Source organism: Pleurodeles waltl, chromosome 6 (assembly GCF_031143425.1).
Source record: "Pleurodeles waltl isolate 20211129_DDA chromosome 6, aPleWal1.hap1.20221129, whole genome shotgun sequence".
Taxonomy (NCBI): Eukaryota; Metazoa; Chordata; class Amphibia; order Caudata; family Salamandridae; genus Pleurodeles; species Pleurodeles waltl.
The window spans coordinates 1,558,272,605-1,558,560,962 of record NC_090445.1 but is presented as its reverse complement, the minus strand read 5'-3'; the positions used below and the strand labels follow the sequence as shown (position 1 = coordinate 1,558,560,962).

The 288,358-nt window shown below is 44.9% G+C and overlaps 1 protein-coding gene across 1 annotated transcript; it reads right to left on the bottom strand.

The window, feature by feature from the left end:
• Positions 1-79,110: 79,110 nt before the first annotated feature.
• Positions 79,111-224,832, bottom strand: DISP3 (dispatched RND transporter family member 3). The gene is made up of 21 exons (XM_069241240.1): positions 224,747-224,832; positions 173,170-174,103; positions 162,916-163,135; positions 160,071-160,207; positions 157,393-157,527; positions 155,607-155,767; positions 152,082-152,221; positions 141,710-141,837; positions 138,430-138,597; positions 137,316-137,477; positions 133,168-133,290; positions 131,678-131,814; positions 129,219-129,400; positions 117,926-118,056; positions 117,007-117,182; positions 113,134-113,260; positions 111,698-111,843; positions 106,301-106,460; positions 104,921-105,034; positions 101,206-101,372; positions 79,111-80,317 (listed from the first exon to the last, which is right to left on the bottom strand). Exons 2-21 carry the CDS (start codon positions 174,092-174,094, stop codon positions 79,955-79,957), a joined length of 4,002 nt encoding a protein of 1,333 aa, XP_069097341.1. The 5' UTR covers positions 174,095-174,103; positions 224,747-224,832; the 3' UTR covers positions 79,111-79,954.
• Between the last annotated feature and the right edge of the window lie 63,526 nt (positions 224,833-288,358).

The following is a 288,358-nucleotide window of genomic DNA, read 5'->3' as shown; positions in this document are numbered from 1 at the left end:
AAAAAAGGCAAATAGAATATCAACAAAAGAAAAACCAGGTGGACAGAACATGTCTGTTAGTCTTCGGGTAGCTATAGAGGATACTCTTCAAGAATCAAAACTGCAAGAGGTACAAAGTTTGTGTGCAGGATGGGCAGGCCACCAAAAGAAGCCCCATAGATTGGTAGTTCACTAGTGGGCTCCAGGAGTATTCAAAGTTTTTGAAGTCATCTCTAAAAATGTCCGCTAATCTTTCCATTGTGTGTGCCACAGTTATGTGTGCCATTGTATCAGGGCCGGTGCAGTTTTTTTCCTCCATGATGCCGTCCCCAAGCATAGCCACATAATTGCTTTACACTTTTAGTCTGGTATTTTAGAGAGTCATCCCTGATGCCTAACAGAGCAAACTCCGGAGTCTCCAGGCTTGGGTATCCTAGTATTTCTTTGATCTGAGCCAGGATTTCAGCCCAGAATGGGCGCAGCACAGGTCAGTCCCCCCAAATGCGATGGAAGTCACCCATCATCCTGCAGCCTCTCCAGCAAAGATCAGAGGTCTCTGTGAAAATTTTCTTTAACTTAGTGGGATAAAGATACCAATCATACATAATATTGTAAAGGCTTCTCTCATGCCTAATGAGTGGTTATGTTTTGGTATATTCCTCCATAGTGCTTCCCAACTCCCTCTCGGTACAGCCCGTCCTAGACCCTATTCTCAAATTGCATAATAACGGTGTTGAGGATTAGGGTGTGATTGTAGTAGTAATGAGTAGAAGAAGGATATCATGCCCCTGGATGGACCAGCGGTTTTTGCAAATTGTTCAATTGGTATGAGATCCCTGGTTGCTGCAGCACGGACCTCCGTCTGTGACGCCCAGTGTGAAAATAGTAGGTAGTGAAAGTGCTCTGAGTTTGGGAGGTGGAAATCCCGTTGAAATTGTGCAAATGTTAGCATGTCCCAGTTGTGAAACAAATCGGATAAAGTGAGGTACTCTCCTTCCATCCTTGTGTCAAATGGCCCTGGTTGATTTGTGGGGATGCAGCATTGAAGTGAATAGGTATGAAAGGGGAAGTAAAAGTCATCCAGTGGGCTGATCTGTTTACTTTGTCCCATACTCTCAGGGTAGTTCTAGTTGGAGTGCTTAAATATGCATTTGATGGTCGTTCTGTTTTTGATTGTTTTAGACAAATCACTCTCCCCACCACTGCTCTATCCATGTGGAGCCAGTGTTTTTCTGGCTCCCATTTTAGCCACTCAAAATTAACTCCTAGTTGGGTGGCTTTATAGAATATGTGGAGATTCGGGAGAGCTGCTCCCCCTTCATTCTTTGGCAGCCAGAGTATCTTGTATGGTAGCCTAGCTCTGTTGTTTTGCCAAATAAAGCACGTGAGCATGGTGCATACCATTGGGAGAAAGTCTTGTTTGAGGGCAATATGGAGACTTTGGAAAAGATAGAAGAATTTTGGCAGGACCATCATCTTGATAGCATGTATTCTACCCAGCCAGGACATATAAAGAGGAGCCCAACTCTTAAGGTCATTTTGAAGTTGTTGTAGTAGTGGGGGTAGTTATCCTTCGACAGCGATGTGATTTTGGGGGTAATATTAATGCCCAGATGTGTGATTTATTTTTGCCACTGGAAGGGAGTGGAATCTACCAAGGCCTGCATTGTGGAGTCTGGCATTTTTAAGTTAAGTATAGAGGATTTGGATAAATTAATGCATAAACCCGCCACCTTTTCAAATAGCAGTAATTCCTCCTGTAATGTAACCAGGGAGCAGGTGGAGAAGTGAGAGTCAATAAGATATCATTTGCAATTAAAGAGATGTTATGCTCCACTGAGCTGAACACGATGCCGCCAATAGGTGGTGTTGCTCTTATCTTTGCCACCAGTAGTTCTATGCTTAATGCAAAAAGTAGTGGGGAAAGCGGACATCCCTGCTTGTCCCCCTTTTAAAATGGAATAGTTCTGAGGTCACTCCATTAATTGTCATAGACATAGGGGTGGTATAGTTCGCTTTATTCATGGTAATGAAAGTCTCACTGAAGCCAAACCATGTCAAGGTGTGAAATAGAAATGGCCGATCTACACGGCCAAATGCTTTTTCAGCATCTAGGCTTAGTAGAATGGCTGAGATGTGTTTCTTGGAGGCTTTTTCAATTAAGTGTAGTACCCATCGCACATTGACGTGCGTTCATCTGCCTTTGATAAATTATGATGGCCTCGCTCATGGTTGGCGTGATTTTACCTCTTTTGCGATATGTAGTTGAAAAGGGAGGTTAGGTAGGGGAGTCAAGTCGAAGCTAAATGTCTTCTAAAAGTCGGCAGTAAGTCCGTTCTGTCCTGGGGATTTATGATGTTTCAAAATATTGATGGTCTTGCGCACTTCATCTTCAATAATTGGTTCTTGTAATAGTTCATTCTGGACAGGAGATACCTGTCAGAGATCAAGTGCCCGAAGATAGTCCATCTGTGATTGCGTGGTAAGGGAATCATCCTTATATAGTTTCTCATAGAAGCTACTGAATGCCTGAGCTTTTCCCATTTCGGAAGTTATAAGTTCCCCTGTGTCCACAAGTATCCCTCCAGTGTATTCTTTTTCCCTTTTCTCCCGTAGTTGCCTCACCAGATGTTTCCCTACTTTTTTGCCATGCACATAGGAAGTTTGTTTGAGGCGTAATACTGAGAGTTCTGCTCTACTGGCATAGATAGCATTGAACTTCCCCTTAGTGCTGTGTCCTTACGCTGGGTAGCCAAAGACAGTTTCACCTTATGTGCCCTTTCCAAGAGTTGTAGTTCCTCCTCCAATATTATACATTCCCTCTTCCTCTGTTAAGTGCAGAGGATAGCGCTACACAGCTACCCCTCAATACAGCCTTGAAAGTGTCCCAGTTATTGAAGGGTGTGGTTTCTGGGGAAGATTTTCTTGAAAGAACTCCCTAATGGCTTTCCTTGGCTCTTCACTTAATAATTTGTTTCTTGTAAGGGCGAAAGGGAAGTACCAGCGTTTATATTTCGGTGAGTAGTCAGTCCACTCAAAAGACGCAGTGACTAGGGCATGGTCTGCTAGCGCTATGGGATGGATAGTGGCGCTCTTCAAACTTTTGGTTATCGTCTGGCTAGTGAAGATGTAGTCTATGCGGGAGTATGTCCGATGTAGATGGGAGAAGAATGTGTAATCTATTGTGGTAGGGTGTAGTGACCTCCATGTATCAATTAAACCTAGTTCCTGTATTGCTTGTTTGAGAGCCTTTGTGAAGCTACCCGTTGGGGATCTTTGTGGATATGTGCTATCAGCGTTTGAGTGTCATATTTGATTAAAGTCCTCCATAAGGAACATATGGCCATTCGCGAATCCCCCACCAAGTTTAACAGGGACTTCACAAACAGGCCTTGATTTGTGTTGGGTGCATAGGCTGATATAATGGTCACAGTATGCCGTGAATGTTCCCTTTAACCATAGCTATTCTCCCCTCCTTGTCTGTCTTGTACCCTTCTAGCTGGAAGTTCAGCAAGGAGTGGAATAAAATCGCTACCCCATTATGTTTTGTGGATGTCCAAGAATTATAGATCAGGCGATAGGCCTGTGTTTTAGTCTATGATCTTCAGCTCTTTTCAAGTGCATTTCCTGTAGAGTCACTATATCATAGTGTTAGTCAAGTAGGTATTTTCATATTTTTTATCTTTAAGTTGGCAAGTTTAATCTCCTAACATTCCATGATAGTGTGGTAATCACCATAGTCTCAGGTTCCCTCTCCCTCCCCTCTCATGAAAAATCGCTGGCCCCTGCATCACTAACCTTCACCGAATCCCCATCCACTCTTCGCTCCCCCCTAAGATGTATCTTGCGAGCATCCAAGGACAGCTGACTGCCACCTGGAAAGAACAACAAATCAAACTTATACCATAAACTACTGGGACAATCTGTTCCGCATGAAGTACATATTTAACAGTAAAGCATATCATGATGGGCAAATCGGTCAAAGACTGCTACCATTTCCTGAGTAATGTCATTAAAGTGAAGGCATCTGATATGGACATGGAACCTCTGAATTTATTGCCCCCACTGGGCAGGGTGAGCATTGGGAAATCTCTTTTCAGAATACGACTGATTGTCTAGTTGATGATCATGTCCTCTGCACAGGAGGGTCACCATATGAGATGGATTTATCAGGTGACAGCAGCTAAGAAAACTTCAGTACGCCGCTTCGCAGTCCAGCGAGGAGAGGTCTTTTTTTGTCAAGACCATGGTGTCATCTATGTCTGTAGTTGAGTTGTCGGTACGAGTGTCTGCCAGTGAGAAGTATCTCAAAACTCTGTTAATCTGTGTCTTTTTCGGCATCATATAAAGGTTTGTGAGCAGTGGCCTTTCCACTCAACCTTCTGTCTTACACTTACATATGCTTTTCGGCAATTAATCGAGTTGAAAAGAATCAAAGGGGCCACCTGCGAGATGGCTTCACTGTAGTTCTGCATAGATTGCATTAAACTGGGTGGGGGGTAGTGATTGTGATTGTGGTGATATTGAGTGTCATGAGGCTGCTTGCCCTCTCTGTAAAGCCTTGAAAGCTTGCCCTGCAAGCTGGACCCCTTCCCTCATCGAAAGGACAACTTCCAACTTGGCACTTGCAGCTGTGGAACTACGGAGAGAAGGCACCACATCTCTAAGACTGTGATTCCGTTTGCAGTAATGAGGAAGTCGGCCCCACGGCAAGCATTGAACCCACCTGGGCCCTATACTTCAAATTCCTGGTTAAGCTACTGTTTCCCTAGTACAGGAGGGAAGCGTCGTATCGTGACCGCCATCTTGTGGTCAGGCACTCAACATCCTCAGTCTGCGTTGGTGGTCTTGAAGGACTGTAATGTTCATAAAGCATCAAGGAGAGGGATTTTGTTTGCGTTTAGCACTGCGGAGCTGAGTGCTTAGTTGCCCTTCAGTTAGTCTCTTATCACCATCTCAATATGTGCAGCGTTGCCACCATCATGAGGTCAGTCAAGACTCCGAATCCAGTGCCTGCCTCCCCAGCTCTGCTGTTCCCAGGTCGGCTGCTTTCAATCTCCAACCCTTCCATTCCCCCATCCCTTCCAGTGGAGAAAGGAGCTGACGATGGGACGTGTAACTCTCCTGGCCACCCCGCTCCCCCAGGCCTCCATTAAGTGGGCCCCAAGCCTCTCTCACCGGGCTTCCGGGCCAATCGCCGGCATCAGCCGTCTTCTTCAGGATGTCGCAGGTGGGTCTTCTCTATCATGGGAACTCCGACTCCAGTGTCGGAGAAACAATCCCCTGAGGTTCCAGGTCTCTCACTGGCTTGCGTTGTTTGTCGGCAAGGTCTATGCCGCCATCATGGATTCACTGCATTTCCAAACATCGTCCCTCATCTAGCTTTGGTCGGGCCATAAATCGTTAGCCGCAGACTTCACATGCCTCCCCACATGTCCAGCATGTTGTTTCCTCCCTTTTGCCAGGATGTGAGCTGTATACCAAAACTTTTCCTCCTGTTGGTAGCGGAGCCTCCATGGATTACTTCCACTCAGGCATCTTGGCTGGCCACGCACCCAGTTTCTTTATTTTTTAATTAATGTGAAACTGTTGATGGAGGGGGGCGCCTAGATAGGTGTACCGCAAATAGCGAGATGAAAACGGAGGAGATCATTTCACACATGGTGGGCCGGAGGATGGAGCCCCAGGAAAAGAGCGCGCTGACGAAGGTGGCCTTAGCCTGCTGGAAGAGGTGCTCACGGCGAGTGGGGGTGGGGAAGGCCTACTCCCCTGCCTTACCACTGTCCATACTTAGGATAAAGACGATGGAGGGGAACCGGGTGGACACTGGACTGGGGGCATGGTTGAAGGCTGGTGGGGAGACGATTGGAGATCTATTTAGTGAAGGGTTGCTGAGATCCTTTGCTGAACTAGTGGAAAATAGTGGGGTCCCACGGGGACAGTTTCTTGTATACCAAATGCTAATCCACATCTTAAGGGACCATTGGGACACGATTAATGTGGAGCCTGCCACGCATCGGGTTCTGCACCTCCTGTTGACGTCGGGAGAAGATACCCACCTAATCACCAAACTGTACAGAACTCAAATTGAAGACACATTAGATCAGCTACGACCCCTGAGAGGAAGATGGGAAGGGACACTGGCTAGGGAGCTGTTGGACACAGAGTGGCGGAAGATGTTAGCATACCCGTGGGTAGTCTCGAGGAACACGCGCCTGAGATATATTCAGTTTAATTACACAAATAGAACATGCTTACCCCACACCGCTTAACCGGTATATATGGAGGTGTTCCTAAGGTATGTCCCAAATGCGACGACGTAGATGCAGACCTTGATCACATGGTCTGGCACTGCCCAGAGATCCAGTGGGGATGGGAGACAGTGACGAATGACCTGAAGAGACTGTTGGGAGTGGCAATACCTCAGATCCCGGCTATGTGCCTATTAGGCCTGAAAACAGGATTAACAATTGGGAAGGTAAAAGAGCGCTTCCTGGATCTTGCCCTAGTGCTATTTAGGAGACTAATCGCTTTGGGCTGGAAGTCACCCAGACGCCCTACCTTGACCGAATGGAGACGGGACGTATTGAGATGGGCTGGGGCCGAACTACAGGTCCTGAAGGGTGAAGAAGCAAGGGGCCTACGCCAGACACCCATTGCTCTGGCATGGGAGGAGGTGCTGACGGAGTGGGGGCGTGTAGTGATGGGAGACGGAAATGACGTGGAGTAAACGAACTGACATATTAATTAGGAAGAAGAGTCATTGGGAGTGCGGAACTTAATGCCATATTACATAGCACTGATAACATTACACGAGACTAGGAGATTACCAAGAAGCAGACAGGAGATGTAGAACACAGAAGGGGATAAATAGAGTGGAGCTAGAGAGTAGCATTGTGTCAACAAGGTGACCCCACACACACAAAAGGATTGTCAATGTCCAGGTGAAGGGCCGGACCCCTCTCCTGAACTGTTGTACCACGACATACCCCAGCAAATAGACTTGTACGGACCCGAGACACCATCATGTTAATGTTTTTTGATATTAGATTAGGACTGTTATGTAGGGAAATGAATGTAAAGGTGTGTGACAGAAGCCATTATGTTAAATTACACTTACACACGCAACTTTTGGGGAACATAAGGTGCACTAACACTGTTAAGATATAGTAAGTTAAATACCAGATTTAAGAATACGTACAGGGAAATGAATACTAACACCCATGAGCGCGATAAACGTTTGTCATCGCCTAAAATGACTTAATTTGTACAACAGCAAAATGTTAATAAAAATAATTAAAAAAAATAAATAATAATAATGTGAAACTGTTGATGTATACTAACTTGCTAATCCACCGTTTTTGTAACTGATATCTCAAGTTTCATACAAATTAGAAAAAAATACCCTTAATAGAACAAGGAAAAAATTAAAAAATGTTCAAAATGAAATACAAATGTCAAGGTCATTTTTAAGAGAGGACACTTGTTAATCTTTTGGGAAACTATCAATCATGTGTACATCACACAGTGTCATAATTTCTATATACATATAGGTGCATATATGGTACAGTTCTAGCCAGCTAATAAAACTTTAAGACAAGTCATTAAAAAAGTGAATACTTCACCACAATATAACTGCACACATTAGACCATGTAATTAATATTACACATAGGGGCATTTACGTAGAGGGGCTTTCTCCAGCCAATACAACCCTTCCAGGTTTCATGTGCATATGTCTATGTATAAATTAATTTGTCTTTTCTTTATATTAAAACCAAATCCTCCATTTAACCTTTGGTCATCTCCTCTCTCTCCCTGACTCATCCCAAACCTTTCTGACAACTATGAAAACTCAAACACCCTTCTCAAATCTTCCCCTCCATTTTAACCATGTCACCAAATTACCAGTCACACACGACCACTACTTACATAAACAACTTACTAATTCCCTTTACAAATCCATTCCCATATTCTATCCCTACTCTAAACTCTACTAAACACATGGAAATTAAAGGGCACAAACCTGAAACAACTAATGCACAAAGAAAAGGAAAAAAATACTAATCTACTAACCACTAAGCTCTACTCTTGTGTACTGGAGTAGCATGCTACTTGCTGAAAAGCACTTCAATGACTTGTCAGGGTAGTAAGCATTATATAAATACAATTTAAATGTTAATCATAACCTTTCATTAATGTAATTTTCAGAGTTTGACTTACATATAGTCCCGCCATGTTAGATTGTTCATGGTGGATCCTAAATGAGCAGAGTATAATGTGCCTCTAAAGTTTACAACAGTTTGGCCAATATCTCAGTTAGAGTGCAGAGGAAAAAAATATCTTCTGCCAACTAAAACCCTCCTATACATTTTACATTCTCAACTTCCAATCTTTCATAACTCTGAGAACCTCTTTAATTGGAAAAGCCCACCACAACCAGTGACATCTGAAGGATTTTAGGCGTCCTGGGGTAAACATACTTTGGGGGCCTCTATCCGGAAATGCTAGAATTTATGACCCAATTTCAGCTCTTTCATGCTCTCTTTGGCCAGGTCACTGACAGTGTATGGGCACACATCCAAATTCTAAATGTGGTTACATCTAATATTCGGGGATAGTGATGTTTGTTTTTAATACTGTGACACAGCAGAAGCTCACTGATATTACTGTAAATAATCTCTGTGACACGCGTCCACTTCTCATGTGTGAGGTCCTGTTTTGATATAAAATAAACATTTTTATGGTAGTTGCATGAAATATAAAAGCAAAATTTCTCTGTGAAATGTCTGTAATAGACTCACATCTCTCACATTAAAAATAAATTAAAGGAAAACGGTATTTAAAACAATCTGTTTAAGAACTGTACAAGATCATCAATGCAAGACTCTCTGTAAAACAGAGCTGGCTCTGTCAGAGGCCCCTCTGATAGGCTTGGGCCCTGAGCCAGAGCCCACTTTGCCTATGCCTTAATACTTCTCTGACCGGAACCCTTTAGGTGGCACTTGCGCTCACGTGAGCAGGTCTATTGCCACACGGCCTTGCATTTTACATTAAGAGATACCCTGAATTCCATGAGCAAGTTACATGTTTCAATCCTATTGTATTACTTCTCCTGCACTGTACATCTACCTGAGTGTTGCATAAATACACAGAAGTACAAACCCAGCAATGCTACTGCTGGGACATCTTTCAGTGTGGATGGAACATTGGTGGAGGAAAGATGGCCAGGTGAACAGTACAGGCCGGCAGTATAGCGATGGTGATCACAAAGCCTACTCACCCTCAGAGACATTGGAAGAGGGTCAAGACGGAAGAAGAACCCAGGTCTGAGCTGCTATCACAGAGGGTGGAGCTCTTCAAGAGCACTAGTCAGAGGAGGGACCATCCAGAAAGTGGCCTGGCAAGAAGAACCAGCTAGAAAAGCAAGACAAACCTTTTTATGTTCGTAACCAAGGACAAAGAATCTTCAACCCGGAGCCCTGAATATGGAAGAGCTTGGAGCTTGTGACCAGCTGCATCCCACGCCCGTGATAACAAAAAAAAGATGAAGGATTGCTTGTTAAAAGCAAAGCACGAGTGTAGGACTGAATACCAGATGGATGAGTGGAATTTCACCAGCTGTGTGTGATGCATGCCTAGAAGAGTTTGTTATAGATGAGGAGAAGATATGGGTACTACCAAGCAAGACGGATATTAGAACATGCAACATCTGCTCCCAGCATGGAAGGCATGCAAGCACATGGGCCTTGAAGTTGTGTTCAGTAAAGTGGAGTAGGATCGCTTTTGTTGGTCAGGAGCCGCATAAAACAACAGTTGTTGACAGATGTTAACATCGCGCTTCAGGACCATCCTGATTAGCTCAGGATTTATGTTACCGTGAAGAATATAATCAGGCACCAGAGCTGGAATATTTGCAAACTCTAATTTAGTATGGAAGGAGTGAATGAAGTGTTTATTGAGCACGGACAAGGACTCCAGAGTCCAGGAGGCTCAGCACTGAACAAGGGACATTCTGACCACTGAATGACTACCTGCATTCCTGAGAACTGTGACTGGGAGGCCTGCCCTTTCTGCAGGTTCTGAGTGCATAGATCCAGGAGCCGCTTCATCATTATCTTTGTTTCTGTTTTGTTTGTGGGGAAAACTGTTTAATTGATTTTGCCTTTTAGATCCTGGAATCAGCATGGACGTTCGATTTGTTCTTTCCTTCAGTTTCTATAACCCTGTTTGGTCTATTAAATGAAGAATACTGATTTAGGAAACTGCTTGGTAAAGTATCGTGATCGTTAAGTGTACCAAAGTGCAATGGTTTATTTCTTTGTCCTATGCTATTGCTGGCTTAATATGTTCTGATCTACATTCCACACTCATGCAGGGTTCTCTTCATGAATTCTTGTCCACTGCTGCAGCAGTTGACTCCGGCCATCCATCAGGAAGAACTCTGGCTGGTCCTGGGCTTCTCATTTCTAGAATAAATCATCTGAGAATTTTACCTGCTGACCTCCACCTCATCTCTTCGCTCAAAGCTTTGTTATAAATACTCTTGGGCGTCTGCTGCTTTGGTGTGCTTGACCCGTTCCGGTTGGGGTTGGAGCAATATGATTTTATACTTACCAGTGACCTGTTTGTGAACAGGATGTTGATTCCTGGAAAGCTGATTGAAATGCCTTACAGAGTGTAAGACAATTGAGCTGCCGGGTCGGTCCTTCTCAACCTCCTCCTACGATGAGGTGGGCATGTAAGCCTCCACTCTGCCAGGCTAGGTCCTGCCATGCATACTGCCATCCTCGCCACCCCTCCTCCCTGCACCCCAGGCGCTCCGATTTACAATCTTCTTCTAGCGGGTGGTAAAGGGAAGCTTTAATCCATAGTGTTTTGCGAATTCCATGATAACTTTTATCTGGAAAAAAATTGGCCTGCACTGTAGTTCCCCATTCTGTGGGAATTAACTCATGATAGCTACATTTGGGTATGGGGAAGGTACCGGCCAGAAACTGTATTTCGGGCAACCCAGTATCCCCACACCTAAATGGACTACACTTGTAACTGAGACATATTCCTTCTGAGCATCTGGAAATAGCCTCTTTTGGCCCTCCTCCATTCCAGTTCTGTCACTTGTTCTCAATGCCCATTTCATTCTCCCCTTCTCTCGCTCCATTTCGTGGTCTCGTCCTTCGCCCCTTGGCGTACATCTGGTTCCCGCCTGAGCGTCTTTGACACCAGTTCGATTCTCCTCCCCAGGTGTTGAACGTGAGAGAGAGCACAATCCAATTTACCAGTCTTTAAAAAAAACTCGCAATCTTCATCTATATTTACTGAATTGACAGAAACAGCTGTCGCAGCCAGACAGATTAGAGCAAATAAAGCCCTGCCTGCAGGACGACTCTGAGCCAGGGAGGGAGACGCATCCTACACATACACGGAGCTGCGCATGATGAATGGGGACAGCCGGGGCATTTTTTTCTTTTTGCGTGAGGAACACATCGGAAAATAAGCATTAAAAAAAAACTGCAATGCCGAGGGCGGTTGAAGGCAATTTATCCCTTCCTGCCATAGCTGCAGCTGGAGTCTGTATTATAAATGGCTGCTTGTGAGTAAACCCGTCGCGTGCTGGCACCCATCAGAAGTGCGGCGTTCTTTGTTCAAACTTGCCCAAATTAAAAATAAGCAAAACACGCCGAAACTTGGCCACCTCAGTGCCCAGGTGCCTTGAAATTGTTTAGAAACATGAGACCAGATTTACAAGGCCCAAGCGCCTCTTAGCGCCACACTAGCGTAATGTTTTTACCCTAATATGGTGTTAAGGGGGCCATTCTCCTTTGCCATATTTACAAAGTGGCGCAATGCCATCACTGCGCCACTTTGTAACCCCTTGCGCCACATTATACCTGCGCCAGGCATAATGTATGCTAGGGAGGTGTTCCCACGCAGAGAGGCCGCAAAAGATGGCGCTGTGAGATCTACAAGATTTCAATGCAGCATTTTTTCCATCATTTTTAACTCCTGCTCCAGGCAGGCATTAAAAGGACGGGCCCATACTAGCCTATGGGCCTCCCTAGTGTTTTGCTGCACTAGTGCCATAATTTATGGTGCTAATCTAGCAAAGCTCCACAATAACATCACAAATTATGCCACTACTGTGGAAACAAGCGGGATGGTGCTCCGTATTGTAAATACGGCGCATCCATGGTGTCATTAGGGTGGGTGCACGAAAAGTGGCACATCAAAGCTGATGCACCACTTTCTTGTAAACCTGGCCCATGGTTTTTAAATTAATGTTAGGCCCTTGGACGCCGAGACAACCAAATTTCATGACAAGCCTTTACCCGGATGGTACCCTGGGTGGGAAGAATGATGGCACTCTTGCTAATGCTGTTGAATTAAAGAAAAGAAGATAGGAGCCCCAAGTGCGTTCAAATGTTTGGCTATGGCTGATTACATATGTAGGAATGTTCCTTTTTTGGATGGTCACACTCCCCACTTTTTGCTCTAGATGCTGCTGGTTATGACTCTGAAAATACACTTGAGCCAGCTAATGAGGCCCCAGTGCCAGTGCTCTCCCCCTAAGGTGGTAAATAGGAATTGGTATCCCCAATTGGCAAGTACTTTAACCCCCTTGTCCAATCCTCAGGCTGCTTGCAGCTGCTGCCACCAAAACAGGATTCTAACCACCAGCCAGTAGTGTGAACACTCTCAGGAGTCAGGACAATGGTCTGGATGGAAAGGAGGTCAAACCTCCTTTTTTCCAGGAAGGCTAGTTAAGTGGCACATCAAGGTAGTGACTCCTCCAAAGGGCCCACTGACTCTGATATGCAAGCAGGCTGTTCTCCAGGGGAGGACAAAGTCATCCCCTGCCCCCAGGCACATTTGCACCAGAGCAGGTGGGAAAATTAGCTAGTCAGGAGGCAAACACTCACAGAAGGCTAGCCACATATCTAGGGTGGGCAGCCTGGTCTGTACAGGCAAGAAAGACTTCTGCCATACTGAAATGTAGCAAAGCAGAGGGTTATGGGTGGAAAAAGTACCACGACCCACCGGATGTGGTAATCTCAGGGGCCCATTGGCTACTTGCACCCACATTCCTAACATCCCTAAATCCAGATTTAAGGAGCCCACTCGGAATCAGAACCTCAGATCTGCAACAACTTGCGAGAAAAGGACAAGAGAAGGCCTGCATCAACAACGGGAACCTGCACTAACAAAATGTGTGATACCTTGAACCTGTGGCAACATTCCTGGAACTGCTCGGCTGCGGATCATTCTGGACCAAAGACTGCTTCCCCCCAGCAAGAGGGAACACTTTGTGAGCCAAAGGCAAGACCACACTGTCTTGGGCTAGTGGCGCTAGTGCCCTGCTCTCCACAGGTAAAAAGCACCTACCGGATCTTAAGAAAAGCTGGCCAATAGGTCCTTAAAGGGATCACCCAAAGAGATGTGGTCCAGTGCATTGTGGGAAGTGTAGTCCAGCTCCCTGCCAAGTTACAGCTGGCTACCATTTTCCACTGGACCGCCAGAAGGGGAGATAGCTTCTCCTCCACTTTACCGCTGCCAAGGTTTGTTGGTGGCCAGTCTGATCATCACTACCGTTACTCGGCTCTGCAACATGAAGGCACTTCTCAGCCGACGTCACCTGTGGCTCTGTTGTTGATCTTTGCATCAGTTTCCTCATCTGCAGTGTCTCAGTGGTAAGACTAGCAACCACAGCTCCTGTTCTGCACCAAGGACAGCCAAGCACACTTCTGCACCCAAGATGCCTCACCTAGATCGATTTGTTCTGCCTCGTGAATTCTGTTTCAGTGGCTCACACAACCTTAATCCCCACTGGGCTCCCACAAACTCGACCCCCAAGTGACCGAGTGTCACACATACTGTCACGATCTGCACAATGCTTCTCACCTTTGACTGAAGGATTTGAAAGAGCACCCGGTCTTCTGCTGGTTCTGGACTGACCAAGATAAGGGCGACCCTTTCAAGTCGCCACGGTGCTGCTTGACAGGAAACGCCTAAGCAGACCGTACCCTCCAGAAGGAGTCCCAGAGGGAAAAAACCCAATTAATGTAGGAAAAAATCTAAAACCAGGAACTCCGGAAAGAGGAAAAAACAAGAGTTAAAAAAGGAAAACAATAGGAAAAAATCTCAATCAGAGCAACAGGAGCTGGAGAAAACATGACGAACAGGAGTGAGGATCACCACCAGAAGGCAGTGTTTGCAATTGAAAGCAGATCAGGACTGAGTGACTTATATACTGGAAGACAGGAAGTGACAACACAGGAAAGAGAAAACAACACCATCTTGGATTGGGAAAGGCTCATAGAAAAGAATAGGAAAAAGGTAGCAGTATAAAAGAAAAAAGGCATGCGGGGAAAAAGGAACCGAAAGAAGACAACATGGAAACCAGCAAGAAGACAGCATGGAAACCAATAGAAAGAAAAGACAAAGTGCACCGGAACCAGAAGAAAAGAAGGAAAAAGACAAGAAGAGGAGTCCACCACCGAAAAGCAAGAAGAAATGTCATGGAAATAGGTAAGTACAACGCGACCGGGAGCATGAAATGTGCTTCCTGAAACACACTGTTAATGTGGTGCAAATACGCGGAGGACGGTGCTCTGATAATTGGAGTCGTGGTCCGACCCGGACGAAAAAAGAGATGCCGCGGTTAAGTGCGGCGTCACAGTAGGTCCCCTCCCGAGGCCCCAGCCTTGTCAGGACAACAGGAATAAAAAAGGCGAACCAGATGGGGACCATGAACGCTTGACAGGAAACGCCTAAGCAGACCGTACCCTCCAGAAGGAGTCCCAGAGGAAAAAAACCCAATGAATGTAGGAAAAAATCTCAAAACAGGAACTCCTGAAAGAGGAAAAAACAAGAGTTAAAAAAGGAAAACAATAGGAAAAAATCTCAATCAGAGCAACAGGAACTGGAGAAAACATGACGGACAGGAGTGAGGATCACCACCAGAAGGCAGTGTTTGCAAATCTCAATCAGTGTCTACACCAGGGCAGTACGCGCTCTATGGGCGACTAGAATGCAAAAACCCAGCACTCTCAAGACAACATAATTTATGCATTGTGCTGATATGTTGTTGTTTAACCTTTTGCATTGCAGAGTTCAATCCTGAAGACTTATTTTTAAGGTGCTTATAAATACTGTTCATTTGCAATGTATTGCTGCAGGTTTTAGAGTGTGTCAGGGTGTGGTCCCTTTCCAGGGCCTTCTGGAAGCTTTCCCTGCAGCATGCCTGGGTGTGGTTTGGGCTGGGCGAAGACTCTATAAAAGGGAGCCAGCCCAGCTCCACGTGCTCACTATTCAGAGGTCCCGGTGCAGAGCAGCAGCAGCTTCCTGAGCTCCTGTTCCGGTGGTCTACTTTGATCTTCCAGGCCTCTGCCCTTCATACTACATTGGTGATTCTTAAGCAGTGCGGTGAGATGGAGGTTGGGCTGGGCCCCGACCCCGTTATCGAGTACGCTCAAATTCTTGGGCCTTATTCTTACATGACAAACAATTACTCTTGCGCGTGTGAATGTGCGCTTGGACGTTTTCGTGGCATTTACATGCTGTTACTAGAATCGGCAAGACGCGCGATTCTTTTTCCGTGTTTAATTCATGTTATTCATTGTGCGCTACCATTCCTTGGCAGTTACATGGTGGCATTCGAATCGGTAAGCCGCGCGATTCGCTTTCTAGTGATTTAACCCTTGATATTCATTGTACGGTACCATTCCTTGGCAGTTACATGGTGGCATTTGAATCAGCAAGACGCGCAATTCGCTTTCTAGTGATTTAACCCTTGATATTCGTTGTACGCTACCATTCCTTGGCAGTTACATGGTGGCATTCGAATCGGCAAGACGCGCAATTCACTTTCTAGTGATTTAACCCTTGATATTCATTGTACGCTACCATTCCTCTGCAGTTACATGGTGGCATTCGAATCGGCAAGACGCGCGATTCGCTTTCTAGTGATTTAATCCTTGATATTCCTTGTGCGCTACCATTCCTTGACAGTTACATGGTGGCATTCGAATCGGCAAGATGCGCAATTCTTTCCTCGTGTTTAATTCATGTTATTCATTGTGCGTTACCATTCCTTGGCAGTTACCTGGTGGCATTCGAATCAGCAAGACGCGCAATTCTTTCCTCGTGTTTAATTCATGTTATTCATTGTGCACTACCATTCCTTGGCAGTTACCTGGTGGCATTCGAATCGGCAAGACGCGCAGTTTGCTTTCTAGTGATTTAACCATTGATATTCATTGTGCGCTACCATTCCTTGGCAGTTACATGGTGGCATTGGAATCGGCAAGACGCGCAATTCGCTTTCTAGTGATTTAATCCTTGATATTCCTTGTGCGCTACCATTCCTTGGCAGTTACATGGTGGCATTCGAATCGGCAAGACGCACGATTCTTTCCTCGTGTTTAATTCATGTTATTCATTGTGCGCTACCATTCCTTGACAGTTACATGGTGGCATTCGAATCGGCAAGGCGCGCGATTCTCTCCTCGTGCTTAATTCATGTTATTCATTGTGCGCTACCATTCCTTGGCAGTTACATGGTGGCATTCGAATCGGCAAGACGCACAATTCTTTCCTCGTGCTTAATTCATGCTATTCATTGTACGCTACCATCTGAAGGCATTTGTTTGGTAGTACTCGAGTTGACAATTTGCGTGATATATTCCTTGAATCTACGTTGTGTTATTCATGGTGCACAATCCTTCTATGGTGTTTCCCATCTATGTGAAAATCTGCAATTTGCGCAATTCATGTTCCAACATTTTGTGAGAAAAACAAAAAGGTCAGAGTTCTAGATGGAATGTTGTGTGTTCCTGATATGTATTCTTAAAAAAGATTCATATGATGGTTCAGAACTTATTCAGATTGTTTCCTGATACTCATGCAAAAGAAAGTACTTGAATTTGAAAGTTTCATTTAACCTTTCTTGATTCCCTCACAGGTATTCAGTCATCTTGAAGCCTAGCCATTTTAAGTCTATTCTTAGGTTGTTCATGTTTTCAGAATGATGATGGTTAGTGTCATAGCCTAGTACTGATTTCATGAGAGGTAATTTTGATGTTGTGTGTTTTAACCTTTTTGCTTCCTACAGGTCTCCTTCCCAGCTGTTCCCTTCCTAATCCCGAGGATCTGGAGACTCTGACAATCAGAGCAACAGGAACTGGAGAAAACACAACGAACAGGAGTGAGGATCACCACCAGAAGGAAGTGTTTGCAACGCAGAGCAGATCAGGACTGAGTGACTTATATACTGGAAGACAGGAAGTGACAACACAGGAAACAGAAAACAACACCATCATGGATTGGGAAAGGCTCATAGAAAAGAATAGGAAAAAGGTAGCAGTATAAAAGAAAAAAGGCATGCTGGGAAAAAGGAACAGAAAGAAGACAACATGGAAACCAGCAAGAAGACAGCATGAAACCAAGAGAAAGAAAAGACGAAGTGCACAGAAACCAGAAGAAAAGAAGGAAAAAGACAAGAAGAGTAGTCCACCACCGACAAGCATGAAGAAATGTCATGGAAATAGGTAAGTACGACTCAACCGGGAGCACGAAATGTGCTTCCTGAAACGCGCCGTTAATGTGGTGCAAAAACGCAGAGGACGACGCTCCAATAATCGGAGTCGCGGTCCCACTGCGGCCGAAAAAGAGACGCCACGGTTAAGTGCGGTGACACACATACCATTCTTCAGCAACCATGGCTCCCTTTTTAAACATCAAAGACTGCCAGGACACCTCTGCACCTGGCCCCCGAGCCAGGTAACATTTGTTTTATTGTCACAGCTTGGTCCAATGGGTTCCTATGAACTCACTCTGAAAGTGACCGAGTGTCAAGAATGATTTTCCTGTTGACCGCAATTGTGAATTAACTGATGTTGTTTCTGCTCTAAAATCCATAGCTAAGGACATACACATCTAATTTACTTGGTTTTGGTGACTAAAATTTTATAAAAATCTGCTTTATTTTTATAAGTTGGTGTTGGATTTCTTTTGAGTCATGTCAATTACTTATTGTCTATGTTGATACTCTGAAATGCTCAACACATGTTCCTCTAGTAACACCTGACTGCTTTTTGCCGCACTACCAGGACTGAGCTAAGGGTTTGTTATTTTAAATCCAAAGGACCATCTTGGAGTGTTGTGAGAGTATTACATAGTGAAGCCTAACCAGCATCACTACATAATGCTCCACTTTCCTACATTAGGGGCCTGATTACAACTTTGGCAGAGGGGGTTAATCCGTCCCAAATGTGACAGATATCTCACCCACCGTATTACGAGTTCCATAGGAAATAGTTGTAATCAGGCCCTTGGTGTTACAGTGGTGGAATTCTTAACTTGTGCTTTGCAATATCACTTGGTCATAATTATTTTTAGTGCATGAGAAATCTTCAACTGTTGTCAGATTCAAAGTAAATTTTCAGGGTTTTTAAAATAAGTTTTTATTGGAATTGTTAAGGCCCTCTTTAGACCTCTATTCCAGTAGTGTTTTAAGAAGTTCAACAGTTTTAGCAAGTTAGGCAAAGGTTTTTAAAATGTCTAGCAACATTTTAATATGATCCAGACTTTCAAAGTAGACGTTAGTACATAGTGGAAGCCAGCAAGAACCTCGATTTGTCTGTCTTCCCAGCTCTTGAGATGACTGATCTAAGGGATTTGTATAAAATAAGGGGTATTGGCTTCAAAACAACAGCCAAAAGGAAGGATCTTGAAAGATCCTCAGCAACCTGTGAGCAAAAGAAACTAGATAGGGAGTGCCATGGCTCAGAAGATGACCTTGAAGAAAGTGAGGATGGTGAGCAATGGTGACCAAGCCCAAATTTCTAATGATGGGGAAGAAGGTGAAGACCAATACTCATTATTCTTTCTCAGACCCCCTCCACCAGTGGAAAGTGACAGGAGTCATTCTAGGAGACACCCCAATAGTAAGGCGGTAGCACACCTCGATGATGAGCTGGGCTTAATCTTATTGGAGGAGAGAAAGCTTGAACTTGACAAGAGGAGACTAATCCTTGAGGAAAGAAGGTTCAAGTTGGACATGATGCCTAAAGATGGTGGCAGAAATACCCATAGGGAAAAAGAGGAACCTTTTGAGCCCAAGATCCCTTAGTGGTGGTGATGACATTGACAAGTTGTTTGCAGTCTTGGAGAAGGCCTGCAAAATTAGAATGATGGGTCACCACCACTGGGGCTCTCTCCTTTGGGAGTTACTCACACTGAAGGGCAGATATAGAATTCTGACCCTTAATGATGACGTGCCTGTGTCCTATCAGCACATGAAAGAAACCCTCATAGAAGGATTTAGACTCACCACAGAGGAGTAGAGTCAAGTTTAGGGACACCCAAGGAGGACAGAACCAAACTTGGGTGGACGTTGTTGACTCCTCAGTCAAAGCACTGAAAGGTTGGATTAAAAACAATGAGGTGGACACATATGAAGGGCTTCATAATTTAATTAAGAAAGGACACATTCTAACCACAGAGAAATTGCAATGGCATCTAGTAGATTCTAAGTTGTCTTCTCCCAGAGAGCTGGGAATAATAGCTGGCAAACGGGTCTGAACCAGGGTGTTGAGGAAGACCCAAGGTGGGGGTGACCAAGGAAGGGTGGTAAGAGGTGAGCACTATCAAGGATGAAAAGAAGGAGTTCTCTAAAGGTCCCCAAAAGACTTCACAGGAGGGTGGACCCCAAGACTCTTCCCAATCCAAAGGAAAGGGGTATCAAGGTAAGAACTGAGACACTAAGAAGGCTGGGTTATGCTATGACTGTCAACAGTCAGGGCATAAGAAAAGGGATGCAGCATGCCCAAATAAGCCCCCAGTGGTGGACAGTCCAAGGGATTGGCTAGCAAAGGAGTGAGGGTGGACGTGTACTCTGGAGAGGCCAGAGAATCGTATAAAGCTACTTTAGTTTCTCTGGGTGAGGTATATATTGAAGCCCTGGTAGCCCTAACTCCACATTTGGAGAAGTACAGACAAAGGCCTAAAATCAATGGTACTGAGGTAGAGGCTCTGAGGGATACAGGTGCCAGTGTCACTATGGTGGTTGCAAGACTGGTTTCCCCAGGTCAAATGATATCTGTTGTCAGTCACCAGGTGACCAGTGCTCACAACGAGAATAAGCCCCATCCAATGGCCTTGGTAAGCTTAAAGTTGGGAGGGATTACCGGTCCAAAGAAGGTGATTGTGTTCCCTGCCAGACCAGAACAGTGTATGTTGGGAAATGATCTCGAAATGTCTGCATGGGGGAGAGGTTTCCTGAGAGAGATGCCCTGACACCTGAGGAGGGAACCGCAGCTGATGGAGCCTGGCCTGACCTGGCAGAGCTCTTAAGTGCAGGGGGACCCCCCAGAGAGGATCTATTCCAACGGCAAAGGACATGCCCTACTCATGAAGGCCTTATGCAGCAGGCTGCTAGGCAAGAATAGGGTGATGACAGTGGAACTCATAGTGTCTTTTGGGAACATGGGTTCCTGTACACTGAGGCCAAGGACCCCAAATCAGGGGCAGCCAGGAAATTAGTGGTCCCCCAAGTATAAAAATAGTTTATTCTAACCTTAGTCCATGACATCCCCCTTGCTGGACATGTGGGACAAACCAAATCCTGGGAGAGGTCGGTTGCCTATTTTTATTGGCCCCTGATGTCTGAGAAGGTGAAGTAGTTTTGTCACCTCTGCTCCACCTGTTAAGCCAGTGGCAAGACAGGAGGGCAACCAAAAGCTCCCTTAATTCTACTTCCACCTGATCCACCTGAAAGAACATTTACAGGCCCTACAGTAGGAAGGCCTAACTATCAATGCCATTAAGTGTCAGATAGGGCAGAGTTCTGTTGTCTACTTGGGCCACCTTGTAGGTGGAGGCCAAGTGAGACCTCTCTACCTAAAATCCAGACTATTCTGGATTAGGATGGTCCCAAAACCCAGACCCAAGTCCGGACATTCATTGGCTTGACTGGGTAGTGCAGAAGGTTTGTGAAGGGGTATAGTACCATAGTGGCCCCTCTCACTGAGCTCACATCCAAAAAGTAGCCTAAGAAGGTCTTCTGGACCACTGAATGTCAAAAGGCATTTTACACCCTAAAAGCAGCCATATGCTCAGCACCAGTCCTGAAAGCACCAGACCGTGGGAAATAGTTAATTGTCCAAGCAGATGCTTTTAAACATGGGATTGGGGCAGTTTTGTCACAAACAAATGATGAGGGCCAGGATCAACCAGTTGCCTATATCAGCAGGTGATGCCTCCCTAGAGAGCTGTGATGGAGTGCCATTGAGAGAGAAGCCTTCGCTGTGGTTTGGTCCATGAAGACGTTAGGACCCTACCTCTTTGGGACTCACTTCAAAATTCAAACTGACCACAGGCCTCTCAGGTGACTGATGCAGATGAGAGGAGATAACTCCAAACTGTTGAGGTGATCCATCTCCCTACAGGGTATGGCCTTTACAGTGGAACACAGACCCGAGACTGACAATGTATATGGCCTTTCCAGGTTCTTCCCTCTAGATGATGAGAATGCTGAGGAGGAAGCTTAGTTGCTCAACACGTGTTATGTAGGAAAGTGCCCTTTTTAGATGGTTACCCCTCCTCCACACTTTTTTGTCTAGATGCTGTTGGTTATGACTCTGAAAGTGCACTGGAGCCTCTTAACCAGGTCCCAGTGCCAGTGCTCTCTGCTTAAATTGGTAAATGTAAATTGATATCCCTAATTGGCAAGCACTTTAACCCCCTCATAAGGCCCTAGTGTATGGTACCAGGGGTTCCCAGGGCTTGGGTGTTTATGGGGTCACTAGGGGCTGAAGCTCTGTTTGTGCCACCCTGAGTGACCCAAGTAAACAGCACGTCTGCCATTGCTGACTGCTGGAGCAGTGCAAACTGCTTGAGCTTGACTGTGGCCACACTATGTGTGGACCAGCCCCAGCACTGTCTTTAATACTTGTCAGTCACCCCTTAGGTAGGCCTCCTGACCCCAGAAGGCAGGATGCATTATATTAAAGGTGTACAACTATAAGTCCAAGCTTATATGTCCCTATAATGGCCTTTTCAATAAAGGCTACTATAAGTTAACAATGGTCAGTAGGATAACATGGGCTGGCACCCGAGCAAACCCGAGGTCACCAGTTCCTTAATGGTACCTCCAAAATGGGTAATGTTTGTATCAAACAATGTGCCTGTTCACCTCTGACATGACCCTTGTGTCGAGCGTGATGTGGCATGGACCCAGAAAACAACCTTAAAGGTTGCCCACAGAGTAACCCAAGTTTTCCTGTGCTCTGACTGAAAGACTACAGCTGAACACTTCCAGGAGTTAGGACAGTGGCCTGGATCAGAAGGAGTCTCACCTCCTTCCCTGCTATGAAAGCTAGTGAAGTGGCATATCGCGGCAGTGAGCTTCAAATAGCACACCTCCTCTGATATGCAAGCAGGCTGTTCCCCACTGGAGGACAAAGCCGCCCCCTGCCCCCAGGTGTATTTGCACCCAGGCAAGCAAGAAAATTAGTTACTCAGTAGGCATATATCCCCAGAAGGCTAACCACACCTCTAGGGTGGACAGTATGGGCTGTACAGCTGAGGAAGACTTCTGCCGTCTTGAAAAATGGCAAAATAGATTGTTCTGGTTAGAAAAGGTAAAACAACCCACCGGATGTGGTCACCATAGGGGCAGCTTAGCTGATGGGGCTAGTAGCCTATTTGTTACTTGCACCACACCCCTAACACCTCTAAATCCAGGATTTAAGGTGCCCCCAACACCAGAATCTCAGATCTGCAACAACTTGCAAAGAAAGGACCAGAGAAGACACACATCAATGACAAAAGGAACCTGTACTAACAAAAGGTGTGATTCCTTGATCCTGTGGCAACCCTCCTGGAACTGCTCGACTGCGGCTTGTCCTGGACCAAAGACTGCTGCCTCCAGTAAGAGGGAACTCTTTGTGAGCCAAAGGCAAGACTAAACTCCCTTGGACTAGTGGCACTAGTCTCCTGCCCTCAGCAGGTAAAAAGCACCTACTGAATCCGAAGAAGCTCTGGCCATCCGCTTCCTCATCCGCATCGTCTCAGTGGTAAAACCAGCAACCACAGCTCCAGTTCAGCACCAAGGATAGCCAAGCACACCTTTACACCCGAGATGCCTGAGCTAGGTGGAGTTGTTCTGGATGGTGAATCCTGGTCTAGGGGCCCACACAAGATTCACCCCCCGTATGCTCACACAAAATCGACCTGCAAGTGTACAAGTGTCACAAGTTCCATTTTTAAGCAAGCATGGCTCCCATGTTCAGTACCAAGGACAGCCAGGACACCTCCTCACCCAGGCCCCCTGAGCTACTCAAAAATGGTCTGACTGTCTCACCTTGGTCCTGGGACCCACACAACCTCAGCTACCAGTGGGTTCCTCTGAATTGATCTTGGAAGCGGCTCAGTGGCAACAATGAATTTTCCCATTGACTGCAACGGTAAAGTTTGACAGCTTGTGAATGTACTGTTTTTATTTGTACTATAAAATCCATAACCCCGGATATGTGTATCTGACTTAATCTGATTTACTTGGTTTTGGTGTCTAAAATTATATAAAAAGCTGCTTTATTTTTATTACATTGGTGTTGGTTTCCTTTTGAGTTGTGTCAATTACTTCTCATCCATGTTGTTACTATGAAATGCATAACACATTTTCCTCTAGTAAAGCCTGACTGCTATTTGCCACACTACCAGGACTGAGCTAAAGGTTTATAATAGTGAATCCAAAAAACAACTTTGGGGCATTGTGAGAGTATTACATATTGAAGGCTAACCAGCATCACTACATAATAATCCACTTTTCTACAACCTGAGAGCAGTAACAGGCCTGTGAATACAAACGTCTCCACTTCTCCCCATCTCACCTGAATCACCCACAACTCAGCTCCAACCTGCTGATGCCAAGCTTTTGGTGGGGGCGTAAGGAGCTTGTTAGTGGTCTATGTGCCCCTGTGAAAGTTGTGCACCTGGGTGTGAGCCCAGCTCGCCTATGTCAAAAGTTGGCCCTGGTGGCAGAAGTGACTCCATACTACCTTTACTCCTAATGGTATCACAAAGTTGACTCCATGTTCAACCCTTAGTCCCTCATCAACCCTTAGTCCCTCATAAGCTAAGGATCAAGGGAAAGACCAAGGAGGAGGACCTGCAGAAAAGAAAAAGGGCCCTGAAAACCCTCCCTTCAGTCTGCTCCTGCCACAGGCTTCATGGCACTGTGCACAAGGTGACGAAATGGGGTACACAAGAGTAGCACCATGAGCAGCAAAAGGCCAGAGGTGTCAGCATAGATGTCATTTAGGGATCACCAGGGGTCGCAGCTGCAAACCCTGGCTTGCCCCTTGCAACCCCTTCAATTGTGTTTGCGACTCCTGGATCAGTGCCAGAAACACAGGGGCACCTCGTCCTTATGGACATCGGTTGGTGCACCAATCTCCTTAATTTGTGACACTTTTTTATTATTCTAATAGTAAATAACACTATATTATTGACTATTAGTGTAATAAAAATGGAGTACAATTAGCTAGAATATAACTCTCCCTGGCACCTGAAGTAAGAAATAAAAATGCTTTTAAATGTATGTTGTGTGCATGCATGCAGGTGAGAGTGTGTTTATGTGGGAAAGAGTGGGTGTATGTGTGATTTTGTGTTTATGTGTAAGCATCTGTGGTTGAGTGAATGCATAGGTCAAATGGGGTGTGATGTCACTTCTGCTACACTTGGCCTGTCAGTGAATTGACCTTCATGGGTGACAGATGCTACCCCTGGACACCCATAATTGAAGGTCATGCTAATGGAGTTCTTTGCTTCATGCAAATTCTGGTGCAAATTCAGGGACCCAATGAGAACTCTCTGATGAATCTATGTTTCCAACTGAGGCTAAACATCAAAAATCAATACAATCAGTACATTTCAATAACTTGAAACATAGTAGGCTCCCAAAGGAAGACAAAGAGAGGTTAAGATTCAAACCATAAAGGTTTATTAAAGGATTAGCAAGATTACAATTTCAAATCATTAAAATTAGCTATATGTCAGTACATGAACCCAAAAATCAATGTATAGTTCAAAGCAATTCAAAAGTCATAAAAGCAAAGACAACCTATTACAAATTTGTCTTGAAAGGAAAGTTAAGTAAAATCAGTTTTCCCAAAAGGGGAGCACCCTACTCTGCTATGCCAGGGAAGGTTTATGCTAGTTAAACAAGATATATGGACTATGACAGACATCAGAACTCTTGCCTTCTCTTAGCTTAAATCACACAATTCCAACACTTGTTACATCTAAACATAGTTCCCATATAACAAACGGATCAGATTTAAGGCTCAAATAGATAACTAAGCTCATTATTTTTTCAAGATACTACACAATCAGGCTTTTCTAAATGACCTTCAAACGTACTGTTATCTGCAATATAATGAGATGCATTGGACCAAGTTGTACTATGATGTAAAAGAAAACAATTCAAATGAGAAAGGAAAACCAGAGGCACATTGAAATGGTACATGAGAAGTCAGCTTCGCCTGGAATAAGAAATGTTATGTTAAGAAAGATAGAAACCACACAGTCTCTTTAAAACACAATCCTACATTAGCTCTAGTCAATCTAAACATGAATAATAAACAAGCAGCGCATTTGCATGTTAATGTCGTCATGAAAGCAAAACTCTTAATATGAAAAAAAAATATCTCAACCAATATTGCAGGCTACTCCCCTAAAATTCATCCTTCATGCAGCCACTTCTCCTCAGCCGCTCAAGGATTTCATCACACTAATTCATTTCCTCTCCTTTATTTGATTTCCTTCCGATTTCCAAATTCTAAGGAAAACAAATTACTCTGGGACCCCATATATATTGGGGGAGGGGGCTAAAATTCTAGCAGGTAATAGAGGGTGGTGTCAGAATGGGCGTAGTCATGAAAATTAGAGCCTGATAGTCATCTTGTACTTTACATTCTGCTACAAGAAAATTGGCAACAAGGACTAATGTGGCAGTAAATGTGTTCTGGCCTCTTTATTGGGTGACAACAAATTGTATCTTAAACCATCTTATGGAGTTATGTCAGCTGAGCTCTTTGTCTGTCCAGTAATTTTCAGGGAATAATGATAATGGTAAGATAACTTTGGTGGTAAAGCACTTATTGGAGTGACCTGTGTTTTGTGTAACCACAGGTCTGATTTATAAAGTAGCATAGAGAGTTAGTGTGCCTGCTACAAAACACATCTTGTTACCTGCAGATTACAGATTTATATAATATCTCAATGGGTTACAGATTTTTTCACATATCTTTTGTTACTTGCAGTTGATAACTGCAATCCATTAAATATAGTAAGCTGTGAAAACCAGTATTAAAGTCCTGCGTACAAACTGCAAGGCAGCCTTACGGTTTTTCATAATTTTGTATTATTCTAAGGTTGCTAAGAAGGATTCCTCTGGACAGTAATAAAGTCCTACTAGTACAGACAACCCCAAACACTGTTACTTTTCACTCCTGACTTCGTGTTATGAACGGCCATCAAGGAGCTGCATGCAAAACAATGCACAATAGTTTACCTATATATTACAGGGTGGTAAATGACAAGAAAAATGCTTGTTAAAAACCAACGGACTTGTGTGTATTCACTGCATTTTACATACCAATCTTCCCCTCTCCCAACTCTGCCCTTTAGAGGTGACTCCTGTCTTGATGCTAAATTTAAATTTACGGCTGTGGAAGATCCACCTTACTTGTCATTAAGTGCACTTGTGGTCAGGCAATTTAATCAATCCTGATAATCTGGCGTGTATCTAGAATTGCAACTGGCGTTTATTTTGATTGTGTATGAAAACTTAACTGGGCAAAACCCTGGCTATGCGCTATAGATTCCCTTTATCTCTGCCAGGGCAGGATTAAGGAGTTTGCATGCTGTGCCAGAGAAGGATCCACGCTCTTCAGTCTCACTTTAGTCCTGATCCAGAGTCTGAAACATGTCCATTTGTAAAAGAGCAGTGACTGAGCTACAATTCTGAGTAAGGCTCTGTTTTCACGGAGGACCCTTGAACTACTTGGTGTCATCTGAACATATGTATGGAGAGAAGAGGAGGACTCAGTGTCACCTGGACGTATGTATGGAGAGAGTAGGAGGACTCGCTGCTTACTCAGGATCATCCTTTGTAGTATGGTTTAGTGATCTCAGAGTAGAAGATGGTCTTATCATCATTCCCTGAGGTGGTCTGTTGACTGCATGGTGTTCATTTGGAAAGTACGGGGTGTTGTGTGGGGTGCTCCGACTCCACTTTTTTAAACAACTTTAACTAAACTCTAAGATGTACAAGATCCTATAATTATACATAAATTCATAGAAGGGACAGAAAGAGCATGACGAGATACAATACTGAGGATTGCAACGGTCACATTTCAATTAATTTAACAGACAACTTTTAATTGAAGCTCATTTACTTGGAGTAAGAGCCTCAGAGAGAGTTCACTTTACAAACATTTGCAATTGTTCGCAGTCTTGAAGGCAGATAGCACAACCAACAAGTCAGTTTCACATAAGGGATGATGGCCCCCTAAATCTTTTCAATTTGCTGGTTTTATCCAGACCTGAGATAGTTAGCTTTTAGACCACCACAGTGGTAATGTTGAGGCATCAGCCCCTTCACTTTTATGCTATGATTAGATGAGTCTCTAAAAAAAATTCACAATCAGCCTTCCTGTCAGTAATGCATAGTTTTTGTCATCTATTTCACCAAGAAGGACTGTCAGTGAGTCATCCTGAAGTTGTATATCTGCAATTATAGCAAGATCTCCGACCCAGAAAGCTTGAACTAGTTTGCAGGTCCACCACATATGACTCATAGTGACGATCGTTTTTCAACTCCTCCAACACTTATCTGACCCACAAGTATGGCTTCAGACTCATTAAAGCCGGATACCATATAGGTCACTTTGTAAGTATTTTCCTTAGATTGGGCCCGATTTGATAAAGTTGCTTTTCTAAGCCTGTTAGCTCATGATTCTTCTTCTGTGACCTCCCTTCACCATTTGAAGACCCACCCATCCATGTGCCTGATTACGAGCTTGGCGGTCCGACCGCCATCAGATTGGTGGTCAGACCACCATTTTACGATGCATACGATTCCGTAAAGGAAAGACCGTATCGGTCCCAGTGGCAGGGTCAGGCAACGCAGACCGCCGCGGTGGCGAGACAGGGCAATGAGACCATCGGAGCCAGTGTTTCCGCTGGACACATTATGATATTACCTTCCGCCAACATGATTGTGGCGGTCCAACCACCAGGTCCCTGCTGGCGGAAATGGAGACATTAAAGGAAGGCTCTCAGCTGCAGGCAGGGTCACACATCCTGTGCTGCCATGGAACTGATCATACACGTCCTGCCGCTACTGCTGCTCATGGATGGAGCACAAAATCCGCGCCACCATGGATGCAACCAATGGTAAGACAAAACACCTATGCATATACTGAAACTCACAAACAGATTGAGATGCCAACATCCACCTGGCATGTAGGTTAGTCTACATGGACCAAGCACACTTGTCCTTGTGTCCCAGGTCAGAGTCATATATAATGAATGACCCATTCACAGCCACATGACGCCCACTTGGGCATGTCACTGCCACTGCACTGCCATACTCCACAAAAACACATGTATGCTCCTCCCAGTTTCAGGGACAGTGAAGTGTACAGAACATTGTGTCAAACAACAGTCACACCACATCAACATCCACATAATTCAACTGACACCCTCATATTGCTTACATGCCATGGACTGTGGGGATTGAAGACGCATAATAATGGATGTGTCATTTAACAGAAACACCCCTCCCATGAAACATCCCTGTAATGAACCTGCACATATCACCTACATTGCAACATAATGAAAGGTCAATGGGATGCACAAACGTTTGTGAGACAATTATCCAAAGCTCACAGTAGAAATAATATCTGCACAATAAGGATAGGGGCATCGGGAGCTCTCCTGGAAGGATGCTGCCCGGGGGCACATTTCACTTAGCACATGCCCCAAAAACCATTTGCACAGGAACTGGCCCTATATGTATCTCAGGAACAAACAATAGTAGATCCAAATGACATGCCTATCTGCCAAATGGGTATGTGCAAGTCAAGAAAGCAAATACAACAGCAAATACAACAGCAATATGGGACGTACATGTAGATGAAGTAGCTGGAAGATACACACATCAAAATGGACACAGGGTCTGTCAAATGTAAAGGGACATAGTACAATTGAACACCCTCCATGTGTGAACAAACAAAACTCTAGCTTCCACACATGAGACAAATGTCCAATCCACATCAGGGGGACAAATCTAACACAATACATGTTGACATTGGCCTAAGATGAAATACTTACCATAGCAAACAAAACACAATGCTATGACAACCCAATTGAATTACCACCCACATATTCATACAGTGAATATCTACCCTTGTCCTGGGTTACACCAGCACTGCCCACAAAGTCAGATCTTACCAGCAACAGCAAATGGTCAGCAATCAGGGTGTAGGCATACAACACAAATTATCCAGGAACAACAAAAATGTAGAAAAGTAATTGCAGGACAAATGTGTACCCTAAATACAAGAACTTGGGTTTATTAAAAGTAAATGAAGAGCAAAAGTTATTGGCCAGTCCAAATGGTAGTCCATGCATATGCCTGTGCTCAAACTTGACTCCAATCACTGCCACAGAACCTCCACAGGAAGGGGCACCAAGTGGGCATGCAGGCACCTCAGGGATCATGCTTTGGTGGGGTGGGTCAGATTTGGAATGGATGGGTTTGGGTTTGGGAGGGGTGGGGGTTTTCTTCAGAGGGGTGGTCTTCTTCTTTGGGGGAGGGGTATGGGTGCTTGCAATAGGGCAGATGTGGCAGGGGAGGACTTGGATGTGGAAGGGATGGGTTGAGATGTGGATAGGGTTGTCTTGGGTTTGTGAGAGGGTGGAGGTCACAGGGGAAAGGGCAAGGATACAAAGGAAACTTTCCTTGGGAAAACAGGTAAGGCCTTTAGAAGGGATTGGGGTTTTGGAAGTTGATGGAGTGGTGATCTTTCCTCTGGGCATTGTTGCTTTTGGTCTGTGCATGTGCGAGGTTTGCTTGGATTTGGGTGGTGTCTGTTGCTTGTGTGAGTGTTGGTGTTTACGTTTCTTGGGGACTCTGAGAGGGAGGTGCTGGGCATTGTGGGAGTGGTGGATGTGTGTGTGGGTGTTGGGTGGTATCTGGGGGTATAGTAGCTGTGGTGGATGTGTCTGTGGGTGTTGGGGTGGTGTCTGGGGGTATGGTGTCTGAGGTGTGTGGGTTGTGAGGTGTTGTCTGGGTGCATGGTGGGTGTGGTAGATGTGTCAGTGGGTATTGTGGTGGTGTCTGTGGGTATGGTGGTTGTGGTGTGCGGGTCAGTGGGGGTGGGGTCCTCTGTGGGAAAGTTGGTAGTTGTGGTGTCTGTGGGTGACCGTTGTGGGATTGCTTGCCAGTGTATCTTGTGGTGCTCTTGTGTATGTGTGCTGCTTATGTGTACATGCAGATTTGTCTGTGTGCTTGGGACAGGTAGGGGTATAGGGAATTTGGATTGGAAGAGGGAGGTGGTGGTGGGGGAGGATTGTGGAGGGTGGATGGCTGCTGTCAGTCATGAAGCCAGAGCCTGAAAAGATCTCTGTAGGCCAGACATGGCATTATGAATGCCTTCCAGGTGCGCAACCATCTGCTGGAGTTGGATGTCCTGCACCTGGATTGCATTCATAATGGAAGTCTGACCCACAGAGATACTCCTCAGGTTGTCAATAGCCTCCTCACTGAGGGCAGTAGGGGGAACAGGGGCCGAGAGTGAGGTGCCTGGGGCAAAGGAGACACCCACCCTCTTTGGTGAGTGGACATGGCTAACTCGGTGAGGAGCAACAGGGAGGATAGCAATGGAACTGGGGGTGGTGGACAAGGATGGTACAGGAGCAGGTCCTGATGGGTCAGCCACCACTAAGGAGCACACGTATGCAATGTATGCTGTCATCACAGCAGACGGGCACAGCCATTGGCCCGTGACTGCCACAGGCATCGTTAGCCTATGGCTGTGTCCGCCACGGTTGGTACTGCCAACCACATGGACGACTTCTGCTGGCAGCTGCGGGGGGTTCTTAATGCCCAGTGGAGTAGGTCTAGTGAAGTAGGTCAGGCATCCGCCATTTTGGCGGTTGTAAATTCATTATATGGCCCTGTTAAATGCATTACAACAACAATATATGTGTCAGATCATCACAAACATCCTAAAGCAGTGTTATTGTGTAGGTCCTACTACACAATCACCAGTGTAGTGTGTTGCTGGGCACAGATGGCATATGACGGCAGTGCACTGTCAACCGCCACTGACAGTATTTTTGGCGGTCGGAAAAGACTGTTAAATTTTGAGGGGCGACTGAGTTGCAGATAGTTGGTTGTTACCCAAATCCATGTTGTGGACACATATTTTGTCAACATTGGGTGGCACATTTGACCCTTGTGTAGTTGACAGCTATGTGTTCTGGGCGTAATATATTTCCAGTCAGAAATGATTTGTCACATGATTTTGTTGGTATATATCATGCATGTTGGTGTGGACACAGTGACTAATGCTCCCTCACATGTATTTTCACACATAGGTACCCTGGGAAAGGAAGGATGTGACAAGCTCCAGTGTATCATTGATTGCCAGACCTTCAAAACATGGAGATACACCACATAATACAAATGTACTGTCTGGAGTGGGCTTTTGGACTCCTGAAGGCCAGATATCGCTGTCTGGACAAGACTGGGGGAGCCCTCCTCTAAACACCTGTGAAAGTGTGTCAGATCACTGTGGCATGCTGCTTTCTCCACAAAATCACTCTGCGGAGGAATATCCCTTACATCCCAGAGGATGGGGAGGCTGCAGGGTCACTGGATGAGAATCCCGAAATGGCAAATGAAGATGACAGTGGTAAAGAGGAAGAAACTGACTTGTGACAAGATCACATCAACAGCTTCTTCTCATAAGTGTGACGTAATGAGAAGGACTGTACAATGTACTGTAGTTGTGAGAATGTGTAGAGTTAATTCTTTGACAGTTAGCGAGCTGATGCTCAGCCAAAATCAGCCAAAGGCTGTTTTATGAGATAGCTTTTGACACATCCACACCTTGATAATGTTGCTTTGTTTGTGTCAGATTTATTGCAATGTACTTTGTTTTACAGATGCTTGCTATGCAACTTGTGTCATATGTATGGTTTCATGCCTATACTCCTTGCTTTGTTCTTTGTTCAGGTACCTTCACCATGACATCTTCATGTGGGCATTTACGAGTTGTGACATTAGCAGGTATATGCTGCTGTTCTGACATATGAAGTGGACATGGATTGTTCCAGGGAATGGAGGTCACAGACTTTGGGTGTAGGAGACCTATGCCAAGACAGCTTGCACAGGGATAGAGTGGAAGTTCAGAAGACTGCATTGGACTTATTTTTTGTCCTGTGTTGGCCCTGATGCATCATGTGTGTCATCATGTGGTCAGAAAATATGTAGTCGTAGGCCACAATGATGTCAGTTACCTTTCACATTGGCTAAACACTCTTTTTGTATCACTGGTATGTAGCTGTTGATGTGATTCATCATGTCTGTGCCAAATCACTGACATATGTTTGTGTCATACTACCAGATGCATAAGCACTGGATTGTAGAGACCCTGTTGTTCTGCCATCTGTCTGAGTCTTGTATGATATGATTTTGGATTACTTTGGTGTGGTAGGTGATTTGGCTCCAGCTGGTGCCATCAACCGCTTTAAAGTTTGCCTATTTTACAGGAAAATGTCTGCCAAAACCCTTTATTCCATGGTCTGGAGATCTGCACCTGTAAATATGTTAATTTACCCATTATAATTCAATCATGTATGATTTGCTATGTTTCAGGCATATTAACAACCTATGTGCTGAACAATGTAATAAAAGTTCTTCTTTGACAAGGAACTTGTATGTATGTGTTTGTGTGGAATGGTTGTAATCCTGAGCTGGACACTGTGTACAAGCAACTTATCCCATCTTGAACAAGTACCTTGGATTGTCATCATATGGTTCACATTGTCTGACATTTCTACATGGCAAAATGTGAAATTAAGGACAGCAGACAATGAGTTAATGACGGGTGAATTTATTGTGAAGCTACAACTAACAGAAAATATGTGTGCATAACTTAAAAATTAAAGTGTGAAGGGGTCATGGTGAATGAAATCATTGGAGTAGATGCCACACCACTGGAAGTCCAAAGTCCAGAAGGCTCCTCCCACTGGAAATGAAAAGTGGTTCAGGATCAGTCAACAGAGTGAATGTGTGACACACAAAGGAGGACATTAAGGAAGAGGATTATTGCTGGCAGTGGTGGGTGTCTTGCCACCGGCACCTCCTGAATTCTCACATGGACGTCCCCACTTGCGAGGAGGGGAGGGTTAGCTGCTGCAGAGGCAGGGGTGTCTGCAGCTGTTTGTGCCTCTAGCAGGGCCTCCCTTCCTGTGTCTGCCACATATGTGTTTTGGCATGATGTACTTGCCACACAGGCAGGGATAGATGTTGGGAGTAAAGTCATGATCAGCGTGGTGTTCATTTCCCTCAGTACCCCTGTTAGGGGCCTCATTTCATCAAAATGGACATCCATTATATCCATCATGACCTTCTGCAGCTGCTTTATGTCCCGGAGTTCAATTAACACTTGGCCCATCCTATTTTATGACCCCTGATAGACCCCCGAGATATGGCTGATGGAGTCCTAGCCAACAGCAGCCCCTGTAGCCTCACTCTGCTGGCCCACAGCATCCCTCCCATGCACCCTACCCCCACAAGCCTGTGCCTTGGCACAGGGTGCCCTCTCCAATTGGGTCCTGGACCCTCAGTGTCCGGAGTGTCGAGTTCCACCTCAGGATCCAGGACTGGGGGACAAAAGATGGTGGAAACTGGGCTAGGTACACAGGTTAGGGGGCTCGTGGTTTCCTGGGATGTTGAAGCAACAGGGCTGGGAGGTGACGTTGTGGCCACAGTAAGACTCAATGTTGCAGTCTGACCAGCTTGTCCAGGTGGGCCAGGAACTTCCTCCATATCCACAAGTCCAGAAGTGTCTTCATCAGGGAGGGCTTCATCTAAGGGGTTTGTGGTAAACTGTTCTGTTGCCTCCGTTCGCCCAGTGGCAGCTCGACCTGTTAATGAAGGATGTGCATTTTTACTGGTCGAAGTGTGACATCTACCTCCAAAGGTTTTGTGTTACAGTAAGCAGAGACATTAACCATTATTAAGTTGTAGCTTAGCCTATTGTGCCACGTTACCATGGTACTGGGTTATTTTACATGACATGGGTGAAGCATGCCTAAACTATTTGACTTAAGCAGCTCATGAGATGTGCAGATCATCTTTGGTCATTTGGAGGCCTAGTTGAGTGGGATGCAGGCAAACACAGGACTTCGTTGTATATGTGATTGGAGTAATCATTTGCACAGTGCTTTGTCAATGTGTTTGCTGTTTATATCAATCTGGTGATGCAGCTTGAGGCCGTAATACTTGTTATACACATTTGGTAATGTGTTATTTCTGTCCTCAATAGTTTCATCTTGGGTTAGCAGGTCAAGATGGAGCTAGGTAGACAGACACATCTCTGAGCTGAGCATGATCTGTATATTGCTCGCTACCAGGTCGGTACACTTCAATTGAGAGTTAACAAATAGGGGTATGTGGGCAGGTGAACACTGGGCTGGTGGTTGGAGTTACAAAATCAGGGCCTCCTGTGAGTTGCAGTCACCCCACTCCCTATACTTCCCAACACTTGACAGATGGTATACTCCCAGGTGAGTTAAGGGAATTAGAGAGATTACAAACAGGTGTATTTAGGCAAGTGAACACTGGGCTGGTAGTTGGAGTCACAAAAACAGGGCCTCCTGGGAGTTTCAGTCAGATCACTCCCTCTACTTCTCAACACTTGTTGGGTAATACATATCTGTAGGTAGACTACATTTAGGTTTACACATACATTAACATGGCAAGACATGCCATGATTCCTGGAATTATTTTTTGATATGGAAGGACTTACAGCCACCATTTCGACTTATGGCATGTGATGGGACTTGGTAGCTGTGCTGTTGGGTCCAACAATACACATTAACAGTGTTATATCTCAGGAACTCTGGATATTGAATGTTAGTGAAGTACATGAACACTACAGTGGCAAAAGCTGAGCTGTGGGCATGCAGGACATTGCATTTGTGTGACAGTTTTTCTGTGGTAACTTAGCAGACTCCACTCCCCCAGGTATTCCTGTCAAGCCTTTAAGATGCAGGATGGCCAAGACCTTCTCCTCCCAGGGAAAACATCTTAATGGGGCTCTGGGAGTGCCACTGCCAGCCTTGTTGGGCTCCATCGTTTGCCTGGAGGCCAGCAAATGGATCTTGCCCCTCTGGTCATTCCACCTCTTCCTAATGTCCTCCTTTGTGCGCAGGGTGATGCCTACAGCATTTACTCTGTTGACAACCCGTTGCCACAGTTCCATTTTCCTGCTGAAAGTAATGTGCTGGACTTGGGCTCAAAAATATTGTGGCTGTACTCTTATGATTTCATCCACCATGGCTCTCAACTCATCTTCTGAAAAGCGGGGATTTTCTGGACGTGGCATGGTGGCCATCTAAAGTGGGTGACAGGGCCTTACTTAATAGGGGAAGTGCAATAGGGAGTGAACGGACAAAAGGGTGTGCAAGGTGTTATATGGGATGGTGAAGAAAGGGGTGCCTACTCTTTGTAAATTACCAGAATTGGTGCTTGGGATTCCTTGGCTTCCTGAGGAGATGCAAAGGATTGTGGTCTGTAAAGGGGTGTGTTTTACAGTGTGATTTGCAGATGTGTTCAATAGAAAAATGCGTGTCAGCTGTGTTGTTTCTGAATTCATCCAATGTGCACTTGTCTGTTTCTTTGCTGGACTCATACCGCGGTGGTTGACCACCATTGGCTAACCGCCACAAGGAGACTGCCATGACCACTGTGCGTTTGTAATAGGCTTGGTTGTTGGCCACAGCGCTGATGGCGCTGGAGGTCAGATCACCTATATAGAAGGCCACCGCATCCCTGGTGATCTGCCTTTTAGCTTGGCAGGTGGCAGTCCTGCCTCTTGGCATCCTAATACGGTAGGCTAGGGACCGCTGGTGCAGGGGTCTTTGAGACTGCCAACATGGCAGTCTGGCAGTCTGGCCACCAAACTTATAGTTGGGGTGACATCCCTTTCTCTGGTGCCTTCTACAAACAGGATACCACATTTCCCTCCTGTCTATTATGAAATAGGAGTGAATAAGACATAAGGAGTCCCATTCTTGCAGCTGAACGTCTTTAGGATACCCCTCCAAAAACATTTCCCAAGCATGGAGGACTCTCATTTCCCCAATGAGAGTAATCTGGGTTGCCCACAATGGGGCTGAGAGGGAAAAGGAAAGACATAATTTTGTAAGCATGAATGGCCCTTACCAAATAGGTACGTAGTCATTCTGGATGTCTTCATTAGACTCTTTATGGCTCAGTGGTGTTCTGAGGGAATCCAGAGAAGGCCACTTAATGCCAAATTATGAGTGTGGCGGTCAAAGGACTCACGATGACAGTTGGACTGCCGCAACTGTGGCAGTCCGACTGCCACATTACGACCCTGATGGTCAGACTTCAAGGGGACCGCTGTTCCTGCTGGGAACATTGTTGCTGACAGGATGACAGCAGTCAGAGATATACTCAGCCAGGGTGGCGCTGAACTCAGTGCACCTGGGTGATTACAACTCACCTTACTGCCAGCTTTTCAATGGCGATCACCTCACCATGGAAAGGCTGCGGTTAGGGTGTGCTGGGTGCTACTGGGAGGGCTGCTCCTGTCCAGCACCATCGGAAGGCACACTATGGGGGTCATTCTGACCCCGGCGGTCTAAGACCGCCGGGGCCAGGGTCGGCGGGAGCACCGCCGACAGGCCGGCGGTGCTCCCAAGGGCATTCTGACCGCGGCGGTAAAGCCGCGGTCGGACCGGCAACACTGGCGGTCTCCCGCCAGTGTACCGCCGCCCTTTGGAATGGGCACTGCAGGGGCCCCCGTAAGAGGGCCCCTACAAGTATTTCACTGTCTGCTTGGCAGACAGTGAAATACGCGACGGGTGCAACAGCACCCGTCGCACCTTCCCACTCCGCCGGCTCGATTACGAGCCGGCATCCTCGTGGGAAGGGAGTTTTTCCCTGGGCTGGCGGGCGGTCTTTTGGCGACCGCCCGCCAGCCCAGGGAAAAACTTAGAATACCCTCCGCGGTCTACTGACCGCGGTGCGGTATTTCGGAGGGGGGAACTCTGGCGGGCGGCCTCCGCTGCCCGCCAGAGTTAGAATGACCCCCAATGTGCTTTGCAGATAGTGCGCATACTGAGGTTGATGGTCAGCCCCCGCTATGCTACGAGATTACACTCGACTTCTTTAAAGGAGCCGAGTACTTTCTTGTAGCACTGTCCCTGCCGGACTGACCAGCTGGAACGCTCTATTGCAATGTTCCTGATGGCCAGACTGGCACGAGCATTGTAATAGGGCAGGGGGATACCACCTCCATGGTGGTGGCATCCTCCCTGTGGTTTAGGCAGCCCCATGGTAGGATCGCGAAAGTCTAAATAAGGCCCTTAATTTTTTATATGCAAATATAGGGGCAATTACGAATCTGGCAGTCACAAGACTGCCAGACTCTCAGTGTCGGTGGGACCGCCGCAGTTGTTGTGGTCTGACCTCCGCATTACCAGGTTGGCCGGCAGACCCCCCAACCTACCGCCATCCCCACCAGGATCCAAAATCCTGATGGGCTGACAGCAGTCCTGGCAATTACAGCCTTGTTCTCTGCCAGCCTTTTCACAGTGGTTTTACCACCGTGAAAAGGCTGGCCGAGAACAAGTGCAGGTGGGTGCAGGGGGGCCTCTACACTGTCCATGCGCGTGGCATGGGCAGTGCAGAGGTCCGCCTGCCTAGCACCCATGAAATGTGCACTGTCTGCTGTGCAGCATTGCTGACGGCTCGATTATGAGCCGGGAACAATACTGCAGTACCTTTCCCACTGAGCTGACCTGCGGAATCCTTGGTTTCTGCTGATCAGCCCAGTGGGAAATTTGTGATAGGGCTGGTGGGGAGAATTCCAGCACTGTGGCAGTCTCCTCGTCAGGAGTCTGGCAGATGGATGTTTCCATCTGCCAAACTCCTAATGACCCCTATAGTTTGTAAATACATTTATACATGTTTCTTTAAAAAATAACAATATCTAAATAATCTTTTAAATCTATTTATTTATAAATATTAACAGTAAAGTTAAAATTAGGAGACATATGTAGAACCAACAAAAAATCTAACCTAATATAAATATTAAAACAAACATATAAAACTAGTTTTATTTAATACTTTTATATATCTATGTTTTTTTTAAATAATTTAAAAAATAACAGTAACAAAAAATAAATTAAAGGATATGTAGGAAATTTATTTATTAATTGAAATTAAAGAATAATTTAGACTATATATATATTTATATCTAAACAATAATTTCAAATAAAAATACATTTTTCTAAAAATAGCATAAGCATTTAAAAAATAAAATATTGAAAAATAAAAACAACATTAACAACAATATAAAAAATAATGTACATCCAGTGTAACCAACATTAGAACATTGTTCTACTTCTGAGGGGTTAGATTTATTATGCCCATTCCAGTTTAAACAATAGTATGGATGGTGTAAGACTTCAGAGGGGTTAGATTTACTATTTACACTACAGTCTAACCAGCAGAAGGGGAAATATTGGATTTTGGAGGCTTTAGATTTACTGTTCTCACTCCTGTCCAAGCAACAGTAGGGAAACTATTGGACCTTGGAAGGATTACATACACAATTTCAACTCATCATCCTTTTGTAGAATACATTTAAATACATAAAACTATAAATAATTCATACTATATAACCTAAAAAATAAAAAACAAAATCATTAAAAAACACAAAAATAAAAATTAGGTAAAATTATATTCACTCCTTTCCCTACAACCTAAAAAACACAAACACTGAAATAAAACAAAATAAAACAATATTCAAATGAAAATACTACTTAAATTAAAAAATACAATTAAAAAAATAATAAAGAATACATGTTACTGATATGATTAAAAAGTTAACAATAAATTAATAAATAATTTAAAAAACACAGAATTTACAAAAAAAATTAAATTTAAAGCAACACATAATTAATCATTAAACAATTGATTAAGATTAACCCTTAATTTTTATAAACATATATTATTGTAAAATAATTTAATTGTAATAACTTCCCACCCTGTTCACCTACAAAATCAACAACACACTAATAAAATTACTAACAAAAGACAGTGCCAAGATACCCTCACATGCACCAGAATACTCTCATGAGTGATAGTGATATAACATTATAATTTACAAAAAAACTTAAATAAAGTAAAAAATTAAACAATGCAAAAACATTAATCGATTAAATAGTTAACTTTTAGTAAAAAATAATTGACAAATAAATTGAATCAATTATAATGTAATTACCTTCCTGCACTGTTCCCATACAGGCCAAGCAACCTGCTACTAAAATATAAATTATTTGCATAAATGTAATTATTAAAATATAGATTATAATTAACGCAATCAACTTGAATAAATCACATAACAATTAAACAACTTACATAATCACTAATTAATTAAATGTTATATCAACAATAAAAATATTTGGGATATTTAATAAATTATAATTTAATTATTTTTCCACCATATTGCCCTACAAACCCAACACCACAGTGCATTATAAATGACTATTTAAAATGTAAAACAATTAAATTACACATTTAAAGTTACAAACTATATTTTAAAAAATGTATAACAATTATACTAACAATATTAATGCCTAAAAGTAATGTAATAATGTAAACTAGATTAGGAATATAGATATGTTTACAACTATAACAAAGTAAACAATATTAAATACAATAATATTCTTAAAACTGTATTATATACCAAAAACACCCAATATTCGTGCTATAGATATTTTGTACCACAACATTTTAGTAGTGACAATATTCATGTCACATGATATTTGTACTTTGATATTTGTGTCATTAAACAACAGAGGAATGCTGATGTTCTGTAACAAACCATGGATTCATTATGGCCTCACTAGCCATTTCTGATTCCGGTTCCACTTAGGCTGCTAACATCCATCTCTTTAACTTAGGGAATCTAAGGTTTCCCTCATAAATTGACTTGTAGAGTACAGAAATAGCTGCTCATGGGGATTTATTGGACAAAATGAAGGCTGTCACCTTATGCCATTCATGCAGTGAGCGTAACAAGCAATGTTGAGTGAATTACATTAAAAGGATTTCCTCATATTTCTGTTTTTGAATGTTCTGGAATGTGTTAAAAACAGCAAACCACCCACTTCCAAATGTTTCTACTTCTGCCCTTGAAAACAGTACCATACATGTATGGGAGGGTCTATCACAACTCAGAGGAATAGGCCAGATATAATTGTAAGGATGAATTCAGGCCAGGGCCGCAGGCAGCGAAAGCTGCTGTTTCAGTCCTTGTTTATGGACCAGTGTCCCCAAACGACAAAATAATGAGACAAGGACTTGCCTGGGTCTTCCCGGGGGTCCTCCTCTCCTCCTCGTCTGACAGCGACGAGTCTTCTTCAGCGGCTGTCTCCCTCTGGCCTCTGCTCTGGTGCATGCTGCAGGCCAGTTATGGGCTGCACAGCGCAAGTGCAAACTGTCTGCGCTTGCGCTTTGCAGCCCATACTGGATGAGCTCCGCTCTGTTGGCAGGGCTAGAGGAGTTCTCTGTAAAACTCCAAGCGGAGGGTGGAGTTCCAAAAACTCTGTCAGCTCTGCCAGCAGAGCGGAGCTCCCCACACACCCCTACTCAATTCATGTACATCTGAGTCGTGACACTTCACATTGGTAGTGTCCGGTTACAGGTATGCAGGAAGTAAGCATTCATTTTGTTTATATGTTGTTTATCTACATCCAAATCTGCGTTATTTAAGTTAAAAGACTACTCCATTAACGCCTGACAGACACTCCATACCCATGTATACACCCCTCAAAGATGCATACCTACAATCACTAGCCGTGCTGCCCCTGTGGCCCCCCATAATCCTACCAGGATAACATTGCGACCACCCCGGCTAATATATCTTGCACTACTCATGATACCACTCTGAGCTACTGTACTCCCCAGTTAGTTAGCTCCCCCTGCACCTCTCCCCAGTTCATAGCTACTCCTTTCCACTCACCCCATAATGAAAAGGTTCTTGCTTTTATCCTGCTCCTTCACCTGGCCCGAAACCCATAGCAGGCTCCCCACCCTGCCTACAACTAGAAGGGAGGCTAGTTTATGCACTTGGTACAGAATATCTCTGTGTCAGGCTCGTATTAAGTATGACACAACATTTATGATTTTATACAATTTTTGTAATAATGACATGGACTTTCTTATTGAAATGTTCCTGTTTTTTTCTCATTACTCATTGGTTCCATCCAACTGCTGACTAATACACAAGCCACTATACAACTACTGTATACCATTGATTTTCTTCTGTTGGCTGAGGCTGATTTCCATGTAAGAAATGTTTTGAAAAACAAACAAAACACCTGAATAAAAAAGATTGGGAACAAAATCAGCGGATCAATTGGCTGAATGGAAATATATTTTGAAATGGAAATGGGTCGGAAGGTCAAGGACCACGTTCGGCATAACGCAATGGGAGAAGTTAGTTGATAAAGCAAACCGCTCCCAACCTTCATTGAAGGCACACCTGTGCAATGTCATCTGCCGGCTTGTCCGAGTGTCGGCAGTCCTTGCTGTGGCTCAAATTCACAATGGTTTTGTGGGCGTGTCCAGCCTTATATTTCCATTTATTATTATTTATAAGGTGACACGTATAGGGTAATCATCTATTATCCTTACAGATCAACGTGAACGTTTGGACTACGACAGGAGTGTGATAACGTCCTAACAGTCAACATTAAACAGATTCAAATCAATAAACATCAATATTCAATTTTTGAGTTATTAATTTATACGCACCATGACCAATGTGGCCATGAATCACCACACCAGTTTAATAAAGTTCAAACATTTATTGCCCTTTAGATTGAAAATGCTAAAATCACGTAAAATAAGTGCAAGACGAAATTATATAAATAAAGAAACAATACAGGTTGACCAAAGCATCTGAAAAATCTTAATCTAGCTAAAATATTTATCATTAAACATTCAAGAACCACAATACAAAATAACAACAATAACAAATGAAAATTGTTGCAAGCAAATTATTTACAATCAAATTATATATGTCAGTCAAATTTAGAATTTGATATCCCTAACTATTACTCTGATTCGATAAGCATGTTTGGCTTTCCAGCAAAAAGAAAAATAAGACAAAATTCAGTTAGGAAAACATCTGACTATGGCGCTAACTAAATACAGAGGTTGGATTTTCGAAAGAGAAAAAACATAGAAATCTGAAAGAAAACAGATACACATTTGGTTATACCTCTCCTTATTGGATTGGATCAGCAAGCAGCAAAATATTCATCAATAGAGCAGCTTCGGTTTTCACTCGAACAGGTCATGAACAGGGACACAGTGCAGCAATGTTTGGCCTTATTGTATCTGAACCGTCAATAGCAGAAAGCTAAAAAGACAATACATCATTTTGCTAATGGAGTGAAAGAAAATCTGCCCTTACATCACTCAAACAATGCTATATTAAACCCCTAGAAAGCAACTATCTAAAATTCTATTAGACAGACTATGGGGAGTTTTAGTGTGCAGCCAATAAACTTTGATTTGAGCTCCATGTAGTATATTTCTTTAATTTCTGCAACCACAACTGGCTCATCTTCTCTTGCTCCTGATCACCAGTTTCCACAGTAGAATACAATTGTTGCAGATTATACAGTTATACAGTGAGCACTAAAGACAATTTTTTTCTGGTACACATTATCTCATCTCAGAAAGGACAAATGCAACAAGCAAAAAAACATAACTTTTCCACAGTATGCAAGTTACACAGCATGTTGAATAACCAAATGTTTAAACAAATTAGGACATTTGAGGCGCTTCTGAAAGGTCAGCAAACAATATTGTGACGAATATATGTGTTGTCACAATATATACTTATTAATACTTGTATTAATTTGTCAGTTCAAAATTTCGTCTAAAATATCTATTGTTTCTTGGTTTTATCCAGTTTTCAGTTTTTCTCAAATCATGAAACAATCTGCTTCTCATCCTTTCCAAATTCATTTCTTCCTTCCTCTGTTCATTTTTCATCCTCTGTCTTCCACAGATGTAATTTAACCCAGGAATCATAGGCTCTTGTTCTTTTAACATAAAATCCCATGCATTCTTAAAAAGAAATACATGTCTGCATTCACTCATTCTCACAAACGTGGGGCTCCATTTTGAGTTTGGCAGACGGAAAACTCCATCCGCCAAACTCTCGACAGAGTGATCGCCACCTGTGCGGCAACCCCCCTGCCGGAGCTATTATGGGTTTCCTGCTAGGTCAGCGGGCGGAAACCTAAGTTTCCGCCTGCTGGCCTAGCGGGAAACAGGCTACAGCATTGTCTGCAGCTCATAATCAAGCCGGCGGCAATGCTGTTGCCTGCAGAGTGTACCAGCACCCTTGCAATGTCACTGCCCATATCAAGTGCATTTGCAGTGCAGGAGACCCAAAGTGGGCCCCTGCACTGTTCTACACCAGCCTTTTCATGGCACTGCTACCGCCATGAAACTGCTGGTGGAGAACGAGGTTGTAATCCCCAAGGCAGCGCTGCCCCGGAGGATTAGGATCTCCGCCACTGGAGTGGGTAGTTCTCTGGCAGTCCAACCACCAGGGTTGTATTATGGCGATCGGACTGCCGCAATAGCGGTGGTCCAGACCACCACCGTGAGTGTGGCGGTCGATAGTCCGCCACACTCGTAATAAGGCCCTTAGTATCAGTTCTGGATTGTGACCTGTAAATACCAAGCTTTTCTACATGTTGGAAATCTAAAGCAAGCTTCCCTTGTGCTTTAGTCTCACTATATGAATGATTATTTTTAAGTATCCTCTTCACTAACCCTTTTTCTATTTCTCCTTCAATACTTTCTCCTGTCATCGGTTTGATCCAGAAAATATTTCTCTACTGGTGAAAGCATACATGTGAGGTTATTCCCATGTGCATAGGCAGTGCCAAATGTTAGTGTAGACTCAAAGAAACCTCCCACAATATCAATATTTATTTCTTTATGTTATACTACTCAGGTAGGTGTTGGTTAATCAGGACAAAAGAAACTACTAGACCATAGTTAGAGAAGAAATATTGTATGTACTCTTGGTCATAGAGCCTTGTTAGTAAAAGGTTGCAACTAATTCCATATGTTAATGGCAAGCTATGGTAAGTAATCCCTTCTTGCACTGATAACGGAATCTGTGTGCAAATATGACATTCTCTCACATTCATCATCTCAACATATTCATACAACAAGTGATAGAAAACATTGAAAGAAAGATCTCCTTGTGCGTTGTCTAAATGCAAGTATTTCTCATCTCTGTTACACCTTTCTAACTTGGAAAGTGTAGTAGTCTCTGGAGAAGGTGTATAATTTGTTTCAGCTATACTAGAGACACTCATACTCACAATTAACAATAAACTTACTAACGGACGTACAATTCCCAAGCCAATGCACATACATTTACAACATTCACACTTTCTTTTGCAATTGCGATTTTAATCCATAGCCTGTAAAGAATCAGAAAGTAGGAGGAAAAGAAAAATATATTTAACTATGCAGCCAAAAATTAAAAAACAAAAATTATCTTCTGTCTTCTTTGCAGTTACTTACAGTAACTTTCAGGCTTCTCCAGCACTTTATCAAAAATCAGTTTAGCAGCTTGTCAACAATCAGGTTTCCAAAAGACTCTTTCAGTACATCATAATCTATTAATCACTAATTATCACTTCTAGTGTGTAACGTCTCTCTTGTTCAACTGGCAGTTGTAGTTTCAAAACTCAATTCAAAAGCAATTTCAAGTTCCAAAATATTACTTTGGAATTTCACAGTCAAAACAAAAGGACAAAAACTCCTGATGCCACTCATCTGTTGTAAAATATGCCCATTCAGGACCTGAATATCTTAGATTTGTGATTCTTTTTGATATCCGATTTACTTTTATTTCTCTTTCACTCAGTTCTTCATTTGTATCTGCTCTTGTTGTTGTATCTAGTTCTTCATTTATAGTTAACAGTACTTCTGGAACTGGAACCTTTTCACTTCTTTGCAATTTGGGCCACTTGTCTCCTTTCATGGCTTTTCTTGACAGTGTTGTTTGCAAAACGGGACTTACAACTCTTCTTGATTCTGCAGGATTTTGACTTTGACTTGATGTACCAGCAGCATTAGCCAATTCAGGGGGAGTCAAATCTGCATGACTTTGATTCAACTCCACCCTCAGCTGATTCAGGAAACGTAATTTGTTTCAACTGATCTTCCCAATTGTCTGTTTCTGGGAGAGTCCTTCAATTCGGGCTTGACTCCCCTGTTACATCCGCTCTCGATTCTGCTGATGTCGAATGAGAAACTTCAGGAACGTCTAATTCATCTCTCAGAGGTGTACCTGGAGAAACCTCATCTCTTAGAGGTGTACCTGGACCTTCACCTGTTTGCACTGTCTCTGTTTATGTCTCCACAGTCTCTCTTTTTGCTCCTTGAGACTGTACAACTTCTATCGGCGCTCTCAACAACATTTCTTCGTATTCAAAGGCTATGCCACTTTCTGAGAGTGGCTGGCATGAATCCAGTTTGGGATACCAGCACACTTCGAAGCAGTCGTCGTTACCAGAATGATCTGGTATGGCCCCTTCCACCGAGGCTCCAGAAAAGTCTTCTGCCTGTGCTTCTTGATCACCACTCAGTCACCTGCATGGAGACTATGACACTGGTCTTGGGATAGTGGCACAGCTGTAGCTTCCACCTGGTGAGAGAAAGAGTGAATCACATCAGCTAGATTCTTACAGTAATCCTGCAACATGTCATCTTTTGTCTTTATAAGTGCACTTGCAGGAAAAGCTGGCAATCTGATTGCTCTGCCTATAAGAATATCATGAGGAGAAAGTCCAGTCTTTCTGTCATGTAGTTTCGCATGCTCATTAGAACCAAATGCAAAGCATCTGGCCACTTCAGATTTGTAGATGCACAAATTTTTGCAAGACGAGCGTTCAGAGTTCCATTCATTTGCTTTACTAGTCCAGAAGCTTCAGGATGATAGCTACAAGGCAACTTCTGCTCAATGGTTAATTCTAACATAGAAATGTATCACCTCATTGAAGGGACTTCCTCTGTCTGATTCTAAAGAGGCTGGAAACCCAAAACGTGGGATCAATTCTCTAAGTAAAAACTTTGCTACTGTGATGCTTCAATCCAATGACTAAAATACAGACAATCACCAATACGTATCTCAAACCACCATACACACAATCCATTTGCATTCTGTTTGAATGGACTATCTGCTCTTCTGATGTGACTCAAATTGACAATTGTTTTTTTCCCACGTTCATTTGTTGGCATGTAACCCATCTGTGACAAATTGCTTCAGCAACCTGTCCAAATTTTGGATTGAACCAGGATTGCTTAAATGTGCAAATCATTGCATCTCGGCCAATGTGTGATTGACCATGATAATATCTTGCCATTTGCATCAGTAGACAGTTTGTCAAAACCACCTGTCCTTCATTTGAAACCTAAATTTCATCAGCATCCCTTTGTGAGCATTCCAATTTTATCCAGCCTTTCTTTTCATCATCAGGAACATCTTCTTGGAGTCTTTTAATTTTCTTCGAAGTACCAATCACTGTTAACATGTAACTTTGACTTGTTTCACCAACATTTGCTTCTCCAATGACATCTTTCCATTCCTCAATAAACGTGACATTATTCAGTGCACAAAATCGTGCAACCTGATCAGCATAAGAATTTCCTGTAGAAACAAAATAATTTGATCTCTGGATTGCATTGCATTTGCCCACAGCAATCGTCTCAGGTAATTGTAGGGCTTGTAACAAATCATATCACCATTTCTATTTGGTGAGCCAGAAGAGATCATGAAACCTCTCCGGGACCACAACTGCCCAAAATCATGCAGTACACATCTCCATATAGACTGTCTGTAAAAATTGTAGCTTTAAGTTGTGCAGAAATACAGCATGCTGTAGTAAGAGCCACCATTTCAGTCACTTGTGCAGAAAATATTCCTTGAAGCGATGAAGCTTCGACTATGCCAGGAATAGTGCACACAGCATATCCAGGTTTTAATGTTCCCACATTATCTCTTAGACAGGAACCATCAACAAAAAATATTCAATCATTTTTATCTAATGGAGTATCTTGAATATCAGGTCCGGGTTTAGTGCACAATTCAGTAACTTCCAGACACCAGGAGAACCTAAAATCAAAAGTTCGTACTTCATCAACCTGGAATTTATTAAGTATTGGGTCTTGGTTCTGGTAAGTAAAACTTCAACAGAATGTGGGACAAGAACAGTTAAACGATGTCCCATAACAATGCTCTCACATTGAGTGAGGCTGGTGTCAACCGCAGCCACAGTCTTTAAAAAACTGGGCATAGCTACTGCAACTGGATCAATAGTTGCAGAAAACCACCATGTACCTGTGTCAAAACAGAAAGTGCACAACAATCACGTGCATGACAAAACAACAAAAGTGGTTTAGTGGAGTCAGGCATTTCCAAAGCTGGTGCTCTGCCCAGACTTTCTCTTAGCTCAGTAAAATCTTTCAGACAAGCTTCATCAAATGGGACTGGGTCAGAATTATCTTTATGGGTCAGTCTCTGCAATGGCTTTGAAATAACAGAAAAATTGGGAATCCATTGGTGACAGTAGGTCATGTTCCCAAAAGATTCCTGACATCTCTTTGTGTAACTGGAGGATTCATTTGCAAATTCACTGTACTCTTTCTCTATAAACTTTCCTTGCATCTTTTTCTGTTTGATGTCCCAAGTATTTCACTTTTTTCTGACACTACTGTAATTTTGCTGGGGACACTTTATGCCCACTTTCACTCAAATTATTCAATAAGGCAATAGTATCTTGCCTGCATGCTTTCTTCGTCTTCGAAGCAACCAAAAGATTATTAATGTACTGAACTAATGCTGATTGGAAAGGCATTTCCAATTACTCTAAGTTCTCTTTCAACACCTGATCAAAAATTGGCGAAGACTCTGAAAAGCCTTGTGTGATCCAACACTAGGAATACACACAATTACAGAATTTGAAACAAATAGGAAATTGGCTATCCTCATGTAGAATCACTGAGAAAAATGCTTGTGATAAGTCCACCACAGTGAACCATTCTGCATCACATGGGATCTGAAACAAAATCACTGCTGGATTTGGCGCCACTGGACAACATTTGACCACTATGTCATTAATTTTCCTCAAATCTTGAACAATTCTAAATATACCACTTGGTTTACGCAAACCCATAACAGGAGAATTACATGGGCTGCTCAGCATCTCTTTCGAGACTCCTTGCTTCACAAAGTCTGCAGTTACAGGAGTAACTCCTTCAATTACATCTGGTGCCATATGATACTGCGGAGATTGTGGAAAAACTGCCTTAGATTTGACTATGACTTTAATTGGTTCAACTCCTTTGATTAGACCAGTGTATTTTCAGGAAAGACCCCCAAACTTTTAAAATAACTGTACCTTGTAGTTCAGTTGCCAGGTATTGTACTGTAAATGCAGGATAGAAGCTAATCATTGGAAATTATTTGTTACCTGAATCACATTCAATTGATTTACATGAATCATCATCATCACTATTCGTCTGAATAGCAATTCCATCATTTGTACAGGTAATCAAACATTTTGTTTTGCACAACAGGTCCCTTCCTAGTAAGGAAACTAGACTTGAGTCACAGACTACAAATTTGTGCAAACCTTCAAAATTGCCAATTTTAACAGGAATGGGCTAATTAATCTGGTTTGTTAAGAATTGATCTGCATCTCCTAGAATCTGTACTGTTTTTCCAGAAAGTGGTACATTAGGAACTTCTGCAGTTCTGACTGTAGAGCATGTAGCTACTGTATCAACTAGAAATGAAACCTGATGACCCATTACTTTTCCATTAACATAAGGATAATTTTCATCCACTTTCAATGAAGCTGCTAACACACATTCTTCTTCATCCGAAATCTCTCTCACTCATCAATTCATCATTCGATTCATCCTCACTGTGTTATGGGAATTGTTGAACCATTTGATTACTTTGACTTAATCTGTAACCTATCTACAGCTGAGGAAACAGCGCCTGCTGCTGTGACATTGGAGCTTGAGAGATTTGCATTTGTTGCTTTGGTATCATTTGTATTTGGGACAGCATTTGCTGTTTCTGTGGCACTTGAAAATGTGGCAACTGTGTCTGTTGCATCTGGTGGGGACTTTGCATTTGCTAAGGAATTTGTATTTGATTATTCATATTCTGGACATTTCAATTAGGACCCCTTATTCTCGGTCCTCTCAAATTTGGAAAGAGATTGTTTTCATTCATCTGCATAACAACACCTTCCTGCACCATCATTGGACACTCCAGTTTCCAATACTGAAGGCTCCCGCAAGCATGACAAGGTAACATCCTTTCCATTGTCTGCATTTCACCTGGATTAACATTAGTATTCAAATTGATGCCACCATTCCCATTTCCGTTTCCATCACATCCTCTACCTTTCGCCTGACCCTGATTTTGTAACACCTTTATGTTTCCCTGTTGTGGAAAAATTCCTTGCATTGCCAATTGTGCCACTTTAATCTGCATCACCATTGATTTTTCCTTCAATCTCTTCTGCTTCATTTCAATCTCGTCACTACAGTATTTAGCAAACTGTAGTCCTTCATCGACCGGTTTTGCTTGCCAGAAAATCAAATGCCTCTTAAGCATGTTACTGATTACAAGCCTCTACCCATCAACAAATTTGAACACAAAATGAAATATGTCTTTGGGCTCAATCGTTTCTATACCACTATATTTCAGTGCTTGCAACAATCTCTCATAGTATGCATGTATTAACTCTCTTGCTTCCTGTGCCATCCTATCAATCCTCTGCCAATCAATAGTTTTAGGGGAAATTCTCATTTTCAAAAATCCAATCACTTAGTACTGGCTTTTCATTACATCAGGAGATGGTGCACCTGTAACTGGATTTCGTGGAGGTTCTCGTCGGCCAACCAACACTCCTTTTGCACTTGATCCATAAATCAGCTGGGACTACTATTTCTAACAAGGTATTTAAATCCTCCCACAGGCATTTTGTGAGTTTCACAAACCTATCTGTTTGCTGGTACCAATCCACTGGTTTCTCTCTCAATGTTGGGTAGTCATTTGAAAATGGCAAAATATCACTCCTACTCCAAGGGACATGTACATAATTCCCTCCAGGAATTTCTCTCATTGGTAATATCTTTACTGGATTATCAATCTGCTGCTCATCAGCATTTGAATTCGCTGACTCCCTTTTCTTCTGATCTCTTTTCTTTACCCATCTACCTTACCATTTAGCCAATGCTTCCCATTTCTGAATATTTAGAATCAATTTCTTAATATGAATTTTCATTCCCGGTATTCTCATGTTCTCAATATCTTTTTAATCAAATTCAGAGCTATAACTTCTTTCCAGTGGTTTAGATTTCTCTGCAAGTTCTGATAATTTCTGATGTGCCAATCCTGCTCTGTTTGTAACATCCTTACACATAAAACATAACTCATCAATTATACAAATAAATTCTATTTAACTGAAGTGTTCCCTCAATCATTTAATGTAATCATAATGTTTATCTTGTCAGGTTCAATGATTTTCCTCCTTCAGCATTTGGTTTTGCCTGATTAATTTTTTCCAACCAGTCTGTTAACTGCTGAGCTGTCAAGCCTTGTAATGAGGCATTATAATTTATACTGGGCACACTCTGTGGAGTAATATATGGAGACTCAGCAGTCATCAGAAATGAATTTGATTTTAAATTTGACTTACCTAAATTCTATAAAGTCCTTGGATAGGTCAAGTCTATCAGTGGACCTGTCTTGTCAAAAGTCTGATTTGTTGGAGACATAATTACAGCAGATGATTTGAGTCTCTCCATTTCTGCATTTGTATTACAAATATTCTGTACATTGTTCTCATTATTTCCCTGGGCAAACAATGGTACAACAGGACCAATAGTTACAGGAACTGATAATGCTTCTGGACCTGAAATAGCATTCTGACTTCTCGAATAAATGACTCCAGAACTCTGAACTGAAAACATTGAAGAACTTGACTGTGATATTGTTACACGTGTATACTTCGGCATTGTCGGAACTTGACTAACGTCTTGCACAGGAGCCATTAAATTAGTTGTAGACTCCACCTGAACCATCATTGGTATCTTTGATGGTAGCACCATTGGTACTGTCATACTCAGTGCAGAACTTGCAACAGGAATTGTAGGTTAGACTACAGGTTGTGCTTTAGTCTGAATCATAGGAGTCTGAGCTACAGCAATAGTAGGAACATTAGTTGCAACTTGTACTTGACTTTGTGTTATCACAACTGGTGCTTGTGTTGGAGCACTCCGATTGGTACTAGTACCTGGACTTGTCTTTTGTGCTGCATATGGAGGAGGACGACTTCTCAGTAAATGCACTATAAATTCATCATCATCTGAGTCATCATCATAAGTCAATGATTTCCTAGCCTCATCTGACTTCAACTCATCTTCTACAGAAGAGTCCTTTTTCTTTTCTTTGTCTTTTGTCTGACACTGCTCTCTTTCTCTTGTGTAATTGCAGGAAACATTTTAATACCCTGTAACGTTTCTGTTCTCCAAACATTTGGCTCATCATCCCACCTTGCCTCCAACAATGCCTTCTCAACTTTTTTCATTTGCCTCTGAAATTTCTCTTGTTGTCTGCCCACTAATTTCCAAATAGCTAAACTTCAAATTGTGCTGGTCTCTGATGAGGTTTTAACCCCTCTGGTGCCTTGGATGAGGTGACCTCGTCCTACACCCGGGAACCGGGGGAGCGCTAGCGCTCCCCCCATGTGCACCCCACCCACCCCCCCAAGGCAGGGATGGAAGGGGAAGCCCTTCCCCTTCCACCCCCGAACCCCCCACCCCCGTGACATCAGCACGCATCGCGCGCTGACAAACACAGAGGGCCTCCTCCCATTGCGCTGGAAGCTCAGCTTCCAGCGCGATCACGTGGGGGAGGCCGGAGAGGCTTCAAAGGGAAGGAAAGGAATTTCCTTCCCTTTGAAGTCTCTCTGAGAGTTTCAAAAGCCGGATTGCTTGCAATCCGGCTTTTGAAACCCACTAGACACCAGGGATTTTTTTTCTTTTTCCTGAAATTGGCATAAGGGATCGACCCCTTGGGCAAGGGTCGCTCCCAGGGGGGCATTTTTTTGGAAGGCCTTTTCTGCCCCCCCTGGGGGCAGATTGGCCTATTATTAGGCCGATCTGCCCCCAGGGGGGGCAGAAACCTCTAGGCACCAGGGAACATTTATTTTATTTTTTTGTTTTGTTTTGTTTTTTTGCAGGTGGGGAGCGACCCCTTAGGCAAGGGTCGCTCCCCTGGGGGGAAAATTTATTTTAGGCCATTTCTGCCCCCCTGGGGGGCAGATCAGCCTATTTTGATTAGGCCGATCTGCCCCCAAGGGGGGCAGAAACCACTAGGCACCGGGGATTTTTTTTGTTGTTTTTGTTTTACAGATGGGGAGCCACCCCTTGGGCAAGGGTCGCTCCCCTGGAGGGGAAAATTGTATTTAGGCCATTTCTGCCCCCTTCAGGGGCAGATCGGCCGATTTTTGCAAAACCACTAGGCACAAGGGATTTTTTTTTTTTGCGCCAATGTCACGCAGGGGGATTGACCCCGTAGGCAAGGGTCGCTCCCGGCAGGGTTTGGGGGGCAAATTTATTTTAGGCCATTTCTGCCCCCCCTGGGGGCAGATCGGCCTATTGTTATTAGGCCGATCTGCCCCCAGAGGGGGCAGAAACCTCTAGGCGCCAGGGCAATTTTTTTTTTTTTGTGTTTTTTTTTTTGTTTGTTTGTTTTTTTAGAGATGGGAAGCGACCCCTTAGGCAAGGGTCGCTCCCCTGGAGGGGCAAATTGTATGTAGATCATTTCTGCCAACCTTGGGGGAAAATCGGCCGATATTAGGTGAATCTGCAGAAACCACTAGGCACTGGGGATGTTTTTGTTTTGCGTCGTCACGCAATGGGAGCGACCTTGTAGGCACGGGTCGCTCCCGGGGGGGTGGGGGCAAATTTATTTTAGGCCATTTCTGCTCCCCCTGGGGCCGGCTGAGCTAGAGGCCAAAATCCACAGGTAGGCACTTTGCAAAAAACAACTCTGTTTTCTGTGAAAAAATGTGATGTGTCCACGTTGTGTTTTGGGCCATTTCCTTCCGTGGGCGCTAGGCCCACCCACACAAGTGAGGTACCATTTTTATCGGGAGACTTGGGGGAATGATGGGTGGAAGGAAATTTGTGGCTCCTCTCAGATTCCAGAACTTTCTGTCACCGAAATGTGAGGAAAATGTGTTTTTTTAGCCAAATTTTGAGGTTGGCAAAGGATTCTGGGTAACAGAACCTGGTCAGAGCCCCACAAGTCACCCCATCTTGGATTCCCCTAGGTCTCTAGTTTTAAAAAATGCACAGGTTTGGTAGGTTTCCCTAGGTGCCGGCTGAGCTAGAGGCCAAAATCTACAGGTAGGCACTTTGCAAAAAACACCTCTGTTTTCTTTAAAAAAATGTGATGTATCCACGTTGTGTTTTGGGGCATTTCCTGTTGCGGGCGCTAGGCCTACCCACACAAGTGAGGTATCATTTTTATCGGGAGACATGGGGGAACATAGAATAGCAAAACAAGTGTTATTGCCCCTTGTCTTTCCCTACATTTTTTCCTTCCAAATATAAGAGAGTGTGTAAAAAAGACGTCTATTTGAGAAATGCCCTGTAATTCACATGCTAGTATGGTCACCCCGGAATTCAGAGATGTGCAAATAACCACTGCTCCTCAACACCTTGTCTTGTGCCCATTTTGGAAATGCAAAGGTTTTCTTGATAGCTATTTTTCACTCTTTATATTTCAGCAAATGAATTGCTGTATACCCGGTATAGAATGAAAACGCATTGCAGGGTGCAGCTCATTTATTGGCTCTGGGGACCTAGGGTTCTTGATGAACCTACAAGCCCTGTATATCCTCGCAACCAGAAGAGTCCAGCAGACGTAACGGTATATTGGTTTAAAAGATCTGACATTGCAGGAAAAAGTTACAGAGTAAAACGTAGAGAAAAATTGCTGTTTTTTTCACCTCAATTTCAATATTTTTCTTTTTCAGTTGTTATTTTCTGTAGGAAACCCTTGTAGGATCTAATCGAATGGCCCCTTGCTGAATTCAGAATTTTGTCTACTTTTCAGAAATGTTTAGGTTTCTGGGATCCAGTATTGGTTTCATGCCAATTTCTGTCACTGACTGGAAGGATGCTGAAAGCACAAAAAATCGTAAAAATGGGGTATGTCCCAGTAAAATGCCAAATTTGTGTTGAATAATTGGGTTTTCTGATTCAAGTGTGCCTGTTCAGAAAGCCGGGAAGCTGGTGATTTTAGCACCGCAAACCCTTTGTTGATGCCATTTTCAGGGAAAAAACCACAAGCCTTCTTCTGCAGCCACTTTTTCCCATTTTTAAAAAAAAAACGAAATTTTCACTGTATTTTGGCTAATTTCTTGGCCTCCTTCAGGGGAACCCACAAAGTCTGGGAACCTCTAGAATCCCTAGGATGTTGGAAAAAAAGGACGCAAATTTGGCTTGGCTAGCCTATGTGGACAAAATGTTATGAGGGCCTAAGCGCGAACTGCCCCAAATAGCAAAAAAAAGGCCTGGCACAGGAGGGGGAAAAGGCCTGGCAGCGAAGGGGTTAATTCATACAACACACTTCTCAAATTTTCTAAAATTCTCATGTTGAAAGTTCCGTAAACAGGAAACGCTAAGGTCCCTTCTTTCTCTGTAATTTTGCACCACTGTGGTACCTTTCTCTTCAAATATGATATATGCAGGTGTACCTTCTGGTAGGGCAATTTCTCCTACTCTAACTGGAATGAAAGCATCTCCCCTAAACACTCTCTTCAATGCCTTGAAAAATTTCTTTTTTACTTTAATCAGATTTAAAACTACAATTTAAATTCAAAACAGGAAGTAATTCAATCCCAAAATTATTTTTGCTTGCCTCTCTCAACCAATAACGTTTCGTGGTTGTCTACCAATCCCTTCACATCTCCTTTTCACCAATCGACCAATACCAGCACAGACCTAGTGAAGTAACTTTCACGCGCACACAGAGGCTGACAAAGTTTTGCGGACTCGTCTTCAGGACTGATTCATACAAAACTAAGAAAGATCAACACACCAACTTGTCTACTTACTACAGGTAGGGAACACAACCACTTCAGAAGCTTCATAAATATTTCGATTGTGTCACCAAATTTAAAAAGTTCAATAAGCACTGGTAAAACCAAATCTCCCAATTCTTTCAAAATTACATATAACTATTAAAATAGTTACAGGACCACCAGCACCACCAGACTCATAATCAGGGCCTGTATCTTTATGTTGGGCTTCAACACATCACACCAAAGAGAGTACTGGAGCCATCCCCCTGGCTGACCTGCATGACAATTTAATTCAGTGATAGCCAAAAAACATACTTTGTGCAGCTCATCAGGTAACACCAGAATACACATTTACTTAGGGCAGACTGATGTTGCGTGTTTACTGCTAAATGACACATCACATTCTAGTCAGTCACCAGACGCCTCTTGAGCTTGAAAACATAGCCAATATTTATTCAAATCTCTGGTCACAGTAGAGGCCTGTTCAAACTGATGCCTGATTTAGTTTGGTGGCCATGCTACTCCATCACAAAAGTGGTGGCTATCCCACCCGTCTAATTACAAGTGTGTTATATCCTATTGCACTTGTAACTAGGCAGATGGGATATCAGTCATCTTTGTGATGGAGTAACCTGTTTGCAAACCCTAAAACAAGCCTATATCCTAATGCACATGTAATCAGGCGGACGGAATTTCCATCACATTTGAGACGGAGTATACTGTCCACAACCTTTAAATCAGGCCCTTAGTGTTGTATGGATGGACAAGTCAGGGGCCTATCTGAGCAAGGCTTCCTACCATTAGAAACAGTCCCTGCATTCCAAAACACGAGAATTAGTACAATGTTTAACTTTAGTCTTTGACAGGGATATAGAGCAATCAATGTGTATGGACATCACATGCCTCAAAAACAAAAAGATTGAGTTGCATGTCCATGGTCAGCACATGAGGAAGATGGCCTGCACAGATATTCTTGGCATTGGGAAGAGGAGTACATGGCAGGAGACTTGCTAACTCATTAAAGGAATAGCATTCAATACATGAGTGAAGTAACCTGATTTTTTTCAGATATTTTACAGCGGAAACAGTAGTTTAAAGAAAGCACTAACAGGAAAGAAATAAATCAGGGCCAAACAATTCTGAAGTAATCAAAAAAGCACCAGGACCAGTAATAATCTGACATTAATGGTAAAAAACACAGAAAAGAAAACCCAGCTATTTCTCATGGTCATCCTCGGACATATGGCCTAATCATGAGTATGGCGGTCACTAGACTGCCAGACTCGCAGTGGCGGTCTGGACCGCAGCTGCTGTGGAGGTCTGACTTCCACATTACAGCCCTGGTAGTCAGACCGCTAGGTTACTGCCGCCTCCACTGAGATCAGTGATCCCAACAGGCTAACAGTGGGTGAAGGTTGCAATCAGCCAGGGCAGTGCTGCATGCAGCACCGCCCTGCTGATTATAACCTAGTTCACCGCCAGCCTCTTCATGGCAGTTTCAATGCCATGAAAAGGCTGGTGGAAAACAGGAGCAGGGGGCCACAGGGGGGGCCTGTGGCATGGGTAGTGTAGTGGTCCCCCTGCCCAGCACCCTCGAGCCAACAACAATGCTGCTGCCACTTTCCCGCTGGCCTGACGGGCAGAAACCTTGGGCTCCGCCTGTTAGCCTAGCAGGAAAGTCATAATGGGTCAGGCGGGAGGTCGCTACTAGAGTGGTGGCTACCCTGTTGGGAGTCTGTTGGGAGGGGGTTCCCTTCGGTCAAACTCATAACTAGGCCCATAATGTAGGAGCTACTAATCTGCCCTGACCAGTGGATGTCTTATAAATTCACTTTCCTTACTGAGGACTATACATTGGCCTGATAGTGATAGCTCCAGAAGGAAGAAAAGGAGGAAAAGTTTACAAAAGATCCAGGAAAAAAAACATCTTTTAGAGAGCAAGATGGCATTCTCACAAATAGAAAATCTGTTCTTTTGCAGCTTAAATGCTTACATTATTCAAAGATGACAACTTGGTTTTGTTGCCAGTTTTGGGCTGCTAATGTGCAGAGGAGAGCAGGGTGTGCAGTTTCAGACTGAGGAAGATCCTACTTCCTTGATTTGTGACTGGTGCATGTTTTCAGAACTGAATTAGGTCAGCTGCCCAAATCCCAGACACCCCATTACCATACTCTAGAATACTGAGAAAAAGTTTAGTGCCTTTATGCGCTGCCTACCTATGTTGCCATTATTTCCAGTTATCAATCATACTGCTTTGATGGCATTGAGTTGTAAGCACTGTTGAATCTGCAAGGGAAATTGTTAGCACCATTTGTTCGGTATTATGAGCTTCAACCAGGATTGGGGAAGAGTGGAGTGCAGTGGATTGGGGTAGATTGGAGTCAAGTGGGTTAGATTGGATTGGGGTAGATTGGAGTCGATTGGAGTGGAGTGAGATAGATAAGAGTGGAGTAAGGTAGAATGAAGTGGGGTAAACTGAAGTAGGATAGAATGGGTAGATTATGGTAGGGTAGGGTAGGGTAGATTGGAGTCAAGTGGGGTAGATTATCACGGAGTGGGTAGATTGGAGTGAGCTAGATAGGAGTGGAGTAGTTTGGAGTGGGGTAGGTTAGAGTGGAGTGGGGTAGACTGGAGTGGATTAGGTAGGAGTGGAGTTGGTTAGAGTGGTGGGGAGTTGATTGGGATGGGTGAAGTAGACTGAAGTGAGATAGATGGGTTAGGATGGAGTAGACTGGGGTGGAGTAGATTGGGCGGGAGTAGATTGGGGTAGATTGGAGTGGGGTAGATTGGAGTGGGGCAGATTGGAGAATGGTAGTTTGAGTTGGAGTAGGCTAAATTGGAGTGGGGTGGATTGGGGTGGAGATGGTAGGATTGAATTGGGATGGGTAGATTTGAGTGGTATGTGGTAGTATGGAGTGAACAGAGTGGGGTAGATTAGGTATAAGGATGGATTGTGGGAGAATGGGGTAGAGTGGAGTGGGGGAGATAGAAGTGCAGTGGGGCGCAGTGGAGTTGGACACATTGAAGTGGAGTCTAGACTGAAGTGCAGTGAAATTGAATGGAAAAGAGTGGAGTGGGGTAGATTGAAGTGTAATGTAGTCGGGTAGGTTAAGGTGGAGTGGGTTAGATTGGGTGGATTAGAGAAGCATAGATTGGAATGGAGTCAGTTAAGTTGTAGTGGGGTAGATTCAAGAGGGATGATTGGAGTGAGGTAGTGTGGAGTAGGGTAGATTGGATAAGAGCGTAGAGTGGAGTATAGTGGGGTAGATTGGAGTGGGTAGAGTGGAATGGGGTAGAGTAGGGTGGGATAGATAAAAGTGGGTGGGTGGAATGGGGTGAAGGGGGTAGAGTGGGGTAGCTTGGAGTGGATTGAAGTAGATAGGTGTAACTTGGAGTGGGGTAGATTGGGGTGGAGTTGATTGGAGAAGAGTAGATTGGCATAGGGTAGATTGGCCTGGAGTGGGGTGGGGAAGATTAGAGATGATTGGAGTGGGGTGGAGTGGGGTGGATTGGGGTGGAGTGGATTTGATTGGAGTGGAGTGGTGTAGATTGGAGTGAACGAGAATGGGGTCGATTTGGGTAGAGTGGAGTGCTGTAGAGAAGAGTCAGGTTGATTGGTGGAGTGGGGTAGACTGGAGTGGTGTAGGGTAGGTTGTGACGGGGTGGCGTAGATTGGAGTGGGGTAGAGTGGGGTAGATTGGGGTAGAATGGGGTTAGAGTGGAGTGAAGTAGATTGAAGTGGAGTAGATTGGGGTACAGTGGAGTGAGGTATGGGGTAGCAATAATTTGCATAGATTGGGATGGAGTGAAGTAGACTAGGTTGAACGAGGTTAAATTGGAGTAGAATATGTTTGATTGTTTGGTTTAGAGTGGGGTAGATTGGAGTGGAGTGGTGTAGATTGGAGTGAATGAGAATGGGGTTGATTTGGGTAGAGTGGAGTGTTGTAGAGAAGAGTCAGGTTGATTGGTGGAGTGGGGTAGACTGGAGTGGTGTAGGGTAGGTTGGGACGGGGTGGCGTAGATTGGAGTGGGGTAGAGTGGGGTTGATTGGGGTAGAATGGGGTTAGAGTGGAGTGAAGTAGATTGAAGTGGAGTAGATTGGGGTACAGTGGAGTGAGGTATGGGGTAGCAATAATTTGCATAGATTGGGATGGAGTGAAGTAGACTAGGTTGAACGAGGTTAAATTGGTGTAGAATATGTTTGATTGTTTGGTTTAGAGTGGGGTAGATTGGAGTGGAGTGAAGTAGACTGGAGTAGAGTGGGATAGATCGGGGAAGAGTAGAATGCAGTGGATTGGGGTAGATTGTATTGAAGTAGTGTGGAGTGGGTAGATTGGAGAGGAGAGGAGTAGATTGGAGTGGAGCGGGGTGGATTACGGTGGAGTGGGGTAGATTAGGGTAGAGTGGAGTAGATTGGTGTGGAGTGGGAAAGATTGGGGGAATTATGGTAGGGTACAATGGAGTGAAGTGGGGTAAACTCGAGTGGAGTGGGGAAGATTGTTGTGAGATAGATAGGAGTGGGGTAGTTTGGAATGGGGTAGATGGGAGTGGTGTGGATTGAAGTGGGGTAGACAGTGCTTAATTTGAAAATAACAAGGTGCCAGTGCTCAAAGCTCTCCTCTTAAACATGAGGCTACTGCAATTAAATGTGGGAACACAGAATATTGAGGTAGCGTAATCCTGAAGCCATCTCGGGCCACTTCAATCCATTTAAAGCCACTCCCTGCCCCTTCAGATCACTTTTTCAGCTTTCTGCTTTCTCCCATTGTGACGCTTATTCGTTTTTCTCTTCCTCGGTCTTTCCCATACGTGTCTTTAGCTCGCAGCAAAGGCTTAGCGGCGAAGAATAAGCGCCGGCCCTCAAAAATAAGTGCTGGTGCTCAGCACCGGAAACAACAAGCACAAATGAAGTACTGGGGGTAGATTGGAGTGAAGTTGGATAGAGCGGCGTGGGGTAGATTGGGATGTGATAAGGTAGATTGGAGTAGGGTAGATTGGGTTAGTGTGAGGTAGATTGGAGTGGAGTAGATTTGAGTAGACTGGAGTGGGGTAGATTCAAGAAGGATAATTTGGAGTGGACAGGGGTAGGGTAGATTGGAGTGGGGTTGAGTTGGGTGGATTGGAGTGGAGTGGATTGGATTTGAGTGGCATGTGGTATATTGGAGTGAAGTGGAGTGGGGTAGATTGGGTAGAGTGAAATGGAACGTAGTAATTGGGATGAAGTAGAGTGAGAAAGATTGAGTGGATTGGAGTGGGTAGTTTGAAGTGGGGTAGAGTGGAGAAAGGTAGAATGGAGTGGAGTGGAGTGGTGTGGAGTGGAGTTGTATGGAGTGGAGTTGTATAGACTGGAGTGGAGTCAAGAATGGAATGAGTGTGACAGATAGGGGAAGGGTGGACTGGGGTAGATTGGCTTGAATAGAGCAGGCTGGATTGAAATGAAGTGGGTAGATTGGAGTGGGGTAGATTGAAGAGGGGTGATTGGAGTAGGGTAATTTGGATTAGGGTAAATTTGAGTTAGATGGGCGAAGTGAGCTAGATTGAGGTAGAGAAGGGTAGATTTGAGTGTCCTGGAGTAGACTGGAGGGAAGTAGATAAGGCTAGATTGGAGTGGGGTAGATTGGGGAGGGGTGGATTGGAATGGGGTAGATTGGGGAGGGGTATATTGGAGAGGGGTAGATTGAGGTGAAGTGGGTTAGGTTGGAGCAGAGTGGGGTAGATTTTATTGGGGTGAGGTAGATTGGAGTGGGGTAGATTAGAGTGAATAGCAGTGGGGTGGATTTGGGTAGAGTGGAGTATGGTACATTGGAGTGGAGTCGAGTTCTATAGACTGGAGTGGAGTCAAGATTGGAGTGAGTGTGACAGATTGGGGAAGGGTGAAGTGGGGTAGATTGGAGAAGGATAATTTGGGGTGGATTGAGGTAGGGTAGATTGGAGTGGAGTTGAGTGGGGTGGATTGGAGTGGAGTGGATTATATTGGACTAGAGTGGGGTGGGTTTGAGTGGCATGTGGTAGATTGGAGTGAAGTGGAGTGTGGTAGATTTTGTAGAGTGAAATGGAACATAGTAGATTGGGATGAACTAGAGTGAGATAGATTGAGTGGATTGGAGTGGGTAGATTGGAGTGGGGTAGAGTGGAGTAAGGTAGAATGGAATGGAGTGGAGTGGAGTGGAGTGGTGTGGAGTGGAGTTGTATACACTCAAGTGGAGTCAAGATTAGAATTAGTGTGACAGATTGGGGAAGGGTGGAGTGGGTTAGATTGACTCGAATAAAGCAGTCTGGATTGGAATTAAGTAGGTAGATTGGAGTGGGGTGGATTGAAGACGGATGATTGGAGTAGGGTAATTTGGATTATGGTAAATTTGAGTGAGGTGGGAGAAGTGGGCTAGATTGAGGTAGAGAAGGGTAGATTGGAGTGGCCTGGTGTAGATTGGAGTGAAGTAGACAGGGGTAGATTTGAGTAGGGTAGATTTTGAAGGGGTGGATTGGAGTGGGGTAGATTGAGGTGGAGTGGGTTAGATTGGAGCAGAGTGGGGTAGATGTGAATGGGGTGAGGTAGATTAGAGTGGGGTAGATTGCAGTGAAGAGGAGTGGGGTGGATTTGAGTAGAGTGGAGTATGGTAGATTGGAGTGGGGTAGATTGGGGAGGGGTGGATTGGTATAGGGTAGATTGGGGAGGGGTATATTGGAGTGGGGTAGATTGAGGTGGAGTGGGTTAGATTGGAGCAGAGTGGGGTAGATTTGAATGGGGTGAGGTAGATTGGAGTGGGGTAGATTGGAATGAAGTGGAGTGGGGTGGATTTGGGTAGAGTGGAGTATGGTACATTGGAGTGGAGTGGGGTTCTATAGACTGGAGTGGAGTCAAGATTGGAGTGAGTGTGACAGATTGGGGAAGGGTGGAGTGGGGTAGATTGGAGAAGGATAATTTGGGGTGGAGTGGGGTAGGGTAGATTGGAGTGGGGTTGAGTGGGGCGGATTTGAGTGGAGTGGATTATATTGGACTAGAGTGGGGTGGATTTGAGTGGCATGTGGTAGATTGGAGTGAAGTGGAGTGGGGTAGACTGGGTAGAGTGAAATGGAACATAGTAGATTGGGATGAACTACAGTGAGATAGATTGAGTGGATTGGAGTGGGTAGATTGAAGTGGGATAAGGTAGAATGGAGTGGAGTGGAGTGGTGTGGAGGGGAGTTGTATAGACTGGAGTGGAGTCAAGATTGGAATGAGTGTGACAGATTGGGGAAGGGTGGAGTGGGGTAGATTGACTCGAATAGAGCAGGCTGGATTGGAATGAAGGAGGTAGATTTGAGTGGGGTAGATTGAAGAGGGATGATTGGAGTAGGGTAATTTGGATTATGGTAGATTTGAGTGAGGTGGGCGAAGTGGGCTAGATTGAGGTAGAGAAGGGTAGATTGGAGTGGCCTGGTGTAGATTGGAGTGAAGTAGACAGGGGTAGATTGGAGTAGGGTAGATTTTGAAGGGGTGGATTGGAGTGGGGTAGATTGAGGTGGAGTGGGTTAGATTGGAGCAGAGTGGGGTAGATTTGAATGGGGTGAGGTAGATTAGAGTGGGGTAGATTGCAATGAAGAGGAGTGGGGTGGATTTGAGTAGAGTGGAGTATAGTGGAGGGGAGTTCTATAGATTGGAGTGGAATCAAGATTGCAGTGAGTGTGACAGATTGGGGAAGGGTGGAGTGGGGTAGATTGGAGAAGGATAATTTGGGGTGGAGTGGGTAGGGTAGATTGGAGTGGGGTTGAGTGGGGTGGATTGGAGTGGGGTGGATTATTTTGGACTGGAGTAGGGTGGATTTGAGTGGCATGTGGTAGATTGGAGTGAAGTGGAGTGGGGTAGACTGGGTAGAGTGAAATGGAACATAGTAGATTGGGATGAACTACAGTGAGACAGATTGAGTGGATTGGAGTGGGTAGATTGAAGTGGGGTAGAGTGGAATAAGGTAAAATGGAGTGGAGTGGAGTGGTGTGGAGGGGAGTTGTATAGACTGGAGTGGAGTCAAGATTGGAATGAGTGTTACAGATTGGGGAAGGGTGGAGAGGGGTAGATTGACTCGAATAGAGCAGGCTGGATTGGAATGAAGTAGGTAGATTGGAGTGGGGTAGTTTGAAGAGGGATGATTGGAGTAGGGTAATTTGGATTATGGTAGATTTTAGTTAGGTTAGCGAAGTGGGCTAGATTGAGATAGAGAAGGGTAAATTGGAGTGGCCTGGTGTAGATTGGAGTGAAGTAGACAGGGGTAGATTTGAGTAGGGTAGATTTTGAAGGGGTGGATTGGAGTGGGGTAGATTGAGGTGGAGTGGGTTAGATTGGAGCAGGGTGGGGTAGATTTGAATGGGGTGAGGTAGATTAGAGTGGGGTAGATTGCAGTGAAGAGGAGTGGGGTGGATTTAAGTAGAGTGGAGTATGGTAGATTGGAGTGGAGTGGAGTTCTATAGATTGGAGTGGAGTCAAGATTGGAGTGAGTGTGACAGATTGGGGAAGGGTGGAGTGGGGTAGATTGGAGAAGGATAATTTGGGGTGGAGTGGGTAGGGTAGATTGGAGTGGGGTTGAGTGGGGTGGATTAGAGTGGGGTGGATTATTTTGGACTGGAGTGGGGTGGATTTGAGTGGCATGTGGTAGATTGGAGTGAAGTGGTGTGGGGTAGATTGGGTAGAGTGGAATGGAACATAGTAAATTGGGATGAACTAGAGTGAGATAAATTGAGTGGACTGGAGTGGGTAGATAGAAGTGGGGTAGAGTGGAGTATGGTAGAATGGAGTGGAGTGGTGTGGAGTGGAGTTGTATAGGCTGGAGTGGAGTCAAGATTGGAATGAGTATGACAGATTGGGGAAGGGTGGAGTGGGGTAGATTGGCTCGACTAGAGCAGACTGGATTGGAATGAAGTAGGTAGATTGGAGTGGGGTAGATTGAAGAGGGATGATTGGAGTAGGGTAATTTGGATTAGGGTAAATTTGAGTTAGGTGGGCGAAGTGAGCTAGATTGAGGTAGAGAAGGGTAGATTTGAGTGGCCTGGAGTAGATTGGAGTGAACTAGATAGGGGTAGATTGGAGTGGGGTAGATTGGGGAGGGGTGGATTTGAATGGGGTAGATTGGGGAGGGGTATATTGTAGTGGGGTAGATTGAGGTGGAGTGGGTTAGATTGGAGCAGAGTCGGGTAGATTTGAATGGGGTGAGGTAGATTGGAGTGGGGTAGATTGGAGTGAAGAGCAGTGGGGTGGATTTGGGTAGGCTGGAGTATGGTAGATTGGAGTGAAGTAGAGTGGAGTTGATTTTAGTTGAGTGGAGTGTGGTAGAGTGGAGTGGTGTAGACTGGAGTAGAGTCTAGTAGATTGGGTGGATTGGAGTGGGGTGGATTGGAGTGGAATGGGGTAGACTGTGGTAGACTGGAGTGGGATAGATTGTGGTGGAGTGGGGTAGATGAGAGTGGAGAGGAGTTGGATAGATAGCAGTAGATTTGGGTAGAGTGAAGTGGAATGTGGTAGTGTGGAGTGGGGTAGATTGGAGTAGAGTGGGTTAGATTGGAGTGTGGTAGACTGGAGTCAGGTAGATTGGGGTAGATTGGAGGTGGTAGATTGTGGTTGAGAGGGGTACATTAAAGTGGAGAGGTGTTGGATAGATTGCAATGGAATTAGGAGTGGAACGGGGTAAATTGGAGTGAGTTGGGTAAATTGTACTGGGGTAGATTGGAGTGGTGTGGTATAGATTTGAATCAGTTAGAGTGGAGTTGGGTTGGATTGGGGTAGACTGGAGTGGGTGGATTGGGGTAGATTGGAGTAGGGTTGATTGGAGTGGAATAGGGTGGACTGGCACAAATTGGAACAGAGTGGGGTAGATTTGAGTGGAGTACGGTAGGCGGGTGGTTTCACTTGAACAAGTTTGTAAGGTCATTAAGCCCCACCATCTCATGACTTGTCTTTGAGGATTCCAATGATAGCAGATATGCAAAAGGGACTTCCCTGGTGGATGCAGTCATCAAACATCTGGAGAGGAATGCAGTTGTCATTTCAGCCCCTGTTCATACTGATGACCGATGCCAGTGTAGCAGGATGGGGAGAGGCTGGATACAGTCTCAGCAGACCCAGGACCACTGGTCAAAGGTCCAACAAGGACCAACAATTGATAGCCTCTGATTGGAGGAATTTATTTGCTGGGCTCTTGTGGCATTTGCACATCTCTTGATGGGGGGAAAATGCTCAGAATGGACAACACTACCAAATCCTCCCTCAAAAAGAATGGGGGCACAAGGTCTCCAGTGTTGAGGAAATTCCATTAGATTTTCTTGTGAGCACAGTACCAGATCTTAGATCTGAAGGCAAGGTACATTCAGGGGAAAATGAATGTTAGGGCAAATATATTGAATATGGAGATTACTTCCTCATGAGAGTTCCAGCTGAGCGGGCAGGCATTTCCCATGATCTGTCAGAGGTGGGGTCTTCCAGAGGTGTTTGTGTTTGTATCAGCACAGCATACCCTACTTTTCCTATTCTGCTTGAGTGTGAGGGAGAAGGAGTCTTGGGGGTTGGATACCCTTTCTTGGTCACTTACACAAAGAATTGCATGTGCCACACAGGCCACATACACAAGCACATACAACAGATATGTGGGATGTTAGTGATAGGTACCTTTTTTATCTTTGGTTCCTCTGCTGAAGAAACAAATTAGAATGGGATTAGGTAGCATAGAGCAGAAATCTGATTATATGTTAGGGAGATGGTCTCAGCCAATGACAAATAACTCATTTTCAGTGAGATAAACAACCTTTTAGTGCAGTGATGTTAGACTAATCTGATGGTCAGTACACAGACCCTGTACCAGGATGGGTACTCCAGGTTGCGCTTAAAATGTCTGCCCTAGACTTGGGGGTCTTAGGCCCATATTTATACTTTTTGATGCAAATCAGAGCTTGGGTAGATTTGCGTCAAAAAGCTTACCGCCGGCTAACGCCATTACAACGCGCCCGTTGGGCGCCTTATTTATGGAATGACGTAAGCCGGCGCTGCAGCCTTGTTTGCATCAAAATAAATGACGGTAACCGGGCAGCAGAGGCGAAGGGAAGACTGGGTGTTCTGAGACAAAGAATGGTGCAAGTCAGGTTAGAGTAAAAAATGTTGGCTCTAACCTGACTTGCGCCATTTTTTGATCCACAACCCCCATGGAAATGACTCCTGTCTTAGCAAAGACAGGAGTCATGTCCCCCTGCCCAATGGCCATGCCCAGGGGACTTCTGTCCCCTGGGCATGGCCATTGGGCACAGTAGCATGTAAGGGGGCCCAAGTTTGGCCCCCCTATACCACCCAAAAAAAAATTATACTTACCTGCACTTACCTGCACTCACCATGGATGGGTCCCCCCCATCCATGAGTATCCTCCAGGGGTGGGCGAGGGTGTCAGGGGGTGTCCCTGGGTGCAGGGAAGGGCACCTGTGGACCGCTTCCATGGTCTCTGACCATGGAAATGAGCCCACAGGTCCCTTAACGCCTGCCCTGACCCAGGCTTTAAAAAACGGCGCAAATCCAGCTGGGCGCCATGTTTTAAGGCCCGCCTCCTCCTGTGCGTCATTTTGACGCCGGAGGATAAATAAGGCGCACATGCCTTAGAGTAATTTTTTTGCACGGGAACGCCTACCTTGCATGTCAATAGTGCAAGGTAGGTTTTTATGTACAAAAAATGACTCAAACTCCATAACTTTGGCGCTAGACGTGTCTAGCGTCAAAGTATAAATATGGAATTATGTTTGCGTCAAATTTGCGTCAAAATAAATGACGCGGATCCGGCGCAAACCTTATCATAAATATGGGCCATAATGTTTAAATGATCAGCACACTGACTCACTTGCATGCTATCTCAGAAAGCCTTCTTCTGCTATATTCCTAAAACCCTGTCTTTCAATTAACATTGGCTTACAACTCTCGATTGATTCCTTCTTTTCCTGTCTCCTTATCTATATAGGAAGAAATGCAGGAATGTTTTAATAGGAGCATATAACTAATCCCAGTAACCAACAATAAACAAAAACACCTGTATTAACCACTATTCTTAGGTTCCAGAGGAGCATGCTGCTGACCGAATTAGGGCTTCAAAGTCTCGTCACAGAGGTAGGTGCTGCATAAATGCAATTACAATTACAGTAGAGCTTTACATACTGAGACAATAGTGCAAACAAACGACATGCAATTACCTAAACATAAACACTTGACTTACCAGTCATGTGCATTATGGTTCACTACCACCAGTGCTTTGTAAATAAGAACGTGCCGGTGCCAAAGCTCACCTCCGAAACAAACCACTTTTGCATTTAAATGTCTGAGCACAGAATACTGTGGAAGTGTACCCCTTAAATCATCTCTGGCCTCTTAAATCCATTTACAGCCACTCCCTGTCCCATCAGCTCACTCTTGCAGCTTTCTAGTTTCTCCGCTTTTCCGTTTTTCTCTTCCTCCATCTTTCCCATATGTGTCTTCTGCTTGCAGTAAGTGCCGGCACTCAGAAATACGTTCTGGTGCCCCCGACCGTCAACCACAGGCTCAAATTAAGCACTGACTACCACACAGATTTAGAATTCAATTTTGCGTAGAATTGTAAAAAGTGAAATTCAGAACATTTTAGCCACCATTTTTCATTTTCACTGAATTGTACTAACAGCTTTTTTCCACAATACATCCTACCATTTTTAGGTCAGGCAGGCGCGACAGTGCAGCTCGCTGGTAGCAAAATACATATTGTGGACGTACCAAGAACATAGAGGTGCTTACAGCCCACCCATTGCTTTCATTTGCCTGTTTCTTACTTGACAGTTTGCCTTGTTGATCATGTGTCTGTCCCTTCCCAGGAGCATTGACAATTAACTTGTGTCCATCCACCACACACTTTTAGGGAACTTCTTTTGTGTCTTAAGCACTCCGAGAGAGTGCATATTTTCCAGCTCTCTATCTTGTGTGCTTCTCTTCCCCCGCCATTTTGCTCTCTTGCCCCCTACGTGATGCGCCCGACTTCCTATGCTCCTTCCCCTGTATTGCGTTGTCGCCTGTAAGCTTCCCCTCCATAGCTTCACATTGGTCTTTGTCTCGTCCATGCGCTTCTCCACTCCCTGTGTTGCGTTCTTACCCCTGTGCTTCCACCCCACATCTCAACATTGCTCTTTCTCAGCTATTTTCTGCCCCCTCCTACGCCTGCACCCTCCACGTTGCTTCCCCCTATCCATGTTCTCAGTGTTCGTTCTCCTCACCTTGGCCGTCTTGCCGACTCACACACTCATGTTTCTTCTGTACCTACCTTCATTAAATGCTCCCGGATTCCCTTCAATAAAAAAAAAAACATTTGTGTGCCATTGTTTTATTGCTATTTTCATAACGTACTGATCGAACTCAGATCGGTTAATACAAGGACAGAAAGTGCCTACGTCATGTTTGTAGGCACGTGCATGTGTGGTGCCTGCACCTACAAAATAGGGTTGACTCCTTTCCCAGAGAAAAAAGTAATCTATTCAGGGTTTAAGACACTGCAAAGGCCCAGACGTGATTCATAAGTAGGACTTTAAGTAAACTCATCTGTATTATTTTTTAACATGCCCTTTTTTTTATGTTTGTTTATTTTAATTATCAGTCAGGGGTGTTAGGTCAGCTGTAGAACAAAGTGTTTTCTTCTAACATTTGTTGTTTAAAGTATGCACGGAAAAGGTGTAAAAATCAATGGGCCTGATTTTAAGCTTGGCGGGCGCCGGGAGCCGCCCGCCAAGCGGGAACCGCCAGAAGACCGTTCCGCAGTCAAAAGACCGCGGCGGTCATTCTGGGTTTCCCACTGGGCTGGCGGGCGACCGCCAAAAGTCCGCCCGCCAGCCCAGTGGGAAACACCCTTCCCACGAGGAAGCCGGCTCCGAATGGAGCCGGCGGAGTGGGAAGGTGCGACGGGTGCAGTTGCACCCGTCGCGAATTTCAGTGTCTGCAAAGCAGACACTGAAATTCTTTGTGGGGCCCTCTTACGGGGGCCCCTGCAGTGCCCATGCCATTGGCATGGGCACTGCAGGGGCCTCCAGGGGCCCCACGACACCCCATACCGCCATCCTGTTCCTGGCGGGCGACCCGCCAGGAACAGGATGGCGGTATGGGGTGTCAGAATCCCCATGGCGGCGCAGCTTGGCGGATTCCCATGGGCAGCGGAAAGTCGGCGGTACACCGCCGGCTTTCCGCTTCTGGCCGCGGCAATGCCCGGCGGAGCACCGCCAGCCTGTTGGCGGTGCTACCGCCAACCACCGCCCTGGCGGTATTTACCGCCAGGGTCAGAATGACCCCCAATGTCTTTAGGTGAGTTGTCTAATTTTCCTACTGGCAGGGACATTAAAATACCGATCATGCAGGTATAAAACTGGCACGATGGCAACCCTGCTGCAAAATGATGTTGGTGTCGGCATCATAGATTTTTTTTTAAATAAATTTGCCACGCTGCACAATAATGGGGATGCTGTACAGCATCGCTAAAAATAAATGCCAAAGTCAATAGGTAGCAAAGGTGAGACATATTGGATTGCCAGTATTTGTTTACAAGACGCCCCAAACGCCCCCACCCCACACTTACACACGCACATGCACACACACCTGCCCCCCACTCCAACCAGTAAGCATACTGAGCCATCGGTAAAGAGTGTCAAAGACCTTTTATTTGAAACCATCTGCAAAACCGGAAACATCGCAAAAGAGCTTTGAAAGAAGAGACAAACTGGTTACAAAAGTAAGACAGTAGAATACAAATACAAGAGATTTGCTCAATAATTTATTGTGCTACGTCAAGGCCCACGTTCCAAGTCAAAAAAGCCAGCGGCATGATGTTGTCTTGACTGCAGAGTGACCAATTCGCATAGCACCCTGCAGCGCTGCCTTGGCAGGCCTCCTCTTAACACACACAACACGCACACGAACGGGGCCGCGTGAATTTATGAATGAATATGGTCTCTTCTGTAGCACTGCTTTACACATCCAAGCTTCTGAATTAAGAGGTTTTCAGTTTAGCTCTAGCTGTGCCTGTCTGAGGCTGTGTATGTCATACAGGATTACCAAGCAACGGAAGTCAAGTGAAAGTCAAGGAAGCCTAATAGGAATTACAGTATATAGGGGAGTACAATGCAAGGTTGCAGATAAGGCCAGATAACAACCTCCAGCCACCAACTATGCAATGTTCCACTCATACGTTTTTCTTTTACACATCACTGTTTTCTGCTCTGTTAGTTCAAGCGGATCAACCGGAGTGAGCCAAGACTACAACTCCCACAATTCATTGCTACTAAGCCAGAGCGTTGAGCTGTGCGTCCTTGGTGACATTAAGTCATCTAGTTACCTTAACACTGAAGGAAAATAATGCATGGATAAGGGACAGTAACATAAAAGTCTGCAGCGCCAAAACGAAGGCACCAAAACCCCCGATTTCCACAAGTTTCAGTGGGTTGGATTAATGAATGAAATTCTCCTGGCTGACATCTGAGTGATACTCGCAGGTTATGAGACCAAAACCTAGCAAGACCATCTCAGCCCTTCACCCTTCTTAAGTCACTAAATTAGATACTATTAAATTGAGTTAATTTAATATATTATTCACAGTGATTACTAAAAAGATGCTATTCACTATGTAAAAATGAGTATTCACGTATATGTAGTAGAGTAGAAACAATACACGTGATTCAGGACAAATCCCTTAATCTTCCAGTGTCTGAAATTGTGAATACGTGTAATGTAAAAAATGCCATACAAATTGGCAAAAGGATTTTATCCCTCTACTCTTCATTAAAGTACAGCAGTCTGTTGCTGCACAGTTAGGTTTGTGCTATATAAATATCAATACATACACATATGTACACTATATATCCTGACAAACTTCAACACCATAAAAAAGTGTAAAAACACTCTAATAGCCACATTGAAAATCTAACAGCCTTAGAACAAGTGGTGGCTCAGACAAAACCTCCAGTTCACCAGCCACAATTTTTTTCCACTTGACCTGTGTCTGGTATACGGGTTTTTGGACCACCACTGAACTGGTATGGAGTAAATTCCACATCTATCTTGGATGCTTTTCTTTGCATATAGTGTTTGTTGGTTTTTGTATTTAGAATATTCCCTGCCCTGGCAAACATCTCCATTTCCAGGAACTGCCGACATGGTGGCTCCTGGAAACGTATTGGTATTTTGACCGACGACTCTGTCAACATGACGGAGCCCTACATCAAACGTACAACTCTTATTTTATTTGCAAACTGGATTTTTATTTTGAAAATAAAAAAATAACAATGACCTCGCAATGGGAGCATTCTCCTGTGGTGTACGGGTCATTTAAAAGTGTTCACTGATGCTTTTCATGGCAGTGATAGGCAGGGACAACTGGTCACGTGTCCACCCAACCTAAACACAGCAAGCAGACAGTGGCTAAACCTCAGCCGGTCCTTCTTCTACTGAAGTTTTGTGTAGGCAATTGAGATCGAGTAGTGTCCGCCATTTATACAGTGAAAGCCCACCATACTCTAAATAAGGCAGATGTACCTTCAGGTTGGTGGAAAGGGTACTCTGTCACCATTGCTACAGAGTACCCTTTCTGCATAACATATAAATCAGGTCCCTGGTCTCTCAAAAGACCAAGTTTATGAGTACTTGTGCCATTTGTGACAATGTTTTTTTGAGAAACAGAATTGTAAGAACCAATCAAGATACAAACATTGTGATGGTTTACACATTGGCCGTAAAAGAGACAGACCTAACTTTTGTTTCTCTGCAGCTGCTGTGAGGATCTTTCAGAATGACTTTTGATTGGCTATGTGACTATGCTCCCGCCTTTCCAACCATACAGATGAGCAGAGAGAGGGAACCAATGGGAGTGTAACCATCAGTGAAGAAAGGCTGGGGGGAGTGGAGAGGTGCAAGGGGAGTGAGGAAGAATGGAAGGTAAAAGGGTAAAAGGTAGAGTGATACTGAGAAAAAGGAAGTGAGGCAGGGGTTGGAGTCGTACAGAAGGTGCATATCTATTATTAGCCGGTGCAGTGGTACTGGTGCCCAGTGATGTTAAAGGCCCATTGCACCTCGTTTAATGTTTTTTTTTCTTCTTTTTTTTTGTTCTAACTAACCACAGAGATAGGGAACAATTTACTTTATTTGTATTAGGGACCATGGCAACCATGCTATGCCACGCTGCAGACAAAGTGTTGTTGATTAAGTGAGAAGTAGGACGTGAGTGGTTAAGTGAGGGTGAGGTGTCATACAAAGTGACCGAGGATGAGTGGGAGAGAATCACTATGCATATGATAAACAGCAGATGAGAGGAAGAAGCACGGTAGAGCTGGTGAGACATAATTTTGAGTAGGTAATGGGCAAAAGCACTGCGCAGATGGTTAACAGGCTGGCATTGCTCCCTACCCCAAGACTTTCTATTTTCTAAGGCCCCATCATCTCTACACGTGAAGATGCCGCTTGTGAACCAATCTAGAGTACACTGCTGCCTAACATTGCTTGATAGCAATTCTCTTTATAACATAACCTCCTGATACAAATGCTTAAACCAGCCCCTGTAGACAGTGGCGTGTAAAAATCTATGGCCCATATTTATACTTTTTTTGCGCCGCATTTGCGTCATTTTTTGACGCACAAACGGCGCAAACTTGCAAAATACAATTGTATTTTCTAAATTTGCGCCGTTTTTGCATCAAAAAACGGCGCAAATGCGGCGCAAAAAAGTATACATTTTAGCCTAATTATCTTATTTAAGAGGATGTTGCCTCAAAGCTGCAGCCAGCCAGGGCAATGACTCTCCACTCACCCACTCTACCCTCACAAATTTTGGCTCCCGGTATCCCCATACCTCAGTCTAGGACACTCAATATGAATGGTATTGTGAAGAAATGGAAAATCGTAGTTCCACCGTTGAAAACCAAATTACTAGTCAACAAGGCAGAGCCTCACGGAGCACATATGAAGCCTCTCACTAGTTGCAGGGTCCTTGCACTGTTATCTGATGCGCTGTTTCTTGGTCGTAGCTTATCAGAGATGATTTTAAGGGATGGATTCGTGGTGCAAGTGGGGGCAACAACAGCCTTTCTCCAAAGATTACAGTGACTATCAGGGAGCAACTCTTTTTGCCAGATGCCATTACTAATTCCACGTGGCCATGGCAATCAACCCATTCTAACCATGGGGCCAAAGCTTGTGATGCCCTATTAGCCTCTTGCTTCTTCTGTTTTTTAACTGCTTTCCAAGCAGTTTAAGTTGTAAAAACAAAAAATAATAAAATAAAGTGAGTACAGAGGCTTAAATATTTTCTTAGGAGGCCTCTGCCAGCGCTGCTACATCCCATGGTTCCTCAACACCAAAACTGCCTAGTTTTGATTCCACCTCCTGGCTCTTTCTCCAAACATCCTACACTTTTTTTCTCTTTATCTCACTCTATCCGACTCTTTTTCATCCCGCTTTCTCCATTTTTTTTTGTTTCACTGTCTTTTTGGTCCTCTTGCCTTTTCACCTTTTTCCTCTTTTGCTGAGGCTCCGACGATGAAATATAAGTCCTGGTGCCTAACACCTGCAACTACCAGTAAGCACCAAGTATGTTTCTGGGGGGATCCACCCTCAAGGCAGGCAGAGTGGCTTCAAGAAGGTTAACACCAATTGCTGTTGACGCTGAGTAACATATTCCTTGATGCAGGTGGTAGCTTTTTTTCACTCTTGCCTTCGCTTCCTCGCCCCTTATTCCCGTAGCTTTACAGTCTTGTTTATTTTAATGGACTCTTGAACGCATTGAATGAAAGCAGAGTGCGGGTCCGTTGGGATGATTTTTCTCTGTGTTTCAGGCTGGCAATTTTACTGTTCTTTAGGAATATAATTACAGCAGTGTGGCAGAGTGCACACCCCACTCCCTTTGGTCGAGAACCGTGTTTTCCCTCAGAAATAAGGGCAACCTACTTGGTAGTCCCTGTCTGCCTTCAATATTGAACATCCATCGCATTTCGGGCAGCTTCCATACACAATTTGAACATTATATGCATTTCAGAGAGTGTGAATATTGGGAAGACATTTTCATTATCACCTGCTTTCCTTTATCCGGTGACGACGATATTTACGACCACCATAAGACGACCTAACATCCACCAGCGATGAGTGGGATACAGTCAACCATGCATAAAACTCAAATCCCAGCAAGGCTAAACACCTCACTACTGTGTGACCTACTCCAACAACTGACTACGCAGTCCTGCAATCTTTACAAATTACACTGATGTGCAAGTTTATGATCATACAACTTACTTGCGCCCTCTGAGACCATGGCAAGGTAGCCAAAGCAGTGACATCGCTAGTCACTACTGTGTGCCCCACAAAACATAACCAGGTGGATTGCTCCAAATTCAGCCACAAGCCAGCACTATATGGTGTTTGACAGATTCTGTGGCATTCGCCTGACACTTCAAGATCACAAACTTGTTATGACATTCTTGCGTTCCCTCTGGCCAGTTCCTCCTCTTGGTCGGTTTTATGTACCTTTAGAATTGACAGTGACATGGGGACCTGTAGGGGTATCGGCCACAGCCAAGGTATGTAACCAAACCCATGGACAGAAGAAATGGGCCTGGAGGTCCTGATGTTCTTAATAACCCATTTGCCTGACTTCACATCTTTCAATCACAGTGTGACAAACCATGCCCCTAGAAGAACAGCAAATGGTAATGCAACTAACTACAAGCAAAATAACACGTAGCACAATCAGTAACCTGAAAACAATACTATGGGGGTTATTCCAACTTTGGAGGAAGTGGTAATCCGTCCCAAAAGTGACGGTAAAGTGACGGATATACCACCAGCCGTATTACGAGTCCATTATATCCTATGGAACTCGTAATACGGCTGGTGGTAAATCCGTCACATTTGGGACGGATTACCACCTCCTCCAAAGTTGTAATAACCCCCTATATGTGTAACTAAGACATCGAGCACAACCCAGGTGGAGAGCTGGTACCAGAGTCTACATTCCTTCATGGCACAATTGTTGCAGTCCTTCCTAGTGAGGTGCTGGCACAAAGCACAATGTATCCCAGAACCAGTTTTGTCCTCATAAGCCACATCCTGAGTTCAGAGCTGGCAGCAGAGACCGCATAACTCAGAGGCCAAGTGCAGTGTATGTATTGGCTGGCACCAAAGGCGATGTTGGACCAGGACCCGTGCTGGCAGCAGAGGTCTAGTCCTTGCAAAGCCAGAGCTCGCATCACAGTCCTACCCATACCAAGTGTTCTGAGTTACCAAGTGGCTGCATCCCTCTCTGGTAGAGTTGGCACAGAGAAACTGTGTCTTTGCAAGTTGCACACTCTTTACAGGTGCAGACCTGGAAGCCAAGGATGTATCACTTCCAGATGCTGGCCTGCCACAAACGACTGTGTCTCTGCCAGTTGTGGCAGTCACAGCTAATGTGTGACCCACCAGTTTGCACAGTTAATATGAAAGACCGCATTGTTCATAAGTGCACAGCTGGTGCTGGAGGGTGAATTCCTTGCAGGAGGTAAACTTAATTGCAGACCAATTCTGTACTTGGAGCAGAAATATCATCAGGAACTGTGTCTCTCTCATGCAGTACTGGCACCAAAGTCAAAGCCCTTCACAGGTGCAGAGGTGGCACCAGACCCTAAGCCCCCATCTCAGAGCACAGCTGGTACCCGCATGAGCTGTGGGAGACAGGACAGTTACTGGAAATTAATCTGTCTGTCCAAGAAATAATGGTTTAAATGGTTACTGGAGAAGGTTGGTGATGGGCAGAGCATGGCAGTGAGATGGAGCTGGTCAAGGGTAGAAAGTCAAGGAGCACATAACTAGGCAGCTAAGGCAAGCAGAATGTTTCCAGGTAGGTATAATGAGTAGGACAGGACGATGTGACTAACCTAGCAGGAGAGGAAGTGCCTGTAAAGAAAGGTAAAGGTTTCTCCCTATTGCCAACCATTCTATGAACAGCCACTGGTATCCACCGACTTTGTTGTTCCAACATATTCAATAAACTTGTGCGGCAAAATGAACCAAAACCGCTCCAGTGGCGTGTCCTAGTTTTGTGTATGACTCTCCTGCATGTTCTGTCCTTCCTAACTGCACTGCCTTCCCTACACAGGCTGCTGCTGCAGACACATGCCGGCCTGCCGCTCCCTTCTGCAGAACAGATGGGCTGCTTACCAGTGCCTGGGGTTCAACGCCTCAGTTAGATGAATGTGACGGAGTCAGTGATGCTGAAAATGTATTTGTTAATTGCATCAATTTGAAATGATATTTGGCTTTACAAAACCCATCTGTTAGGAGCAGAGGTAATTTGAGGCAGCCTCTCCGTGTGCTAGATACTGTCCTCTGAGTCACTACTGTTTGCTCGTCCTCTAAAAGCGGCCTCCACGTGTGATGCAAAGGCACACTCCTTCATGCATCTTCCTACACTAAAAACGCCCTAACCTGGTACTGGTGCTGGGTACTCTCACTGAAGCACATTACCAAACTCTTAAGGGATTCCTCAAGTACAGGTCAATCTTAGGATGTGAACACTGCACCCTGTTCGTGCCCAGTAAACAATGAGTTAGCCCTCATGTTTCTGTCTTCCCAGAAACCTGAGCCCGTGTAGTAATGAGAACCCCTACCCTTAGTCACCTCTTCATTTGTGGACCTGCGGGTAAATGTGTCAATTACGGAGAATGTCTACCTGAGAGGTCTGATTCCGGCCACTCTGAAGCAAGGAGGTAGTCTCCTGTCTCTCATGGGACTCTCTATGGCCTGCCTTAGATACCAGCATTCCCTATTTAAGTAGAATGGTCTCGATATTTTTAGGCAAAGTGCCTTTATGTTTTAGCTTTCTCCTGCTTAGAAAGGGTTCCATTTAATTGCAAATCAACGGGGGAATTAAATTCCTCCTATTGTTTTCTAAATTTCCCTCCATTACCATATTTTAGTTGTGTATAACAAGTGCACCTCTCCAATAGGTCACTGTGATTGCCTACTCTCTGTCATGCTCTATTCCTGCCTAATGACCTCCTTCCCTCCACCGAATTCCACCTCTGTCATACTCAAGTCAGTCCCCCATTACCTCCCTGCCCTCTCCTTCTTGTCCAGATGGTCAGGCAGCTAAGTTGTTTACCTTCATCTCACTTTGTGTCTACCGGGTGATATACTAGCATTTTGAGAAAGGCGTTCCATCCACCCTCACTGGTTCCTCATCCCTTCTTTCTTGACGCTTTCTACTTAATATCCATAACCTCATATTACCTCTCAAACGGCTGCCCAGCAAATATGTGCAGCACACCAACAGGATTGTTGGACAGGCTCAAATACCCTGACCAGGACCCTTCGTCCCTGGGACTTTGAGGTAAGACTTAACCTAGACAAGCAGTTCACAAATCGTGTGCTTCTGTATTGTCTATAAAGGGTGTATGGCCTGCTTGGCAGAGGGTGGTGTATGGTCAAAAACTGTGTGATTACAAACCTAGGAGCACTGCTGCATGCAAAAACTCACAGATTATCTTACAAAGGAAATAACAGAGGAAGTATTCACAAGCAAGGGGCAGAAGGGAACAGGCAAAAAAAGAATGTGGACAGAGATGCCTGAAGGAAGGGGGAACCCTCCAAGTGAAAAGTCACACAGAGAGACACGAAGGAAAGAGAGATGAGAGGTCTCAAACAAATTTAAAAAACTGAATTGACTCAAGGCAAAACAAGAAGCCGGAGAGGGATGGAGAGGGTCAGGAGACAGGCGGGGACTCTAAACAGAAGAACCTAAGCACAGGAGTGATATAGAGAACACAAGGGAGGAGCCAGAGTGGAAGTCTCATAGGAAGGGACATCAGGGGAACTTGACGTACAGGAATCAAATGGGGAATACAGGGAATAGCCAGAGACGGGTTCACAGGGGAAGAACCTTCAAGGGATCTTGAAGTGAGGAGCCCGAGAGGGAGTGACCAGGGAAGGAAGGAGCCTAGGAGGTATCTAGAAGGACAGGGGACTGACAGGAATTTGAGGGAGGAGGCAGAGAGGGCCTTTCAAGTGAAAGGAGGAGCAATCTACAAGGACAAGAGTCGGCAGGGAAAACGAGGAAGGAGCCCGAGATAAGGATTTGAATCAAAAGTAGGAGAACAGAAAGAATACCAAAGACAGACACCACACAAGGTCCCTGGAATGAGACTGCAATAAGAAAAAGAAAGCCCACTAAGCAATGCCAATATATGGAAAAAGTCCAATCAGAGACTTACAAAGGAGATGGTCAAAGGTATTGTCTCACCATAGAAGGAAAAAAACAACCAGAGACTCTCAAAGGAAGGAGTCACAGAGACATTCTCAAAGGAAGGGAAGAAAATAAAAAGAGGCTCAAGATAGAATTACAGATAAAGTAGTTAGAATTAGATTATCAAAGAAAAGATCAAACAAATTAGAAACCCTGGGGAGGAATTAAGAGCTAATTGGGGAATAGCAAAATAAAGACGAACCAACCAGAGAATTTGAAGGTAAGGAAACAGTCAACCATGTGCTCCCAAAGCAGCAACACAGGGACTTCTAAGCAAACAAGTTGGGCAAGCACCAGTCCAGGGAAAGGACTCAGAGAAGGTTTACTTTGATTAAAACAAATTTCATTCAAACTTTATGGCTAATTAAGCCACAGACATGGAGCCAATTATGCTGTGTTGATACAACCTTTATTCGCAAGTGTTCTAGAAGGGTTCACCTAGGTCTGCACTTGTATTTTTGGGAATTTGGGTGTTGCTTGTGGGTATCGTTTATACAATTTCAACCAGGCAAATCACATAGACAGTGCATGGGGATAAGACACAAAGCCCCTCGTTTACTGGGAGACAATCCCATTGCAAGGATTTGCTTGAGCCATTCTTTTGGCCTGGCATGTATGGTGGCACTTTCTTTCGAAGCCTATGAGATATATGTTAAGAAAAAGGAACATATGCTGGTCAAGTGACAGTCACGAGGAGGAAAATACCACCATATTGCATGAGGACCCTAGAGCCATATTCCACCGTATACCTCCTAATTCCCCCTCACTCCCTCAGTCCAGAAGACCTCAGTGCCCTGTTGTTTAAAATAATAAGGAAAGAGCATCATCTTTCTCAGATCTCTTATCGCTGTCAATGTGATCTGGGAGCACAGCAAAGTTTGATCTAGCCAAGGGATCAGGCCATCATTTCTAGGGTTCACCTTTTCCCTTCAAGCTGTAAAGTGTAGAAAAATGACCACAGCTGACATTGTGTTGGGCTCGCCTGGTGCTTCCCAGCAGCACCATTTAAATTCCCTAACACAGGCAAATATCTTCCACAGTAAAAGGAAACATAGTGCATCAGAAGTGGAAAAACTATCCCAAAGCCACCAGCTTCTAAAAAAGAGCTGTATAAAAGCTGTTCATAGAAAAGATTGGCCTGTTAGGAATGTTAGGAGGATGTGATGCTGGGCAGGGGGATTTGTATCCCACTTTTCAAGAGTACCAAATACACACAGACACCCAGGGTGGTGGTTAACAGGACACCTATTGTTGCTTTGAGGAAGGAGCTCCTGGTGCGGGTGAAACTGCTGGGCCCTAAGATGCTGAGGAAGGCCGTGCTCATGGTTAGGGTGTACACGATGGAGACGCCAGTGTTCAGGGCCACGATCTTTCCAAACTTGGCAAAAGGTGCAATGATGCAGAAAAAGAGCGGTATGGTGGCGATGATTGTGGTGACTGCACTGGACATGATGGCAACACCAACGTGTCGAACGGCCTCCACAGCTCGCCACTGCCGACTGGCCTGCGGATCCTGCAAACAAGAGAGAAATCAGCTTTCAGAAGCAAAGAATTAACCGCAGGGTGCAAGAGAAGTGAAGATGCTACAACAAGCTAGCCCCCCACCAAGAGTATGTAAATTAGTCATTCACGACACCAACTAGTGCACGGATCCCAGATTATGCCACTATCATATAATGAAAGAGGAGCACAAATGCCACTCTGAAAATGCACATTAATTCATGACTTGGTTACAATATGAGTGTTTTCAGAGAAAAAAAAAAGTTTGTTTTCTGGTTTGTGGCTGGTCCCATTAAAGCAGCTCCTTCTACAAATGGTATCGTCAGATACAAATAAACAACGAAAGTAACTCATGAAAGTGTGAAGCTGTCCTGATACGTGTATGATTATTGCTGACCTATGGATGAACGGATATGTGTCTGGGCTATCAGACGAGTATCTTGACTGCTCTCGAGATATTCTCATTCTTGGGATAGATCTCCTGAAGAGATGCTTCCACTGGGGAAAAGGTCAGTGAAAAACACTGCCCCTTCTGCGACTGAGGCCCATGTTTACAAGTAGTCTAACAAAGAACGTCTAACTCAGAAATTCAGTCTAAGAGGAGTCGGGAAATATGGAGAGAATTTGCAAATGTCACCTACTCCCATCCTTTTTAGGATATGTGGTGAGTGTCACCTCGTTATGAAACTTAGGGGTTTAGTTGTGACAGTCTCCAAGCCGCTCCCGTTAGTGTGTCTGGAATGCATGCAGTCACCTTCAATAAATGTTTGGGAACTTTCTTTTTTCATTCTAGTCTCTTAAAACTCAGCAAAGTGGCAGGATTAGTTTCTTTTTGTATTCACATTGTTAAACCGTTGTATACTTTGCTTCTGTTCTGTGTTTTGAAATTAAGTATTTCGTCTTTTAAAAACACGGTCTGCGGTACTTTCTGCACTGAAATAGCTTTACTACTAGAGCTATCAAATATCTGTAATGATCCCTATAAAGAGGGAATGCCACAGACATAAAGGGGCGTCTGACTCAGTGTCTCTTTGATAGATTAACTGGCCAAAAAGGATGCGTGACTATAATTTGTTAAGGTCGCTTTATTAAACAAGCATTGGTAAAGCCAATAGGTCTGTTTTTAATATGACAATGCATGCAAACACAAACATGCAGAATTGATGTTTCAATGCAACAGCGTGTTAAAACTAGGCTTGTTGGCTTAGCAAATGCTTGATAGTGCTAGTGTTAATGTTTGTAGTGTGGTACTAGTGATGGAGTTCACACTGGACGTATTGCTGACGTTCGTAGAAAGATTGCTATTGTAGTAGTGGTGGTACTGGTATTATGTTGGTATTGGTAGTGGTACCGTATTGGTGGTGTGTTGGCTGTGGTAGTAGTCGTACTGGTTATAGTGGTACTGGTGGGGGCATTAGTCCATGGACCTCATTTAGGGGACCTCTTGGCCTTAGAGGAAGTAGAGGTGCTGCACAGTATTACATACAGAAGGTAAACAGGGCTTGTAACCCTATTCAGCTTTAGTGGGCGGTGAGCAAACAGTTTTTGGCACTCCTCGCTCTGCTTGGAGCACAGAGTTCAGTCAAAAACTCCACTAGCCCGGCAGCAAATCAGAGCTCACCGGCGTGCGCACTGCGCTTGTGCTGTTGGGCCCATAAATGGCATATACTTTACACTAGGCCCAAAATGAAGACAACATTTGCCCTACAATAGGGAAAGAGACCCGTAAGCTTTGCTTTCTGCTGGTCAGAGTGGAGCTGCTGTAAGCTGCTCCTGAGGGGCTGCACCAGTGCTAGGTCCAGATCCAGGCCTCCCACCTTTCACTGTCCTCAGCAGCCAGAGAGCAGTGGGCAGAGAGCCAGGCCACTGGAAATCGGGACCCTGGACCCAGACAGCATTCAGGTCAGACCCTTGTTTTGCTTTCGATTTTATGTGCACACGGAGGATGGTACTGGGCATGGACAGTATTTGCATATGGGGGTGGGGTCTGTATTTAGAAAAAAAATAATTTGTAGTCAGAACTCCACTTGGAAAAAACTCTGCAGCAGTGGCGTAACAAAGGCCCCCACAGCCTTCGCAGTGCAAGGGGCCACAAAGCTCCAGGGGCCCCTCAGCACAGTACACTGTACACAGGTGGCAGGCCCCTGATTGGGGCCATGGGGAGGAAACCCCCTCAAGGTACTTTGCAGGGGGGCCCCCTCAAGTTCCGTTATGCCACTGCTCCCCAGAGTCCCTGGGAAAGGAAATCTTGTTATGGGGTCTGGTGCTGAGGCCTGCAGGGAAAGCTGGAGACTGGGTGAGCATCAGCTGCTGAGTGATAGTCCAGCAGCCCCCACCAGATAGAGATGTGTGTGGCGTCAATGCTACACCCAGGCCTGTAGCCTCAGCAACCTTTGCAACCACCTCCTTCCAAAATAGCTGCACCCTCCCACTACAGGACCATGCTAGGTTTAGGAAGGAGGCGTTTTCCTCACCACATCGAGAACACCCAGCTCTCCTAGTGGGATCAATCTTGTTAAGAGGAGAAGACGTATTATAGGTACGGTGCATAAAATAAAAGTGTAGGAGCTTAAATGTATTAATGCACAAAACAGTGCGCACCAGCGACAAGGCACTGGCCTAATCTGCGTCCTCCAATGGTTCCCCCAACTCCTGCTCCCATGCCCGGTGCGCCGCATAGATTGTACCAGGCATATCTTCCTGGAGGACCCTATAAAATAGGGTGATAAAGTGTCTCCCCCCTCCCAATTTATCAGCCCATTCAACACCTTAGAGTATGGTGGGGTACCCGGAAAATCTCATCAGACCTCCCTTGCAACACTTTCTACCTTAGCATATGGCAGAAATTTGCCCGGGCCCAAGACAAACTTGGTCTGTGCCTCCTGAAAGGATATGAACACCTTGTTTGAGAATAAATCCCCCGCAACAAGACATCCTCCCACTCTCCAGCTATCCATAGACATGCAATTATCAATATCATGGAAGAGAGCAAGGTCCCACGCCTTTAGCTCCCTGTCAAACGGGGCACGACGAAGCACCTTCTTAACGACCTGTTCCCAGATCCGTGCAGTGTTTTGAACCAGGTAAGGGACAGCTGTCTCCAAACGGCTGCCTCTCATCAGGATGTGCGCTAACGTATCTGTGCCCAGCATGCCCTCAAAGAGTCGCTTTTCCTAGCCATCCAACTCAACCAGTCACTTCGTAGCATGCTGCAAGTGTGCAGCACAGCAATATAGCCGAATATTAGGGATAGCTAACCCACCATCCTCCAGATCCCTCTGCAGTGTGGATAGAGACACTTGCTGCAAAGTCCAACCCAGACCAGCGAAACTAGCAAGCTATCCAACTGAGTGAATAACCGAGGGGTCAACGGAAACATCTAATTTTGTACCATGTATAGATAGCATGGAAGAAACACCATCCTACCAATATCTGCTCTGACCATCACAGAGAGTGGCAGCTTGTTCCAAAACAAAACTAAGTGCTCCAGGTGCAACACAACTCTTTCCACATTATGTATCTCATGTGCTGCTACGGTATGGGTAACACAGATGCCCAAATACCTGAAACTCTCTAACTCCCAAAGGAGGCCCACAACTGGCGAATCGTCCAGCAGTCTACCATGAAGCGCACCAAGCGGGAACATGAGCGACTTTTGCTGATTCACACATAAGCCCGTGAAGGCCCCAAACTCTCTTAACAGCCGCAACAACAGAGGAACTGAGTCGCTCGGTGATGAAGGTACACCAGCACATCCTTCGCGTATAAAGAGATGATGTGAGTGGCAAGTCCCACCTGAATTCCCCACGTAACAACACTGCGAACGGCTCTACTACTAGGGCAAAGAGGAACAGCAAAAGGGGAGATCCCCTGTCTGGTTCTCCTGCCAACCACCCAAGAATCCGAGAACTCCCCCACACCCGTACTCATTCTATGGGTTCAGTATAAAGTAGGCGAACCCAAACACAGAATTTGGGGCCAAACCCCATTCCACACAGTACAGCCACAAGGTATCGCCATTCCACAGTATCAAAGGCCTTTTCTAGGTCCAATGACACCAATGCCAGTTCTTGCGCCACATCCATGGTTTTAAGCAGAACATGTGCCAAACAGCGTAAATTAAAGGTCGTGCTTCGAGCAGGTATAAATCTGCATTGATCTTTGTGAACGAACCCCTGAACAACTCCTCGCAGCCTAGTTGCTAATATCTTCCAAAGGATTTTGACATCACATTTAACGTTGTGAGTGGTCGGTAAGAAGAGGTGTCGCCCGAATCACCCCCAGGCTTGAGCATGAGACACACAATACCTTGCCGCATCGACTCTGGTAAAATACCCCACACATGTGCTTCCTCAAACACTGCCAGTAATTTCTTACACAGAAGGGAGGAGTATGTCTGATAGAGACCAACAGGGAACCCACCCTCCAGGGGTCTTGGATTTAGGCAATGCTGCAACTGCCGCACCCACCTTCTCCATAGTAATCTCACTATCCAATTCTCTCCTGCTCTCGGCATCCAACTGTGGAAGCTGCAATCGCTGCAAAAAACACTGTATAAACTCATCTGACACCAAGGGGACAGCCCACAACAATGTATGCAGGTGCTCCGCCAGCACACTTAAAATGTTCCTACGGTTGGTAACCAGCACACCTACAATGTTTCTGATATGCATAATAGGGGGTGATTCCACCTAGCGGCTGTCGAAATGATCTAAGTTTTAGCTTATCCAGTGTCTCCCAACTCCTACTTACTTCCCTGCACAAGCAAAGATGCTCTCTTTGTGCTTCCCTCGTAAGGTGTTCACGACTCTGTACATCTGCTAGCTGTCCCTACCATTTTTTGAGATCATGTTCCAATTGTCTACGAACACCACAAGTGGTGCGTATACACAAACCTCTCACAACTGCTTTCGTTGCCTCCCACTCATTTTCCCTGGTTGTCATGGTACCCCAATTTATATGCATATAATTTGTTATTGTGGCTGCCATTGTCTCACAACACGTAATATCTGTCAGGAAGTAAGGAGGCATGCGCCATCTACGTGTCTCTTCGCCAACTGATCCCCATCCCAGCTGCAGCAAAACCGGGGTCTGGTCAGATAAAAACCTCCCCAAGTGTGTTACATCCAAGACTTGCACGCAGTCCAGGCCAGCCAGTAGAGATCGGTCCAAGCAGCTATACGTGTTGTGTGTCTTAAGTGACATGTGCATTCCTTACTCTCCGGGTGCAATCCCCTTGATCCACCCCATATCCCTAGATTATGTATGACCGCATTTAGGGATCTCGTCATCAAAGGCTTGGTATCCTGCTTTGAAGGATAATGATCTTTCTCTCCATTCAATATACAATTTTAGTCTCCAGTCCATACAGTGGGAGCACCCACACCAGCCTCCAGCACCCCAGATACATTGTCATAAAAGGAGTAATCATCAGTCTTGGGTGCATAGCAAGGGGCGCGCAATCCAAAGTACCCTGCAGGAATATATATCGCCCCTCAACATCAGCCTCACTATAGGTATGCTTAAAGGGAACACCTGGGGCCACTCATATCACCGCTCCCCTGGCAAAAGAGGATAATGATGCAGAAAACAACTGACCCCACCAATTCTTAGCAAGCTTCTGAGACACCTCCTCCATAATATGTGTTTCCTGTAAACATTTGTAGGAGGCTGGCCTAGCTTGTAGTGGGTACCAAGGGGTACTTACACTCTGTACCAGGTCCAGTTATCCCTTATTAGTGTAGAAGAGGTGTCTAGCAGTTTAGGCTGATAGAAAAGGTAGCTTAGCAGAGCAGCTTAGGCTGAACTAGGAGACATGCAAAGCTCCTACTATACCACTGGTGTCATATGCACAATATCATAAGAAAACACAATACACAGATATACTAAAATAAAGGTACTTTATTTTTATGACAATATGCCAAAAGTATCTCAGTGAGTACCCTCAGTATGAGGATAGCAAATATACACAAGATATATGTACACAATACCAAAAATATGCAGTAATAGCAATAGAAAGTAATGCAAGCAATGTACAGTCACAATAGATTGCAATGAGAACACATAGGTATAGGGGCAACATAAACCACATACTCCAAAAGTGGAATGCGAATAATGTATGGACCCCAACCCTATGTGAGCTTGTAGAGGGTCGCTGGGACTGTAAGAAACCAGTGAGGGTTAATAAAATAGCCCACCTCACGACCCTGAAAAGTAGGTGTAAAGTGCACCTAAGTTCCCCAGAGAGCACAGAAGTTGTGATAGGGGAATTCTGCAAGGAAGACCAACACCAGCAATGCAACAACCATGGATTTCCAGACGAGAGTACCTGTGGAACAAGGGGACCAAGTCCAAGAGTCACACTGAAGTCGTGAGTGGGCAGATGCCCAGGAAATGCCAGCTGAGGGTGCAAAGAAGCTGCCACCGGATGGTGGAAGCTGTGGATTCTGCAAGAACGAAGAGGACTAGGAACTTCCCCTTTGGAGGATGGATGTCCCACATCGTGAAGAAGCTTGCAGAGGTGTTCCCACGCAGAAAGACCGCAAACAAGCCTTGCTAGCTGCAAGGGTCGCGGTTAGGGTTTTTGGATGCTGCTGTGGCCCAGGAGGGACCAGGATGTCGCCAATTGCGTGAGGACACAGAGGGGGCGCCCAGCAAGACAAGGAGCCCACTCAGAAGCAGGCAGCAACCGCAGAAGTGCCAGAACAGGCACTACGAAGAAGAGTGAACCGGAGCTCACCCGAAGTCACAAAAGAAGGTCCCACGACGCCGGAGGACAACTCAGGAGGTCGTGCACTGCAGGTTAGAGTGTCGGGGACCCAGGCTTGGCTGTGCACAAAGGAAATCCTGGAAGAGTGCACAGGAGCCGGAGCAGCTGCAAATCACGCGGTACCCAGCAATACAGTCTAGCGTGGGGAGGCAAGGACTTACCTCCACCAAACTTGGACTGAAGAGTCACTGGACTGTGGGAGTCACTTGGACAGAGTTGCTGAGTTCCAGGGACCACGCTCGTCGTGCTGAGAGGGGACCCAGAGGACCGGTGATGCAGTCTTTTGTTGCCTGCGGTTGCAGGGGGAAGATTCCGTCGACCCACGGGAGATTTCTTCGGAGCTTCTAGTACAGAGAGGAGGCAGACTACCACCACAGCATGCACCACCAGGAAAACAGTCGAGAAGGCCGCAGGATCAGCGATACAAGGTTGCAGTAGTCGTCTTTGCTACTTGGTTGCGGTTTTGCAGGCGTCCAGAGCAGTCAGCAGTCAATTCCGTGGCAGAAGGTGAAGAGAGAGATGCAGAGGAACTCTGATGAGCTCTTGCATTCGTTATCTAAAGAATTCCCCAAAGCAGAGACCCTAAATAGCCAGAAAAGGAGGTTTGGCTACTTAGGAAGGAGGATAGGCTAGCAACACAGGTAAGAGCCTATCAGAAGGAGTCCCTGACGTCACCTGCTGGCCCTGGCCACTCAGAGCAGTCCAGTGTGCCAGCAGCACCTCTATTTCCAAGATGGCAGAGGTCTGGAGCACACTGGAGGAGCTCTGGGCACCTCCCCTGGGAGGTGCAGGTCAGGGGAGTAGTCACTCCCCTTTCCTTTGTCCAGTTTAGCGCCAGAGCAGGGCTGGGGGACCCCTGAACCGGTGTAGACTGGCTTATGCAGAGATGGGCACCATCTGTGCCCATCAAAGCATTTCCAGAGGCTGGGGGAGGCTACTCCTCCCCAGCCCTGACACCTTTTTCCAAAGGGAGAGGGTGTAACACCCTCTCTCTGAGGAAGTCCTTTGTTCTGCCTTCCTGGGCCAAGCCTGGCTGGACCCCAGGAGGGCAGAAACCTGTCTGAGGGGCTGGCAGCAGCAGCAGCTGCAGTGAAACCCCGGGAAAGGTTGTTTGGCAGTACCAGGGTCTGAGCTAGAGACCCTGGGGATCATGGAATTGTCTCCCTAATGCCAGGATGGCATTGGGGTGACAATTCCATGATCGTAGACATGTTACATGGCCATGTTCGGAGTTACCATTGTGAAGCTATACATAGGTAGTGACCTATGTATAGTGCACGCGTGTAATGGTGTCCTCGCACTCACAAAGTCTGGGGAATTTGCCCTGAACAATGTGGGGGCACCTTGGCTTGTGCCAGGGTGCCCACACACTAAGTAACTTAGCACCCAACCTTTACCAGGTAAAGGTTAGACATATAGGTGACTTATAAGTTACTTAAGTGCAGTGGTAAATGGCTGTGAAATAACGTGGATGTTATTTCACTCAGGCTGCAATGGCAGGCCTGTGTAGGAATTGTCAGAGGTCCCTATGGGTGGCAAAAGAAATGCTGCAGCCCATAGGGATCTTCTGGAACCCAATACTCTGGGTACCTCAGTACCATATACTAGGGAATTATAAGGGTGTTCCAGTATGCCAATATGAATTGGTAAAATTGGTCACTAGCCTGTTAGTGACAATTTGTAAAGAGAGAGCATAACCACTGAGGTTCTGGTTAGCAGAGCCTCAGTGAGACAGTTAGGCATCACACAGGGAACACATACATATAGGTCACAAACTTATGAGCACTGGGGTCCTGGCTAGCAGGGTCCCAGTGACACATAACAAACGTACTGAAAACATAGGGTTTTCACTATGAGCACTGGGCCCTGGCTAGCAGGATCCCAGTGAGACAGTGAAAACACCCTGACATATACTCACAAACAGGCCAAAAGTGGGGGTAACAAGGCTAGAAAGAGGCTACTTTATCACACAACCCCCCCCCCCCAAACGAAGGACAATAAGGCTAACCTTGGCCAGTTGAGACTTTATTGTCTAAGTGGTGATAAGTAGAGAGTAGCTCTGCAATAGACTGGTTACTCCCTTTATCATCCACTATATGGTTACTTCCCTGTGGGGATGTAAACCACCCTGTTTGAAGTGTTTTAGCTAAGCAACAATGTGAAGATATATTTTCAGAGTTTCTATCAGTAAGTTTTAGTTTAGAACAGTGGGAATTGTCCACTGGACCTATTTCTAGTGATGAGAATGCCAGAGAGGGATGCTGTCTCAGTAAAGCCATAGCTGTGCAAAAACTTTGTCCATATGGCTGGAAGAGAGAACAGGGATGCTGTTTCTCTTGATTTGGAGCAGGGCAGGGATGCTGTCCTATGAGATCCACACTAGGGCAGGGCTGCTGTCCTAAGTGTTGTGAGGCAGTGCAGGTTTTCTGCACTAAAGTTTCTCTGGGAGGGTTGGAGGGATGCTCCATGTTAACTACAATGGTGGGTTTATCACCAATATTAGTTATCCCACAGAGAGGTACTTCCACCTCAGGGAGTACAGCCATGCCAGCTGTTGATTCCCTTGGTACAGGTGCCACCCCAGGAGAGGTTTGTCCCACCACAGGAATGGTATCCTGTATGGCAGGGTGGTTAGGGGATACTGTGATGCCCTTTTTACCTGTTGTTGGAGAGGGGTCCTGAGTTTTCAGGCCTTCTCTCCTTTGCTTTTTCATTTCAGTAGAAATGAGAGGGAACAATTCCTCAGGGATACCCAGCATGGCTGCATGGGTATAAAACTCTACATCAGCCCAACCTGAGGCCTCTAGGTCATTACCAAAGAGACAATCTACAGGTAAGCTAGGTGACACTACCACCTGCTTAGGGCCAGTAACTCCACCCCAACTAAACTGAATTATAGCTAAGGGAAGAAACTTAGTGGAGTTATGGACATCAATAATCTTATACTGTTGTCCAATGATGTGTTGTTCAGGAGGCACTAGGTTTTCAGTCACCAAAGTGATACTGGCACCTGTGTCCCTGTAGGCCAAGGCCTCAACACCATTTATTGAAACTGTCTGCCTGTACTTATCCATTGTAAGAGGACAAGCAGCCAGTGTGGCAAGGCCAATGCCACTAGGTGTGACAGAAACTGTCTTGGGACTGACTAGCCCAGTTTCTATGATGGACCCATAAGTGAACCCAACTACACTTCTAGTTTGACTGTTGCCAGCAGTCCCACCACTAGTACCACTACTGCTAGGGGCACTAGAGCGTGATGTATTAGTGGTGGTAGGCTCAGGGGGTTTACCTGGACAGGACTTATCCCCTGGCCTGTGACCTTTATTTTTACACACAAAGCACCAAGGCTTTTTAATGTGTGCAGGTTGTGAAGAAGAGGAAGAATTTGTCTTATCCCCACCCCCTGAAGAGTGTTTAGGATTTGAAGAAGGATCTTTGGTTTTACCCTTATCCCCATGCTTATCCTGAGATTTCTCACCATCTTTCTTCTTGCCATCCTTGTCACCACCTGTATGAACTTTTCTGTTCACTCTTGTTCTGACCCATTTGTCTGCCTTCTTTCCCAATTCTTGGGGAGAGGTCAGATCTGAGTCCACTGGATATTGGTGTAACAAATCAGACACACAGTTATTAAGAATATGCTCTCTCAGGATTAAGTTATACAGGCTTTCATAGTCAGAAACTTTACTGCCATGTAACCATCCCTCCAAGGCCTTCACTGAATGGTCAACAAAGTCTACCCAGTCTTGTGAAGACTCCTTTTTGGTTTCTCTGAACTTGATCCTGTACTGTTCAGTGGTTAAGCCATAACCATCTAGGAGTGCATTCTTTAAAACTGTAAAATTATTGGTATCACTTTCCTTTACAGTAAGGAGCCTATCCCTACCCTTTCCACTGAAAGATAGCCATAGGATAGCAGCCCACTGCCTTTGAGGGACCCCCTGTACAACACAGGCCCTCTCAAGTGCAGCAAACCACTTGTTAATGTCATCCCCCTCCTTGTAAGGGGGAACTATCTTGTGCAGATTCCTAGAATCATGCTCTTTTACAGGATTACTATCTGTAATACTGCTGTTGCCACCATGGGGTCCAAACCCCAACCTCTGCCTTTCTTTTTCTAAGTCAAATGCTTCCCTGTCTAGATCCAGCTGTTGCTGTTTAAGCTTCAGCCTGGACTCTTCCACTCTCAATCTACTGAGTTCCCTTTCTAACACTCTGTCATCAGGGTGGGTGGGTTGGGCATGCCTAGACACAGAAGAATGGTGTGAATGGACAGAGGGAGACCTGTCCCTAACAGATGACACTCTAACAACCTGGCCTAAAGGAGTGACCTCCCTACTATGATGAGAACTCACATTAGTACCAGCCATGCTAGTTGGCCTGCTAAGGGGCAGGTTGGGAAGATTCTCATATAACACTTTTGCTGGGGCTACCCCAGAATCAGAGTGTGAACCTTCAGCTAATCTGTCACCTGATGTGCCAGCTAAGGCCTTATCATTTTCTATGAGCATATTAACTAACAATTCTCTTGAGGGATTCTTCCCTACCCCTAAACCTCTATCAATGCAGAGACTCCTTACACCTTTCCAGTTAAGGTGGTCATAAGCTGTGCTGGCCAGATCCAGAGTTTGACCTGTACCAGACATGATAGAAAAGGTTTAAGGGACAGAAAAAGAAAGAAAAAGTTTCAGAACTTTTTAAGGAACAGAAAAAAAAAAAAAATCAACTTTTAAGAAACTTTTTGAAAGTTTATAGGTACTTTTCAGCACTTAGCAAAAGAGTAAGAGAAGAAAAGCAAACCTTTTTGGTTAGGTGTACATACACTGAACTTGTTTTGTATATTTTTCTCTTATGAAAAGTACAAAATGACAAAGTGGTAAGTAGTTGCAAGTACTTATCCCACCGCTGCACAACCAATGTAGGAGGCTGGCCTGGCTTTTAGTGGGAACCAAGGGGTACTTACACTCTGTACCAGTTCCAGTTATCCCTTATTAGTGTAGAAGAGGTGTCTAGTAGCTCAGGTTGATAGAAAAGGTAGCTTAGCAGAGCAGCTTAGGCTGAACTAGGAGACATACAAAGCTCCTACTATACCACTGGTGTCATATGCACAATATCATAAGAAAACACAATACACAGATATACTAAAAATAAAGGTACTTTATTTTTATGACAATATGCCAAAAGTATCTCAGTGAGTACCCTCAGTATGAGGATAGCAAATATACACAAGATATATGTACACAATACCAAAAATATGCAGTAATAGCAATAGAAATTAATGCAAGCAATGTACAGTTACAATAGATTGCAATGAGAACACATAGGTATAGGGGCAACACAAACCATATACTCCAAAAGTGGAATGCGAATAACGTATGGACCCCAACCCTATGTGAGCATGTAGAGGGTCGCTGGGACTGTAAGAAACCAGTGAGGGTTAGAAAAAAAGCCCACCCCACGACCCTGAAAAGTAGGTGTAAAGTGCACCTAAGTTCCCCAGAGAGCACAGAAGTCGTGATAGGGGAATTCTGCAAGGAAGACCAACACCAGCAATGCAACAACGATGGATTTCCAGACGAGAGTACCTGTGGAACAAGGGGACCAAGTCCAAGAGTCACACTCAAGTCGTGAGTGGGCAGATGCCCAGGAAATGCCAGCTGAGGGTGCAAAGAAGCTGCCACCGGATGGTAGGAGCTGTGGATTCTGCAAGAACGAAGAGGACTAGGAACTTCCTCTTTGGAGGATGGATGTCACACGTCGTGAAGAAGCTTGCAGAGGTGTTCCCACGCAGAATGACCGCAAACAAGCCTTGCTAGCTGCAAGGGTCGCGGTTAGGGTTTTTGGATGCTGCTGTGGCCCAGGAGGGACCAGGATGTCGCCAATTGCGTGAGGAGACAGAGGGGGCGCCCAGCAAGACAAGGAGCCCACTCAGAAGCAGGCAGCAACCGCAGAAGTGCCGGAACAGGCGCTACAAAGAAGAGTGAACCGGAGCTCACCCGAAGTCACAAAAGAAGGTCCCACGACGCCGGAGGACAACTCAGAAGGTCGTGCACTGCAGGTTAGAGTGTCGGGGACCCAGGCTTGGCTGTGCACAAAGGAAATCCTGGAAGAGTGCACAGGAGCCGGAGCAGCTGCAAATCATGCGGTACCCAGCAATGCAGTCTAGCGTGGGGAGGCAAGGACTTACCTCCACCAAACTTGGACTGAAGAGTCACTGGACTGTGGGAGTCACTTGGACAGAGTTGCTGAGTTCCAGGGACCACGCTCGTCGTGCTGAGAGGGGACCCAGAGGACCGGTGATGCAGTCTTTTGTTTCCTGCGGTTGCAGGGGGAAGATTCAGTCGACCCACGGGAGATTTCTTCGGAGCTTCTAGTGCAGAGAGGAGGCAGACTACCCCCACAGCATGCACCACCAGGAAAACAGTTGAGAAGGCCGCAGGATCAGCGATACAAGGTTGCAGTAGTCGTCTTTGCTACTTTGTTGCAGTTTTGCAGGCGTCCAGAGCAGTCAGCGGTCGATTCCGTGGCAGAAGGTGAAGAGAGAGATGCAGAGGAACTCTGATGAGCTCTTGCATTCGTTATCTAAAGAATTCCCCAAAGCCGAGACCCTAAATAGGCAGAAAAGGAGGTTTGGCTACTTAGGAAGGAGGATAGGCTAGCAACACAGGTAAGAGCCTATCAGAAGGAGTCTCTGACGTCACCTGCTGGCCCTGGCCACTCAGAGCAGTCCAGTGTGCCAGCAGCACCTCTGTTTCCAAGATGGCAGAGGTCTGGAGCACACTGGAGGAGCTCTGGGCACCTCCCCTGGGAGGTGCAGGTCAGGGGAGTGGTCACTCCCCTTTCCTTTGTCCAGTTTCGCGCCAGAGCAGGGCTGGGGGATCCCTGAACCGGTGTAGACTGGCTTATGCAGAGATGGGCACCATCTGTGCCCATCAAAGCATTTCCAGAGGCTGGGGGAGGCTACTCCTCCCCAGCCCTGACACCTTTTTCCAAAGGGAGAGGGTGTAACACCCTCTCTCTGAGGAAGTCCTTTGTTCTGCCTTCCTGGGCCAAGCCTGGCTGGACCCCAGGAGGGCAGAAACCTGTCTGAGGGGCTGGCAGCAGCAGCAGCTGCAGTGAAACCCCGGGAAAGGTTGTTTGGCAGTACCCGGGTCTGTGCTAGAGACCCGGGGGATCATGGAATTGTCTCCCCAATGCCAGGATGGCATTGGGGTGACAATTCCATGATCGTAGACATGTTACATGGCCATGTTCGGAGTTACCATTGTGAAGCTATACATAGGTAGTGACCTATGTATAGTGCACGCGTGTAATGGTGTCCCCGCACTCACAAAGTCCGGGGAATTTGCCCTGAACAATGTGGGGGCACCTTGGCTAGTGCCAGGGTGCCCACACACTAAGTAACTTAGCACCCAACCTTTACCAGGTAAAGGTTAGACATATAGGTGACTTAAAAGTTACTTAAGTGCAGTGGTAAATGGCTGTGAAATAACGTGGACGTTATTTCACTCAGGCTGCAGTGGCAGGCCTGTGTAAGAATTGTCAGAGGTCCCTATGGGTGGCAAAAGAAATGCTGCAGCCCATAGGGATCTCCTAGAACCCCAATACTCTGGGTACCTCAGTACCATATACTAGGGAATTATAAGGGTGTTCCAGTATGCCAATATGAATTGGTAAAATTGGTCACTTGCCTGTTAGTGACAATTTGTAAAGAGAGAGCATAACCACTGAGGTTCTGGTTAGCAGAGCCTCAGTGAGACAGTTAGGCATCACACAGGGAACACATACATATAGGTCACAAACTTATGAGCACTGGGGTCCTGGCTAGCAGGGTCCCAGTGACACATAACAAACATACTGAAAACATAGGGTTTTCACTGTGAGCACTGGGCCCTGGCTAGCAGGATCCCAGTGAGACAGTGAAAACACCCTGACATATACTCACAAACAGGCCAAAAGTGGGGGTAACAAGGCTAGAAAGAGGCTACTTTCGCACAACAGTCTATTTGGATCTTCTGCCGCCGTAGAAAGGAATGCACCCTGTGTCGTGTAGGATAGTCTTTCAGCCCCCTGATGTTCCAGGTTAGCATATTTACCCGTCGAGTCATAAGAGCACTGTGTACTCCCTTCCGCTGCCAACCAACCTCCCCCCACATAAGTGAGAGAGCGGTCTGACTACCTTTCCCATGTCTCACATAAGAGTTTGCACTGTAAATATAACCATCAAACATATAAAAGCATGCACATAATGAACAAATCCAAACCCCACTTCCCACCCCGGATAAACAGTGGAACAAATAAAACAAGGTATACTGTAAATCCATATGTGTATATGCTGCCAGGACAGCCTAAGATCCCAACACCCCAGAAACTGAAACCTACCACAACAGAGGAGGCACCCCCACCTCATAATCAAAGTGTACCGTGCTTGTATCACTTATATATTATACTCCAGAAAAAGACACCTCCTCTCACCATATGATACCTCAAGGGTGCAAGGGCAACGCCCAGCCGCAATCACTAGTGTTTACCATAGCTTCTACAGATCAATCAGAAACCCTCCACCTCATACCATGTAGGCAATCGTAACAATATGTGCCATAGGGTAGAAAGTTAGAAGGCAGCTCTCTGAAAGGATAAAGTTAGGTGGCATCGGACACCAATCCCGCTCCCGGGACAGGCAACTGGGCAGGACCACTGGGTGCAGGCGACAGGCTGAGGGAGACCACCACCATCGTGCCGTCTGTTGTATTTCAATTCTGTCATGATTACCCCCCCTCATGACTCGGCGTGTTGTGTATCCGGTCCTCATTATGCTTTCTCCAGTTGGAGCTACCAGAACCACCCCTTTGACCGGAAGCAGGATGGGCCTGACTTGACCCACCCGGGGGAGCTTTGTCCCACATTTCCACCCATCTCCAGACCACCTCTGGGCGATCAAAAAAGTAGGATCTGCCCCCAGAGATGACCTTTAAGCATGCCAGATATGATACCATGTAACACACATTCATGGCATAAAGCCCTTCCTTGATGTCTGCACCTTGTTTATGTAGTCCGGATAAATGGAGATTTTATGGTTTTCAAAAACAGCATTGCCGGTTTTCTGGGCAGCCCGCAGGATACAACCTTGATCGCTGTAATTCAGAATGTGAACAATAATGGCCTGCAGAGGAGCCTCAGGCCGAGGAGGCGCAACCAGCTCCCTGTGTGCACGCTCAATTACGAACACGGTGGATAACCCTGCAGGTCGCAGCACATGTCTGATCCAGCGTTCCACAAAGACCTCCACGGCAGACCCCTCCGCGAGCTCTGGTAACCTAATGATATTGTTATGTTGTGATCTCCCCTCAGCATCCTCCACCCTCGCCTCCAGGGCTCCCGACGTAGAGGTGACCTGTGCCAGTTGTTTCCACAGAGTGGTGACCTTCATCTGCAACTCCGCTAAGTAGCCCTCCGCCACCTTGACCTTATAAGATACCTTCCTGAGAGTTGAGTATACTTTTTAAATGTAAACTAGATCTTATACATTGGAATGGAAGAACTGGGATGATCGAAGATATGATTTACAATGTCTCATGCCACAAGTTGAAAGAGCCTGATCCAGAAAAAGGTATTGGTTCAAGAGAGCTGCCCTAAAGCATACTTTGTATATTGTAAACAATACTTCTTCTAGAGAGCTGTGCTGTTAACCGAGACCTAAGTAAATCAGCCTCAGAATCACCCCATTTGACCTTAGCAATAAATAGCATTAGGAAGAAACAGGATTGTGTTAGTACGAAGCAAGACTATTTCTTATGCTAGTTATTGTAAAGCAGCCGTCAAACAGAGAGTCTGCTGTTGTGTAACTCTGGCTTTGTTTATTACTAATTATGCCATGAACTCCATCGTCCTCATTTTCCTTGGTTACTTAAACACTGGAATGGATAAAATAGAACTACCAGCATATAATCTACTCTTTAATGTGCAGGATTGAGGCATAGAACAATGAGTCGCATTACTCTCTTATGATCTGGCTCTCAACATGAACTTGATTCTCCTAACTGAGGACATTATCAAAGCCATCAAACAATGTCCCATAATCCGATCAGACACTATGGCAATATCTTATTGATATTTCCACCAGCAACTTGTTTAGAAGCTAACCCCCTCTGCCGTATCCCCTTCAGTCTATTCACACTCAATCTTGAATCAGCATTACGTACTTTTGCCCTGGTTATACCAAAAAGGCTTCATAAGTTAAGTGATGTAATCAATCCAGAGAAAGCCCAATAGGTTTCAGCTTGTGTCTAATTCTTGCCTTACAAGTACAATTTCATAATTCACAGGAAAGAGTTACTTTGAACAGGGTTAGAAAATGAGGCACCTTGACCCTGTATTTTTGGAGTCTACAACAACCTTTAGAATTCTTTATTATGTATAAAGAATAATAAGCTTGGCCAAACACAGTTTTTGCCCATACCTACACACTTTAAATAACAGTCCTTCTGCATGCACTACTCCAGCTCTCCAGCCCGTTGGCCACATTCGACCTAACTCTTCATAATGCCTGCCACTTTGTGCATACACTTTTTAATGCTGTGCATCCGCTCAATCTACATACCTTCACTCCCAAACAGAACATATTCTGTACTGTACAGTATTGTAGTGCAACATTTACATAGCCTTAGTACACTTATGTAGGACGAATAAGTGCTTGCCCACATGGGTTGCATGCCACACTATATAGGGTGTGATATGAAGTGCGTTGTCTCTGTTTTGATCATATGTGGGAAGTAGTTTCATGTCATATGGGATGACCACAGAGGTGCAGTTTTCGTATTACACGACGCACCACAGGATGAAGAAGTGTGATAGAGAGACAAGTGGTTTATGGTTTTCAGTAAGCTGGCAGCATTGAACACCTCTGCCGGTCCCTCCATGCTATTTCTTATGATCACAGTCTACTTAATTGGTTACTGCAGTGGGAAGTCCATTCAGAGATATTTTATTTAAGGTTTACGGTCCTGAGCTGGCATAGGTTGGAGAAAAGATATTAGTGAAATCTTCTGGCATAAACTTTGGTAGTATCATCCCACATCTGACTATCATTGTGAGATTTCAAGAAACAGTCATAGTATGTAGGCTACTGAGGCCTGTAGTGGTGGACTAAGTTAAAGACCAATTTGGCAAGTGGTATTTGACAGACGTGTTCAGCTATTTTATCGCTGTTGAGAAAGTGATAGGTGGCTATTGTTGTTGGCTGGTAGAATACCGGGTGATGAATATGACGGTTCACAGTTTTGTCTTATGTGAATGTAAGTGTCAAGCAATATAAAGAATTTATTATGCAGACTTTGTGAACTACGGTTGGCTTGCCTTACCACTGAGCATTCTGTGTCTGTATGCACACCAATACAGAAGAGCATCCTTTTGAAGTGTTCGGGGCAAATTTAAGAGCCCCTAGTGCCTCCTTGTGCCACATTAGCGTCATTTTTTTATGCTAATGTGGGTAACTGAAGGCAAAATCGCTGCGATTGTCTTTGTGAGTGGCAAATTTCACCATTACTGACCAAGCCACCAACACTGACAGCTTCCATTCTTAAATTGAAAATCCCAGCCTACAGGGTGGTCAGATCTTGGCACAACTTTCAGAGTCCAGGCTACAAAGTTGTAAAAAATTATTCTTCCTCATTAAAGGACAAAAGGTTCAAGATGCTGAAAACCTAACTATTCATGCAGTAGCCTTGGATTCGGCTCCGTGTCATAACACTCACTAATGTAGAATTACTTTTCTTAGCTCTAAATCTACAAATATTGATTTAGATATCTACATTTAGATGTAAACATCACCTGCGTGCATATATGAGAAAATAACTATAGTAAATCCACACTTACCTGTATATATAATTACTTTCATTAGTCAATATTCTGACTATGATATTTTAGTAGCACATTTTTTTTAAACTTGATATTCGGTATTTACCATGTTAAGACTGTGAATGTGAAAGGTTGGTGCCAGGAAACTATGTAACCATCAGGTCCTGACACATGCAGGTGAATTTCGAAGTGCTTGGTTATGTCACAAACTGATGGAATGAGCTGTAACAACTCAACTGCAATACATTCCAGAGTCTAAGCAAGTACTTCACCCCAACAAGATTTCAGACTTCTTTGGGGCACAGCAGTGGATAACTTAAGGCATGTGGTGACGGTATAGGAGCCTTGATCCGTCTGCACTAGACTTACCATTCGTTTTAACATCATTGATAATGTGATTTCAGTTCTTGGCTAAATTATATTAGCATTTGCATAGGAGGCCTAAATTGGTGAGTTCCTTGTGGGATCCTGAGCCCTAAATCAGGCCCATACCTTAATCAATTACCAACTGCGGGAAACATAGGAGAGTTAGATGGTGTACAATTACCATTTTACAGCAATGCCAAATCTATCACCAGTGGTATTTAAGATATCTCTTTCAATAAGAGACCAGTTTAGGGCATCTCCTTAATACTTACAACAAAATGCCCTCAATCCCACAATCATGCAGCATTAAAAAGTCCTAATCTATACCATTTGTGAATTCTTGTTGTGGCCTAGTGCCAGCGTAGTAACAGCTTGATCAGGTCAGAGGTTACATTTTTTGTAGCTGTGGGTCTTAATCGGTATCTCAGCCCACTCTTCCTGTGTTAATATTCTGCTAACCTCTCTTTCCCACAACTTTTGATAGCTCTCCTTTTTCAAAATGGGATAGAAACCCCAGTGCCTATCCTACAGTTGCCTAAACTGTTCATTCTAGGGTAGTCCAATTCTACCTTGAAGTGCTTGAAGGGTTTACCTTTGTCCTAAAGATTCCCTATCTATCTTACTGCAGCTCCCATCCTTCCGATAATCAGAACTCTTGTAATGCTCATGTGAAAACCAGGTACCAGATTATCGTAAAAGGAGAAACATAGAAGGTGATCACGCTCTTCTGGCTCATCCTGTCCTACATCATCAAGGAGGCTTTGTGTGACAGAGGTAAAGTATAACGTAACTGTCTGTGTGATGTAAGCAGCCAGGAAACTATTACTCATAGAGGTGGCATGATAATAGTGATGTCTACATAGCATAAAAGATTTTCAGTACCCTTCTGTGTCCATTCAGACACGTCACATATTAATATCAGAAGCCCAACATCATTCCATAATCCAATCTTTCGGTCTGACCAGATTCAGGGGCTGAGTCATTTTGGGTCTGGTTTCCAAAAATTTAAAACATTACAGGTGACCATCAGACGTAACCTTGACCGCCATGTAAGTTTTTAATGGACTATTACGCTGTGTTTTTTTTCCCAGAGCAGAATAAATAACTAAAGGCCTGCCTTTGAATTCTGCAAAGCACATCAAGTGCCATGGAGCAACTTAAGCAGATGTCCACTATTGGTGATGCTGTTGTCATAACCATGTATGAATAACAGAGGACCTACTGTTGTTATCATATCCAAACCAAATACTAAGCATTAAATTAGAAGACCATAAATTGGTCTGAGAACCATAACCAGATATCAAACAGCCATCAAACGAAGATTATAAATCTCATGCAGAATCATAATCGCCCACAAGAATAGGTTTCAAGTGAAGACATTAAGCAACCTTGAGAAGAGCATCAATTTTACCCATAACCACTATCAGGAAGAGGAGCTTAGTGTTTCACAGATCAAACAGTGATTAAAGAGAAGAACATGAATTACACCCAGAATCTTAAACACCGCCACAAAAAGGAACCAATTGAGGGTACGGGTTCAAACAGCCATTAATAAGATAAGCTTGAACCTCAGTGAGATCCAGTGCCTAGTGACTACAGGAGGCTCAAACTGACATCCTTCAATGAGAGGAGCATGAAGTTCACACACAATCAGAAACTCCTAAAAATGAACCTAGAGAGAAAAGGAGATCAAACGTTCAATGAGGTAAGCATTAATGTCACCAAAAAGTATACCCATATGCAAGCAGAATAATTTATTGAGGAACAATCACTAGCGCCAACAATAAACAATGTGAAGAACATTAATCTCACTTAGAACAGAAACTACAATGAAACTACTCCCAGTTAGGACATTGCAGTTCCATTCAAGAAGTCTCTACCCCAGCTGCAGGTGATGAAAATATACTCACCTCACCCAGGTGTGGTGGCAGACTCTCTCCTGCCAGCAGGTAGCCTTCTACTAAATGTACACAGTAATCCACAGATGAGCCCACGAGGATAGAGAGGGAAATTGCCTCAACCGCACCCATTTCCCAACCAGATAGGTACATGATGGAAACAACCAAGCAGACAACCCCTGAATAGAAAGAAAGAAACAGGATTGATCAGGTCAAGTCAACATTTTGCCTTACGTCTATGGTGTTAATGAAATACTGGAGAACAACCACACTGCTGGAATCCTGTAGCATTAACACAGTATTGCTCAAGGAAGCTCACACAGCTGTAGTCCCATAGAAATAACATGGTAATGCTGAAAGAGGAACACATTGCTGGAGTTGAAATGTCACAGTGCTGGAGTCATACAGTATGGGCAGGGCACTGGCAAAGAAAGCCCACACTTCTGGAGTGCTTTAATAATGGGAAGGACAATGGTGAAGAAAACATATACTGCTTGAATTGTATATGCCTAGCAGGGCACTGGTGAAGAAACCTCACACAGCTGGAGTCCTATTATACTGATGGAGAAAACTCACACTGCTGTAGTCCTTTATCAATGGCAGGGTATTGGTGGAGAAATCTCACACTGCTGGAGTGTTATAACACTGAGAGGGCACAGACACAGGTAGAGATAACACACAGTGCTTGGGTCCTATAACACTTGCAAAGCACGGGTTAAGAAAACCAACATTGTTGGAGTCCTATAACACTGGCAGAGCAGTGATAAGGAAATCCCCCACTGTTGGTATCCTATAATACTGGCGAGGCACTGGTGGAAAAAACGTGCACTGTTGGGGTCTTAAAACACAGGCAGAGCACCGGAGGAGAAAACTCACAATGCTGAGGTTCTATAAGACTGACAGGGTACTGGTGAAGCAAACCCACACTGCTGGAGTCCCTTAGCACCGGCATGGCACAGGTGAAAAAAACTCACACTTCTGGAGTCCCATTACACTGGCAGAGCACTGGTGAAGAAAGCTCAAATGACTGGAATTGTATAAGCCTTTTTTATTTTATAACCCTGGCCAACAAGGGATACGGGCCTGGCACTGATGGAGAAACTCAACGGGACAATTCACAAGGGTAAACTTACACTTTTGTGTATGGTTACATTTGATTTGGAATTCACAAACTTTGATTTAATAGTAGGTTTATGACTGCAGAGGCTCCATGATTGGGGCAGAGAACTCACACATAAAAAGACATGAGATGCCTATCTTTTTATGTGAGGAGTTCTCCACCCTAACCGCGGAGCCTCCGCAGTTGTAAACTTACTATTAAATCAGACTTTGTGAATTCCAAAACAAACATAAACCTACACCAAAGTCTAAGTTTACCTTTGTGAATCAGGCCCACACTGCTGAAGTCCCTTAACATTGACAGGGCACTTGTGGAGAAGACTCACACTGATGGAGTGATATTACACTGGCAGGACGCTGGTGAAGAACACTCATTGCTGGAGCCCTAAAAAATTGGCAAGGCACTGGTGGAGAAAACCCGCACTGCGGGTGTCTCCTAGCACTAACATTGAGCTGTTCAAGGAAGATTGCACAGACACAGTCCTATAGTATTTTTGAAGAAAGATCACAATGCTGGAGTTCTACGCACCAACATGGTCCTGCTCAAGGAGCTCACACTAGTGGAGTCCTTTAACACTGCCAAGGCACAGCAGTGAAAATGTACCCCATTCTGGAATCCTACAACACTGGCAGGTCACCGGTGGAGAAAACTCCCCTTATATCTAGGAAGCATGACTAGGGCAAGATACTCTAAGAACATTGCTGGTGCAGTATATTCAGGTTGTGTCACTAGCGAATTTTCTCCAGATGGCTTGGCTTGTGCAGTATACCAAGAAGCATGGCTACTGTAGCATATCCAGTGAGCATGGCTAGGGCAAAATATCAAGGATCATGACAGTTATACCATTCACAAGTGGTATGGCAAGTGTGGTATAACAATAATTATGGCTATTGTATTATAGTTACGCTGCAGGGCTATTGCAATATATCAAGTGATGTTGCTGGTATATTATGTCCTGGAGTCATGGCTGGTGCAGTATATTCAGGAATTGTGTTTTGTGGAGTACCTCAAGAGGGTATGTCCAGTGTGGTGTGTCCAAGTGGCATGGCTAATACCCCACACCAAGCAGCACGGCTACTGATGTACATTCATGGAGCATAGCTATGGCGATATATTCTTGGAACATAATTATTGATTGGAGGGAGCATGGCTCATGCTGTTACCAATGGAATATGATTACTGCAGTATACCTTGGGGACATGGTCAGTATAATATATCTGTAGAGCATAACTATCATGGCCTTTTCAATAAACATGGCAAGTGCAGTGTATTTAGGCAACATGGCCAGTGAAGTGCATATAGGGAGCATAGGTAGAATAGTCAAAGGATCAGGGCTAATGAATTAAATGTCTTGTATAATGTATCTAGGGAGATTATTAGTCCAGTAGGTGTGAACCCAGAATATCTTACCCAGATAATCTTCTGACATAAATATTGAATCCTAAATATGATTTACAAAAATGTTGTCCCACTGGAGTTAATACTAGAACATCAACACCCAACGCAGTGGTATTTTTGTAAATGATAAGTAGGACATAATGGGGTCATTAGGACCCCGGCGGATGCCGGTAAAATGGAGAAAAGTACTGCCAACAGGCTGGCGGTACTTTTCCCCATATTAAGACATTGGCGGTTTGGCTCCAGCCAAACTGCCAATGTACCACACCATCCGCCACGGCGGTAACGACTGCCGGGCTAGAGACTTCAGTCTCCAGCCTGGAGGCCGTCACTAGCCCCCCTGTGGGATTATCACCCTGTCTAACGCCCTGGTTTTCGTGGCTCCCTTACTGCCATGAAAACCATGGCAATAGGCTCTATCAGTGACAGGGAATCTCTTTCCTGTCACTGATAGGGGTCTTCCCTACTCCCCACCCGCTCCTCAGATTCCTACAATGCAGACCCCTCAACACATACACGCACCTTCATGCACTCACAAAAACACACATACACACACTTATACCCAAATTCATCCACGCATTCATACATCCATTCACACACACATCCACACACACTGACATACATGCAAACACACACACATTCACACAATACCACATACACACACTCACACATCCATACATGCACATTCATACAACACCCACATACATGCACGCACAGACATACACACACACACATAACACCCCCCACTCCCCTCCCCTGTCGGAGCACCTGACTTACCTGATGTCAGGGGGTCCTCCAGCAAGAGACGGGACGGGGCGCTGCTGCCAGCAGCAGCATCCGCCAGCAGAACACCGCCAGGCCGTATCATGTGTCATGATACAGTCTGCGGCAGTCTACTTACCGCCATCCGCTGGCATGGCCGCAGCTAGATTTCCGCCATCCAGCTGTGGTCATAATCCGGCTGACGGCTGGTAGCCGCGGCAACAGTCTTTTGGCAGCCGTCGCCGCGGCGGCAGGCGGATTTTACCGCCAAGGTCCTAATGAGGGCCAATATGTATCCCAGATTATATTTTTGTATGATATTCTCACATACAACCAAAATTGGAAGAGAAACAGGGTTTAGCAGCAGTCAATAAGAAACAATGACATTTATATTCCTTTCTATAATGACGTCCTGGAGCAGAATGAGAGCTCATTAGAAGACCTTACCTAGGATGGTGAGCAGCACAGGAAGCAGGAGCAGGATGTGTGTGGTGAAAACTGCAACTGCTGCAACACAGATTATCAAAGACAGGAGAAGGCCAGAGAGAGCACTCTCCACACCTGCACAGAGAAATGAACCAAGAAGGGTCAAGGGTCAGGTACAGGAATAAAAGGCTTAATCAGTATAGAAGTTGACTACTATTGTACACGAGGCATGGTGCTATCTGAGGAAAACTCCCACTGTTAAGGTAAAGGAGACAATGCCCTGTTGAGGAGGGAGAGACAGCGGATACATGGTACTGTAGGAAGGAAGGATCCACTACTAAGGCACCACCGACTGGCACTGCTGGCAAAAAGGGAACTCTTTTGGGGCACAGATGGCATGACACTGCTGGAAGGAAGTTTACACTGCTGAGACTCAGGAGGTATGGCACTCATAAAAAGAAGGCTCACACTGACACATATAATTCCTGGGGAAAGCGTCACACCACTGAGGCATTTGCGACATGACACTGCTGACAAAACAATTTAACTCAATGGCACGCAGGAAATATGTTTCAGGAAATCTCACTCTGCTTGGGCACAGGAGCCAGAGGGGCTGATGTATATGTTGGCAGAAAGGGTACTCCGCTGCAACAGAGATGGAATACCCTTTAAACAGAATAACCTCTCCGCCAAAATAATGGTCCACCTGCTCAATTTAAATGTGGGATGACCTTTGGTGTAACAATAGTGGCGACGTCTCTGCTGTGGTTACACCCCTCCAATAGTCTGACGAAGTGCTGTTTGAGGTTGACCTGTATGTCCATCCACTTAATTTAGATGGGCAGACACAGAGGTCAGTTTTCCCTGCCTACCACCACCAGGAAAACTCTGACGGTAAGGGGCAATGAAAACTGCAAAATGCACCCTTCACCATGGGAGATAACTCCCCTCCAAGGGGGCATGTAAGTTTGCCATACAGCTCAGTCATGTTTGATGGAGCCGTATGGCAAACTTACAATACTTTGGCAGGAACCGCCTATAAGGCACTTCCTGACAATGCTTGAAGTGTCCACCGGCCCAAGTGACATTTCTAAATTTGGTTGTTGAGACCTCTGCCAGGGCGATTAAGTGATTTACCCTGTTGCCTTGGTGGAGGACAGGCTTAACTTCAAAATTATAAACCGGGCCCACAGTGCTTTGTGATTAAGCTTACTCTGCTTGGGTGCAAAAGGCAGCACCTTTTATAGGCACAGCTGGCAGAACCTGCTATTTACGCATGCCCTGCAGGGGCACAGGGGGCAGTGCTTCCTATTAATGATCCTGCTGTCTAGGCATAAGAGGTGGGGCGTTGTTTTGGTATGAGAAATGCCACACTGCGCATTCATCCCTACAAAGACTTGCCTATAATTTCCATGAAGATCCTTTTCCAGTGTTCGCAGGTCTGGAAACCATGGCGCAGTGCAGAATTCTCAGGGAGTAACAGTAGCTGCTTTTGAAGGAATGACTCCCACTTCATGTAATCAGTATAAGTCTGAAATGAGGACTTGCCTTTGTAAGTAGTCTGTGAAGAAACCAAAGAATTGATATAAGTCAGAGAGGAAGGCACAAGTTTTAGTGACACAGCTTAACCTTCATTGTACACTTGCATCCCTTCACCCTCCACGTTCTTCTTGACCTAGGGCCTGATTTAGAGTTTGGCAGATAGGTTACTCGTCACAAAAGTGAAGAATGTACCGTCCGTCAAATTATAAATGTATTATATCCAATCGCACTTGTAATAAGACAGATAGGATATCCGTCATGTTTTTAATGGAGTACCCATCCATTCAGCTCTAAATCGGAACATAAGTCTTTAGGGAAAGCGCATAAAAAAATCCAAGCAGAAGAGAATTAGAAACCAGGAAAGATCAAACAAAGAAGGTCAATGAAGAGAGGGAAGAAAAGGATCCAAGGAAAAGAGAGCCAGGAAAATTGGGAGAACTAAAGAATGCAGCCAATGTGTAGAAAGGAGAACCTAGGAACCTAAAGAGAAGGAGAGTCTCAAAGAATAAGAACAGAGCCTCCAAAGAGAGCATGGAGCTCAGACTATGTAAAGTATTGTACTTTATAACTGTGCTCACAACAATTGTCTGTTCATGTAACTTTGTTTTGCACATTGTTTCTCATATTACCTACTGTTTATTGCTCCGTTTTGTTAATGTTTGTGCTTCTACTTACTCTGAACAAAGTTCTATCTAAAGAGCTTTGACGCTCTAGGCCCTTCTATGTGCTATATAAAAATACTCAATATATTATTTACAAAAAACAAATGTACAAGAAATAGAAAGGTAACCAAGCAAAATAGAAAGACAGAACAATTAGTGAGATCTACCAATTTATAGTGTGACATTTATTGTGCTGCCTACTATATCATAAACATTTGAATAATAATGTCAAACCTACTACAGAACATTTTATCCTTGCCATGTGAGGCAATGTGAAGGCTACTGAGTGCCAAAAGCCTTTTTATTTTCAATGGTCTTTATTGTGAATATTTTCTCTCATGTTATAATGTGGATCACTGTATTTCTTTTCATTACATCTGTTGAATGTCTGGCTCCCGTTCTATAGGGATCAACTTACTGTGTTTTACCTTCTTAAAGTACAAATCCTATAAACATACTTTACAGTTCTATTTATTGTATTAGTGAGCCTTGATACGCACTATAGAAACCTATGTACATATGTATGTGTGATGTGTAAATGTCTTATATTTTGATTCCAAAAACCAGGGCATTGCCAAAATACAGTCAAAACTAGAGAAAGAATTCCAAGACAACGGAGCATCAAAAATGAGGTTTGCCTATGCCCTTCTATGCTAAACAATGTCTAGTAAGTACTGTCCCCAAAAATACAGAGGGACCAACTATGAGAGAGACAAGAACCAGAAAAGAAACTTGTAGGCAACTACATAAGGACAGGGGGTAACAGGAAAATAGTAAATCACTGGTGAGTGGAACACTAAAACAAAGGCCCAAGAACTATAGAAGGAACCAGGGAAATTTGCCTCAAGCCAGACATGGTGAAATCAGGTAGAAAGTCGGAACCTCATGGAAGAATCACACAAAGGAGCCAAAAACAAGTGATTCGGACACCAAAGCTAAAGGTCAGGAATGATAAATAAAACTAAGAAAGAATCCCAGACCAGGTGTTGGCCACCTAAGAAAGTCAGGAACAGGTAAGTGGTGCCACCAAAGCAGAAGGAGAAGAATGGGGGAGTGAATTAAGGAAAGGGGCTTCAAGACTGATGGGAGCCTTCATAGATGAGGATGATCTGGAGGGAGCTGATGTAGACAGTTAAGAAAGAAATAGAAGAGTAATAGAATCATAAAATAATTTCAACAATAAGATGGCAAGTTCAAGGAATCATAAATGAAAGTTATGAACAGATCAGAGATGCCACAAAGAACCGGGGAGAAAATTGAGAAAAAGAGTCTTATGCCCAGTGGAAACCATCTTACAGAGGCAGGAACAAAGGTGAGCAGAAGTAGGCAGTTGAGTACAACATGGCATAATCATAAAAGAAACTCTAAACCAGCAACCTGCCCATCACAGTAAAGCTATTCCTTTTTCATAACTATACTTGATAGACAGCTGGTGTTTAATAATATATAGTTAGTTGAATTATATGGTATCAGGTTGCAACATTTCACACCCAAACTTGGCCATGAATGTCAGACTGTGCTAACGAGGACACCAGTTCTTCCATCTTGATAGTCAGCATAGATGTTATTAAGGATCACACACACCATTACCCTTGATATAATTATGTTATCTCTACAACCTCTAGGATGTGGCGACAAGCCAGACAGAAGGGGCAATCTAGTGATCTCTCACTGCACTATGAGGAGAAAAAAACAGCATGTATGACAAATGAATAGTAAATAACTTCAAACCAGCGATAACAGGCTCTGATAGTCTTTCTGAGTTTATATTTATGACTAATGGGAGAATTGAGTATTTCTGAGTGATGGGAGAATCAATACTGAGTGATGGTAGAATCAAGGAAACAAGTAAGGAAGGAGAGTCAGGCATGAGAGTTAAGAACAGGAGGTCACCCAAGGGAAAGAAAGTCAGAAAGCAGGGGAGAGACTTGGTAAACTGAAAAACAGGAGGTTAATAAATATACAAAACATTAAAATGCAGGAGGTCAATCAAGAAAGTAAGAAAAAGAGCGACACCTGTCTAGGGGGAAGCTAATGAAGTGAGTCAAACAAATGGGAAAAAACAAGGATTAGAGTCAAGAAACATGGAAGCGACTTGGAGGACTGAGTGAGCCAGTCAACAGCTAAGGATAAAAGTCAGGATTATTTTGAGAGATAAAGAGGAATTTCAAAACTAACAGAGAAGTCAAGAAAGAGAGACAAAAAAAACTATTTTGTGACCCGAGAAAGAGATATGGGACAGGTGAAATAAAGATTAGAAAGTTAAAAACAAGGGAAGAGCTATAACGTCTGGTCTTCACTCCAGTGGCCTACAGACATAGGTAACTCTCCACCTCTGGCTGTGTCCGTTGGAAACCTAGGCAAAATCCTTGATAGGGACCTCACTATGTCCTTCCAAGTGAACCATATCTCAGCTATTTGCTTTGTCATTCTTAAAATTCTATGCAAAGTGTTTCCCTGGCTCCCATCTACCACTCCACATACAGCAGACCAGGCCTTGATCATGTCTCTTCAACAATAGGAAAACTCTCTATTTGAGCATCTCCCAGCACATGTCCCTTCGGGTACAAGTGGCCCAGAATGCGCCTGAATGCATTTTCCTCAAACTTTCAGCATGCTTATCCATTTCCACTCATTTTACAGACCTACATTGGCTCCTGATACAGAAAAGGGTGTAATTCAAAACTCTACACTTGGCTCACAAAGTTTAATACAAAAACTATCTCAACAAAAGACTACCTTTTTAAGATCTTTTTCTGGCTAGTCTCTCTCACATTGCCCGCACGCACCAGATCTGGTAGCCGATCCTTCTCTTTTCCTGCCACTACAATTAGAATAAACATCCCCTTGCCCTGCACCAACTGACTGACTTTTTTGCTTTTAACAAGCAACTTAAAACCTGGCTCCTAGGAACTCCTTCTAGTTATATTTCTGAGGAATGTCTTGTGACCTATGCCAGCCCCAAGACACCACTAGTGGGTAGCTTTTTGTGCTATACAAATCCATATAACATAACAGAAAGAAAGCCAGGAAAAGGGTGAGGGTTAAAGACAAGAGTCAACAAGCACAGGAGAGTGAGGCAAAGTATGAAATGGAATAACACAGCAAGGCTGATTCTAAAAAGAGGCATAAAGTTCAAGAGCGTTCAGCATGTATTGGCAAAGACAGAGGGGGTGTGAGTTCTCCCTGAGGAGGACTGGAAAGAAAGTCGTTATTGTTAGGGCCCAGCAAAACTTTGATCAGAGGTTGTGTGACTTTTTTTATGTAGTTTGCAGATTTTCTCATTATTTTACTCACCCATAGTTCATGGAGATTCACTCTTTCCCTACGTGTAGTTTTCTCTAGAGAGTGTGAGATGGCAATAGTAACTCTCAAGCATTTTGTACTGAAAGGCATACCTTCCTTAATCTTTGTTGTGAGTGTTCTGCAAATGTATAACAGTTAATTCGCAAGCATTTAGAGCCTCATTTACAACGTTTTGGTGCAGGGCAGCACCGCAAGCCTTCTTGCTACGCCACCCTGCTTCAAACCAAAAGGGAAGTAATGCGCTGTATCTACAAGATACGGTGCATTCCCATTCTTTTCCCATGCGCTGGCACACAAACTGCTGTCATGCGTCAACGCAGGCACCCTTGCACCATGGTGCAAGGGTGCGTGCACTGCGGGGATGATTGGTTTTGTGCAGAAAGGGACACCTTGCTGCACAAAAAAAAATAATGAGTGTCATTTTCCTCTTCCTATGTGTGTGCTGCAAAATGTAGCACACATAGAGAGAGGAAAAAACGGCGCCACCCTTATGTCACCCCCAAGGTGGCGTAGGCATTTGACGCTTTCCCAGGTTTACAAAACCTAGCAAATCTGGGAATACGTCAAAATCCATGGGTGCTGGGTGGGAACATACACCGCAACACCCATGGAACGCTTCTTTGTTGCAAAGTAAAGCAACGCAGCAACTTGCGCTGCGTTGCCTTACTCTATTGCTACAAGGCCATGTCAAGCCACTCAAAGTGGCTTTGTGTGGCCTTGTAAATATGGGCCTGCAGTCTGTGTCGCGGGTGCATCACTAAAAGTGACACCTGTGGCCACAGGTCGCTTGTAAATAAGCCCCTTAGTATATACATGTGCAGCTTGCCCTGCATTTCCTCGTGAGTACTCTGACACTGGGTCACACCAATAACTCACAAGCGTTTTGAACGCAGGCGCATGCCTTGCTTAGCATTTCCTAGTGAGTGTCTCAACACAAATTACACTTGCATACACAATACTCGTAGAAAGTTCTGGATTTCGTGTGAAGGCCCAACTCGCTTGGAACTTGGCGACCTTCGCATGTCTTTCGTTGCTTTGAAGTTCATGAGAAAAAGCACTTCTGCTACACACACCTCTTGCTAATGTCAGTGGCTTGAATTCTACACAGTACTTCACAAAAACAGCAGGAAAATGTACTGACAAATGACCTTGTCTGGTGTTGTTCGATGGCTGTGGAGCGGGGAACAGAAGGGCAGCTCTTCTGGGAGACGCACCATCTGCTGCGATGTGTGTGTGTGGAGTGGGGGATATAACCTTTAAAATGGTGTCAGCCTATTAAATCTCTCACCGACTCAAAGGCCATGGACATCCACTGAACCTTGCCATCCTTCACTCCCACAGCTCCGTGGGACAGCTGGCCGGGCAAAAGGTTCGGCTCCGGAACATCCTTACACTCAGGATGCAGCATCTTCAGGAAGGAGGAAATACTGTAACCTAGCGACAGAGACAGAACACAGAGAGGAAGGGATGAGACATAGGGGCATCGGAATGAAGAAGGGAGGAGAGGGAGAGAGCAAGTGAGTAAAGTGGGGGAATTAAGGGGAGAACAAGAAAAAGAGCGAATGTTGGGAGAGAGGAAAGGTGAAAAGAAACAATATAACGAGATGAGACAAAGGTCATGGAGGCAGGAGGGGCGAGTAAGAAAGGAATGGAGAGAGAAACGGGCCCACAAGAAAGATGAGAGTTAAGTGCCCAGCAATGAGAGATGAAGGAAAGGCAATACAAGAGGAAAGTGAGGATGAAAAAATGCAGTTTAAAAGGGCAGTGAGATACCGAAGAAGGTGAGAGATTAGGGGAGAACATTAAAATACGAGTAATAAGTGGGGCAACTGGTAGAAAGAACATGGGGATGAAGGGGTGGGGCAAAGAGAAAGTCGGGGTGATGGAATGAGAGGAGGAGGAAGTGAAGATAGATGACAAAAGAAGTGGAGTAGGTGGAGTGGGGTGGAAAGCAAGTGGCGGATTGCATGGAGGGATGAGGAGAGTAGAAGGAAAGCACAAGAGATGGTTTGAAGATAAGCAGATACTGTTTCAATCTCACTATGAATAATATTTCAGTTGAGCAACTTTCATGAAAATAAAAGAACCTATTCAGACTCGCTGTTGTGAACAGATTGCTTTTAGTTTAAGATTTCTGTATATCACAGTCCTGCTTTCTTTCTCTTCTACATACATGAAAGTGTGGACACATCCAACTGAATGTTTCTAAAGGTGGGGTCTCTGCACCCAGGGGCCCTCTCTTTCTTCTGTACATCTGAATATGTGGGCAATCCAAGGCCTGTGAATCTTAGAGAACTGGCCCTGTCCTTTGTACAGTGGAAGATGTGGAAGTGGAAGATGTGTGACCTGCATCCTTGATGGTGTGCAGACATTGACTCTCCCTCATCTGTACATACCATATGAAGACATGCACTGCGCTTTACCCTGTGGTCCTGGAAGCATGGGATCTCTCTGTACATGCAAAACGTGCGCTGAATTTGGACCTGTCTGTCTGAGTGCATGGAACCTCCATCGCCTGTATATTTGAAGATAAAGGCAGACCTGGGCCTGCCTTTCTAAAGCAGGGATTCTCTCTCGCTCCTCTGTACGTCTGAAAGTGGCCTCTGCTCCCCGGCCTGTATATCTGAGGGCATGGCTCCTGCGCCCCTCTCCTCTGAAGGCTTGGACTGTTCTCTCCTCCCCCACTCTAGCTAGAGGTCCAGTCTCTTCAGCACAGATGAGTACCTGAGGGGAGGCATTGAGCCCCTCCCGGCTTCACCAGCTCCGAGTTGTCAGCAATGGCCTTGCAGATCCTGCACAGGTTCCCAATCTCTCGGAAGAGGTCGAAGCTGTCATCGTAGATAACGCTGCCCTTTCAGAAGGAGACAGAACACAGCGGGGACAGAAACACGTGAGGCACAGATACACGCTGGCAGACATCCAAAACCGACAGAGCCCTGTGCGCACCACTGCATGAAGCAAGCTGGGGCCATGCAACGACGAGCCTAGGGGATAGGGTGACCAGCCGTCCCGGATTTGCCCGGAGGGTCCCGGTTTTTAAAGAATTGTCTGGCCTACCTTCTTCTACAATTAAAAAATGTTCCGGTTTTTAAGGGAGAGTCGGGTGAACCTGCACATTAATGCGGTGTTGTGCTGGCTCACATTTCAACCGACCCTCTCAGAAACCGGGGACAGAAGTTCATTCGTTTAAACTCTCCTGCTGTGCTGCCTCGCCTCAGTCAAGCAGCACAGCATGATTTAATGATGTGTAAATCAGGGCTGCAGGGCCCCTGTGGCAAGGAAGGCCGGCCCTCCAGCTGAATTCAGGAGTTCTTCACAGAAAGAGGAGGGAGTTTGGGGAGAAAAATATATATATATATAATGTCCTGTGCAGCTGTGGCCCGTCCTTTAGGGCGGAGGGGACAACCCCCCCCAACCTTTTGCCCCTCATGAAGAATGCCTGTCAGGCTGAGCAAAGGTCAGCCTGACAGACACTCTTGATGTTCAGATCAGGCAGCCAGGAGCTAGACATGTGCTGTTTGCAGACTTCTGGCTGCCTGAGCTGTACTTTGCTGGGCTGAAGAGGTCACAGCTCCTATGGGTGTAACCTCCTCGGCTCAGCAAAGGTGCATCAAGGCCCTCCCCTTCGGTGACGAGGAGGAGCGTCACCCATTGACTCCAACCAGGGCGCTTCAGATTTAAGCCCTAAAGCACCCAGGGTGAGCTTCAATCAGTGACACCTCCTCACAGAGTGGGGTGGGGTCAGAAGTCTCACTGGCCCCATCCCACTCTGCGACAAAGTTGGGACTGCTGCCTTCCCTCACTGGCTGACCGCTTGGGACCTCTGAGTTGAAGGTGTGTGTGTGTTTTTTAAATTAATGTTTGGTACGTGTGTGTATGTTTGAATGTTGATGAGTGTTGTGAATGCATGTTGGTGCGTGTGTGAATGAGTGAATGTGACTGTGCTTCCCGCCCGCCCCGCTCCCTCCTAAAATTACCGGCCACCACTGGCCCTGTGATCTAACAAGACCTTTAGTCCTATTTCTATGTCTGTGCCCGTCCTGTTTTTTCGTGCTAAACATCTGGTCACACTACAAAGGGAGGCCTGACAGAAACACACGAGGCACAGACACACTGGCAGACATCCAAAGCCTGCAGAGCCCTTTCCTCACTACTGCATGAAGCGAGTTGGGGCAGTGCAAAAACATGCCTAAGGGAAGTGGGACAGAAACAAGCGAGGCACAGCCATGCTGACTGACATACAAAGCTCGCAAAGCCCTTTCCTCGGTACAGTACTGCATAAAGCTTGTCTAACGGAGGTCTGATGTCTGACACGTGAGGCACAGACACACTGGCAGACATCCCGCAGAGCCCTGTAATCACTATTGCATGCCCTGTCGTCACTACCACACGAGGCGGACTGGGGCCGTGCAATGACGGGCCTAAGGGAGGTCTAACAGAAACACAAGAGACACAGACTCCATAGGATACACCTGAAGCCCGCAGAGTTCTGTCCTCGCTACTGCATGAAGCGAAAAGAGGGCCTGTCCTAACTACTGCATGAAGCGAACAGAGGGCCTGTAACAGAGGGCCCTGTCCTCACTACTGCATGAAGCGAGCAGGCAGCCTGTAACAGAGGGCCTTTTCCTCACTACTGCATAAAAATAATGCGAGCCTGTACTCACACTACTGCATGAAGCGAGCAGAGAGCCCTGTCTTCGAAACTGCATGAAGCAAACAGAGGGTCTGTAACCGAGGGCCCTGTCCTCACTACTGCATGAAGCGAGCAGAGAGCCTGTCCTCACTACTGCATGAAGCGAACAGAGGGCCCTTCTCCTCACTACTGCATGAAGCGAGCACAGAGCCTGTCCTCACTACTTCATGAAGCAAGCAGAGAGCCCTGTCCTCACTACAGCATGAAGCGAACAGAGAGTCTGTCCTCACTACTTCATGAAGCAAGCAGAGAGCCCTGTCCTCACTACAGCATGAAGTGAGCAGAGAGTCTGTCCTCACTACTGCATGAAGCGAACAGAGAGCCCTGTCATCACTACTGCATGAAGCGAGCAGAGGGCCCTGTCCTCACTACAGCATGAAGCGAACAGAGGGCCCTGTCATCACTACTGCATGAAGCGAGCAGAGAGCCTGTCCTCACTACTGCATGTAGCAAACAGAGGGACCTGTCCTCACTACTGCAGGAAGCGAGCAGATAGCCCTGTCCTCACTACTGCATGAAGCAAGCCGAGAGCCTGTCCTCACTACTGCATGAAGCGAGCAGATAGCCCTGTCCTCACTACTGCATGAAGCAAGCAGAGGGCCTGTCCTCACTACTTCATGAAGCGAGCAGAGAGCCCGGTCCTCACTACTGCATGAAGGGAGGCAAGAGCCTGTTCGCACTACTGCATGAAGCGAGCAGAGGGCCTGTCCTCACTACTGCATGAAGCGAGATGAGAGCCTGTCCTTGCTACTGCAGGAAGGGCACAGAGGGCCAGTCCTCACTACTGTATGAAGCGAGCAGAAGGCCTGTCCTCACTACTGCATGAAGCGAACAGAGGGACCTGTCCTAACTACTGCATGAAGGGAACAGAGGGCTTGTCCTCACTACTGCATGAAGCGAGCAGAGAGCCATGTCCTTACTACTACTAACTGGTGTACCGCAAGTTTCACATGTGCCTCAGATTGTGCCATATAGGTTGCATTGGTGATGTCTGTGGAATAACTTCTGTATTACGTGCAGACTGTGGTGTTGATATCAGTTATGCCCGTATTGTGTTGTGAGAGCAGTAGTAACGTACCCAGTGTTAAGTATTAAAGTAAGGATTTTGTGATCACTGTAGGGATACATTTAGGTGGCAGTGCTGACATGACGAAGGCGAGCTACCTGCACATTTCACTACATGGCTTTAAAAGGGAGGATAAATAGACCTCCCAAAAGAAAATGGCTGGTGCCCTAGTACTGGATCACAGTTCCACTAATCCCACTCCCCCCGTAGACTGGGATGTGGGGCAGTACCCACTGACGGCGTTTCACTCTGGGTGATCCTGTGAGCACAGCTTGGCTCTGTTGACACGCAGTACAGCAGCAGCAAAAACATGGCACATCATCAGAGTACCCCCAGAATAATAAATTCAATAAATATAAAATATAAAACAAGCCAGAAAAAAACACATATTCCACGGTGGGGGTTCGTCAGCAGTGACATCACTGATTTGTGCAGAGACCAGTGATAACATGATGCATATTGGGTGTAGTGTTGAATTCAGTAACGTGTCAAAAGAACAGATACTTGTGATGTGAGTACAGGGCAGAGTGACATGCATATCGGACACCAGAATGCAGGAATATCAGTCATGTAGGCCAAATATAGGGGTCGATTTTGGTGACGAGCAGAGTGTGCTGGCGATGTCACCAAGTGGTGCGGATGGGACGGGTGGTTTTTGTGTACTTTCCTCATTGACAGCTCTAGATTACCTTTAAGTTTGGGTTGGGTTATAAAAAAAGGACGTATAAAAGAAATTGAGTAATGAGAAATTAAAAAAAGATAGATAGATAGATAGATAGATAGATAGATAGATAGATAGATAGATAGATAGATAGATAGATAGATACAGCATGTATACCAGTTGTCCCAGGACATGGTTATCTGGGCTCCTTGTTCGATTGATTCCTCGGATGCCAAAGACCAGGAACACCATGGCACCAGTGTCCACCAGTGGCCGGACGGCTGGCTTGCCACACCCTGAGCTTCCGCAAGGGTTGAACCCTAAAGTGCTAGACGTTTTCTTTTTTGGGGCTTCTATAAACAGGTACAAAAAAGTATGTGACAATGTTACCCAATCTGAAATGAGTGGATGACTTCAGGCATCCTCACACGCCAACACAAACACTACCCACACACCACAGCTCTCCTCACCTACTCACTTACATCTCTTTCTCAGTTATAGCAACATAATATATGGTGCAACTTATTTAGAGCCACTGTAATGGCGATGAACAATTTATAAGTAGGGATTTGCATCCCAATCCGTCACTAGTCAAATGAACTGGGGAGGAAATGTGGTCTAGTGAGTCTAGGTGCCATCGAGTCCCGGCCTTGGCGCTTGACTCGACATTGTGTGATTCTGGGCAAATCAATCCCCCTATGCTTAAAAATGTGAAATGTAAAGTGTATGACATTGATTTGTGGAATCCCCACTTCATGTACACAAACCTGTATATCGTCTCCCAAACTCCAAAGTAAAATAGTACGCTCGGTTGCGTCATACATAGGTTTGTAATGTATAAACTCCAATACATACAGCGTGAAAATGTTATGAAAAAGTGTTTAAAGCTACAGATATTATATGGCTGTTGAGAGCAACAACCAGATAAAAGCAACATAATATGAATGTGGTTTAAACATATAAAGAGAATTTAGGACCAATTGTGAGAGTGTTTCATCCCTTGAGGACCTCCCATCCACAGTCCTTCCAAGACCATCATCTACATTCCTGACACACTTCATCCCTTCCTATAATGCTCCCTGCCTCTGGCACTTGCCTCTCCCGCTTGGTGCAAAGAAGTAACCTTTGTTGTGCCCATTGGGACCAGGGTTGAGCAGGCAGCCGGAGGGGGCCACACACACCCGGCCCTGGAACGGAGGCTTGTGGGACTGGGCAAAGTACAACTTCCTGCAGTAGGGAGAGGGGATAAGGGGTAAGGGCGACGTGTGAGGGGTGTTGAAAGAAGGGAGAGCGATGGTAAATGAAGAGATGGGAGGAGCAGAGAAAAGATGAGAATAGAAGTGAGACGTAAAGAGAGATGGAGGCGGGAGTGAAGGGGCAGTGGACAATGCATTGGAGAGAAGCAGCAGTCAAAGATGAATGAATGGGAGAGACGTGGATGGTGGGAAAAAGATTATATGGAGAAGGTAGAGTGTGGGAGAGTAGACAGGATGGAAGAGAAGGAGGGTAGGAGTGTAATGCATGAAGAAGGGGACCAAAGGGCGTGGCCGAGAATATAGCAGAGGAGAAGGGAAGACATTGAAGAAAAAGAAAGGGACTTGTATAGATGGAGCAGGGGATGAGAGGTGGAAAGGAAATGAGAGTGGGGACAAGAGTGTGTGGAGAGAAGAGCATTTGGGAGTTAAGGGACAGTCGAGAAGCGTGCAAATAAGAGTGAGTGGAAGACAATGGGGTGGGAGAGTAGAGATGGGTGCACGGCGATGAGGGGTGAGAAAGGGATCAGTGCAGTAAAAGCCGGGACAAAAGAAGTGTAGGGAGAGTACAAGTTAAGGATAGAAGGAGAAGAAGTAATGGAAGAGGGAAGTGAGATAGGAGAGACCAAGAAAGAATTAGCAAGGTGAAGGGTATCAAGGAGAGATGGATAGGAGAGATGGAAGTAGCAATTTAGAGAAGAAGAGAAAGTGGATGTAGGAAGGGGAAGTAACAGAATGGAAGGGGGAGCAAGACAAAGATAGAGAGGAAATAAAAACATTAGAGAACAATATGGAAAGATAAAACATATGAATCTACAACATATTCACACCTCAGAATGAATCAGTATTAATTACATGGCCCAGCTCATCCAAGGGAAAGAAAAGACTAACAAGAACAACCTACCCGTTGCCATGAAAGCAGCACCAACCTGTCAGCCCGGAGCTGCCTACAATAGATGCCAGCCTCAGAGTCTGGCACCAGCAGAAAGAAAGATAAATCTCTAGGCCTGGAGCTCTTAGATACACACCAGCTGCTGGAGGGAAGCCCGGGGACTACATCCCCCAGCCTGCCCCACGGCTAAGCTGCCAGCTGTTCTCATTTCAAAACATTTCAAGGCCATGAGCATTGCAACGCGAGATCAGTTCATGCACCATGCCAAGCATAGCAGAGGCCTAAGGCAGACGCATCTGTGACCAAAGGGCTGACAGGGAGCACAGGGGATGCTGTTTGACATGGTCCTCTCTGTATGAACATACTTCGGGACGGAAAATCCAGCTTCGGTTGCTTCAGAGGACTGGATGGAACATTTCTAATGACTACCTGTATCAAGGAACATCTTAAGGATTTTGGACGCCCTGGGGCAATCGTATTTTGGGGTCCCCTGCTTGGAATACGCGTCCAAATTCTACATGTATTTTCATCCAATATTCAGGGATAGTGATGTGTGTTTTCAATGTCGTAACACAGCAGCAGTTAACTAATATTAATCCCTGTCACACCCTTCCATTTCTAATATGTGCGGTCCTATTTTGATCTAAAAGAAACTCTTCATGGATGTTGTTTGAAACAAACGCAACATTTCTCTGCAAAACGTCTGTAGTAGACTCTCGCACACCACCCACATTAAAAATAAATTCAAGGACAACACAACGCTTAAGAATTAATCAAGGTTATCAGGGCAGGATCCTCCTGAGAACACAGCTGGCTCTAACTGGGGCCCTGGGCCAGAGCCCACTTTACCCATGCCTTGAAACGCCTCTGTCTGTATCCAGTGCATGCCCTGGACTGCTCCACTGCCGTTCCTGAGAGGAATCACCCGATCAGCTGAAGCAATAAATTAATGTAAATTGAACGCCTACCATCCCTTTACAAGCACAGGCACTGCAGCCTAGGGCAGGTCAAGAGCACGGCTCTGTTCACTTCCGAAATGAAACACTTCCCACATAGGCCACAGTGCAGTTCGACTCTCTCAACCAAGCACTCCCCCGCACCCTAGCGTGCTGTCCGTTCGCTAATGCACGCCAGTGGTACGAAACACTTTATAAACGTAGTTACAATTACAATACGTCCAATCGGGACAGGCACCGCCAGCTATTTAGTCTATCCAACAGATAACTTGATGGCAAAAATGAAATGTGAATAGAGACCACCTATTAGTGACCTATCCCCAACACAAAAAAGCTGTTACTAGTGGAAATAAATAATTTTCTGAGAACAACCACCAGTTGAAAAATAATTCATGTTAGTGATTCTGGGTTGGTACACACTGCACGATCAATGCATATATAATTCATCGGAATAATTAAGACAGTTCGTGGTTATCCCGAACATTAATCTGGCTCCCGCTCTCCTGACCTATGTTGAGCAATCCTGCTTTGAGCCTTCCTGTCCTGCACCGTTGACTCAAAAAGCACTAAGAACATTGAGCGGTGACCCTGTATTTACCAGTTCTCGGATTAAAGCATCCATTACGACTGTCTTGCATCTTCCAACCGGACATCAGGATCCCATTGTGCTTGCTTGTATTAGCGCCCGTGACACTCTTGCTGCATTACTGGGGACCTTCATTGTTACCATCAGAATTTAACTAACAGGCGATAAAACTATCAGGTTTTATCGCCTGTTACATTGGTTTATAGAGTGACCTTGTGCCAGTCTGCTCGCGGTCCAGTGTGTTAATGAGGAGCTGACTCTTAAGATTCGACGAGTGACTCGTCAGATGAATGATGTACAAACTTGCTGCTGTGGGTTTGTACCTTCTGACCTCATCAGAAGGATTTCCAGGATCACAGTCAGCTCACATCCTTATCAGGATTCCTGGAAGCATGGATTGAGAAAATCTTTAGATGCTCATCTCTGCCTGGCAACGTGTTGACTGGAAAGTCTGAGGTTCAGACAATTGGTTTGTTGGCAAATTGCAATTTAGTATTATTGGCCCTCACTTGCTGATCCACAAACGTGGCAGTATTCTTTAAACCCCTCAATACTGTGTGATCAACACTAGGAGTGGGCAATAAATTCCGCTCCGCTGGCAGAATTGTGGCCACTCAGCATTATGCTTGTAACACCAAGTTCCAGCCAAAGTCCGCCAATTGCCACATGGCGGTGTTTCTTCTCACATGCAGCCTGCCAACAGTAAGTTGGCAAGCGCGAGCAAGAAGTGACATCGCCTCAAGTGATTTATGGGTGCCTTTGGGGCACCCTGTGAGATTTTCTCACCACAAACGGTCAGGGGTGGTCGCGACCGTTTGCAGTGAGAAAGCTGCCACTCAAGTAGAAAATCTATTCAAGCGGCAACAAAATCATCTTGAGCAGCAGAGCCCCATGACATGTCACGTAGTGATGTTCGTGTTGATTTTTTAGCATGGAATGAGCTTCCCGCTCTAAAAATTAGCGCGAGCAGCACAAAGTGCCAATTTCTGCCCATTTGCAGAACTCTGCAGAATCTTGCAAAGTTTTCATGTAATACAGCAGAATTCCACAGAGTGAAACTCCGTGAGTTCTGCCGACCCCTAATCCAGACCACAGCGATAATCAAGCATGGGTATTATTACTTTGATGCACCATGTCATATCTTTTTCCTGTGAGCTGCAGTTTATGTTTACTTTGCTTATAATGTTAACGCTGCAGAACTAATTTGCTTCTAAGTGCAGAGGCATTAGCAGGACTACATCACAACTGTCAAAGAGCCATTGCAATGGGTGCGTGAGTGCCACCCTGTGTGGTATGTATTTCAAGCTTCATGGTTCTGATAGGAGTAAATCAGTGGTTGTAGAGCATCACTGAAGTCAAGTGGGTATGACTAGTCAAAGGTCAAGGTTGGATGGGCCACCTGTCTCCAGTATGTTTGCTTTATGTGTATTAATATGCAGACCCCTTCATAAAACCAATAAGCCTACTTTTTAAATTGTGGTGCTCTGACCCTTTGTCAAAGTCAGTAGGTCTGGCATACTTAAAGTGACACTCTTTGTATTGTAACATCACATAGTCAACTGTGCATGCCTGCAGGGGTTTGGACATCAGTGGGCGGTTGGGCGCAGGACCTGGAAGTCATGGATGTGCCATGTCCATGCGAGGTGTGGGTTTGCGGAAAGCCCTTTTGCCAAACCACAGGGGGTTAGATGCATGGCTGGCTGTAGGCCTGGCCCCATGGCCAACTCATGCCTGTGCATGGCGGGCTGTTGGCTGCCCATGGTGGGGGGGGGGCATAGATGCGGGGCCAACCACATGCCACTCATAGCCAGAAGTCATGTATGGCATGGACTTGGTGTTATGTATGGTAATAAAATATTAGTTCATCTAAAAAAAAAAAAAGTAAAAGTTTACAAAGGAAGGTTAAAGTGACATTATAGTTAGGTATGGTAAAACTATTTAACTTTGATTTAAAAGTAACCTAAAATTCACTGAAAAAACAAAGGTTAAAGGGACATTATAATTAAGTGAAAATGTAAGTTAAAACAACTAAAATAAAACCACCAAAATACACCAGTTAGTTATCTCAAGTAACTGTGACTCATGCCTTAAATTACCTATAACTCGTGTCCTCGTCATGCACTGCATATGACCTCACATGTTGCATCACTCATGTCATGTTCTATGACACCATTGAGAACATCAATGCAACATCTGAAATGACGTTATTGATGACAACACTGTGCATCAGACTACCAGGTTATTGTAGTCTGATGGGGGCACTAGTTATAGTTAATTGAGGGCACAAACTATAGATACTTCAGAAAACTTTAATTGGTGGATTTCAGTGGTTTTGTTTGTTTTAACTGACATTTTCACTTCTTTTAACACCCCTTTAACCTGCTTTTTCAGTGAATTTGTAAAGTTTTTTAGTGTAAATTTAGATATTCTTGCCTTAGCACAAGATGTTGCAGGGTATCCTTTTTCCATAATGAACACAAAAGCCTGCTATAGGTCCATATTGCCCCTTGCATGGGACTGGAGTTAGCTGGCTGGGGGAGGGAGGTTCCCCTTCTTTGTTCCATTGAGTATGGTAGGTTCCCCATGCTCAGTGAAACTTTTACTTCTGCCCTTCATCTTGTACTGCTGGCTGTTACCTAGCAACCAGATTCCCCCGGGTCCACCAAACTGACTTGAATACAAATAGGAACGTTAGTATTTGTCTGACCTGTAGCTACCTGCACCTAAAGCCCGTAGAAACCTGGACAAATATAGAAGATACATTTCCTCTAGTTTGGAAAAGAACTTTGGAATTACAACAAAGCTTTCTCTTTTTTGGCCCAGACTTTCTGCCTCTGGTCCACACCTAGGTAACAATAGGCCCCTCGAGCCAGCAACGTATGCATCATCTGAACTATGATGAGACTATTCACATCAGTGTTGGGTAGGCAGACATCTGTGAAAAGGAGAATGTTTGCTGGTTGTCCTCTACCCTCAAACTGAGATAAAATCCAGATTTTCTGGAACACGTTGTTGCTATGACCAGAAAGAATAAAAGACGCCAGGTGGTTCTGCAAAGAGGGGGAGCTGACCTCTGACCTATAGGGCCAGTGCTGGCTTTAGGGCGGTGTGACTGGTGCGGCCGCACTGGGCAGTGACCTGGAGGCGAAGAGGGTGCTGACCTCATTGGGGGTGTGGTGTTTAGCATAACTTACAATTTAAATGCACCTGCTGCAAAGTTTCTTGTGCGTCCAGCTTTCAGGCAGCAATAAAAATGTGAAGATAACTTCTGATTAACATTCCTGCTAGAAAAAAGAGGCAGAAGTTCTGTCTAGTGGCAGTTGTGACTCACCATAAAGTGGTGCAGAGGATTAATATGCCTGCTGCAAGGAACAGATCTGTATTTTATTTGTATAACTGAGTGGATTAGTACAGTCAGCCTTTATCAGTGTTTTAAAACAAATTAAATGTATGTGAGAGAGGGGCTATGGAGAGATGAGGGGTACTTTTGCCGGGTCTCAGTGAGGAAATCCAAGGATGAGGTCGGGGGCGGAGGGGTTGGTGTGCCAAAAAAGATTGTCACACCGGACATCACCAGCGCTAAAGCTGGCCCTGTATGAGACCTACACAAACCCAGCTGGCTGACAAGGTGCATGGATTATGCCTTTACAGCCTGGTTAAGGACTGAGCTTTACTTGGGTAGTTGAATTGCAGAGGTAATTTTCTACTTCATCTCTGGTGAATCTGAACTGTCCTGACCTGCCTAGTACCGGTAGGATACAAGTACCTGCACCCTTCACATCCAAAGATAGACACGGAAGTGCCATTTCTGCTGCTGTGTTCCACTGGTTGAAGAAAGTTGTCACATTCTGAACTATGTCCCAATTAGACATGATGGCTAATCCCCAGTAGTGACCTGGAACTGGACACCAAGACTAGTGGCACTCTAGAGTCGCTATTTTCTTTTTACTTTTGTGGGACAAATTGTTTGGACGGTGGGTTGTTGAGTGAGAAAATGTGTGGTGCACACTGAATTGTCCAGTTTGAACCCACAGCCAGAGACCACTGATACAGGGTCGATATATTTTAGCATTGTACCTTGTACCCTTTTGTCAGGCCCCTCGGTTGATTAAAGTGAACCGTGTTATCAAGCATCATTGTAGAACCCAGGATATCCCTAAAAAGCTAAGCACTTATGAACACTATTTTTAGGATAACATTGGCCATATCACTCAATGTAAACGTGTGGGGTTTACTTGTCTATCAAAGTTGTGCTCTTTGCAGATAAATCTCAGGTTGCACTTGGCGTAAACTGAGTTTATACTGTTTATACTGCTTCGGAGTGTCTCAAGTAAGTGTACTTACTGACTTCGCTACCTGTAAGGGGTCACATGCTCACATGGATTAACGTGGTTGATGAATTGGAGTGCAGTATTACTGGTGGTTCAGGGGCACCAGTACTCACAAAGGATACCGTACAGTAACCAGCGATTGCCCTAGGATCCGAAAATAGCTCATCACACAGAGGCATTCACTTCTCTTTATTTCCAGAACCGATTATTTTGCGAATAGCCAATTAGGCCCTTCCACAGTAACTTACAAAATGATCTCATTATTTTTTTAATTAGTGGCAGTTTCATCATATATAGTACTGCTATATATTACAGCCACTCTTGTTCATATTTTGGGACCCTCAACTGTGGTACAAGAATACCATTTCCCAAACCACAATTTTTAAAATTCGTCTCCTTGAACGTTCATTGACACACTCCATCCATCATAGTCGGTTTTTGTATCCTCAGGGTATGCCCTACATGTGCGGCCATGGGACAACGCCCACATTTGGTGAAAGTTTCCTTATGTGCGGTGCAGCTTGCACTGTACATTTCAAAGTCTCCTTACCGCTGGTTAGTATGCCAGCAATCACCAAGGCAAAAATTAGTTTGAGCATTTCTTCTATCAATTTGTTATTTGTTGCAGAATATACCCTAATGATGGACTTGCCCAGACGTGGCTCTATGCTCACTGTGCCACAAAACTCAAGCTGTACTCCTCTGACGAGGCTTAAGAAGTCTAAAATGAGTCTGAGGTTGCTTATATTGCCGTCCGGAGGGCATGGGTCTGGCAATTTGATCTGGACTATTCGGTTTGGAGCAGGGTGAACACTGATTTCTATATGATTTGTCCAAAGTTCTATAGTGTGTGAAAAGTGATAGACCAGAAGGCTGCTCAAGTGACCGAGATCTATTCAGGCATTACTTCTGTCACTTTGTTCTTTGATACACAGGAGGTCTTGAGTAATTTCACATATTCTTTTATGACAGGACCCCTTCTTTCTCCCAAGTGTGCTTAATTTGAGCCAGTGGTTTCTGGTGAGAGGCACTGGCACTTATTTTTGGGGGCCGGCACTTATTTTTCTGCATCAGGCATTTACTGCAAGCAAAAAACACATATGGAAAAGATGGAGGAAGAGAAATGAGAAAAAGCGTGACAAAGGGAGAAAGCAGAAAGCTGCAATAGTGAGCTGAAGGTGGAGGGTGTGGCTGTAAATGGATTATAGAGGCCCGAGATGGCCTCAGTATTCTTTAAGTGCAGCAGCCGTGTGTTTCAAGGAGAGCTTTGGGCACCGGCACGTCTTTATTTACAAATTAAACACTGGGGTCACCCAGTGCTTAATTTGTGAATAAAAACGTGCCGGTGCCCAAAGCCCTCCTCTTAAACACACGGCTGCTACAAATAAATGTTGGAACACAAAATACTGAGGAAGCGTAATCCTGAAGCCATCTCGGGCCTCTTCCATCCATATAAAGCTACTCCTTGCCCCTTTAGCTCACCCTTGAAGCTTACTACTTTCTCCTTTTGTGACGTTTTTTCGTTTTTACCTTCCTCTGTCTTTCCCATATATGTCTTTTGCTCGCAGCAAATGCTTGAGGCAGAAGAATAAGCCCCGGCCCTCAAAAATAAGTGCTGGTGCTCAGCACCGGAAACAACAAGCACAAATTAAGCACTGGGGCCACCCAAATGCGTGACTCCGAGCACCAGCAGGAAACCAAAGTTTCTTTAGTAGTCCAAACTAGTTGCACCATTCTGTCTTGGAGAAAAGCACCATGTAGTCCCAGTTTCCATACTGGCTGGCCATGAGGTGCCTAAACCAAGGTCTTGAAACTGGATCTTCATCGATGTCAAAAAAAGAACGAATACACACCGCATTCCATGAGCCAGGATAGCAATACCATTTTGCCTCAAACAGGGACCAGCAGAAAACTGTGCAGACCACACATGGATATGAACATATCCTTATCTGTGTGATACTAGGGGACACTGGCACACCAAGTGCACTAGTGCGCTAGCAAATACACATTAGAAAAGAGGCCAGAAATATACTTATGAAAATCATCTAATACAAAAACCTTGGCCTGTATTTGTTCTTGGTGGATCTTAAACCTTATTTTGGACTAGATCAGAGTCAGAAATACTAGGCTTGTTGTGGGGAGATGGAGGGTATTCAAAATATGGCCTGTAGAAGCTGGTGGAAAACTGATACAAACTATGTTGTTGGTGTTATTTCACAACCAGCCACAAGAAAAAGAAAGTCACAAAACAATCATAGGACTGAAGCTTCGGGAATGGGCTTCCCCTGGATGCGTGCTCATGACCTTCTAGTGGCTAACAGAGGATTCCCATGTATTGAAAACCACGGCTCTGCCTTGTATAAGCTACAGACCGCTTCCCCACGATACCAACAAGATGACACTGACTGGGTGGATCTGAACTGAATGTGGGGCTTTATTCATTTTTAACCTCTTTTTTTTAGCTGACATCTGTGAGGAAATGACTAGTTATACACTCTTTAGCAAACATGATAAGGGTACTTACAGTCTAGGGCACTCATTTACAACTTGGTGGGTTGTCCAATAGCATGATAGGGCAGTGGAGGCCTTGGTCTCTTCTCCCCTGGTTGAGGAAAGCCCACCAAATTTCGAGATACTTGGTAGATAGGTGGGATTTTTATGCCTCCAGCCGAGCCACTACTGCTCCACTGAAGGCACTTTACTGAGCAGGCACCATATTTGAAGTACCCACTCAGTAAAGTTTTAAGACTCTGAAAACAAACCACCAAAGTGAGAATTAATTTTTATAAAACAAAAAATCTTTGTGCTGTTACACAGGGATTTTTTCCCAGTACTTTGGGGCCGATGCATCTTTTCTGGCACCTGCAGGGTAGAGAAAAATAATACTAAATAAGTAGTGGTGACCATCAGTCACCATGACCTGGTGGCCCAGTAGCCGGGGCTTTTCTCCCAGCAGGTGCAGGCCATTTGTGTTCTCTCAACGTAGATTAGCCAGCCTTGTTTGGAAGTGAGTGGAAACTGACAGGTTTACAACCGAAGAGCATTACACAGCTCTGCCATCAAAAACCTCCTACCTGGTGACCCATCAACTGCAAGCCTGACTCGTCTATTCAGTGAAGGGCCTTCCCCATTTAGGCTTGGACATTCCTACACATATTATCCTTTCCGAAACCTCCATGTCTGGAACAGTGGTCTCAGGACGGAAAAACAGTAATTGGCACCTTGCACAGGAAAAAATTCGTTTTATGTTTTTCAGAATTAAATCTCCATATTCTGGGTTTGTTTCAGCAAAACAAAAAGGAATGTCAACTGACAGCCATGGTATGACCTCGTTGACTAGAGAACTTTTATCAATATGATCTCCACTCGCATGGTGAGGATCTCTAAATATGGTGAGTGGTCCTCAGTCACACCAATGGGCTGGTTGGCCATCCATGAAACTCTAAATGAGCTCCTAGCTCATAAGGGTGGGGCACTATTCAACCCACTACCCCAAGAGATTCCTAAGCAAATGATAAAGTCATCCTCCATGTCACACCTTCACTGAAATCAGAAAATTGAAGCTCAAGGAATAAGGTACTGCCAACCAACCATTTAACATTGCCAATTTTGGTCCTCCTTCAATTAGATCCAATGTTCAATCTTCACATCCCAAAGAGATCTCAATGCAGTCATAAGGAGAACTGAAACACTACATTCAAAAGACATTATCATAAGAATACTCAGGCTCTGCCCTGAGAGGAATTCTGGAGCCACATGGAAACATACAGTATGTAGCAGATTATCCAAGGTGCACCGAGAGAATACAAAGACTACTCAAATGCATCTAACATAACATAAAATGTAAGATGTTTTAACACCAGTGACTGCTCCAGCGCTATCCACAGGACTGAAATTCATTGGATAACATTTTCCTTAGGTACTGACTGCTGAACCGCAAATCAGACACCTTTAATCTAAAAGTTATTCCTTTGGGTAAAGTTCAAATATTTATTGTGTGTGCAACTTTTCATTATTCTTTAACTGCTGTTACAGTTATCATTTATAGTAATATCTGTCATTGAACACTAAGCTCTAGTACGTGTATTAAATACTTGCGGTTCCCAGAACCTGAAAAGACACAACGAAACATGCAGTGATCTGCAGATCATGACCAGTATGATTGTCTCAGCCTTCCAAAGTCAGTAAATTCAGTGTATCATCCTCCCCACCTCACTTTGTGTTCCATATTTACACCACTCCCTCTGCATTTTATGCCCTCCTCAGTTTTCAGCACTTCAATCATAGGTTGCCTGGTAATGGTACTCAACAAAAACACAGCTTGTGGCTAATCTCGGCAAGAATGGATTGAAGAAATGGACCTGAACCTACCGCGTTTGAGGCTGCTCTTTATCTGCTCCAAAGAAGCTGAAGTCGAACTTCCATCCTCTACGGTTGTCGCAGACTGATGAAGTAATCATCCACTTCTTGGCACAGGTTTCCTTGGGCTGCCCTACGGTGGACACACAAGCTGTCAGCTTCTTGGTGAAGTTACCCAAAGGAACTCTATACACCTAAACAATGGATTAATGAAAACAGGAATTGAGACCCACAGCACAACAGCTGCCCCTGTGCTCAAGTCACAGCTGAACTCTTCCACTGTGCCCCATCCACAGCTCATATCTTCTCCTTATATCTCAAACTCTGCCCAGTCAACAGTTTGACTGTCCTCTTGTCTCTGCCCATAACATGAAATCTACATGTCTTACTCAGAATAAAGAAAGACATATGTTCCCTTCAAAACTCTCTGGTGTGTGCAACCCTTAGCTGGACTGTATCCAACAGGAGCTAAATTATCCAAGACATATGTAAAGCGACACAAAACATTAGAATACATTGAAACCAATGAGTTTCACTTTACAGGACCCTCACTGCGCCCACCAACACCTCGGGAACCCTTTCAGATACCTTAACTAACTCATCCATTACTTGGGATACCTCAAAATGAGGTGCATAATTCAAGACTTTTGCTAAAGCACACAACAAAGGAAAACTTATTCAGTAACTGCAAAACCTCTTTCAAACCGGGGACACCTAATCCAACAGCAGAAACACTCAGCCAACACTAAGCCAACCTTTTGGACCCTGAAAACAGTACACACCAGGGAGATCCTACAGAATTCATGTGACCAAATCTAACACCTGAGATACCCTCACCTAGCACCCCACTGCCTCTATCCCACACTTCATGTAACTCAATGAGTGCATTATGTAGCCCATCCTGTGTGAAGGCACTGAATCCCTATGACCTCCTATCCAATTCTTATGCACTTTAGGACCTCCCAACCTAGGTTGATCTACTGAATCCACTCGACCCTTCAGCTTTTACCAGACCTGACCTGCTATCCACCATCATAAGAAGCCTTTCATCAAAGCCTGAACCTCTTTAATAATACATTCCAGCTAATCCTTAATTGTGATTATCATCCTTTGTGCAGTCTTGTCAGTGTAAAAGGACAGTGGCTGTGAGATCTTCTCAATGCAGTAACCTATCAGTGCTAAAGGACCATAAGTGAGAGATACCTAATGGAGTATTCTGTCAGTGCTATAGGATCTGGCAGCATCAGCTTCCTAATGCAGTACCCTGTCAGTGCTAAAAGATCCAACAGTGCCAGCTTTCCAATGCATTATCCTGACAATATTTTAGGAACTACCTTCCTAATGTAGTATCTAGCCATTGATATGGGATCCAGCAGTGTGAGAATCCTAGTGTAGTATTCTATTGGTGCTATAGGATCCAGCAGCATGAACTTCATAATGCAGTATTATGTATTGTGCTATGCTTCCTAGCAGTGTGGGAATCCTCATGTAGTACACTGTCAGTGCTATATGATCCATAAGAATGGACTTTCTAATGCAGCAACATGTTAGGAGATATAGGACCCCAGCAGTGTGAACGTCTTGTAGCAGTGCCCTGGCTTATACCAGAGTGAGTGTCAAGTCAGTGTAATAGAACTGCAGCATAGGGTTATATGATATCATTGTTATCTGACATAGTGTGAACTCACTCTAGTAGAGTACAAGTAGTCCTCTCTAAACCCCAGCAGTGTGAGATTCCTGCAGGAGTGTTCTTCCAACGTTCTGGGCCTCTAGTAGTGTCAGCTTGCTCTAATAGTGCCTTGCCAGCCTGCATGTTTTGTCAGTATCCTGTAGTCAAAACTAAAGGGCCCGATCTCCCTCCAGGAGTGCTGTCAGTGTGAGCTTGCTTCATTCATCATAATTTTTTTCTTGAGTGGCTAAACCTGGTGTGTACTAACTTCAATGGTCCCTTCAGTATGAAATTCCTATAGATGTGTGCTTCGTGTGATATTTCTTCCACTTTGTGAGCCTCCTTAACTGTGCTGTTGTGCCCAAGTAGTGTGTGCCCTCTCCCAGAAGCAAGTTTACCCGAAAGTGCTTTGTCAGTGCTAAAGGACTCTGCTAATGTGAATCTGCTCCAGCAGTGTCTGTCTGCGTGGCAGGACCCAGTGGTGCAAGCCTCTTCCCAGCTATGTAATCTTCCTTCAGAAGTGCCATCAGTAATACATTCCTCCAGCATTGCCTTGTTAGTGCTATAGGACTCTGCCACTGTGAATAATCTCTAGCTATGGCCATTTAGGGCTGAAACACTCTAGAAGTGTGATCTTTCTACCAGCATTGCCCTCAGTGTAAGCCTCAACCAGCAATGCCCAAAAGCGGAAAATCGTCTTGCCTCAAACATGCAGATATGTACAATAAAAACAGCAAAGGACCATGCAGCTCAGAGGTTTGGTTAAAAATTTGCTCTAGCAGCACGTGTTCGAGCATCTCACCTGGAATGGAGGGGCCTCGCCAGCTCCTGGAAGCACTGGCTGCCACGGAGAGGGCAAGCTGGCATTAAGGGAAAACCTGTAGAGCGTCATGGGACCATCACCTTGGCATCTGGTGGTGAAGACGGTGCCCTGTGGATCTAAGACACACAAGAGAATCAGACCTCCAGTCAACTTTTACACATAGCTCTCTCCTACACCCTGCAGTTTACACAACAAACTTCCTCCGAACAACCATCCTCCAGAAAAAACCTCTATTGTATCCCACTCTCCCCACAGAGACTGAAACTAGCTGAGGTTTTATCCCCCTTGAACCATCAATTGATAGTGTGAGAAGTCATATGCAGTGCACATGGAACATTTATTTTGGCCATGACATTTTGGGTGTTTATCTACTCCTTTTCTGCATGGATATGAGAAACAAAACCCATGAGAGGTGAAGGAGGTGGGGGTTGACTCACAACCTAATGAGGTGTAGAACCCAGACACATCCTGTCTAGAGCACAAAGGAAAACAGAATTGAACTAAAGAGGTTGGGCATCTGTGCAGTCACTAGGGAGACTGGCTACCTACGGGAAGCCACCTCATGGACATATGGTGTGTATAGTTGTTTCCTACTGAACCCAGTTCCTTTAGCACAGCTATAGAAGGGAGATGATTCAGCATGAGGTCTAAATTAGGTTAGCCCAGGGTGATGGTTTGTCCTCGTGTGTATTCATTGGAGTGGTCCTAAACTGAGTCATTGAGGATCTGATCTGCATAAAGGGTGCTTAGGAATAAGAAAACCTTCGTAAACACCTAGCACCCACCTGACAGCATGTAGATTTTCTTGAACAATCAAGAAAGGGGGATGGTCCCCAACTGACTCTGACACACACCAAGCATTGTGACACTGCAAGGGCACTGAAGGCCAGGTTGAGCAGTGACCATTTTGAACTAAGATGCTACTGGGTCCCATCATTACACAGGGTGAGTCTAGAGCATTTCAGCCATTAGACCCTAATTTGATTCCGGGGCAAAAAGACACAATACTCTGTTTAAACCTCATTTATTGTATGTTTTACTGAGTTTAAATTACATATCCGGCAATGGAAATACAATACAGTGAACTAATTAAAGCTTGTCAAGAAACAGGTAAAAGAAAAGTTCGATGGACGTGGTTCACTCAAGCTTTAATAGGGACATTCAGAAAAAATCCAAAAGGGATTGTTCAGTGAATCACCAGGTGGCTCTGAGATATGGCTATCCAACCATCACAAATAGTCAATCTAAAATACTCCCTCCAATATTGGAGAAATTAAACAGTACATCATCACACTAAGTGGGCACAAAAAACCCATCCCTCTGACGAGCAGGGGCCCTAATCATATCTTTAGGAGACTTGTAATCAGAGCATGCCTAAGCGTAGAACTGGAAAACCTTGCCTCCTCATGATGGACCCCACCATGTTCCCACCATCATTGTAATGCGAAGACCCCACCAATAGCACTCACCTGCCGGTCCCACCTTGCCCATAGCAGTATGGTGGCCCCAGGATAGGTTGAAACCTCTCTTCCTCTTCCCTGATGATGTCCGAATGTTGTTTTGCAAAGTTCGTGACTTCTCCTGAAACAAACCTGTCCCACAAGGTCAGTCAGGAAGAGGGAGTGCACTACAGACTCCAGCTGTGAGGCGTTGTTAGAGGACTTGCAAGAAATTTAGGAAAACTTAAATGCAGTGCTAGAGAATGAGGCAATAGCTACCAGTAGTAGGTAATGATCAAATTATTCAGCATTGAGTACATCTGTGGGCTGGTGAACGTATAAAGAGAATAAGGATAGGTTGGTGCATGAAAAAGTACAATAGTGAATGAGATTAGGTCTGGCTAAATGACGGTAAGGGAAGATGTTTTAGATACAGTGGATGTTGTTGCTAGGGGTGGATATAACTTAAGGTTTGGCAAACTCAGATTGCCATCCATGTTTCCATCTAAACATATAATATGGAATGTCCTGAACACTCACATGAGCAGTTAGCTTTGGATTCCATTAGCACTGTCCTGAGCAGGTAGCACAATGACCCCTCAGAATTCACCTGAACAGGTAACGCAGGAAATCCCTTGAGTACTTCTTTTAACACCAATGAAGACTAGATTCATTCAGCACTTACCTTCACAAGTAGGGCATGAGATCCAATCAGCACTCACTCAAATGCATGACTGAAGTAAACATATGTGAGATGCACTCATCTAGTCAGGTAACACAAGACATACCCTGAGCACTCATCTGAAAAGGTAACACAAAATTTACTCATGGCTCATATGAGTAGTTAGGAATACATCCATTCACTACTCACCCGTACAGGTAATAATTGATCCTCCCACCACTCACCTGAAAAGGTGACTTTAGTCTAAATCCTCGCAGAAATCATCTGACCAGATAACACAGACAATTTACACACCACTGTACTGGAGAGGCAGCATACAAGGTATATTTAGCACTATCCGAAGCAGGAGACATCAGGTCCACACAGCACTGATCTAAACAAGTTAACAATACATTATAATCACCACCCACATGAGCATGTCTCACTAGGTACACTAACCACTAGGCTGAACTGGTAATATGAGATCCACTCTGCACTCATCTGTCAAGGTATTAGTAGATCCACTGAACGTGTAACCTACAACATCCACTTAGCACTGACCTGAAAACGTAACATGAGCATCCCTTTAGCAGTAATCTGAAAAGGTACTAGATGAGGTCTACTAAGCACTCAACTGAAAACAGACTACACCAGATCCATATTATGTGAAAGGTAATAATAAATCACCTAAACACTCACCTAACTAAGATAAACTCAGCACTCCTATGAGCAAGTAACATGGCAAGTCTCCTTCAGCACTCACTTAAACAGGTAACACTAGATTCCTCCTGGACTAATATTAACATGTAACATTAGATCCATTCAGCAGTCACCCAACAAAAGTGACGTAAGGTCCTATAGCAATCACCTAAACAAGGGAAAGTAGATTCACTCCACTGTAATCGTAATAGGCCGCATTACATTCAATCAGCACTCATCTGAGAAAGTGACAATACATCCAGTAATCAATCATCTCAGCAGATATTACTAGATCCACTCAGCACTTGCAAGAACAGGTAACATCTATGATTCACAGAACGCTTACCTGAAGAGCTAACATAAGCAACACACCAAACAGTAAGATAAATATGTAATAGATGTGATCTATTTAGCATTCACCTGGACAGGTAGGACAGAGTCACACAACAATAACAGAATAGGTTGACTTGTACCCCAGAATATGCTCTGAAACAATTGACACACAAATCCACTAGGATCTTCCTGAAAAGGTAACTAGTTAGAACCACTCAGAGATTACCTTATCACAAAACATGCAAGCTTCCATCACCACTAGTTTGAAGATGAACCACACAAGAGCTACTAATCACTCATCTGAACAGATGACATCAACTCCACTCAGCAGTAATCTGAAAAGCAAAGAGGTAAGACATATACTCACTACTAAACTGAATGGATAACATGAACACCACTATGCACTCACCTAAACAGGTAGCATATAAGTGCTTAATTTGTGAAAAATGATTGCCGGTGCCTGAGATCTTCTCATAAGTCTGTGGTGAGTGCAATTAAATTTCAGTACACCGAATATTGGGGCTGGGTAGTTTTAAATCCACTTCATGCCTCTGAGATCCACTACCAGACACTACCTGCCCTTTTATCTCACTCTTGCAGTTTCCTGCTTTCTACTTTTGTGACAGTTTGTCCATCTTTCTCTTTCTCCTTCTTTCCGCTTTGAGTGTTTTCCCTCTCTTGCTCTCAGTAAATATATTTTGCAGTAAAATAGGTTTCAGTCCCCAAAAATGATTGTTGGTGGCACCAGTCGGCAACCACCAGCCTAAATTAAGCACTGCATAGGTCTACCCACCACTTACCTCAACAAGTAACACTTGATCTCTCAACACTCAGCTGAATGGGAATGAGAATGCAGTTACTGGGATATTCGCCAAACTATTGAGGTGTGTCCCGCTGTCCTCCTTTCACTTCTGCTACAACTGTTTGAGGACGGAGGTTTATCAACAATGTAGCCACTGCCAGCTCTCATATCAAACATGGCAGTTTAGGACAGGAATTCTAGAAATTTCCCCCACTTCCTTGGTAAAAATGGAGTGTGTGTGCGGGACATTTCTGAAGACAGACCCCACTGGGGGGGGGTCTGTCTACAGAAATGACATAAAGGATAGCAAGTCTTTCATGCCACAGGTCCATCCTCCCGCCATGGCACATCAGGCCTGACGTCAGTGGCATCATTTGTTTCCCTGAAGCCTCTTTGATTGGAGACTGTCCTCACAAGGGGTGGACAGCCATGAATGTTGCAGACCAGTCTCTGCAAGGGTAACAGAGGCACTGCTTTCACTGCCCAAGACTTGTCACATCATACATAAGTTGAGGCCCTGGGTGTCGTAAGAATTCTTCTCATTAGCTAATGTTGGACGTCTCACCACTCACCAGAAAAGATAACACTGGAGCACCACTCAACATTCACCTCAGGAAGTAGGACTGGCTCCCCTTCACACTCATGTGAGAAGAAAACAAAAACACTTCCCTCATGAGGTAACAGAAGAGATCCCCTCAGCATTAAACTGAACATTTACAGCTACACCCAGCTACACCCAGCAAAACATTTCAGGCAAAGATCCGCTTAACACTCACCGGATCAGGTAACATGGGAGATTCACTCAGATTCAGCTGAGCAGGTAAGAAGCGAAATCCTCTTGGCACTCACCTGAGCATTTAACATTGGAGATTCACTCAGAACTCACATGAGCAAGTAGCAAGAGAGGCTCCCCACAGCACTAACTTGAGCAGGTCACCTGGGAGATTCACTCAGTGCTCACGTGAATAATGGATGTTAAGTCCACATCACTCATGTGATCTGGTTTCACTGGATTCACTCAACACCCCCCCCATTTAGCGTCATATGTGAATAAATGCCATAGGAGTTCCTCTGAGCACTCTCCCTATCACTAATTGAAGCGGGCATCACAAATAACCTCCATCAGTATTCACCTGACAAGGTAACACAGGAGATATCAAGCAGTCACCCATGCATGTAACAGAATCAAAACCCTGAGCATCTGTGAATAAGTGAAAGAGTTCATTATCTGAATAGCTCACCTACAATGGTAATAGTCAGTGCTTAATTTGAGCCAGTGGTTACAGATGAGCCCACTAGCATTCACTTTTGGGATTGGAAGTTATTTTTCCTCAGAAGTCTTTGATTCAGACCAAGAGAAAGAAAAACACAAAAGGGGAAAGGAGGAGGTTGGGAAATATTAAAAAACAGTGACAATGGGAGGAAACAGGGATTAAAAAAAGAACCTCCAAGAGTGAAATAAACATGAAGGGTCCGTTGTTAGATTAAAGAGGTATAAGATGGACTCAAGACTATACAGCCTTGGTATTCAGAACCGTGACCTCTGATAGCGCCGGATGAGGGCTTCTTAGTTTAACTTTAGGCTCCTGCACTTATTTGTTTTACAAATTAGGAACTGGTATTATTGCATCCCATGGTAAATGCATGCATACATGTATCACAAGGGTACACATCAGCACTCACCTGAGCAGGTAACACAGGAGATCCCTTCAGCACTCAGGTTATACTTCAGGTCCAGAAGCACCTGTATATTTGTATCAGATCTGAAGAGAACAGGTGCTCGGCTGGCTGGACGGAGATTACTCGCAAATAATATGGAGAGAACCAAGACCAGAAAAAACAACCCTACAATGAAAGGGCCACCAGTGAATGAGTGAAAAGAGAGCCCTGGAAAATTACAGGCGGATGTCAGTTTAAGGCAAAAAGAGACCATGAAGGGCGGCAAGAAAGCAGAAGGTGAGCAAAAGGCATGTGTTAGAAAAGGACTAGGTGTCAGAGTGCCCAAGATACACTAAAACTTGAGGTAAATTATTTAGATACTGTAAAAGATAGTGTCTCTTTTAGGAAGTTGTGTTCATTTAAAGCTCCATGTTAGATTGTCAGGTATTCATTTAGACAAAATATAAGAATGTATTTTCAGAGGCATTCCATGTTCATTTTATCCCACCCTACAGATCCTAGACTCAATGTCCACCTCAGATGCCAAAAAGTAGCATTAGAATATTACACAAAAATATTGGTTGTTCACTATTTCCAAATGCACAATACACCCCCCTTCCAGAAAGCAAAGGCAGATTAGCACAGCATAATGTTTAAATTTCACAGTTTGCATCTTGCACTCCTGTATTCCTGGTTTGTGCCTCCCGATCACAAGTTACAGATGATATTCTATGAAACCTAATATGTTTTCACCAGTACTTATCCTGCATTTGTCAGAGGATAGCTCACTTTCTCTTCTCATATCAATATGTGGTGGCTTCATTGTTTTATGTGCACATCCATTAAAACAATTCAGGGCCTGACTGTCTGTAGCGGGCATTGGACGTTTCCCCAGTAGGTTGGAAGGGTGGAAGCCAGTTTTGCAGCCCCCCGTCCCTGGGGAGGGGGTGGCTGGTCTGACAAAATTGCCAGGGCTTCTTTGGGTTCCCGGTCTCTATTTGTGGTCATTTTCTACCAATTGAATGTTTGCCAACATGATTCTACATTTTTTATTTTTTAATAACCTCAATGACGCACTTGCCTTGTACAGCTTACAAAATAGATGGATTTGTGGTGCAAACTATTTGGCACTACTTACCTACAGCAACCCAACGACCCTTCACCGTCGACCACAAGACCCAGTGATGCAGTAGATCTTGAAGCTGTGAGACCATTACTCGATCCATGTGGCTTCTTTTCTCCAGCTGCTGTGGAATCGTCTCTGGGAACGCTGAGATCAAGGGCACGTCCCCCACCTCCAAAGTTGCTGGATAAAAATGTACAGTCAGGATCTAACACTGTACAAAAGAAACAGACTTGAAGCAGATCACTTGGCAAGCTGCATTTCTATAGAAGTCAGAACATCCATTAACAGGGTCTTCCAGTATGAGCTAAGGCTATGTTTCAGGTGTCCACAAGTCCAAGTGCAGCCTAACTTAGGTAGCCAAGATGTAAATACGATACAAAAGGCAATACATATCCAATGTAAAATGTCTCAAGCACATGAAACCCTACCATCCAGATGAGCAAAGGTGATCAAACACAACATTGTAGTTTGGCTTAAAAAAAAGTGCTGTGGTGTTAGTTGACTTTTTAGGAAAATGTCCACAGTGTTAATTCTAACATTTAAGCCTAGCTTAAATACAAAAACCTCCATATTGTAGCCTGGTGCATGTGCAAAAGCTAACCTTGTAGTATTTTCTGAGTGTAGAAAACCCCTTAGGGTAGCCCTGCCCGGATTCACAAACCCTCACAGTGTAGCATGGCAGTCTCACAATGGAGCCCTGTTCAAATGTATAGAACACTGACACAATTGCACAAAAGTCCCACAGTGCAGACTGGCTTGCTTCATTTTGAGTTTCAAGAGCAAAATATTCAAAAGTGCTGCCTGGCTTAGATGCACAAAAGTGATAATGCAGCGTTGTTTTAGGAGGAACGGCTTCCACATCCAGTCAGAGTTAAATCACAGTTATATACAATATTTTAACTTTCGATCCACAGATTAAAAGTCCTGCTAACTCTAACTTTTTAATACTGTCAAACTGACACAGTATTTAAATGCTAATTTCTCAAAAACTATAGAACAGATTTACAACAAGCCGAGCAAAGGCATTTTCTTCCGTCACTTTCGTGACAAGTTTGGTGTGATTCCATTCAGCATTATTTTCTATACTGGAGATCAAAGAATCTTAGAGCTAAAATTGGAAAAGTTACCTTTTTGACCCATTTCTTCTTTTGCCCCCTCACCCTCTTGATGGATCTGCCTGAAACATGACAGGCCAAACCCAATTTGAAAGATCCTTTTTTGTAAAGTTTTGTGCAGATTCGTCAACATCATAAAGAGAACAAAAATGCTTTTTGCAATGGAAAATATGATATAATTATAACAACAGAGGCACTATCACTGCATCTGTAATGTATAATATATGCAGTGTGTGCTGCTGTGGTATTACTGTATCTGCTAATATTTAAAATATTTTAATAATGTAATTTAAGCACAACATTTTTTAAATCATGTAATATACATATTAGAATAATATATATTGGACACAGGTATATGTATGTTATATTAAGCAATTATGCAATTGTTTAGTAATCTGTATTTAACCTGTATGATCAATATTTATTTTTGCAAGTCCAATGCCGCCATCCATTCATTCCAATATGTTTGCAGGAGAAAATAATATAGCTTATTTTAAGTTGGTTACAAATTTGGAATTTCATGAGTGTTTCATATGACATGGATTGATTGATTGTGTGTGAACAGGATGTTAGGACGATACCTGACAAAACAGATGAAGTCACAGAACTTGGAGATGAAGAGTGAGAAGAGACAAAAATACAGATAAAAGCAGGGCACTCCAATGAGACTGTTAACCTTTGGAAGTTAAAGGGTTGTTCAGTTCCAGGTGGAAGAAAAGGCGTTATTTTCTGAGCTCCAAGCACTGAAGCTGAAACATGTTCTGCATAAGTAGCTTCTATTATTGAAGTGAGCTCTCATTGCAAGCTGAAGAATGTTCATAAAAGCCACAGCTCATTATCTCTGCATATTGAAGTTCTAAGTCTGACTGACAAAGGAATATAAGTTGGACAGTGTTATATTTCTTAAAGATCCACAATAGAAATACCTTCATAACTGCAATGTAATAGATTATATGATGTGTTATAAGTCTGCACCGGGAATGCTGGCTGACGTGGATTTCATTTAAGTATACGCGGGAAGGTCGAAAAGACATTTTCATGTTTCCACACTTATGTTATAAGATTATATATAAAATCAACTCAGAACCAAAGATTTTACATGTGTTTTACTAAATTGGTGGCGAGACTATTTATCCCTATAGTTTGACTGAAAGCCAAATGATCAAGAAGCCCAAAATAGACCTGTATCAAGGACATACAGAATTAACCTAGTTAAGTCAACCCAAGACTCTAACTGAACTACAAAGTCTTTAGTATGAATGTACAAAATAATTTCATTAGGTATTTTATAAGTATAGGATGGGTAAGTATATCTTTATTACATTTGGTAACACATTTCTTTATTAAATGTTTTACTTTTGTTAAATTACACAGTGGGGACATTTGCATTATTTGTGTAAGTTAGTATTTCCATTTATTTTCATACAGTACCACTGAATACACTCTTGACAATATTGCTCCTGTTAATATTAATATTTCTGGACTATTTTCACTATTGTGCATTGCAGTTAAGGTGGAGACACTACACTACAGTTTTGAACTTTTATCACCGTGTTGTTTTATATGTCCCTAGGTATGTGAATCGAGACATCCCTCAACTTACTTCTTCTCTTGTGGGGAGGGCTCGGGCCAACTTTCCCTCATGTAACACATAGCTGACATAGTGAAACTTTTTTTTCTGTGAAATACGAGTTGTGAAGTGGGTGGCTTAGCTTTCATATGTCCCAGATTTTCTATCCTACTGTGATTTTGCTCAGAAATACGGAATGTACTACATATTCAGTCACGACTAAGGAACCACTGCCCTATTAAACAGAGGAAAGACAAATAAAATGTATTTCTGCAAAATGCAGAAAGTAATAGGTACAATAAAACCACGGAGATTACATTTCCTTGGGCCAAATAATAATTAATGTGCTTTGTGCCTCGTGTCACATCTCCTGAATCAAATTCCATTTTAGAAGGCATTTCAATATCCCAGTGGACACCACACCATGAACTCGGTATACACATTAGGCTACAGAGGACGTGCTTTTTGGGCCCTGTATTCTTCCTGTTTAAGGTGCTGGTGTTGCAGCATGGCTAGGTGTGAAAACTAGAATGTTGGTAGGAAGATTATCTTTGTGGCCTGCTCCTCAGAGTGCCATTTTTGTATCTGGTACATGTAAAGTACATACCTGGCTCATCATCCGATGAGAGAAGGGGGATGTCATCGTCCAGGTAGTGGATTGCAGCATGAATGGGGAGAGATCCGTGCTCTCCCTCCAGCCGGAGTTCCCTGGCATTTACACATCTCTGCTGACAGCTAAGGAAAGAAGAGATACAGGTTTAACATTAGGGATACCTGCTGGTATCTCTAAAAACACACACTGCTTTCAGAATCATGCTATATTAAACGACTTGTAGAAAAGTTAAACTTTGGTTAACTGTGGCTATACCTCTTACATTACATTAGCTCACACAAACAAAGAATTATATTTGAAAATGTGAGTATATGGGGAAGCTAAGCCACCCCCCTCTTTTCCAATGCTGCCTCTCTCAGTGATTCTGTTCCATCTTTGGAACTGCAAGCAGCACAGGCAAGGGACACTGAGCCCAGGTAAGGCCACAGAATTGCCAGCTGAGAGATGCGTCTGCCAACAACCACATAAAGTGTGCTTAGGGTCCTTGGCAGTCTTTGCTGCCCTTGGGGCTTCACTAGCCCCCATGAACGTTTGACATAGTGAGGCTGCTACCTAATTATTGCTGTGCCAGTCATACTACATGATGTTCACACACGTGAACAAAGGTAATGTAAGAACGAAAATCGAAAACTGAATGTGGCACCAGTTACACCTGATTTATTTGTAATTTGTCCTCCTCAATGCCCCCAATGCCTGACCTTAACTGTGTGACCTTGTCCTCGAGGGAGTAGTTTCCTTTGAAGAGTATATTAAGGCATCATTGTGGGTAGCAGCCCATCAATAGCTTTTGGGGAAAACCATTGGCTATAGTTAGTGGTGACACATTCTGCCCCACATGAATCCACACAGTCAAGAATAACAGGTATAGTATTGTCCATTTACCTCAAGTGAGTGGAGACATTTCTCTAGTAGAACAAGAGAAATCTTTCCTAGAGGGAAGTGCCAGCCAGTAGCTCATAAACAGAGATTTGAATAAGACCCTGTCCCAAGCCACCGCTGAATCGACAATTTTGAATAGACATCATTTTCCTCTGGAGCTGATAGGCTACTAAATATAAAATGATTCCAGTCAAGCTAGCTCCCTCCAATTTCCTATTAAAGACGACCAAGAAAATGCTTTCCATCCTGACTGGCCAGAGACTTTTTAACTTGCTAAATGCCCCTTTGTTATTTCGAACTATGCTTTGGTCTCTACCCTGGTACAAATACTGGCATGAATCCCTGTGAAAACCTTAAACCTGTAAATCTTAACATAGTGTAGACCTGGCATTATGCCCCCTTCTTTTTCCAGCTAGGGACAAAATGTATAATGAATCTTGACTCCTGGACCCTGTCCTGCCTCTACCTACTACTTGCCTGGTGGTATGTGAGCCCCCCAGTCCAATATAAACCAGAGTCAGCCCAGGACTAGCCTGCCCAACAGCCCCATCCGAGCCTCAAACGAGACTAACCAGCTCGACCCAGTAGCATTGGGCAGGTGAACTATCAAGACTGTGATCCTGTCTTGAGGGTGCTCTCTCACTAACGCAAATGTAAACAACATTTCAGTTGGAAGTGGTGACATCCTGGCAGATGAAACTCCAGCTCTGCAAAAGAAAGACCCATTTACAAATCTTTGCTTTGCACACCTATCCGTTATGGATGCCTCCCTGAACTACCATTCCTCAGCTGACATACTACCCATGGAGGACATTGAACAGGTGCCAGTGACCCTACTATTGTAGAAGTTGCACTTTAAAACAACTTTTGAACTCTGAAGGATGACAAGAACTGTGATCTTAGAAGGCACCCAATTGTCACCAATCAATCAAGACCATCTAGAACTAAGCACACAGGGGCCTTTGTCTAAAACCTCTTAATATCTCAAGACACCACTGGGGGACATAAAAATCCATACTGGTGTTTTCAGGCCCAGGATATGTTCGTGTGGTCCGAAGCTGTTAGGTAACAGACCCTCTAAGCACACCAGGAGGCCATTACATTTTGAGGATGATGACGAGGAACCATGTTTTCTGCCTCCAGTGGCCCCTAGTTACAAGCTACATAAGGACCAAGAACCCCAGGAGACCTATGAACTAGACCAAATAAATGGCAAAAGTTTTTGTTTATGTACAGAAAAAAAACATTTGATTTAAAGTTACACATAACTGTGAAGAACTGAACCCAGATATCATAACCTCGTACAAAACACAACAACCATATTTTAGGCACACCATAGCTCTCATTACACACCCACACACGTAGTCTTACATTGTAAAAAGTTGTGGTACCAAGAGTTATGCCATAGCACAGAGTTGGCCCATAAAGTGATATTGGGTCATTCCGTTCCACAGGGGCACCTAGCGGAGACCTTGCAAACACCCATATGGATAACACTGGCCCATAAAATTCCATGGGAGCAGTAGAGGTCAACGCTTCTTGGGGTCATATCCCTATAATGATTTGGGCTAGAAACATCTGGTTTTGATCATTTGGGCTTGGTCTTAAACTAATGTATATTAACATAGATACATATTTTTAAAAAAAGATAATACCTCAGACTACATATTGACAAATATGAGCATTGGTGATATTTATGTTATTATTGTATCTGATAACCTTTAAACCTTTGCTTGTTAAAAAAACCAGGGTCTCAAAAGCTCTACCTCATCTACAGTAGAGAGTCAAGGAAGCTACAGAGTCCAGTTTAACCACTGTAAGTCTTGTATGGATACTCGTGGTCAAGAGGGGAGAAGGTGCAATACCACGTTTGAAACGTTAAAATGTTCTCTACAACCTACAGGTTCTGGAGGTAAAGTCTGCCTTGCTGGCATTTCTCCTTAAATCCCAGTCTTATAGTCTACGCTCATAAGTCGGTGTTTCACCTGATGTAATGGTGACCTGAGTTTTGTTGTTGTTTGTTCAACAAAGAAAAATAGAGCAGCTGGCAAAGCAACGTATTAAGGGAAGAGACAGTTTTTAATCACGCGGGGAGAAGGTGGGCAGTTTCCACTCCCCTATAAGGCACTGCACTGAGCCACTCGTGATAGACTCCTGTGTGCTGATGATTCCTGATAGGGCCAGCTAAGAAAAGTGCGCCTGTTCAATGGTTAGAGTCAGTGAATTACGTACATTGTCCGCTTGCACTCAGACCCATAGTGGTGGCTTAAGTGGGCTATTTCATCATCTCATGTACACACCTTAGGGATGGTACTGAATCCAACCGCAATCACGTCTCATATATAAATAGATGAGGATAGTTATAGTTCACATGTACCTCAGAGAGGGCACTGTGTATTAAGACACAGCTCAGAAAAAGGGTACTGAACCATCACCATACTTACCTAAGAATATTGCCTGATTTTTCACACACCGTTCAGAGATCATACTGTGCACACACGAGAGTGCCCAAACATACACACGTACATAAACATAGACAAAAGAGGGAACTCATACCTCAACACACACACAAATATAGCGAGGATGAAGTCTGCATATCAGATGTAGCCAAAATATTTTTAGCATTCTGTTTGGATGGCCGCGTTCATCCCAGGAAATCAGCACTGCAATCAAGCAGTCAGAACATTTGCTAGCAAACCACCTAAACTTAAACCAACACATCTGGAAAATCTAAAATGCTCCAATGCATATGTATACACTCACAAAAGAAAAATCAAAGTTCTTTGCAAATAATCTGTCACAACATACAGACTAACATACTACAAAATGAGCTGTTTGTGGCATGTAGGGCTGCAAAATCACATGCTGTGCATATCTTGCCATGTAGTGTTGGGCACTGAGTGTTACAAGTTGTTTTTCTTCAAAGAAGTCTTTTTTCGAGTCACAAGATAGAGTGACTCCTCCTCTCGGTGATAGTGTGCATGGGCATCAACTTTTTTGTTAGATTGTTTTCCCGCAGGAGGGTAAAGTAAGGAGTGAAGAATTGTGTATGTACAACTATATATATGGAAAGTAAAGAAGATGTCCATGCAATGTATATAAATATTTACATAATTAAGTAATACAAGGACTACAGGCTCCCGGGGAGGAGGGATGGCGCATGTGAATCTGCAGCACTACATGCCATGAACAGATGTACACTGGTAAGTGACATTTTCCGTTCGATGGCATGTGTAGCTGCATATACACATTCTGTGCATAGACTAAAACGTAGTTCTCCTCCCAAGTAAGCCGTGGTTAGCCCTTAGGAGTTGAAGTAGTTTGAAATAGTGTTTTTAGCACTGCTTGGCCAATATTGGCTTGTTTAGGTAACACATCCACACAGTAATGTTTAGTGAATGTGTGCTGTGTGGACCATGTGGCTGCCTTGCATATATCTGCGATTGGTATATTTTCTAAGAATGCCATGGAGGCACCCATTTTTCTAGTGGAATGTGCTTTTGGAGTTACTAATAGCTGCCTTTTTGCTTTGAGGTAGCATGTTTGAGGTAGTCCATCTAGCTAATCCTTGTTTTGAAATGGGATTACCTTTATGAGGTTGTTGAAAAGAAACATCAAGTTGTTTAGTTTTCCTAAAGTCCTTTGTTCTTTCTACATAATACATTAGAGCTCTTTTGAGATCAAGAATGTAGAGAGCTCTTTCAGCAGTAGAGTCTGGCTCTGGAAAGAAGACTGGCAATTCCACTGACTAATTTGAAAAGGTGAAACCACTTTAGGCAAAAAAATTGATTTGTCCTAAGTACTACCTTATGTTTGTGTACCTGGAAGAAAGGTTCTTCTAGAGTAAAAGCCTGAATTTCACTTACTATTCTCAAGGAAGTAATTGCTACCAAGAAAGCGACCTTCCATGTTAGAAATTGAACAGCGCAAGAGAGCATGGGTTTGAATGAGGGACCCATAAGTCTTGTGAGCACAATATTAAAATTCCATGCAGGAAGTGGTGGAATAATGCGTTTAAGCCCTTCCATAAGTGCTTTTATAACAGGAACTCTAAATAGATAGGTATGTTGTCTGTTTTGTAGGACGGCTGATATCGCTGTTAAATGAATTTTAATAGATGTATAGGCAAGATTCGCTTTTTATTAAATAAGCAAAAAACACACAATATCCTGAACTGATGCTTTTAGTGGATCTATATTTTTAGGATGAAAGTAGTATACAAAACGTTTCCATTTATTTGCGTAGCACTGTCTGGTTGTTGGTTTACATGCTTGTTTTAGATGTCCATACATTCTAATGGAAGCTATAGGTATCCAAATTCTATGACCTCAGGAGCCAAATCGCCAAGTTGAGCATACTGGGATTGGGATGCCTGATTTGACCCTTGTTCTGAGTTAACAGGTCTGATCTGTTTGGAAGCTTGTGATGTGGTACTACTGAAAGATCTAGCAGTGTTGTGTGCCAATGTTGATGTGCCCACGTAAGGAGCTATGAATATCATGGTAAGGGAAGTGTGATGCATTTTGTTGACCAGAAATTGAATTAACGGGACGGGGGGGGGGAAGGTAAGCAAATATCCCTGATCAGTTGACCCATAGAGCATTGCCTTGGACTGAGGGTGTGGGTATTTGGATGCAAAGTTTTGGCATTTTGCGTTTTCGCTTGTTGCAAAGAGGTCTATGTTTGGTGTTCCCCACATTTGAAAGTAATATTGAATTACTTGTGGATGAATCTCCCATTCGTGTATTTGTTGCTCTGTCCTGCTTAGAAGGTCCGCTAGCTTGTTGTGTATCCCTGGGACGTATTCGGCTAGCAGGTGAATGTGATTGTGAATTACCCATTTCCATATTGTTTGAGATAGAAGGGACAATTGGGATGAGTGTGTCCTCCCCCGTTTTTTCAGGTAATACATTGTTGTCATGTTGCCTGTTCTTATTAAGACTATTTTGTGTATAATCTGTGGTTGAAATGCCTTGACGGCTAAGAACACCCCTAATAATGCCAAGTGGTTTATGTGATAAGTTTGTTGGATTGAGTACAATTCCCCTTGTATCGTTAGATTGTTGAGATGGACTCCCCAACCTGTCATTGACACATCTGTTGTGATTATAGTCTGTGGCACAGGGTCTTGAAATGGCCGTCCCTTTGTTAAGTTGTTGTGATACCACCATTGCAGAGATTTGTAAGTTTGGCAGTCTAACAACACTAGATCCTGTAGCTGACCCTGTGCCTGAGACCATTGTTACGAGAGACACTGTTGCAGTGGTCTCATGTTTAGACGTGCATTTGCTACTATTGCTATGCATGATGCCATCATTCCCAATAGTTTCATGACAAATCTTATGGTGTAGGTTTGATTGGCCTGCATTCGGGATATGAGGGAGTGAAAGGCTTTGGATTTGTGTGTGCTAATGCTGATTGAGTATTCAGAATTGTGCCTAGATAAGGTTGAATTTGTGCTGGCTGAAGATGAGATTTCTGGTAATTGATTGTGAACCCTAATGTGTGTAAGGTATCTATTGTGTATTGTGTGTGTTGTTGGCATTTTAGAATGGTGCTCGATTTTATTAACCAAATGTCTAGATAAGGGAAGACATGTATGTGTTGTCTTCTGAGGTATGCTGATACTACAGCTAGGCATTTTGTGAACACTCTTGGTGCTGTTGTTACCCCCAAACGGTAGTACCTTGAACTGGTAGTGATTGCCCGCGATTATGAACCTTAGATACTTGCGGTGAGCTCGGTATATGGGAATGTGGAAGTAAGCGTCTTTTAGATCTAACGCTGTCATGTAATCTTGTTTTTGAAGTAAGGAAATGACATCCTGTAGAGTGACCATGTGAAAATGTTCTGACAGGATATACAGATTTAGAGACCTGAGACTGAAAAAAGGTTTGAGAGTACCATCCTTCTTTGGTATAAGGAAGTATAGGGAGTATACTCCTGTTCCTTGCTGTGAGATATGAACTATTTCTATTGCCTCTTTGAGTAATAGAGATTGTACCTCTTGTTTTAGTAGAATAGTATGTGAGAACGAGGTGGAATATTTGGTGGAGTGGAGTTGATCTCTAGGCAATAACCATTGCAGATAATTGAGAGGACCCATTTATCTGTGGTGATGTTTTGCCAGTGAGGATGGAATTGTTGCAGTCTTCCTCCCACAGGAGACGTATGGGACTGTGGGATGTTTGGGAAGTCATTGTTTAGTGGGTGTGGAAGCACCTTTTTAGGCTGCAAATTTACCTCTGGCTCTGAAATTTTGTGCTCTGTAAGAGCCTCCTCCGAATGACCCCTTGGGTAAAAATGCTGTCCTTGCTTTGGATGGGAGGTGGAAGCCTCTGCAGTTTGGGTTTTAAAACCTCCCCTAAATTGTGGTTTCTGAAAGGGCTCCCATGGCTTTTGCTGAGTCAGAGTCTTTCTTGAGTTTTTCTATGGTTGTGTCCACCTCAGGTCCGAAAAGGTACCGTTTGTTAAACGGCATATTCAGGACCGCCTGTTTTATCTCTGGTTTAAAATCTGAGTACCTCAACCATGCATGCCGTCTAATTGTGATGCTGGTATTAATTCCTCCAACAGCAGTGTCAGCTGCATCTAGAGCAGACCTAGTTTGGTTATTTGTTATGGCCTGACCTTCTTCCACAGTTTGCTGCACCTGCTTTTGGTGTTATTTGGTTAGGTATTGCAAGAATTCTTGCATCTCCTCCCAATGTGCCCTGTCATACCTTGCTAACAGGGCCTGGGATTTGGCAATACGCCATTGGTTGGCTGCTTGTGTTGCCACCCTTTTCCCCGCAGCATCAAATCTACGGCTTTCTTTGTCAGGGGGTGGGGTATTCCCAGAAGACTGACTATTGGCTTGCTTCCTGGCTGCACTGACCACAATAGCATCTGGTGGTAATTGTTGTGTGATGTAAATTGGATCTGTTGGTGCAGGCTTATATTTTTTGTCAGTCCTCGGTGTCAGAACCCTAGCTTTAACTGGTTCTTTAAATATTTCTTCTGCATGCTTAAGCATACCAGGAAGCATTGGTAAACCCTGGTATTGCTTATGAGTTGAGGATAAGGTATTAAAAAGGAAATCTTCCTCTAAAGGTTCTGCATGCATTTGTACTCCATGGTATGCAGCTGCCCTGGATATAACTTGGTTATATGCTGTACTAGCCTGTGGTGGAGATGGTCTGGTAGAGTAGAGATCCGGATCATTAGATGGGATAGGATCAGAATCATACATGTCCCATGGGTCTACAGTATAACTGGAATCACCCCTTTCTTCTTCTTGTGAGGAAATGTGAGAGTGTGATGGTGAAGGTGGTGGTGGTGGAATGAGAGGTTGTGGTGAAAAAGAAAGTTGTGGTGAATGTGGTTGAGAAAGCTCAAGAGGTTTCGGTTTTTCCTTCTGCTTGTACATTTTTGAAGGTGGTGGGGCAGTATTAACAGTCTCCTGAAATGCTAACTTTCTTTTAGTATGTGGAGGCGGAGAAGTAATAATGTGTCTAATTTCTTTCTGGATTTGGATTCTCCTTTGCTTGCTGTCCATAACCTCTACAATAGGTTGAATGTCCGATTCCTCTATTTGATGTTCAGAGGTATGTTTTGTGCCCTTAGAGGAATGTTCAGTAAATGTTTTGGGCACCTGCTTCCTTCGAGCCAAAAGATCTGTCTCTTCTGTATACGTTGTCTTTTTCGGCTCCAAAGTCGGACCAAGATGTTTTGGGCTTGAAGCTGGTAGCTGAGGTTTCGGCTCCGAAGCTGAGTGTACGCTTTTCGGATCCAAAGATTTTGGGTGTCGACTCGGTTTGGAGGTTCAGGCTTGTATTTTTCGTCTTGACCCCAACACCGAACCAGGAGTGATAACCTGTCGATGGAGTGTTTTGGCCTTTTTCAGAGCCAAACCCATGGGTAGGTCGACGATTATTTTTTTCGGGGTGGAACCATGGTATGACAGCAGTGATGCACCCAAGGCCTTGCCTGATTTTTTAAAATCTGGTTTTGGGGCAGGTGTACTCAAGTACTGGGCTGCTGCTATTGGCTGGCTGTCGTCATCTGAACCCTGCTCTGAGTCAGAGTCTGGGATCAAAACTGCCTTTTGTGCCTGCTCCTCTTCGAGGGAGTCGGTGGTGGACTCTGTATGTTTGGATGCCATCTTTAGTCTTCGTGCCCTGCGACTGCGTAACGTTTTAATCAATCGAAAAGACTGACATGCCTTACAGGTTTCTACTTGATGTTCCAGAAAAAGACAGAGAATACAGACCAAGTGCTGATTGGTGTGAGGAAATTTTGCGTGGCTCCGAGGACAGAATCAGAATGGGGTCCAATCCGTTAGGCTATGACGCAGTAGTGGCAACCAGGCCCAAAGTGGGCACGATTGCCCAAAAGGGCGTTTCCTTGATCCCAATGGTACTATCGGATCGAGTGCAGAAGAAAACACGTTTGAAACAATACTGACGCTATGAGCAAGAGGGAACATGTCTGAACCCGACGGCTGAAAGAAAACAATTTAAAAAAGGAGTCGATGCCCATGCTCACTATTACCGAGAGGAGGAGTCACTCGATCCCATGACTCGACAAAAAGACTTCTTCGAAGAAAAACAACTTGTAACACTCCGAGCCCAACACTAGATGGCAAGATATGCACAGCATGTGTATCTGCAGCTACACATGCCATCGAACATATTGTATTCTTATATTTTTGTTTACTGAAATATAGTTCCTCTATCTGTACATTTACTATTATTGTCTCCAGTGGGCGATATTTTTGTTTACAATAGTTAGGAGAGGAAATTGATGTCAATGTTCTGACTACAAAATTCTGGTACCACACCTTTGTAACAACTGGAAAATCCAAACAATAGAATAAATCTCAATCTGCATGCATTAAGACACACACCACAGAATACATCAACATAGAGAAACGCAACTCCGGCTAGCACATAGTATCTTGCAAAACATCAGGATGAAGACAACAAACACAAAAAGTGTTTCGAGGCCTAGAACTATACTTTGAGAATAGAGATGTGCAAAGTTGAGAATTTGAGCAATTTGCATCTTTGCAAAGCAAATTCTTCTGTAAAACTTCAGGAACTTAGTTAAGTGCAAAACTTACAAAGTTTAAAAATCAAGCACCTTCTGCTGCCTTTAGACAGCAGAAGAAAAATGTCCCCACTAATGCGGGGGCACTTAATACTGCTACTTAATATGATTATTAATACAATTGTGGTGTGTCTTTTCCTGAACCTTCCTTATATGATCTTCACTTATGTGAACCATGACCATGTCGTTCATCAAGTGGGTTGAACACATAAGAGTGTTTTGATACACTAGCCACAGTTTATGTGTGCTATACATGTGTGGTCTCAAAAACTGGGGACTGGCCTTGACTAGTCAGATTCAGTATGTCTAGTTAATTCGGATGCTTCAGATAAATAGGATCATGCACCATACACACACCTCCCATTGACGAGAAGTCTGATCCCAGTCCCATGCTCACCTTCCCTGGCACGCATCTTCCAGTGGTTCAATGTAGATGCTCCAGATTCCCAAGGCAGCTGGCATGATGAACAGCACTGCTACCCAGCAGCAGGAGACGATGAGTGACATGAAGAGGCCAAAGTCATGGACTGCTGGAATCTACACAGAGGAACCCAAACAAAAGTCAGGTAGCAAGGTGATGTGTCCTCGGCACCACCAGGAGTGCATTAATTATTGCTAGGGACCAATTATGTACAATGAAAAGTTATCAGCTATGAGCTTTTTCACCCTGGTTTTCAAGACAATCCAAAATCTGAACACTCACATCAATGTTTAGGTCAGCGGTAAGCACCTTCTAGCCACCATTCAATCACCACGCAGGGGCCCCCTTCAAACCTCTTATACCCTCCTGGCCCTTACTTGGGTACTGTCTCACCTACTGACCTCCCTCCAGGTATTCAATAAGGTGACTCCATATGTAAGGTTTCAAGTCATAGAAAAGCAAAATACGTTAAATCAATTTTTGAGAGTCTATGATTTGAGAGAGAATAATTCATAACGGGCCATTGTGTAAAACGAGCCTATACTACCGGGGGGAGGGAAGGGGGATCTGCTGACATTTATGAACCACGAGGCTGAAGGTCCATTTATTTATAAATGTCACTTGAATCCTGACATGGCAATAAAGGACCATACTACACATGTACTAATTGTGTGTTACATTATTTCCTAATTGATTTTAGTACTCTTCAAACAGATTTGAACATGTGTCATCCATTTAGTATTTTTGTTTAGCTGAAACTGTAGATATGTCAGTCAATCATATGAGAAATGTGCATTTTTTGTGGAGATAATGTGCTAATGTTTAAAATATGTTTAATACAATAATGTTATGATTGTTATTAGTCTAATTTGTACATTGACACTATAAAGTAGGTTTAAAACGGCATTATAAAGAGAGAAAATAAAGGGCAATATTGGATAGTGTAACTTTTTGCTGCATTTACAATGTATATCTTAATTGGTAGATGCTTGCTTCAAGCAAGAACCTGCAAGGGTGAAATTCTCATGTGTGCCGAATAATGCTCTGAGAGCAGCACTGTCATAAAATGTCATACAAAGGTTGCCCGAAATTAGAGGCGCACTCATGTTCCGTTTCAATATAATGGCACAAACAAATCCAAGTGAAACCACTCCACCCTTTAATTCCCCAGCGCGTTTCGAACTCGCGTCCTTCCTCATGAGGTTCAGCAATTCAACAACACTGCACATATTTGTCCCTTTAAACATCCCACCCTCCAATGGGCTCCTTAGTAGGTTTCACAATGGATCCTGGTAAGTGCAGTTCAATTATCACCCTATAGTAGGTGTTGAAGTGTCACATTCGTAGGATTTGTTGTTAAAATTCACCTCCTCGCAGAACATTCACACTCAGCCCAACCATCAACCGCTGTGTTAGACCCGATTTCCTTTATATATATATTTCATGTGGTCGTACTTTGTACACTTTTTTATGATGTACATTAAGTATTTCAATAGGGCTTGAAAGGGGGATTCACTTAACAATCTTTTTAAATAAAACTTTGTGGGCCCCATAGCAAATCCCACTTAGGAAACAGTTTTAATAAAGTAGTAGATAAAATGAGGTAGAGCGGGGAAAGGGATATAGAAGGACGATGAGGCTACAACAGAGGGTCTATATAAAAAGTGGAAAAAGGTAGGAGCACAGGGAAGGGATAGATAAAATAATTTGGGTGAATTAAGAGAATTGAGGGTTGTCTGATCCTTGAAAATAAGTGAGGGGGAAGGAAGGAGAAGGACATTGATGGAAGGAGAGGGAATGTTAGAGGTAAAAAAGCAGGGGAATTAGAGAAGGGGAGTTCATGGGATAACCCCTCTCCCAGAACAGCAATGCTTCTCAGAATTCGTGTTCTATAAAATTGTTTTTTATGAAGTCATTTGTTTTGTTACTCAGCTGATTGCACATTTATGGCTAGAGGAACATTATTTATGACAAAAGACTCATTCGAAAGCCATGATCTTAAAATAACCTACAAGCCACTTCAAGAGGACAACTTCCTATGAATAAAGCTGCATCGTGTATGACTTTAATAAAAATAAGGGTGTGCCAAATATGCGTCATTTGCTTTCCCATAATTATGTGAAATTTCAGCACAATTCTGTGACATTACACATAATTACACAAAATGCAAATTCATCACTAAGCACTAAATTTTAGTGTGAAATGCATCAATGTTTGATGCAAGGATACATTTCACATAGAAAAAAAATATCACAAAAAACACACGTGTCGTGAGCGACAGCCGCTTGCGTTAAGACCTTTTGCTTTATTCCTTAGCGCTCATGGTAACATTTTGCTTCAACTGCCACGTAATTATGCAATGTGGAATGATGGCATAATTTGGGGAATTTTGCAAAATAAGCATCATGGAAAGTTCCAGAAATTACATGAATTATGCCGGTGTACTTTAAATCTCTTGCAGGCCCAAAATAATCTTTGACTGGAGACAATTTACCTAAGATTTAAGACTAACCATCCACCTCCGGAGACCCACTGGAAACCCATTATACATAAATAGTGATCAGTTTTCCTTGTTTAGAGACTCATTATCCTTAACTACAGACTCGCTAACTATGCCCTGAGACTTACTATCTATGACATATGACACCCCATGTATTGCGAGGCATCCACCATTCATAACTGATTATACCCACTGTCCACTACAATCAACCAGCTTTACCTATAGCTAGCGGTTCACACTTTTCATGACTAGTAACGCTCACTATCCTCATTCAACAGACTCTTAAACACACACAGAGGTACCCACTATCTAGGACTAGAACCCAAGTGACTGACGAGGCAGCAGCCATTCGGGGTCAGTGACAGCAGCAGCAGCATACCATTAGGGAAAGACATTTGCCGACTCTCTGACAATTATTATGAACCAATACTCAGCATGCAGATGTTGAATTATATTTGCCTTTCACATCTATGTTGTAATGGTGTACTCATTGGTTGGTGGAGTGTCCCAACACTTCCATTTTGCATTTGGGCTATGCAACCCCTTTCAACATCTGCCATACAATGTGCTGCTTTGATGGTCCCCTCCATCGGTTGTGCCTTTCCTCTCTCTTCCTCGACAATCAGTGCCACAATTCTCATTTCTGCTATGGGTTGTGCCATCTCCTGTACAGGTTGAGCCATTTCTGTCATTTTATCCTGAAAAGGGAGTGCCACTCCAGTCATCTACCCAAAGGATAATGACAATTCTCCATTCTCCTTTGTCATTGTCACGACTCCCATATCTTTAATGGGTAGCGCTATTTCTCTCATCTGCTCTGTGAGTTGTGCCATCCCTGCAATATCCTCTATAGGTCATGGCACGCTTCCTTTCTCCTTTCTAAATTGTCCATCATCCTGCCTACCTCCTTAAGATACCGTGCTACTTTTCTCGACTCTGTTGCAGGCTTCTCCCCGCCATCTGTCATTGTAAGAAGGTGTTATCTGTATATATTTTCAGACCTGAGAAAAGATGTTTGCAGCGTAGGCAGCAGCGGTGGTGAAGGAAGTGAAGAAAGTTGCCTTCCCCGCTGTCTGGAGCGTGTGAATCATCCGTGCTTGTGGTTCTCTCAGGTGGGTGGCCTGATGGTACGTATTGATGAACACAAATACATCATCCACACCTGTCGGGAATAAAGGGACACAATCAGAAATACAGGAGGGACTCATCGGAAAAGCAAGGCATGTACATCTTCCTCATGGAGAAAACCATGAGTGACATCTTGCATTTAGGTCAATAGCAGACATTTCAGAAAACGCCTGATGAGGAGACAAAACCAAGGGTGTTACTAACTAATATCATATGCTGCAGTGCTACTAAAAATGGCCATTTCCTGCTGTGTTGCCCATCTGACATCCTTACCTGCTATTTATTTCAGCAAAGCGATGTCATGCTTTCTGGCCTATTGAGTAATACAGCATTCCTAGCATCTGAATCAAGAAAGGTAATTTCTTGCTTTGTAACCCTAGTAAGGTCATACCTTATTGCTTTATGAAGCAAAGGAGGTAATTTCCCATCATGTAACCCAATTAAGTACCATGTCCTTCTTTTTGAAATGAAGTCATAACTATCCTGCAGCATATTTGGCAGGATTCCCGCACTTGCCAGTAACATCATATCATGCAGCACCGACAACGAGATTTCTTTCACTTCTGCGTGACTCAAGTGAAGCCAAATCCCTTACCCAAGCAAGATAATGTCCTGATGTGTTACTACTGTGCAAGTGTTTTTTTATTTGTTACTAACTGAAATAATTTCCTGCAATGTTCTCCAAGTGATGCATCTGCCAGGTTTGTGACTTAATATGTCATATCCTAGTGGTCTTTGCAAGCATGGTAATTTTAATCATTTTTTTAATTACTAAATTTTCCTACCCTACTTTTTTCTGCTCTGTTATTCAAGTGTGATCACTTTCTGTTGTTTGGCCTAAGAGGCCATGTTGTGCTATGTAATTTAAAGGAAGCCATTTCCTTTGGTGGTAAAGTGAGGCATTCTCTTAGGTTTAATACTCCTTATCTTATTCTGTTGGACAGGTTCGTACCGAATTTCCAGTGCGATTTGGTAATATTTACTGAATAAATGATTTTGTCCACACTTGCACTCTGGCAACACAAAGACTACCGCATGCTTTATATGGATTACATTGGAGCTCCCAAAACACCCAGATCCCAATATTGACATTTCAGCTGCCAGTCTCACTTTTCAATTGTTCCTCCAGACTCCCATTAGTGGGTTAGGACTGTGTTACTTTCGAAGGACCACATTGCTTCCTCTGCAGTGTGTTTCTGCACGCCACCAAATTCTGTTGAAGAAAGTGTTGTGATTGTGCCAAGCATAAGGTTGGATGTCAGAGGAAAGGAGAAAGAAATTGTGGAACTAGGGTGGGTGTCCAAAAAAGCTTCTAGTACTCTTTTTATGCAGTGTGCCACAGTAAGATCATATTGTGCTTTGTTACCAAAGTGAGCCCATCGCCGCTATGTAATCCAATGTGACCATTGTTTGCTTTGTCACCTATTTAAGGTAATTTCTTGCCTAATTTCATGATGTGTTATCAAAATGATGTCCTCTTCTAGTCTGTGATCCAAGTGAGGTAGCAGCATCAAACCCTGTAAATTTCATTAGGGAGCAGCCAGCGATTCGCTTGATTTCCCTATCGGCCATTCCATCTGTGAACGGATGAGAGTGTTCCCAGGATGAGGGTCCCGCTTGCACCCTCAGGGTATCCGTCTGAAGACCACAGTGACTTACCGATTCCAACCATCACAAAGGCAGCGACGCCATTGAGGATTCCTAGGTACTGGATACCGAACACCACGTGATAGAGAAAAAGGGCAACTAGGCAGCTCAGACCAATACTGGCGATGCCAAACAAGGACAGGAACACTGCAGAGAGAGAAGCAAAGTCTTCAGAGGGTGAAGGTGCAATCCACACAAAGAGAGGAGAAAGAATAGAACGGGGGAAGATTGTCAACGCAAATGAAAGATTAGAAAATAACAGTGAGGACAGTCACGATCAATCTCAGAAACAGGAAGGTGTGTATAAAGTGACTGTGACACACAGAAACGGGAAGCGGTACAATGGATGAAACACACTATCAGCTGCACACAGATACAGTGCAAGATATGGGAGGACAGAATTTTCAATTAGGGGAAGGCTTTCTACTGCAGTCAGACATGGTTTAAGATATGTGAAAGGAGAATCTATCAATCACAGACACAGAAGGAGAAAAATGGGCCAAAGAAGAGCAGGGGCAGAAAGCAAATATACCGTTTTGCAATTGAACCAAGTTACACTCAGATTCTGTTTAACACAAGGTTGAATTCTGAACAGTAGCCTGCCACAGACTCAATGTTCCCATCATTTGCCCCAATATCCAGCTTCGTAGATATGCTGTCATCATATGAGAAAGGGTTTCACTTTGCAGCCTGCCATACAACACATTATCCTGCCCTACACCAATATCCCCATTACAAACCTCAGGGTTTCTCTCTGTGTAACAGCCTACCATGTAAGGAAAGAAGCCCTAGCATGGCTTGGAAAATCAGTGTCGTCCGCCCATGTTTGTTTTTTTCCTGGCCTGCCTTATTTTTACATAGTGGACCCATTAATCTGTATGATGCCCTTTATCTAGCAACCAAGAAGGAAACTTTGCTTTAACTCTCTTGCTCAGATCTAACAACCACCATGAATCTTTTCTCACTACTCTGAACTCTTCCTGTTGTAGAGTCCTCCCCAGCCTGGGTACCCGCTAATGTGTACACGACACATGGAGCTGTGTATTACACGTCTTTATTCTTCAGTATGTGACTGTGAACCTATACTTTTAAACTTGCATTCACTGCCCCACGTTCTAACTCTTACGTCATCATGCTACGGAGTCTCTCAGGATCCAAATAGGTTCCGTCATTCATACTCACAAGACACGGCTCCACTCTGCATCGAAAGCCAGCAAAATAAAGGCCTAAAGCTTCATGCCATTACTTAAAAGGTGAGTTAGTACTTGTCTTTTTCGCCAATAAATGTGTATTTAATCTGGACAATGAAAGGAGAATCTGGCTGAAGCAGCACAGAGAGATGCTTTATGGGAGAACCCAAACGCTGGAAACAGGCCATATTTTCTGGAAGGATACTATTTTACTGTGGCTTACACGGAAGGGCGAGAAGTTGTTCTGCTTATTGAAGAGAAGTGCAGACCAAGAGGAAGACCAGCACAAAACCCTGATAATTGAAAAACAATATGGAGGTCATCACAGGGTGTGAGCACCCAGCAGCAACGAGGATCTTGCAGTCCCACTGAAAGAACCACAGAGATCCGTTTCACATGTGGGTGAGAAGCTGTGTAGCCGCTTTCCACTACTGCAGTGTGGTGAACCTGGGCACTCCTGACCAGTCATGCACCCCCAACGACACAAACGGGGCCCGCATGCCGACCCAGTGGGACACAGAGGTTTTTCCTCTTCACCAGGTGTCTTGGGATTCCAATCTCTTTGCCTTGACTAGTCGTCTTGATTAAGAAACCATGGGAAGGTAGTTCCCAGGGCTCATTGTTTCCAAAGCTTTTTGGTGCTCAAAGTCACTGGTGGTTCATGTTCTGAGGAGTTACTGTGGACCCTGTGAGTTCCACCAGTCTGGAGGGTGCCACTGCCAACCATAAATCTCTACAACAACTTGACCATTTTAAAGTACCTGGCTGGATTTTGTTTCTTTGTAGATGCTAAACTAATCTCTATAGAGAAGCGGGACAACATGGGAAAAAACACCAGGAGCATCTTTAATGCAGCAGCTGCAGTGGCAATAATGCCACTGCAGCTGCATCACTCCTGGGTAGGGGCCCCTGCATCCAATTATGGCAAGGGGCAGGGACCAGGATCCTTACTGGCATTAAGACCCATGGCACACTTGCTATCCCATTAGGGATACAGCAGAGGGGCCATACGTTAGGTGAATGGGGAGAAGTGCAGCAGAAAAGAGACACCCAAATACCCAGGATTGTAGTCATGATCAATCATGTCTTCTAAGTGCTTTCATCATATATCAAAACATTCATACAGAAGTGCTGGTTACCACACACCTTAGTGGGCAGACCTGGAGAGAAGAACCCATCAGTTACCCCACGTTTTCCCATTGAAGGGAGGCCTGCCTACTCAACTCAGAAAGGCACCAATCATATACTCCAGGGTTTTTTCTGTGCAGTGAGACCAGTGCATACCTCACCACCTAGCCTTGTAAGAAAGCATTCACCATATACTGTAGGGTTTCACTTTGCAGTGAGGCCTGCATACATATCAGCACCTAGCTCTCTAGAAAGGCTCCCATAAGGTACTTAAAAACCTCTCTCTGAACAGCAGCTCATCATACAGCACAAGAAAAAGCATATCTTGCACTCACAATGTCCTCCATAGGTTTGTTTGCTCACTTTACTCACCTGAGCAGGAGGTGAGGAGATACACGAGTACAGCGATGCAACTGCTGCTAATGAAGGCCAGGGACATGTCATTGCTGAAGGTTTTCCTCACTTCGTAATCAAAGAGATCGGTCCCACCATACAGAACCTGAACTTTACTGAAGAAAACAACGGATTCTCTTTACCACATAATGCACACAACAACTAAGAAATCATTCCTCCCTCAGAGAATTAATAAATACATAGCTATTATAAGAGACTCTGTGCTTGGGAATCTTGCAGCCAACTCTTGATGAAACAGATTATTATTATTCGGTGACAAAGCACATAGACATGTATTTTGTTACATGGAATCTCACAGATCACAGTGGTAGGAAAAGGATTTTTACCAGCATCGGACTAGGTCAGCAAATAGGCTCAGGCACCAAAATAAATCTGGCCTCTAGTAGCAGGGGTGTAGTTTGGCCAGCAAGATTGGGGAGTGTGAGCTTCAGATTTCCCAACAATCATGCTGGCACATAATGTGAAAATGCATTAGACAACAAGAAGGGTGCACAAGAGGGGCTTAAGGGGCAGTGGAAAGGAGTCCGAATTGGCTGGGGGTAGTAAGTGACAGAAAACACATTATTTTGTGAAATAACCATTCTTTTTTAGGTGTTTCCAAACAGAGAGAAGGGGTGTGTGTGTGTGTGTGTGTGTGTGTGTGTTTGTGTGTGTAAAACCTCCTGGTGAAATCCAACAGACACCTCACCATACACAACTGAGAGCATCTGTACTCAACTATTTATCATAAAATACATTTATCAGCGGGTTTTAACACCCTAAACACCCTGCGAAGCTACGCCCCTGTCTATTAGTGAATCAGATAGCTAAAAAAGTGGCCCGTGCATAGGTGATTTGCAACAGTAAAAAACAGCCCACCAGACCTTTAAAAAAAAGTCCACAAACAGCCAAAATATGTCCCATATACTGACCGGTCAGGCCAGCTCTTCTGGCACTGGAGATTGCCCTACAGCCCCACCTGACTCTATTGCTTACCCCCCTTGACCATTTCTGCTATTGGTCTAAGTGTCATTCACACTTTGCTACCATTCATGACAGCATACAGCAGGGGCCAGTGGGTCAACCCACTTCAGTCAACAGCTCTTTTGCCCTATAAATAATGGCATTTTTCCTGATCACATGTGGACATCTGGTTGCCCATGAGCGTGACTCAGTGGCACAGTACAGGTCCCCTTTAACTTATTTTCTTTTCCTGTGTTAATTTGTTTTCTTTTTAGAGTTTATTTCAACTCCCCAGACAATGCAACCAGGCTACTACTTGGCACTCATTTCATCTGTCGGCCAAGACTCCAGAAGAGCCTCGGAGTCTCAACCGGGCTGCTATATTGGCCTGGTACTATCCATAGTGTATTGTTTTCTAATTCAAAATTGTCTACATGTTGCTTCTAAATATGACCTTTATTATAAAACTTTAAAACTACAATGAACTATGTACAACACTATTGAGAGACAGTTACCACCTTCTTTGATTTATTTTATTGAGTGTGTGCAATAATAAGAGCCCGATTATGATTTTGGCAGACGGGAACACCCATCCGCCAAACTCCCGACGGGGTGGTCGCCACCCTGCTAGCTACCTCCCTGCCGGCCCCGTTATGACTTTCCCAAAGTTTCCAACGGTCAGCCCAGTGGGAAAGTTGTGGCAGCGTGGTCGCTGGCTTATAATTGAGCCGGCAGCAATGCTGCTGCAAGCAGGGGGCTCCAGCACCCTCGAAATGCACACATTTTGAGGGTGCTGGACAGGGGGACCCTGCCCATGGCATGGGTACTGCAGCCTCCCCTCACCCTCCTTTTCATGGCTGTGGTACCACCGTGAAAAGGCTGGCGAAAAAGGTTGTAGTCAGCAGGGCGGTGTTGAATTCAGCGCCGCCCTGGCTGATTACAACCTGCCCCTGCCATCAGCCCGTCTGGATCGAAGATCTTGGTGGGAACGGCGGAAGGTTGGCGGGTCTGCCTGCCTACCTCGTAATGTGGCAGTCGCAACCGTGGTGGTCCGACTGCCACTGCAACATTGGTGGCCCTCGAACCGCCAATGCTGTAATAAGGTCCTTGGTCTGTGGGTGGATGAATTGATGCATGAGTGTAAGAATTAATAAAACACTGCTTGTATAAACTCATCAGAAACTAAACAGGCACTTTATATTGTGTATTTGGCACATTTAGTTTCAAATTGGTTTCAAGTCTTGCACAGACTGGGTAGTACTTATCCCTTCCTCTTATGCATAGGAAGGTATGACAAAAACATATCAGTTACCTTATTTTATATTGTGATTATAGCCCACTGTCGGCTTAGGAGTCCTCAGGAACCTGTTTGGTGCTGAGTTCCTATTTAAATTAGCTGCAATAATTATTTTCCGTGAAATCGACTACAGCACAGAGGACGGGTTAATTCATGTTTGCTTAATAGCAAACAAAGGTTGTGGTCTATTTTGTCAAACTGCATGTTTTTTACTATATGTGTTGCATGGCAACAGGAGGTGACCAGGTGTGTCATACAATATGCTGTGGCATTATGGAGGGTAGTTTCACCTCTGTCCTTTGCCATTGTGAAAACATGCATACCGTAAATAAAACCGTTTTGAACTTCATGCTATTTTTAATGTCTCTCACTAAAGATACTACTTCACCAATGACATTTAGCTAACTGCAATTGTTGGTACACGAGAGTAGTTGAAATGCCAAATTATAGAAGATATTTTGTATACGACAAAATTGTGTAAACAATCTGCATTCTAATAATTTTGATTTCTAAATATTCCAGCAGAGCCTTGTTGACCTCTGGCCTTGTCATGTGACCTCTCACCTTGTGGACTCCTTCTCCAGGACAGCCACGTAGGAAATGACAAAGTCCTGGAACTTCCTGCGCTGTTCTTCCCATCGATCATCCAATGAGTAGTAACCAGGCAGTGGCGCTCCAAAGAGGATCTCACTGCGTAGCAGCGAACTGCGCATGTTCTCTGGTGTTAGACTCTCGTCCACATACCAGTAAAACTCTGGGTGAGTCATTGCCAGCTTCAAAGATCCTGTGAAAAACAGAAGAGGAGAAAATGATTTTAAAGAATTAACGAAATTTTAGAGAACACATGCACCCATCACATCCCCGAGAGGCCATGACCATCATTAGGAGTGTGGCAGGGAATATTATCTACAGGGACACTACGCTTTGCATAAATCTAGTTTGGCTTTTGTCTCTAGGCCCAGAATTGCTGCATCCACCAACTCCAGAGCTGGTCATTCTAGGCAGAGTCGGACTAGGACAGAAAATACAGCTGAGAACCAAAATAAACATGGCACCCATTTGTGAACTAGAAAGCTAAAAAACGGTCCCAAGTTTGCAAATGGTGGCAGTTTTGAACCTGTAAAGTCATGCTGTATAAGTGTTTTGCAAGGTATGGAAAACGCATTGATTTGAGCTAGCTGCAAGCAGTGTTTGTTTTAGAACCAGGAAAATCAATAGTCAAAAAGCAGACCACAAAACGGGGCCACACACAGTCAGAAAACTGGCCCACGCATTGACTTGTCAGACCAGCTCTTTGTACACTGCCTGATTGCCCATAGCTGAGTGTGAGTTTGATTTCCAGAGACACTGCGCTGAGCCCATGTGTAGTGCTGCAGGAGTTGCAGGCAGCTATTACACACACCAGCTCCCTGGTAATGCTGCACCCACACGTGGAGAACTCATAGTGAGCATTACATGAGACAAAAAACGTGACTCTGAAACCATGGAGCCAATGAGCACACCAGTAGGAGGTCTATAACCTTTACACACTTACCATCCATGAGAGATACTGGCACTACCAAAACAAGAGTGACCGTTATAAGTGGTTGAGCATAATCCTTGGCTCAAACTCCTGTCAGTGAGCCTACTTGTTCTCAGAGGGTTCGCTCACAATCTCTTGCACTCAATGTTACTCATTCATTCTTATTCTGTCTCATTCACTCCTACCCACTTACTCTTATTCACACTTTCCTTCACTTTCACTCGCTCTCACTCAGTCTTACTAATTGACACAGTCTCACTCATTCTCACTCTGACCCACTCAGCCTCACCCATTCATACTCAGTGTCACTGAGTCACACTCATTATCACTCATTCTGAATCACTCAGTGTCAGTTTTACTGACTCAGACTGACTTAGGGTGTCATTAGGAGGCTGGCAGTCCAAGGACAGCCAGCCTCACTGTGACAGTCGGACCCCTACAACTGTGGCATTCCGAACGCCACATTACAACTCTGGTGGGCTAACCCGTCAGGCCATCACTGTCTTTGTCAGGAACGTAGTTCCCGACGGTCCGACAGCGGTCTGAGTTGTACTTAGCCAGGGCAGTGCTCACTTCAGCGCCGCCTGGATGAATACAACTCAGCTTTCCACCAGTCTTCTCATGCCGGGGTCCCCGCCACGACAAGGCTGGTGGAAACCCAGTGGGGACCACAGGGGGACCCTTGCAATTCCCATGGCATGGGCAGTGCAGGGCCACCCCTGCCCAGGACCGTTGGAATGCTTTGCAGACAGTGGGCATTCCGAGGGTGCTGTGAGCTACAGTATTGGCGTTGGCTCCCTTAAGGGAAGCAAGACCAATATTGTAGCACTGTTCCCGCCGAGCAGCCCAGTGGGAACCACATACTACATTGTTCCCGTCGGTCAGCCGAGTGGCAACATTTGTAATATGCACGGGCTGGCGCCACTGCCATGGTGGTGGCGTCATCCCTTGCAAGTTTGTCGGTCCCATGGTGAGACCACAAAACTAATAATAAGGCCCTTAGTCTCATTCAGTCCCAATTACTCTCTCTCATTCGGACTCACTCAATCTCACGGTGAATCTTTAATTTGTAATCAGTCTGACTCACTCAGTTTCACTCTGACTCACCCAGTCACACTGTGGGCCTGATGAACAAAGGGCTTCCACACTCATGGCAGAGGTCTCATGGTCATGGGGGAGTTTCAGCACGTGGGGTGAAATCCCCTCAATGATAATTCTCCTTGTGGAGATTTTACCCCTAGTGCTGAGGCTCTGCCACAGCTGTGGAGCCTCCACCACGACTGCAGAGGCCCTTCGTGATCAAGCCCTAGGTCTCTCTCTCTCTCATTCACTCAGTCTCATTCAGTCTGGCTTACTTTTACTCATTCCAATTAACTCATTATCACTCTGACTCATGAATACTCAGTATCACTCTTCTCACTCAATTCCACTCATTCTCACTCAATCTCACTCTGACTCACTCAGTCTCATAATGACTTACCCTGACTCAACCATTCCTCTCACTCTGACTCCATCAGTCTCATCGATTCATATTCACTCATTGTCAGTCAGGCTCAGTCTTACTAATTCTCACTCAGTCCCATTCACTCTCACTCAATCAGTCTCACTCGGACTCACCAAGTCTTACCAATTCTCATTCAATCCCACACATTCTTACTCACTGAGTCTCACTAAGTCTCACTCCTTCCCACTCATTCTCACTAACTCAATCTCACTGTAACTCACCAAGTCCCTCTTAGCCTCAACAATTCTGCCTAAGTCTTGCTTAGTCGGACTCACTTAGTCTCACTAAGTCTCATTCAATCACACTCATTCGCACTAACTCAATCTCACTGTGACTCACCTAGTCTCACCAACTCTCAATCATTCTCACTTAGTCCCACTCATTCTCCTCACTCTGACTCACTGTAACTCAATCAGTCTCACTGATTTTAATTGTGAGAAGGGCCTAATTATGAGTTCGGCGGTCCCACCGCAGGACCGCCAAACTCGCGGGTAGGATGCCACTGCCATGGCGGAGGCATTCTTTTCAAGCGTATTACAATGTTCTTGCAGGGCTGACAGTCCAGACCATTGTAATATACCTTTACGCCGGGCTGTCTGGCAGGAACAGTGCTACAATATTGGCCTTGGTTCCCATAAGGGCCCTTAAGAGCAGAGGCCCTTAAGAGCAGAGGCCAATATCGTAGCACTCCAGCACCCTCAAAATGCACACTGTCTGCAAAGCAGACACTGCACATTTCAACGGTGATGGTCAGGGGAACCCCTGCACTGCCCATGCCATGGCCATGGGCAGTGCAGGGGCCCCTGTGGCCCCCAGTACTGGCTTACCCCCAGCCTTTCCATGGTGGTGCAAACACCATGTAAAGGCTGGCGGTAAATGGGGTTGTAATCAGCCAGGCAGCGATGAGCTCATCACTGTCCTGGCTGAGTACAGCCCCAACTGGACTCACCACATCAGGAATGACGTTCCTGGTGGGAACTGTGGTCTTTAGGCAGACCACCTAGAGTGCGCTATCTGACTGTCACTGCCAATGTGGCGGTCCTTGGACCGCCACACTAGTAATGAAGCAATAAGTCTCATTTTTTCCCTAACTCACTAGACTCACTTAGTCTGTGACTCACTCATTCTCACTCTGAACTACTTTGTCATTCTCACTCACTCACTCTCATTCATTCGCATTTGTACTCACTCTTCCAATGGCTCATTCTCACTCACTCTGACTCACTCCTTCACTGAATCACTTTCTCTCACTCACACATAGGGCCTGATTACAAGCTTGGAGGGTGGGATACACAGTCACAAACATGACAGATATCCCGCCCGCCATATTACAAGTTCCATAGGATATAATGGAACTTGTAATGCAGCGGGCGGGATATCCGTCATGTTTGTGATGGAGTATCCCATCCGCCAAGCGCATAACCAGGCCCATAGACACTCATGGGCTAGTCACAAGTATACACTTGTGAATTATTTACATGTGTAAACTTACTCTTACTCTGATGCGTGATTTTATCACTTTTTGCTATTCACAAAATCCAAGTCTGAAATTACTCAAAAGTGTAGAAATACACATCTCCATTCTCCGTAAAAGAATGTAAGTGATTGCTAAAAAAAATTGGAACTCTAGCAACACACATAACCAGTCCCCAGTAGTGCAAGATCTTCGCACTGGAAGATAATAGAGGTAGGAACTTAAAATAAAAGCCCATAGGAAATAACATTAAATTCAATTAAATTATTTAGGATAGTTAAAAATATAAATTAAAATAGTTAAATGCTAAAAATAATTTATATAATTTATAAAAAATAGTACATATTATTAATTTAATTATACAATATTTTAATAACTTTTTTCATTAAGTAAATTTAACAAAAAAATGTAAAAGAATATAAGCAAATTCATTTCAATAAATTCTACACTTCGCATTAATAAACTTTTAAAATGTTTCTTATACTTTAAAATGTGGAGTTCTCCGCCTCACTGTGGAGCCTCCCTATGGCAAAGTATAGGGAAAATTAAAAAAAAGTTTATTTAACTTTTTATTAAACTCTAAACAATAGTCAAAATGTTACAATAAATATTAATATAATTTATTTGTACTCATTTATTTCAAATATAAAAATAAAAAATGATACTGCACTATGAAATTAATTTTGAATTAAATAGTTAAAAGTAACTTAAAATAATTATGCAATAAAATTATTAAAATTGATGTTCTAAATGCAAAAAAGGTTATGAAATACTTTGTATTTAAATAATGAAATTACAAATGTGTTCTATTTTATGAATTATTTTTAACATTATTTCTTATGGGACTTTAACTTAACCCCTTAATTTTTTTATTTTCTGGGTAAGGGCGGGTTACAATACCAGTGGTTGTTCATGTGTACTACCAGATTTACTCCATGTCTTAGCTGAAGTCCTTTACTACGGGTTTTGGGTCCCATTTTGGCTAGTGACTATAGAAGTGCAGTTTGTGAATAGTAATGGGTTTACTCTTCTGTGGGTGGTCTGACACACCTCTCTAAACCCCTCTCTAATGCTCCCTGAACCTGCTCAAATCCCCCTCACTCCTCCTTTAACTTTTCCTGTTTGTCAGTAATCCCCATTTTCCAGCCTCTCCCCTATTTGCCTCCCACACTTTCTACTAAAGCATATACATGTGTGTGTGTGTGGAGACTTCACAGTCGGTGTGGAGATCTCCACACATATAGTTGAAGTGGAGGCAGAGGTGTAACCTCTGCACTTAGGTCTGTGAATAGCATTTTGTAGTGTGCTTTGTACTGAATAACACAGTTTGTGAATAGGTCCCACAGACATGCTGAAACATGCACACTATTTCAAAGACGCAATCTCTCTCCCATATGCACACAAGATTTAAAGTTTTTTTTATTTACTTTTCTGACAGCTCAAGTGTAGTTTGGACTCCTGCTGTTCCATTTACCCAAGGGGAGCCACATAGCTCCATTCTGCTTCCAATGTTGAAGCATGAAACTGAAACCTTGAACTTGTACAGTTACAGAATCGAGCTGTAGGTTTCTAATTTTTAATTCCATCCTTTAGCAACTCTTAGACAAGTTGGGAAAGAGTTGGGTGATAGGCTGATTGGTGTGTTGCCACGGGCACTGCAGGGCTTAAGTCTTCTGCGCTGAAGGCTACCTTTAGCAGTGACCATTTAGCATGCTTTGGCAATCTCTCTGAAGGGTGCCGCAGTTGCGTGGTGCAGGCGCCATCATGCGCGTCAGACAGCCGTCAAGCAGTGTCACTAGCTGCCTTAGGCTCTTGCTGCTCCAGAAGTAGGTCAGCTTTTTGATATTAAACCAAGAGTGAATAATCAATATTATTTAATCTTGGTTTAATAAAAACAGGCCTGAAAACAAGCAGGGCCTAGTCCTTAAGCCCCGAAGGGAGAAGTACCACTGACTCCGGGGTAAACTCACTTTCAAGCATGATGAGATTTACAAAAAATTACCAGAGACAATAACGAAAAAAAATACGCACAGCTGTGACGGGTGCATTAACCCCACGAGTTGCATGATGAAGGTGACAGGGAGTACAGAGTCCAGAATTTGCATTTCTGTATGGTCCTATATAGATTAATTATGTGTTCCTGAAGTGGAGAATAACATGCGTCAGTGAATTACAGATGTTATTGCATGCAAATTCTCTCTTTTGGAACCACTGATACAGAGGCAAATTCCACCATCTCAATGCGTAGGTGGAATTTATGAGGACAAAATATCGTACTGCCAAATATCGAATCTATGAATATCGCGATGCAAGAATATCATGGACAAACTTTGAGGACCAAAATATCGAAACGTAAGTGCATAGAGGGAAAGTATAGATTTACTATTCCTAAATCCACTTCTACGTACCTTGAAGAGATATTTATATCTTCAAGGTACATATATGTGGACTTAGGTACAGAACATCCATCTTTCGATATCTTGGATGCAATATTTTGTCCTTTATCTTTGAATTCCTTGAAGGTCTAGTTTCGCTATACAGGGGGCATACCAGGAGAAACACAAGTGGAGTTACTGGGTGCAAGTTTACACTCTGTCGAACTGTAATTGTGCTTGTTAATATGTCCTGTGGAGATACCACTCCGTAAGTCTGGTAGTAAGGCACTACAGGGGAATTTGAGAATATGTGAACAACAGCAATCTAACAGAGATACTGACACATCCAAGCGGCGGTGTCAGTGACTAAACATCCTGACTCTAACAACAAACATTGGCCAAGCCAATAAAGCTGGTGTTCACAAGCTTGTGGGACGGTTCAAATTTGAAACATTTGTACTGCAGGCATATACCACAAAATAAAAAGAGAACAATCATTTCCAATGCAACGGGTCTCGCATTTCTCCGAGTTAGAGCTATTAGCAGTTGTAAACTCCCAACCGGACTTTTCTTGCCAAATTAAATGGAAAAAAGAGCGCGATTGCGCTGCTACAATTCACTCGTAGTGAAACCTATCGGCAAAAGTGCAATCATCTATGTAACCGGCAAAAGTGCAATTACCTATGTCACAGGGTCGATGTCATGGAAAGCGCTCAACTTCTGCCAAGCGAGATCGCGCTGCGAAAAAAAGAGAAAAAGTAGTCCACAAACCGGACGGAAAACAGCGAGCCTCGCATGTTTTCAGTACTTGGTCGCTGCGCTCGAGGAGGGCTAACCACCGGAAAAGGCATGAAAGCAAGCAGATTTTAACAGGCAAGCCTACGAACCAATGAAAGACACTGACGTGACATGGACGGGGCTCCGAGCCCTTTTGTAACTACTAAAGCGTTTCGCAAGCGAAACGCATGCACAAGCGCATGCGACACAGGCTCAACCCTAAAAAGGAAACATGCAGCAACATAACGTGGTTGCTATATCATTGCAATAAAAATGTTCAACCTAAAATACAATCACTGGTGTGTGGTTGTCTTATCAGTGATATTTTAAATAGCAAACCTCCCAGTTGTACCATGTGGTTTATTCTTATCATTATTCGTAAAGGAGACTAAAATAAATCACCACAAAACTAAGCAATAAAATTGCATGCAGCCATAAGGTTTACAATGATGCTTACAGACTTTATGACAGTAACTTTAAAAAGGAGACAGAAACTAAATCACCATCTAACTGAGCACTCAAAGTATAGGTGAAAAAAGTATCCAGTACTTGAAGTTAATGTAAAAAAAAAAAAAAAACATGTTTGCGCCAGGTGTATCACTAAAGAGAAATGAACTACTTTAAGTGGATGTACACACTGTGCACAGGCTTTATGCAGACAGTCATATTGAAGGAAGCCATTGGGTAAAGTGTACTAACCCATTGCCCGATGTTGTAAGTTGTGTTGTGTTAGCAAAATGTTGATACCAATTTAATAGACCAATGAATGAAGCCAGCTGACTAAAAGACCATCTGTGTATGTATATTATGTATGAAGTGTTCAGAAAAACAATACTCTGGCAAGACATCTAATGCTCTCACATGGGAAAGGTCTAAAAAGGTATCCAAGAACCAGTTTAAACCCCAGAGCCCTGAGAGAAATACTGACCATACATGATCATAGCATCAGGGATTCTAAGACCAGGTACACGTCTTACATGACTGGTAGCAACACTATTGCGACTCAGAGAAACCAGATTACAGACACAGTGATTCTAGCAAGAGGAAGTCACAGATCTAGTGAGCAGTCAACAGCCAAATGAGTTGCTGACAGCGTAAAATAAGGCACTTCAGGGACAAGGAAAATCTCAAAACTAAACCTAGTGACACTATGAACATGGAATTTAATGCACTAGAAAACCAAAGGTTCGAGAGACAAAATTACCCAACGTACACACCATCTAAATATTTTACACACTCGTTATCCATGTGGGAAATGGAAGCCCCAAACCACAACAGAAAATAACTGATCCAAACATGGTGACGGTACCAGGGAGGAATGTGAGACTGCTACGATTGAAAACCTCACTAAACCTCAGTATGGAAACGCATTGAACACTGCCACACAGAATCTGAAATTCAATGTAGTACTAAACGTATAGTGCTGACAAAAACTTAACCAAACCCAAAGGGATAAACTCACCAGGCGTAAGCAACCAGACACACTACAAGATGGAAAAGCCCGAAGGACACATCACATTACCAAAAGAAGAGAAAGACCCTTTGGATTCCTGCGAGCCCCAAAGGGTGTGCTGATGCTCCTAGTAGGTAATAAGAAAGGCTCTGAGGGCCTTGGAGCACCAAAGGACACATTTACTCCTAATATACACTGACAGCACAAAACGCAGAATCAGAGCTTCTGTAAAGGCCTCAGAGCCCGGAATGGTGCACTGACAGCTCTAAAATGGAATCATTAACTTCAGAGACTCCACGGCCTAGACGGTACAGTGGCACTGCCAAAAGCACTAAGGAGAGCTTACAGCCTTGAATCTAGACAGGCATTACTAAAAGTAATCAAGTGATCCTACTGAGATCTCTGGGGCTTGATGTATACACTTGCGCTGCAACAACATGATGTGAGGCGAGGCAACTGCATGCACTCTCGCAGTAAGGACAGTAAATTGAAGTCCATGGTCACTCACTGGTTTCAAATGGGGTAAATAGGTGAATCAACATAATACAATGCGTTCTTCGGAATTCCAGTGCACAACACCGGTTTCGTTTTCTTTCTGTTCACACCATTGTCTCAGCTCTTGTAACCTGGCCATCAAGTAAACACAAACTAAGTGCCTGATATATGTTTTTGGTGGTTGACAGGTCCTCCACCAGGGTGACAGAGTAAATTACTTTGTCACCCTGACAGAGGTGCTGCGCCAAATTTAGAAACATCTTCTGGCCTAGCAATCATTTCTAGCACTGGCAGGAACAGCTGTCACAGCGGTTTCTGTTAATACAATGTTATTTTCCCATATAACTCTGTCAATGACAGAGCCGTATGGCAATCTTACCAAATATTTTTTATTTTCAAACAAAAACTCCCCCAAAAAAGCCCCCTTTGTCATTGGAGTTTCTCCGATGGCAAAGAGGCATTAAGCACTTTTCAGAGCGCTTTCCCACCAAGTTTTTCCTGGTGATTTTGGGCATTGAAATATGGCTAAATGATTGCCCGTCTAAATTAGGTGGGTAGAAATATAGCCAAACCTCTGATGGCCCTTACTCGATCAACCTGTTGAAGAAGTTTGTCCAAGGCAGGGACAGAGTAGTCTCCACCATCTTCAGACTATGGTGTGTGCGTTTTTAAATTGGATTGGCAGGCCATAGTATTGGCGGGGAAGGAACTACTTCCAAAAATATAAATCAGGTTCTAAATCCATTAAGCCAATTTCAAAAGATAAAACATTTGTACATTTTGACAATGTCTCTGAAGCTCTGAAGGTAACAATAAAAAGTCAGTCTGGTCCTTCCTCATTAATCCCTTCCACTTCCATGTATTTCTACGTAAATCAATCTCGTATTGTAATAATCGGTCTTTCACCTCCTTTAACAGCCTCTTAAGCACTCTCTATCATCTGAAGTGTACTTCATTTCTCCCTTGTGACTCCAAGAAATACCAGAAGACGGTTTACAGAAGTCATACTTTGCACCTTCCTAGCTAGTCATTATATGCCCAGGTATCAGTTCTCTGTGTCCTACTCATCCCTTTCACATCCATCCTTGCCTGTAAACAACCAGTCAGTTGAACCATCTTCCACTCACCTCTTCCATGTTCCCTTATGGCCTTAAATGACCCTGTGAGTTAGATCCAGTCTCTTTCCTTTTCCTAAACCCCCCAGCCCAGTGAACATACCTTGGATGTCGGCCAAATCCTGCCCCATTCCATCGTAGTAAATCTTGCCCCCTCGCTCTGTTGGGTAAAAGTAAGTAAGAAGGGAGCTTGGTGGAGAGCAGTAGGAATAGGTGCCCAGGGGAAGGTCCTTCAGAACCTCATGGGGTTTCCAGCAGAATTCCCGGAAGCGTGGGTGGTCCATGATCTTCCTCTCAATGCGGTGAATAGTCTGAAGCCGCTCCCTGGTGAAAATGTTCTTATCACTGTCCCCCTGAGCCAAGAAAATGAGTTCAATGCGCCAATGGGCATGGGTCTGCGTGTTAGCATTTGTATAGACACTAGGGTGGTCCCATTGGGATGTCCCTCTTGAACGGCGGGCTGTGTGGTTGGTTTCTTGCGCTTCTGGGCTCCTGCTAAGGGAAGGCATGGAGTTGACTGTGCTGCGCTTGGTTCGGACAGCATTCGCCAAATGGGAGGAGTTTGGAATGTTCTGTGATAGTTTTGCGGTGATCAAGCGTTGCAGTGTTTCAGAGGAGAAGTCGGACACTTCCCTGTGGCTCGAACCCCAGGTTCCAAATTGAGACTTTAAGGCAAGAGTGAAAGCATCAAAGCGTCGGGAGGACTCGTGGTTCGGTATCTCAAAGGCATTGTAGGAGATATCGATATCGAGAGGGGCAGATGTAAAGAACATTAGTGCTGAGAGGACCACAGGCACCAGGAATCCAAGAAAAAGTATAAAACCAGCAGAATAGGGGTTTGTAAAGAGCCAACCCACGACATTCCAGAAGCCAGGCTTGGGCAGGACATCCTGTACAGGACTATAGCTCTTCTGACATGGCCCACATAGCTGAGATCCACTGCACCTGTTTGGCACATTAAAGGTCACCTCCTCCTCTTCCACATCAACCCAAGCATTGTGTAGTAAAGGATCATCATCTGTATCCATTTCATTAACCTGCAGGAAGAGGAACAGAGGAAATGTCAAGCATTGGAGTTTGCACAGAACTTAACACCTGATTGGGCTAAGTCCTCAAGAAGTCAGAAAAGATCACAAGGTCACAGGGAACTTCAGACTGTTCTGGGTGAAGTAAACAGGAGCCCAGAAAAGAAGTAAGCTTATAGAGTAATTAAAATTGTATAGGCATAGTTAGCAAAGAGTTAGAAAAGCAGATTAACTTATACATAACTCAACAGCACAAACAAAGTGCGAAGCCTGCAATGTGTCAGACATGAGCTCTGATTCTGGGCTTAACAAAAGAATAGGAGTAGTCAGAAAGAAGTAGGGAAAGAACATGAGATCACAAACTACTCATCACCGGATACCTTGAGAGTTAGCAATATGTCAGCAATGCCGGTGAGCTCACAGAGACTCTGTAGCAAACTTGACAGAATCAGCAGCAGTTCAGAAATGGTATGATGTCACAGAAGACTTACAAGAAGACTGTGCAAGAGTCATTAAAGCATAAAACCAAACCTATGACTCAATATCAGCTTAAGCAAAATAAGAAAGCATTTAACAAATTCTATACAGAGAGAACGACAGACTATAGCAGAATTTCCCTCCACCTCTCTTTAAAGAACACTGCATCACAACGAAGTAACAGTTCACCTTCACTCTCAGAACTCCGCTCCCCCTTCCTGCATCTTTGCCTTTGACTCTGTAGAGCTCTCAACTGCCATTTGGCTAGGTGTGAGCTACAAAAATACCATATACATACATGGCTCTCCAGAGAGAAAAACAAAACAGACCAGCACACAAGCAACACTTGGCCCTATGGCATGGGCTTAGCATCCCTATCATGAGAACGAGTGTGGATAGAGAGGTGCGGAAAGTGACTGACTTGATAGGAATTGTGGACCGAAAGGTGTGGAGAGAGTGACAGACCTAATAGGAAGCCCACACAACAAGCTTACATCAGTTGTGCAAGTGCAGAATCCATCGATGACATCAAGAATTTGTAGGACTATATCAATCTCTTGGACACCAAGGGGCTTTTTTTACAAGAAAGTGGCACATCGGTTCTGATGCGCAACTTTTCATATGTCGCCCCTGCCCCACACAAGCCTGGGGTCTGTACAGTTTCTCCAGCCGGGCTGTTTACACAGCCGTGTTAGAGAAACCTAAGTGTGCACCTAAGTGCGGCCAAATACACATGCGCACTCAGGTGCACTCTCTTCTCCTCCCGCCTCCCGTGGCTAGCCCCGCCCCTCCCTGCACTGCTGGCTGAGCCAGCAGATGAAAAATAAAATAAAAGGAAGCTATCATTTTATTTTTCATCTGCTAGCTCTTAGCCGGGGGGGCGACGCCCCTCCGCCATTGCGGAGGAGCCGCCCCTGGGATTGGTCACACCTTAAGTACATACAGTCTCTCCAAAAAAGCAAACTAACAAGGGTTGCTTCAGACCTTGCAAGTACCAGACTGTGCTTTGGCGCCACACCTGCAGGCTTAACATGCTAGATAAATTACAAAGTACGATCCTAGATTGCTTTGAAAGTGAATTAAGACAACCACTGACAGATCTATGGGTAGCATGCATCGTCTTCACCCCAACCTCCTGCTATTAGGGAAGAAGCTGAGAACAACTCCCTAAGGAACCACATTTAGTGCTGGTACAGAAGAACACTAGCACAAATTGTCTGCAGATTTGGCAAATAAATTAAATAAAAGGGTAGAAAATAACACTACTAATTTGCATAAAGCTTGTAATGTGTCTCTTTCCTGAGGACTGTGCAGACTATCGGGTGGGATATAGATTGTCTTCAAGCTGGACAAACTGTTTTTGCAAGACTGCCATCTCAGGCGGAGGCTCATGGCATGCTATGTTGGTTTCAGTAGTTGTAGGAAGCTGGGTTGTTCACTGGGGCAAACTCTCCTGCCATAGAGCAAAACTAGCTCTTAGTTAGGTATCTCTGCGTCCCATTCCCAAATACAGCCTTGTCTACCCGTTTGTAGTGCAGGACCGAAGAGGAAGACGACTGCAGAAAAAGCACATCACCACTACCAACCCAAAAATTTAATGAAAAAATCACTCAGTAAAGTTCCGGACCAATTAAACAAAATTAAAAGTTGTTTTATGACTTAAATGGAGTAAATTGAACATTGGATCAGAAGATATAGAGTCTTCCAGATTTACAAGACCTCAGCACTACGAAAGTGTCACTTTTAGTGATGCTCCTGTGGCGCTGTGTAGTGGTCCACATTCACAAGGTGGCACTAAGCCACTTTTTGTGGCTTAACGCCACCTTGTAAGTATGGGCCCCTCCGACGCAGTGCTCTGCGTCAGAGGGGCGTGCAATGGGCTGTGGGTGTTCCACCGCAACACCCATTGCTTTTTACACTGCCCAAGATTTACAAGAAGGCATAAATCTGTGGCAGCACCAAAACCTAACGCCACCCCAGGGGTGGCGTTAGCATGGCACAACAAGGAGGACTATTTTTATTCCTTATTTTTTTGCTTTTCCCATGTGTGCAACATTCTGCAGCACACATAGACGAAGCAAAACGTCATTAATGATTGTTTATGTGGAGGAAAGGAGACCTTCCTGCACATAAACAATCAATCCCCTCAATGCAGACACTCTTGGCGCAAGGATGCCTGCGTTGGCACTGGTAGCTAAATTTAGCGACGGCACCAAGGGAAACACAGGGGTGCGCTGTATTTTTGTAAATATGGCACATCCCTACGTTTCTAGCTTATTTTGATGCAGCACTGCGCTGCGCCGCTTTTTTTGTGAATTTGGCCCTTAGAGTAATAATTCCATTCTGCATTGATAATAAATAAATGTCCACGCCTACCACTCACAAGTGGCCACTTCACGCTTCCTCCGACTCTAGGAGTACAATACCTCCCACTCCAGGAGGCCTCTTGTGTTCAGCCAGGAAAGAGTGGCTGTATGAAAGTCAGTCACCTTTTGCAGGCAGGCACAGTTCACTGCTTCTAAAGTACACAGAGCTCTCTTGGTGTGCCCCTATCTCGCATCGCCATGGCAGGAAGAGTCTCTTTTAGTCCTTCCTAGTACGCCTAAAAGAGTACAAGTTCAGTCTTTGGTGCTGACGATGGAGAACTGTCTTTCTGGGTGCCAGCTCACAGTGAGTGCAAGTTAGCTCGTCACTCACTTCCACATTCTAGCAAAGAATCTTCACCCAGACCAGTGCAAACCAATTACAACTGGTCCACTGGTCTACTTCACAAGATTTCATTTGGTGGCCTTTGGTGTCCCTGGGGGGCAGCATGGGATCGGCTGACTTGGATCCTCTTTTAGAGCATACACAGTTCTTGGCATGGACAGCTATAACTCTTCACAACTCTTTCCGCAGTGTTGTCCTCTGTTTCTAAGATCTACACTAAGTATACTCATGGTCGGCTGTGTCTCTGCTGTGTTCTAACTTACAGCTGTGTTCAGTCTCATATCACACACAGAGCATGGCTAACTAACTTCATATGCCACACACAACCTCCAACAATTTCCTTCTCTGGTTGAGGTATGTGCTAGTCCTTGCCCTCGACAGGTCAGCAGTCTTCATGACATAGAGTTTGCGAAGGTAATGCACACGCTGTCTGAAGCTTCAGACCCAGACACCATCAGATACAGTAAACCTAGCAGAGGTGGGGGTTCCTCCTCTCTGATTTTCACCACCAGACACTCCTTAGTTTACTACCGGCTTCTCAATTTTAGCTAATAACTGGAAAATGATTGGTCAATGCGAAGCTTTTCAAAATATCACAATGAAAATGGTTTGTGACTAGGAAAGGACATTTATATATTCTCTCTGTCATGGTAAAACCATGCTGCTCAGTTTCACTCTTCCTGAACCCAGGTTGTTTAGAAAACCAAACCTACACAATATATTTTGTTTACTCAATAGCATAGGTTGCGCCATTTGAGACCGCAGAGGGTGCCCGCCTGGCCCATCTGCCTTCCACACATTCCTCTGTCTCATCTCAACCAGCAAGCTCATATTCCTGAGCCTTTGAAAGGGATCCAGCCCAGTGGCAGAACAAAATTTTAGTCCCCCGCCACTGCCTTCAAGGAAACATGATGGAGCCGCCCAAGCCCTGATACTGTACTGTTTCACCACCGCCCAGCTCCAAGAAACTTCAGATCTAGAAATGTTACAAAGATTACCCAAAACCACACGTTTTAGCATTAGACTGGTGACCATCGGGAGCTAAACTTGGGTGACAAGGAATGAGGGATGCAAGACAGCAAATTCAAAGTGAAAGTCTATTCAAAGTCTGGACAGGTTCTGCCTTTACTCTACCGAATTTTTTAAAACATGTTACTTACTCTTGAACATTTAAAAATTACTTTATTTAACGTTTGTAAGACTTTAGTCGTGTACATTATATTATATCATGGTGTTCAGTCAGCTATATTTAAAAGCAATTGTAATTAAAAAAATGTAAAGTTGTAATAAAAAGTAATTAGAAACATTCAGGAATCCACCGCCCCTTCCAGGCTCCTTATGATGCAATCAGTTAATCAAGAGCCATATGCACTTTATATCTGATCAATGTTTTTTATAGAATTTGTGAACCATACGTGGTGTTTTAAAATCAGACATTATGAATCAAATTACTTCATGGAGCTCTTCAAATAGATGGTCGAGTACACTTTGGTGCCCTAAATTAAATACATTTTCTTAGGATTATAGTGTTTGATCAAGTTAGGAAGCCAAGATTTGATTAGGTGAATGCTGCTGCTAACGGCTATATCCCAACAACCTGGGAGGAATCACTGGTAATTCACGCTCCAGGCGTGATTCCAAATGCTACTGCACTATTACCCACCTGGACTTTTCCACTAAGATCCTGAGTAGAGTAGTCCTAGAAAGATTGGAACAATGGGCTGAGGATAATAGAGTCCTCATAGAGTCACAATACGGGTTCAGCAGGGGGTTGGGTACGGTAGAGAAGTCTATTGATTTAGATCCTCTCATATGGAAATACACATGGGCTAAGACCGTCCATTTGCCCTTATGTTTTGTGGACCTATCTAGTGCTTTTGATTAAGTAAATCACTCAAGCCTGTGGCAAACCTTGTACTCAGCGAGGGCTCTGTTAGAAATTGTGTCATTGCTATCACAGGTATATAGAAATTTGTCAGCCAAGGCACATTATAAGCCTAATGCGGAGTGCTCCCCTCCGTTTAGTATTCGGAGGGGAGCCAGGCATGGGTGTGTACTGGCACCCTTCCTGTACTCTCCAAGTCTAAATGGTGTGTATAACTTACTCTAGGAAGTGGTCGCTGATGCTCCATGAGTGGAAGGAAGGGCAGTCCCTGTTCTCCTCTATGCTGATGATGTTGTCCTCCTGTTATGGACCACCAATGGCCTGAAAAGACTGATGGACTGCTTCGCGACCTTTATGGAGGGCAGGGACCTCCAAATTAATTTGAAGAAAACCTACACGATGATCTGTGGAAAGGAAGCTTGTAAGTCATGTGCTCACCAAATCAATGGCACACCAACAGAAACGGTCACTTAATTCTCTTACCTGGGTATTCTCTTCATCTCTAAGGGCTCCTGGTCGACACATAGAAAACAACAAGCTAAAGATGACACATGCCTGTTTGGCAGTTGTAGGTGTGCCACTAAGGCTGTAAACTAATTCGGGAGATGGTCTCAATTTATAGAGACAAATGTGTATCAGCAGCCTTGTATGGCAGTGGGTTATGGGCCTTCACTGAATCTACCATTCTACAACCACAAGAGAGTATATATTTCCTTGGCGTCTGCTTGTCACACCACAATCTACACCAGCCTCTATAGCACATATGGAACAGGGCTTGCGCCATTTGGAATATATTTTAGAAATTAGGCCCATCCAGCTGGGTCATTCCATTTGGAGTAAAGAAGAGACAAAGTTCACCAAAGCTATTTTAATGGATTGTCTAAGCGTAGATAACACAAAGAGAATACTGTAACTCTCATATATGTCCAAAACTGATAGCATAACATCCTTTAGTAAAAGGGAACTAAAACTCATTACACAAAAAAATGGTTGATGCCAGCAGTGTTTGGTAGCCTTTCAAAAATTAAACAATGGCCCGAGGCAGCTGCTAAATGTCTATATGATGGAAGATTCACCCAAAAAACAATGTGGTTTATCCTTTTCTGTTGCTTTTATACTGGAATCAGGAAACTCTATTTAAAACCTTTGCTTTTAGCTAAGAGTATCAGGAATTATACAGATGCTTTTCTATATCTATGTTCTTTGGAGGACCCTCTTATTAGTTTTAATGTGGCCTTCTTAATATGGAAACCCATATCCCTTAGAAAACATCTTAAACACTCGCATCGACCCCTATTCTGAAATTTTTATGCGACTTGTTGAAGGTCCAAACCTTTATCTACTTCCACTGGTCGTTTAGTGCCCCATTGTGAGGCAATAGCTTTGTACACTATCTTTATTGTTCTTCTCCTGGAAAGGCACCATCATGTTCTAGTGAGACCCAAGGCTCATAGTGCTACAATGCTGGTCTGAGAATGATATTTAGGTGGTTTGTAACTTTCTTTGATATTAACATAGTGGACCCTAGAGAGAGGTTTTTGTTTTTATAGAGCTTAGTGGCAAACTGGGGGACATCTCAACACGGCAGCTTACTATCTGCTGACAGGTTTTAATCAGCCTTACATCAATGTTCTAAGCTGCACAGGCACTTTGTAGTCCTCTAGAGGTTCGATCTAAACTCACTAAATTACATTTGCACTTTATAATGAATTGGCTGGCTCCACGTCTTGCAAATGCTAGTCTATGCTGTTGTTGTGCTATGGCTGATGAGCATAGGAACATGTTTGTATACTGGTTTTACTGTTTGCAATTTGCTACCTTAGCTTACATTCTGCACTTTCCATGTTGTATTTTTAATTGACATCTTTTGCCCTAGAGTTTTAAAATATTGTAAATGCACCGTGTCATACATTGTACTCTCTATGTCAGATGTAACACTGATATGGGCAGGACCTTGCCTTTGTGGTTTATGAACTGTTATTCGCACTTTTATGGTTTTATCTCAAACGAATAAAGATCCAACATCAAATCGAATTGAGCCAAGGATTCCTGATTACACGTTGAGCAATTCAACTACTGGATGTATACCTCTTTTGGCCTCCAATTATAACTCAACAGACCAAGGCTCTGAAGTTAATTGTCTTCCTAGAATAAATTAGTACACTCTGTTCAATAAAGCCAAATTACAAGTACAAGTATCAGATGTCAAATCAAACTGACACCATATGACACGTCTTTTTAGAAAATTCTGTATGATTCAGTTAAGGAAAATCCATACTGATGGTACAGGTGTTCTCTCCTATACAGCATAGCTCTAGCCCAAGCTTCTTACCTTACATGCTCAGAAGACTTCACATAGGACAGCTTTAACTCAGGTTGTGTGTATCTAACAGGCATTACACAGTAAAGCTACATCACATTGTCACAAACATACAAAACTCGGACCTAAAGTAGCGTCCCTCAAGTCGCAGAGGGGAAAATGTTCAACAACTCATTAGTTCCAGGAACCTACCCCTCCACTCTGAGTAACTGCTACATCAAACTGCTCATGAAGAATTGCCTCCTGCTACCAATTCGAGCCACCCAGTCAGACCTTCAATGGTGGATCCATTGAAAAACTGATATAAAGATCTTTCTTAATTAAGACCATTGATTTCATAGAGGAAAACAATCTACTCTCTGAACATCAAATGGACTTCTACCCACGCACTGAATCTGCCCTGATATCTAACAGGGATTACCTCTCAATGAGAATGGACAGAAATGGAGTGGTTGCACTATTACGGCAGGTTCTGTCCGCCACCTCAGGCACAGTTCACCTACAGACTCTACTACTGACACCCATGGAATGTGGCATCAGTTCATCTCCATTGACCAGCCACTGTAACTCACTACTTTTCTCAACTTCTATCTACCACCCATGCCAGCCTCATCAAATACTTCAGCTTGAGCTGTTGCTGTTACAACTACAGTGACAATACTCCTAAAGCTAGAAAACCCAGAGGACTTAGACTCATAAAGATTTGACCATTGTCTCTGTCCTGTTGATTAATTAATGTCAAACAATCATCTGAAACATAATGTTTCCAAACCTAAGAACCCTAAATGGTGGAGGATAAAAGAACAACCACCCTACATCCATCAGGCCAAATAGCCTAATCCCTACTATCAACACCAGGTGAAGGACGAAATATCAGAGTTATCACAGACTCTAAATTTGTACTGTGAATCAAGTAAATAAAAGTATTTTCTACACCATAAAAACTACTTTATACATGTTCCCTAATCTAGAAATGCAGAAACTAGACATGTCCCTTTTCATGACTTTAGTAATCTATACACATGATCCTTACATAGGGGCCCCATTCCTCCTACTTGGGAAAACTGTTAAGGGTCCCAAATACAGCAGCAGATCAGCTCCTACATCTTTGCCCACTGGAGTGCATCACGCCACTGTTCCAAGCACGTCACTAGCTACTTGTAGACAGACACTACAACCTTAAAGGTAAAACTGCTTTCATACTGTCTGTCATTCAAGGCAAAAATCCGTTGTTCATCCAAGGTAAGTTCCAAAAAATATAACTTCCTTCCGTGTAGGACAAAAATATGTAACTTCCTCCCAGCAAAGACAAACAACTTCCAAGATCACCTGAAATTCAGGAAGTAAGTAAATATCTGTTTTTTTATTAATCTGGTGATGCAGAATCATACAAACCAATGAACAAACTGTTCTGTTGATTACAAGGATAATGCGAACACCAGATGATTTGGTGCCATTACCACTGAAGAAGCAGAAGTTACCCATTCTCACCGAAGAATTAAGACTGATCAAGGATGGTAGGGACACATATGCGTCTGTCTCTCACTCTACGTCATTGGCACAGAAGCACCTTCGTAGCATCACAACAAGTGTATTCCACTACTCATCACACAAGAAACAAAAACAAGTTCCACATATGCCACACACATAACCCACTTCCTCCTAACCAGTGTAATACAATAATTTAATTTAAAACCAACATGCTCAATGTGTCGCTCATCCTTACCACACTACCCACTTAAGCATAGAGACACTTCCCACTTAGAAAACATTGCAGCTCAAATTTCTTCAAGTCAAGAATGCCCTGTGATATACCATAATATCGGATCACTAATGCACTATAGTGCCTCGTCAGGTGTATGAAGTACTAAATAAATAAAATTAAATTACAGCACAGTTACAAAGACTGTGGCTTTAGAAGCAAAGCATTCTCTATGATTATTCCTATATTACTTTTGTTCACTATAATCCTCAGAGACAAGTTTTCAGTCCAGGTAGGGCCACTTAGCCTTTCATCCTCCTGAAGTCTATAAAATGAGTATCATTAAGTTATGTAACAATACACAGCTGCTGTAAACCCCTCTTGTACAGTGCACTTAACAAATACATATTAATGTTATACCTAGGCCTCTTACCCAGCTGGCAAAAATTATCTTTCAGGCTTCACACATTAGAACTCCACCACAGGTTTCAAAGACCCTACTGCCTTTGGATAGCACCAGTATCACTCACATTACATAGATCAAACAGGTGTTGACTTTAGGCAGCAGTGCCATACAACTGGTCAGTTACCTGGCTACTAAGCCTGATTCTTGCCTGTGGCTTCCAGTTCCAGCTAATTCCAGACTGATCAAATGACACCGCAGCTGCCTGGGTTTTCCTGCCGGTGTTTTCCTGACCGGGTTTTACCACTCACCCTTCTTCCCGCCAACAGAAGCCATGCCCATCCCGGGACCTACTTAATGGAGGCCACAGCACGACTGGGCAGCAGATGCCTGAAGTGGGCGCTCCAATGGCACGCTGAAGGCATACCAAAAACAAGCCCATCTACGCCTCTTCAGGCCTGGATCGTGCTCAGTGCCACAACCCCCGGCCCTCCCTCCCTCTGAAGATACACCACTGCTGAACTCTACATCCTTGACCCCTGATGCTGCAACAAACGCTGCCACCACAACAACCTACACTCCACATTAGGACCTTTCACCTGCACCCACTGCCACTTTACCTGCCACAGCAAACACACCAGTCCACCACCCAGTCCCACCCAGAAAACACCACAGGCACCACCTGACCAAAAACACCAAACTTGCATGCTCCCTTCTCAACACACACTCACTATGCAAGCATTAAACTTAATTAGTGGGACCTCATCACCACCCTCGCACCCGACATCGTCTTCTTCACTGAGATGTGGCTCAATCCCACATCTGCCCCAGACATTGCCACAGCAATCCCCGAAAATAAAAAATCACTCACCAGGACTGCAGCAACAAGCTAGGAAGAGGAACAGCCATCATCCACAAAGAGACCATACAGTGCACCACCACCAAGAACACCATCATCGTCATGGGACATATCAACTGCAAGCTCCACAAGGATGACAAAACAACCATCAAAGCACCCTTGCATTCGACCCCCATGCCTGATTTCAGCTTCTGCAACACCATCTCAGACTTCATTGTGGCCCTAGCCTCAGGCTCCATGGACTACAGCTTCCTCAGTGAGCTACATTTCCACATCGAAGACCCAATGACAACAACACTGCACATCTCCTTCGATCAGCCTCAGATTGAACCAGATCATCCACGACCCTACACACACACTGCTGGACATACGCTTCACCCTATTTTCACCTCCAGCCACTGTGTCAAATACATCCATGTCACAGAAGTCACATGGACCGATTACTCCATCGTCCACTTCAGCATTTCAAGCCCCTGCACCTCCAGCCCCAAGATGACCAGCACCCCCCACCAAAGGTGGAACTAATTCTCAAAGACCAGCTGAGCGGACGCCCTCAACACCTCCAATCCCGCTACCACTTTGTAGAGGAAGCGAAAAACTTCAACGCCTGGATCACCAATTGCACCAACAGTATTGTCTCCATCAGGAGCAACATCCAACGAAAATCCTCCCAAAAAGGCCAGCTGGTACACCCAAGAACTCAGAAAAGCGAAACAAGACAGCAAACAGATGGAGAAGGGATGGCGCCTCATCAAGGACGCCTCTGACAGAGCAGCCTTTAAGACCTCCCTCAACCCTTACCACCACCTGCTGAGGGCAAGAAAGAAGACAGTGCTTGCTGCACGCATCAAAACCAGTGCCAACACCAAGGAAATTTTCAATTTTGTTAAGGAATTCTCCAGCCCGGCTGCTAGCGAAAACAGCATCATCACATCCTCACATGAGTTGTGCAACAACCTTGCCCACTTCTTTCACAGCAAGACTGCAATCATAAACAGAAACTTCAAACCATAACTTACACCTACGGATTTCCTCGACAGATACGCCACCACCATAACCGACATGAACCACACACTGACCACCTGGAACATCCTCTCCACCCAGGACATCACCTCCACCATGAAATCAATCCACTTGGGAGCTCCCACAGAATCATGCCTGCACCACATCTTCAACCCTGAAAACCAAAGGATCTGCCAGGAACTCACCATCCTGCTCAACACCTCTATCACCACTGCAACATTTCTCGACGCCTGGAAATAGGCTGAAGTCAGACCACTGCTCAAAAAGCCCTCTGCTGACCCAAGCGAACCCAAATACTACCGGTCAACCTCCCTGCTCCGATTCCCAGCAAAGGTACTGGAAAAGATCATCAACAAGCAGCTCATGACATACCTGGAGCAGAACGAGCTACTTAACGCCTTCCAATCCGGTTTCTGCAGCAATCACAGCAGCAAAACTGCCTTGATCACAGCCACCAATGACATCTAAGCCCTCCTCAAATGAGGAGAAACAGCATATTTGATCCTCTTCGACCTCTCTGCAGCCTTCAACACCGTATCCCACCACATGCTGATCAAAAGACCACAACATCTGCATCCAAGGGGATGCACTCAGATGAACTACCTCCTTCCTCACCAGAAAAAAACAGAGGATCCACCTCCTACCTTTCACCTCTGAAGGAGATCACCTGAGTTGTCTCCCAGGGCTCATTCCTCAGCCCCATGCTCTTCAACGCATATATGACCCTGTTGGCCAATATCATCAACACTGTCTTCTCCACCTGCTTCCTCACTTTGTGCATGCTATGTAAGATCACCAAGTGGCTACCCCTACACATGAGATACACAGTGACACAGGCCCTCACACCCAGCCGAATGGACTACGACAAAACCCTCTATGTAGGAATCGCTGCACACCTCCTACAGAGACTTCAGATCATTCAGAATGCCGCAGCCAGACTCATCCTCGCCCTTCCCTGATGAACCCACATCACACCCCACTTCAGGCAACTCCACTGGCTCTTCGTACAAGAAAGATGTTACTTAAAGCTGCAGACCCACACACACAAGGCTCTGTACAACCAAGGACCCGTGTACATTAACCACCACATGAACTTCCACCAACCACTGGGAAGACTCACTCTGCCTCCCTTTCACATGCCCATACTCCCCACATCTACAAATGCAGAAGTGGAGGATGCTCCTTTTCTCACATTGCAGCAAAAACCTGAAACAGCCTCCCCACGCACCTCCAGACCATCACCTCACTTCCAGAATTCCGAATGGCTCTCAAGACCTGGCTGTTCGAATAAGCCTCCAGGACCTGCAAGCGCCTGGATACCCTATTGGGTAATTAGTTGCGCTTTATAAATCCGGATTGATTAAATAACATTATACTTAATAATTTTGCAATAGACAATTTAGAGCTCAAAGCAGAACTATACATCTAGTGGCACAGTTGAAACTTTAACCAGAAGCACAGCTGGTTACATTGCTTGTATTGCATGACTATTTAAAAATAGTAGGTCACTCAAATGAGTTTCTAAAGATCACACCAGGAGTCAGTGACATGCTGGGAACTCCACACTGCCAATGATTAAATAGATATGTGTTCACTGCAGAGCATTTTCCTTCCACTTCAGCCTGACAGGCCACAGTAAAGACCTTGTGATTTAACATAGTTTCACTGAGTTGGAGTAAGCTGAAAACAGAACCTTCTAACTGTGCACTAGTCTTCCCTTCCCATCTCTAGCTCCCACTCAGTTCCTTGAGCAGCCCAGCTGGCCAAACTAGGTGTGTGTCAAATTCAAATAAGAAATATCCCAATCAGAACTATGTTTGGTAACATCAAATAATTCCCACCACATAGATCTGTCTTTCCCTCTATCATGGCAGTCTTACGTCTACATATATCCCAGGTTTGCAGTATCCATGCTTGACTAACTCTTCAAGCCCTATTTTTTCTTGCTTTGCTTTCTGGGTTTTGTAGTCCAGTTTAACCCACTAGAAGTCCCAGAATGCAAAGCAAAAAACTCAGACTGAATAGGCTACTCACACCTGGACCTATGTAACCTAAGAGCTCTTCCTCTACCTGCCATGCCTGGAGGCTCAGGCGTTCTGTCCAATCAGCTAGAAAGTGCCTTTTGACAGCTCACTGCTTCCTGCACTCCAAAATGCTACCTTAGTTTCCACTTAGGCAAGCTGCCCTATAGCTTGCTGGGCAGAGTGGCAGTCTGAGTGGCACCACACTATTCCATTCACAAGGGTTTCATTGTTGTTACCTGAACCACTGTGATGTTCGTGGTTTCTGGGGTTCGCAGTGTGTCAAGGGTCACCAGTACAAAATAACTTACTGCTGGGTCACTCTCCGCTGGAACTCCACTTCAGGGCCTGGGCACCGCGGGACAAGAAGTCATTCCACAGATGCGACCTCTAGCACACTGGTGCACTGACACACAAAATAAAGACACAGGAAGATGCATGCTTGGGATCAGTTGTTCCCTCAAAGGTATTTGAAAACTTACATGTGACCAGGGCCAGCCTTAGTAATGGTGGTGCCCGGTGTGACAATCTTTTTTGGCGCCCCCTCATGACTTGCTCTTTGGATTCCCACACCACCACCCGGCAAAAGTGCCGTAGTCCCTCTCTCACATATATTTTGTTTTAAAGTTCTGGTAAAGACTATCTTTACTAATCCACTCAGCTATCCACATAAAATACAGATTTGTTCTTTGCAGCAGGCATATTAACCCTCTGCGCTACTTTATAGTGTCAACAATGCCTCTGGACAAAACTCAGATCTCTGTATCTGGAACATTAATCATATGTTAACTTGGCATTTTTTATTGTTCCTGTCAGCTGGGCACACATGGAGCTCTGCTTCAGGTGCTTTTAAATCGTAAGTTATTGCTAAGCACAGAGCCCCCTCACCTGAGGTCAATGCCAAGTGCCCCATACCAGTCGCACCCCCCTAAAGCGAGCCCTGCGTGTGAGGAGAGTGCCAGCAGGATGCAGGACAGTGGCCTTCTCATGTCACTTCCTCTCACGGTCTCCACTCTGAGGAGCAGTATGCGAGCAGAAGAAGGAGTGGGGGGCTTCCAAAGTAGGAAGCGAAAAGGCACAGTGATGAGACAAGGGTGAAACATACAAGGTGGCCTCTAGGGCACATTTGCTTTCAGGAAGCCTTCTAAAGAAGCCCACCCACTCCCTGAAGAGGCCGGTTTCTCAACTTCCAAGTTGATTAGTCTTGAAAGTTAGTCTGGGACAAAGGAGTAGGTCAATGATTCTGAAGATTGCTAAAGCTAGGTATTTTTTTTTTGCAGTTTCTTATACAGGGAGTGCAGAATTATTAGGCAAATGAGTATTTTGACCACATCATCCTCTTTATGCATGTTGTCTTACTCCAAGCTGTATAGGCTCGAAAGCCTACTACCAATTAAGCATATTAGGTGATGTGCATCTCTGTAATGAGAAGGGGTGTGGTCTAATGACATCAACACCCTATATCAGGTGTGCATAATTATTAGGCAACTTCCTTTCCTTTGGCAAAATGGGTCAAAAGAAGGACTTGACAGGCTCAGAAAAGTCAAAAATAGTGAGATATCTTGCAGAGGGATGCAGCACTCTTAAAATTGCAAAGCTTCTGAAGCGTGATCATCGAACAATCAAGCGTTTCATTCAAAATAGTCAACAGGGTCGCAAGAAGCATGTGGAAAAACCAAGGCGCAAAATAACTGCCCATGAACTGAGAAAAGTCAAGCGTGCAGCTGCCACGATGCCACTTGCCACCAGTTTGGCCATATTTCAGAGCTGCAACATCACTGGAGTGCCCAAAAGCACAAGGTGTGCAATACTCAGAGACATGGCCAAGGTAAGAAAGGCTGAAAGACGACCAACACTGAACAAGACACACAAGCAGAAACGTCAAGACTGGGCCAAGAAATATCTCAAGACTGATTTTTCTAAGGTTTTATGGACTGATGAAATGAGAGTGAGTCTTGATGGGCCAGATGGATGGGCCCGTGGCTGGATTGGTAAAGGGCAGAGAGCTCCAGTCCGACTCAGACGCCAGCAAGGTGGAGGTGGAGTACTGGTTTGGGCTGGTATCATCAAAGATGAGCATGTGGGGCCTTTTCGGGTTGAGGATGGAGTCAAGCTCAACTCCCAGTCCTACTGCCAGTTCCTGGAAGACACCTTCTTCAAGCAGTGGTACAGGAAGAAGTCTGCATCCTTCAAGAAAAACATGATTTTCATGCAGGACAATGCTCCATCACACGCGTCCAAGTACTCCACAGCGTGGCTGGCAAGAAAGGGTATAAAAGAAGGAAATCTAATGACATGGCCTCCTTGTTCACCTGATCTGAACCCCATTGAGAACCTGTGGTCCATCATCAAATGTGAGATTTACAAGGAGGGAAAACAGTACACCTCTCTGAACAGTGTCTGGGAGGCTGTGGTTGCTGCTGCACGCAATGTTGATGGTGAACAGATCAAAACACTGACAGAATCCATGGATGGCAGGCTTTTGAGTGTCCTTGCAAAGAAAGGTGGCTATATTGGTCACTGATTTGTTTTTGTTTTGTTTTTGAATGTCAGAAATGTATATTTGTGAATGTTGAGATGTTATATTGGTTTCACTGGTAATAATAAATAATTGAAATGGGTATATATTTTTTTTTGTTAAGTTGCCTAATAATTATGCACAGTGATAGTCACCTGCACACACAGATATCCCCCTAACATAGCTAAAACTAAAAACAAACTAAAAACTACTTCCAAAAATATTCAGCTTTGATATTAATGAGTTTTTTGGGTTCATTGAGAACATGGTTGTTGTTCAATAATAAAATTAATCCTCAAAAATACAACTTGCCTAATAATTCTGCACTTATATATATATATATATATATATATACAGCGCAAACTCGACCCATAGGTATTGGCAGGCTTTACATGAGCACCAGTTATACTACACATTCATTTCTGCTAAGCACGTGGAGATTAATTTGCCCAGCATCACAGGATGTTGAGCCGATGATGCTGAGACTCTAACCTGGCTCCCTAGCTCCATAAACTGGAAGCTCTGGGCGTTATGCCACAAACTCTCAAGTAGCCGTGCCAGTAGATAATTGCAAACAGTGAATGCACTAGCTGAGGTCCTAAGGAGTTCCTCAAGCCTAGGGGCTGGGCCACAGCCTGTGGGCATTGCGTTACGCCATTTGGCAGACTTGACCCTTTCTTCCCCTCTCATTGGACGATGCTGCCCCCATCCTAAAGATAGCAGGTTGTGTGTCTGCAGCTGAGGCATTGAATACAGCGCATGTATATGCAACCAGTACTCATACGAGGAGTCTTTCTATCTCTCCTAAATTTGTAAGGGAAACTCATGCAACAGGAACCTGATTGGTGAATTTTCATTGCACTGAGACAGAATACCAGAAGAGTCTAGCAGCGAAAAACACCTATTTGCAAAGCAATGGGTCTTGCATTTGCTCGAGTTAGAGATATTAGCGTTGTAAATTCCTAACTGGACTTTTCTTGCTACATAAATTGAAAATTAAAAGTAAAACAGTTGGCAAAAGCAAGCCGATTCAAAGTGCCATGGCTGCCATGAGCATGTGCACGAAGGAGAGAAACAAAAGGAACAAGCATTTGCAATGCAACGGGTCTCGCATTTCTCCGAGCTAGCGCTATTAGCATTTGTAAACTCCCAACCGGACTTTTCTTGCCTCATTAAATGGAAATATAGAGCGCGATCGCGCTGCTATAGTTCACTCGTAGTGAAACCTATCGGCAAAAGTGCAATTAACTACATAACCGACAAAAGTGCAATTAACTATGTAACAGGGTCGATGTCATGCAAAGCGCTCGACTTCTGCCAAGCGAGATCGCGCTGCGAAAAAAGAGGAAAAAGTCGTTCACAAACCGGATGGAAAACAGCGAGCCTCATATGTTTTCAGTACTTGGTTGCTGCGCTCAAGGAGGGCTAACCACCGGAAAAGGAATGACGTATGCATGCCTTCCACTAATGAAAGCAAGCAGATTTTAAAAGGCAAGCCCACGAACCAATGAAAGACACTGACGTGGCATGGGCAGGGCTCTGAGCCCTTTTCTAACTACTACAGCGTCTTGAAAGCGATACGCATGCGCAAGCGCATGCTAGCGCAGGCTCGACCCTAAAAAGAACTTCGCTGGCAGTCAAACGTATCGGCAAACGTGCAATTATCCATGTAACAGGGTCGATGGCCAAGGCTAACTAAACTGCCCCAAGGAGGGACAAACTTAAGGCATTTACCAATGATAACAAAGGGTTTTTGAGAGGCAAGCCCATGTGCAAGTGATAGTGATGGGCGTGCGGTGGGCGTGGTTAAAAGCCCAGATAGATGACAACACGCCAGAGAGCTTGGGTGTCCGACATAAAGAGGAAAAGTGCAAAAACGCGGATTTTCGTTTAGTCCTGTATTTTATCGGCAACTGTCCTTGCTCTGTACTTCCCATGTCCTGGTTTGCATTGCTCCCATCATCAACTGAGCCATTGTCCTGGAGGCCCTCTGACTTCAGCCGCATAAAGGGAAACTCCAGTCAAGCCGTTGCTTTCAGCGCTGTGACTGTACGCCCTTGAGATGCGTAATCTAGGCCTTCGAGATGGGTGGTAGAATGGTAGTCAATGTGGAGGCACTCGGCTGCCAGCTCCCTCGACGGTAATGGGTGCAAGGGTGACCCCGATGATTAATTATCAGTCTCACGCCCTTGCAAGCGCCCTGCGTGATCCCGTCACACGTTCTGCTACTCCGCATCTGGTATAGGCGGCGCGTGACACAAGTCATTATCCGGTTATGGAGACACTGCACAGAAAGAAAGGCGCTAATTGCATCCGACCTAACTAATTAATAGCAGCTCGCAGACCGAACGGTGTCGCGGTTCCTGCTCAGTGACTCAATTGTGGCGAGGGCAGGGGAATTGCTCACGGGTGAAGCGGGAAACCCGTAGAGGGACGGGTGGGGGTGGGGGAGTGTTGAGGAGGTGGAATAAACTAAAGCCTTCCAAGTAAGGACAAATACAGTGGCTGCTGCACGCAAGATATTCACAATCTCCCTTCTCAAGCGGAATCCACGTGCACTACGGAGAGCTCAGTGGTCAGGCAGGTATAGAAAGCATCACATAGGCTTCTGCCTCTGAAAGGCTGTCGAGTCTAGGGCGGAGTCCGTTGGTAGCCTGTCGTGACCGTATACGTCACAACATTGGTGGTCTTTCAGTGACAACTCCTGTGGCAAAGGCTCTCAGGGGCATATTTATACTCCGTTTGCGCCGAAATTGCGTCGTTTTTTTTGACGCAATTTTGACGCAAAACTAACGCCAACTAACGCCATATTTATACTATGGCGTTAGAGGCGAATAGCGCCAAAGTTCCCGGAATGTGCGTCATTTTTTAGCGTGAACCCCTTCCTTGCGTTAATGATATGCAAGGGAGGCGTTCCTGTCTAAAAAATGACTCCCAGGCCTTTACGTGGTATTTATACTCCCGGGCAAAAGTGACGCCCGGGAGTGGGCGTGGCTAAAAACGGCGCATTTGCGCCGCTTTTTAACGCCTGGGTCAGGCATGGCGTTAAGGGACAAGTGGGCTCAAAATGAGCCCAGAGTGCCCTCCCCTGCCCCCAGGGACCCCCCCTGCCACCCTTGCCCACCCCAGGAGGACACCCAAGGCTGGAGGGACCCACCCCAGGGACATTCAGGTAAGTTCAGGTAAGTTTTTTTTTTTTTTTTTTTAATAATATTTTGTGGCATAGGGGGGCCTGATTTGTGCCCCCCTACATGCCACTATGCCCAATGACCATGCCCAGGGGACAGAAGTCCCCTGGGCATGGCCATTGGGCAAGGGGGCATGACTCCTATCTTTACAATGATAGGAGTCATGTTGATGGGGGATGGGCGTCGTTAAAAAATGGCGCAAGTCGGGTTAAGACGATTTTTTCGACGTAACCTGACTTGCCCCATTTTAAGACGCCCATGCGCCATTTTCCCCCTACGCCGGCGCTGTCTGGTCTACGTGGTTTTTTCCCACGCAAACCAGGCAGCGCCGGTCTGATTGCGCCGTCTAACGCCATTCCATAAATACGGCGCCCGCATGGCGCTTCAGAATGGCGTTAGACGGCGCAAAACTTTTTGACGCTAAACTGCGTTAGCGCAGTGTAGCGTCAAAAAGTATAAATATGGGCCTCAGTTTTCAGACAGCCCAGCCCGACTCTGTTTTTTTATGTTTTAAGTTGTTGATCATGTAATCAGGAAAAGTGTGTTCCAATCCTCACTTCCGCGCATTGCGAAACCGCGTGATCCTCGGCAAATCGCTCTAACCCCTTGATCCTCAGTTTGAGTAAAGCTGTCTCTGCCTGGTTGATTTTGGTATGCCATGATAGATGAAGCGAGAGGCAGAAGAGAGAAAGAGAGCGAGAGAGAGACACACAGAGAGAACAAAAGAAAGTGGTATGGAGAGTCAGGGCAGAAGGATGGAGACGGGGCATGAGAGAGGGATAGAGGGAGTATATGAGAGAGAAGGGAGGGAGCACGAGGCTGAGTGAGAAGGAGAAGCTCCGTAGAGGGCATGAAAACGAGAGAGGTGAAAGATGAGTAGAAGGAGTCGTAGCAGAAATGAAGAACAGGAAAGAGCGAGAGAGAATGCAATGACTGAGAGAAGAAGGGAGAATGAGTTTGAATCAGGTGTGGGTGCAGACAGAGCTGGCGACAGGCGGCCCGCCAGTGAGAAAGGAACATTCAAAGGCGCTGCATGCGTGAAGCGAAGAGGATTAATGGCCAAAGCCGAGACAGAAGGGGTGTGAACTAGCGAATGGGGAAGGCGGAAAGGAGGAGGAGACGGGCGAGCGACGAGGGAGTGCGGATGCTTTGTCTGGCTGAGCCTCTCAGATAGCGCTCCTCTTACCCTGTGTGATAGCACGCCCGCCATTCCCATCTCACCGGGCCCGCCGCCTCCTATCCCTGGCGGGCTCCTCGTTCAGCACCGAGGTGCTGGACAGCGCTCCTCTCCCAGCGGCGTCCTCGGTCTCCGCGACCTCTCGCGTCCCCTCGGAGGGGCAGACGTGAGAGGGGGCACGCATCCCCACGGAGCCACTGGAGGAGACGTCTCACCCAGGCACACGTTTCACGGGTAGAAAATGCCCTTCATCTGGTAAAACAAACAGTACGATTGCCTTGCAGATTAGATAGAAATGAGTACACGTGACTGAAGTGGTCTGCTTATAAATATTTCCTTTCGTTCTGGGAGGAGGAGAGATGGCGTGGAGGATAGGGCAGGCACACAACCTGAATTACTAAGGCGTCTCTACTATCCCTCTCCAAGGCCTGCCTCTCTCGCTCCTTCACCTGCCTTCTTCCCACACTCCTATCTTTACTCCTCCCCTTTCACATAGCGCCTAAGCACATCCTACGGGGCCCTAAGGCATCATATAAACAACTTGCATTACATAAGGACATGTTCCTTATCTCCCACATCCGCCTCCACACTCCCCTCACTTGAGCTGGATTCGAGGTGTGCGCTTGGCAGGCACGTCCAGTGGTGCAAGGTTTACCTCTGGGTACCGGTCAGGGCAGGCTCTCAGCAGCAGCTCTTGACACCTGGGGCACCCCCTTTGGGGAAGCACAGTAAACCATCCACGAGATGCGCTCGTACAAATCCCGATGCATGCTTATCGCACTCAGCCACGTGTCTCCCAGCAAGTACCCACAGCCCCGTCTTCACCATCTGCAGAAGGAAGAACTTATCTTCCGGGGCTGTACTGTCCGTAAGTGAGACCACGAGGTGGCCTTAGACATGTTCTGGAGAGGCCATCAATTTGGGATACAGGGATCCTAACTTTACCAGTTCTCATTGGTGCAGGAGAGGGCCTCCACCTTCATTTCAAGGAGTCCAATTCAAGTAGTCATGCCAATGTCAATTAGCATAGTCTTGATGGGTGCCGTAGAAGACGACCAGACAGAACACAGGAGTGCCAGTTTAATCAGTCCTGACTGGTGCCTGCGAATGTTTCCGTCCCGGTAGCAAAGATGTCAATGCGAATATTCCCGATTGCTGCCAATGAGGAAATCAAGACAGAACAGGACAGGTCTAACGGGTCAGATTAGTCCCATTATGGAGTTGAGTCAGTATTTATGGGCAGCGATTCAGTTAGATGCCCGAGATGGGTACATATTGGATAGGCACAGTGGTGCCAGGGAGGTAATTGCTGCAGGATATAAGATGTGAACTTGAATCGCCCTGACAGCTACCAGAGAGGCAGAATATTCAAGGTCGGTGCATTTCAACCCAAAGTACACAGACTGATCTCAGGAAGGGCACATGGTCATATGGTCGTATGGTCTTAAAACAGAGATTACAGACCAAGGTCCCGGCAGACACCTTTGCAGATAATTAAAAAAGAGTGCATCCTGACGCTGTACATTTCACAGAAGAATAGAGATTATAGGCTCCACCCTAAAGTTATTTATCAAGCGTCCAATCTCATCTTTACCTACTTAATACGGATAGAAGTCATTGCCGATTTGCCACATTGGTTTCTAGACAAGGGCAATTTTGAGGGACAAACAGCAGGAGCTTTGTTGTCAGCAAATCACAGGGTAATCCGCGACCACCTCTCCCAGAGCATCACTCGCCCATTTAAAAGGAAGGGGGAATAACACCGATTTAGGGGGGGGAGCGTTTTAGACATCTGAGATATTTATCCATTGTCCCTAGAATCTTAAACAAACGAATACACCCACAACCCGAAATCGATCCTTTATCAACACCCCGGAAGAGGGGGCGCCAAAGAGGATTGTCTGTTAACCTGCTTGGGTCACCTTGGTTGGTTCTCTCTCTCTCTCTCTCTCCCCCCCTCTCTCTCTCTCCCTCGTTCTCTCTCTCTCTATCCCTCTCCCTCGACTCTCTCCCCCCTCTCCCTCTCTGTCTGTCTCTCCCGCTCTCCCTCTTTATCTCCGCCCCTCTCTCATCTCACTTTTTTCTCTCTCTCTCTCTCCCTCTCCTCTCTCCCTCTGTCTCTCTCCCTTTCTCCCTCTGCCTCTCCCTCTCTCCCTCTCCCTCCTCTCTCCCTCTCTCTCTCCACTATCTCTCTCTCTTCCTCCCTCCCCTCTCTCTCTTTCTCTCTTCTGTCTCTCTCCCTCTCTCTCCTCTCTCTCTTCCCCTCTTGCCTCTCTCCCTCCTGCACCCTCTGTCTCTCTCCACTCTCTCCCCTCTCTCTCTCATCTTTCTTCCTCTCCCTCCCCTCTTTCTCTCTTCTCTCTCTGTCTCCCCCTCTCTCTCCTATTTCTCGCTCTCCTCTACCCCCCCCTCTCTCTCCCCTCTCTCCCCGTCTCTCTCCTATCCCTCTCTCTCCTCTCCCTCTCTCTCCCCTCTTTCTTTCTGTGTGTGTGTTTCTCTCTGCATCTCCCCCTCTCTCTCTTCCATCTCCCTGCAGGTTACTTTTGTAACAGTGTCTTGTCTTTTCCTCATCGAGTTACTTTTCATTTTCTCAGTGTGTGGTCTCTCAATAAGAGACCACCAGATGCTAGTTCAATTGCACCGCCAGTCAGCTTCATACTTATCCAGGTCGAAGCGCACCAAAGGTGCTCCTCCTTTCATCATTTTTGGCACTACCCTGTTTAACAGATTATTGGTGAGCGTCTGCTTGGTTGCAATTTAGATTTGAAGTATTTGAGGAAGAGTCTTTTCCGTACCCAAGGATGAAGTCTACCCCAAATGAATCCTGGCTCTAAACTCTCTCTTTCTCTTAAAAACACGTTTTTGAGTGCTTGGTGACTAAACGGTTTCTATGCTTGCTTGAGATCCTTGGGCTCATGGTTATGAGCACAAGAGTCTGTGATTCACCCTTCTCGGGGTCACAATCATCTTGGCGTCCCTTTGTTGTGGCTCTGGTTGCCATGGTTACTCCTGGCCCTGGAAAGAGCCATTTATTTGCTATATCCTTCTCTACATACGGGTCTCAGGAAGATATGAATGTGTTGGGCAGAGGCAAGAATCAACACCCAGCACTGGCTGAAACAGGTTCTGTTGCGTCAGCCTAAGAAAAAAAACATCTGTAAACGGGCCTTTTGAATGACGAGCTGCTGCCAGAAGTTTCAAACCCAGCGTAGTTCCGGAAAAGAGCTGGGCACCCTTACTATCAGCAGCACCACACAAAACGAATAATCATTGGAACCCTTTATCCCTCATATAAGTATGCTGTTGATCTCACTATAGCCTGTGGCGCTTGTGTTGTTGGTCGTTTAGGATGTGGAACAAACTTTATGGACTACCTCCTCTCTGCTAGAATCAAGTTAGATCAAAGCTCTGCCTCTCTGCTGATGAGGCAGAGGTACCCCCTGTACAAGGATGCAACAAAACTATAAGACCACTGGTCTGTTCCGTTCGATTGACTTTGGCTTCATTTTAGGCGCAAGACAAGTAACCATGAAGGAGCAGATCCATCAACTTGGAAAATTGCAGAAATGCCGGAAGTGCTGGTGAGCTGCCCTTGAACTGTGACCCTGAATGGCAGCCTCATACAACCCAGGAACCAACATAAAGACCCTTGTATTTCCCAGAAAGAAAGCTCCCATGGTCTGCCACAATTGTGTCTCTGTTGATGTTCCTGCTGGCTGATGGCCTGAGCTTTCAGTATTTGACTTTGAAATCTCCCAGTAGGTCTTACCATATCCAACCAAATGGATTCCCTAAACCACCAGGGTACCAAAATAGTGTGAAACCAGCTATTCCCAAATTATGGCCTAAAGGCACAAGCCTCAGAAGTCACAAGAAAAAAAGGCAATTGTGATAGAATAGCTTTGTTCCAGTGGCCCCTGAGGCCCACCCAGTAGCCACAACCACCCTCTGTTAGCCAGGGTAGGCTCTAGTCAAACAATGGGCTCTTGAATACTGTTTTGTGCTCAATGAACTTAGTAGAAAAAGTTCTAGATTCCACACCATTTTGCCTTTCTCAATTGAGGGCATGTTTTTCCCAGTGATTAGTGGCAAGAGTGTAAGGCCACTGAGCTAGCTTTACTTAAAGAAGACAGGAACTATTGCAGTGGAATGCATCTTTGTCTACAGTGAATCTTTCTTTCTATGAGCTTTGAAGATCTCAGCGCAAGAGTATCTTGAAGACTAGGGGCCTGCACAGCCACTTACTTTTTTTCCTCATAAATCACTTGATCATGAACTGTGTAAACTAAAGCAGGGTTCTAGAAGGCAGGGTTCTGTTTGAAAATCTGAACTTAAGCATAAAAGGTGTGAGGCACACATATGTGAAGTGCAAAACTGCCGCCAGGTACCGGTGGGATGCAGTTTCTAAGTACCCACAAGGAAAAGGTAAACAAGGTATGCACTTAAGTACAAAATGCACATTGGTCACCCCAATGAAGCAGTTCCAGAGGATTCAGGATGCACTTGCACATACGATGCTCACAAGTGTGTAGAGAAAATGGTAAACTCTGTGAGCAACAAAAGAACACTAATAATCCGGAATTCCATAGGACTGGGCTTGCATCATGAAAAATAAAAATGTGCACAATCCTAGCAAAGAGCAGGGCCGTCTGCAGCGTGCCTTGCATAACAATCCTCGTAGACTTAGGCTGACTTGTGCTGCTAAAGACTCATAGTGGGACACTAGTTATGTTTGATGTTGTATCTTGACAACTGTTAGCGCCAGACATTTTTGGGTGTTCACCATGACACTCAATGTGACCCTCTCTGTTTTCCTAAATGTGCATTAAAAAAGTATCCTTACCCACAAAAATGCCTGTGGATGGACATTCACCTGTACTATAGTAATGTATTGTATCTGAGTCTGGGCTCAAATCCCTGACCATCTCCAGGAGACACCCTTGACTGCTTGACGACAGATACCACTGGAGAGTTAAGGAACCTACAGGAGTATGGGCTAACGCTTCAAGCAAAGGTATCCAAGCCATGGGCAGTGAGGAGAAACAGCTGCACAATTTACTGATGTTGTCCCATGATCTCCATCTGCTCCAACACCTGGAGAAAAGGACTCTCACAAAGGACCTAGAAGACGGAATCAAGTCTTAAGGCTCGAATGAAATTGTTTACCCTTCTGTCTCTGGAATAGTATTGACAAGCATCCGATGCAACTGCAACCACTTTAAGGACTAGTCATCACACTTTCCAAAAGCACGAGTGAAGAGGCGATGAGGGCATTCATACCCTCTACACCAAACATGGAATACCCCCAGGCAGGCCCTAAAAACTAGGGGTGGGCGGTGACCTCCTCTCTGCTGGTGGAGTTTGCAGAGTTTTTTCCACTCCGCAATCTGCTTAGAGCGCAGAGTTCTGAAAAACTCTGCATAGTGGAGTGAAGCAGAGTTTTTTCCTCGCTCGCAGTCATCAATGGTAAGTTGGCGAGCACAAGCAAAGAAAATCTTACTCGAGACCACCTCCCAGCGAGATTTTTCAATGTGAGCAGTCACAGATGGTTGTGACCGCTCGCGTTGAGAAATCTTCCATTTGCTTTGAGTTAGCTGCCACTCGAGTAGAAAATCAACTTGAGCGGCAGAAAAGAAGCAGCGCCCTCTTGTGCTGTGCAGGGAGCCATTTGTCCTGCTTTTTCAGCACAGAACAAACACCTGGTGCTAAAAATCAGTGCGAACGGCGCGACCTAACGCACTCCACTGCTTGCGGAACTCTGCGTATCGTGGTGGACTTTTTTGGACACTTTGCGGAACTCCGTGTAGCGCAACTCCACAAACTAGGCCCAGGCCTACTAAAAACTCTGCAGACTAGAAAAATCTTATAATATGTAGGGTGACTTAATGATGGATTTATCTACATATACCAACTAAGGTAGTTCAGAATCAGGATCTGGAGATGCCAAATAAGTACGTTTCAATTTGTGCCAGGGAAAGGTGTATCCAGGAACCAGAGTTTCAATAGTTCTTATTCTAGATTGGTACTAGAGAAGGTGTTCTAACCACACATAAAAAGCATCTTGATAAAGTTAAATACTAAGGAATGTGCATGTGTGCCTAAGCTTAACAATCAACAAACATGATGATGATAATGACGCACAACAAAGTCACAAAGCTGAAAAATATTAGGGATGCATGATATAGCTGAGACTACACAACTACATACAACCAAGCTGCAAAGTGCAAGCCACATAAAAACCACAGGGAGAAGCACCAGGATGCTAGATACAAATTGAAACTTTAGATAAAAATCAAATATAAAATACAATCAAGATATAACAAACTACCAAGATACAACAAAAATGCAAGACAAAATAAAAGACACACCTGAAAAATGATAAGCATATACGATAAAAGTAAAACAATACGTGCAACCATGGCATCAGTTATAAACTAGAAGGTGAGTAGAAACCATGCACTAGGTACCCCTAACAACACAGAAACAAAATTGAAACAAAATAAACCAAGATACGAAATAAAAAAGATGCCAAATATAAGCAAAGAAAGAACTTAGCTAGAGGCATGAGGCACAGTATGTATTAAATATGTACGTCATGTACTTACATGAAAATGCTGGTCAAAACAAAATATGCAATTGAGACACGAGAAACAACCAAAACACAGAACACGAGTAAATAAAAGAAAAACAGCCAAAGTAATTAAAAACGAAAAGCAAAAACAAAATTTAGGATCTATTTCCACCGAGAAGTAATAAAGCTGAGGAGCGTCATGCCACCAAGCTGTAAGATACATTTACATTTAACAAGTCTAGAGACTGGACAGGGAAACCGAGTGCAACCTACATGAAATAAGGGAAGTGGCATTTATAGACATGTTTAAAAGGCTGGTGACACTGTGGGATTCACTAAAGTGGCATTTTAACCACTTTAATCAGTTACTCTGATAGTAGACTTTTAAATATGTTCACATTAAAATTTGTTGTTCAGTCTTAGAGTTTGAATAGAACGTTTAACATGTTCTACTTCAAATATTACCTCGAGCATGACAAAAAAGTAAAATCACGTCAAAAAGGCAAAAAAAAAACCACGAATGGTGGGATTTACAACACGGATAAAAGGAGTGAAAACGCCCTGCGGTTAAAATCTGGAGAGGGGGCTGCAGCCGGGTGCATAGAGAAGGCCTCTCTTTGTGTGTCTATGCCTTCCATAGCACCCGTGCTCACGCGCGCCATCCGGCCCAGAAGCAGGTGGCACACCAGCCCCCTGCCCTGGAAGTACCCCCAGAAGCTAGGGCTTCGCAGGGCGTCTCCTTGTGAGCCCGAGGCGACCCTTCCCCAGTGGAACCGTAACTGGCAAAGCGACCTTTTACCGCCTCGATCTTCCAGGGCCTGGAAACACACGCGTGCTCATGAATAATTCTGCGATGAGCCCTGGCTCTGCTCGGCAAACAGCCTTGGTATCCTGGCAGCCAGCCCCCCGTTGCACCGCCAGGGCCAGTGGGAGGGGTGCAGATGGCCACGCAATTGGAAGGAGCGGAAGGGGTTCTCAGCCATTGACCTCAAAACACTGCTGGTGATGACTTCATGCGTGTCAGGACAGGGCCCAGCTTTCGGCAGGTGTCCAGGATACACCCCCTGGCACTGAGGGCTGCTCCCTCTCCCCGAGACGGTTCTACTATGGCACATACGGCTGGGACACAGAGTGCAGGATGAGGATTTGGGCTGGGGGTGGTGGGAGGAGTGGCCCAGAATAAATAACCTGGCACCGAGCGCTGCTTCACTGACCCAGGACGTTTCCAAGGTGGCACATACGCTGGGACACACGACCCGGATGAGGACCCGGGCTGGGGGTGTCCAACATACACCCCCTAGCACCGAGGGGAGAGGGCTGCACAGCCAGAACGGTTCCAAGCGGGCAAGTACGGCTGGGATAAAGAGTCCGGGATTAGGACTTGGGTTTTGGGGTTAGGGTGACCACCTGGCACTGAGGCAAATTCTGGACAGGACTGTAAAAAATTCAGGACAAAGGGTCAAAATTCAGGACAAAAATTCAGGACAAAGGGTCAAAATTCACGACAAAATTTCAAGAACAAACGTCAGTTTTACAGACACGCAAGAGAGGCCATGCCTCACTATGTTGTCAGTGCATTTATTTACTCTTTTTTAACATAGCACTATTTATTCACTGTGGACCTTTTGTGATTGCCTCCTGGTGTGCTACATTCATGTGTCACATTACCTCCTTGTTCAGTAGTAAATGAATGCCCTTCACAGCAAGGCCATCACCCCTACCCAAATCTACCCGATCTTTCCTGAAGAGAAAGTAACAGCAACATTTTGATTATGTTTCTGAACATTTCAAAACCCCTGGCAAACAGTTTGGGAAACATTAAGGTAATTAACCTTATGCTCGTTTAAACAAATTGAACAAAAACATCTGGCTTACCCCAACCGCCCATGGACTTTCAACCTAATTTTTTTTAAAGAGGCAGGGCAGATGGTCTGGGTGACAGTCTCACACCTAATGACAGGATGTGAGGTACCCACAACTTGTCTGTAGTCTCACTGCACTAGAGTGTATGTTTGGGACTCTACATTTATCTCAGAAATGGGAGCTCGGACTACCAATCAAAGATAATAAAAGAGTAGGATGAAATCGAGATCAAATGGGAGATCCACGGCAAATAATTCAAAGGATTGTTGCTAACAACTGGATAAATAAAGAAGAGACGAACAAGGTGGGACAATTCCTAAAATCGGACAAGATGGGTCCACCAAGACTATTTGAAGGTATTGGGTACCTGGGGAGTTGTCTGCACACAGGAGCGAAACAGAAGGGGCACTGTCAAGTGGTTGAACAATCAACACCCATCCACCTTGGCAAAATCTTCTGGTGCAATGGTTCGCATGTTAGTGCTTGTGAAGGGTGAGCAGGGGCCAGACCCCTTGCAAGGTTGTGCAAGGCAATTGCCCTCTTAGTCCATGTCTTTTTATGGTTTTGAAATTGAGCAAAAGCCAAACTAGAGATCTGGGTTATCCTTAAGTGTCAAGTACACATAGAATCTTCAAAATATTTGGGATGTAAATTGCACAAACAAAATTTACAAATGTTAAAATTTAATTAGTGTTTCTTTAACACATGCCACTGTTTTCGCCTTCATACACAATTAGATCTCAGATTGAACTGGGAACCAGTTACCTTTCGATACCTAATGATTAATATCTACCATTCTTACACTGATTTCCAGGATGAAAATCTCGGCAGAGCGAACGGTCCCTCCAAGCCCAGTTTGATTTTTGGTCTTCTCTTCTGCTTTCTGTAGAGGCCATGTGGCACTAGCGAAGATGGTGTGCTACCCCAATGATAGTATTATTTTGCAAACCTTCCCCTGCTCATCCTTCATTCCTTCTTCAGACAGGCCACACATCTGATTTGGTCGCTGCGGCGCCATCGGGAGCTCTTTCCACTCTAAAGCTAACTGTGACTGCGGATGGATTAGATCTTCTGGACTTAGAATGCTTTTATTCAGCTGCAGATGTCCAATGGGTGGCTCACTGGCTTTCTGCCCACCTCCCTGCATGAGATGGGGTTTACCAGTAAAGACTTTTAAGGAAGGCTTAATGCACTGCTCATCGTTTCCTACTGACCATTCTATGGATCACCATCTGGGGTTATCATGCATGGCTTTCTCTTGCCTTGCCAGAACGTGTAAACTCACTGACACAAAGAAACCCTATGCTCCTGCACTACCTTTGCTAAGCCTTCCCACTCGCATAGGATGGCTGTGCTCAGAGCAACTCCATCAGTGGCATGTTGCAGGTGTCTTAAAATTGGGGACTTTGTTTCTGAACAGTGAGCTACTAAATTTCCAAACCCTTGTGGCAGACTACCATCTTCACCCCGGTCAACTCCTTACTTACAACCACCTTAAATAATCATTAAATGCCCTATTTCATGTCTGCTACCTAGCACTAACCCTACAAGAGGTGTGCCAGAAGCTCTGTACCATAGGAAATGGCGGCAAACTGATGGAATGGGTGTACAGACCTATCCTGCAACATGGAAACCTCTCCAGGTCTTCTTGTCATACTGCCTGGGTGATTGATGTACCAAACCTCTGAAAGATATGGACTAAAATACTGGACTTTCCCCACAAAGTATCCCACAGCTGTCACTTTAAGTAAATTCATAGTGCTTCCTTGTGAATGCATTCTGCCCGTTGCTTGCCATTGGCCTTGTGGTTTGTAACTCACAATTTGTTGCTTTCAATTTGCTGGCTTTATTTGTTTTAGGCTATGCAGCTTGAATTCATCCCTTCCCTTGCCAAAACCTTATTTACAGTATCCTGCCGAGTGCTCCCTTTCTGTAAACAGGCCTGTAAATCTTGTTCTTATCTTATCATATTTGCTGTGCATTCAAAGAACAAAGTCAAATGTCAGGCTCTGTCTTCGGTGGGAACTTAGGCGGTCATTCTGACCCTGGCGGTCAAAGACCGCCAGGGCGGAGGACCGCGGGAGCACCGCCGACAGGCCGGCGGTGCTCCAATGGGGATTCCGACCGCGGCGGTAAAGCCGCGGTCGGACCGGCAACACTGGCGGTCTCCCGCCAGTGTCCCGCCGCCCCATTGAATCCTCCAAGGCGGCGCAGCTTGCTGCGCCGCCGAGGGGATTCCGACCCCCCCTACCGCCATCCAGATCCCGGCGGTCCGACCGCCGGGAACCGGATGGCGGTAGGGGGGGTCGCGGGGCCCCTGGGGGCCCCTGCAGTGCCCATGCCACTGGCATGGGCACTGCAGGGGCCCCCGTAAGAGGGCCCCTACAAGTATTTCACTGTCTGCTGCGCAGACAGTGAAATACGCGACGGGTGCAACTGCACCCGTCGCACAGCTTTCACTCCGCCGGCTCGATTCCGAGCCGGCTTCATTGTGGAAGCCTCTTTCCCGCTGGGCTGGCGGGCGGCCTGAAGGCGGCCGCCCGCCAGCCCAGCGGGAATGTCAGAATTACCGCCGCGGTCTTTCTACCGCGGAACGGTAACCTGACGGCGGGACTTTGGCGGGCGGCCTCCGCCGCCCGCCAAGGTCAGAATGAGGGCCTTAGTGTTTACTTTCCTTTCTCTGACTTCAAAGTGAGAGGATTTATGCGACAATCTTGCTGGATACTGGGGTTAGGAAAGAGTTTTTTCTATCACATGACAACATTTAAATAGACTTCAGAAGATATCAGAATTAGAAGTACAAATCAAGCACATTTTTGTTAATTCTGAACTGTGCTGGAAACAAATACCTTTACATGATTAAAACAAATCATTGCATTAGGTGAAGCAATTTCCACACATCATCGTCTCTGCACAATGTAGTTTGATTTGAAAAACTGTATATCTGTGCAAATGTAATGGTCATTTCAATCAAAAATGTGTTGTCTGTAATGGCAGTGTGTTACCACATCATGCATGCTCCACTCCACTCTGCTCTGCACCACTCCACACCACTGCACCCTACTCTGTATCACTCCACTTTACGCCACTCCATGCCACTGCACTCTTCTCCATTCGGAACCACTCCACATTATGCCACTGCTCTCTATGCTACTTCACACTATGCCTCTCTACTCTACTCTGTACTACTCTACTCTAAGCCACTGCACTTTACGCCTCTCTACACCACTGCGCTCTGCTCGTCTGCACGCCATACCACTCCAGTCTAGGCAACACCAATCTAATCTGCACAACTCCACTCTCTGCCACGCTGCACTGTACGCCACTGCACTCTAAGCTAATACACTCTATGCTAATGCACTTTACTCTGTAACACTCAATTCTATGCCCCTGCACTCTACATCAATACACTGTACATCATTCTAATCTACTCTGCACCTCTGCACTCTATGCCACGGCACTCTACACTACTTTACTCTATGCCATCACACTCTATGCCACTTTATGCAACTCCACTCTAACCTGCACTTCTCTACACTAAACCACCTCACTCTACTGTGAAATAATCTACTTTATGCCACTGCACTCTGTGCCACTGCATTCTATGCCACTGCACTCTACCCTGCACCTCTCCACTCTATGCAACTGCACTCTACTCTGAAACAATCCTATTCTACGCCACTGTACTCTATACCACTCTGACCACGGCACTCTAGTTCAATGCACTCTACACCACTGCAACACTGCTCTGGCCGCCACTATACTCTACACCACTCTGCTCTGTACTACTGCATTTTGCAACAATATACTCTATTCCACTGCATTCTATGCCACTCTACTCTGCCCAATGCCACTCTATGCAACTGCACTCTACACCAGTGTACTCTAAACAACTGCACTGCCCTTTACTCTGCACCACTGTACTCTATGCCACTGTTCTCTGTACCACTCTACACCACTGCACTGACACTCTACTCTGCAACTCTGCACTCTACACCACTCTACTCTATGTCACTGCACTCTAGGCACTATACTCTACTCTACACCACTCTACAATACTCCACTCTGCACCACTCTACACCACTACACTCTATGCCACATGAGTCTACTCTGCACTCTATGACACTGCACCACTCTGCATTACTGCACTCTCTGCTACTCTATTGTATGCCACTCTACTCCCTGCACTCTATGTAACTCTACCCCATGCCACTCTATGCCACTGCACTCTGCGCCAATGCACTCTAAACAACTGCACGCCACTGCCCTCTACTCTGTACCACTGTACTCTACGCCACTGCTCTGTGCCACTCTACTCCACAAAACATCACTGCACTGACACTCTACTCTGCAGTGTTGCACTCTCCACCACCGTACTATACACCAATGAACTATGTACTACTGCATTCTATGCCACTGCACTCTATGCCACTCTACTCTGCATCACTCCACTCTACAGCACTTTGCCCTACTCTGCACCACTCTACACTACGCCACTGCACTCCCTGCAACGTGAGTCTACTCTGCAATCTATGCCACTGCACCACTCTACACTACTGCTCTCTCTGCCACTCTATTGTATGCCACTCTACTCCACTGCACTCTACGCCACTCTACTCTGTCCCATGCCACTCCATGCCACTGCACTCTAAACCACTGCACTCTACGCTAACGCACTCTAAACAACTGCACTGCACCCCACTGCACTGTACTTTGCACCACTGGGCTCTACGCCACTGCTCCTATGCTACTCTACTCCACTCCACACCACTATGCCACTAGCTTTAAGCCATGCTGAACTGCAGCCACTCTGGTGTATAACATGGCTAATGGCTAAAACACATTAGCAAAGCCAATAACTCTTTCGTAGATGAGACCAACTGGCTTTGCCAATGTTTGTTAGTACTTTGAGGTACCGAGGTACCTGAAAGAACTGTAAAAAATACAATTACATTATAATAAAGGCTGCTACAAAATGCGCAAATACATTTCGGTTAAATAAAAAAAAAAGCGCTTCTCAAATACAGATTTGAATAATATACAGTTTATACCTAGTGCTAAAAAACTGTTATAACACTCCATTAAAACTACACACTCCACAGCTCACCTTGGAAAACCATTCAATACCTCTCTGAAAGAAATATCTTTGCCACCAGAAAACTTCAAGTGGCTCCTTTTCGTAAAGTCAATGCAGGTTTTCAAGCCCCTTTGTATTTGCAGATTTACCAGTTGCCCACATTTGCATGTGTTTAGGGAAGGAGACCCCCTGGCAAGAAGGCCTTTTCTTATCTGTCTGCCCCTCCCTCCCTCAGAGCACAGGAGACCCCCTGCCTTCCAGCCCAGCTGGGGAAACTCCTCTGCCCGTAATTTTGCCCTGCCTCCGTTGCCCTTTAGGTGAAAGGCTAAAATTACGGACAAATGCCGTCCGTTAAAGCTTTCATCACGGACAACGGACAGCAGGGCGAAATTACGGACAGTCCGTGAAATTTACGGACGGGTGGTCACCCTATTTGGGGTGGGTGTCCCGGTTGCCCTGGCACCGAGGGGAAGAAGGCTGCTTCGTCTTCCAGGGACGGTTCCAATGTAGCACGTTCGACTGAGACGCAAAGTACACAGTGATGACTCAGGCTGGGGGGTGGGTGTCCAAGATGCCCCCCAGGCACCGAGGGCAGAGGGCTGCCCAGGACGGTTCCAAGGTGGCACGCACGCCTTGGACACAAAGTCGATGGTGAGGACTCCACCCCCTGGCATCCAGGGCAGAGGGCTGTTTCGTCTCTCCAGGACGGTTCAAAGGTGGCACATTCGGCTGGTATGCAGGGTCCAGGATGGGGACTCGGGCTGGGAGAGGTGACATGGGCACAGAGCAGTTCACCTCAGTGAGGAGTCCCAGGACAGACAGCACATGCCCTGAGCGGGAAGGGACTCAGAGCCTATGAGAAGGGTCAGAATGGCAGAAGTGCCAATGTACCGTACCCTTGGCTGAGGAAAACAGAGTGCTTTGTGCTTCCAACTAGTACCAAAGAGATGTATAATTGGCCTGAGGAGACGGAGTAAAGGACGCAGGCTTTAGGTGGTAGAGCTGTTGCGTCTAGGCTTGTGTTATACAAATACCACTTACGTGAACCTAACCAATGGGACGCATGTTAATGTGAGTTCTCGAGCTGGTCCCTAGGCTCCATGACAAGCGGCTCTCGGGGGAGCTCATATAGTAGAAGGCACAGAGCCCAGAATGATAGTATATGTTAGAAGAGGTAGCCAAGAAATGGGCGCAAGGCTAAGACGACAATAGGCTACGCTCCTCCGAGAACTGGTCCTGAGGAGAGACAGAGCCCAGGATGAAGCTCACACAGTTGGGGTGTCAAAGAGAACAGCACATGATACAAAGCAGTGTCACAGCCTAGACATCACATGCATTCTGAAGAGACGCAGGGGCAGAGTGTCTCTGTTAGCCTATTGCACTCACGGCATGTGCCTCATCCACACTAAACGACCCCTATATCGTAAACATGGCCGAAGAAGACAGAGGGCTCCAAGAGGGCAGAAAGCATTTCTTCCTCGTGGCATGGTCCATGGGCAGCACATATAGCTATACTATACACAAGGCACAGTAAAGACCACATGCATCTCATCTCCTTTGGGGCCCCTACACTTTCCACGCGCCATGAAGAGACACAGGGCGAGGGCCCAGAGTATGTTGAGTGAGAAGGAAATGCCACAGAGGACAGTTTGTCTCCATGAAATAGTCCTAGGGAGAAACCGGACTAGAGCTAAGACTGTGAATCCCACCCACCAGCAATACTCAAAATATGGCTCTTTGCACTGACAGCAACATGTGTCTCATCTCCACCGAATGGCTCTTAGACAGCAAATGTATCCTCAGTATACACAGGAAGCATAGAGGACAACATGCATCTCACCTGCACCGAATGGCACCTAGATAGCACATATTGCTTGAGGAGACACAAGATGCAGTACATCTCATTTCCACTGGGGCCCTACACATCTCATGGGCCCAGAAGAGACACAGGGCGAAGGTCCAGAATATGCTCAGAATACTTGGGAAATAACACAGAGGACATTTTGTCTCCCTGAAATAGTCCCAGGGAGAAACTGGACAAGAACTAAAACCCTGAACAGAGCACCCACCATAAGTGCTTAAAATTAGGACTGTGCGGAGCTCACAGTTTCACTCAGTGGAATTCTGTGGAGTCAGTGAAAAACTCCACTTAACTCCGTGGAGTTCCGTACATGGGCGGAGTTTTGCTTGGCCACCTGTGAGGGGGTGGGGTGCGGAACTCTGGGAATAGGGTTTGGGGAGGGAGAGACTCACTATGGATCCCGGTGCAATCCAAGGGTGGTAACTGGGTTGGGAGGCCAGTTGCCGGGTGGTGATCCTGGGCTCACAGGAGAATTGTGCAGGATGGCTGCATCCAGCACCCTGACAGCTCTGGATTCTGGTGGTACCACTCCTAGGAGAAGGTGGCAGGACCCCAGAAGGAGGGGTAGAGAGAGGAGAGCCTCGCCTCTAGACCCGGTGCAGCCTATGGGTGCGGACCCTAGGTTGGTGGATCAGTGGCAGGGCAGAACCCCTGAACTGGTTGGAAGTGGAGTGGAGAAAGGTTGCTATGTACCAGGGGCTACCACCCCCCACTCAGTGAGGGTTCAGAGGCTACAGGCCCATGGATGGCCTGGGGTCTGGATCTGATCACTTGCATCTAGGGAGCCATTGTGGGGCAGCCTAGGCTGCCTGGAAAGCATTGACAGAGGGACCCAACTGGGATCAGATTGGCCTAGAACTGGAGTGTACCCCTGCCGTTGAGGGACAAGGACCATGTTCTATTGCCCCAACCAGGGAAGCCCATCAAGTTATTGTTTGTTCTCCCCTGGCATTAGGCTGGTAGGGGTTTGAGTTGGACCTGCCCTTTTTGCAGGGCCATCCCCAAACGTTTTGCCTTCCTCCTCCTATTTTTTCTGACCTTTTGTTGTTGGCTGTAGGACTCTGAGTACTTTATCACTGCTGATCAGTGCTAAAGTGCAGGTGCTCTCCCTTCTAAAGTTGGTATGATTGGCTTACACCTGATTGGCCCATTTAATTTACTTGTAAGTCCCTTGGACAGTGTGTATCCAGTGTATCTCTATACCCAGGGCCGGTAAATTAAATGCTGTCTGCAGGGGCTGGGTGGTGTTCTCCCTGTTCCCCTGTAGCTCTTCTTGCCTCACAACGCTGGGGAGCGCTGCAGCTAATTACCCCCCATAGCGCAAGAAGAGCACTTTGCCATTTATTTTCTCAGTGCAAGGAGGAGCGCTTTATTTTATGCCAGGAGAGCACTCTGTGTTTGCCATGCTGAGAGCGTGAGGAGCGTTTTGTTATTGAGGCCAGCACAGCAGGAGCACCTCATTGTCGGTGTCTGGTGCTGGTCGATGAGCGGCCATCATGCCAACTGGGCTGAGGGCAGGAAGAGCTCTCAGTTGGAATCTTCCCTTGTGAGCTGCTGCTGGAGTTTGGGCACGCAGCCGTGGGAGGGTTGGTACACCGCATTCCTGAGACATCTTGCCACTGGCCCGTAAGCCGAACACCTCAAGGGTAGTGCTTGCAGGTTCTCCCTCCCCCCTCATGGGACAAGCTGCAAGATGAGGTCACTTGGGGGAACGCCCAGAGACACCGTGGAGAGATGGGTTGATGAGGCGCTGTACTCAGGGCTCCTCCTTACCCCAGCGAGTCTTATTTTAATATTTTACTGCACGGCCAGCGGAGGATACTCACCGGAGGTCCCGGCCGCACCAAAGCAGACATTAGAGCTAGGAGGCTTGCAGGCTACCGTATCTCCTGTAAGGGGAGCGGCACCCAGAAATCCCGCACGGAGAGCCTAGGGAAGGTTCCCCTCTTCAGCCAGTGTGCCCGCCTGTTGAGTAGGCGCACTTTCAGGGGCCTGAGTGACTTGGCCAGCAGGGCGGGAAGGAAGCCCTCGAGGGAGGCCCCATCCCTGTGCCTACCTTAGCCCTTGTAAACGAAGTGCAGACATGATGCAAACCTTGCGTGCAAAGTGTTTTTTGGTGTTTTACATGGTGCACAACATGTACATTTCTTCGTGGGGTAATACTTCACATGCCTTGACCTACAATATAAGCATTGGGTGGGGAAGCATCATGATGACAGATGCCATGGGGATTCTAATGTGTTTATGAGGAAATATACTGTTAAGAGAATGTGTTTTCATGATGAGGGCGTGGCCTCCATGCTAATGTGTTTATACGGCCATCAGCATTTTAGTGGTTTTATCCTATGTACATTTTTGTGGTAATGACAACCTGACTATTGCTATGTTGCAGGATAACCAGTAACCTATATGTTGTATGTCACTACTGCTGGCTTTCGCAGAGTAATAGTACTGTGTAATGTTTGGACAACTGCTTGAGTAGCAGGGTATTACTGACGTTGTGTTTGGTCTATTGATGTTGTGTACAATACAGTTTATTTTTATATAACTTGGTGTTGTGTTTCCTTTGTGGTGGGGATAGTGCATCACATGTGTTGTGTGTGTTGTGCAATCGCTTTACACATTGCCTCTGGAATAGGCCTGAATGTTTGTGAGAACCTTCCAAGGGGCTGAGGAGGTGTTATCTTGAGTGTGTAATTCCCTCACCCTGAATTGAGTGGGTGGGTTCTGCCTGGCTTAGGTGCATACCCTAGCCAACCAGAAACCCCATTTCTAGCACTACCCCTTGATATAATTAGCAACCTTGAAAAGGGCCATGTTTCACAACACTGGCACCAGAACCCAGGAGCCTGCCCTGATCCTGCACTTTCTTGATCTAGGAAGAAAGTAGTGATTCTGGAAGAAATGTGTCAGAAGTGTTATCATCACCTACCCGCTATACCTAGGCTATAGGTAGGTCCTGTCCCTTACACCTTGAACCCAACTCACCTCTCGGTGTCACAGACATAAAAGAAAATGACACTATGGCTCTACGAGTGACACCCATCTCTGCCACTGTAAAAAGCCATGATGGCCTGCCATCTGCACCTGTCACGTGGCACTTTTGTTTTCAAAGCAGGGTATCACGGTTCCAGCTGATGCCTGGAGAGGGCTTCCAACAACAACCTCCAGTCTCCTTCGAAATGCGGATGAACATGGGAGTTACATCACAAGCTGCGGCCATTTTAAGATCAGGCTAAATATATTCAATGGGGAACCGCTAACCATTTCTCGAAAACGAGTTGCTGAGAGACTCAATGCAAAGAGCCACAATTTCAGCACTTATGATGGGTGCTCTGTTTACGGTTTTAACTCTTGTATGGTGTCTCCCTGGGACTATTTCACGGAAGCAAACTGTCCTCTGTGGCATTCCCCAAGTATTCTGGGCATACTCTGGACCCTAGGTGTCTCTTCCGGGCCCATGAGATGTGTAGGGCCTCAGTGTAGATGAGATATACTGCATCTTGTGTCTCCTCAGGCAATATGTGCTATCTAGGTGCCATTCAATGCAGATGAGATGGATTGTGTCCCCCATGCTTCCTGTGTCTTCCCAGGACACATTTGCTGTCTACGAACCATTTGGTGGAGATGAGACACATGTTGCCGTCAGTGTAATGAGCTGTATTCTGAGAGCATTAGGTGTCTCCTCTACCCTGAGTGGTCCATAAACAGCACATTTAGCCGGAACAGACAGAGGGCACACTGAGGACAACAATCATCTCATCTCCCATGGGTGGTCCATAGACAGCACATAAAGCCAAAGGAGACAGGGGGAGCACTGAGGACAACATGTGGCTCGTCTCTGCTACACTGTCCTTACAGCACATATAGCCAGAGGAGATACGGGGCGCACTGAGGTCAACATGCTTCTCATCTCCCTTTATTGGTCTATAGATAGCACATATAGTTGGACGAGACACAGGGCGCACTGAGGACAACATGTGGCTTGTCTCCTCTGCACGGTCCTTACAGCACATATAGCCAGTGGAGATACAGAATGCACTGAGGACAACATACATCTCATCTCCCCTGAGTGGTCCATAGACAGCACATTAAAGCCAAAGGAGACACAGGGAGCACTGAGGACAACATGTGGCTCATCTCCACTGCACTGTCCTTACAACACATATAGCCAGAGGAGATTCAGGGCGCACTGAGGACAACATGATTCTCATCTCCCTTGAGTGGTCTATAGATAGCACATATAGTCGGAGGAGACACAGGACGCACTGAGGACAACATGTGGCTTGTCTCAACTGCACGGTCCTTACAGCACATATAGCCAGTGGAGATACAGAACGCACTGAGGACAACATACATCTCATCTCCCCTGAGTGGTCCATAGGCAGCACATATAACCAAGGGAGACACAAGAAGCACTGAGGACAGCACGTGGCTCGTTTCCACTGCACTGTCCTTACAGCACATATAGGCAGAGGAGAAACAGGGCACACCGAGGACAACATGCTGCTCATCTCCCCTGGGTGGTCCATAGACAGCACATATAATCAGAGGAGACACAGGGCGCACTGAGGATAACATGTGGCTTGTCTCCGCTGCACGGTCCTTACAGCACATATAGCCAGTAGCGATACAGAATGCACTGAGGACAACATACATCTCATCTCCACTGAGTGGTCCATTAACAACACATATAGTCGGAGAAGACACAGGGCACACTGAGGACAACATGGGGCTCATCTCCGCTGCACGGTCCTTACAGCACATATAGCCGGTGGAGATACAGGGCGCACTGAGGACAACATGCATCTCATCTTCCATGAGTGGTCCACAGACAACACACATAGCTGGAGGAGACACAGGAAGCACTAAGGACAACGTGCATCTCATCTTCCATGAGTGGTCCATAGACAGCACATGTAGCCAGAGGAAGGACAGGGCGCAATGATGACAACATGCATCTCATCATCCCTGAGTGGTCCATAGGTAGCAATGTAGAGCCGGAGGAGACACAGGGCGCACTGAGGACAACATGCATCTCATCCCCTAAGTCCATACACAGCACACATAGCCAGAAGAGACTCAGGAAGCACTGAGGAAACAATCATCTCATCTCCCGTGAGTGGTCCATAGACAGCATATATAAAGCCCGAGGAGGCATAGGGCGCACTGAGGACAATATGCATCTAATCTCCACAAAGTGGGCCATAGATAGCACACATAGTTGAAGGAGACACAGGATGCACCGAGGACGAAATATGGCTCTTCTCGCCTGACTGGTCGATAGACACCGCTTATAGCCGAAGGAAACAGAGGGCACACTGAGAACAACATGGATCTCATTTGGTGAGTGTAGAGACTGCACATATTCCCAGAGGAGACACGGGGCACACTGGGGACAACATGCATCTCATTTCCCTTGAGTGGTTCATAGATAGCACATATAGCCAGAGGAGACACGGAGTGGACTGAAGACAACATGCATCTCATCTCCCCTGAGTGGTCCACATACAGCACATATAGCCAAAGGAGACACAGGGTGCACTGAAGACAACATGCATATCATCTCCCTTGAGTGGTCCATAGACAGCACACATAGCCAAAGGAGACACACGGCACACTAAGGACAACATGTGGCTCGTCTCCACTGCACTGTCCCTACACCACATATAGTCGAAGGAGATACAGGGTGCACTGAGGACAACATGCCTTTTTATCTCCCCTGAGTGTTCCATAGATAGCACATATAGTCGGAGGAGACACAGGGCACACTGAGGATAACATGTTGTTTGTCTCCGCTGCACAGTTCTTCAGCACATATAGCCAGAGGAAATACAGAACGCAATGAGGACAACATTCATCTCATCTCTCCTGAGTGGTCTATTGACAACATATATAGTCCGAGGAGACACAGGGCGCACTGAGGTCAACATGTGGCTCGTCTCCGCTGCACTGTCCTTACAGCAAATGTAGCCGGGGGAGATACAGGGCACACTGAGGACAACGTGCATCTGATCTCCGCTGAGTGGTATTGACAGCACACATAGTTGGAGGAGAGACATGGCGCACTGAGGCAACATGTGGCTCATCTCCGCTGCACGGTTCTTACAGCACATTCTTGTCAAAGGAAACACAAAGCTCAGCGTTGGAACCCAGACTGGGGGAGGTGTCCAAGAACCAAGGTGTGTAGTGTCAACACTATGCTCCTCACCTCTGCTAGCCAAACCAAAGATAAATCGCAGGGCCTGAGAAGACCCATGCAAGAGATTATCTTCACACTGGGAGGTGTAGAATAAGGGAGGCGAGTGCACCAGGCACAATACCCAGCTGATGACTGCTGGCTGGGCCCTTGGCAGCAGACGGAGCCCAATGACGCACATATCTAGGAACGGGTTCCAGTAGAAATACCTCTTCCCTTCGCCCAGCAACCTTCTTCTCTCCCTCCTGCCAACTGCTTTACAGATTTGCGGTCCCTCTCTCACCGGGACATCAGTGTGAGACACATTTTTCTCACTGCACCACAGAGCACACACCAGCCGCAGCTGAGGAGCCGGGCCGGGGGGAGGGAGGGGGGTCGTTTGTTGGCGGCTCCGTTATGCGGGCTCAGTTTCATGACACACGCCCTCCTCCCGCCTAAAAACCTGCTACACCACATCATTACTTGTCCCGAGGGTAACAATACATGCAAATTAAATTATGAGAGGCAACCTTATAAGAACTGACACTTCTCAGCTGCAGTACAACCAGCAGACACAAAACCCATAGCAACACCTCCACAAGTGGCAGGCTGCTTCCACACCCTCATGCTCCCAGTGCCTCACCACTGACACACTCGCCGTCTCCCAGTGCCTCACCACTGACAGCACCCCCACAGCCACCGACACCAACTGTGTTTCACTATCCACACTCTCCACGGGCATTTATTCAAAGGCAGTGACCCACAGCCACGCACCCTGGAAGTGCCCCAAAACTGTAAACCGCACACCTTTCATCTTGCCCCAAATCTGAGAATGTCCCAGACCAGATAATTCCCCACATCTGTCAAAGTAGCACAACTAATACTCCACATCAAAACCTTCCCACACTGGTATTCACATGGTGACACCTTTCTGAGCCCCTGCCACACTGTCAGCCTTCTACTTCATTTGCCACATCACCCCCACAACAACATTCCCGAAATCACCCTCACAACAGTCCCACTTATACTCTGATAAAAACAGTTTCCTCACTGAAGGACAGGACACCAGTAACTCCTGCAGATGTGTATGGTATTTCTATTGTGTGAACCTAGCCAATGGGAAGCCGCATACTATACACGGTCAAAAACAAGGATAAATCAACCAGTGATAGGAGAAATAGCCGGGGTGTGGATGGTTAATGCATTGTGATTTAGTCTCATTCAAGGAGGTGCATCTTTAACTCTTTCTTAAATTGGAGCTCATAGGGGCGGTCCTGATGGATAAGGAAATGTTGATCCAGATCCTCAGTGCATAGATGGAAAAGACCTGCTGCCTTATTTTTTTCATTGAATGCCCCACACCTATAGACTTGACAATGACAAACCTTTGCCAACAGCTTTCACATTGACAACCCCTTACTGACAGCCTGCCTGCGCATTATCAACCCAGCACCCTAAAGCTACACATCAAAGGCCCATCCCCATCACCACATGGACAGTCTGTCACCTACAAATCTTTCACCATCACTCTCCACGTCAACGGTCCAATACAACAGCCCCTACACCAATAAACCCTACATGGACAGGCATCACACTGGTGCCTAACCAACAATCTCCAAATCAAGAGATCACGAAGGATCCACATTGCCATACAGCAGCCAGACTGACATCCACCTGGACAACCTTCACATCAACTGCTCATGCACGTGAGAACCCACACACTAACAGTCTATCAACAACCACCAGCACACCACCAACCATCACACCAATTGTACCTTTCACTTTCAGTAACCCATGCAGTGCCACACAGTACAATGACGGCCACAACTGACACCCCACAAAACAGCTCACGGTCGAGGACACCCACTCGGCCAGACCCAAGCGCGACCTCCCATTTTAGATGTCCTCTTCCCCTCGCCAGCTCCGCCCCATTGTCCGTGTGTGTGGTTTGTCAGGTGTTGGATTCCTCGAACCCTTTGTCCGGTGTAACAGTCTGTTGTAACAGTCTGTTGTCTCTTTCCCTGAGCGGCCGCCACTTATGAAAGTGCTGCTGGGAATTAGCCCGGAGAGGACGTAACTAGAACCGAGGCGTTTATTTAACGCAGGAGAAAGCCTTCCAGACACATGCCCAGGACGAGTGAATGTGGGGCCACGACAATACCCGGTCCACACAGAGCCAAGACAGACAAGTCACGGGGAAATTCAGTAGCCTAGCATCGCACCCCCATCCACCCCGGCAGCCCCCCAGCTCCAGCAGTTGCAGCAAATGTTGGAGGGTGCGATCTTGGGGGCGTACGCTTTTTGGAGAGACGGAAAATATAGTTAGCTAAGTATGGAAATGAAGGGGGCTGAGTCACGGGAGGTAGGAGAGGGAAGCGCAGTGTGGAGGTACAGCACAGCAGCACAGGAGGGAATCAAAAACGAAAGCAGCGAAAGGCACGGGAGTACTTGAGACACAAGGGTACAGAGAACAAGAAGGACGGAGGGACGTAAACATGGAAACAGAAAATGAAGTGGCAGTAGAGGAAGGGTCCGTGAAGCGCACAGAGGTGGACCGCAAGCACACAGGAGCAGAGAACAGCAAAGAGAGAGATGGAGATATGATGTGACAAGGGAGGTGGGGACACATTCCTTGAGCGCTGCAGCCGAGATCCCAGGTTAAGGCTCCCACTTGGGCGTAATTGTGCACCGAAAGGCACTGCATCAAAGGATGCCATGTCTTAACCAACACAGACCCTCGATCGCAGGTTTTACTATTGTGGGAACCAGAGTGGACTAGGGGGATGTCCTATATTTGACCCTCACAAACATCACCTGGGAGGGAAAGCTGCAGACGATTCAAAATGCGCCGCACGCCTAGAGCTTGGGAAAGGAACAGCTTATCATGTCGCACAGCTGTTGTCAGTGTCATGCTGGTGGCCTGGAGCAGCCAGGGTCAGCTTTCGGGTCATCTGTGTCACCCATGGTGGGGTTTACAGCACGAGACAGACGTAGTTAGCAAATGCTGAAAATGTATTAGCCATTTCGTTCGAACTTGGAGGCAGACATTCTTTGCAAAAGCGCCTAATCTATGGTATAAACTTCTATTAGCACTAACTCTTGTGTATAATTTACCACCTTAAAGTGAAACTGAAAATGAAGCTTTCTATGCGTATGCATCTTGTTAAGCCCCCTGCACTCTTCTTGTGTCCATAATAGAATACGTTGTGGTAACAGCGCGTTCTTTATATAAACTTCTAAAACATCCAGTGGAGTACAGAGGGTGAGGAATGTCTAAGGCTGGGGTGGTGAGGAACAGCTATGGAATCTGTTGTTTTGCAGATTTTTCAGTTTTTCTATATTGATGAAAAATTGATAAAACCTGAATGCTGTCTGTACTTATGCCAACTTCGAGGCTTACATCTTAGGCTGGCTTTTGATGGAGAACCATACATTGGTCAAGACTCCTAAGGGAATGGATGGACACAGACACACAGATCTGGCATGTTAGGAGGGCCTGGCATACGCTCTCTGGGGGCAGTGAATTAGATCATGCCCCCAGTTGTACTCTGCAGCAGAGAGGCCTGTTCGCATGCCAACAACATGAGATCAGCCAGCATCCTCAGAGGCCGCATGGGAAAGAAGCCGAGCATGCCTGCAGGGCTTAACGTAACCTCCCTATGACTATAGGATGAGCTACATTTAAGTTGGGTCACACAGGTGGCAGGTTTACCTGTGGAGGAACTCCTTTTCATGCACGCTCATATCTCCCAGTTCTAGGGGGGGATGAGTAAAAATACTCTGAGGAGAAGAAAAAAGGGCATGACAAAGCACAATGGCACCTAGAATGGTCCAATGTCTCATACCTCAGGTCAGGTAACACCAGATAACATTCAACTTAATTGATTACAAGAAAGTGGGTGCTCCTAAATTGGATAGCCCGTACACCCCCTGATTGCCCCCACTATTCATTTTGAATAGTTTCATACGAGAATGAACTCTAGAGTGGTAACTTGATGAAGTTTTGGACCAGGAATATGCACCTGGTTCACCCGCCAGGCTTTCCCTCTTGAACCAACCCTCCGAGAAGCCCCTCCTCTGTTGAGGAACTGCAGAGGTTTCAGGAGGCCTTCCATCACTCCTCTACTTCTCACCCAGCTGACGCTTACAGTCTGTCTGCATGTTTTTCCTTCTCACTTGAAGTTCTTTGGGTTAAAATGGACAGAGGTTTCCCACTGCACCAAACCAGAAGTCACAGAGGTCTTGGGGCCTAGAGGGATGGGAACTAGGCTGCAGCTTTCAAGCCCTACTTGGAGTTCTAATTCCACCAACATGTCAACCTTTTGACTAGTAGTGTCCTTTGGGTGGACTCACTGCAAGAGAAGATCGAAGGGGACAAAACCTCCTCTTTGCCCAAAAACTGCAAATCCCTAAGTGCAGGACCCTAAAAGTCTGAATCCGACCATTTTGTGGTGAAGAAACCAACACACAGATTTTGTTTTGGTTCCAGTGGTGAGCTTTCATGCTCAGCCAGCCTGCAAGGACCACACTGTTGACTGAGAAAAGGGATGCAGTTGATGGATGGGAATACTATGGTAAGCATGCAGATAGAGCTTCATTTCAGCTAATTTTTCTCTTGTGGACCAAATCCGTAATATAACTCACATCAGGAGAGGTAATCCCTTTTCTAGCCCTTGTCCCACTGCATCAAACCAGAAGTCACAGAGGTCTTGGGGCCTAGAGGGATGGGAACTAGGCTGCAGCTTTCAAGCCCTACTTGGAGTTCTAATTCCAAACACCTGTCAACCTTTTGACTAGTAGTGTCCTTTGGGTGGACTCACTGCAAGAGAAGATCGAAGGGGACAAAACCTCCTCTTTGCCCAAAAACTGCAAATCCCTAAGTGCAGGACCCTAAAAGTCTGAATCCGACCATTTTGTGGTGAAGATACCAACACACAGATTTTGTTTTGGTTCTAGTGGTGAGCTTTCATGCTCAGCCAGCCTGCAAGGACCACACTGTTGACTGAGAAAAGGTCTGCAGTTGATGGATGGGAATACTATGGTAAGCATGCAGATAGAGCTTCATTTCAGCTAATTTTTCTCTTGTGGACCAAATCCGTAATATAACTCACATCACGAGAGGTAATCCCTTGTCTAGCCCTGGGTGCTCTGCGGATGAACAGAAGACTTATGGTTAAGCCCATTCTGAATCACTGGAATGTCTGTGCATCATTTTGTCTTTAATGTGCTCAAGCGTGGTGTCTACTTAACTTTGACGCCCGCATACTTCCTACAGAGAGAATTGAAAAAGGAATCAAGGGAGTAGGAGTGGCTAGAGAGAGGACAAAGGTAAAGAGTCTCTGACACTAAGGGGCATATTTAAGAAAAGTGTAGCGCCACATTCAATGCGTCCCTTGGCGTCCCCCTAACGCCACCATATGTGTGCCGTATTTAACATACGGTGCACCATTGCGGTAGTTAGGGAACTAGCATCAACATTTTTGACACTTGTTTGCCGCTTTGCTGGATTAGCATCAACAATGTTGACGCTAATCCTGCAAAGCACCTAGAGGCCCATTGAAAACAATGGGAGCCTCATTTTAATGCCTTCTCTGTGCAGGTGTTAAAAATGCAGAAACAAAATGGTGCAAAGAAATCTCTTAGATTTCTTTGCACCATTCTTTCGGCCCACCTAACAGGGTAATGCCCCCCTTGAATACATTATGCCTGGCACAGGCATAATGTGGTGCAAGGGATTACAAAGTGGTGCAATGCATGCATTGTACCACTTTGTAAATATAGCGTGGAGGTTTTGACTTTGTTGGGCCACATTAGCGTAAACAAAATGATGCTTATGTGGCATAAGGAGGCGCAAGGAGCTCTTAAATATGCCCCACACTGTCCAATGACAGTCCTCAGCATTCATTCAAGTCAACACCCTGACTATACTCCACCAGCATTAATTGAACACTCACATCACACAAACACACATACAGCTACACAAATACACATACAGCCACACAAGCACACACTGACACACATCGATTCACACAAATTGCCACACACACAACTGAAGTATCACAACTCAGAATAGTCCCTGGAGATCATCATTTTTCCTCTGCTGCATAAAAGACCTGTTGACGCACGCCTTCTTTAGTGAGACTTCAAACCCTATATGGCATGAATAGCAACCTTTATATCTCTTGCTACCCAAAATACTGTCTCTGCACAACTAAAAAACATAATGCTTCTCATTCTCATAAGAACCGAAGTCCTCCAGCATGCCCACTTCTTTAAGACCCTTTCCTGCACCACTGGAAGACCCTTCAATCCTAATGCAAACAACTGCCAATGCAAGAACCTCAAAGTCTAGAGCAGGAAAAGAAGCTCGCCTGCCAACTCTATTTAACTCCAAAAAATGAAAGCATAAACTCTCAGAACTACTAAATTGAGTCCAGAGTCCAGCATAAAAATGCACAGAACCTCAAAACATATATATTTGGACTTAAATGTTAAGATTAGTCAATAAACCTATACAGGACAACATTTCTCGAATCAGTAAAAAAACAACCAACCACCTTTTCAAGAACACAATAAGCTAAGCCCAACACCAGCCTCTAGGTCAAAAGCTTTATTAGACATTTGGCTGTTGAGACGTTGCATATAAAGAAATGAATCCTAAGCCCCTCACAATAAATCCAGCACAAAATTCACTGCCTCAACTAAATGAAAACTCGTCATAGGACTTGTCATTAGACTTCCAGTGATTCTCAACTTCACAGAAAACCCAACATAACACCTAAGGGCAGAGTCAACATCACACTCCTAACCACAACTGACGATGCTACCCAAACCTAATGCAAGAATTATCACCTCCAGTGAACACCCCACACCAAACTTTACACAAGACCCCAATCCTCACCAAAACATCTTTGTTCACATCCTGTACAAGAGTAACCATCTCGACCAAGAAAAAGAGCAAACTCGACTTGTGGCTCCTCGCCATTCAGAAAGCCCAACACAAATCTTTTAATCTTCTCCAAACCACAAAAAAACCCAAACAAAAGGCTTTTCATCACTACCGAATGCCACACAAAAAAACTCAGTAGATTTCTTACCTTTACCATAATCTATAACATAGCTGAAAAATATAACCTCTCACTCTTCATTTGTGAGATCCACCTATCATTAGATGAACCAAAGCCATAAGTCCTACACACCTCTTCGCCATTACAATTAGTGAGCACGTGAAACCCTTTCTATTTTCAACCACACAATCTTACCCAGAACACTTCAGCCTACATCCATTTCAAATCACGATAGGAGGCCCAGCCTGGCTGTGTAGCCAAGAAATCAACTGCTGCTGAAAGTCTATATCCTTATAACTGGATTCTGTAGGCATGGCAGGATCCTGCACCAATGGCAGGACCCTGTTCCCACCAATAAGCCCTGCACCCACTGTTGTATACTATACCTACTCTAGAGCCTGGCACCCACAAAGGGACCCTGCATTGCTTACACCATGCAAATGGCAAAGGTCCAGGACCTTGCACCTAACAAAGGACCAAGTGCCCACCAGTCTATGTACCCAACACAGAGCCCACTCACACAACCATACACCCACCACAGAGCCAGCTACTCATGGAAGCAGCACTCACCTTAGAACCTGCCACCCCAAGTACTATGAATCATCCATGAAAACCTGCATCCACCATAGGAATGTACCTACTACAAGATGGTAAGGCATCTCTCCTTATTCTGCTCCACTGTGCGCTTCTCTGTGTGCCTAGCTAAAGGCAGAACTCCACCGTGCAACAACCGAAATCCTGGCACATGGGATGCACTATATGCCAACACTCTACCAACCATGCACAACAGAGAAGCCTTTGTTTCAAATAATGGAAATCCACAGAAATGAGACTTTGTCTTCTGCCTTCTAAACACGTCACTCCATGTTTAAGTACAGCTGCAAGGTCCCACAAAACCTAGTGCCACATTAAATCTAACACACAACACCAAAACTTTCCTAATTCTGTGTGGCAAACTCTACCAGTCATGTCAACTAATGGAATAGCCTCTTACTCGACCACCAGCGAGCTCTGTGGCTTCATTAGAGGTATAAAACACTAAAAAAAACATATGATAGACTATCAAGCCTCACTGTAGACCTCTGAAAATACCATGAGATCCATCTCTAACCAAAGGATCCTTCACCCACCACAGAACCCTGCACCTATCATGGACCATCGATCAGCCACATGCATTGTATCCACCCTATCACCTGGAACCCACCGGAGGCTCATGAACCCCACTTAGAAATGAGGCACCCATCTTGAGACGGGGCATCCACCATAACACAAGGCACTGATCCAAGGACCCTACGATCACCCCAGGTCTGGTTACATCTTCTGTGGTCTTTATACCCTTAATTTCTCTTCCTTCTGGTGTCGGGGGCCAGAGGGTGAAATCGGGAAGCTCTTTTCTTATCTGACTGGAATCCAAATGTAACTCCTTTTCTCCACTATGAAGGAACCTTTTCTATTCTCCGTTCATCTCATGAACACTCCGGTATCCTTTTTTGCCCATATCCCTTGACCCATCCACTCCTTTGCCCAAAAGTTTCCTTTACCTCGAACTCCGAGACCATCCAGTCTCCACGTCGTAGTGTACAGGCTGTATCACCCCCCTCTTCCTGCCCACAAGACCCGCTCACCCGACTGCCGTTACTTAATCCTGCTGTCCCCCACCTCATCCAGACCCACTCATACCCTTCCACCCGAAGACGTCTGCCGCCAGTGCCTAGACTCCGTCGGCTCTCTAACCCCACCCTCGAGCAGCACTCACCTGAGCCGGCAGCTGAGACCCCGGCTCCGGTGCCTCTGGAACCAGCTCTTATAGCATCCTTTGTGATGACTCGGGCTGTACCATCTGGGGACGTGTGTGTGCTGGGGGGTAAGGGGCAAAGGACTTCGTACGTGATATCCTCTGGGAAGGGATGGAGACGCAGGATGTGACTGACACTCCACAAGACCCCCCCCCCCCCCCCCCCCCCCCCAAATGTTGCATCTGCTTTATGTGCTCACTCTAAGCGCCAAACACAGCAGCAACCTCATAGCTCGATTGTGGTACAGCCCAGACATCTATTTTGCTGGCACAGCTCAGGGAAGGGGACGCAGCACCAAACGGGGGAGGGGAGGGCAAGACTAGAGGGGCTCAGCTTACTCAGCTCATGATACACTGCCCAGGGAAGGGGTAATATCGCGCCGAGGGGTTTGTGCTTTCGGGGATAATAGAGGAAGGAGGATCGGAGGGGGGCTCAGAGGAGGGGAGAAGCTTAAGAAATCAAGTGAAAAGCCTGTGCGAGGGAAAAACCCCGGGGGCACCTAACTTGGAGGAAAGAGTGGTGGTTGGATTTTGGAAAAGTGACTCCTTGCAAGAAGAGGGGCCCAGCTCAAGAACAGCGCCATGACGTGAGTTTCTGTTTAGTTGCCACAGGGAACAGCAACTGGTATTCCCAGGAGCTGCCCACACACCGTTCCACTCAATAATACGTTTACAACGTCCACAACTATTGGGGTGCTTCGAGGCGCTGGGGCTAGGTGAACACGGTCGAACACCTAAACTTCCAACCTGTGCTTGAGATTTATGCTGTGATACCCGGCTATATGGCAGGTGCTCAGCCCAAAAATCGACCCGATTCAAATTCCCTAATTTATATTGGTGGCACATTTACACAGCTCTTTCTCACGTGGCACCGCCTCGCATCCGTGCCTTTATCCCTCCTCCCAAAACACATCTGCCAGTTTCTCCCCCCCCATCAGGTCTGTCCGTTCTTACCGTAGAATCCCCATGCACCGCTCTTCATCCCAGAACCTACATGCAGCCCTCTTCACCCTAGCACCTCCATCTACCGCTCCTCATCCTATCACCTCCATGTACGGCTCCACATCCTAAGGTCTCCATGTACCGCTCCTCATCCTAACACCTCCGTGTACTGCTCTTCATTCTTCCTAACACCTCCATGCAGCGCTCCGCATCCTAACTCCTCCATGTACCACTATTCATCCTATCACCTCAATGTACCGCTCCACATCCTAAGACCTCCATGTACCGCTCCTCACCCGGATACCTGCATCCACATCTCCTCATCCTAAAATCCCCATGCTCCGCTTCTCGTCCTAACACCTCCATGTACCGCTCCTCATCCTAACACCTGTATCCACACCTCCCCATCCTAGCACCTCCATGCACTGCTTCTCATCCTAATACCTCCATGCACAGCTCCTTATCCTAACACCTCCATCCACCGCTCCTCATCCTAACACCTCTTTGCATCGCTCCTCATCCTAACACCTCCATGTACCACTCTTCATCCTAACACCTCCATTCACATCTCCTCATCCTAACATCCTGATGCACTGCTTCTGATCGTAACACCTCTATGTACTGCTCCTCATCCTAACACCTCCATGCTCTGCTCCTCATCCTAACACCTCCCTGTACCCCTCTTCATCCTAACACCTCCATGTACTGCTCTTCATCCTAACACCTCCATGTAACCGTTTCACATCCTAAGACCTCCATGTACTGCTCCTCATACCAACACCTGCATCCACATCTCATCTTAAAATCTCCATGCACCGCTTGTCATTGTAACACCTCGTTGTACCGCTCCTCATCCAAAGACCTGCATCCACACCTCCTTATCCTAGCACCTCCATGCACCTCTTCTCATTCTAGCACCTGCATTCACATCTCCTCATCCTAAAATCCCCATGTAGAGCTCCTTATCCTAACACCTCCATGTGCTGCTCCTCATCATAACACTTACATCCACACCTCCTCCTCCTAAAACCTCCATGCATTGCTGCTCCTTCTAACACCTACATCTGCACCTCCCCCTACTAACACCTCCATGCAACGCTCCTCATCCTAACACCTCCATGCACTGCTCTTCATCCTAACACCTGCATCCACACCTCCTCATTCTAACACCTCCATGAACTGCTCCTCATTCTAACACTTGCATCCACACCTCCTCCTACTAACACCTCCATGCACCACTCCTCATCCGGACACCTGTACCGGCCCTCAAAAATAAGTGCCGGAGCCCCACAACAGAAACCACCGGCTTAAATTAAGCACTGCCATACCTGCATGCAACGCTCTTCATCCCAACACATCAGTGCAAAGCTCCTCTTCCCAACACCTGCATGCACAGCTCTTCATCTTAACTCCTCCATGCACCGCTCCTCATCTCAGTACTTCCGTGCACCAATCCTCATCCCATCACTTCCATACACCTCTGCTCATCTTAGCACCTCCATGCACCACTGCTCATCCTAACACCCATCTCCATGCACCGCTCCCCATCCCTACACCTCCATGCACCGCTCCTCATCATAGCACCTTAATGCGCCGCTCCTCATATCAGCACCTGCATCATGTGCCGCTCCTCATCCCAACATCTGCATCCACACCTCCACACCTCCCCACCCCAACATCTCCATGCACTGCTGCTCACCGTAACACCTCTCTGCACCATTCCTCATCCCTGCAACTCCATGCACTGCTCCTCATCCCAGCACCTCCATGTACTGCTCCCCATCCCAACATGTGTGTCTACACCTCCTCATGCTAACACTCCATGGACCACTCCTCATCCTAGAACCTACATGCACCGCTCCTGGTCCTAACACCTGCATCCACACCTCCATGTCCTACCACCTCCATGCACCTCCCTTCATTCCAGCACCTCTTTGCATCGCTTGTCATCCTAACACCTCCATGCATCGTGTCTCATTCTAGCATCTCCATGCCCCGTTCCTCATCTCAGCACCTCTGTGCACCACTTCTTATCCCAACACTTACATCCTAACATATGGATCCACACACCCTCATCCTATCATCTTCATGCATAGCTCTTGATTGCATCACCTCCCTACACCTCTCCTAATCCTAACACCTCCATGCAAAGCTTCTCATCCTCACACCTCTATCCACCCCTCCTCTTTCTAACACCCACATCCACCCGCCGCATCCTAGCACCTCGATGTAGAGCTCCTCATCCACACAACTCTATCCACCGCTCCTCATCCTTGCATCTCCATGCAACACTCCTCACCCTTACACCTGGATCCATCCCTCCTCGTCCTCCCACCTCTAGCCACCCCTCCTCATCCTAACACTCCCAACTCCATCTCCTTCTATTCACCCTATGTTCCTGACCCCTTCATCTCCAACTCGCTGTCTTAACGCCTTCATTCGCCTCTCCTCGTTGTGAGACCGACAAACACCTACAGCATCCTAACACATCCATTCACCTCCTCCACCATTGCACGACCATTCACCACTCTCAGCTTAATGCTTTTACTTATCGATTTTAATTCTCATACGCTTATTCAACACTTTCTTCCTAAAACACCCATTCCTCAATTCCATCCTAGCACCTACATTCACCCTCCTGTCTTAACTCCTCCATTTGCTTCTCCTCACTCTCAGATAGCCACACACACCTCTGCCTTTCCACACCTCAGTTCCCCTCTTCCATCTTGACACTTCCATTCACAACTCCTATCATTATACCCCTGTTCACTATTCTAAATTATCACAACCTCATGAAACCCTTTCACATCCCTGCCTCTATCTAATCCTGCCACCCACATTCGCCCTCCCATTCAACACATACCTTTATTTATTTCTTCTTTTAACTCTTCCATCATAATGCATCTATTCACCTATCCTAATGCTAACACCTCTGTTCACCTTTCATATCCTAACACTTCCCTTCATCTCTCCTTGTCCTGTCACCACCATTCACTTCTACTATTTTAGTACCTCCATTCTTCATTCTCATCCTAAGCCTTCCATTCAGCCTCCTATTCTTACATCTCTGTTCACCTCCCTTCATCCTAACACCTCCATTCACCCTCTTGTCCTATTATCTCACTTCACTCTGCAATCCTAGCACCTCTGTTCACCCGCATCCTAGCATCACTGTACACCACTCCTCACTCAAACATCATTATTCAGTACTCCTAGCACAACAAACCTTTTCACCCCCTCATTATAACACCCCATTAGAAAGGGTGCCACCTCCATCCTCAACACCGCCATCCACCCAGCCACCTTTCCAGAATCATGACAATATGGAGCTGTCAAGGCCCTCATAAAGAAGCCCTCAGCGGGCCCGACCAAACTTGTCAACTATGGACTGATATCACTCCTCCCTTACCCATCCAAGGTCCTGGAAAAAGCCATCAACAAACTTCTCTCTGACCACATTGCCAATCATCAGCTTCTCAACGCCACACATCAGGATTTAGACCCAACTACAGCACAGAAACCACCCTCAAAGCAGTGACAGATGATTACTTATTCATATTAATGCTTCTCTCCTCCTGACTCATCCATTCACCCCCCTCATTCTAGCATCTACCTGCATCTGTTCTATCCAAACACCTCAATGTATCCATTCCATTCTAATTCCCCATTCTATCACCCCTGTCATTTTATATCCATATTCATCTATTCCATCTTATCAACTCTAATCATTATTTCCATCCTAACTTTTCCCTTCACCCCTTGCATTCTATATCTGTATTTATTTATTCAATACTAACGCCTCCATTCATCCTTTCCTTCCTAACACCTCCATTCAACTCTCACATCCTAATGCCTCCATTCACCTCTTGCTTCTTAACACCGCCATCCATGTCTCTCCATCCTAACATCTCCACTCACTTCTCCCATCCTCTCATCTGCAGTACAAATAGCCCTCCCCAAGTTTGGGACAAAGAAAAAAACAGCAGATTCACAATGCAGGGATTCACATACATTGATAAAAGGCCAGTAATCTTCTCTGATGGATCACAACGGATACGAGACAGCCCCTCATCCCCAGGGAATATTAATACCCACAAATTCTATAGCTGGCATGCCCCACTCCAGCTCTTTCATCTATCGCCTTGTCTTGGCTGTTGTATAAAATAAAAACATTTCAAGCTGCTGTTTTTGCGGATTTCTCCTACCCACCTGCAAGTGAGGGTGTACCCATTCCCCTGACTGGGACCCCCTGCCCGGCAGCTGATACTGATGCCACTTGCTTTCAGATTTGAGAATGTGTGGCATCTAAACCCATCTACCCATGGGGCAAACAGTTAAGATCTTCACGCCACATCCTTCCTTTCGAGGTCTAACTTCTCCATGCCTACTGAACGGTTCTGTTAGTCCACTCAGGTTCCCGCCTAATCTGGAAACCTGGTAAACATGCCAAACTATTGAATCTTATGGTGGGGCATCCTAAAATGAGTCATATCACACTGTAGAGTAGTTAACAATGGCTTTATTTACATGGCAGACTCCTAGGTACAGCATCTAACAATAGGCCTTATGAGGGTTTCATGCGCTATTAGCTGTAGATTACAGTGAACTCTCAAGCAGCCCCCTCTCTCTCTCTCTCTCTCTCTCTCTCTCTCTCCGACACACACACACACACACACACACACACACTCCACACCATCTCATTCTTTCAGCTTCTTCACTCTACTGTAGCTTGAGCTTCCACAGTGTACTTGCAAACACCAAGAATGCGGGTCACCACAATAGTCCCATTTACTTAATAGACCGAATCCCCCGTCTTGGTTATGCTGTGCTCTGTTGAATGTGTTTGGGTCCTAGGGGCTTGGGTTATACAGTTTTGTCAACATTTTATCTGTGCTGTTCATCAGTGTTCACAATAAATAAATATTCTTTTTGACTGGATAGTAAAGTCTTTTGGTTGATATAACTGATTTGATACCAAAATTACAACATGCTTTGTGGGGAAACTGTGACTGGTCAACAAAGTTGAAGGGGTCTTGGCTAATCACTGCAGCCCTTGCAACCAGCACCCTGTGGAAGGATGGAAAACAGGCAGACCTCTGACACTGCTGGGTATTCCCTGCACAGCAGAGCAGAGAATGTGGAAAAAAGTACTACAACGACAATTTACCAAATATCAAGGTTGAGATGGCATTTCTGTCAGCAGTGCTGCATGTGTTTATTGGAGAGCTACAAAGCACTGGATAAACCAATAGGGTTAAGAGTTTGCTGGTGGTGCAGTCTTCGTCATCATAAATCAATGGATGGAATTGGCAGGCATGGAATGATGTAGTTCCGGGGCAACAGAGTGTACTCCTCAATGGGATTTCAGGGCTTGGTAACCCACACGGGTTGTAGAGAAGCTGGGAGTGAGGTGCTAGGAAGTACTTCAGGTGATGCTTTCTGAAGGGCATCTGAAATGGTTTACCTACCCTGCTTGCGGTAGGTTGGTAGATCCACAGGTTTGGGGTAAACTCTGATGGCTCACCTGGGACAGCAGACTCTCTTCCATAGGCCTTTCCTCAGCAGGGCACACCTATGTCCATCTCTCAGTGTTGGAGATCTGACAGAACACTGGCTCTCAAAGCAGTAGAGCATCCAGTGGACAAAAATAGGGCCGAAGGATTGAAGATATTTGTCTGCGATTCCAAATCACTCTTCCAAAGACATTGAAAGAAAGAACATTTTTTAAAATCCTAATGGCATCCGGGCGCAGTGAGCTTTTGCCTCATTCCATGGAGTTAAAACATTGTGCAGATGTTTTATTTTTTCTACACCATGAATATTCAGCTGTACTGTATTTGGTATGAACATGCAATGAGGCTTTTTGCTTCTCTGAAGCCCTATTGGGAAAACCGCAAAGTATTCTTTTCAACAAAGAACTGTTGAAGGAAGATTGCCAAATTCATTAGTCCTGGCATGTCCTTTGAAAGGTCCTGCTCTAGAATTATCACACAATCTCTACCTTCCCTCCCAATTGGGAAGCAAAAAAGTCCTTCTTGCTTCCCAGGTGGGTTCCAGGTACTGGTTCTGAAGCAGCAGTATTTCTGACTTAAGAGCAGTGGCAAGGACCCAGAATTCTAGATCAGGCTTTGGCTAGGTCATGAGTTAATGTTGGGGATGGAGGGTTGCTGTGGAATATGGAAGAGAAGATTGCTGGGGACTTACCTTGTTGCAAGTGTGTAATAAACATTCATCTGCTGCTTATCTTTGTATCCTCTATCTCCACCTGTCCGTTTGTAGTCTTCCATCAGCACCTATACTCTGCATTGTAGAACCGGTCTCTTCATATTGCAACTCTAGGTCAACTCACACTCCCTAGTTTACAACTTTCCAGTCACTACCAAATTCAATTCCAGGTCCAGCTACAGGTGTCCTCACACTAGGGAGACAAGAGACATTTTTATGTGGGGCTCCTTTGTGTTTGGTGTCCAAGGTTATAGCTCTCATCTGGGCTTCATCCGCAACAAGATCCACTGGAGGTCTCATAAGCCTCCCAGCAGTCTATGGTCCAAGCAATGATTCATAAGTTATTTTGTCACTGATAAAATGACACACATACCTGGAGAAGTTTCCTACACTTGACCTTTCCTCTGCCCCTTATCCCCCAAGGCACAGAATCACAGGTACTGCCCACCTTCATATTTTGGGACATCAGTCTGACTGGCATGATGCATAACCACAGGAGTTATAGTTCCCAAACAGTTTATTCTAGAGGCATATATAAAGCATTATGGTGCCATAATACTGTAGCCATAATATCATGTGCCCTGAACATCGTTCGCAAAACTATTGTCCATTGGTAGTTAATAATAATAGATAATCTTCTTGTGTTAGTATTATATTGTTAAACAATATATAGGACATACTATTTCTGCCACTCAATATCTTGCTAAGGGTATTCTGACAAACAACCATATAACACATAGTCTGCCGTCAGTTAAAAACATAAAGGTTTGTAGCATGGCAAGTTTAGTTACTTGTCACTAGTGCCACAGGAAAAATGTATTCTGGAGATTCTCATTTTTCTCTATAAATATCAATTTACTGGACTTGCTGCATAACTCACTACTTCCTGTATGATTTGAAGGTTTTAGCAAAAAAACTGCCTGTGGTGCAAAAGGTTCAAAAGTTGCAACATTACAATAGAAAAGCCAGCAACTATTACCTGGGCAGACTACGCCCTCGTCAGTTTTGGTATACCTATCCCGCATCATCATACATCTCCACAGAAAGTGCCATTACTGCATTTACTATCTTAAAATATGCACAGGAAGTGGCATCACTGGTTTCCACCAAAAGCGTCTTTGAAAGAACATGACAAGCAAGAGGACTTCATTTCCCATCATCGATCAGCACAGGAAATCACATCACTGCATTTCCCAAAATTCATCTACACAGGGAGTGCCCTCACTGGTTTCCTGTGAAAAAAACATTTTTAAAAGAACATGACAAGCAAGAGGACTTAATTTTCCATCATACATCTGCTCTCTACCCACCACCCCTGTGGTCCTCCCCTCTCCCACGACCTAACTAATGGTGGCTGTAGCACGGACGTGCAGCAGATGTGAGGAGCAAGGTGCCACTGGCATCCTGAAGGCTCACCCAAGGGAAGCCTGTTGCACCTGTCTGCCCATGACTGTGTACTGTGCCAGGAACCCTTGCTTCCTCCTACTCACCACTACCCTACTACACTCCTCCACGCTGTGGCTCCACTGCTGCTACTCTTCACCACACAACACAGTGGGAGCATTTACATGTGCAGACGGCATGTTCTCATGCACTCTCCCACACCCTGCACCCACTACTTCTATACTAACAGCACCTAGCACCTCACTAACTCACAGTAACACAAACCAGCCACCTGTGCATAATCACACAGACCAACTATTACCCACGCAAAACACTTGCATGCATGATCCTCAAAACTAGGCCTGGGTGGATTTTCAATTTCACTGGAGTAATCAGAGTAATTTCAGTAATTCTTTATTACTCTTTGACACAAAAGCACTGATAATTACACAATTACTCCTAATTGCATAATTTAAGGAGAAAAATCCTACCACAAGAACACATGTAGCAAACACAAGTGGTTGCTCACGCTCCCTCTTTGTGTTCTGAGGCATTTAGTGCTGTTTCAAAGTTCAAAATGCATCCTTGTATCCACTTTGAATGCAAGAGTGCATTTAGTGCTAAGAAAATTGTGCTATATGTCGGGTGTAAGGTGGGGAAACATTCTCCCCCAAGAGCACATTTATCGAACACAAGTCAATGCGAGAGGGGATTTTTCTGGTAAGAAGTAGCGCTAAATGCAGAATTACTCTTCTTACTTAATCCTGCATATCCTCACAGAATTCCTTGGTAATTCTACGTGATTACACTACACAGAATTATGTAAGTTGCACCCACTCCTACTCAAAACCTGCTCACTCACCAAACGCTATAGACTTATGGGGCCTACTGCACGGTCATGCTCCGGACCTGCACTTCTTCATGGAAACATAGCTCAACCCAACCTCTGCACGGAAATCGCCACAGCAATCCCCACCAGGTGTGAGATCACCAAGCAATCATCTCCAAAGAGACCATCAGTTGCCACTCCTACATTGACAACCCCACCATCTACAGGGAAAACATCATGTTAAAGATACGCATGACAGCCTACTTCTTCCTGGGGGGAACCCATGTATACAGACCACCAGAACCTCACATCAGTTTTGCCACCAACATCAGCTACTTTGCTGCAACTCTCATCATCAACATAAGCACTTTCATCCTCCCTGGAGACCTTAACTTTCACCAAAAACACCACACTGACCCAAACTCAATGGCCCTTCTAGAAAACCTCAGGAACCTCAGACTCACCCAGCACATTACCGAACCCACCAACAATGCCAAAAACCTATTCAACCTGATTTTCTACTCAATCAGCAACATAATAGTTAAAACTCCAGAAACTATCCCCTGGATAGACCATGCACTCATCAGTTTCAGTATACCCATCTCGCACCACAACTAACATTCCACTCCCAAACACGTCTGCTGTCACAGGAAAAACATCAAAGAAGAGGCCTGGGCTTCTGCCCACCCCAAGCACAGCCTGAGGACTCTAGCAGCTTGAATACTGCATGCACCGACACCGTGGGTCCCCCCGTGCACATCCCAATGGCAAAAGCCCAAGCACTAGCCAGCTGGTACACAGAGGAACTCAGACTGACAAAATAGCACTGCAAGCAACTGAAGCACTAATGGAAAATAAGTCATGACACCATGGATATAAACATCATCAAATCCACCCTAAGACGCTACCATCAACAAGTACGGAACACCAAGTGCACAGCTGTTGCACACCGCCTCGGCAACAAGGAAATCTTCACCATCATCAAACATTTCACCATGCCTTCTGATGCCTCAAACAACATCATTCCCTTGCAAGAACTTTATAAAAAGCTCAGCTTCTTATATGGCTACTTTGACCTATATCCTGATCCCATCATTGTCACACTCAACTTCCCATCACGGCTCAAGAATGAACCCAGATGTCATGTCCTGCCATCATCACCATCAAAACTGCTGCTACCATGTAGACCAGCCACTCATGGACATCCTCTAATACTTTCCCCACCACACTTTTACCAAGGGACTCTTAATGATAAGTGTAACACTAACACAGATCCTCAACACCTTCATTGACTAAACCACGGTCAGGCTAAGTATAATTCATTCTAGAGTGGAGTTTCCCATACAGGGGACCTGGCACAGAGAGTTGTCCCATGCCCTTGTGATTTAAAATCAAAGCAGAGCACAAGTCACTTTATACTATTTTGCACATTGTATGCTGGTCCAAGATCAGATTTTATATTGCCAATATTGCTCAGGACAAAGGTTAGGCATTACAAGGAAGCTATGACTCATATACAAAAATTGTCTTCCATTAAATCCTGCCTCTCTATTGTAGATTTTATCAGATCTGCTTTAGCTACTGGAAACATTATGAAATGGTTGATGTTTTTAACATAACTGCTTTGTGGACATCCTCTGAGTCTAAAATGACATCACATTTCTGGTAATCAGCAAAGAAGGGTATTCTCTTTTAGGGTATTCTATTTTTAAAAAAAATCTTTTTAGCTCACTTTTACCGTAACATACTTTGGTTTTATCACGAAGCTAGGAGATTTTTATCGATATGTAAATGTGTCTTTTATGTGATCCTATGGCAAATGACTTATAAAGAATGATTGATTGATAGATGATTGACTAAACCACATTTCCAGAAACCTGTAAACATACCACTGTCATGACCTGCCCAAAAATAATCCTCTGACCTAGTCATTCTCTCCAACTAAAGACAATCTCCCTCCCACTATACCCAGTCAAGGTCTTAGAGAAACTAATCAAGCAACACATCACCAACTACCACAGCAACCACCAGGTAATCAACGCCACTCTGTCGGGATTCAAGCCAGACCACATACAGCAACAGCACTAATCACCACTAAAAATGACATTTGCATGATCCTTAACAGAGGAGACACTGCAGCCCATTTGCTCCAGGGCCCATCATCAAGTGCTTGCATGAGATTGGCATCCAAGGACCCAATGTATGCTGGATCTGCTCCTTCCTTAAAGATAGAGCACAAGCACAGTCTGGCACCTTACTCTTAGGAAGCCTACAAACTCATCTGTGGAGAACCTCAATGTTTACCACTCAACCCCACCCTCTGCAATGTACACATGATCACTCTGGCCAGAGTCATCCAAGTACACAACTTCAATATCCTCTCCTACACCATCAACACAAAACTCATACTCTCCCTCTTGGACAAGACACCAATGCAAGAAACAAGCCCACAGCCTATATGACCAAAGCTGCTGGAAGAAAGCCAACTGTCTCCAGCTCAACACCCACAGGAAAGAAGTAGTGATCTTTGGCAAGAACATGTCACCATGGGAATCAAACAGGTAGCCAGCCATCTGAACTCAGACCCACACCCATAACACAAACATCAGATTCATCATGGACATCAAACTGGACATCACCACACAACGTCCCTGTCTCCAGGAGACCCATTTGACAGCGGGGGAGCTCACCAAGTTGTGCAAGCTCTGACGAGGTATGCTGTATGCTACTACGTATTCAGTATATGTCAGGGGTGTCTTGCTATGGGTGGCACCTGTGGTCCTGTTTGAGAAGGATCATACCTTGAAAGAGGCTTTTATGTCATAGTGGAAGGCATCCTGGATGGAGAGCCTCCTCACATTGGCAGCATTGCACACACATGTGTAGGTCAGCCCCTTTTCCTTACCTCCCTGACAACTGCGATCATCAGATGAGCTTTATTCCTGACTTTTTGGTGCAGTGACTTTAATTGTGTTCCAGACCTTGTGAGTGAGAAGTCAACACCTCCCTTATCAGGATCCCAATAACACACTACCACCAGACAACTGAAAGAATGGGCACATAATGTACAGATAGTTGACGTGTGGGAAACCTTACACCCGCACCTATGAAAGCACTAACATTATTCTGCACTGCATGCTTTACACACAAGGATTTATCTGATACATAGCAGCGGGGTACTGATGAGTAAATACACACAGGCAAAGTACTTCAGCAGGACACTATCTGATCATTGCCCTTTGCTGGTGACTTTTTTGTAGGGGGGGCCCATCCAGTGATACCCACATGGTCCTTACAACCACTAGCATTAGTGGATACACCATACAGGACACATATGGGTGAACACATAGATAGCCAATTTGCTGGCAATGAGGGATCTGCTACAGATGCTGTGGTGGAGCGGAATGCCTTCAAGGTGGTCACACAAAATGGTATGAAGCATGAATTGTGAGCGGAGGTGCTGAGCCTTGAGGACCGCAGTAAAACAGCAGAAAGAGATTGGACATCCAACCCTGCATTGTACCCCACACTGGAGGGCACTAGGGTGGAATACAAAGGAACGCTATGATCTCTGTCTGCCTTAGACTGCAAAGAATATGTTAAGCATCAACATCAGCTGGGTGACAAGACCAGTGGTCTGTTTGCTTGTTTAGTGCACTCTGAGACTTCATGCACCTCCACTGGAGTGAGTTGATCCATGGTGGGGCCCCCGGTGAACCCACAGTTAGCTATAAATTGGGAATTTAAGAACTACTACAAGGTGCTTTATCGGGTCCTGTAGGATGTGGTCTGGGGCAATTTCAGGATATCTGGTGGCCATGAAGACCCTACCGCTCTATCCATCACAAAGACAAGAGCTAGAAGCCCCTTTGTCTCTTGAAAAGGTTAAGCTAGCTATCAAACAAATGACCAGAGGAAAGACAGTGGGCACAGACCAGCTGCCCATTGAGTTCTATGCCATTTATCAAGCTCAAATGCCACCCTGGCTCCTACGGGTTTACGAACAGGAAAAAGAGCATGGTAGACTTTTGCATATGATGAGAGAGGCCCTAATCCTGGTGCTCCTGAAGCTGGGGCGGTACCCATTGGAGGTGGTATGGTATTGCCCCGTCTCTCTGCTTAATTTTGATGACAAGATATTAGGAAAGGTACTAGCCAACAGGATGATACCCCTAGTACAAACCATAACTCACCCAGACCAGACCAGATTCATCCTGGGTAGGAATATATTTTTTAATCTTTGCATCGTGGACTGAGCATGCAGAATGGATGCCTAGTGTTGGATGGCCTCTCTGGACAAAATGGGTGGGCTTATCCTACAGACCATATTTACCAAACTGGGGATAGGTCCGGAGTTCGGCAGATGGATAGGGGTCCTATATAAGTGTTCCTTAGCCACAGTGCACACGGGCGTGATCTGGGAGGTTGGACATCAAAAGGTGCACCCGGCACGGCTGCCCCTTCCTCCTTACAGTTTGACCTGGCCATGGAGCCCTTACCTTGTTTGATGCGCACTCTTGCCCATCAGTGGGGTTTATGTGTCTCAGGTCACCCTCATGTGGTGTCATTGCAAGCCGATAACTCTTTGATATACTTGAAGGTAGACCCGGCTGCCCTTCTGGACATTATGACAGTTCTTGATGACTTTGGGTGAATTTCTGGGCTTCACATCATTTGGGGAAAATCATGTTTATTCTTGCTCTTGCAGACACCTGAACCACTACGTCGTTCAGATGAGAATGACTCTTTGTAATGGAAATATGACACCATTAAATACTTAGAGGTTCAGAAATATCATATAGAACATGACTTGATAGAGGGTAGTCTGGGTAAAGCACTGATGTTGATTCAACAGACACTACTCTTTTGGATGCAGTTGCCTCTATCACCCATGACTAGAGTATCGATGTCAAAAATGTTGATTCTCTCAATACTTCATTATCTTACCACAGCTTTACCAGTAATCCTGAAGAAGCCTTTCCTTACAACCCGCAACAACTGCTCACTTCTCTTATATGGAGGAACAAGAGACATAGGGCAGCAATCTCCACTTTATCTTCTGCACTGGAGGGTGGATGCCTTGGGATGCCCAACTACAAGCTCTATTACGCTGCTGAACAGCGCAGGTGGCCTCCACATCGGGCTCCGCCACTTTGCAGGCAACGAGCAGAGACTTATCAGACTTGGAGTTGGACAGCAGCTGGTTTTACAAGGTGGGGAGATGTGTTGGATGAGAAGTTGTGCTCATTTGAGGATCTGTTTACTGTGGGTTACTTTGATACTGGACAGTTCCTTTTATACTCAGCCCTATGCGCGGTAGCTGGTAAGATATGGGGTTCTGACCTACCTCATGCAGTGGGTCCACTACAAATGATGTTAACTTCAGCTGGAACGAGGCAAGCAGTCTCAGGTTTTTAGGAGCGATGCTAAGAGGTTCCATTAACACAGGCATCCAGGCTTTAATGGGTGGTGGGAGGACCAACTGTCAATAGAACCTCCGGATCCTGCAAGGGAGCGATGTCTGGGATCCATTAGGACAATCTCAAGGAGACCCCGCTTCTGATTTACCCAGTTCTACTACATACACCATGCATATCTCTCTCCAAACAGGATAGGTAAGATGATTGTGGCTACCAGGGTAATCTGCCCTAGGTGCCAGTAAGTAAATGCAGACTTTATACATATTGTCTGGGTAGGCCTGGTGATTGTTGACTTCTTCCAAGAGGTGACTCAGTGTATATCACAGGCGACGGCCTCTATTCTGCCACAGGCCCCGTTATGCTGCCTACTTAATACTGGAGTGGTGACTATAAGAACGAAGCAGCTAGCTGGTTTTCAGAATATGTCCTTAGTGCTTGGTAAACGATGAATAACCATGTCTTGAAAGGCACCTGCAGCCCCTTTTGTTCCTATTTGGCAGAAAGATGTGGTCTGCTGGGCTTCGGCGGAATTGTCGTACGTTCTGATACTAGAGTTAGGGATGGGAGATGTTCCTACATGGATGAATGGGAAGGCTATTTTTAACAACTGAAAAGATTACTTAACCCATGGTTACCTTGATTAGCCGCTATGCCAGGAGCGGATGCCTCACCTTGACCATTGCTCTCGAACAAGGTTCTGACTAAAGGAGAGACAAGAGTGCTGGCTTGTCCTGACGCTGGGACAGCTGCCCTGGGAAGCTGGTTGTGACTATATGAGGACAGGTGTCTGGGGGATAAATGGTGTTGGTGAGTGGATGGCACATATATATATTAGTGAAATGTGGGTGGTGTGGTTGGAATGTTTGAGCAGTGGGAGCTAGTTAAGTTGCGTTATTTGCAGTCACGTCTACTGTCAGGAAGGGATGGGGTGCTGGGTGGCAGCGCACCGAGCAGGGGATGGGGGGGCAGTAAAAAAAAAATTATGATAAACTTACCTGCCCCTCTGTGATCAGCCACTCCCACTCCACCTGCCTCTTGTCTCCTTCCCTCCCCAACCAATCCCAACGCTTCTCTTATGCTGTTACACAGCATGAAAGAAGTGCCGTAATTGGTCTGAGTGGGCAGGAATGCCACTCAGAGAGGGAGTGTAGCACTGCACTTGGTCTCCACCCGACTGTAAAATACAGCCAGGTGGAGAGATTCTAAGTGCGCATGTCGGTTTGGGTGGCCCCAGACGGACGGCCAAACTGACATGCACACTTAGAAGCGCACCATTACTACTCCTCCACTTTTTGACTTGGAGGAAGCTGGCCCCACCCACCCTACTAAAGCGGAAAAATAAAGGGATAACAAAATACTTTTAATATCCCTTTATTTTTCTGCTTTCAGTAGCAGGCAACTCTTCTTCACCATAGCAGAGGGGCAGCCCCTGGTTATTTGACTGTTCTGTTGTGGTTAGTTGATTTCTCCTTTTGAGGGTGGGAGGTCCCCTGGTTATGATGCAGTGCTCCTGTATGTTTTCTTTTTGCTTTTCTTGGGACGTGCTGGGTGCCTGGACCACCTCGGCCTCATTGCCAATGCTACTGCCATTATATGTACAAGGTAACTGTTATGATAAACCAATAAATATATTATTCAAAATAAAACAAGATCAGAAGGACAGACGTCCTCTTACATCGCTCCTAAAGTGTGGAACAACCTCCCACTCCAAATTAGTCTGTTCTTCTCTTAAATTCCACTGGAACTTGAAGACCTCACTTTTCAATTAACCAACTAACCTAGGTAGGCATTGGCACACACACCTGTTCAGTGCCAGGACACTATTGTGGGTGATAGTGCGCTTTACAAATATGCATAATATAACATAACACAAATGTGGGGGGGAGACAACTCCTAAGGCTTTGGAAAAGTTAACTAGCCTTCTTTCTATCAGCAGAATTCAAGCATTTCAAAAAGTGACAAATCTACCTAGATAATGATTTAAAACATTCCAAATTGATGGAATTTGTCAAAAGGTGATTTTGCAGCAAAAACAGCATCTTAAACACCTAAATGCTGTGTAAACATGGTACAAAGAATTGATAATTGTCAAAAAGATTTTGACACAAATTAATGTTTACATCACAGCCCTTATTCTCAAAGTGGCAGCCATTTTAAACTGGCATTTCAAAAAGGCTAGGTCTCTTTCTAAGGTCCAGTGTTTGAATATTTAACATGCTCTTTTAAATACTTACATAATAAATATAAAGTAACTGTACTATTATGCAAAGCAGTTTCTGAAAGGAAAGAGGTTCCTTCTGAAGCCTATGGTATGAACACAGGGGAGGCATGAAACTGAAGACTGGATTGAGAATATAACTGGGTTCCGCAAAATAAACGAGGCACACCTTTTATTACATAAAGTGTGTACATGTAGCCTTTTTTTCAACATTGTACATATTTGACTCCTGGTGGGAGGGGTGGGAGGGGTTGGCTTGCGTGGGGTGGGGAGTTGCTACCGTGTAAACACCAGAGCAGATTTACTATTAGTCACTTCATATGCCATACAATATATTTTTTACTCCACAACGTAGCAATGCTGTAGCAAAATGTGCCCCTCCGCAGCCAAATAATCCCTGCTTGCCACAGACACTGGATACGGTTTGCAACTATAAACATTCAAAGCGGAGCACTTTGTGTTTGCACATCCGCATTAAGCGAAAAACAAATGTGTGAAAACGTATTGGTGGGCTTCATTTAGGAGTTGCAGCTGCGACCCCTGTCTTGCTAACCCTGACACTGCCTTTGCGAACCCTGGCATCAGAGGTGGCAGATTCAGTACCAGGAACACAGTGGCAGCCTTGGGCGCCACTCTTTGTTTTCTGTCACTTTTTTATTACACTGATAGTGAATAATGACATATTATTCACTATTAGTGTAATAAAAACGGAGTACCATTAGCTGGAATATGCCGTTCCTTCGCGGCTGCGGTAAGTAAAAAATGCTTTTAAATGTGTGCTGTGTGCGTGCTTGAGGGTGATTGTGTTTATGTGAGAGAGAGCGTATGTAAGTGTGAAATTGTGTGTCCGAGTAAGTATGTGTTTGTGAGTGAAAGTGAGGTCAAAGGGGTGGGATTATCTCTTCCTCTACCACTGGGAATTCGGTGAATTGACGTCCATGACATATGTACCGGACACTTAGGCGTTTTCTGTCTCATAAAGGGCTTCTGTAGTTACCATGTGCGCACACGCAACGCACCACTCTGTTTGCACACACCGGGAGGCCCCCGAGGCCTCGCTCTCTGGGCTGCAGTGTTTCCAACTGACACCAATTGAGATATGGTATTCGTTGCCTCCTGGTGAAGTCTTGAGATGACAGGCGGCTTTTCCCTTGCGGCCCCCCTCTCGGCGCTCTACTGGATGCGGAGCGCGAGAAATTTATGGCGTTCTTTAAAATTCACAGCGCTCTTCAAAGCAAAATAAAACTTCCCTAGCAATCTTCTCTCCTCAGGTGCTGGTTACGAGGCGGTAACCCAAGGACATGCAGTTCTGTTGGGTGTCTCGCCCTGGACGTTTTGTTTCTGTGTAGCTGTCTGCGCAACTGTATATGAAGACGGAGCTGGAAACACGTGAGGTAAATCAAGCATTGACAAGGCCAATTAATTTAGCTTTAGTTTGCTACCACATAGTACCACAGACATGCATAAGTGCTGTTTGCATACGTTACCAACACTGGGATAAAGTAGCAGAAAAAAAGCTTTTTTAGGGTGTGTGTAGGGGGAACACAATTAAATGTTCATATACTATGATGGTTTAGGGCCTGATGGAGATTTTGGCGGATGAGTTACTCCATCACAGACAGGATGGATATTTTACCTACCGTAATACAAGTGAATTACATCTTATGGAACTTGTAATAATGTGGACTGGATATCCGTGAAGTTATCAGTCGCCAAACTCTAAATGACGTCCATAGTACGCGTTTGAGATGAAAAAACACAGTTTTACATCATGTGTTGCAATGCAAGCACTTACTAGAAATCTGAAAGATACACTAAACCGCCATAAACATGAGGTCAGAGTAAAATATCCCTCTGGGCGGAGACAAAACCCCTCTATGAATATTTTAAAGAATTGGTTCCAGTATGTTAGGAAGACCGCTGCTGTGTTAAGTCAGACCTAAAGATGAGCACTGTACTTCACAGTCCTGATTTCCTAAACACGTGATGAACGTTTCTTTCTGGAAAGTACAAGAAGGAATGTGATGATGTTAGTCCTCACAGTGAAGTCGAAGGAAACTGATACATGGCATCAAAAGTTGGATAGGACTTGCACATCCAGGACTTTTGTCAAGTGTTTCAGACTCATGCAGTCAGACTAACATACACAACAGAGCTTCCAATGTGCAGGCAGAGACACGCATGATCGAAATGGCACGGCTTTTGTAGATTCTGAGGTTATTTTATCAATCAATGTTGGCTTTTGTTTAGCACCTCTGCCTTGCTTGCTCTAACTCTCCATGTGTTTTCACAAGCATTGGCAAAGCCAACAGCATTGGCTTTCTGTAGGGATAAGTTTCCTTGAGCTTCAGCAAAAGCACAGTGCAAACGTTTCTTAATCGCTGCTGTCTTTTACAGTCTTGCTGCTTCTTGCTTCCTCCATGCACCAATGTCTTGACTCGTCATCACACTGAGGCACAGAAAATGCTGGTTTATCTTTTCACTATCAACACTTATTGACTGTTTAGAGTTTAGGAAGATGGTGGTAGATTTTCCTTCGACATAAAATACAATTTCCCCTGTGTTTGCACCACACAGCCTGTCCGGGAGTTATGAGAAAGCTGTTGTTCTCAGGCAGGGACAGTCTGTTGTCCTGAAGGTAGCCTCCTGAGGTCCCTAGCCCCTTTGAGTATTTCTGTTGACTGACATCTCCATACTCCTTTGGGTTCTGTGTCTTTCTGGCCCAGTGGCACTTCCCTCGGGCCATTCCCTGGGGCTCTACGCTGGTGACTAGGGGTTGTCCACATATTCCGTGAGGGAGAGGAGAGTCTACGTGTGCACCTCTCTTTCTTCCATCTCTGTGATGGCCATGCCAGGATTAAGAATTCCTGCTACTTATGTCCTCCTGGAGAAGCTTTACTCTGGAGACAGTGGTTATACATCAATAAAGTGTTCCTCATCTCAGAGTAGGTTCATCTCAGAAACTGTCGGGCAGTCAGTGTGTGCTCACTTCTTGCTCAAATTGCTTCACTCTATTACCATCAAAGGGGTTCACTGCCTCTTTGCATTTTTGGTTCTAGATCAGCGCTATGAACTTCCTGCCCCGTTGCAATACGCCAATGCAGTACCACTTTAGCCAATGGGAAGCTGTCCTACGCAGTAAATCCACCTCGAACGGTGGCCAGTAATGCCAACCCCTGCCATTGTACCCTTGAATAATTGCAACCAGCTGTCTGCTGAAATACGGGAGACAGCATTTAAAAATTCTAGGTTTGAAAGGAACTGTCTCTTTGACCATAAATCACATGGTCTTTGGTCAAGAAGCAATCTCTCGCTGTCCTATATAATCCAGCATGATTCTATAGCAAGTCCTTAAAGTTTTGCTAAGTGAAAGTTCACATTTTGTTATATAAGTAATTATGCTTCTTTTACATAGTGGTGGTCAATTAACCAATAACAATGTCCCTGGAATATCCACAACCAACAGTCGGCTGTTTTGAATGATTAGAGGTTCATGCTGTTAAATGCATAGCCAATAGACTGTGCTGATTTATAATTTCCTTTTATTTTTTGACCTTGAAACATGTACTACCTTAAGAGTTCTGTTCCCCTTTGATTACTGTTTCCAGGAACATAGAATAGAGCGTTACTTCCTGATAATTCGCATTTCCTGTTAAATCTCGACTCCTGATTGCAAGCTTATTGTGTGGTTCCTGCCACAGAGGTGGAGACTGGGCAGTGTCCATGTTTGATAACGTCCAGCCAGAGATGTTCATTTTAAACGGAACATGACTTTAATATCACAGTGAATACATACAGCAGTTAATTAAGTCCATATTCATAAGCATCGCAAGTGCCTAGTACTTACTGCAAAGGTGTGAGACCCCAGATATATTCAATGGTTTTCTATGGTGCGAATTTAAAGCTATATAATGCTGTGAGATTGAGGTGTGTCTTTGGCAAGCGGAGTCCTGGCTTTGACCAGTCTAGAAAGGATTTGTAGTGTGCAAACAATGGTCATGGAATTAGCTTCATGGTACAAAAAATACTTAAGAACTACTTAGTAAATCATACAAAAAATTATAGCATTATTAAATATTATGAAAAAATATGATCAACAAATAACACAAAAAGCTAATTCTACAAGGATATAGCGAGTAATATCTCAGTGCACAGGATTCATTTGTCTTTGGCAAGTGGATCCCTGGCGTTAACCACTCTAGAAAGGATTTCAAACCAGTACAATGAAAGTGACAGTAGCACAAAAGTGGCTGATTGTTGTTAGAATTTACTGGTGCTTCAGGGTGTTGGATCTTCACGTGTCCGTGTCTCAAAACAGGTTAGCTGTGGTCAGTAGTTGTCCATGCTCTGAAAAAATCCTGATAGGTCAGTTGTTGAGGGTAAGGTCTATTATGGCAACTAGAAAACCTCAGGAACCACTGGTCCCAGTCAGTAAGTGGTATGTGGTGCGTCCATGAGGCTTTGAGCTTCTTTAACACCAGTTTCTGATCAATTCCAGGATAAGGCACTTTGACCAACAAAGTACCGCTCAGTCTAGGAACCCCGGAGCCTTGAAGTGTCTACAGGCAGGCACAGCCACTGGGGTAGGAGTAAAGGTTCTCTGCTTTGATGCAGTGATAGAGCATGTATGCCAGGAATGGTCACTGGTCAATGGCTCTTTGCCTGCTCTGTGGTGTCATTGCCAAGGTTTACTTGGGTTCCTGGAACTTTTCCTCAACCACTGCATGTCCTCATGGAAGACGTGTTCATGGCCTATCATTCAGAAGAGGACAGAGACTGTTCTGGACTCCTGGCTGGCACTTCATGCTGGGGGAAGAGTGTGGCATTTCCAGTCAGCTCTGCCTTAGGCAGGTAAGCACACTGTGGGGTCTCACATGGGAAGAAGACATGAAATCAAGTACCTGGAGGACGAGTCAAACTAAGCATTCTGTACTACAGCAAGGTGCTCAGTCCTGGAGGGCTTTAGGTAGGAGACAGACCTGAATATGGCTGGATACTCTCTTCTAAAATCCTTAAAAAAAGATAAGAATTTCTGACATCTAAATTCTAATTCAGTCCAATAGTGCTGGCTGTGAAGTAGAATTATGTTCTCTCTTTTCCCACTCCCATGTCAAACATGTGTCTCATGCAGCCATTGTTTTATGCAATTTGCAAATACAAGTGTGCTTTCCATAAATAATGTGAGCAGGGTTTTTGCATGTCAAAAAACATCCATGATTCAGAGCTTACTGAGTAGTGAGCATTGCAGGAGGACTACTTTAACCTAAAAAAAGAGACGAAATACCCTTGCTTGTGGCCACTTCTTGTACCTAAAAAAGTTGTTGTGCTGTTTTCTTGTCTTTGGGGTTGAATCTGCAGAATGCACCACTTCAGCCAGTTCTCTCACAAATGAGTTTCCAGGGTGCCTGCTCAGGGGGAGAGAACAGATATGCACCTATATAACTATCAATTTAATACCAAAGTCAAAATCGCACTTGGCCTCTGTTCAGGAAGATCTCTACTTGCAGATGGCCAAATCTGCTGATTTCTAAACTGCTGTAGTGCTCTTTTGCACCCCGACCAGAGGAAGTACATATGCTACTTCCACATAGGCTTTGAAGGATGCAGTAAAATATGTTACAATACAATAACAATTCATTATTAGAACGAGCAGACAAATTTTCCAAAGGAAGTAGCTTATGGTAGTTTTTCCATATCCATTAGATATCACTTGCACCGTTCACACTAAAGAAGGAATGGTTTTGATTCGTTATTGTGATGTGTGTTGGCCATTGTTTACTGTATAAAGGTTTAAGGTCTGGCCCTTGTCTGGTCTTGTATGGCTCTGTGCTATTTATAGAGCACACCCACTGAAGTTGGTGGAATATATATGCAGCGCTATTATCATAGACAATATTGTTATAGATACAAACGCATTGTGTCTCATAACGTATCCATTTCAGAGGGGATCACACAATTTAAAAGTTGGCACAAAATCTTTGGAAAGAGAAGGTAGTTTCAGCGACTGTGTTAATCTGAAGGGCCTCAAGGATGATCCCCAATATATTAGACTTCATATCTGAGGAGTGCACCGGTCCATTGAAGCATATAACAAATCTGAGGGCAATTATCCTAGTCTCTCTTGTATTCAATTTTAGTCAAGTTTCACACAACCACATTTCTCTTGTAGTGTGGCTGTAATGGCGGCCATAGTTTCAGTACTGTCAGCATAGGTGTAATAGAAAAGCCAAAGGAAGTGATCAATGCCTCTAAAAGGGAATCGCAGGCGTTAAAAATCATTTGATATAGGGAAGACCCTTGAGGTACCTTTTTCCTTCCTGGCCAGGCAATTTCCAAGGTAAGGAACGCGCAGCCTCCACTGCAAGCCCACAGACCGCATGGATGGACAAAAGATTCTGATGAAAGAGAAGAAGAGAGACTTGAAGGTCAGAATTGATTACATTTCCCAAAGGAGGACGGTGGCAGTGAATAAGGTGCTTTGTGAAGCACACTAAGTAATTTAAAATACATTATTTCCACAACAGAGCGTCCTTGCAAGGCTCTAAAGGAAACAGGTGCATTTGGCCATTTGTTAGTGAGGAAGCGGGTACGGCTGCTGCTCAGAACCTGCAGTAAACAGTGTCACTTTCAGGTTCAAGTAATCAGGTTTTAAAGCAAAAAAGTCACTCTCAGACATAAACATTAGGCCCCACTCCAGCACTGCCCCCTCCAGTTCTCCAGAATATCGCCCTCTTCCCCTTTCGAGGACCCTCGCCTACTTACCCTCTTCAGAAACATTATTCCAAGTCTAAAGCTTGTTACACAAAAGTCGGTGCGCCACTGTTGTCTAATCAAATCTATGCAATACATTAATTATAATTAAGATGTGGGAAACCCATGGCTGGACAACTAGGCTTACTTTTAACTTTAGTTTGGATCGCAAGATGATTTTCAGTGTTTGCCAATTCGTCTAATGGCTGGTTCCAGTAAAGGGCAGCATAGGTGGAAGATTCCATCATTCTACCTTTTTAAAATTTTGGATCTCCCACTTGTAGGGAATTCTTGCTTGAGGAGAACAATATACATGTTAGAACTTTTTTAAGTAACCTACTGTTCACAGTACCATGACCCTTTTGCATTTCCTTCTTTTTGGAGCACACAGTGATGCTTCTACCATGCCCTCAATTTCCTTCTCCAGATTTTCTCCTACTTCTGTCCCCACAACGAACGATGACTCCAAGATGGTTTGCAGAGTGGACACCTGGGACCGAAAGAATAAGTCCTGGACTCCTTCCATTGAGATGCTGCTGTTACCCCAATGGCCAAATCTTGAGGACTGCTGATATACCTAAGGTAGAAACCCTTCTGCCACCTTCTTCTTCTGTTCCTTATCTCACCTTTGTCCAAACCCCTCTGCTCTCCAAACTCCTCCCACACTTTTCCTATTACCTTTTTGTCTCCCTTTCACCCTGTCCCTCAATCCACCTCTCGCTATCCATCAGAATCTTGGTCAGCCAATTGCTATTGCTCTTTTTCTCCACATCTCTAATTTTGTAATTCTTTTTTAATTCTCTTTTCTTTCCCTTCATCTCACTCCTTCATCTTTTTGTCCATGACTCCCTCACTCACACCCCATACGGTCATCCTTCACCTTCCGCTTTTTATCTATGCTTCAATTTATCTCAATGCTTCTGTATCACTTACATCACTTTCTAACTAGATCAGCAGCCTCTCTCCACCCCTTCCGTTTCATCCATTTCTTACTCATCTTTCTCCCACCCTTTTTCTATTTCCTTTCCTAGGGTGCCCTCTACTTCGGTCCTCACCTGAGTGACAGTGCTATTTCCTACTTGGGCTGTGGGCCATGCCACAGACCATGGCTAGATCTTGGTATTGTGCCACACCCCCTGAGCACTTTGCTAGCAGAGGAGATCCTGTGTTTCCTCTCTGATGCAAGCATCCTTCTCTGCAGTTGGCCCCATAAAGCTTTACTCCCCAGACGAACTGCTCTTTGTATCTGACACAAAAGTATGATATTTCTTTCTGTTAGTTCAATCTCATTAATGCAAATAATTCTCATTAGTACATTGGAATGTGGAGAGTTGAAATGAAGACAATAGAGTAGCTCAGGGCCAATAATGGATGGTACAGACCTTTTGCTCCAATGGGTGTTAAAGGTCCTCACTCTTATTATATATCCCAGCCTATGGCTCGGACCTGTAACTTAGCTGAGTTTCTTTTTACAATTGTCAGAACCCTTGGCTATGGGCTAAAATGCTATACTGTGATAATAACTGTGTCATTCCTAAGCGACAGCTCTCACTAGCAGAACTGCACATGGCTTTACAGATATGTGTTGATTATAATAGAGCAGATGTGTGGAGATTTGATGACAGAAATACAACTTTTAGAACTAGCTTTTATGAGGTGCCACCTTAAGTTAATAACTATAAACTGTTAGCCTGAATTATGTTCTCAAGGAATGGCTGAGGACTATATGGTTCTGGTTCAACAATCGTCCGCTCCCAAATTTATTGATTATCTAGTGAAATGGATCTATTGCCAATGTACGTCATTCCTTGGCATAGGACCTCATTCAAAGGCGGGGGTGTTATCGGGAGATCTGCCAAAGGTTTTATGATGTCCTATCTGCCCATCTGTCTGTAACCTACTTCTTTCAGAAGCTAAAGCACCATGTGTTTTTCTGACAACAAAGCCACCACAGATCCACCATGAAGCAGCCCATTGTGTGGACCTGATGATGGCAGGAGTGCACCCAGAATTTTTGGGGTCTGGGCAAGCCTTAAGAACCATGGTGGGCTCAGACATAAAAAAAAGTCCTTAAATGTACCCTGCATGCTGTGAAACAGCTCAGAGTGCCTGGGAACCACTGAATATGTTCTTTCTGAAGAAAGACTAATGCTTTGGAGGCCTCTCTTTAGAAATGACAGATATTCCAACATGCCCATCATCTCCATCATTCCACCATTTGGCATGGTTAGCTCGCTGTCACTGTTCTGTCTTCCCCGAATGCCACTCCTGTCATGGAGGCAGAAGCCATTCCTTAGAAGCTTCTCCCATTATAGAAGTGGGAGCAGATTTCGTGGAAAAGGATATCAGTTTTGTGGCAATGTCTAACTTCAAAGGGCCTCTGAAGCCTCAATGGTCCTCAGAATCCTCATGAGAAATCAACTTTCAACTATCATTACTCAGCCCAGGGGCTTCTGCTCCTTTAAAGAAAGTACTACGTAAAGCTGGCCTGATCCACATGCCATGGCTTGGCTGGATTACAGCAATGTAGTTTGCATGGACCTACCCAAACACATTGACAGGTTTCAGTTTCTGCAAGGTCTGGCTGTAAGGCTGGCCAGGAGGTGGGAAAAGGGACCATCTCAAACCTGCCTGCCTCCCAGTGGAAGTCAGTATCAAAGTTAAGGTTCAATGCATCACACAGCAAGCATTCTGGACTTAGGGTTCACAGTAAAGGCAGACATCAGCCACAAATTCCATTTTACCCAGGAATCTCCTGTTCAATCAGCACAACGATTATTGGACAGCTAAAGTTCAAAAGATGAAAACACATGGGCATTCCCTGAAGAAAAGAAGGTCCACGGATCTGCAAAATTCATGTTCAGACTGAGACAGAAAAAAGTCCCAGGAACCAAAATAAAAGTGGCACTCCTTAGTGAACCAGAGAGTTAAAAAAGTGGTCCTCATTTGCGAGATGGGCAGTTGTGAACTTGTGAAGACAAGCTAGATAAGTTTCTTCCAAGGTATAGGAGACTTCGTGCGTTTGTGCTTGCTGCAGGCAATGTTTGTGGTAATATCAGGGAATCAACAGCAAAATACATCCCCAGACCATAAAACATGCCCACAAGCAGACAAAACAAAAGCTCACACACTGACCTGCTGGACTAGCCCTTCTGATACTGCCAGTTCTCCTACAGGCTAGTCCATCACTGGAAATATTCTTTCACCAGCCAGGAGGGATCAGACAAATTATCCAAGCTTCAAGAACCTGTTTGAAATTGAGCTGCTTGAGCAATCATATGACAGACACTGTCACCCAGTCACAGAAATCAGTAATACCAGTTGGCTGGACTTCAGCTGTGCTGAATGAATGCAAACTTTTTCCACATATTACAAAAATACTCCACCACAGCCCCTCTACTGTCACTGTATAGAATGAGTGAAGGTATTACTACTCAGGGACAGCTATCGCGCTGGTTGTGCCCAGTGCAACAATCATTTTTTCTGCCCCCTACCATCACCTTCTCCTCTGATTCCCTCACTATGTATATTTACCCAAAATAACCCTTTTTAGGAACATTAGGAATAGATCATGAAAGACGGGGGAAAAATTCATAACGTCCTATCCAATTTTATGCAGTTTGCATGCAGATCTTTGATGACAGTTTGTGATATTCTTCTATATTAGGGTTGTATCTTATGAACTGCGGTAACAAAAGGATCTCTGTGACAAAAGCAGTAATCCACTCCCCATACCACATAAAATACATTGCTGTGATCTGCACAGTACATGTTCTTTGCAGCAGGCGTATTAACCCTCTGCGCTACTTTATGGCGAGTCAAAACTGCCTCTAGACAAAACTGAGCTCTCTCTCTCTCTCTCTAGTAGGAACATTAATCACAAGAGTTAAATTTACATTTTATTGCTGTCTGGGAGCTGGAAGCACAAGGAACTCTGCAGCAGGTGTTTTTAATTCCAAAGTTATTGCTAAACACAGCGTTCCCCCTTGAGGTCAGCATCCCCCTCCCAAGGTAAGGGCCCAGTGCGGACGCACCAATCGCACTGCCTTAAAGCCGGCTTTGCTACTAGCTAACATGTGGCTCACTGCTGTATTGCAACCCAACATCCACCGTAGCCATATTAACATCACAAGCTGACTGTAGCAATCCGCATTTATTCACCACTAACTCACTTGATTGGATGCAAGGGGGGGCAATGTGGCTTATAAGTGGTACGCTAGTGCAACATAAAATAATAAAGTAAATATGTGGTAATATAAATGGACAATACCTGAGTATCATTTTGTAGGTCAAAGAAGTGAATGAGGACGTTCAGACCTAGAGTGGGCTGCTCCTCTCACAATATTTTAACCAGTTCTTTAATAACCTAGAGAATAGGAATTGATGAAATTATTACATTAATATAAGTACTGAATGTTAAATGGGGGACTTGACATGCTAGGTATATTTTCAAGGTTTATTTAGGCACAGGCATCGATAATCAACTACACATTTGTTTTAATCGATTTTGTAGATGTGTGAATTGTACCTATGGCAGAGTGTTGGGTGATCATAAGCCTCAGTGCTTCACACTAGAGGGGTGCTATCATACGTCACAATTATAGAGTAAGGAATTTAGGTAGCTCAGTGGGCTAATGCATCCACTAAAATGTTAATATTATTGATCAAGACCTCTTCTGAGGTCAACAACAACATACAAAGGATCATGCTGATATAAAAAAAATCATCCTCGCCAATCGGCACATTTCATCGTGACTAAATATTTAAAAGCGCAATATGCATTTTTTAAACATATATAAAAACCCCTTGTAAACTTAAGTATCTTATAACAAATCTAAGGAAAGGGAGGATTAGAGATAAACTGCAATATATCTCCATGTGCCAATACATTTAAATTCACTGTTAAAGGACATAGAAAACGTTTCCTGTTATCACATAAAACTAGGCAGGGATCCAGTACACAGAAGAGTTCCTGGTGATCCAGATTGCATAGGTTACATGTCTCAGATGTGGGAACTACGCTTTTCCATTTAGCTTTCTAGATGCTAAGCGGGAGAGTACCACTTTGTAGAAGGAGAACTCGCTTCACTTTATGGGACATTTGATAGAGCTGATACTATTCTAAACACCCACAGCTATTCCCTGTAATATTTTCCAAACAATGTCAAATTAGAGCAGAGCATTGTATCACGGGCCATACTTAGCGGCCTCATTACGAGTTTGGCGGCCCCACCACGGGTCTGCCAATTTCACAGGGAGTGTGCATCCACCATAGCAGTGACATTCCCCCTGAGCATATTATAATGTTCCTGCCGGGATGACTTGCGGGAACATTGTAATATGTGTTCCCGTCAAGCTGACCGGCAGGAACAGTGTCAAGATATTGGTTTCAGCTCCTTTAGGGGTACTCTCAGAATGTGCACTGTCTGCAAAGCAGACAGTGTGCATTCCAACAGTGCTGGGTAGGGGACCCTGAACTGCCCATACCATGGGTATGGGCAGTGTAGGGGCCCCACTGTGGCCCCCGGTGCTGGCTTTTTGCCAGCCATTTCATGGCAGGAGGCCCTGTCATGAAAAGACTGGTAGAAAGAGAGGTTGTATTCAGCCAAGCGGCGCTAAGTTCAGCCCCGCCCTAGCTGATTACAAGCTCAACCGCTGTCATGCCATCGGGAATCATGTTCCTGGCTGCGGCGACAGTCCTCTGGCAGGTCCACCTGTCAGGCTTGTAATTGGGCGGTCAGACTGCCAAAGTTGTGGTACTCCAACCGTCAATGCAAATGTGACAATCCTCGGACCCCCACACTCATAATGAGGCCCTCACTCTGACAATTTATACCTTTAAAAAATGGCGCAATTGACCTGAAGACAAGAGTTTTAATTGATACTTGCTGCAACTAAGTATTTCAAAAGCAATTTCAAGATTCCAATTAAAAGTCATTACCTTGGATGAAGTTGTATTAAAATAGGATACTAAACCAAGCCCTCGGAGAGTCATCTCGTGCCTGTAATAGTTTGTAGCCCCATCGAATGACATTAGCCAAGGCACACACATATGTACCAAAGAGACCAAATACTAATCTCATAGCCTGCACAGGAAATGCGGCACTCAGACTTGGAAATTCTCATAAAATGTTACCTTTACATAGATCTAAAAGAGACCAGCAAGATTTTGGAATATATTCTAATACATAAGAAAGAGTTACATGAATCGTTGATCCACGGATGGCTAACAAGTGATTAAAAAGTATTTCTCCATTGAACTGTAAAAGATTATGCAGGGCCAGAGAATATGATAGGGCCTTTTCCCCTAAACTAATTCAATGCAAGGCATGAAAGAGGTTGGCCAAAAAGGTTCTGCCCAGATAGACATAACTATCTACCACCTCTATTTTTTCCTGGCCCATATACTAACAGAATAAGCACCTTTTTTGCACATACCTAAAATGTGTCACCTTTGTTTTGCTTATATTTAGTTTTTAGGAAGAGTTTATCTGTATCAAACTTCAAATCTTGAAGATTTCTTTGTAACCCCAATGGGGTCAAGTCAAATAAAATAATATTGTCAGCATACACAAGTGTGTGTGAAGGATAAGACCATAGTGTGGGGGAGGGGAGTTGTTAATACGGGAAAATTGATGTGGAAAATCAGACATAAAAATAGAAAATAACAGTGGGACTTGCAAACATCCTTTTTTATCCCATTCCAAATGCGGATTGTAAGGAAATGCCTCCTTGGTATGGTTACCTGCTGCCTTTTTGCCTTTTTTTGATGCCAGTTATAATTGAAAGTGTGCTGTGGCCCTGCTAACCAGGCCCAAGCACCAGTGTTCTTTCCCTAAACTGTACCTTTGTTACCACAATTGGCACAGCCCTGGCACCCAGATAAGTCTCTTGTAAATGGTACGCCTGGCCAAGGGCCCCGATGCCGAGGACGCAGGCACTTACCTGTTGGCAGACTGGAACCGGAGCACCCCTGTTCTTCATAGGCGCCTATGTGTTTTGGGCCCTCCTTTGACCTCTGCACCTGACCGGCCCTGTGTTGCTGGTGCGGTGACTTTGGGGTTATCTTGAACCCCCAATGGTGGGCTGCCTATGTCCAGGAACTTGAACTTGTAAGTGCCTTACTTACCTGAAAAACTAACCATTACTTACCTCCCCCAGGAACTGTTGATTTTTGCACTGTGTCCACTTTTAAAATAGCTTATTGCCATTTTAACTACAACTGTGTATGTTACAGCTCTAATTCAAAGTTTCTAACTTACCTGTGTGGAGTACCTTGCATTTTATGTATTTACTTCAAATCTTGAATCTTGTGGTTCTAAAATAAATTAAGAAAATATATTTTTCTATATAAAAACTATTGGCCTGGAGTTAAGTCTTTGAGTGTGTGTTCCTCATTTATTGCCTATGTGTGTACAACAAACACTTAACACTACCCTCTGATAAGCCTACTGCTCGACTACAATACCAAAAAATAGAGCATTAGAATGATCTAATTTTGCTACTATCTCACCTCTAAGGGGAACCCTTGGACCGTGTGCATACTAGCTCTTACTTTGAGATAGTATATACAGAGCCAACTTTCTACAGGGATCTGCAGAGACAAACCTTTGCTACACCGTAGCAAGACTTTACACCAGGTTGAAAAATGGGGGACACTAATTCTCAACCTAGGAGGGTCAGAAGGTAACCCCAGAGACAACCATTTGGGCTACAGAGTTGATCTGTCCAGAAGATCAATTGTGTCGAAAAGTAAATAAAAGCTGCATAAATTGACTGTCATTTACTTCCCCAAAAAATATCAAGTACAGTCTGTAGTACTGCTACATTGTCTCTAAAACCAGACCAAACTAACTGGATGATATTTACCGCTTCTGCCCAGGTTTCCATATGTTCCAGCATTCCATGCATGAAGAATTTCCCTATGGTATCAAGTAAAGCAATTTGCCAGTAGTTCCCGGGACAGATTTGCTGCTCTTTTTGTGAAAGGATACAATTTTGACACCCTTCCACGAGTTCGGTATCCAACTGGAGTAGTAGCCACGGGCATACTAAGGCCTCACAAATCTTGCCCATACTTCTACGTATTGGTATCTCATTTGGGCCCATGGCAGCAGATGTCCTGCTTTTCTTTAAAGGCCAATAGTTTACTCCTAATTAAAGGATTAACCTCATAATCGTTGATAGGTCTACCGTGAAAGGGGCAGACAGGATGCTCCTTACAGAGAGTTGAAACATAGAAAACCCAGTCTTGACCAGCGATTGCAACGGCCATGGGTTTTACCCGCAAGGCACAGTTTATTACCACAACGCCCCAAAAGGATTGTTCACTAGTCTCTTGTGCAGCAAGGCACAGCAATTTTCATTCCAATGCCTATTCCTCCGGGCTGTCCTTAGCCTGTTATGTTTCCTCCTTAGAGTTCTAACTAATTGTGCATGCTCTGGTAAAAACGAAAGATGCTGTTTCCACGTCAAAGTATTTAATTTCCTTAATGAAAGGGCAACATTTTATCCCTGCACCGGATTTTTAGGAATAGGTCTTATTTTAGATTGGTTCTTCATGTGCTGCAACACGTCACACAGAACTAATTCAAAAGAGGCAATAGGGTTCATAACTAGTGATTCCTTTGGGACTAAATTGAAGCTGGAAATTAGATTATTAGAAAGCAATATATTTTGAGGGTTCCAATTAGGCCTGGGTGCAGTTCGTGGAGTTCTGCAATGGGTAACACCGCAAAGCGCTGAAAAAACTCTGCTGTGTTATGCAGAGTTTCGCGAGCAGCGGCGCTTGGGTAAGTCACGCTGTTCACATTGATTTTGAACACCAGGAGTTTGTCCCTCTCTGTAGAATCAGTGCAAATGGGATCAACCGGAGCGCCAGAGGGCGCTAACTTCTTTCTACCGCTCAAGCAGATTTTCAACTCAAGCAGCAGCTTCCGCAAAGCGAGCAGCAGCTTTCTCAACATGGGTGATAGTGACCTGCCGAGACCGCCCGTTCAAAAATCTTGCTCACCAACATAGCAATTTCTGTAAGTCACACGTACCAACTTAACTTTGGCAAACAATGTGAGAGAAAGAGCTCTGCTCTGCATTACTTCGCGGTTTTTTGGAACTCCAGATGGAGTGCGGATCACTGAGTGGCCAAAACTCTGCGAACTCTGTTGGCAGAGCGGAATTCTTCATCTACTTCTAGTTCGAATACACTTTTACTTTAGCTTGGAGAATATCTGCTATTCCCTCTCCACTTATTAATGACCCACCAGCAGTGGGCTTGATGGAAAGAGATACATCCACTAGAGAAATTATTGTGTAAGCCAAAAGTCACAGATTTGTATCCCAGAGGTCCTCCACTCTTTTTATCCTTCTGATGTCAATAACAAGAGTAGAAATGAGTTGGGTAATAGTAACACCAGTTATTACAACAGTTTTCCGCAATAAAGCACTATGTAGGAAATCAGTTCTTAACATTTGATGAACAATAATTTAAAATGTTTTATACAGGGTGTCACTTAAGCTAAAGTCAAGTCAGCCTCTCAACTGACTACTATTAGGTGAACTGGGAGGGACTATAGGTTTAGTCAGACAGGCTATCTTCTTCTGTCGTCCATAGCAGCATTGCTTTCAAATTCTTACCCACAATCCAACATCATAAATCGGAAGATGAGGATCTGTGCAGGAAAGATGGACTCTCTTTGGAAGCAGGAGTGTCAAATATAAAAACAAGTCGAAATGAAAAAGCTGGCAGTGAATTACTTGTCTGGGGTGTAAACACAGGGGTCAGATTTTGTAAGATGATCTTCACATCCCTGGCCACAGTCCATTATACAACAGAACTCGTTGTAGAATATTTTTTTTAATAGCATAGCTGTCAAGCATACTTATTGCTAACAGTACACATAGAGTGGGCTTTGGGTACGATGACCAGATTTTGAAAACCAAAAACTGTGACACTTACCAAACATGGAAGAAGGACTACAATTGTATATCAGTATAGGGTGACTTTCCACCCTTATCGACACAGAAACACAGATGAGGAACTAAGGGACTAAATTAAATGCAACTTTTAAACCTAACGTATGTTAATTAAATTCCTTTCTTTTAAGATCTGCTAGCATTTCCTCCCTTGGATAACATAAAACTGTGCCTTCCCCTCTCTGAAGTCTGACCCTTTCTGAAAACTGAGACCATTGCAAAATTTGCTGAACGTTGATGAAATCTGTGGGGATGGCTAGTAAAACAAGCATTGGCAAAGCCAATACGTTTCACTTATACAAAAGCTATTGGCTTGGCAATGTGTTTTTTCAGTGCTGTACATCAGTGTGGCTGCTGTTCAGCATGGCTAAAAGTTAGTGGTGGGGAGAGTCATACAGTAGAGTGGGGATGTAGTGTTGGAAAATGGATTTGTTGGAGTAGAGTGGAGTAGAGTGGAGTAGAGTGGAGTAGGAGGATTAGAGTGATGTCGAGTTGAGTAGAGCAGAATAGAGTTCTATGGTTCAGTGGCAGAGAGTGCCATAGAATGCAGTGTTGTAGAGTGGTGTAGAGTAGAGTGGAGTGGGGTGGAATAGGATGGAGTGAGGTGGAGTGGACTGAGGTAGACTGTTGGATTGAAGAAGAGCTGGGTGTATTGGATTGTGGTAGAGAGGGATGGATTGGGTGGAGTGCAGTGGATCGGAACGGGTGGACTGGAGTAGGGTGCATGGATTGAAATGGGGTTAGATGAAATAGAATGGAGTGGATTGGAGTGGGGTAAATTAGATTGGATTGTTGGGGGTGGATTGATTTGGCGTGATAGGACTTGGGTGGGGTGGGGTGGTTTGGTTTGGGGCGGGGTGGATTTGATTGAAATCGGGTAGTTTGAAGTGAGGTGAATTGCAGTGGGGTGGGGTGGATGGATTAGATTGGACTACAGTGTAATAGACTCAATTGGAGTGAGGTGGATCAGATTAGAGTGGGGTGCACTGGATTCATTGGATTGGAGTGGGGTGGACTGGACTACAGTGGGGTGGTTTGGACTACAGTGGGGTGGATTAGAGTGGGGTGGATTGGAGTGGATTGGAGTGGGATGGGATGGATGGATTGGAGTGGGATGGACTGAACTTGGATGGCATTGACTGGAATGTGTAGAGTGGGTGGTTTGAAGCACATTAGATTGAAGTGGTGTGGACTGGAGTGGGGTAGACTAGTGAAGTGTGGTGGATTGGAGTGGGATGGACTAAATGGGGCAAACTGGATTGGGGTGGGGTGGAATGAAATGGGATGCACTGGATTGGGGTGCGGTGGAGCGGATTGGATTGGGTGAATTGGATGGGGTAGGGTGGATTGGAGTGGGGTGGGGTGGACTGAATTGGAATGGGGTGAATTGGATTAAGATGGACTCGACTGGACTGGAGTGGGGTGGATTGAGAAAAATATATTGGAGTGGGATGATTAGAGTTGGGTGTCTTGGGTTACAGTGGATTGGATTGGAGTGGGTGGACTGGGTAGGAATGGGGTGGAATGGATTTTAGTGGGTGGATTGGGTTGGATCGAATTGGAGTGGGTTGAATTGGTGTGGGATGGATTGCACTGAAGTGGGGTGGATTGGGCTGAAGTGGGATGTGTTGGACTGGAGTTGGGTGGATTGGCTTAGATTGGAGTGGGGTGGATTGGGCTGCATTGGATTGATGGGGTGGATTGGAGAGGGGTGGGTTGGAGTGGGGTGAAATGGGATGAAGTGGGGTGGATTGGATTGGAGTGAGGTGAAGAGGATTGGATTGGAGAAGGATGGACTGGAGTGGATTGAAGTGGAGCAGATTGTTGTGGATTTGAGTGGACAGACTGGAATGAGGCAGCATATTTTGGATTGGAGTGGGGCTGATAGTTTTAGGTTGGAGTGGAGCAGATTGTTTTGGATTGCAGTGGGGAAGGTTGGAGTGGGACAGTTTGTTTTGGATTGACGTGGGGCAGGTTATTTTGTTTTGGAGTGGGGAAATTGTTTTAGATTGGAGTGGGGCAGATTGTTTTGGATTGGCAGATTGTTTGGGGCTCGAGTGGGGTGAATTGTTTTAGATTGGAGTGGGCAGATTGGATTGGAGTGGGGCAGATGGGGCAGGTTGGAGTGGAATGGGTTGGGAGGATTGGAGTGAGGTAGGTTGGAGTGGAAAGGGTGAGTAGGATGGATTGGAGTGGGGTGGATTGGATTGGTCTGGGGTCAATTGGATTGAGTGGGGTGAATTGGATTAAGTGGGTGGATTGGGTGGATTGGCATGGATTGGAGTGGGGCGGATTGGATTGGAGTGGGGTGGATTGGGGTACTGCACGATTATGTGTTAAAGCATACTTTTGGAAACTACACATAAGAAAGAAACAATGCTGGTTTGCAATATTTAGAACAAGATAATCATCATCTTTTGAGAACAGTGCCAACAAGCAAAAACAAAAACAAAACATGAGTGCATAGTGAGAAAAGAAGACTTGGCAAAATATAGGAAAAGATTTAACTATAGAAAATAGTGCAATTTTATTTGTTCTACTGGGTATATTTTTGCCAGTCACACAACTTCTGTTTGCACGTCCCTAGAAGTTAAAAAGAACTACCCTAATCACGTCGGGGGCAGTGGACAGACCCTGATTAAGTTGAATCAATCAGTGCCTGGTCTCTGTTCCAGAGACAGGAACAGAAATGATGCTTGGCCTCCAGTGACAAATTATGAGGCTTTATAGAAGAGTGCCATGCAAGCCAACAAATGGTAAGCAATGGGCGGACTCCAAGCCCTTTTTAGTTAACAAGAGTTTCACAAGCAAGACGCATGTACTAGGGCATGCTCTCCCGGGCTCGACCCTAAAAAATTTGACTCTCTCAGCAAAACCAGGACCCCTGATCACCTTAGCTTTGGATCCCCTCCTTTTAACCACAGGCCTTCTTCAACCAGCCTTTTTCAGCTGTTGGACTGAGACTTTGTTATTCATGTCTTGCCTCAGCCCACTTTAGTATTCATCTCTCATCTAGTGGTATTGGCTGCTAGAGTGTATCCTTCCAGTTCCACCTCCATTCCAATGTTTTCATTAAACTCTATGAAGGTCTACAACTACAGTATAGCCCCCTATGTCGACTTCTGTTGGTTCCCTCCCGTGTGTCTCACTCTAATGTTTATGTGTTAGCACATTTAATTAAATACTTTTTTTTACTTCCAGTAGTGTGAAAAAAGTAGTGGTAAGGGGGGAAGAATAGTTAAACACAACTTAAACCAAAAACGAGGAATAAAATGGCAGGACATTTCCCAAAAAATTCAAACAAGCAATTGCTTGTCGAAGTTTCGACAATGTTGCGTCATTTAGACCCATTAGGTGATGAGGTACCAGCACAACAGCCTCAAAGCCAGAATCGAAGATCAAGGGTGTCACGTCCTATTATGTCAGGTCAGATGACATGGGTTCAAGTCACATGACGGTGTGCCCCCTCGCGCCCACATACGTAGTCAAAAGGCTGGGCTGTTGTGAGAGTCGTGAGCAGTAATACACAGTGAAAGCAAGCAGAACTCACTAATGACATTTGGGGCTCGCAGGTAGATTTTGCAAGACGTCCGCTCAATAAAGCTCGCTCCCTCTTCCCCCTCCTAGAGAGCACGCAGTGCTGGCTCCATCACTGACTGCAATTAGAAAACAATCAAACATAATGACTCCTCAGAGTCATTACCTAGAGCCATTTCAGAGTCATACGAAAATAGACGCATCCATCAGGAGTGTAGCGCTCCAAGGAACAGTTAGTTGATCACTTGCTCCAATCAACTGATCCACAACACGCGCAGGCAGCTGGATTCAGCAGGGCTCGTGGCCTCGAAATGCACAGGGCGCTTGAACAATTAGACCTCGGGAAACCTGGATCTAACGGGTCTCAGTCCACAATTTACGCCAGAATACGTTTCTTGGATCTACTGGTTCTCAGGGCCTCAGGGTACACGGGGCACCTGCATCTACCGGGGCTCAAGACCACACAATACACAGGGCACTTGGATCCACTGGTTCTCGGGGCCTCAAGGTACACAGGGCACCTGGATCTACTGGGACTCAGGGCACACAATGCACAGGGCACTTGGATCCACTGGTTTTCAGGGCCTCAAGGCACACAGAGCACCAGGATCTACTGGGGCTCGGGGTCACAGAATGAAGAGGGTATTTGGATCACCAGGGCTCAGGGTCACAGAATACACAGGGGACCTGTATCTACCAGGGCTTATGGGAACAGGTGACAGAGGGTACCTGTGCCTACCAGAGCTCGTGGTCACTGAATATACAAGATGCCTTGATCCGTCAGGCCCAGGGCCACAGGATGCACAGGCCATTTGGATCATTAGGGTCACAGAGTGAATGTGTACCACGGTGTACCAGGCTGGGGGCCACAGATACTTAGGTCATAGGGACAGTCCAGAGCACAGAATGCACAGGGCACTTGGATCTACCACAGCATATGACAACAAACTACACAGGACACCTGGACACCGTGATCAGCTAGGGTCAAGACTCTTTCAGAGTTCAAGACCACAGGATATACAGAACACCTGGATCTTCCGGAGCTCAGGGCTACAGAATACACGGGACACCTGAATCCGCCCAGACAATTAGCCACAGAATACAAAGGACAGTTAGAGCTACTGGGCAAAGGACCTGGGAATAAACAGGTCAACTGCATTTACCGGAGCTCAGGGGTCACCACACAATACACTGGGAGCATGGCTGTACTGGGGCTGAGAGCCAAAGAATACACAGGGCACCTGAACATACCAGGGCTTAGAGCCAAAAAATACACAGGGCACCTGAACATACCAGGGCTTAGAGCCAAAAAATACACAGGGCACCTGAAAACACCAGGGCTTAGAGCCAAAAAATACACAGGGCACCTGGACATACCAGGGCTCAGAGCCAAAGAATACACAAGACACCGGAACATACCACGGCTCAGAGCCCAAGAATACACAGGGCACCGGGACATACCAAAGCAAGGGGCTAAATAATACAAAGAACATGCGAACATAACAGGACTGAGAGCCAAAGAATAGACAGGATACATGGACATACCCGTCTCAGAGAAAAATAATGCACAGGGCACCTGGACATACCCGGGCTAAGAGCCAAATAAAACACAGGGCACCTAGACATACCAAGGCTTGGAGCTAAATAACGCACAGGGCACCTGGACATACCGGGGGTCACAGCCAAATAATACACTGGGCATCTGAACATACCAGGGCACGGAGCCAATTTAAATACAGGGAACCTGGGCATCCCAGGGCTAAGAGCCAAATAATACACTGGGCACCTGAACAGACCCGGGCTCAGAGCCAAAGAATACACATGGCACCTGGACATACCAGGGCTCAGAGCCAAATAATACCAAGGGCACCTGAGCAAACCAGAGCTAAGAGCCGAATAATACACAGGGCATCGGCACATAACAGGGCTCAGAGCCAAATAATACACAGAGCACCTGGACATACCAGGGCTCAGAGTCAAAGAATACACAGGGCGCCTGGACATACCAGGGCTCAGAGCCAAAGAATACACAGGGCGTCTGGACATACCAGGGCTCAGAGCCAAAGAATACACAGGGCGCCTGGACATACCAGGGCTCAGAGCCAAAGAATACACAGAGCACCTGGACATACCAGGGCTCAGAGCCAAAGAATACACAGGGCGCCTGGACATACCAGGGCTCAGAGCCAAAGAATACACAGGGCGCCTGGACATACCAGGGCTCAGAGCCAAAGAATACACAGGGCGCCTGGACATACCAGGGCTCAGAGCCAAAGAATACACAGAGCACCTGCACATACCAGGACTCAGATCCAAAGAATACATAGGACACCTGAACAGACACGGGCTCAGAGCCAAAGAATACACAGAGCACCGGGACATACCAGTGCACAGAGCCAAAGTATATACAGGACACCCGGACATACGAGAGCTCGGTGCCCCACAATAATACACTGGGTACTTAGGACTACTGCGGCTTAGGGCCATAAAATGCACAGGGCACTACAAAGTTCATGAGCTCGTGGCCACAGAATAGACTGGGCACCTGAATGTGGCGTGACCTATAGCCACAGAATGTACCTTACACCTGGAACACAAGAGAGCAGCACTACAGAATTCACAGGGTCCCCAGAATGTATGACCAAAGCACACGCATAGCATAGGATTCTCACACACACTCATGCATGCAATGCAGGGCTGAGTCCATGCTTCTTAACAAACACTCATGCATGCAATGCAGGACTCGGTCGAAGCTTCCAAGCACACATTTATGCATGTCAGGCACGACTCATCCCAAGCTTTCAAACACACATGCAAGAAGGGCACGCAGGACTCAACCCAAGGTTTCAAGCATACATGCATATGTACCATATGGGACACAGGCAAGCTTCGGAGTACATGTTTATGCATGCCATGCAGGACTCAGTCCATGCAGACAGCTACAAATACCATACATGACTCATTCAAAGCTTCCCAACACACATGCAAGAATGTCATGCAGACTCAGCCCAAGCTTCCAAGCATGCATGCATGTGTGCCATGTAGAACACAGCCAGGCTTCCAGCTACATGTTGTTTATGCATGCCATGCAGGACTCAGTCCAAGCACACATCTATTCATGCCAAGCATAACTCAGTCCCAGCAGTCAAACTTGACGGTCAAGGTGGAAATGCTAGTGCTCTCTATTTATGAACTCAGGACCACAAACTACCCAGGGGCCCAGGGCTCGAGGCCACAAAATGTACAAGGACCCCAAGCTAGGGAGTTTAAAATACACAAGGTCCCAGAGCTCAGGGTCACAAGATACAAAAGGACCCAGTGCCCAGAACCACGAAATACACAAGCATTGGCAAGCCCAATAGGTCTCGCCTATGCAAGAGCCACTGGCTTTGCCAATGTGCTTTAGTCATATTGTTCACAAGTGTGGCTGTTGTTCAGCAGGGCTAAAAGTTAGTGGCATAAAGAAGATTGGTGCGAAGTGTCATATAGTGGAATGGTAAAGAGTGGAGTAGGCTGTTGTAGAGAGGTGTGGTAGAGATTTTTGTGTATTGGTGTGGCATAGTGTGGAGTTGCGTAAAGTGGCATACACTGGAGAGGCATACAGTAGGGTGGACCGGTGTTGAGTGCATTGGCGTAGATTGTTGCAGAGTATAGTGGTGTAGACTGCAGTGGCATTGAGTGCAGTGGCACTGAATTCAGTGGTGTACAATGCAGCATCAAAGTGCAGGGTAGAGTAGAGATGCATAGAGTGAAGTGGCATAGAGAGGAGTGGCGTAGAGTGGAGTGGTGCAGTGTGCAGTAGCGTGGAGTGATTTAAAGAGGAGTGGTGCAGAGTAGAGTGCAGTGGTTTGGGGTGGAGTGGTGCAAAGTTGAGTTGACTGGCATAGAGTGGAGTATTCATGGAGACAACGCATTTTCAATTGAAATGACCCTTGCATTTGCACAGACTACAGTTTTGCTATTGAAGTATTCATTTTCAAAAACTTCAGAAATAAAAATGTGCTTCATTTGTGCATTCATAATTCTGGCATACTCTGAAATACTTACACAGTTCATGTAAACATTGTTGTGTGCTAGGAAAAAAACTCTTTCCTACCCCCAGTATCCAGCAAGAGTGGCATATAAATCCTCTCACTTTGAAGTCAGAGCAAGAAAAGTAAAGAAGTGCCCCTGGAAAACAGGAGCCTGACATTTGACCTTGATCTTGGAACAGCAAATGTGACAAGATAAGAGCAAGGCCTGTTAACATAAAGTGAGTTAGTGGAAGGATATAGAAAACATGTTTTAGGCAATAGGAGAACCTAAAGCAAATAAAGTCATCAAATGGAAAGTCAGAAAGAGTGAGTTACAAACTACAAAGCCAATGGTAATCAGTGAGTGGAATGCATTCCTAGTCATCTTTCTGAAAGTCCTCAAGATGTCTTTACCTGTGCTCAGGGCCACAAAATACTCAAGCACATGGTGCTCAGGACCACAGAATGCACACGAGCCCAGAGCTTAGGGCCACAAAATACACAAGGGCCCAGAGTTCAGGGTTTCAAAATATACAAAGCCCAAGAGCTCAAGGCTACAAAATACAAACGGATCCAGTGCCCAGGGCCACAAAATACTCAAGGACACAGCGCTCAGGACCAGAAAATATGCAAGAACCGAGAGCTTGGGGCCACAAAATACACATGGGCCTAGAGCTCAAGGCTTCAAAATATACAAGGTCCCATAAGTCAGGGCTACAAAATACAAAATGACTCAGTGCTCAGGGCCACAAAATTCTCAAAGTTCTCCAAGATCCATACACAACAACCCAGGTCTCAAAACATTACCAAGGACACAGTGCTGAGGACCACAAAATACATAAGGACCCAGAGCTGAGGGCCACAACATACACAAGGACCCAGAGTTCAGGGCCACAAAATACCTAAGGACTTTGAGCTCAAAGGCACAAATAACCCAAGGGCGGGGAGATCAAGGCCAAAAACAAACAAGGACCGAGAGCTGGCCACTATATACAAAATACTTAAGGACACAGAGCTCAGGACCACAAAATACTCATGGACCCAGAAACCATGCCACAAAAATACATAAGGACCCAGGACTCAGAGCCACAAGATACACTGGAAACCTGACCTAGGGACCATATGCATGAAAATACACAGGAGCCACGAGCTTGCTGTCTTAAAATCACACTAGCCCACAAGATCTTGGGGTTGTGGTCCACATAACATGCCTGGACACCTAAGGTTAGGGCTATAGAATAAACAGAAACCCTCTATCTTAGAGACACAGAACACATAGCGAAGTGTTTTTCTTCCCAGCATTGGTGCACTTTTGGCTGCCATGCGCCAATGCAAACACCCTTGCACTACAGTGCAAGTGTGGGCCTTCTGACAAGCATAGGTTTTGTACTTCTAGTACAAAACGAATGCTCCAATATTTCTCCCATTTTGTTTGTGTGCAGTTCAGCCCAGCACAGTTTCAAAATAGGAAAAATGTGGAGAGTTTTAAATAATGCTACACTTTTATGTCTGCCTCGAGGAGACACACGTTTTTGGCACAAATCCTTGTCTACCAATGTTAGTAGATAGGGATTTGCAATAAAACTCGTGGGTGGTTGTATGAGAATTCCCATGGACTACCGGTGGAATGCCCACTGTGCAAACTAGTGCAAAGTATTGTATAGCGCTACTTGTATTACTTTTGACAACTTCCTAAATGAAATCATGATTTACATTGGGAAGTAAACCTGCATACAACATTATGTAATGGATTTGCATCATTTTTATGAAGCAAACCCACAGCAAAGTTTAACTTAGTCTGGGCACAAGATTTAGAACTCAGGGCCATATTGCATACAGGGATGCAGAGATATGGGAACTGCACAGAATCTAAGGCCTTGTTTAGCAGAAGGTAATACCCATCCACTGAAGGTGATGTGGAGGAACAATTAAAAAAATATTCAAAATAAACGTAATATATATTGTCTGTAGCAGTGGTTCTTAAAATGTGGTCTGGGGACTCTTGGGGTCCTCAATGCCTACTGAGGGGGCCTGCGGCTGCTTAGAAATTAAAGAATACAAACAAATTAATGAAGTGCAAATAAATGAAGAATGCAAACTTGTGAATTGAAAATTTTAAAATGTTTTGTAAATATGAAGGAATGTGAACTTGGAGGCTACAAACTAATTTGGTATCCTCAGATTGATTCATGGGAGCAGTGCAAGTGCATTGAACAGAATATAGCCTGGACAATGGGTGGCCTCCATTGAATTTAGAAAAGCTCCAACCACCCCATTAAAACACAAATTTTGTTTTCTTTTTCCATTAGCTTATGAATTAAATAAAATATTTAATCATTTTGGATGTTTTGACAAATGCTTGTGTCTGTATTTTTTTGTATTGTTTTTTGGTTCAAATCGTGCCCAAATTCTAATAATGACCCAGTAGAGGTCTGAAGGTTCCAATAATGATTCATTAGGGATCCCCGGATTCCAGTAATGATTGAGGGGGTGAGGGGGGGGTTCATAGAAGTTAACAGGATAAGAACCACTAGTCTAGAGCATGATATTTGTAACAAAAAGAAGAATTTAATGCAGCTAAAACCATAAGACTATGGAATCCATTATAAACGCCCGTTATAATGACTATTGTACCATAAAAAAGTAAAGCAGGAGTGTGACAATGCTGTGAAGGGCAGCAGTGCAGTCAGAAATAGACCAATAATGAAGATGTCTGAATATTGTGAACCAAAAACCTGAAGCATGCATGTCAAGAGAATGCAAGTAAATGATTGATCGAGCTGCTGCCTCAGGCCATTGTATATTTTTCCTGATGCAGCTGCTGGACTGGAGAATCCAAACGAAGAACTGGGATATCAATCACCAGGTGCATTGGTTCCACAGTGGCAAAAATGCAAAGTCTGTAGGGAGTCCTCGCTGACAGAGGTGCTCACCGTTGGACTATGTGCAACAAATTTCATCAAGCTGAGTCTTATTCAGTGCCCCAAGGATCATCACACAGCCCGATGCTTTTCAACATCTACATGGCCTGCTGGCCAAGATCATCAAACAACACGGGTTAAACATAGTCTCCTACGCCAACGATACCCAACTGATCCTTTCTCTGTGCCATGACCCTGCAAAGGCCAAGAGTAATTTCCACAACGGGATGGGAGCAGTCATCACCTGGATCGAAGCCAGCTGCCTTAAACTCAACTTGGACAAGACGGAGATCCTCATAATCAGCTCCACCCCTTAAACCTGGAAAGACTCCTGGTGGCCCACCACACTGGAAAATGCCCCCGCTCCCACGGACCATGCATGAATTCTGGGCATCATCCTGGACTCCTCTCTATCCATGACCCACCAATTCAACACTGTCTCATCATCATCATCATCACCACACCCGCCAACTCCTTCAAAAGATTTTCAAGTTGATCCCCTCCAACAGGATGAAGACAGTCACCCATGCACTCGTCACTAGTAAACTGGACTACGGCAATGAACTCTATGCCGGCATCACCAGGAAACTACAATCAAGACTACAAAGAATCCAGAATGCTGCAGCCAGACTCATCCTGGACATCCCCCCGACACAGCCACATCTCTTCCCATCTCAGGGACCTACAGTGGCTCCCAGTCTACAAGCGCATCACATACAAACTCCTGATCCACACCTATGAGGCACTACACAACATAGGACCGACATACGTCAACCACTGCCTCGTCTTCTACATACCCAACAGATATCTCCACTCTTCCCAGCTCACCCGTGCAGCCATTCCCAAGATCCGGAAAAGCACAGCAGGAGGAAGAGCCTTCTCTTGCCTCGCAGCCCACACATGGACCACACTACCTTTCAAACTCAGGAAGACTGCATCACAGAAGCAATTAAGGATGGACCTCAAGACCTGGCTCTTCCATTGAGCAGCAGGCCCACAAACAGTGCCTTGAGACACTATGGGTGATTATCCACACTTTAGAACTCACTGTTTGATTGATTGATTCACACAACTTCAGTTCTTAGATTGACTTTCACCATATGAATGTGCTTCCATTGAGTTTTAAAGAACCTTTTAAGGGCCTTTTTCTTTTTCTTTGTTTGAGATGCATGCATCCACCATGTCTGAGGAGTCATTTCTCTTTTGGGATCTTTCACTTATTGGATATTAAGGTCTGCACCAACACGTCAAGGGGCATTATTCTGATGTCACATGTGTACAGTTTAGCAGTTTACTAAGGCCTTCAACTCAGGATTAAAAAAGACAGGGCCATCTTTGCTGGTCATACTGACCACTCTTCACATAGTCAGAAGGTAACCTGCCTAGTCCTGCCCCAACTTGCCTTCAATGGTTTACTCACGTGGTCCTAAAATCTGAGGTGAATGCTGAAGGAAACCTCACCTGAACCGCAAAGGCAGTTTCATATTGAACCTGAATTCAGCCTTTTGAAACCTCTAGAAGGATTTACTTGATCAGTCCTTAGGGAATGACCTAATCAAAAAAATAATTCTCAGATCACCTTGATGTCATTTGAATTTCGGTTAAATTGTTCTTAAATAGTAGAACCTAATCAGAAAACATTAAGGCCCATATTTATACTTTTTAAGCACCACATTTGTGCCGCTTTTGATGCAAAAGGGGCGCGAACTTACAAAATACACTCGTATTTTGCAAGTTTGTGCCGCTTTTGCGTCAAAAAATGAAGCAAATGCGGCACTAAAAAGTATAAATACGGACCTAAATCTATAGGTCTGTGGTCTCGTTAAACTGGGCCTCAGCTCTCCGCTGAGGTAAGACATAGAGGTCAGAATTGTGTGTATTTTTTCAGTACTGTTGCAATGTCAACCATTACATCTGCCTGGCGGCCTAAATGCAGTATTACAGAGCCAAAACTGGGAGCAAGCGGGTGCACGTTAGAGTCAATGAAACTCTCCAGACATAAATACCCTTTTTCCACAGGAAGAGGGATGGGAGGCAAAGTGCAGGGCCAGCCCAACAAAAACCAAGCATTTGCAATGCAATGGGTCTCGCGGTTGCTCGCGTTAGAGCTGTTAATGTTGTAAATTCCTAACTGGACTTTTCTTGCCACTTAAATTGAAAATGAAAAGTAAAACAGTTAACATAAGCAGGCCAATTCAAAGCACCACAACAGTCATGAGCATGAGCGCGAAGGAGAGACAAAAGGAAAAAGAAGTTTGCACGCAGTCAAATCTCTTGGCAATCGTGCAATCATCCATGTAACAGAGTCGATGTCCAAGGCAGTAACCAAACCACCCCAAGGAGGGACAAACGTAAAGCATTTACCAATGATAACAAAGGATTTTTGAAAAGCAAGCCCACGAACGAGTGATAGTGATGGGCATGCGCGGGGCATGGTTAAAAGCCCACAGATAGATTAGAAGAGGGCAGAGCGCTTGCGCACTCGACCTAATGAAGATGCTACAAAATCTATCATTACGATCTTGACAAACTAAGGTCCTACCACATGGTGGGGAGGCAGGGAGAGTGGGACACAAAATATGCCTTTCATAGGTCTTCCTTCCAAAATGTCAGTGAACAAAGATGGGTAGGCAAACAAATACTGTCTCCTAACCAAGAGTGTCTTCCATTTCAGCCACTTCCATGCCCGACACTCTAATGGTTTACAAAAGCCCTAGTGTAGGACAGCCATGTCGTGCTGTATGAACCAGGGACGGGGAGTGTTCTCTTCATCTCTCGGCTTTTTCTGTTGTACACCTACTATTGTGACATCTTGAAGCTGTCATGAATCAAGCAAGAAGTGGGTAAACTCCAGGGACGGCTCCTTCACAATGCCGATGGAGCATCGCCCCCCTGGCTAAGCCAAGAGCTGAAAAATAAACAATATATCATTATTGTTTTATTTTTCAGCTCCTGGCTCAGCCAACAGCATGTGAAGGGAGGGGTGGGACTGGGCCACGGGAGAGGGGAGGGGATAGGGAGTGGAGTCTGTTCACTTTCAAATGCTCATGTGTATTTGGCTGGCCTTCTCAGGCTGGCCAAACACACATGTGCACTTAGATTTCTCCAACCCAGCTGTGCTCCAGTGCACTCTCTGAGTGGCAGAACAAGCCACTCAGACCAATCCTGGTGCTGCTCTCATGCTAGGTCTAGCATGAGACCAGCACCAGAATTGCTGGGAAGCCTATGCTGGTGAATGCTGAAGAAGAGCAGAGGAGCGAGGCGGAACGCGGCAGCGACTGAAGCAGGTAAGTTTTTTTAATTAAGTTTTTTATTCTCCCCGTCCCTTGCCCCGCCCACCCCTCCCCTTGAGATTTGCAGCGGCCGCTTCTGGTGAACTCAAATGCGTGCCTCAAACCTCCACACTAGTATAACCCAAGAGCAGAAGACAAGCAGTTCTGGAACTATAAATGTAGGAAAAAGAGAGAGTAGGGCTGAGGAAAGTGGCACAGGTAGACGGTCTTCGAGGAACTATAGGTGTCTCAGACAATGTCTCCACCAAATGAGGGAGTTCACATTAATATGGAAATCAAAGAAGGCGCAGCGCCCAGAAAATGTAGTTACTGTGATAGAACAGATACAGACATGTGGTATATGAACTACCAATAGTTAGACACATGTACTGTCGTAGAGTCTGACCCGCTTCTCCAGTATAGTAGCAATGACGAGTACTGGTGCAACCAGGAAATACCCCAACACAAACGTAGTGGACACAGCAAACATAGGCTAGAAGAAACCCCAAACTGTGGAGCAGCACAGAGCCCTAATGAGAACAGAACCGTGAATTAAAAAAACAACACATATGTGGGCGATGCCAAAGCCTGAGTGCCAACTATCGGAAGTGGGAAACTTACAATGAGATATTGCAAGCAAACAAAACTGACTCCTGTATAGTCCTGGACGGATATCCCTGACATTAGTGAGGGCGTAATCCCCACCCGCCATTGTGACCCAAGCACCCCAGGCTTGGTCTCCACATTGCCCATCAAGGCCTCAAATATTTGTTGAACTGAAGAAAACTGGTGAAATTGCAGGCAGATACAAAGTTGTTTTCCCCTGATAAGTCCCCAAAGTGCCAGGCTTAGATCCATAAAGGTGAAAAATGCTGCCAAAAGTGGTATTACTAACACAATCCTTCCTGCTGTATTTACCTTCCAAATTCTCAACCGGGCCCTTAAAATCCCTGCAGCTGCTTAGCAGTCCTTGCTTTCACCCTGGGGATGCAGCGCCTCCTGCTGGTAGCATTCCAGCACAAGGGACTCAGGACTCAGACCCCTGATTATACCCCTCTCTGAGGTATCCACCCAGAACCTCTCTGAGTTACAGCGGCTCGGAAAACTCTGATTAGCATCTAAGGTACATTTCAGCAGCAGCCATTCTAAGGTTATAACAAAAAGATTTTTAGACTTTTGAGATCGAATGAACTTAATATTTGCTTAAAAACAAGTGCAGCTCTGCCGGCCTTTGCATTAATTCCTGGCTCTTGCGGGATGTGATATTCTGCAGGAATAGTAATTGAGAGTCTTAGGTCCTGGGGTGCCCGCGAGTCACGTATCTGTAATGCAAAGCAGATCGGTCTTATGATTCCCTGGTAATTCTTTAATTCCTCTGGCATGGGCAGCAGCAGATCTTGCATTCATTAGCATAGTAATACTGCGTCTGATCTGGCGCGCGCTTGGACAAATGGAAAGACGCATTATTAATTTGTCTCATAACTCGCCCAGTTTCGCTAAGATTATGTATGGGTCCCTCTACCCATAGAGTACAAACTGGAAAAATGATTAATTTCGCCTCTGCAGCCATTTTCTGGTTAGGCGCAATTTCTGGGTCAGGCGTCCTTTGCATCTGGTCATTCCTTATAGAACTCAGAATAAATTCACTTATTCTCTATGGACACCCTAAATCCCTAAATTGGCTTAAAGAGGTCCCACAAAAAAGCAAAAATAAAAGTATTGTAAATCTCATAGAAAAAAGATTATGAGCTTGAGGATTAATTAATCGTATCTAATTTTCTACAGTGCACTGACAGGTAAAATCAAAATACATAAAGTCTTGGGAATTTGTCATTCTCCATGTCATTTATTTGTCCCTTTTAGGCCATTCCGATAAGCTACCAAGTAATACTGGAGCTATCTTTGGAAACATTGAAAGTCAAGAAAGCAGATTGTCAATTCTTTAAAAAAAAAGAACCCAACAATACCTAAACATCCCATGCACCACAGTGCAATATTTCACTTTTCACAAAATACCTGTTCGGAATCAACGAAGCATGATGCAAAGGCCTACCTCAAATTAACGAAAAATATATTGTTTCGAGTATTGAGACAACCATTTATGCTGTTGATAGAAATAGGTAAGTATTCTGTAGATGTTGAATTTTTGAGTTATTTTCGATATTTTGCAATTGGTCATGCACTAGTGGTTTTTAATACGGTATGTATGGTGTTGAATGGGGTGTGAAATTCACATAATTTGCATTTGCTGAATTATGCAAATTTTTAGGAAAATGTATTGGAAATTCCACATAATTACACAAAATGAAAAAACTGGCATTTGGCTCTAAATATTAGAACGCGAAAATTGACGCAAAGACACATTGCATGCTAAACAAAAGTGCAAAAAACACAAGCATCGCAAACAGCAGTCATGTGTTGTGTGCGCTTGATTGCTGCTGTGTGCTCACACTCAATTTTTGCAAGGAATGGCACACAATGCTATGTGGTATTACGTTTTTGGGGGAAATCTGGGAATTTTGTGTAAAAGGCTTAATGCAAAATTACAAAAATTACTTCAGATAATGTAGGCGTATGGAAATTTTGCCCAGGCCTAGTGCTGACCTGGAGGATGGTCAAGGTGTTAAAAAAACATTTAATCAGTTATTGCCAGGTCCTCAATGCTGAGACTTCATCTACAGGTTTGGCAGTAGCAGGCCCGTTCTGAAAGCTCCCCCTGCTCTGTTGCTTCTTCTGACACAGCAGAATCCTTTGTTTGCAAACACCTTTTAATTCTCCGCATGGCTAATCTCTCTGCTCTTGAGGTGACAGACTGGTCCATCTGGTACATCTTGCACTAAGCAACACCCTCCTCTGAAAGTTCATCAGTAAACAATTCATTGTTGGTGTTCAGCCTTAGATTTGAATTTGGAGACATTAGTATGCTGCCAACCAAACCCACGACTTCAGCATCATTAATATCTTTTTTTAAAAATCCATCCTTTGAACATGGTTCTTCAGCAAGTGAATCAGATGCGTAACATGGCTCTTGGCTGTATTCTCAACACTGGTGGCTCATGTGGCATACACAAAACCTTCTGGATGGTGCTATCCAACAGCCCTCCCTGATAATGCACCAATAACATTGAAGATACTCTGCATTGCGTCTGCTTCACATGGTTGCTAATGGCTTTGTCTAATGAGAACAGGAGTTGAGGTGCATATACGGCTAATTTCAATATGTATGGAGTTCACGCTATGGAGCAATGCCATAAAAGGCCATCAGTGCGCTGCAGATTTCTCACTATTTCAAGATTTTACGAGAATGGCGAAAATGCCCCCAATTCTCTGACTGATACATATTATACTGGTGACCTGTGGCTTATGTCTTAGAAAGTTGTGCAAACCGAGGATCCTTGGATATGTTACTGCAGTTCTCAGTGACAACAAAACCAACACTTATACCAGTGGCATATGGAGGACAAGGGCAGAAAAAAGTGCAGACGCACACAAGTTATGAGTAACCTTTAAGTTTGCAATGGATGTTGATTTTTTTAAAAACAAACCTCTGTCCCCTTGATGGTAAGCTTTTGGAAAACAAAAGAAATGTTGACCAGTGCGCTTTACCACCATGACATAGCAGGCCAGCACCCCACGGTTATAGTGAAAGTGCTTCCACGGTGTTAATGGACGAAATGCATTTCTGTCTAGTATTTCTCTGAGGGATAAATCCTTAATTTGGCTGGTGGACCGTAGCTGGGGATCATTGGCTGGGCAAACCACACGTTTGTTTAGTAGCAGTTTGTCCCCCAAACCATAAACAACCACTTAATATGGCTAATCTACAAGAACATAGAAATGTGAGATAATCTTTCTGTACATTGAGTTTCAGTGAAAAAGGTTTCTATTACTAATAAGTCTTCAGAAAAGGACGATCAACTTCTCAATACGGCAGGAACATTTGTCTGCTGGTTTTTGTCAGGGTGAACATTCCCATAAGTTGTCGAGGATGTATGTTTTCGTTTTATATTATTTTATATTTTGACTATTGTGTTTACCAAACTGTAAATATGGGACTTGAGTTTACAGATCCTCTACCACCCACTGTAGTCAATTTTAATTCCATTTACATAGCACTAACTACTTTGATTTTGGCAGGTAGAACATTAATCTAGAACCAAAGGTTATTAGAACATTGGAATGTTCGGATCTCCATTGCAGACAATGGAGTGCTACGGGCTTTTACTGGCCGGTAAAAGCCCGGAGCCAACATTCCAATGTTCTCTTTGTTCACAGCAACAGCTGTAAACAAAGCCTCACGGAGCCCGAGGGGATTTTAATCTCCTCGGGCTTCGTGAGGAATTTGTTTTATTCACTAGAACATTCTGCCCCGAGTGGAAGAATGTTCTAATAGCCTTCGGCTCGACCCTTCGGCGCGAGCCTTTGGCTCGGGCCTTTAATGCAGGAGTGGGCCTTTACCCGCTACACTGGGATCTAAGGCTATATTAGAACTTTTGGAACATTGGGAACTTCATTGAAAACAATGGAGTGCTCCGGGTTTTTAATGGCTAGTAGAAGCCCGGAGCTCCAACATTCAATGTTGGTCACAGTTGTTGCTGTGAACAAAGGACTCATAGAGCCCAAGGGGACTTTGATCCCCTCGGGTTCCATGAGGTCTTTGTTTTATTTATTAGAACATTCTGCCCTCTAGTAGCAGAATGTTCTAATAGCCTTATAGCCCTCTGTATCATTAAATGCTAGAAGGGGCCTATAATGGCCAGTATAGTCCACAACAGTAGGCTATAAGACTATAGTAATTAGGGTTATTGTTCAGTACTGGGATTAATCTTCTGCTCACAAGTAAACCATCTCATGCATTTGCTCCAGTTTCTTTGTGGTAGATCAAATTAACAGGAGTTAAATGTGATTTCTGGTGGGGGCTGTGGGGAGTACAAGCAAATTGTTCATGGGGGGAATAGATAAGTCAGAGGAGATTAAGTTTGATTAGGATTCATGGCTATGGTTTCAGAGGAAAATCACATGATCAATGCAATGAGTAGTGATCAATTTGCAGGAATACAATAGTAGAGAATAAAACTGACAGGTATGCAACTCCGAGTAGGCTGTGCTCAGAGAGAGGAAGGGTATAGAGGAAGGAGGGAATGGAAAAGGTAATTTGTCAACATACGTTAAAGGTTGGCAGGTCCAAGAAAGGCCCAGGGCCCTATGGGACCTCTGTATCCCCAAATTTAGCTTCTTTTATAACCTAACCATGGGGCGAAGGGACATTAACTTTGCTTGCGCTATGGCCCATGACACACTTGCCAAGCAAGTGAATTTCACTCATTTCTGTGGAGCAATTGGGGACATAACCACTATCCGTAGAGGGTAAGCAGAGAAACAGAGTGTGATGTGTGATTTCTATGACTTACTTCGAATTTTATGATTTGAGAATACAAACCACTTTTCCATAGCTGAGGATAGGGCTTTGTTTCAGGGCTCTGGGCTTTGGCCTGTTTCTAGTAGCCTCATTCAGTGATGGGCATTCTACTTCCTGCCTTGATGACAATGCCATTAATTAACTAACAGCCAAGTCAGTTCTCAGGTGTATCCTACATTGGTCTAGAGTCTTATCATAGATGGAGCAACATTATAGGCTATTAAACCGAACAAGTTTCGTACAGTGCAAATCCTGAAAGTACTCTCATAGGTTACAATGAAAAAAAAGAGGCTCGCTGAAATAAAATATTTGCCAAGGAGCACCCAATTGCTCGAGCGGGGAAGCTGGGATTTATACTAGGTTTTTGGATTTCAGCCCTTATGGGTATCTCTTTAAATCTCCTGCTTTACATCAAAGGTTAATGCTTTGCCTTTAATTCTTAGAGCACGATTTACAGAGTGGGCGGCTGTCAGAAACAACATGAAAGATTGGCTTGTTTTCAGGTCAAGGATCCAAAAGGACTGTGAGCTGAGGCAGAGGCCCCACCTCTACCCTTCCAAGAGCTGCCTTGTGATGGGGTGGGTGGGGAGGAGATCCGTGACTAGACAGAAATAGGCATGTCACGCTGCTTGTGCTGCTCACACTGATTTTTAGCACCAGGAGCTCATTCTGCACTGAAAAATTAGCTCAAACGGCACCATGGGGCACATCAGAGGATGCTGCATCTCAAGTTGATTTTGCTGCTGCTCGATTAGATTTTCTACTTGAGTGGCACCTTTCTGACTGCGAATGGTCACAACCACCTCCGCTAGGGCAATCTTGCCAGGAGAACTCTAAGCAGCCGAATATTGCACTAGGAGATGCCAAATCTTGATTTGTGCTTGGCAACTTACCACTGGCAAACCATATGAGAGGAAAAAAACTCTGCCACATGGTGGTTGGCGAAATTTGGCCAGAATTTCGTCCTACATGCGTAACATGGAGTGGCAAAACTCTGCCAATTCCTCTGGTGGAGTGGCCTTTATCACCCGCCCCTACTTGTGACTTCACCTGTAATTCTTGTGCTAACTGCTCTTATTGTACAATGTATGTAGTTATTAAATTTGTGTTGCACAAGATATTAAACCAGGGCCCGCTCCAGGAAAACATTTCCTCTTCTTCAGGTTAGATAATGGTCATTTACTAACAGACCAAGAGCAGAGAGGAATATATCGGTGCAGTGAGCTCCAAGTGCATTACGCAAATGTGTCTGTGTAGCCATGTTAAAGGCAGTCCTGAGCTCTGTATGGCACTGAGGTGCCTCAGCACAACCCTCCTTTGTAGGTCCTGCAGCCATGTCTATTGACTGGCACAATTAGTGCAGCAGTGGTAAGAAGATGCGTTTCAGCGCTATTGTACTGTCACTCTCACTTTCCCTGGCAGACCTTGCTAAACCTCAAGGTTCTATGTGACTGTAGGGATTGTGTATACAAATAGCCTCCTGATTGCAACAAATAGCTCAACAGGTCTGCCATGTGCTGCCAGGAAAGCCTGAGCAACCAAAAGGAAATATGTACTCTTGCCTGAGGCACAAAGAATGCATCCTTGCACCAGAGCGGAATGTCACAGCAAGTGTATGCAAACCTTTGAGAAAGAAAACATTTAGCTGCCGTTTTACTCAAACATCTTTGATAGCCTATGGGTCGTAATTTGGTGCAGTGTCTACAACATAATGTCTACTTGTAAAGCATCCGTTCACCCTTTGGCGTCTTGGTGCTGAAATAAATCTCATGTTATCCACCTTGCAGAGGTGAAAACCTGAGTGGACGTGGACAGACTTTGAGCCTGTGATGTTATGATGAGGTCAAACACAGATTCCTGGAGTGAATGCATTAACCCTCTGAGCCACCAGATCTGCTACTCAGAGACTGATATTTGTATCTGAGGCCAGTGAAGCCTCACAAAGTTTCCTTTAGCCTGGGTGTAGTTGAAGAACTAGTTTGATGAAGAATTAGTGAATCCATAGGAAGATCTTTATGTAGGCATCACTCTGCCACAGGGCCAGTATAGTGAAGAGGATTCCAGATTCAAAGCTACATGATTATTTGTAACTGAATGTCAAGGTTCCCAGTGCAAGAGTAATTAATTCATGTTTTCTGCCTGAGAAAACGGGAACAGAGGGTGTGTGACCCATGTGCGGGGTCCACTCTCACAAAAATGTGCCCAGTTTTGACTTATAAAAGTCTGTTCCTTGTCAGGACTGAAGTCATTGTCTACAGAAGTACACAGTTTAGCCCAGCATGCATTACTGCCCCAATGCAACTCCTTGAAAAAAAGCCCCTGCCACCCCCTTGCTCCATTCTAAACTGTAGCAAGTTTGGAAGATGAAAATGAAAGATGCGCACTCTACATCTGAATGAGTGACAGCGCGGTCCACCTGTGCCTATTAACTGAACTGCGTTATGTCCAGCACTTTGATTTCAACAAGGCCCCAATACCGACTTTTTATAAAAAAATTATAATGGGAATAAGTGCAAGGGCAAAAAGTTTTGTTAGGAGCCTCGCACCACTACTGTTGAATGCTGGAGTTGATGAATACCAAGGCTGCTTAGTTTTGATTCCACCTCATGCCTCTTTCTTCCACCACCTTCCACTTCCTGTCTCTTCATCTTACTCATGCACACTCTTTTTCCATCTCTGCTTTCTCCCTTTATCACTGTTTTCAGCATTTCTCTTTCTCCCTATTTCTCTTTTTGCCGCCTTTCTCCTTCTTGCTGTGGGTCAAAGACTGATGATTATAGTCCAGTTCCCTCAGAATGAGTGCTGGGTCCACAACCCGCTCCCACCAGCAGACACTCAGCACTGCTTGGGAAGCACTCTGGTCACAAGCAGAATTACTAGGATTTGTAGTGAAGATTCAGGGACTGGGATGGAACGAGAGGTGCTCAGTCCCTTCCTTGAGCATGGGCACTAGTCAAGATGGGAACTCAAGCCTGCTGTGTGCCGCCATGTGTGCCTTTGACTGCTTGCATGAGTATGATGGAATTGAGACTGAAATTGTGACTTACAGAAACAGCACATCGACGTGGGACTCCACCTGGTAGCCAAGAGAGCTAATACCTACACCAATCCCCCCCACCCATTCCATTAACCTTGTCATCACATCAACAGCAAACTTGATAAGACCGCCTCATGCTTACATACCCTAAAGATGCTGAGTAAGATCTTAAAATGGTTCCCAATCAGTACCCAGAAATGTGTCACAGATGCCCTTGTCACAAGTAAGCTCAACTACGGGAACACCCTCTATGCTGGGATCAACAAAAAACTCACCAAAAGGCTGCAGACCATTCAGAACTCAGCATCCAGAATCACTCTCAATCTCCCACCCGCACTCACATTACACCACATCTGAAGGAGTTTTACTGGCTTCCCATTCACAAATAAGCACAATACAAACTCCTCACCCACACTTTCAAGACACTAGATATTACTGGCCCAGGATACACCAGGATACCTCAACAATTGCATCTGCTTTTACAAACCTTCCAGATACCTCCCCTCTTCCGGACTCACACCACACCTGAAAGAGCTTCATTGGCTCCCCATTCACAAATGAGAACAATTCAAACTCCTCACCCACCCTTTCAAGGCACTAGATATTACTTGACAAGGATACCACTGGATAGCTCAACAACTGAATCTGCTTTCACAAACCTTCCAGACACCTCGGCTCATCCGAACTCCTACTTGCAAAATCCCACCCATACAGAAAACCGGATCCGGTGGTCGAGCCTTCTCCTACATTGTCCTAAAACGTGGAATAACCTGTTGCTACAATGAAGAGCCTCCTCCTCATCAGTGGCATAACATAAGCCCCTGCCTCCCCTGCAGTGTGGGGGGGCTTAGTCTTCAGGGGGCCCCTGACCTCCATGGGGCCCCCTCATCAAAACTGGCAGGTGGCGGGCCTGGGATGGGGGTCCGCCTCCATGTCCTTTGCAGAGGGCCACCTCAAGTTTCTTTATGCCACTGCTCCTCACTTTTTGAATTCCTGGCTTTTAGAGTAGTCCAATGAGGCCCTAGGTGTGCCTACACTCACACCTGCTGAGTGCCAGGATACCCTCTTGGCTGATAGTGTGCTCCACAAATCTGCATGACATAACTAAACATGAGGCCATGCAAACAGAGCACTCCTGTCTCCAAAGTTGTCCGCAACCCTCTGCCGAGGTCTGCCACCTGTGTCTGGGAGGACCATTGGCTTTAACCGCATGCTTTTTGGAGACCTGTCAGCCTCCATGAAGTTGAACAGAGAAGGCTGCAGAGCTGGCCGCAAAGTTCAATCGCCTTGAAGTTCCTGTTTGTGGATACGCACTAGTGAACCTACAGACCGACCCTCAAAAGTATAGTGCATCTGGTGAAGCCCAGGCATCATCTTAGGCCCATTAGCCCACCTAAAGGGAATGGATAAGAGGACACGCTACATAAACCATTTGTTAAATCCAGGTGCAAACTCTGGACTTAAAATCTTACTTCATTACCTTTTATAGAACAACAGAGGTCTTCACAGAAAGACTTGAGCATGTTAGACAGTACTGAGAAGTACTGCACGACGAGGTGCTGTCACTGGAACACTGTTTGCAGCACCAAGAGATATTGCACCATGAAGGGCTGACCCCAGAAGAACTATTTGCAGAAAGACTTCAGCGTGTTTGCAACACGAAGAGGTACTACTGCACCACAATGTACTGTTACCAAAGCAACATTTTGCAACGGTTGTATGACACAACCATGCATGCAAAAGCAACGCATGCCTGAACAATGTGGTCTGAACCACATCCACGTCTTCACCACGCATGGCTTTACCACGCATGCCTTTACAACAAATTTTGTTGTAAAAGCATATGAGGTAAAGTAATATGCATGCTAAATCGCCCCTGCCCTGCATCATAACGTACCCCTGTACTTAAAACTACCCAACTATCCCGTCCCCCCACCCTGAGCCCTAAACCTAAAAAAAAGACCCCGAACCCCGTAACTCCCCTGCTCTTAAAACTACCCCAAGGCCTAAAACCACAAACCTACCCCACCCGGCCCCTCTACCCTTAAATCTAACCCACTCCCTTACCCTGAGCCCTAAAACACACCAGCCCTCCACACCGCCCCTGCCCATAAAACTACCCTGTCCCCCCTGCCCTGAGGCACAAATCCACCAAACTACTCCTACCATTACCCCTAAATATACCTCGACCCCTCCCCTGGCCCTGAGCCCCAAATTCCCAAAACTACCCCAACCCCCCGCCCTGAGCCCTAAAACCAACCATGCACCCCTCAATACCTCTCCAAACTACCCCAACCCCCCATCCCACCCTGAGGCCTCAATTCCAAAAACTACCACGCCCCCCCACCCTGAGCCCTGACCCCCCCCATGCACCCCTAAAAACTTCCCCTCCCTAAACTACCCCCCCACCCTGAGGCCTAAATCCACCAAACTACCCCGACCCCCCCAGCCTACCTACCTTTAAATCTACCCCGACCACTTCTCTCGGCCCTGAGCCCTAAACGACTTCATGCACCCCTAAAATAAATAAAAAATACCCCACCTCTAAAAACAACTCTAGCCCCACTTACCTCGACTGATCCGTCTTCCTGCTCCTTCCTGCTTGCCCTCCCATCCTGCCCTGCCCTGAGCCCTAAACTCCCCCCATGCACCCCTAAAAACTTCCCCCCGGACACCCTGCCCTTTAATCTACCCCAACTCCCCCTGGCCCTGACATCCACCAAACTATCCCAACCCCCACAAACCCCCCGACTCCCTGCCCTTTAATCTACCCGACCCCCGCAGTCCTGAACCCCCCCACGCACGCCTAAAATCAAACAAATTCCCCCACCCCTAAAAATAACCCCACCGCCACTTACCTAGACCGATCTTTTTGCCTGCTCCTCCCTGCTTGCCCGCCTATCTGCACAGCTAGACCGCTGCCTGGACCATACATATGCGGCCTGTCTTACCCACGCAAATACGTAGATAAGACATATGCATGGTTCAGGCAAGCGTTGGTCAGCTTGCGGCCTTCCGGTGCACGTGGCTTTGCCCACTAAGTTTAGGCCATTTCCCGTTTGCAACAAGAGGTACTGCACCACAACGTACGGCCACAAAATACCCTTTGCAGCATCAAGAGGTACTGCACACAAAATACTGTTTGCAGCATCAAGATATACTGCTCCATGAGGTACCTGCCACCAAAAGAACTGTTTGCAGAAAAACTTCAGCAACTTGGCCAGGACCCAGAGGTACTGCACCATGAGGTACTGAAACAATTGTTTGCCGCATCAAGAGGTACTGCAACACAAGGTATTGCCACCAAAAGAACTGTTTGTAGAAACACCTCAGCACCTTAAGCATCACTGAGAGGTACTGCACCATGATGTACTGACACTAAAATAACTATTTTCATAAACATATCAGCACCTTGAACAGGACCAAGAGGTACTGCCACCCGAAAAACTGTTTTCGGAAATACTCTAGCATCTTATACAGGACCAAGAGCTAATGACCAACGGGGCACTGCTACCAAAATAACTAGCCACAGAAAGACTTCAGCACCTTGGACAGGACCCAGAGGTACAGAGGTAAGAACCGTTCATAGAAACACTTTGCGGTTGTACAGTTCAAGAAGTACATAACCACAAGGTAATGACATAGAGAAACTTCAGAGCATTGGACAGACCGACGCGTACTGCACCATGAGATACTGCCACTGAAAGAACTGTCCACAGGAGGGCTTCAGCCCCTTGGATAGGATAGGTTAGGACTTGGAGCCTGAGGTACTGCCACTGAAAGAATTGTCCAGAGGTACTGCCACCAAAAGAACTGTCCTATGGTACTGCCACTGAAAAAACTGTCCAGAAGGTACTGCAACTGAAACTACTATCCAGAGGTACTGCCATTAAAGGAACTGTGCAGTGGTACTGTCACTGAAAGGACTGTCCAGAGGTACTGCCACCAAAAGAACTGTCCTATGGTACTGCCACTGAAATAACTGTCCAGAAGGTACTGCAACTGAAACTACTATCCAGAGGTCCTGCCATTAAAGGAACTGTGCAGTGGTACTGTCACTGAAAGGACTGTCCAGAGGTACTGCCACTGAAAGAACTGTCCAGAAGTACTGAAACTGAAAGAACTGTCCAGAGACAGTGCCAGTAAAAGAACTGTCCAGAAGTACTGCTGCTGAAAGAACTGTCCTGATGAAAAAATTAGCCCTTTGGATAGGAGAGGTAAGGGGACGGAGGTACTGCCACTGAAAGGACTGTCCAGAGGTACTGCCACTGAAAGAACTGTCCAGAAGTACTGCCGCTGAAAGAACTGCCCAGAAGTACTGACCCTGAAAGAACTGTCCAGAGATACTGCCACATAAAGAATTGTCCAGACTGTCCCGAGGTACTGCCACAGAAAGAGGTGTCCAGAGGTATTGCCACTGAAAGAATTGTCCACAGGAGGGCTTCAGCCCCTTGGATAGGATAGGTTAGGACTTGGAGCCTGAGGTACTGCCACTGAAAGAATTGTCCAGAGGTACTGCCACCAAAAGAACTGTCCTATGGTACTGCCACTGAAAAAACTGTCCAGAAGGTACTGCAACTGAAACTACTATCCAGAGGTACTACCATTAAAGGAACTGTGCAGTGGTACTGTCACTGAAAGGACTGTCCAGAGGTACTGCCACTGAAAGAACTGTCCAGAATTACTGAAACTGAAAGAACTGTCCAGAGACAGTGCCAGTAAAAGAACTGTCCAGAAGTACTGCTGCTGAAAGAACTGTCCTGATGAAAAAATTAGCCTTTGGATAGGAGAGGTAAGGGGACGGAGGTACTGCCACTGAAAGGACTGTCCAGAGGTACTGCCACTGAAAGAACTGTCCAGAAGTACTGACCCTGTAAGAACTGTCCAGAGATACTGCCACATAAAGAATTGTCCAGACTGTCCCGAGGTACTGCCACAGAAAGAGGTGTCCAGAGGTACTGCCACTGAAAGTACTGTCTCCAGGAAGACTTTAGTCCCTTGGATAGGATAGGTTAGGTGCCAGAGGTACTGCCACTGAAAGTACTGTCTCCAGGAAGACTTTAGTCCTTTGGATAGGATAGGTTAGGTGCCAGAGGTACAGCCACTGAAAAAACTGTTCACAGGAAAACTTTACCCAGTTGGATAGAAGAGGTACGGAGCCACGAGGTGCACCCACAGAGGAAGGTCAGCTTATTAGACAGGACCCAGAGTTACTATCTAGGATTAAGTGTGCCCCTGTATGATTTGTCCGACATCTTCCCTTTCTCTCTTAAACTACTTAAACTCACTTATTATTATCTTTTAACTTGTAATTAAAGTTTTACATAACAAAGAATAACAGTCCACATGACATGGTCCCATCAACCGTTCGAACTTCTTCACGTTATGAATACGCATTTTCTAAGCCGCGCATTGGGTGCATTAAATCACCATAGTCACCAGCCATCATATTAATCATGTCAATGTACTTAGGAGCTGATGCAATTGTTTAAAGAATTTTTTTGATAATCAAACTGACAGGCTTGCTTATTGTCATCGATAGGTGGTATTTTTATATATTTTTTTAAGGCACATGGACAGTAATGTCTACTTCGGCCCTGATTTATACTTTTTTTGCACCACATTTGCGTCATTTTTGTACTCAAAAACAGCACAAACATACAAAATACAATTGTATTTTGTAAGTTTACGCCGCTTTTGCATCAAATACAACGCGAAAAAAGTATAAATCAGGGTCTTAATAAGTTATCTGGATGAACTACTCCTGAGCTTCCCTTGCAGCTTGTATTGCTCTTTTAGAGTTTAGCTTGCTCCTGTGTTCCAGGGGACTTGGGCCTTTTTTAGTCGTTGTGTTGAGATTTGGTGTAATTGTGTTCCATTCCGTGAGGTCTGAAGTAACCTATCAGACCTGTGCAGGCTCCATGAAGTTCAGAAAGAATGGGCTATTTTGACCAAGGTTAGGAAGTTTTCAACATTCTTGTAGAAGTGTTCCCTACGTCTACATAATAAGTTAATATCTCGTCTTTAAATACAACCTGTAACCTTATTTCCTGCACAATTAAATATTTCTTACACACTTTTTGTCATTCGCCTATATAGGGGGACTTATGTATAGAAATGTAATAACAAGTCTGCATCTAGGTAACCCTATTGCAAATAAAGATGTTCTTTTCTTCAACTGGTCCATTGTTTTAAATACCTAATGTGCACAATACAAAGGACTTTAGGGTAGTCTGAACTTTATATGATGTTCTCCAAGAATATTGACACTAGAATATAGATAGGATGGGACAAAATATCAAGGACAAAATATCAAAAATAAGATTATGGACAGATAGGTAAGTCTAGATGTTCTGTACCTAACTCCACATATATGTGCAATGACAATGCATATATGTGTGTGTATTGTGTGCATGTGTGGGTTTGTATACATGTACTATACATATGTATAATATATCTATTTATATATACTGAAAATGGAAAAGGCTAAGGCGCTACGGCTAGGCGAACACTATAGTTAGGTGAAATTGTCAGTTAAAACATATTGGTTTAAACAAGCAAAACAAAAGAATTTCACCAGCTATGGTTATCTCAAGTAATTAAAACTTGTGTCCTAAAGAAACATAACTCGTGCTCCCCACCACGCACAATGTCGTCAACAATTACAATTCCTAACTATATTGTTACCTTACCTTTCTTTTTTTCAGTGAATTTCTATTTTTTTATAATGTAAAGTATTCTTATCTGTACCCTGCACCCACCCCCCCCATGGGCACCCCACCCCGACAGCGTAAATAGGTGTAGTTAGGTGCAGGGCTTGGCCTGCGACCAGGTCATATGCCCAACAACTGCGGGCATGCATGGCAGACTATATAACAATATAAAGGGTGCCATTATAAGTAGGGCAGACCAACTGACCTTGACAAAGGGTCAGAACACAAATATATAAAAATTGGCTTTCTGAAGGGTCTGCATACAAACATATATAAAGCAGACCTTTTGTTTTGTTTTAAAAAGTCATCAATAATTATAATGACATGAATATTTTATAAATTCAAACATTTCAATGTCTAGAATAGGTGAACGTCATGAATATTTTATTAATATAAAACATCAACTTGTCTTTGAGTCTTTTTTATTCAATTTTCAGGCCACAAAGTGTAGTCAATGAATACACCACAGTTGGGTCTCTGCACTCCAGTTGCAGAGCATACAGCTCCAGCCCGGAGTCCTTTAAATAAATATAATAAGCTTTCATGGGGTCATGAATTCAATGACTCAGGAGACTTACTGTATTTTTTTCAAATGCTGTTGGGGGGCTGCTGCACTTCCTGCAGCACCTACGATATTAACAATAGTCTGATGGTGCCCCTGGTTCTTCTAAGTGTGCTATGGTTTTGTACTGTTTAAAATGTGAGCCTAACTACCACGTCCCTGTAACCTTTGTTTTTTTTAGTGAATTTCTATATTCTTTTAAATTCTATTTCCTAACTATAACGTCCCTGTAACCTTTGGATTTTTTCTATGCTTTTTGAAGTATTGTAATGTCATTACTATACGTTAATCCAACCACTGCTGTGCACAACGTGTTTGACAGGTCCCGCTGTCAAAAAGCGGAGTGTCTGCTGTGACTTT

Bases quoted from the DNA above. Each gene is read 5' to 3' on its own strand.
- DISP3 (XM_069241240.1), bottom strand. From the start codon at position 174,094: ATGGATACAGATGATGATCCTTTACTACACAATGCTTGGGTTGATGTG. The intron at 137,478-138,429 runs GTAAGTAGTGCC...CTTTCATTGTAG, and splicing joins GGGTCGTTGGGTTGCTGTAG to GGTTGTTTTTTCTGGTCTTG. The intron at 118,057-129,218 runs GTAGGTTCAGGT...TCCCTACTGCAG, and splicing joins AAAGAGCAGCCTCAAACGCG to GAAGTTGTACTTTGCCCAGT.